Source organism: Oenanthe melanoleuca, chromosome 4, assembly GCF_029582105.1.
Source record: "Oenanthe melanoleuca isolate GR-GAL-2019-014 chromosome 4, OMel1.0, whole genome shotgun sequence".
In the NCBI taxonomy this organism is placed as follows: domain Eukaryota; kingdom Metazoa; phylum Chordata; class Aves; order Passeriformes; family Muscicapidae; genus Oenanthe; species Oenanthe melanoleuca.
Window position 1 is genome coordinate 42381532 of NC_079337.1, and position 288358 is coordinate 42669889.

The 288358-nt window shown below is 34.2% G+C and overlaps 1 protein-coding gene across 2 annotated transcripts; it reads left to right on the forward strand.

Moving 5' to 3' along the window:
• Window positions 1-63027: 63027 nt before the first annotated feature.
• Window positions 63028-240396, forward strand: SGCZ (sarcoglycan zeta). 2 transcript variants are annotated; one of them, XR_008840326.1, is made up of 9 exons: window positions 63028-63222; window positions 133185-133286; window positions 175329-175416; window positions 193219-193341; window positions 213062-213134; window positions 225137-225260; window positions 237155-237623; window positions 238711-238774; window positions 239789-240396. XR_008840326.1 is itself a non-coding variant. In XM_056489730.1 (7 exons), the coding sequence occupies exons 1-7, from the start codon at window positions 63028-63030 to the stop codon at window positions 237365-237367; spliced, it is 918 nt and encodes a 305-aa protein (XP_056345705.1). In that variant the 3' UTR covers window positions 237368-238774. The 2 variants fall into 2 exon arrangements, 1 of the variants encoding a protein (XP_056345705.1); XM_056489730.1 differs by lacking the exon at window positions 239789-240396 and having other exon boundaries at window positions 237155-238774.
• Window positions 240397-288358: the final 47962 nt, after the last annotated feature.

The window sequence follows — 288358 nt, forward strand, 5'->3', positions numbered from 1 at the left end:
GTTTCATATTTAAGAAAAATGCACTTTAGTTTATAATGTTTTAGGAGAAGCTCCTGTTATTAAACAAGTCAGTTTGATTTCTTTTCTGGCTGTGGTTTTCAATTAAGAATAAAGTGTTCTATTCATGTGTCAAAGTAGAGGGAGGCAGGGGACCATTTTTTCATTAGCAAATAATGAATGTGAGTAGGCACTTACCAGAAAACAGTGTATTGTACCTATATGCAAGGTTTTTTCTAGATTGAAAGAAACAAAGCTGTGTTAAAGTACTACAAAGCTGCATTAAATACTACAAAGTGCATTAAAGATGAACTTGAAGTGCTGCCTGTCACAAAAATTTTGAGTTCTGTTTTTGTTAAAGAGTTTAAAAGTGCATATATGATAACAAAGTAGTAAGAACATTTTACTTGACTTTCACTAGTCAGTAAAAAGATTGTATATTTTATATAGAATAAATTGTATTAATTCTTTGAGAATTATTTTTCTGAAAGGTGTTTTCCTACTTTTGAATGTTTTGGTCTGTTAATAGGTCATCAAATAAAAAATCATTTTAGTATTAAAAAGTTAAGTTGAATTGTATCTGCATTGTGGTATTTGTCCCTTTTCCATACCTCCCCTGAAATTTCAAAGACAAGTAGAGATTGTAACATGGAAAAGTAAGAAAGGGACATCTGTCCAGAATCCTTGGATGTGTGCATGTGCCAGTATAAAGGAAACCTGTGTGCATTCTAGGTGTGAATTTAATAAATGGAGAAGGACAGACAGTTGTATTGTAAGCACTCTCACCTCCAAACCATACAGTTTGTTTGGTTTTTGTTTTGTTTGCATTTTTTATTTGGTTTTTTTTTTTTTTTTTTTTTTTTTTTCCTGGATCAGGCTTCTTATTGTGGAGGCTAGGGGATTAAAGGTATTCTGGCTGGAGTTTAGGAACAAAGAGATGGGCAAAACATGATGGGAGGAAAGACTTAAAGAAGCAATCTTACAAAAGTGGTGTACTGTCTTCTCACTTACAAACATTTAAGTATTAAAAGTAAATTCATTAAAAAGCCTAGTATGAAAGCCTTGGTAAATTCTTAGTTGAATTGAGAGGTGTGTCCTCCTACTTCTTTAGAGGGGTGAAAATTTTGGATGGATTCTTTTTGCAGAATTTCTGCTTTAAAAATTACTTTTTGGTTTAATCAATACTTCTCCCTGACAAGCTATTCACTGTGAGCAGCACCAGGTGAGAGAGAGCCCTTCAGGCTGCCCAAGGTACAATGATTTGCAGATGTTCAGCACTGTTTGTAATTCCCTGTTTTAAAACCTGACCAGTAAGCTGTGAATACTTCCACACAAATTCTTAAAACTGAGAACTGAAGTGCTTGCTCAGAAATGCTGAGTGTTGAATGAGGAGCAGTAGAATTCCTCAGAATAAGAATGGAAGCATGTAATTTATAAAATAGCCTCTGAAAAATAATGTTAATGTAGGCTACTTAGCAGGAAAGTAATTATAATATGTGATCTTACCTCATTTTATAAATTGCTTTTGTAAAATAGCTTCTGTTTCCTTCCTATGAAGGCACGTTTCATGGATTTGCACCCTGCCTGTCTGTCTAAACATCACAATGTTCTACTCAAACCACTTTCACATCCTGCAGTGACCTATTGTTCGTTCTGTGGCTTTCAGCTCCTGGGAGGAGCAGGCTAGAGACATCACAGGGAGATGTTCTGCAAAAGTGGTAACATTGATTTAGATAATTGCAATTCATTGCTTTTAGGGCTACCATTCTGACTTTAATGCACTTTACTTGATCAGAAACAACTAGTGGCAAAAGCTGTAACTTTTCTCTGATTGCAGTGCACGAGAGGTGTTCCTCTTCGGTTTTTGTAGAGGAGTCCTGTGATGTTCCAGATGGGCTTTGCTGGGACTGTAGGTAAAACCTGAGAGGATTTATTGCACAGTGTAGAATCTTATTGCAGTTCAGTTCAAATTATACATGGCAATTAAATAAAAGGAATGATAAATCAATAAGACAGGACATCATTTGCAAAACATTGTATTTGGAAATGGGACTTCTGGTTTAACAAAACATGGAAATTGTTGTTTGAACATGGCCTATGATTTTGTTTCAATCCTAAACAATATTCTCCAGAAGTAGATATCAATGGATTATTTCAGCATTCCCCTGTGAGTCACATGTATGAACACGGAGTCAGAAGATTTGAGTAGTGATGAAAATTAGCTGAATCTACATCACCTTCTTTTCACCATATACAGTAACAAAACAGTAAAAAATTTCAGACATTTGTCTTCCTCAACTACTTAATTACAATTTTATTTGGTTGACTTGAAAATATAATTTAGCAAATATCTTTTTGACTAGGAAATCTTAAAAAAATTAGTAAAAACTGCTTTCTTAAAAAAAAAAAAAAAAAGAAAAAAATATGTGGGTTTTTTGTGTCCATCTTTTCTGAATTGGTTTGCTCAGGATAAGTAATCATATCTTCTCATTATATAAGTCAAAATGGAATCTGTTTGATGTGTGACTTTAAGAAGGTTTCTTAGGCTTCAGTAGATACAGTAGATAAACATGGGTCTTTTATGTTATTAAATTGAAATTGAAAGAACACAGTGTAAACTATTATATTTGTTTGAGTAGAATCTATTTTAAGGATTTTTTTATTTGATGTAAAAATAAGCTGTCATTAATAGAAAATTGTACTTGTTTCATTATGTGTGGGAATGGGAATCCAGCTGTTTCATTATTTCTTTTACAAGATTTTCCTTTAATTTTGAAGCTCTGTGGTCTCCTCTTTCTTCAGGGAATGCATAATAAATATTTTTCTGCAAGATTTACATAAATAGTAGATTTCATTCAGTGGTTAATAAATTAACTAATTGTCTTTAGTTTTTACAGAGTTCTATCTGTTTTTGGTAAAACAAATGATCCTTTAGGAATAATTTAGTCAATAATTTAGTAAAGGCTTTAGATCTTTTAAAAGAAAGCACACCACTAAGGAGAGAGTCTCTAAATTTTATAAAGCAAAATTCTAAATTCTTTATCTTGCATTGTAATTTTTATTTCTCATGCATCTCTGGGCAAAAAGACTGTCTTTTTGGAACCTTAATGATGAAAGCAAAAAGTGATTGTACATATGTATGATTCTCAAAAAATTTATAACTTCTAAATGTGTTCTTTGGACAGATGTTTTACCTATATACTCCCTGTCAAATATTCCTACAGTGGGATCATGGATTAGTATTCAGATAGTTTATTAAACCATTGCACACATAACTAATTATCAAGCAGGAACTTTTGTTGTGCACTTGACAATCCCTGAAATATCAGTGCAGAGGCTGTGCTTTCTAGCCAATCTCTCATGGCACTTTGGCTTTTATTTTGTATGTTGAATAAAGAGATATTTTAAGCTATTTTTATTTGCACACAATATAGTATGAACTGCAGTGGATTTTTTCCCAATCTTTACTGGGATTGCCTGTCACTTGTTTGCAGTTTGCAGCTGCCATTTGCATGTGTAGGCCATTTATTTCCCTGCCAAGGTCTATATTTCCCTTATCTCTCCAACTTCTTTCCCTTTTCCTCCCAAATGCTTGATCCCAGCGTTTTGAAAGCAAGATTTGAGGGGTAAAAGTACATTGTCACATTTAGAAAATAACAGATCCGTGTGGATAGGACTCAAAAAAAATAATTGAAATTGGAAAAGGAAAACCTCTGAAAATAATAGGGATTGCATAAAGTAACCTTTGGTATTTGGGTAATTGTATGATTCATCTGAAGTTTACATTTGTGAGTGAATATTTGTGGGTTTGTATATAGTCAAGATGTTAACTGTATGAAAATGAAAGCTGAGTTGATATGGTATTAGCAATATAGGATAAAGAGGTTTTAAAGAGATGTCAAGCTGACTGTTAAGGAAAATTAATTGTTATGATTAAATGTGACATTTGAATATATTTAGCTGAAGCAATTATTAAGATAGTCAACTAACCTCAGTCTGATCTTTTTTAGTGCTATTCACTAGCACCATAATCACTGTTGTGATAATGCAGTATTTCTGCATATTAGGTTAAAACAGTTTCAAAAAGTGTCTTTGTTTCCTTTTCTATTTCTTACCTATTCTGGCAGATATTTCCTCTGTGATATTTTATTACTTTTCTGTATCTACTGTAGAGATATTTTTGAGGCTTAGAGCCTTCTATTGCTCAACATCCTGGTGTTTCTAAAGTCTTTTTAAGAAAATATATAAGACAGGGTTGTAATCTGCTTTAGAAGAATTATACTTTTTTTTTAATGAAACTGTCCATGATAGATAATTCATTTAAATTTATAACTATCTATCATAAATATCTTTTTTAGAAGCATAATGCTTTAAAGCCTCATTGAAATCTTTTTGGGTTTTTTTTGTATAAATAGTTAGTATTCTAATATATACTATGGTTAATAATTTATAAAAAATGTTTGGAATTGAAACCAGTTTAGAGCCAAATTAAATTATTTTTGCAAAATTGACAAATTGATATTATAGAAAATATAAATATGTTGGTTTATCTAAAAGTTTTAACAAGTTGATTTAGAAAGTAAAGTTGCATATTGAAGACATTAGAATTAAAATCTTTCTAAATGCTCAGTTAAACCACCTAGATTGTTCTTCAAATGACTTATAGGAAAACTATATAGGAAAAGGTTAATGATGCTATCTTCTATTCACAAGTTTGTGGAAGATATTGCAGAGGATTACTGAATTTTTCATCAGTGAGAATTCAAGGCTTTGATCTGAGTCCTTAAATATTTGTGAATAAAATCTATGCCAGTTTTTAATTAGCATTAATTCCAACTCTGAGGATTGAAAAGCAGAAGGATAATATTAGTCAGCAATTGTAAGAAGATGAGAAGCAATATTAATGTAAGTTCTGTCTACTGCCTGCATAGTAATTATTTTGGGGTTCTCATAATGAAAATAATCCCAGTAGAGAATCAGGGCTGAAAGTTAAGCAAAATTGGTGGTGAAGAAATATCATATTATGGAAGATATTTTTCTTGATAAGTGGTATTAGTGAATTAAAATAATATACTAAAGCCTTTTAATCACCCTAATAACAAAATAATATAATTAAGTATTTCAGAGTTAGGAAATATCAGAAATAATTCCAGCTGTATATCATCTTATATTGCATCTTTCTCCCTTGTGTTTAATATGTTATTCTGTATGCATGTAGTATTCCTATAGAGACTTGTGCAGGTTTTTATTTTTTTGGAATTCTCACTTTATAGGATGCACAAAGTTCAGAGAGTAAGTGCTAATTTTTTTGTTGTCATTTTTCTGTACATGGCTGATTCCACATTCATTTTTAAGTATTGTGTTGTGCTCAAAATATAGAATTCTTATTTTGCCCTACTTTAATAACAATTAACTTTATGATTCCCAAATGCTTCACAATCCTAAATTTATTTTTATAGAATTAAAAAGGTGAAATTCCCATTTCCATCCTTACTTTCATTATACATGGCAAAGTATGAGTAGTGGGATTTAAAGTCTGAAGTATCAACTAAAGATAAATATTCCTTCTGGAATAGTGGAACAGTGGATATTTAAGGAATGTTATCAGTATGTAATTTCAGTATGTTCAGGCACAGCTGCCTTGGCTTTAGTTCCAGGTAGAAGCTCTGAGCTTTTCCATACTTTAGATCCCTTGGTCTAATTCAAACTCCCTTCTTTTGTTTGTGGAAAGATACAAATATTAATGTCTGGCACCCCAAATGTTTTACTTGTACATTCACTAAAGTACTTTGGTTTGTTTCTTTTCATACTTTTTGGTTTGTTTGAAGTAAAAGAAAGTGTATAAACAAAAAATTCACTTTTTTCTGCAGTACAGAAAGGGTTTTAAACTGACTCTGTGGTAACTAAAGTAACCAATTCTTCCCAGAAATTGAATTTATCAGTTTTCTGTATGTGGTTTTATGTGTGTATACTTTGCATGTTAAATTGAAAAATTCAGTTTTAAAAGTAGGCTAATTAAGAGACTTGAGCTTTTTCAGTGCTTGATTTAGGTGACATGACATACACATATCAATCATAGATGAGTCATTTGACTTGAAAGGAAATAACCCAGCACTTGGAAAGAAACAGTCACAGAACTACTTAATATTCCTTGATCTTTGTTTTGAAGTTCTGCTTTGATGTATATTCAGGCCTGTGAGAAATGTTGCCAGCTAATGCTTGTACTAGCTTCTCCTGTAATTTGCAATGCAAATTGAATCTTAGATTTATGCAGTTTGGGAGGCAGGTCCACTCATCCAAGCCCCTGCTCATAGCAGTTCCTGTTAGATCTGACTCTGTAGATCACACCAAATTTCAAATGTTTTAAGAAAAATTCTTTATTTCTCCACTGTTTGACTATCCTCATGTCATATTTTTTTTCTTATATCTAGACAGATTTTCCTGTCTTGTATTTTATATCTGTAATCCCTTGATTTAGCTCTGTGAACATCTGAGAACTAGTGAGTTCAAACTTGGTTGAATTAAGCAAAGGGAAACCAGAAGTTCTAGAATCATCTAGAATCCTTTATGATAGAAATGACACCTCAGGTCATAGGCTCCAAAAGCTCACCATTAATCATGTCCCTAAGTGCCATGTATACATGCTTCACAAACCTACTATAGATGAACTCTAACTTGAATACCTTTCTTTTACTGCAAGGTTAGCTTAGAGTAGCTTACATATATATACATGTTCATGCAATAGGTCAAGTTTCATCAGTTAAAGATATCTCTTGCTCTAAGAAAGACATTAATAAGAGAAATTAAAACTCTATGCTGAAAGTGTCCTTATGAAGAAAACCTTATCAGTTCAACAAGATTGGCTCATCGTTATCATCATGTGAGTAACAGATAAAAGATAGCCAGCTTGGATGGATAAATGGTCAAAAATAATTAGCAGTTCAGAGGGATAGAGCACCTCTCCTATGAGGAAAGATTAATAGAGTTGGAGTTCTTCAAGCTGGAGAAGAAAACCCTGCATAAAGATGTAATTTCATTTTTTCAGTACTAAAGGGTTCTTGTAAGACAGATGGAGACTCTGTAGTTGTAAGACCAGGGATAAGGGCCTGGAAGTACAAGAGGGTTGATTTATATTAAATTTAAGGCAGATGTTTTTTATAGTAATGGTGTTGAGGCACTGGAACAGATTGTCCAGAGAAATGGTGGGTGCCCTATCCCTGGAAGTGTTCAAAGTGAATGGGACTTTGATCAACCTGGTCCAGTGAAGGACATCCCAGTCTGGAGCTGGGCCAGTGGTGGTTATTAAAGGTCCCTTCCAGCCCAAACCATTCTATGATTTTTGTTGTTGTTATTGTTGTTGCACTTTGCACAAGCCTCTTGATTTGATTGAAAGCTGGAATCCCTCTTTTTGGCACAGGATTTAAAACACCACTTGAGTATTACTTTGTTCAGAAGAGAATCTTAAGACCTGCATTTATTTGCTATCATCAAGAGAAAAATACGGAGATAAAAAAAGTAAAATTCTTATGAAATTTCATGTTGTTTCTAAGTAATCCAGTGAAAAAAATGGAAACCATTCTGAATGATATGGACCATCTTTGTTACTTTTATATAATACAAATATGTACATTTTTTATGTTTATAATTGAAATTTTAAGCTTAATATTGACATAGCAGTCAGTCACTGGAATAGATCAATGAGAAGATAGTTTTCATTCACTGCACTCTTCCTGTGGGATTTTGTTTCAGTTTTAAAGTGGTGTGTGAATGGAGTGAGGTTCTATATTCTGCTCTGTTTTGATTGGAATATTAGCTGGTCCTTGGATTTTTTTTCTTCCTTTAGGTGTGCCCTGCACATTTTCTGTAAAGTGATTGTTTCTGAGGTTGAACAAGTTGCCCATATTTGTCATAAAAGACCTCCTGGGGGGGGAGGAAAAATTAAGTACAACCTTGACTGCATTGCTCATCACTTCATCTTTCTGCTTAATAAAATATGAATGGAATAGCAGAGCAAAGATGCCATAGTAATTTAGAAGTAGAGCACTGGTTGAATTCTTTGCCAAATATGCCAAATCTTTAGCTTTTTTATAATTCCCTGTGATTCATATTAGATCCTTTTATGAGTTACCTGCCAGCTGGAATGGAGTCTGGCATACAAAAATTGGTGGTTTGACATTAATGTAGCCTCAGATAAATTAGATTTTCTGTAAAGTTTTAGCAGCACTGAGGATAAATACAAAGGGTTATAAGCAGTGCAATGATCTTTGAATCTGCAGCTTCATCCTATTCTGTATCCCAGAAGGCAAATGTAATTTCACAGGAAAAGGTACCAAGATACATCACTTATCTTTCTCCTCCAAGCATAGACTATCAACTCTGATGTAATGCATTAACATTATAATAAAGAGAATTTGTCAATCAGGAAAGAGATAGAAGCATACATTTGGAGGCAGAAAGGAAGGAAGAGAAGGAAAAGTACAGTCATTTTGATGCAGAGGTTTTTAAAAATTCTGACATGCATTTAATTTATTAAAATCTCTCCTTTGAAGTATAAATAAAAAGCACATATTCTGTCATTGATGTTATCATACTGATTTTTCTAGCCTTTTATTTATGCAGTACTAATGCAAAGACTTTTATGTAAAGTAATTGTGGAATTTGGATTTAATCAAGTTATTTCAATACAAAATGTGAAAGGAAAAAAGTCTCAATGGTTATAGAAGCTGTGAATAGATTACAGCACTGGTATGAATTAATTGATATGTAAATTTTCACTATGACAGAAATAAGTTCAAAATCACAGCAGTTCTTCTCATCCTCTTTATTCTACCAACTTTACTGGTCATGCTTAGTTTTTTTAAAAAAAATCTGTAGAGGTTCTAACTAGCTAAATATTATAATTAACAATTTTTTTCTCATTATTTTGTATTTTCAGGTAACATGCATTTGGAACAGGAATGAATACAGGTCAGGCAAAAAAATCTTTAATATCCCATCTAGGCAGTTTTAATGTAATGGAAAGTCTAATATCAATATGCCTATTTTCTCAATATAATACCTCAATAGAATACCTGTTTTCTCAAAAATGTATCTGATCCAGAATTTGTTTATTTGGTTTCGCATTTACTGACTGACATTCATTTTGATTTCTTTTTTTTTTCTTTAGTGGTCAACAAAAGCAAGCCCCTTATTTTTTTTGCCCTAATGACAGAAATCAGAGCATGAAATCCCTTTTTTTCTTGTGATTGTTTATAGATTTCTGTTTTACATTGTGTTCTGTATTATGTGAAATTTCAGTCAGCACTGGCTGCACAAAACCTAGAACCTAGAAAGAACTTTTTGTTCTGAAGTTGCAAACATCAAAAAATACTTAAGGATTTTTTTGGCATAAAATTTACCTTAAATCCATTATTTCCTAGGAGCTATTAGGTAAATTCTAGAATATTTGTTTGAATTTGGGCTGTGCAAGTTCTGCCTACCCACATAAAAATTTGTTCTCTCTACAGAATTAATTTTGAGAAAGCACCAAGAATCTCTGTCTTCTCAATGACCAATACAAATATTCAGCAAAAGAAGTCTTTAAAATTGATAAAGAGTTTTCTTGGAAGAAGGTAATTGAATGATTTCCATTCTGCTTGTTAGGTAGATTTTTAGTTCCATTTTGATGTGAAGGCACAAAAAGAGCATAGATTTTAAATTTTAAATTTTAAAAGGAATCATTAAATTTGATTTTGCATAATGGAAACAGGAGCATTTATATCATGCATAGAACCTAGCCACTTTGATAGCCCCTGGGTATTCCAGTTATTTTCCTGCTGTTAAAATAGAAGTTCTGCCATAAGCATTTTTCTTTCATTTATGGAATTACCTATACCCAAGTATAATTTAACTGTGATAAATATTATTATTGTTATCCCAGAGACTCTTTGGAAGCTAAAGAAACACCGGTGTTCTATGTCAGTATTTAAAATAAACAGGAAATTTTAAGTCTACTTTGATGAATGTAAAATACAGTCAGTTCTTGTAGACTGTGACATTTTAAGTCAGATTTTGTTTTCAGAATAAGAAAGGTTTGTAATCCATGATTTGTAGGATATGAGGTCAATGAGAACCTGCAATGGTTTCTGTTGTCTTTGAGTCAGGCTCTTAAGTCTTGGGAGTCACTCGAAACTACTCCAGGTATATTTCTAAGTATTGAGAACAATACCTAGTACCTAGATCTACATAAACTTTGCATAAACGTAAAGCTCTAACTTTGAAATCTTCCAGTTAGAATGATTAATGAATTGCAAAAATGCCTTCAGGGAAAACATGTCCTACATTAGTAGAGAGAGAGCCAGACAAGACGTCTGTTCAGCTTAAAGCACTACCTGTCTTGAAAGGCAAGACTCTTAATTTTCAACTAATATTCTACATGTCAAAACCATTGAAGTCTGGTGATTAACTTTAGCCAAGTGAGGCTGTCAACTGACTTTTTAAATTATATTTTAAGTAAAATTGCATCTAGTTGTATGCACATAACTCTGGGAAACTGCAAATTTTTGAAGCGATAATTAATGGATTCTTAGTTCTGAAAATTAATTATAGGGGTCTTTATTATCAGTCTGTGAATATGATGTTTTTAAGTTTGTCTGATTCATTTTCATACTGGTACAGTTCTGTAAATAATAGAAAACATGTAACAAAAATAATCCTCTACAGAAATTGCTTTCCACTTACCATATTTTTGTTATGTTTCTAGATTGTTTCTGTCTGTATTTACTTATTCTTGTAATTACACAAATAACTTTGTGTTTTATTTAGAAATTATTTGGATTAACATATTTGTTTAGCACTTATTACAGAATTACTGAGGCCAATTGCATTGCTCTGAGGCCCAATGGAGTGTTTGGAAAGGTGCCAATATGAATAAATATTTTTAAAGTAAAATTTATGGAAGTTAATGAGATGAACTACCCTACTTTAATACTCTGGCCTGAATTCCTTAATGACATTCACAAGCCTCAGTTTCAAGACAATGAATTTTAGAAATGTTACAGTTATTTTAATTAATGAAGCACAGTGCTCCTGAGAGAATAGTTTTTGTCTTAGGTATTCTTTCAAAATACCAACTAGTCAGCTTAAATATTCTGGAAAGTTGAGCATTCTGGTAGCTGTGAAAGCTGTCTTAATGTTTAGTTCATGATTTTAACTTATTTTTTGTTTTAAAATATAGCTTTCACTTTTAATTCATACCCTAATAAATTTATCTGCAAATAATCCCAGCTTTAAAATACAGATACTCATTACACAAGCCATATATTAGAATTTTTGTTTTTAAAAAAGTTTGCTCCTAGCAAATATTTTCATATTTGGTGATTTTGAAAGCATTTTGAAAGCATTTTTTCTGGTGACATTGAAGAATATTTTTGTACTGTTTGTTAGATGGACTATACCTTTATTTGGTAGGTGCAAAACATTTAAAACACTTTTGTAGATGCTATTATCTGAAGCCTTGTTGTGCAAGACTGTAGTGCCTAATTTTGAAGGTACACTAAAAAGATAACCTATTTTTAATCTATAAATGACTGAGTGAATTAGAATAATATCAGCAAGAACAATTTCAAAGCTGACCAGGTAAATTACTTTAATTAATATTATAATTTAGAGACACAGGGGTCATAATTCTCATGCAAACAATAATTATCTAGACAGTATTTCCTTTACAGGATCCTATGATTCATAATCATAGAATCACTAAGGTTTGGAAAGACCTGTAAAATTATCAAGCACTGTCAACTTAGCACCTCCACCACATTCATCACTAAACTTCATCCTCCTCAAGTGCTATATCCACGTTATTTTAACACTGCCAGGGATGGGGACTCTGCCACTTCCCAGACAGTCTGGTCCAATGCTTTTAAATTATCTTTTTCCTAGTATCTAACCTAAATCTGCCCTGGAAGAACTTGAATCCTTTTACTTTCATTCTGCCACTTGTCACCTGGGAGAAGAGACTGACACCCTCTCCTTTTAGGTAGCTGTAGAGAGAGATAAAGACCCTCCTGATCCTACTTTTCCCAGACTAACCAACCCCAGATGATAAACAAACCTCAGCTACTCCTCATACTGTGAGGTGGAAGATTGGCTATCTATCTTATTGTTTTTTCACTGAAGCGTGATGGTTTTTGATGGTTTTCATTGTGCAGGGATGATGTACAAGCACAGTTTTGAAGTTAGATTTTTCAATTTTTCATTTTAACTACCTTGAAGATTTTAAAGGTATTAATAGTCATGTAAACTTATTGATAGCTAGGGAAACTTCATTGTCACTTAACATACCCTTTATTGGTGTTTTGCAAATAAAAAAGCTGACCTTAGTTATATTTGAGGGCTGGAAACTAAACTAGTCTTTCTGACATGGTTAGACTGATTTCTTGGGTGCAACATGTTGAGCAAGAATTTCTGCATGAACTATCAAATTATTCAGAGAGGGAGTTGTTGGTCGTTTTTTCTATCTTGTAGTTGAAGCCTAATACACAACTGCAAAACTAACAAAAAAAATTATTTTCTACTTAGAACTTCAACACTTAGGAATTACCATGTTTCCTTTAAGTACCAGCTGTAATGTCACATCTCTGCATATGAAAGAGATGACTTAACACTGCTGCTTTGAAATGTTTCCTTTAGGGACTTTGAAATCCTTAGAGCTTTCCACATACTGTTAAACTACAGTATTACTCTGAAGATGTTTTGCATCATTACACAGAGCATAAAATGTGTATCTAGTCAATGTTCTCTAGAGTAGCTACCTCTCTTGTTTGACATATTATAGACTTTTCTGTCACTGATGAATGATAGTTATGCAGGGACTGCTTTTCATAGGCATTGTAACATCAAATGTCTGCCTTTAAATTTATAGAGGAAAAAAAATCTGGGAAAGAGACATGTAACAAAGAGACAATTGTAAAAATGTGAAGAAGTTTTTTCTTCTGTTAATTTTCTTCTTCTAAAGGAAGGATGCTAGCAAATGCTGTAAGGATAAGGTTTCCTTTAGACTGGATCCCTTCTGAGTGAGACTGAAACTACATTAATTAGGTGATCTATTGGTAATTGATTAACAGATACTGACTACACTTGGGTTCTGTTTGAGCTTAATTGTCCATTTTTTTATTTAAATATTTTTGTTTGATGTTTTTCCTTTAAGCTATCAGATTGTTTAAAATATCAGCTGGTTTTGGTAATTCCTGAACATAAATAGTGGGTAACCAAATTGCCAGGGTTTGCATGTTACAGTTTTGTTTTTTCTTCTCAGTTTGCTCAAGGGCTTTATTTGCTCTTTTAGGACTTCATAGGCAAACTTAAAATCTATTCTATTGCTTTGAAAGGATTCTGTTGCAATTTAGAAATCTAATTTTGTGATTAGATCATTGAGGGATTGAAATATAGACTTCAGCTGAAGAAATGTAAGTGCTTCTGGGGGTTTGAGAAAATGCTATTTATTTCTCTTTTACCATTATGTGTTTTTTTCATGTTGGTTTGGCTGCCATATTTATATGAAAATCCCTATTATTCTTAGGATAATTTAATTAGGCTTTTTTTTTTTTTAGTAGTGGCTGATGTCCTGAAAGGATTGATGATTGAGGATTAGACTTTGTATGCTCTTTAAAAAAAAAAAAAAAGAAAGTGGGGGTTTTGAACAAGCTGTCACTTAGGCAGATGGAACCACTGAGTAAGAAAATAAAACAAGTTTAGTGAAGAAAAAAGGTCATTATAATGTTTCTGAACTTTTGGAGTTTTTTGGGTTTTTTGCTTGTGAGCATTTCCTGATTGTTTTTTCCTCCTGCTACATTTCCTAATCATATGTTAACTGCTGAGCCAATTCTGAAATAATCTTTGTAAATACAAGAGGGACTCTGATAAGAAAATAGTGGAAACTGGTGATTCTACAAAAAACTTACACAACTGTGATGTAGAATTTCTTTTCTGTATATCAGCAAACCCAGAGTAAAATTTCTTGGATCTGCTGACTTCAAACTTCTCTCTATTAATTAATACTTTTCTTTGTCTTGAAACTACACAAAGATAATTCTTTGTTATCACTGTTATGGTGTTTGTCAATTTTTTTAAACATAGTCTGCTAGGCTTTTCCTCTAGTCAATGAAAAAGAAATCCTCTAAGATGTTAAAGACAAACATCTATTTGGAACATGAGGATAGGCATCCATTATTCCCCACTGCAACAAAATCTTGTTCAACTTTTCCTGTTATTTTTTACACCTAAAAAATTATGTACTGTTTCTGGAAAATTAAACTGGTCCTTTTTTGGGCTAAAAAGTCATACACAAGGAACACAATGGGATGGATAAAATCTGTTGATAATGTCTGACTGCAGAAAACAATGAAGTGAAATTTCTGATAAGCAAAATAGCTCTCAGGATATTCAGCCTAGGTGTGCTGATCCTCCTCAATGTGCTCAGTGGTCTGAAATCTCTTGTCACAAAGGTAGCTGAGGAATTTGCCTATTTGTAATGTAGCAAAGCAGTGACATGTTGAATATATTGAAATAGTCCTTCCAGTGCAGGAGGGTCTCTCGTAGAGGATAGACTGCTGATGAGGATGCTAATAGGAAGATAGGCTTAGTAATGTAAAAGACTATCAGAAAGGGAGTAGTCTTTCCAAGAAGGAAAAAAATGAATTTAAACTTATAGCCATTCACCAAGAGTTGACTGTGCAAATGATTCAGTAGACAATCTCAGCTGAGGTGTAACACAAAGGGTCCTGAGGAGCAGAAGGGATAATGATTAGTGGTAAGGAAGTGGTTGGATGGAGAAATAAGAAGAGTGATACCTACTCAGATAACAAATATAATAACAGTGAAATTTGTCAAAAAGCTGTTTTGACATTCTCTCTGTCTGAATAATAATAAGCCATCCACAATGCAATCTTTATGGACTTGTCCATAAAGAGGTGAATTCCAGGGAGATACCATAGACTCTCAGGCAGCACTATATGTGCTGGTTTTGGAACATCTGAGAGGCAAAAGAATTGTGGATTGTAAGAACTTGATGGTAAGAAAAGTGAGAACTGTGAAATTAGAAAATGAACAGGAAGAGAAAAAAGGATTCAGTTTTTATCATTGTCTCCCCTTTATTCTAGTCAGTATAAATCTACACATTAAGCCTGTGTACATAAATGACCAAAACCCATAACAAACAAAGGTACTAGGAACTTCAGAATGAAAGAAAAGTCTTTATGTGCTTCTGTTCTGTTATTACTACAATAAATAGTAACTGCAGTCATTAAGAGATCTGTTAACTTTTCTAGTAGCTCTAGGATCTCTTAAGAGTGACTCTTAGTGATTTGTAATTTTGATACAAGATGGAGTTTTTATTCTAAACTCGAATTTCACATCCTTGCCTTGTTCTGTCTTTTTGGAGGTGTTCACTTTGTCAAAAATGTTGGCTGTCTTCTGATTGTTCTCTTACTGCAAGCAAGGCTTTTAAGTTATTTCCATATTTCTTGCATTTAATACTATTACTGAACCACTTAGAAGTACTGCAAAAAGATCTGTTGACTTAATATTCCAGTCTCTAGAGGAATTAAACTTAAATGATACTTTCTTGAGCCAATTACACTCTTTTTTTATCCAACAATTAATATTACAACATTTCTTAATAGTTTTTACTTTGTTTTGATCTTTTTGTTGCACATTTTAATAATGTAAAAGAGCAATGGATGGCAACAGAAAGTAAATATTGAAGTTTCTTTTAGATCTTAATGTTAATTTGGGAGCTCACATGTAAAGTACATTTTGAATGTACTCTCATACTGTAGTAGTCCCAGTCAACATAATAATTTCTGCACTTAAACCCATCACTCTTAGAGATTTAATTAGATCTAATTATAACTAGTTTATTTAAATTCCCATGAAAATAGCTTAATAGACTGAAACCCATTCTATTGTACTTACTTAATTACTTTTTAGTAAAAATAAACTGAGGGCCTGTAAAGAATACCAAACAGAAACATCAGTGACTGAGACATTCTAAAATCATTAGTTGAAATCTTGACTTTTCCACTTATGAGTTCAGTCTTTTAGCCTGTTTTGGAGCTGTATGTGTGTATTTCCCCTCAGAAAATGAGCTGATATACCAGCCAAATTTGTCTGTGTTTAGCAAAGCCATGCTGATGGTATTTCTGAGAAGAGACCCTAGAAAGCTTTTTAAATTTTCAGCTTAGAAAAGTCAATGAAGTTGCTGACCTTGAAACATGACAAAGTTATATTTGCTGCTGCTGCAAGAGCCACACCCATCAGTATGACTTCTCTGGTAAAAATTGAGGAAAATTTCTTCCTCTCAATATTATTTTGCTAGAGAAATATTAATAAACCTATTGGTCTAACAGCTCTTGGTCATAAGTAGGATTTGTGTCATATTTGTCTAATGATACCCTCTGCTCACCACCTCCCCCCATAATAAAAGAAAAAAAAAGAAATTGTAGTCACTTTCACACAGTGAAAGATACCATTCTTGAGAGTTTTGAATTTATTACTTGAAAGGTTTTACTTCCACACTTTAAAGGATAGATATTTTCATGTGGTCTTTAGTTGCAACTGTGTTGAAGAAAATTGCATTTAAACTGTGTGGGGCTCTTTGGCTTAAATTTTTTGAAGAAATTGCTAGAACTGTTATGTTTCTTAATTGTATATTCTTGCCACATAAAAGACTCTAAGAAATTCTTTGCAGGAAAAATAGAGTTAAAAAGTATTTGAGTTCACCTCACAGTTATTCCTTGAAAAGTCTCTTTTTATAAAAAAGCTCAAAACTAGTAGAAATCAGTTCAGAATTTTAGGTGTAGCAAAACTTTCTCAGCTGCACTTAGCCAAAAGGCAAGAGAATCAGCCTACAAAATATTAATTTTGTGAAGACTATCTTGGTGTTTCCTTTTGTTCCAATGACCTGCAATTCTAATGACAAAAATTTTTGTAAAGTCTCCTAAGAGCACACATCTATTTCTACTTTCTTTTTACAAAAATGAGGATAAAAACCTCAAAAATGTTCCAAAGAAAGATGCCAATATGACCAAGATTTATAAGAACCAAAAAATAAAAGGGATTATTTTCTCCTCATTTCACACTCAGGAGGATGCTTTATATACTTAGGGTAAGGGAAGTTGGCACCCAGTGTTCAAAGGAAATTGTTTGAAGACATGGAAAATTCAAACTGGCAAATTTGGAGCTAAACTGCCTGATAATGCAATTAAAATTATAATATAGCTTCTTTTGAGCAAGGATTGAATTTATGGAACTGCAATTCATATTGTGCACTCAAACTTAAGGCCTATTGTGCAGGTGAGAAAAGGAAGACAGGAATTGCATCTAAGTTACTAGTGTCAGATTCTATAGAACCCTGCCTGTCTTTCTCTGAACAGGCAATAGCATTTTCATCTAATGAAACAGGAAAGCATGTTAGTTAATTAAGTTCACTTTACAGTCCTTTAAAAAAATATGGAAATTGTTCTTTATCAGAATAACAGTAGAACAAAATTATTTTTTAAATGTCAAATATAGCAGGAGCCAGCTACTTTAAAAATGGCTGCAATATTCAGCAGTAGATTATCAAACTGACTTCTCTTTCTATCTTTTTTTCCTTCATACTCTCTGAAGGTAAGAAAGCAGACAGTGAGTTCTCTACTCTTTATACTCTTTCATTGCAGAAAAAAGATGTTTCCTTGGCATGATTGATAGCAGTGTTCCCTGAAATATTTAAACCAAAAGGTTAAAATTATACACTTGAATCTTGTGAACTTTTATTCTCATGAGTTGTTGCAATATCAAAGTTTCCTTAATAAATGCTTAGTTCCTTTTTTTGTTTTCATTTTCTCATTTTTTTTGTCATCATGTGTTGGCATACATTCATTTTTGCAAATTAGTGAAGATCTTTAGCTGTTAGAAATGAGTGGCCACAAACCCAAGAGTTGTCTTGTCATTTTTAAAAATGTGCTTTAAGCTTTTCAGGTCAAAGGGTGTGCTCTTCACTCTAATTTTAAAGTTTATACACCATAAATTAGAGCAATAGGTACATGTTTTCAGGATTTCTGCAATTCCCTTTCCTTCTCCACTTTGTTCAGCTGATAAGGTGTGTGTGTTTCCTGCTGTTAAAGCTGTTGAGTTTGTCTGTATAATTGTACATGCATGTGATTTTTTAATTCCTAATGAGAAGAAAGGCCAGCTGTGATTTGATGTTAAGATAATTTCTTGTAAATTTTGGATCTTACTTTAGAACAGAAGGAACCAAACCCATCTTGGATGAATACTTCAGCCATAGATCTTCTGCAATAAAGACTTTGCTCTTGTTTTGATTTTGCATATCACAGGACAAGGTTCTTAACTCTTGAGGAGGGATTTAAAAACCAGTTCTAGGACAGAGCAAGGGCTCTTCCAGCAGGCTATCAAGGTACAATGTTTAGGATGGGTGAGCATCACTTTAATATTTTTTATCAGTTGAGAATATGTTCCTAATCAGGAACAAAGTATATTTTGTCTTTAAAAACTAAATAAAAGCATTTTGGTTGTGAGCATTTGCCCATAAACAAATACTTGGAGACCTACCAGCATAAGATGTAGCCATGCTACGTGGTCTTTAAATAGTCCTGTCAATAAATAAAGGTTTTTGTATCCATTGCACTGTGCTTTTATGCATACTGTAAGAATGGTAGGAAGGACTGATCTGTGATACCTTGTAATACTCTGAATGTGTCCTCTAATGGCACAATTTCTGAACACATTCCATAGTAATATCTCTGTGCCTAAGGCAGCAGGTAAATTTATTGGCTCACTATGGCTGTTCTGTAGGACTGCACCAGGCAAGGAAAGGCAGATGGCCTGAAGAAGTTTTAGGTGTCATTGCAGGGATTCTGGGGAGAAAAAAAAAGGCAGTAAAATATCAACTCTTCTCTAAGATGTAATAAATGTCCTCAATGGCTAGAAGTCCTAAGAGCATCAGCTCTTTGGGTGGTGTAGGATTGGTGTTGTTTGGTTGGTTTAGACTTTTTTTCTCTGTCAGATGTTAGCACTTCCACTAGTTTGTGTGTCATATCTTACCACTTGTAGTGCTCCTCTCTCTGTGATCTGTTTTCACTGATATGAGATCTGAGAGTAAAGCTAGTGACACTTCTGTGCTTTTCCAACTTGTGCATCATTGACTGGTTGCAGATGTTCTTTTGGGGTGGCAGAATTAGTCTCTTCATGTTTCCTGCTTCTACTGTCATTCCTCTTTGTGTTGTTTTCAGAGAAGCAGAGTATCATTTCATGAAGTAACAGCACTTTCCTACGTCTCAGATTGATTTTTGTCTGTGTTGGCATGTGTCTGAAAGTCCCCAGCATCATCTATGACAGTTTTTAACATCACAGGCTTTTTCTTTTTTTTTTATTTTTACGTTGAAGAAAATACCAATAGGTGAAACCATGTTCTTCATAGATGCTATTCCATAATGTGAACTGCTAAACACAGCTCTGAGCATTGCTCTGTCAAGTTCCATTTATTTGTTCAATACAATTCTTTAATGTGAGTTCAACTATTGCTAAGTGACTAATTAAAACACCTGTTAAAACACATGAATGCCTGTATACAGAAATGAGTGAGTCTAGCTAATTTGTATTATGACTTCTTAGGGATAGATGTGATTACTGTGGAACAGTTAACCCTTGAAGGATTTCCTTTCCCATGTGGTCAGCATTTTTACATAATTTCAATTTCATTCTTCATGGAAAATGTGTTGATCCTGGTATACTAACTGGTCTGTCACACAAGTATTTTGAAAGATTATGAACAGGTCACCACTCTGTTTTAGAAAAAATTAACCTGAACTGTATTGTGACTGAGATCCCTTTTAGAAGAATCCTTTTCCATCTATTAAAGTTACATTGTTCAGAAAGATGGTTTGCAGCATTTAACTCCATGCCTTAGTGGAATTCAGGCAATCCTCACCATTCCACATTATGTGGGTGAAATTCAAAGAGAGCTGGAGATGGTGACTTATGGTGATAAAGGCATAAAAATGAGATATTTTCTGCCAGATTGCCTCTCCAGGACCCACTGCATTTTGGAGCTGATAGGATACAAGGGTGATTTTAGGTTCATTTTAAATTTAGAATAATCTCTAGTCATCTAGGATTTATGCCACTTAATTCAAATATTTACAGATCAAATTAGTCAACAGCATAGTTTCCAATCTGTGCTGTAGACTAAGGAAAGATAGTATGATGATGGCTTGTTTTGAGTTGGTTTTTTTTTCAGTTTGGTTTCATTGTGTTTATAATTTGACCAGTCAGCAAATTTCCAGTAACCTTTTATCTTTGTGGCCATTCTGACTTCTTTAGTGTTTCATTGTTTATAATACAAGAGTTGGGGTTGTTCAGCCTGCAAAAGGTTCTAGGGAGACCTGACAGCAGCTTTCCAGCACCTACAACCCACAAGGTTTTGTAGGTTTGAAGAACTTTTTGTATGTAATAATAGGCCAATGAGAAATGGCTTTAAACTGAAAGAAGGTTTTAAGATTAGATAATAGGAATAAGTTCTTTACTGCCAGGGTGGTGAGTCACAGGAATAGGTTACCCAGAGAAGACTGGGAATGCCACATCCCACCACATGGGATAGGGGATCCTGCTCTAATGGGAGGAGATCCTGTCTGTGGACAGGGATTGGAACTAGAAGATTTTTAAGGTCCCTTCTAAAATAAAACATTCCACAATTCTGTGACTTCAGTAGCAAATTCATTATTTAAGAGTGATATCATCAAGTAGATTGTGACATTTGTTTCCTCATGGTAATTTTCAATTATTTTCCTAACAGAGATTTTTGTTTAAAACTAAATACGTGGGATTTTGACATAATCTGAGAAAAGCTTAAATTTCTGATTAGTATTGGGGGAGATTCAGACTTGACATTAGGAAGCATTTCCTTACCAAGAGTTTGGGCAAATACTAGAACAGGCTTCCTAGAGAAGTGGCTGGTACCCCAATCCTGTCAGTGTTATAGAGGCATTTGTGCAATGCTGTCAATAACAAACTTAAACTTTTCATCTTTGTTAAAGCAGCCAAGCAGATGATCATTAGAAGCCTGTTCCAACTGAAATATTCTATTCTATTTATACAGTACTTGGGGGATTCTCACTTTTGTATATGGTAGCAGTGTCAGGAGTAGAAATATTGACTTAGAACCACTGATTTAGCCTTTCTTTTTTTTTTACATTTTTTCTTTTTTCTTTTCCCATAAAAGCTTTTAAAGAGCCTTATGATCTTACTGAAGTAATTTATCCTATGTGCTTAGTCTTGTCATGATCCTTTTGATTCTATCCTTAGAAGTTCCTTTCAAATGCATCCTTATGGTATTATTCATTCCTAGTTGGTCTGGTTATTCTGAACAAAAACACTGGGACAGAACACCCACCTTTGTAAAGTGTGATGCAAGGCATGAATTTATAGCAAGTGAAACAAAGGAAAAGAAAACAAAGCACAGCTATTAATTCATCTCACATGGTCCTGTAAATGCGTCAAAGAAAAGTGAAGTTTTGTTTTCCTTTTCTCCAAATAGATTCCTTGAGAGAGCCCAGGGACTCCATCTGTTTACAGCATAGCACAATAGTAATTTTTAAGGAAACCTTGTATCAATAGGTATTTATGAGAGAGAAAGAGAAAAAAATCATTTGGCACTTAATAGGTTACTGTCTTACAAAGATGATAGGAAAGAAGGGGCAGTTACTACAAGAATGGTAGAGTATCTTATTTTTATGTGTTCATATAACCATTCATAACACATATCAGATGTCAAAATGATTATAACAGATGTTAGAAGATTTTATGTATAGTTGTTTGGTTTAGGTTTGTTTGTTTGGGGTTTTGTTGGGGATTTTAGACTTCTAGCCATGAAACACCTTTTTTTTTGCTTCACCTGCAAAAAGAAAACAGAATGTGCTAAGAAAATTGTCAGCACTTCTGTCTGCAGTGGGTTTCATGGTAAATTGTCATTTCTTTTAGTATTTGCAATGAAACTGTGGATCATTACTGTGCTTGGAACTCTAAAGGTCAAATTTCATCCTCTGTTCTAATCAGTTACAAGGGCAGTGGAGTTCCGGAGTGTTTCCTCCTTTAGAGGAAATTTAGCCCAAAGTATGATGAAAGATAATTTTGAATGTCATATAACCAACAGCTGAGACTCAGCCTTTTCTGATTAAAATATAAAAACATAAATTTGGTTTTCATCAAAACCTACTGCAATGTATTTCATTCTAGATCAATTCAGACCAGCAAGAATACCTAATGAAAAGAATAGCCACAAAATATCTGTCAAGTAGAGTGACTAATGAAAAGCAGAGAATCTTTCACTTTTTCAAAAAGTGGAAGTTTATTGACTGTGAATATAGTATCTGAATAAAAGCATAGAAATGCTTATATGGGAGCACATTTCCCCAGGGTTCTCTCTTAAGTCATGTTGTATGCTTGAACACAAAAACTATTTGAGCCTGTTTGTCTTGCATTTACTTCACCCTACCCTTGTCTTCTGACTAGACTTTCCTAGTGCTCTGACAATAGAATAGGTAACAGTGTTCAGGTAATACTTGGAATTCTTAAATAAATTTCAGTTTTACCAGACCAAAGCTGTGCCTAAATATTTTGATGGAATACATTATTTTCCCTAATGTTAAGTTGAAAGGCAAAGAAGCAACAAGTAAAATTTTAATTGAGTAGGGATCCATAAAAGAAGCCAAAGGATGCTCGGTCTTGGGAATATATAGTTGTACAAAGATGGATGAGAACTCACACAATTAGAATTTGGGAAATGGTCAGGAGGCAGCAAAATCTAACACAAGAGCAGATATCACTGCTGCTGATTGAGTCATGGGGTGCAAAGCTCCAGATATAAGTCAGTGTGCATCAATTATGTAGTGAGGTCAAAATGAAAATTTCTAGTACTCCATACCTTTCCTGTCAGAATCTGCTTCTAGGTTTTTCTAGATAAACTTTTGTAACTTTAAACATTGTAAATGGACCATTTCTTATTCACTATGATCTAAACTATCTTAACAATATTACTTCATCCATACATGGGGCTGCATTTTCAGTGTACATTTGACTTCAGAAGACATTGCTGTCTTACAGTGAATATTTTGTGCATTATTTGCATAAAAAATTTTGTAGGTCCTGTTTAATACACACTACAGGAGAAAAATGTATGGAGTTAACCAAAAGCAATTTGGATTTCTTTTCTTTTTTTTTTTTTTAATATAAATGGAAGTGAATTGTTCATTAGACCTTATACCTGTGTCCTTTTAAAATGCCATGTTAGAAGTTGCAGAATAAATACAGGCTATGGAATACAGGTACTTGCTTCTTCATTTCAGATGATAGGTCCAAGTTATTGTAGAAGCATTTCTAGTACTTAGCATATAAGGTCTGAATTTACAGGTAGTAAGATATATAAATATATATATGGGGACACAGGGAAAGAAATATCTTTAAATGCAAAAAATTAGGAACTACCCTGATAGCTGTGAGTATAAGCAAATAAAAGCAGCTATGAAAAAGAAATCACATTTCAAGAGAGACACATTGATGATGTGTACATTTTACCCTGCAAATCCAAAGCAGGCTCTTATTTGTACCCTCGTTATTTAAGGTGTGAATAATATATTCACTTTTTTTGGGTTGAGAACTGTGGTATGCAGCTTGGTATTAAGCAGTATTCATTTTGCCTTAAATTGGTATTCCCAGTCCCAGTGTCATTAAAATGAGCTGAGACTCTTTTTATTATTGATAAAACAATCTTTTTGTGTATCTTGGAAGTACCCAGCTTTGCTATTTAATTATCTTCTAATTAAAATGCTGATTTAAAAAGTTTATTAGATTACACAGAGACAGTTAGTAAAAGGTGTCTGTTGTAGATTAAAAAAGTGGGTCAGATGTGAGTAGCATTTAACCTTTTTTTTTTTTTGAAAGTCACACAAATCAAAAGGAAGGGTTCTGAAGTGTAGCAGAACTTCAATAATGTCAGTCCAAATATGTATCAAACTTACAAGGCAATCAATATTTTTCAGGCTTACCTCTGAGATTGCTTCAGGAATAGGAAAATTTAATTAGCAGGCTCCAGTTCTACAAAATTCTGGTGATGGATTGTCATTGGAGAATACAGCCTCATTTTTAATCACAATGTATATAAACACATCTTCAGGTTGTGTCCCTGCCTCCCCATTCCTTCTGCTGCAACTGAATGTCCAACAGGACCTGGGATACCAGAAAAAATATTGTGGGTTTTTGTTTGTTTGTTTGTTGTTTTGTTTTGTTTTGTTTTTGTGCTTCTCTCTGGTTGCCACGAGCCAGGGGAAACATATATTTCAAATTTATCCTTTATCTTAGAAAATGTTGCAGATACACTACTAGTGAGATTAATATTTTCTATACTAAAGATGAATACCTCCCAGTACATTTGGCACTAAAAATGAATTAATTGCAATATTGGATCTTTTTACTAGTTTGTTTGACTTTTTTTACTGTGGAGTCATCCTCTTTTCTTGCTGTCTGTGTTGAGAATACATCTGTGTACACATCAGGGGGCATTCATTATTTGAGAACACAAAGGAGGTAGGTGCCAGTTTTTGCCAGGTACTATTATGATGGTGCATATCCTGACGAGCCCAAAAGACTAATAAACAAGTCAAGAAAGAATCTAAAAAGTCAGTGTTGTTTATATATGCAAAAGGGTTTTTGTTTATTAATGGGGAGTAAATAGGATACCTGTGTCCTGGCTGAATCTCTGCAGTAATCTAAGAATGCATATTGAAAACTCTTGAAATATAAAAGACTTGACTATGACATGAGATCAAGTGATAATAATGGTGTCACTTGTGTATGGAGTTGGTTAGTGCTCTTTACCTGCCCTAAATGAGTAAAATGAATCTTCATTTGTGACTTTAATGATACCACAAAGATGGCTGATATCTGAAGAGGTGGCCTATAAAATTTAACAGATCTAGTGTTTTATGATTGCATCTTTTTCCTAACTGATGCACTGGTAGATGGCATAAAAGCAATTTTATGTGACAGCATTATTTTTTTATCTGACATGGCTATGAATGGATGTAATAACACTTTCTATTGAATAAAAGGCACATTTAATTCAGTTTGAATGCAAGTTGGAGGTCTTTTTCCTTTTAATGTTAATGCACCACAAAAAAAAAAAATCTGTTTTCTCTTCAAAATAACATATTTTGAAGACATGCAGCCCATCTCTGTAGAAAATAGTGAAATAAGAGAGATCAATGAGGTGAGCTTAGTTTAAGGTGTATGTGTAGGCAAGGAAATAAGGAGGAAAGCTGACTGTATTACATCACATGATACAAAGGTGCATAAGGCTTTTTTGGGCAGTTTGTGCAAAAAGAACCCTAATTATTGTATCTCAAAATACAAGCTTACTCAAGAAGCAGAACTAGAATAGTCACACAGTTTTGAACTATTTAGTATCACAGAGACAATGCTATTTTTGATTTATAGTCTGGCACAGTCATAGTGTGATGATGAGACACATGCTTTTTGAGAATAAAACCTATTAACATGGTACAAATGAAGAAATGGCTATCTATAACTGATGGCTTCAGCTTTAACTTATCAAAAGACAAAATCTCTTCTGCTAGGATTTTGTATCTCTGTGCTGGGGTTGGGTTAAAGGAAAAGGAAACACATAAGTACATGCTTCTTTTCATTTTTCTGTCTTCTTTCAAAATTATATCTTTGGTTTTTCAGTCTGCTTTTATGTGCATTCTAGTGAAAATTGTGGTTGTTTAGTCATCTGTGTGTTTACTTTTCCTTCAGTCTGAAATTGTAAATTGACAATAAAATTATTGTAAGCCAATTTTAAACAGGATTTATGCAGCAATTGGTGTTTGGAGATGGCAAAGAAAATTGAGCTGTAATCTTGGAGGAGACAGTGGAACGTGAAGGGAATTATGTTTACATGGATCACAAGGGGAGAGCTGACTGTGGTTGCTGCAACAGAGTAAGTCTCCTTAGGACTGCTGGAAAAATTGAGGTAGTCCAAGTCTAAGATCTTCCCTTGTCTCCAAATAAGATAGAAGAAAAAATATGTTTTCATGATGTGTGGTACTATAACTTACCTGTAGATTAAGATAGTTACAAGTAGACTGTGAAATATCATATTTTGTGAAATGATAGCACAGAAAAGTCTTGAGCGTGGTTCCTTGGGGAAATATTTCCTAGAGGAGATTCTGGCTGCAGTGAAATGGAGATAGCAGTTCATTTGGGACTGATTTCTGGAAAACTATGGTCTTATTAGTATTACTATGGTACTTAGTATTAATTAGTAGTGACATTGCTGAAGAAGTATAAGCTCAAGTAAAGCCTGAGTTAATATCTGTAAAAACATTTTTTTTTCTCATTCTGGTATAGTTTATGATTGGCTGTCGTACAAGAACACTTATTTAGTTTTTTTTTTCAAATTGCTTTTTTATCATTGATTGTTTTCTAAATTATCTTCTAACTTTTGTCTGTCCCCACCTTTGATTAGCATTGATCCAACATGCTGCTGCATGACAGGCAATTATAAAAATTATTCTCTTTTAGTAAATTACAAAGCTGTTTTTTTCTAATCTACTTTTTTTTTTTTTTTTTTTTTTTAATTGTTTTGCAATAGCAGGCAATTCTACAATTCTACAGTCAGCTTCACTATCATATTTTGTACCCTTAATAACTGGTGAAGTGAGTGTAGAACATTCTCCAATAGTTTGCAGTATGCAGGCTATTTGGAGAAATACTGATTTTCAATCTGCATCAAATCTTAGTTAAGGAGTGGAAACATCATGAAAATGCATGATAGGAGCATATTCTAAGTAATGAAAAACAAGTAATGACAGCTAGCAATTCATGTAATTCAGGACAGCTAGGGATTTTGGAACAAGCTGCTTCTAATTAGAAATTAACCTTCTAGTCTAAATTTATTGTTTTCCTTATGGAAAAGATGAGCCATTCCTTATTTCTACTGGGTTATTTTTTTTTTTTTTGGAGTCTTCAGATGAATTTTTTAGTTTAATTACTGACTTAATTAAAAAATGAAAAATCTACTATGTGTAATTTCAGTCAAACTCTTGAAAATCCTGTATTGTGGTTTTGGTGTCTAAAGTCTGTGAATCAAAACAGTCAAATTTTTTTTCCTCTAAAATTGAAGAAACTATTATTTCATGTTTGATTTTTTAAGTAAATTAAATCATTACTTCATGGTAATATAATTGAGTTATACAAATATTCAGAGAACTTTCTGCACTAAAAATTCTGTCAGTCATTATTCAGTCCTTCTTCAGGGAAAATCAGCAATAAATTTAACAGCTTTTGTGAAGGTTAATGGAATCATAAATTGGAAGACTAAAGAAAGGAGGGAATTCAAAAGTGACCAGAAAGTTTACAAAGGGATTGGTTCCAGGAAAAGGGAAATGCTTCTGCAGCTCTTGTGTGCATTTTTGTTCTGTGTGTACATATTCATGCACACTTATCCTTGTAGTGTTGCCTTAAATTTGTGATCTCTTGCAGATTCATATTTTGCTAAATCTTTTTATTGTTTTGCTTCATATCTTCATGTGGGTAGAGGGAGCATTCTACTATGATTAGGCAATGATAGCTGAGTGCTACTGTGATGAAATGTGAGTTCTTCAAACTGTTTTGAAATATAAGCTTCATCTTAGAACATAAGTGCTAGAGGGAAAGTAAAGATGAACTTGTCAGTATAAGTTAAGATCACTCCTGCTTAGGATAGACTAAATAATTTCTAGAGAAAGGAAATTAGACAAGTTAGATAAGCCTCAGAAACAACACACATTTCAAAAACACTATTTTTACCTAATAACTTCTGATATATTGCCCTGTGTAATGTGACTTGTCTCAATGCCTTCATCAGCTGTCTTCAAACATTTTTTATTGTAATTTTTTGTCTTCTTTAATAAAAAGCAATTGCTGAGATGTTTTGAAGTGTTGCATTGTGTCAACTATCATGGCTGTTTTAGTTACACCTTCTTTATGTCCTCCTGAAGAGCAGTAAAGTGGATTCACACAATCTGCATGCCTGCTCATTTCAGCATATCCTGTCTTGGCATTCATCCCAGTGTCATTAATCTTTAAAAATTTGTAAGTGTCTTTTTCTGTGGAAGTGTAAATCACTATAGTTCCATATTAATCTTAATTAAGGCATTGGAGGATTAGGAAACTTCTAGGAGTTAATGCATAGATTGGACCAATTCAAGGCAATTTATACACCAAGTTGCCCTCTGAAATTACAAGTACAATCCTAATAAAATGACCACTCTAATGTATGAAATTTAGAGTGGGAACATAAACATATTCATGCTCTTTGAGAAACATGAATTTTCTTACTTTTTTTTTTTATTTTAATTAGTGAGTTATATTTTCATAGGAAACTTTTCATGGAAGATCAGAGAAAGAACATTGGAAATATAAATTAGAGTGGCCATGAGATATAAATTATTAATATTGTATCCCAAAAGATATGACTCAACTAATATATTGACATTGCATTATGGCTTTTACTGTGTTCCTGCCACTGCTTTGAATGTAACACAACTTACTGGAAACTGAAAACTTTAGATATTATGAATCCACTTATAAACTTGGAAATGGCTGAGGTATCAGCTAACCTCATCTATAAGTGGACATGGATAAAAACTTCCATCAGTTAGTTAGAAATCTAAACGGTACATATTTTGAAAATTCTTATAATTCTTTAGTTATCACACTTGCACAAATGAATGAACTGAGAAAGCACTTTAAATCTTTTCTATATATTAGAAGCCATTTCAATCAAAAAGAGTTACATATGGTTTGAGTGCAAATGTTATCTGGATGCTATAACTGAAAGTTGAGAAATTGTTAGAACTGTTCTCTTTTCCAACTTTCATTTGACAGCAATTTGTGTATAATTTTTTATAATTTTTTGTATACTCATTATCATTTTTCCTCACTGAAAACTGTCTTCTTTTAGTCATGTAATGCATATATAATTACTTAGCATCTGAATTCTAGAATCCTTATTCAGAGAAAGAAAGAGAATTGATTTGAAGTAACTAAGTTTAGAAGCACTGAACTTCTTAGCATGACCAAATTTAATTGCTCATATTAATGTGCATTAATAAAGGTGCAACTAAGGTTTCTTAAACCTTTTTGGAAAAAGTCTGCTTGGCTATAGTAATAAGCTGCTGCACCTTTTGATAGGATGCTAAAATCTTGTTCAGGTAAAGTTTTTGGAGCTCTCTTTATCCCAGCAGTAGATGCCATGCAAGTCAAAGTTTCTTTTTTAAAGTATAGGATTTTTGTTTAAGTTGTGTGGTGAGCAATAAACAACAACCTTAGTAAGGCTATTCAGAACCATGTATCTCTGCCCTGCAGACTAAACCTTTCTAAATTCTGCTACACTTAATATTTTTTTCCCCATCTCTTCTCCCCTCAGATATTTGAAAAAAAATTCATCTTGTCTTTTACTGTTTTAACAGCCCATTAACAGTCATGATTTCACCCCTGAGTTATGTTGTTCTTCCTGCCATGTAGCAACAGGCTGATATCTTTTTCTTCACAGTAAGTAATTAATTTTTATTCATTTTAAAGACTTCCCTATCCACCACTCTTTTTTATTGTGTTTCATCTGATTGTGCAGCAAATGCATACAAAACGAAATACTGTTTAGTTTCATCTAGTCATCAACCTTTATGCTTGTCTTCTACCTTCATATCCTAGTAATACTGGTTTGGGTGCCCCAAATTCAGTTTGTGACTGTTTTGGTTTGTTTGCTGATTTTTTATTTTTTTTTTCTGGCATACAGAATGCTGTTTTGACTCATTCCTATGCAAGTTCTTGTTTAAAAAGTTTACCTATTTAATTTTTTCCAAAATACATTAAACAATAATTAGCTTAGTACCTTATGTGTCCCAAGTACATTGTATATTTTTTTTTGTTGTTGGTTTGCAAGTTCTTTAGAATATACAGATTTTGTTTGTCACTGTAAGTGAAATTTCAGACAGTTGTAGACAAGATAATGAAAACCAATTCTCTACCATGAAATGGGACAAGAAATAGTTTGTTCTTGCAAAGAACACTAACAGATTTTTGGGAACACATGTAAGACACACAGAGCTTGTGAAGTGGCTGTGTCCAAAATATGAATAAAAATGCCTTCCTTTTTAAACAAGGCACTAAGTGAAATAAATTCTTGGAATCAGTAAATATTACGAAATAGTAAAGCTATAAACTGAAAGTCGACTAATAAATTTGCAATAGAAGTGTCATTAGCAATGTATATTGCTTTATTGAAATGATGGAGACAGATGCCTTGAGCATTAGGCAGTGCATTATTCTACATCTGTAAAACTGGAAGAATTATTTAATATGTATTTTGAGGTTTTAGTCATTCGTGGTGAAAATGGAATAAACTTTAAATTTTATTATTAGGATGAATATCATTCACACAGGTAACAAATACCAAACTGTTAATGAGAGGGCCTGATAATCTGAGGTTGGAGTGTACAGGGAGGTTTTGGAGTGGAATGGGGGTTATGGGTCTGAGATACTTTAGCCCACTCCCCATATTGGCATTATAGTAATATGGTGACATAAACCCACATTCTCTCACAGAATGAGACATTATAAGGAAATAAAATCAAATCAGCTTCTCACCTGATTTAATAGTCATATTTACTTTCACCCCAAATAGTGTCACTGAAAGCAGTTAGCTTTTTGACTCTTTTAGTAGGCAGCTTGCAAGTCACTAGGTGGAAGGAAATTTTCTACATATCATCTCTATTTCTAAGGTATCATCAAACAGAAGGTTCCTTATGGACTTCTATGAAAATACTATAAAATCTCAAATAATCTTTGATTAATCAGTTTGATATCTACAGACTGCCATATACATTATTTATCTCTTTTTAGATGCCATTCATTCAGGATAAAGGTTTCTAGAGTTTATATAGTTTTAAATTTTCATACATGTATCCAGTTTTGTTTTCCAATTTCTATTGGATAACTGTGATAGTGTCTTTCATCTGGGTTAAAAGATATTTGATTCTTTAAATAACACTGAAGGTTCTAGTTAGCAGGTTATAAGTAGATTTTCTGGATTTTTTTTTAAGGAGGTAAATATTTTCTGAATGGAAAAATTGAAAGATTGACATGAAGATATGTTTAAAATTATTCATCTAACCTCTTGAACTTTGAATTCAAGATAGTTGGGTTGCAAGTCCATCTGGAAAACATACAAGTAGCACTGTATATCTGCATGAATTTTTATTGGATAAGATATGCCTGACAATTTAAAATAATTTTCAACTACATTTTTTTTATTTTTGCAAATTTAGATGGAATACTTAATAATATTAAAAGTAATAAATTTAGTGCAATGATCTAAAATTTCTAAAAAATCCTTAAGCAATGAGCATGCATTAATTTTTGGTCCAGCAGCAGAAAGAGTGAGGTTTCCAAATTCAAGAGAAGTTGAAGAGAGATGAAATTTTTCAGTGCTATGTTGTTGAAACAGTTTAGTAATGTAATGAAATACAAAAAAAAGAATATTTTTGCAAACTGTTAGTCCTGCTAGAATCAAGATCCAGCTCTCCAACTGTGCGAATCTTTGCATGAGTGGTGCTGAAGTTATGAACAGGAAGATTTCCACTAAAAGTACTTTCTGAAAGGAAAATTGAAAAAAGGAAAATAGTGCAAATATGTTTTATATCCTCTAGCTCATTTATTTAACCTTACCTTATTAACCCTTTTGCTCATTAGTACCAGTCTAGTAGCTTCTGAAAGCCTTTTCATTTAAACAGTCACAGATTTTAAAGCTCCAATAAAGTCAGTGGTTCGTAATGATACCTTTTACTGTTCCTGAATTTAAAATATGCACCTTAACTACACCAGCAAGGATTGTTTTTCTAAAAAAATTTCATGTCTCTGAAATATGCCATTTTGGTTTTACCTTAGTTACCAGGAGTCTCAGAAAAATATTGTAAAACTTTTTTAATTTGTATTTTTTCCAGAATTGGAAGTCAGAAATTTTTTTATGCAAAAGGTTGGGTTTTGGTTTTTTTAAAAACCATTTTGTGACTGGATTGTTTTTAATATGCCTTTGAAAATTGTAAGGAAATTTTATGACCAGTACTCTGTCACCAAAACCGGTTTATTTATGTCATGCAATTTATTTGTAAAAATCTGTAATATAATTAGAGGGTTTTTTGGTTTTGGGTGTTTGGGGTTGTCACTTACACAATAAAATTCTTTTATAAATTAAATGCAGAAGAAATTAATACAAGAAAAAACTCAAAATATATGGAAGAGTTACATGTTAGAGACAAATAATACCAAGAATTAGACATACTAGCATGCATCTTTTTTGTTTAGTTGTTATTAGTTGTTCATTTTTATTTTCAGCAAATTAAAAAACCCCTTAGATATGTGTAATTAAAAAGAAAACCTAAGAACTTGCAATGATAATATCATCCATCTTTTGACCACACCATCCAGGCTTTTCAGAGAAGTCTCATGATTGTGATTTTGCAGGCAATAAGAAAGATATAGACCCAAATTATGTCAAAAGGAATAAAACATCATGTTTGTTGTGTGAACCTTCTGTCTTATCTATCTAAGGATGTCCAAAAAATGGCATGAAAAGAGGAAAAACTTCATGCAAAAAGATTCATGTTTTTCTCATTGGTTTGTACCTCTTTTTCCTTGTAAATTTTGGAGCAGAATTTTGGCTGAGTTCCAGGAAGACATTTGTCTTACTGTGGTTCTTATATTTACCAGTTTCTTACAGAGCACATGGAAAGGGAAATACTAGCTATTTCAAGAAATATGTACAAAAAGTACATGATGTTAATATCTGTGAATGATTTCTCTTTAGCTAACAATAAACTATAACAGGATAGTCATCTACTAAAGTCTTCATTCATTTTATAAGTGAATAATGCAATAAAAATGCATTATTGAAATAATTACTGGGAGAAAAAGACTTTCCAATCAGTTAGGCCAATAAATCCATTGTAATATAGAAATTATCATTAGAAGTTTTATGTGTTAATAACCTGCTGAAATATGTTGAATTATTCATTCAAAAATTAGGGGTAGTAATGAAGCTAACTTCTCAAATGCATCAATGCCTAAATTTCTTTATCTTAAGCATGTTTACTTCATTTTAAATACTCATGTAATTTCAAGTGTATGGTACTACTTTCCTTTGGCCTAAGTCACATCAAGAACTTTAATATCCTTTGAACATTTTTAACCTACTCAGTAGAAGGCTCCTCTTTTTTTTTTTTTTTTTTTTTTTTTTTTTTTTTTTTTTTGTTTGTTTGTTTGTTTGTTCGTTTTTTAACACTTACATGGATGTGTTTTATAATAGATTATTCAAAATCAATTCTTTCATAAAATCATGGCAGGAATTTTATGATCACAACTGAGTAAGTTAAGCAATGTAGACTGGAACATACAGAACACCACATTTGTAATCAAAACACCATATGGTGTTTCCAAAACTTTATATCAAAATAACTGTAAAAATCACTCCACTTGAAATCTTATATGGTTTCAGATTTGTTTACATCCTGAAGAGTGACCTTCACTGTAGGAAAGAATGGATAATACATTCTTAGAAATCAAAAGTTGGAACAATTCTGTTGAGCTGAACACAGGAAGGGACTTTTGCAACCTCAGAAGACTAAGAGCAGCTGCTCCTGCTTCATGATGCTGCAGAATGTCTCCCACCAGATTTTTCTGTTGAATTACTAGCCATACTATGATTCTCATATAATTTTTATACAAAACATGGGAGTTAGCAAATAATTCCTGACAATTGCTACCATACAATCAACTTTAATTTTGGCAGCATATCTGCTTAAATTTGAATGTTCCTGGTTTATACTCTGTACAACAATTTTAAAATTGCTAAGGCTACTGAAAGCTATTGCTGATTAGTTCTGCTCTTATGATTCACCATTGAAAGCTTCATTGTCATGATTTACTGTTTACTCCTACTTGTGAACTTTAATATAACTCATTTGAGTAAAGAAAAAAATTAACTCAGGATTTTACTCTAATTTTCTGTATTGGATTTAATGTTAGGCTCATTATAGGGTGACTTGGGGTAATATCTGGCACTGGATTCTCTAACCAAAAATCCTACCTTTTGGGGTAGAAGGTAAGGAGAAAGTGAAGGAAGGGTGTTTGTGATCAAAAAAGTGGCAGAGTCTTCATTAGAGTTTTGCAACTTTACTTTTTTAATTATAAAAGTTTCAGAGATACCCTATGATATTAATTTTTTTTAGTTTTTAAATATTTTTGTTAGGAAGAATATGCAAGCACAAATATTCATGGGTATGATTAATGAAGGCTGTTGCATGTTTTGCATAGAAGCAAATCTCTAGCCATAATCTCATACTTTCCTCTGTAACTAATGGCTAACATTAGATATTCAATTTTAATACTATTTTGTAAACTTCAAGTTTTCCTTTCAGTTTAATCAGTTATGAAACCTATTTCTGTCCTTGGATAGGTATGAAATTTTTCTTCAAAGTTTTGATCTTAGAGAAGGCAAGGATATCAGGTAGTTTTGTGTGATTCAGTATTTTGTTAGTCTAGCCCAAAAATTTAGTATATGGCACTTGAATTTCCTAACATGCAAGAGAGTTCATAACATGTTTTTTTTCTTTCTTCTCTCTGTGCTTTACAAGAACTTTCATTTAATGAAAGCCTAATCACAGACTGAATAAAACAGATAAAATTAAGTTGCTGAATGCCACTTCAGTTTTCTTGGTGGAAATCTATGTATAATTAAAAACAGATCAAAGTGACTCTTAGAGTACTTTGAATAGAGAATTTTATCATCAAAACACAGGAGAAGAAGACAATAATTACTACACAGAAATTGGATACTTCATGTCCTCTCTAGATTACCCATAGAAATTTTTTATGATTCTATGGTTCTCAATTTTTTTCTGGGGTTTGTAGACACTGTAAATGTCTGACAGGAGTTTTGTTCATCAAAGTGTAAATTCAGCTGACTGTTTGCTCATTCTTTATCAAATGAACATGAAAAGCAGAAGGGAAATTTGTGCTCAGTCCAGGTGATGTAAATATGATTAGTACTAGCTTTGAAATCAATTTATATACTGCTGGAATATACTGACTTTTCTTTTAATGACTGTGCCATGTGTGACACATCTGCCCTGCAGTTAGGTGCTATAATGCAAACAGTTTTCCCACTGCCCTTGGAAATCAAATCCAGGGTTTACCTGCAGTGTCCCAACAGCAAGAGGAGAGGAAGGAGCCTTGGGCTGGAGCCAAGGTGTGGGTGATGTGAGATCTGGGGCTGTTCACTGCTGGGCACTGATGTGGGATAGACATAACAGCTGCATTTCTAAGTTTTTGTGAGAGTGCCAAATAAGTAGCTGTGAGACAGCCTAGATATATTTAATTTTAATTCTGTTTATATGATGAATTAAATTTCATCAGAATAAAATATCAGCTGTTTGTTGTAACAAATTGTGTTTATGTTATATTACACTTTAATGATTTCATTATTACTCTGACAGCTGCTTTCCCACAATTTGTCCCACATTAATGTCAATGCAATCTGCTCATATCATTTTTTTTTAAATCTTTAGGCTTTTTTCCCCCTACTATTCCAGAACAACCAGTCTTTCACATCTGAATTATCAAAATTACTCAAGATCCGTATTAATGTTTTGAATTTTCTTACAATCTTTTTGATTACAGTTCCCTTTAACAGTATCAATCCCCATTAAAACTTTCACATTTCACTTAACAGTGAAGTGTCAATAATTCACAAAAAATTTGCAAAAGATCCTGAGATTAATATCCTTTTACCATGTAAATATTTATGTCATGTGGATATTTTTCAAATATTTTGGCTGTTTTAAATCATAATTAATGATTTTATGCTTCCAGTGTCATTTCAGAGAAGATGGCTATAATATTTTCAAGTTATGTTTGTACAGATTTTATCTTATGTGGCCAAGGTTCTCTCCATAATGACATATAAATGTTAGTTGCTTGGACTAGAAAATCTTTCTCTTCACTTTTGCTTAGGCAAGACATAATAAGGTCACATCACTCAAAACAAGAAAACTTATAATGTATTTAGGGTGCTGAAAACCTTCAATGTTCAATTAATACTGACTTGATTGATGGGTGATTCAATAAGGGTGTGTTATCAAGAAATGCTTGAATGAGGCTTAACTGCAAGATAGTTTTGGTCAGTGAGAGATTCAAATAATAAAAATGGAAACTTAAAGCAAGGATTGAAAAATTGTGTGTAGTGAAGAAAATGAAGCTTACAGAAGGAGGAGTACTCAAAATGGTATTGGAAGAGAAAGTGAAAGGGAGTCATGACAGGAAGATGTCCACTACAAAGATCATTATGGAGAAAGACCATTTAATAAAGTCTTAGAGAATAAGGATGGTTCCTTAGAGATTTCTAGAAAAGTGTGAAAATAAATAGGTTTAGAAAAAAACCAAGAAAATATCCAAGAGCATATGGGAACCTGTTCTGGTGTCATTGAGTTGAAGCATTGGTGACAGCTGCAAAGATGTGGGGCAGTGATGAGAAAGCACCCCTCTTTTATTGCCCTGCCTGAAGTTATTTTATCCATCTATTGAAAGCTTGGAAACTATGGAAATTTACAGATATCAGATAAGATTCAAGTGAAAAGCACATGGTAAATATGAACTCAAACTCAAAACCGCATATCAGTGTTTCTTATTTATTCCTGTATTCTCTAAATTGTTTCTAGACATTTATTTTTACAGTATATTGTGCATACAGTATATTTATACACAAACTGTCATCTTAGTACAAATTTTATTTGTATTTTCCTTCAGAACTGAAGATTTTTTTTAATAGAAACATTCAGAGGTATATTAGGGCTACTAATGTCTTTTTCCTTCTCTTTTGGTTTGCTCCAGTATTGAACTTCTTTAGTACAATTGCAATTGTACTTATGCTTATAGGCATTTGTTGCAAAATGATGTTCTGAGAGAAGCTGAATTTCTCTGGACTGTTCATATATTGCTGCTGGACGTTGAGTAACACTTCCAGAGTTCAATACATCCCACCTTAGAGCTGGTTTACCATGTTAAGGTGCTCATCTTTTGCTACTGTAATAGAGAGAGCTTTCCATATATAGGCTGCCTGTCTGGGAACTCACTGGAATGACTGAATTGCAGTGCTGAGATAGATGTGAGTACAGTTCTTGTGTGTGTATATGTGGGTCTTGAGTGCTTTTTTTCTCTCTTGGTGGATTTGGATTTTTTACCCCTAGGAGAGATACTGTAAAGGTCTGGGTCATCATGTAGGGTCATATGTATTTTACATATTTTGTAGTATATTTACATTGGCTGATTAGCAAAAATCAGGAGCAGAACCACCTTGCATTTTAGTCATGAAAAATATATAACCTTTACCTCTTAGAACTTTGAACTTTGCTTGTTCCTGTGTAGATGGGAATGCAGCTAACTTCAAAGCAAAGCAACAGAAAATTCAGTAGTAATTAATGTATTTTCAATTAGATACTTGGTGATTAGTATTATTTATTTAGAAGTAGTAAATTTGCCTTTTAATTATGTACGCTGAGAAAACTGAATATTGCAAGTAGGTAAAGGAAATGAACACTGAATGAAGAGCTGCCAGCTTTTAATTATGCAAATGAGCACCACTGCAGAAGAATTATTTAGTAATCTTTTTGTGCTTAGAATTGCAAATCTATCTCCACAATTGTGTTTTAAACAAATGAAACTGGATTTGTATAACTTCTTTTCTGTAGATATTTGCAGCTAATGAGATTGAACAGAAGTATCAGTAGTCTTAAGAGGCTCCATTTAATGGACAGTGGATCAAGGCTGTAGAACTGAAATATTACAGCCAATATACTTCTTGTAGGGGATTCTGTTATACAGCAATATAATACCTGAGAATAAACTATTTATCCTGATTTTTAATATTGTTTTTATTAAATGTTTTATTAATTTTTTTTTTATGTCTGAATAATTTTTATTCTCATTCTGCTGAAGGGTCTAGTTGAATATCTAAGCTATGACTCTTCCCAAGTGGTCTACTTTTCATGGTCTCTCTCTAGCTCCTTTTTTTTTTGTCTCATGTTAGTTTTACAGCCTAGTGCCACTCCTGCTGGCAAAGGACTTAGTGCTGGGGCACTGGCTCAATGAGTAAATAGTAATGAAAGAGCTGCCTAATTTATAGTGCCTTCACATCACCCTGAAAATGCATCTGAGCTTCAGCAGTGCTAGCAATAAGAGGTATATTTTTAAAATTCAGTGGGAAAAAACACGGAATTAAAAGCCCTAAAAAAAAGAACTCTGACAGAAGGATAAATGATGATTAAAATTTAGAAGTTTGTACAGTTGCAATGAATATCCTTTCCTAACCAGGGAAAGAGCTGGGAATTAGATGAAAGAACATTGTCCATCACTCCCCAGCTTGATTGAGCTTTCAATCTCTGAATGAGAGAGAACTCTTGACTTTCCAAGTCTAAAAATCAAATTATGCTATACCAATACTCAGAGGCACACTACATGTGTTCCCCAATACTGAAGACCTGGCAGGTATAGATAAATAGTGGCTATCAATGCAATCCAATAGTGAAATCCATGCTTGCATGAAGATCTGGGCAAAGAAATTCAGTCTTGTTCTTGTACCCATGAAGAAATAACATACTTCACTGTCCCAAATGATGATAATTTTTCAATTTCAGCTTTGATTGTCATTATCATTTATTCTCATAAATTCCAAGATACAAAATTCTAAAGTTGGGAAAAAAAACAAACTAGCTGTAAAATTATTTCTTCTGCCTTCACATTTGAAAAACAACATGGGCATATTCACACCAAATATTGAGAGTTTTCCATTTTTTTGCTGCAGGATTAATCATCACCAACAAGCTTATTTTCCTTATTCATTGCTGCTGTCTAGAGGAAGGCTAACATTGCATTGATATATTCTGCTCATTATCTTGTTGATGTATAGGAGAAATAAATGTATGTGGAAGAGGTTGTAAATATGATAGTTTTTTTGTTGAATTTAAAAAATGCTCAGTCACAAGAAATAAATTTAGAACTATAGATGAATGTAATTCTATCTTTTTCACTTCTAGTTGGAGATTATTAATTTGGAGACTGGGAAATGAGTGACTTTAGTCAGCCTTTGCAATATAGAAAGACTCTAAGAAGATAGAAAAATGTTTCTTCTAGCAACTGCGTGTTTTACAAGGTAAAAATAAAGATAGGAAACTGGAATAGTTGGGAAAAATAGTGGGAAATAAATAGTGGGAAAAAAAACGTTTCTAGGTTAAAGGGCTAAAATATAATAGAATATGTAATTATTTTACAGTAGAAGGGTATTATTACAGGATATTTGGTGTGCTGCCTATCAAAGCTGTGGATAGTTGAAGATAACCTAAACAGTTTCTGCTTGCCTCTATTAATTTAGGATTCACTAATTTCTCCTTTAAGCAGAAGTGCATGATTTTTATGAAAACGAAGAGAAATAATGCCATTTTTAAAATCTCCTTAGCTGGAAGACCAAAACCCAATTAAAAGTATCTGTGAATGATATTTTAAAAAGAAAAATCACACACAGAAACCACCGGAAAAAAAAACCCCACATTTCCCACAGGACTTTCAATTATGCATAATCTTATCATCACAACTTTACTGTTTCTGTCAATATGATATGCAGCTTGGCTTTAGGGAATTTTTTTTATATATGCAAAATAAAAGTCACAACTGCATCTAAAGGGGATGTTGTTTATTTAAAGTTAACTGTTCTTTTCAAAGGCTTATGGTGGAGAAATGTAAAAATTAATAAATTTTAGATGTTTTAGTTGGTTGGTGAGAAGAGTGAAAAAATCCCATTTCTGTGCTGCATAGTTTTTATGTCAAAATGTTATTAATGTACTTTACAGTATGGTAGAATCTTCTGTTAGTTACCAGCTGCAGATATAAACAAGTCAACATATTTCCTAATTTAAAAATCCTAGGTAGCTTGTGTATTTTGCTGTGTCAGGGTGGGTTTTTTTGGGGCATGTGGTCTCTGTTATATTTGAGAGGTTTTTTTGTTTGTATGTTCGGTCAGTTGGAGTTTTTTTGGTAATTCTTTTAACTAGCCTGAACTATCTTGATATTTCACTATAACCCAGACCTCAGAATTCAGGCAATCTTCCTCTTTCATTGATATTTCTCTTGCAGTTCAAGGATAAGATTAATGCTAAGGGGTACAACTATAAATCAAAACTGAGTACGAGGCTCATTAATGTATCCCAGCAGAATTCTGATTGACTTCTCTCAAATTTCTTCCAAATTCACTGTCAGTGTAGAGCTTTAGTTCATGGTTGTGGATAAATTACTTACCACTGCTTTATAATGAAAATATTCCTGTAATTTGCCAGCATCCTTTTCCCAGTTTCATGTCCAACTCTTTATCAGGTATTTGAGGAGCCTTAAAATGTTTTCATAACTTTGGAATTGATAAACTGGTATTCTAATTTCCTTTTTTTTTTTTTTTTTTTTTTTAATTTCCTTTTAGCATCTTTGCAATCTTCACCATCTAATTGGAATAAAGTTAGAATACTCTAGAAAATGCTGCCATTTAAAAGATTGAAATAAAATAGTCACCAAATTATTTAAGTCAAAATATTTTCATACTGCATATGATAATTATTTGTTACTTGTTATAATCTCTTACACTTTTATAACTACTTGGTCCCACCTCAAGAAGTTGATATTGACAAAGCTAAATCCTTTGTTCTTCATTAATCAGTCAAGATTGATTCTTGACTAAGAAACTTCATAAAGAGGTTGTGCAGTTTTGAAAAAATCAGAAATTTATGTATTATTTAGTATATTTTATTTTGATCTGGCTAAACAGTTTAAAAAATACAGAGAAGCTAAAAGCTGAGAAGCTAAGAGATTTCTTGAATTTGCCAAAAATTGTTGAATTGTTTGCTTCTTTTTCCTGTATTATTCGATTACTGTTATTATTATTTTTACTGTTTCAGCAGCATTCACATAACAAAATGTTACATAAGTTTTTTGGGGTTTTTCCCTACTTCATTTTGAATTTTGAAGGGTTAATAATTCCAGATATAATGTACATTGAGGTAAAACTTGATACTGAAGAACCTACTTCAAACATATTTTTTAAAATTTTGGGGTTTTGTGATTTGAAGTATTGTATTTTCTCATTGTTAGGAAAAAAAAAATCTTTATCTTGGACTTCTTTGTCTACAAAGCAAACACACATATCAGACGCAATGTAACTGATAATTTATTTGTTACCTCTCTACGTTCCATCCAAGAAGGAGGGGAAAGTAAAAAAAAAATAAATAAACAAACTAAAATCTGATACAGATTATAATGTCTGCTTATGCAAGAGAGAAGCCCAAGATCAGCCTATGCATCAATTTAATCCTATAAAATTTTAATGATTTTTACACAGGCCATTTTATTTCAGACCATTGTGAAAAGTTATGTTAAAGTTGGGAGATAAATTGCTATTCAACCAGAAATATCTTCATAGATAAGTGTTATTTCAGAAGTGGACTTTTATTAGGGTAGGATTCTACATATATCTAGAGATCTGCATTGTATTTCCTGGAATATGAGAGGCTGCAAGAAGAGTGCTCTGGAGGTTTTCCTGGGAATAATAAATGAATAATATAAAAACATTTCTGGAAAGGAGAATTCAGAAAGTCATTTCTGAAATCTGGCATGTTCCAAAATTATGTTCATTCTGGAGAGACTTTACCAAATTCTCGAAAAGATACATTCTTTTAAGGTTTTTAATTTGTTGTATTTTATGGTGTTATTTTAGTTAATATTGAATTTAGAAATACATTGTACATATTGTATCGGATTAAAATATTACCAGTTTTGGGAATTTAAACTGCAATATTTTTATAGCTTTTAATTTGTGTATTTTGACTTTGCTAAGTGATTCAGACAAACATTGCAACATATAGAACGGGATGAAACTGCTTACTCTATGTAATGTAAGGCTTGAGAAGGTTCCTTAAATGGGAACTTGTTACAAAATTATGAGGAGATCAAGGACCATGCAATGTCTGGACTTGAGAAAAGGTGAGGAGCAGTTCTAGAGGAAAAGTCTTGGAATGAAGTGGGCAGATGAAGACTGACTGGTGGTGGTTGTCTGAAAATATTCATAATACAGGATGGAGTGGCAAGGCCTTAGTGTGTGGCTGGCAGGAAGGTACAGGACCAAAAAATTCACATCAATAAACTTTGATGGAATTTCTGAAGCTTCAGGAGCTCCCAAAGTGATAAGAATCATAAAAAGCCAGAGGAAAGAGGCTTATTTCTTAAGTGAATGGAACTAAATTGTATTCAGAATTACTTAAGTGATCATTTATAGGGCTTCTTAACAAATGGAGTAGGAAAGAGTACACGTGAAACAACAAGAGGCTGAGGAAAACATTTTAGACATAAAACCGTATGTAAGTTCTCTTTCTTCAACCAATTGATAGGCAGTGACAAAATTTAAACTTTGAAATGACAAGAAACAGCCAGGAGGATGAAAGTCCCAATCAGGCTGCTGACAGAGAGAAAAGAAAGAGACAAAACTGTTTCAGTTGAATTGACAAAATCAGAGGGAAGAGGAATGGTGTCTTTTTCTGAAGATAATGATTGAACTGATAGAAGTTAAGTGTGATGAAGAGTGAAGAGAATTGTAATGCCAAAGTACAGAGGCTATGGGAAAGTTTAGTGTAGGGGAACTGGTGGTGAAGGTACATATTTTAGAAAGAGATATTATAAAAGGTGATGATAAATCCCTTTGGTTTTTCTGATGGTATCAGAAATAAAACGTTTTTCAGACCCCGTAGGAGCAATGTACAGTCAAGAAGGCAAAGCTTCTGAGAGATAACACTGTTCAAGAAAGATGAAGAAATATTTTGCATCCATCTTCTTTGTCAATCTGCCTTTAATCACATCATGCTAGAAAACCTGTTGACAGAAGACAAAATCAACAAAATCATCTACAGCAAACTACTTACTCTTTACTTAAGAATTCTTAACACAGCAATGGATAGAGGTGGTACTAAGCAGCATAGATAATTTCTGCCTTAAAATTGTCTTTGCATTGGGGATGAGAAAGTGACAAATGTCACGCAGATCTTTTAAATGGATGTAGAGTTCTAACCTTCAGCAAGAATTGGGGTAGGAAATAGCAAAGTTCTGGTAATCTGCTTACAGGAATTTATGACTATTAGAGCAATAGATTTTAAGTAATTTTCTTTAGAACTTTAAATGCATGAGAAGAAATTACAATAAATAATATGATTAGTAGCATAATGAAAAAAACAGTTCAGGGAAAACTGTAATATTTGTAAATGAAGCTCTGTAGATAGAGTCCACTAGAATTTTTGAATTCTCTGAATGCATGGATAAGGGAGAATTCGTTGGTAGTTCTTAGTTGACTTGGATCTCCATAATTCATGCAACAAAAACTATTGTCAGAGGAAGAAATGGGAATAAATTATTACCTATAAGAATGAGAAGGAACTCTTATGTATATTAAGACTATTTAGAAAACAAAACAAAGGGATATAATATATTAATGGCAATAATTTAGAATTTAGTTCTGGTGATTTGAGCACTGACTCTCTACATATACATTGAAATGAAAGTACAGAAAAACAAATGTAATTTAAGACTCTGCAAATCTTTACAGCAGTCTGTTTTTGTAGATACTTTTGCATTCTTTAAAGAGTACAGGACTGTTATATAAGTGGTGTGCTGGAATATGATAAAAGTAAAGTGTCAGGTTGAGGTTATATTACATGACATGAGCAATTTTTAGTTGCAGATGAAGGAGCTTAACTTTGGATATTAACTGAAAAAATCTTCCTATAAAGTATTCCAGTATTAATGTAATATCTAAGTATGTATCTGTCTATCCTGTGCCATTTTCTTTTGCAAATTTGTGTCCTCATCATCAATTTGGTACACCAATATTTACCTCTAGAAATCTGTGTAAAATTAAATTATGACTGTAACAAAAAATTAAAAAATATTACTTAGTCTTATATTGATTGTTAGTGAGAGTTGCTTTTTAACTTCTTTCATCTGGTAGTAACTTATCCACTATATTCAATAGTCTTATTCCATATGCACAGGTTTTTATCTCTTCCTCAGAATAGCAGCACTCATCTCATCACAGTAGTTCTTTCCTTAAATGACTTCTTAGATAGTTCAGAAAATTAGATAGCAGTTATGATACTTGACTTCATCTTTTTACTAATGGAAATTATTTCTTTGGGCATGTTAAATCAAGTCATAGTTATGTTCCCCCGAAGACATCTGACACTGTAATGCTTGCAGTTTTGTATTAGTTAAAATATCCATTACCAAAATATGGAAAATTTCCCCCCCTTTTTTTTTTTTTTTTTTTTTTAATGTACAGCTGAGTAATATTATTAGTAAGAAGAATGTTACTTTAAAGGAAGCAGTAGAAGTATTCTTCAGAACAGCTATGCATTTTAGAGCTGACCTTTTTTTTACTGCTGTGATGAATGTGGATTTTTGAATTTATTATTCCATTTCTGAAGTCAGCCTAAATAACCTAGTGTGGACATATCTCATGATTGCTTTAAAACAACTGTTGTTTTAAATTCATGCAGCAAATCCTAGGCAAATAGCAGGCTGGAGAGAAACACAAATGAAGGTTCTCTGAAGTGTCAACATTACATTTCCAATGTCCTTCCTAAAGCATTTTGTTGGCTTACTCTGCCTGTTATTATTCATTGAGCTGATAATGTCAGAGAGACATTACTAATGATCCCTAGATTCCTTTCCTTCCTTTTTTTTCTCCCAAATCTGAGTTCATGGTTACGTGGGCATGGCTCAGATTATCTCTACAGCTCCACTGCCTGGCAGTTGTCAGCTCTGAAGATCATCACGCTGGTTTGATTTGGCTAGGTCCCCTCTGCAGGAGTTGTGCTGGCTCTTTCCAGTGGACCATGTTTGCCAGTGTACCCAGGGACATTACATTGAATTACAGCCTTAAGTGACTGCCAGAAATGGAAATCAGGATCAGTGGCCTGCAGTTCCTCGAATCACTTTGGAAAGAAGTCAGTCCTCTTTGCAGAAGGATGCTGCACTCACAACCTGAGGCTGTCCTGCTGCCTCAGTTTTTTGCAGAGATATTTCAGAACTTTGCCAGCATGTCTGCAGGTCCAGTTGGTATTTTGGGGTGAATGCTACACAGATCAAGTGATTTCCTAGCACCTAACTCACCTATTGATCCAATAATCTGCATAGACACTGTTAAATTTTCTTTTCGGAGGGGAGGTGATAGAGAACAGACAGATTCACTATTTCCCTATTTAATTTTTTTTATTTGATTGCCAAGAGTCTGAACAGTTGCTGGTTAGTGTTTTGTATTTGTTTTGGTTTTATTCAAAATGCCAAATGCATCCTTAGATGTTTTCACAGAGGAAGTTAATTGAGAAAATCAGATAAAACTGATATGCCATGAGAACATAATCTTATGAGATGAAAAGATGAAAAAGTTAGAGGAAAAATTCTGACAACAGTTAGATACAAGACCCAATCTTAAATATATAAAAGAAATGAGCTAGAAAACAGTATAAATTGAATTGTGAAGATTTTTACGAGAGTGTATCCTTTGAATCTCTGATTGTTTCTTTTTTTCTTTTCCCCACCAAAGTTTTCCTCTGTTAGGATCATATATATGCTTTATCATCTTCCAGACCATCAATTAATCATCATTAATTTGAAAACAATTCCATACAAGATATGTTATGATAAAACATGTGTGAATCTGCACAAATATGAATATACTAGACTTGGATTTTCTATCCACTGTTTTATGATAAGCCAAGAATTCTTCCCATAGACAGTTGTGCTCCTGTCTTATTAATCTTTTTGGCATTGTTAAACTCACCTTTGTGAGATGGACAACTTAGGTTGATGGAATAAGTTATTTTGAGTGATGCTCCAGTACTTACTAGCTTTAAATTGAACTATTGCTCAGGAAAATTTCTTTGTCATATTTGACATTTTAAAGTTAGAAATAGAGCTGTTTAATGTACCTTCCTCTTGGCTAAATGTGTTAGTCTGCATTTAGCTTCCTTCCTTTTTTCATAAGGAAAAGTTTTGTATGTTAATACCTTTAATTCCAATTTTTATTTGTGTGCTGTGTTTCTAGTTCATCTAGTGAATTTTAATGAGCATTAGTTATTTGCAAAGTAGAAGAAAATGAATGATTAGTCAATAGAAAGTGCCAAGCCACTTCAGTGATCTTAAGTGAAAATTGAACTACAGATGTTAAATTTTAAACTTTGTTTCCTTAAAGTAATTGTTTAATCAAGGAAAGAAATGCAGATAACATGATTTTTCATTGTGGTGATTAATTAATTGTAATTCTACATGGCATTTAGGTTCCAAAGCTTTTTAAGATTAGTGGTTGGTAATTAGACAGTGGAATTGCTGAAACTGATAGTGGCAAAATTAATAGTTGTTAAATAAAGAGGATTTTAATCTTTGATAACTTTCAGAAGCTCTTTAAATAGATGCAGACATTTTAAAGCTTTTCATGCTATCCTAATGTTTAAAGAGATACCCTACACAAAATCTGTGATTCTGCTATGGCAAGTTTGTAAGATTTTGCAAGAAAGAGTGATGTGTCCCTCTTTAAGCATTTAATATGTTGATATATGTGATATATGTGATAACTACCTAGACACTCCCATTGATAAGTGCAGTTTTATGGGACTGTATATATCACTTGTAGAAAACCAGAGCCATGCAATGATTATTTTTAAACTATGATCATATTAAAGGAGAAAGTAAGTATAGGACATTGTGGAGTAAAATTCTTCTAAATACCATTTCATATTTCTCTTTGGAGCTACAAGTTGTACAAAAAAACAAGGTGGAAGAAAAAAAATTACTTCATTTTCCTTTATGCAGCACCTGGTGTATAGCATCATAAAATTTTGTACATCTGTGTGAAATATTAGCAGAATGAAAATGGAGCATAAATTAAAAGGGTTTGTCATAACTAATGACAGGTAATTAGGCTGTCAGATACAAAGCAGCACAATAATTCAAGTAAAGAAATAGTAATACAGCTAGAAAGAAATGCACTAGCTTTCAAGTCTCTCTTTGAAGTTTTCTTGCAGAGACTTACATGGGCAGAAGAAACATTTGGAATACATGGAGCACTGCATAAAAAGAAAATGAGTAGTGCTCTTCATGAAAGTACTGCTTGAAATTGTGAAGTTCCTTAATCAGACCATTATATGAAAAACAATCTCATTCTGGATAATGTTTCAGTTGAAAATAAGCACCTATTTCTTAATCAACTTTATTAAGTTTCCAAATAATTATTAAAAAAAAAAAAAAAAAAAAAAAAAGCAACACCAAAAAAACCCTCAAAAACCAAAAAGCCCATGACATCAGCAATCTGTATGGCTAAAAGTAGCTCTCCACTCTTTAGTGGCTTCAGGTGCTAGGTGCCTATTTGCACATTTATTTAAGACAATTAATTCACAGTTTAATTTAAAAGTAAAAATACTTCCTGCTTTGGAATCTTACAGAGCTGAACTTCAGACATTAAATTGCAAACTTTGTTTCTTTAAAGAAATAGTTTAATGGAAGAAAGCTGTTCCAGACAGTCCAAAACTACTTTCAAAATATGTGACAGTCTCTTTCACTGAGCTTCATAGGGATGACTGTGCTTGCTGTTAAAGGGTTTACCCAAAGAACAAAAAATTGTCAACAGATTTCTCCTCTGAAATAAGGATCAGAGGCTATTATTGCAACAGCACATGTAGAATTAGTGTCAAATTCCCTTTACATTCTCCTCTCCCCTCTTCCTCCCTTCACTTATTTCAGACAGTGCAAAGCACTCTTGCTCTCTTAGCAAGGTGTTATCAAAATCTCTCTAGACTAGAACACTGCATAAACAAAAGTTGGTTTAATAAATTGCTTTTTAAAAACTTGTCTACTAGTATCCATTTTTTAATCCATTTTTTTTCTGCAATGGATTGATGCTGTGTATCTTTTAATATTGAAGAGTAGATAATTTAAAGTGAAAATTATCACATTTCTATTGTGCTTTTTAAGAAATTACTTATTTTCTTTATATTCAGGATAATTCTGGCATAATGTGCATTTTAGAAACAGATCAAGTAATAATTGGATCAATTTTGTCTTAGTAAAGATTTTATCAGGTTTTATCTCTGTATAGGGAGGCAACTGTACACTCTGGTAAGTACACTCCTATATGACAAAAGAAACAAATAGTTTTATTTAATTAACTTATATTTGTTCCTGCAACACTTTTTGTTATTTGTTTGTTTGTTTTGAGTAAATTTATTAAAGCATGTGCAAGCACTTTGGAGAGGCCAGGTCATTAAATTTGGAAGTTTTCATGCAAAACAGTGATGCTGATGTCTCTGAAATAAGGCTGCAGATGGAGATTAGATTTTCATTTTCAAACTGTTTTAGATTATATTCATGGCTGGCAGACTTTATTAGGGTTAGATATATCCTAAATCAGATGTGACAACTAATTAATTAATTTTAGGCACATTGTTCTCTCCCATTCCTCTCCTTGCATCCTAGTTTTCACTGTGTCCTTTTTTTTCTGAAAATAAGTGGAAATCCTTGTCAGTGATCAGAACAATTATATGAGGAGGATTTGGAGTGGGCACGATGTGTTTAGGATTTTAAGGATCTTTCTGTCCTCCTCTAGAAATATGTATTGAGACTGATCCTAGGCTTGTCCAGCTAAATTATTTCTAGTTATTCCTGGATCAGCAGGAAAAATTTAGTTTAACCTGGAAGTTGTTGCATCAATCTTTGACAGTGAAGAAAATTGCAGCTTTTTTATCAGTGTAGGTTATACTTTCAGATGACATATTTAGAAACTTTAAAAAATTTATTCTCAGGCCATATGTATTAAAAGGCAAAGCTAAATACTTACTGCAACACTGTGGTAGTATTTTAAGGTGTTATAATATTTATTGTACAAAATATTGATAATTTTGCTGCTTTTCAAATGGCAACAACTCAGCACCAAGCTCAGAAAAAAACCCTACAACAGTTACACTACTGTAGCCATGATTTTGAGATTTTTATGCCCATTTGAATTTGTACAAAGAGAAAATCCATAGATATTAAGCTAATTAACTTCAGAATTTTGATTTTAATTATTTGATTTGATTAAGGCAACTGATCACATATGAAAACTGACTTTTATACTTGAGATCCCTTGTGAATACACCTATTCACTTTATTATCCTCCTGAATCATAAACACACAAAAGCTATATTATATACTGAAATACTGCTGTTAGAGACTTCTTAATGTATACCATATTTATGCTTTCTGAATGTTTACACAGACAGGTATATAAAAGTATATTTTATTGAAATGGACTGACACAGGGGAAAAAAAGGAGGAACACCAACAGCACACAAACAAGTCAGAAAACAATTGTCAGTGTGTTATGAGTACAGAATTGACTGAAGAGAATGATACCGGAACACTCTTGAATATTGATTTCAAATTCAGGCATCTCTTCATAGTCTGCTGCTCTTGCACAGAATGAGCTTGCTTCTTTCCTTGGTTATAGTGTTTCCTATTTGTTGTAAATTATGTTCCTTGGTATGCTGCTATTATGTGTGGGTTTTTTCCTCTTTCTTTATATTCAGTGTTATAACTTTTATAGTGTGTACAATAACTGAAATACAGCTGAAGTATGTTTTACATTGTGGAGTGTAGAAAATACATTGTTGAGGGTTTTGCTATGTGTGATGCTGTAGGTAGAATTTAGCAGTTTGGCAGAAACCAATTGTGGTTCCCCACTTTTCTACTGAGAAACATTATTTTTTCTTTCTCTCTTTGGATTGGCAGGAATCCCCTAAATGCCTACAAGGATTATATCCATAGTGATGTCTGATCATGTATTTCATTCTCTTAATTTTTGTTCTTCATGTTGCTGAACTTGCAACTTGAATAACTGAGTGAAATATGCCATTTGTCTAGGACTTCACAGTGGCCTGTGGCTTTCAGTATTAGCTGAGTTTGTGTGCATATTTTAGGATATATCCTCAACACTCATTGACATCTACATTTTTTCCTCCTGGTTTTGAAATAACTTCTAGAAAAGGGACAGGGGACATGATATGGTGGTGGTCTTGATTCTTCTGTTTATTCCAAATCATCATAAGCTGTAGATGCCTTTAGTACCTTCCAGTTCTTTTCAATTGCAAGATTCTATTATCAGTCTTGTAAAAGCAATGGGATAAATTATTCAAATGAATAGCATAGTGAATAAGGTTGCAGCAGGAAATTTTTACCAACCAATATAAAGCAACTCTAAATATCTTTTTGTAAATAATATTTTTTACATCTGGAAGAATCTCTCTCATTATGAAATGAGTAAAAAATCACAGTCAAAATAGGGAACTTCTCATATAAATATTTTGTCTTTATCTTTACACAGAACTGAGTTTCCAAGGAGTCTAATAAACAGTATGCTGCTACACCTCACCTAGAAAATTAAACTCCAGTATTAAATTCATTCCCTTTCTAGGACAGAGGCCCCAGTTTTAGCTGTATATGTGCCAGATCACCTTGAAAACACTTTCTGTGCATCTCATGAGATGATATCTCAGAAACCTGACTTTTAAAGCAAGAATGACTCACTCTTTATGGGCTGAATGCATAAGACACAAAGTAGAGATAGAAGTTACTTCCTAACCAATTTTGTCAGTGCTTCAGAAATGGTATTTCAGTAGTATTTTCTAATAAGGTGAAGCAGAACTGTATTTAATTTTCTTTTGACAATAGGTTCTTCATAATCCAAGCTATTCGTAATTAAAGGATGAAATAAATGTCTCCTTTAAGTTCGTAATTAAAGGATGAAATAAATGTCTCCTTTAAGCACAAAATTTTTAAACCTTTTCTTCTTTTGAATTTTTATCAATATTAATTCAGAGCAGTTAGTCTTGCTCAGCAAAAATACTGCTCATCATTAAATGAATATAAGCTTAAATTGCAATACTTCCCATTCTCCTACACTAAAATTAACACAGAGAATTCCCCTCTGTCATGGTATAACCCCAGCCATCAACTAAACCCCACACAACCTTTTTCTCACTCTTCCATCCACTGGAAGGAGGCAAGAACCAGTAATATCAAAGTAAAAAAAGCATGTTGGTTCAGACAAAAACACTTTGATAAAGCAAAAGCTGCACAACCAAGCAAAGCAAAGAATTAATTCACTGCCTTCCCACGGGCAGGCAGTGTTCAGCCATCTCCACAAGAGCAGAGCCCCATGAAGCAGTGACTTGGAAGGACAATTGCCATCACTGAACATCTCTGCTCTTCCTTCTTCTTCTCCCCAGTTCATATAGTGAGCATGGTGTGCAGCATCCCTTGGCTCAGCTGGGGTCAGCTGAACTGCCTTTCCCCCTCCCACTCCTTTTGCAGCCCCTGTATCCTTGCTGGTGGAATGTCATGAAAAGCAGAAAACGCCTTGGCTCTGTGCAAGTGCTGCTCAGCAATGGAAAAAGCATCCTTTTATTATCAACACTGTTTTTGACACAAATCTGAAACATACAACCTACTGCTGAGAAAGTTAACTCTACCCCAGCAAAAACCAGCAAAGAATGAAAAACCAGCTGAAAGATTTTTGTATTCACTAGGTGAAATATCTTTCTGTACAGGGGGCTCAGGGGAATAGAACAGTTTCAATTTTTTTGGTCTGCTTGAAATTTAAAGGCCTGTATGATAAAATGAGATGTTTTGTACATAAACAAGAAGATCAATCTAAGCTCTCTTAAGGGAAAGTTATTATGAATGATAGTGGTTATTCTGATTTTTTTTTTTTCTGCTACATTGATTTATCCATTATAAATGCTTGATTTCAATCCAGATATATCAAAATGAGTCTAGCATAACATAGCATGCATAGATTTTACTTAATTTAGAAGATCATAACATCACTAAAATTTTGGGTTGAAATGTTTAATGACTGCAAAAGCCATGTCTATTGCTCTAAAACAAAAAAAAAGTGATTCTATCCTTGAATGAAAAAAAAATATATATCTTTAGATCATTTAGACACATTAATTCCAATTTAGGACTTATAATTCCAAAAAGGGTATGATTACCCACTCTTTTCTGGTAGTTTTGAATAAATAAACCAAATCACTTACTCAATCACAGAATTCTGAAGATGTGGCCATTTCCATCCCAGTTGTACACATGCTTTTTCACATTTACAGTACAGTATTGCCTTTCTTACAGTGAATGGCATTGTAGGCTCAGGGAAAAGCAGTGCTTCGGGTCTGACATTTCCCTTTGTCCTCTGTATGTTTGTAGTGCTTAGTGTAAATGCTTTCTTGTGTTTTCCCAAGACGGCCCAGGAAAGACAAAAGGAAAGTGCTGATGGTGATGAACGTGTACTTGGTGTGCAAATGTGGAAGTGGGCACAGTTTGCTCCTGAGCTTCTGTCTGGTTACAGGGTTGAGGCTTCACAGGGGAAGAAGTCTACACTATTTTGGCAAAGCTCAAAGCAAGCTTTGCATACACTGGGAGGGTCTGATGAGGAATCATTCTTCATCAGACTGCCTGACAAGCAGCTGTGCAATGCCTTGCTACTCCAGCAGCAGTTTCTGGTGAGGAGCATGTAAGCTGAAGTCCTAGAGAATTTAAAAAGAGAGTAGGGCAATTGCTATAATCACTAGACAAAATATGTGAGCATGAGTGGTAGAGTCTTAATACTCATTTTAAAAAGCCAGAGATAACTATTTCTTTTGTCTGCCCAGTAGTTTTTCTTATTTTTTATTATTCTCTGTGAAGTACTAGAAATGCAGTGTTTGAAGTTCTGTCTTCCCTGAGGCATAGAAATAGTGGTACTGCCTTCCTCTGCACTGTGATACTTTTGACAATGAATTCTGAAAATGGTCCCAGTTTTTGTCTGAGCTAGACACTTGGCTTTACTAACTTTTTTTTTTCCTGTCCATCACCAAACTTGTGTTTCCTTGTTCCTTTGAAGATAGCTAAAATATTTTTTCCCCCCTAACAACAGACTTTATATTCTCAGTTTTGTTCTGAGAATCAGCTTGCATATTTTGAAATAAAAAACAGCTCTATGATTATTTTAGTATTCATAATACCATGAATTTTAAAATTCTGTGAATACCATTCCTTAATCTTCAGTGGTGCTTTTGTGAATAAATTATTCTGTATAACAATTCTCTGAAGATTTTAATGAAAATATTGAACAAAAAGAGGCTCATAATTACTGCATTCAATCTGATAATACATTAATCAGTTCAGAAAAAAATATCATTAGATGATATGATAGCTAATCCACTGAAAATTTGTTTTGCAAAAAGTTTAGGTGAACTGGCACAAATGTTTTATGAAACCAAGTTTTTATTTTCCATTTAGAATTTCATTACAAAGTAATTATTCTTTGAGACAGACTTGAAACATATGGGTTTACATTTAACTTCTTTTTCCTCTGTTATTGAATACTTTGTGAAAGGATCCTGATCTACTAAGCAATACCCCCTAAATTAATGAAAAATTTAGTTGTTGCTACTTATTTCCATAGGCCTACTACACAGTTGGCCATCAAAAGCTCAGTATATGTGATAGCTAATTCCCAACATGTGCATTTCCTCTGCTTGATTTGTGTTTCCTCTAGTTCAGATGACTAAGGAACATGATTCAAGAAGATAATTATATGCATTTATTATTGCCAATGCACTAATTATGTTGCAAGGAATGGAAAGCTTTGAAACCCTAAAAATGCCAGGTTCCCCATTGCTTTAGCAGACTGGGGAGAGGTTAATAAGGAATGGTAGGTCTTAGGGCAATGAGGAGGTCATTTTCTCCAAAGGAATGGCTTTATAGCTTTACCTGAAGTGAGGAATTAGCTTTCCACAGAGATGGAGTTCAGCGTGGAAAGCCTCTGGAATCTTAAATCAAGGCCCTAAGTCCATTGATATCAGAAAGTCAAAACAAAATAAAAAAGAAAAAATGTCCAAGATATAGGATATGTCCACAAAAATGGCTATTGCTGAAGAAAAATGCATCAATGCAATGAGGAATTTTCTATAAACGTTAGAAACTACAATTTACTGTCATCTATCAGTAGGTTGGTTGAACAGAAATATGAAATCTAAGGATTCTTTGTAAAAAAATATAACTTACAAGTAATATAAAGGATGAATTAAAGTATGCTGATTTGGATTTTTGTAAACCTTAACTTTAGACAAGATTGCTCTGAATATTTCTGATCAGAAGGCTTGATTCATTGATCCAAAAGTCAATGAGTAGTTGGTCAAATGGGAGATTCTGGCTCCTCCATACTTCCTGCAATTTGTCTCTGTCAAAAAAGTTTATCATTCATATTGAAATTCTGGTGAGAGTTGTTAGGAATGACTTCATTACTGGTGAGTTTACAGTTGCCAAATTAGCAGTGAGGAATAACAAACATGGAATATTAATCTGACAGATTTTATCCAAAGGAAGCTCTGGAGGCTCTTATTTGTTTGAGACAAATGTGATAGGGTGGTAAAAGCAAACTATTGAAGAAATAATATTTTCCCCTTTTGTGTTGGGATTTTTTTTGTGCTGCTGAGGATTTTTACTGACTGGAAATTTCATTAATTTCCTGGATTGTTCTCAATAAGAGTTGCTTCTTGCATTTTGACAGTCACAGATAGTTTCTAGGATATGTAAAGGTGTTTTCTGCTGATGTGGTAGCTGCCTTCCCAAAATACCCAGAGAATTAGCTTACTTTTGCCAATTTGAGGAGTGAATTATTGGCTTCTTTCCCACTTCATTGTTTACTGCAAATTTTTTTGTCTCTTGAGCCACAGCTATGTTCCTCTTGGTGTTTTTGTTTTTTTTTTTTTGGGGGGGGTGTTTTTATTTTCTTTACCCAAAGTTTTTTACAAGCATACTGATTGAATCACGCCAATCTTTCTCCAAGATCATTTATTAGACATTCTCCTTACCCACAGATATCTAACTCGTTATAAATTCCAGAACTAATCACTTGCAGAGTTGAAATGGACATCTGGAGGACACCTACTAATTTTTCTGTGTTTTTATAGCTCTCTTCACACTAACACCTTCAAAGATTGTTTTCCAGTCTTTTTTTTCTTCCAGATATTTGTCTCTCTCTCTTTCCTGTGCTTATCTCCCTTGAATATCCTGTTCCAAAGAATTAGACTGAGAAATGACTTTTGAGTAAGAGTCTCCAATAAATCAAGTGTTTGGTATTTATCACTTTTCCATTTTGCTGACCAAGGCTTCTTGCAGGGACAGGCAGCTGCACCCTGTCTATTGATAAAGCTGGCTCACTAGAGTTCCAGTGAAGAGCAGTTATTTTTTTCTTCCGTTCTTCCAACTGTGCCTTATGTTTATCTTAGATGCTAAAATGGCATTGGCACTGGCTCCCCCTTCCTTCAGCCTCTTCTTAGTATGAAAAGAAGGCTTCATTTGTTCAATTCCAATCAGTTGTCTCTTCATCAAGCTGTATTGATTCTTTTTTTTCTTTTCAAAGCAGCGAGCACATTTTCTGTAGGATGAGTCTCATATAATTTTCATTAATCATTTGATGAAAGTTAGGAAAAATCTCTCCCTGCATTAGACTATCAAAGGATTTAGCCCAGCTCCTTCCAGTAAAGAACTGAAGGTAGTTGAATGCAGTAAAGATGAGATATAGATGACCAGTTGAATCTCTCTAGATTCCCCACAGTACCTGAAAGGATTGGATATTTTTCACCTGGAAGTTGAGTTCACTTCTATTAACCCATGATGTGGTAGTACCCTCTTAAAGAAAAAAAATGTAAAAAGACTTTCTCAGTACTGCCAACTTAGCTAGTGAATATGGAAGAAATGTATGATTCAATCATTGCATATTAAATATCTTCATTATCTGTAAGTTCTTGAAACCCCTCTTCAATAAGGAAACATCTCTTCTGTGGCTGAGCTTCCTTCCTGAGTGATTTGTATCTTCCTGAATCTAAACAAGTTGACTGCTCATCAATGAATGTACTTCTGCATGCATTTTTGGGAAGAAAAAAATGCAAACAGAAGTAGAATGGAGGAAGTGAAAATGTGGAAATTATTTAAATAATAAAGTGTGTAATTCCATTTTTGGTGAAAAATATTGCCAGGGTTATTTAGGAGTTTAGATCTCCTTTTCATAATTAATACTACACCTTTAACACTGTTAACCAGGTTTCAAATGGGTTTGGAAAATATTGCTAAAATCTTTTTCATCTAGGGATCTTGAGGGATTTGTGACCTTGCAACCAAAATTGTTATGTTTCTTTCCAAAATAACAACTAACATCTGAAAAGAAAGTCAAAATTATTTTGCACTTTAAAACGCAGAACTAAATTGTCTGGTTATTGAATACAGGGAAACAAATTAGAGTCAGTCCTCTATATTATATGAAATTAAAAACATACAAACTTAAGAAATGGAGATGTAATTTCATCTTACATTCTCTGCACCCACTACTTCGGTGTAGTAGTGGTATCATGTTAAATACATGGTGAAATTATAGATTAAAGACTTAAATCTCTATTCTGAGAGTATTTTAAGAATTGAGTCTTTTGTGAGTGTTATCTCAGTAAAACAGTGCTGACCAGAATGTTAATATTTATCCACTGGTAAAACACCTCTCTTGTTATATTTTAAAAATATTATTCTTTTAGACTGTATTGGTAGGTAATATAAAATTAGAGATTACTGTATGTGTGTGTGTCTGTCTGTCTGTCTATCTATCTATCTATCTATCTATCTCTATATCTATATCATTTATCTATACTTATATATATATATTTTTCAACCTATTCTCACAGTGGGCTCGGTGTTCTTTCATTAGGATGAATTCAGCTCTTTTCTGCCTGTACTTTTACCAGGCAGACAGGTGAAATACAGCTTATATTTTTAGAACTTTGGATACTAGTAAGATCTGAACCATGCTTGTGTTCCTGTAACACCAATACTTCAGTTTGCATATTGATATAATTATGATTATTTGTCGATATGATTGTGATTACTATTGATTAAAAATAACCTGAAGGGATGGAGAATCTATTAATATTGAATATGAAGACATTAAATTCACATTAAGGTAAAACTGATTAAAAAAAATGTGCCTGTGTACATTACTGAAAAAGCTTAACAAATACAAGTAAAACTCAAAATGTAATCAGTCTCTTTATAAAAAATACTCCTTCATATCATAGCACTTACTCAGTGCAGCTTTTTATGTACTCTGGATATGTGGTCTGTGTTATTTTTAATATGAAGTAACAGAGTTATATGTTTTAGGCCAGAAGAGCAAGTATTGATTTTCTAGCCATATGACAGAATTGTGCTACACATATATGTAAATAAGAGGAAAAAGAACAGTATTTAGAAGCTCATTTTCCATCTTTCTAGAATTTCAGGTTTTCATTCCTATTTCCTATCTTTCCTCTTCTTTCATTGTGGACTACATTATTACCCTACCACATGAAATTTAGACATCAAATTACGGGCAGAATTTAACTATTTAAAGAAGGTATTTCCTCATAAAGTGTTCATTCCACCTGCTACTTCTAGTCCAGCTGAGTTTAATGAATCTGCCACTCTTAAAACATCCTTCCTGGCTCTTGAAGATTACACTTTTGCCATCATCTACTGAGACTGATTTAACAACTTGTATCATTCACAGAGGAAAATTAGTGCCAGTTTTTGTCAAGCTACTGAAATATTTGTCCTGCCATCTTCCATTGATGTGGTTGCCAAGTTTTCTCCTCCTGATTTATCCTTAGCAAAGACATTATTCATCTTATCTTCTCAGTGGCCTTGAGAGAAGGAGCTGAGCAGATGTAAAGTGCTGTACCTAGCACTTGTGAGTATGCCATGCCTTACTGGGATATGTACAGCAACAGAGATGGGGTTTTTAAAAAGAGATCCAATGACTTGCTGTAGTTTTCCTGACCCCGTTTCTATTTTAATTTTAAATTCTTTTAGAATTCATTCAGTAAGACAAAATTTATCTCTTTGTCTAGAAGAAGGAATATTTGAGATAAAATCCAGAGATCTATCACAGGTGTTAGGGCAGAATGCTGCTGTATCTTTCAGCAGGCTGATTGTCTCCTTAGGCATCCAATTTTTTCCTAAGACAACTCAGCTATATGGAATCTTGTGTTGCTGTTACCCACCTAGTTTGATTAAGGTTATCCTTAACAGTCAGTGTAGTTAAATAGGACACCTCAAAATTTATTCTCAAACACCACATGCAAAGTTAGATGATTATAAAGCAAAGTGAAATATTCAGTTTTTGAAGTGAAATAATCTTTTAAAAATACCCTGACAATGTTCTGAAATGTGGTTCAGTTTTGAAAATGTAGCTTAGAAAGGCATATTTTTTGAGAAACATCAAGCCAGAGATGGATTTGAATCCAGCTTCCTTAAAAATTCAGCATAACATTTATAATTATTTTGAAATATTTAAAGTCACAGAACACTGGTAAAAATATGATTCTATTCATTATATGATTATTCATTATTTTAACATGCTGTGAACTTCATTGTTCAGAGAAAATAACAATTAAATATGTTGAACAGAACAGCCATTAATGCTCACACTGAGTAATAATGGTAATAGTATCAGGTCACTGATATTCATTTTTGTGAAGTGGTAATTTTATTGGAGAACAATATCCAAGATGCAAACATTTATTGTCCTTTTATAGATCATTGTTTCAATAAGTGTTTAGTGAGCACTGGCATCACAGGGAGAAAATTGTTTACCTCAGCTGCTGTCCTGCCTGTGGCTGTAATGAAGTCTCTGTAGTAATCTAACTGTGTTGAGTTAGGAAAAAAATTAAATTTTAATTGTCACCATAAAGCCCAGCAAATTGTCATTAAAAGCATACTGACTTAAGCCTTGTTGACACTGATGAAAAACTCTACTTTGTGGCCAAGTAAAGAAGCAGATTTGTCCAAATTATTAAACTCCAAATCACGTAAATTTTGCAATCAACTGACTTTATGTGCAGCTTGATAGTGAAGTTGTTTGCACATTTTTTTTCTTTAGATTTTTAAGGGTGCAAAGGGATTTCCAGATGTCTTCATTAGAAAACACAGTTTTGGAGTTCTGTGTAGAATTCTACCTTCATTTCTGGAAGTTAGAAAAAGAATAATCCACAGTGAAACAAAAAAGCACCAAACTCTCAGATTAGAATCTTGAAATCCCTCTGATTTGATGCCTACATGACAGAAGCAGTCTATGATAAATATTTTATTCTATTGTGAGGCAGAGTTTGTTTAGTCTCCATCCTTGGGATTGGAACAGATCACCTTTTTGAACTCCATTCTGTAATTCCATTACATATTGTAGTACAGATCCACAGAACCACACTCTCCAAATACTTTTGAGCTACCAAACCAGTTTTAGTAATGATCCCAATTATACTAAAGAGAAAAATAAGTAAAATCCAACAAATACAGAATTTCCCATGAGGGCAATAGGGATTTATGCTTTTTTTTTTTGCATGAGATGTGCAATAGAGCAATGAGACTTTTACCTTACCTGGCAAATGACAATTTGCAGTAGGGTTAGCTGCTGACACAGTTTTGGCTGCCTTTGAAGGGCTTGAAGGGCTAATACCATAAGGAAAAGACTTAGCAGGTGTCAGCTCATATAAAAAATTTCAGAGGTAGGTGCTCTGTCCCTTCAGTGTTTAATTCTCTGAGAATGCAGCTCTACTACCTTGTCAATATACTCATAGTTGATATAATCCCAAGCAAATCAAGATAATGCAATATTTTTCTGTTAATTTTTGAAGTATTCTAGTTTACTAAACACTTGCAAAAGAGGAGGAATAATTCATCTGCTTCAACACACACTGGAAGTGACAGAAAGAGCTTCATGTATAGGTGCTTGGCATTTTAAATGCTTTCTAAGAAAACTCATCCATTTATGCATCAGGCTTTTTCAAAAGATATAACCCACTTGATTGCCATCTTCATATTTGTTTTGATAATGAGCTTGATTTCATCCCAAGTCTTGATTTTAAAGCCAAGGTTGAGATGTGACATGCTAAGCATTTGTGTATTTTCTGCACAAGAAGTGCTGTGACTCTTAAAGCTCTTCCTGCTCTGTGTGATGCACTTTTCACTATGTAGGCTAAACTTTCACCTAAAGTCTGTAAAGAAAAGAGTTACATTATTTTCTGCTGTAAACTTAATGCCACATACTGTGTGAGGGGAAGCAGAATCAATGGTCTGCTGTAGTGACATACAAAAAGAGAGCTCTCCACAGCATTTCCTGATGGCCAAGAGGCTGTGTTACCTTCAGGGTCAGTGGGGACAGCTAGCTGGTTCAGGTGAATCATCTCTATGGTGTTTTGAGCTTTGGCCAGTCATGACCAGATTGCTTTTTTGATTTTTTTTTTTTTTTTTTCCCCTCTAAATGATGGTATGATGAATTTTCCCTGCTAGTATTGTTCTTCTGTATCTGAAGCTCTACAGCTCATTCACTTCCTTACCAAACCAAATGATTATTGGGTCTAGACGCTGTCATACTGTGAATTTATGCTTTAAAGTATCTTTATGGTTTTCATTCTTTCTATGAATTAAGGAAAAGACACACAGAGAATCAGTAATGAAAATGTCTAGGAGTAGTGCTGTGTTCCAGGTGATGGTTTCAACAGAAGGTGGGAGTCCCTTTCCTTGGGTTCACAGGTCCAGACAGGCTCCTGCTCCAGCTTGGGCTCTCCATGGGGTCACAGACCCCAGCACCTGAGGCTATTCCAGCCTGGGATGTCCCATGGGCTGTGGTGGGGATGTCTCCTCCCCATGGCCCTCCATGGGCTGGCTGCACCCAGCCTGGCAGAGCTGAACAGGATACAGAGGGTGATGGCTGGCCATGGAGATGGAACAAAATGTCATTTATTTAATGACTGTGCTGCAGAGTCTGTTCCATGGGGATATACTCACAGTTTTAGCACCAGTCCTACTTCTGTCATGATCTGAAAGTTGACTTTTCATCTACTTTTAATGAAAATAAGTTTTTTCATAGATAATAGATAAAGTTAAATCACAACAAAATGGAAGTGGTGTAAAATTAACCAGTTACTTTAAATCTCAAAATTTAATCATACATTGCATTTTTGTTACAACAGCTGGCTAAATAAACTTATAGAAACTTATTATAAGGAGAAAGTTGATTCACTTATTTATGTACTCAGCTTTTGGATTTATAAGGCATTCTCTCTCAAGTAGGACAAAACCTGCCAGGATATGGTAAGAAGATGATCCAAGGTCTTAAAACCTGGTCATACTTTGTTTTGGGATGATTGAGAAATATCATTGAGGGAAATTTTGTTTTCAAAATTTACTACATGAATAAATTGCTAAACATTGCATTTAATTGAAATTGAGGATGAAGAGAAGAAATGGTGATTGAAAAAAAAATAAAATTGCAAAATGCCTGTTTGCTAACTTAAAATCTGCTTTTTAAATTTTTTATTTCTCTTTTGACTTATTTCAGTTATATGAATCTGTGTTCTATGACTTAGGGCTCTAATTATTCATTGTAAGTTAATTTATTCCATTAATATCTCATTCATTAGAAGAATGGTAAAACCTAAAGAGTGTTGATTTGGATAATAATTTGGATAATTACAGTAAAATTTCTTAGCTTCACATTTTAAAAATCTTATGAAATCAACATTTCTTTGATTCTTCAGATGAATGTAATCTGATTTTTATTTTTGTGCAATTTTTTCTTTTTTTTTTTTTAGTCAAAAGAAAGACAGCTTTTAGCTGCAAAAAAATGTTTTATCTGTTTTATAAGTTTGTTGAGTTTGTGTTTGTTTGTTTTGATTTTTTTTTTGTTTTGTTTTGTGTTTTCTTTTTCCTCCTGAGCACAAAGCCTATTAAAACAACATTTCTGATGGGCATATTGCATAAAGAACTCTTACATAAGCAGAATGAGCCTGCTTTAATTTAATTTTTAAGTTGCAGAAAAAATTTAATACCTTCCAGTCTAAAGGCAATATGACAGCTGAATATGAATATAAATATCTGTGAAAGAATGTTAAGGAGGAAAAACATTTAAACAGTTCTTATTAAATGGCATAAATACTTTTTTCTAAGGAAGTATTAATAGTAAGTTCTTTAAGCAGTTTGCCAACAGTTACTGCTTGCTTGTGTGTGAGAAGAATTTAAACTAGTTCAGGAATTCAACAGATTATAATTGCATCCATCTCTTAAAGGGCAAAATGATGTTTTGGGTTTGTTTTTGTTGGATTTTTTTTTTTTTTTTTGTAAAACAAAGAGGCATATATAATAACATCAATTATTAATTTAATTTGCTAAATATAATAAAAGAGTGAAAAACGAAAGCTGTATTTTAGAAAGGTGAGATTTTTTTTCTTCTATTTGTATGAGAGAGTGTACTGGCTACAATCTATATGAAGAAATTTACCTTTACCCCAGCAAAACCAGTACAAAAGAAAAGGTCCATGAAAAGGTTCTCTTTCTCCAGAATAAAATTTTGTTAAAAGATCTCATAAAGGACAATAAAACAATATTCTGAATTAGAGTGTAAGATTATATTTTTATTAGTTTCTTGCTGATAAATTTGAAATGCAAATCCAATTTGAAATAGAAAGCAAATGTTTACTTTAAATTCATAAAATGCATGAAATCCATACTAGATGCCTAGTAAAAATAACATTGATGTGGTTAATGCTAGATGAATGCATATTTCCTGTGCCCATAGAAATTGATTTTCTATTCATTGAGATAACTTTCATGTAACATTACAAGTGGAAAACAGACCCCTCATTTGCTCATAGTTCCATCTTTCTCTTGCAGATGACACGAGAGCAGTACATATTAGCAACACAGCAGAACAGCCTTCCAAGGACTGAGCATCCCCAGTTTTACCCAGTAGGGATTTATGGATGGCGAAAGAGGTGCTTATACTTCTTTGTCCTTCTGCTGTTGGTTACCATGATTGTTAATTTAGCAATGACAATATGGATTTTGAAGGTTATGAATTTCACAGTGGTAAGTATTACAGTAACTTTATGTACCTCATTTCTTCAAGTACTAACTTCTAGCTTTTTCCTTTTTTCCTTTACCATGTTTTATAGAAATTTTACAATTTTGGAGGTAAAATCATATGTACTTCTTTGAATGTTAGTCCAAATATTTATACTTTTTATATATATTCTGCGCTGAGTGGACTGGTGCCCCATCTATTCTGATGTTTTTGGTTAATCATATCTTCTCAAATTATATCTGGGTCTTAGATCTCTTTTTTCAGCCCAAAATTGTCATGATGACTGTCCCAAGCATCTTTTGTTTTCTTGTCACCACTAAATGACAAGCAAGAGTAGTTTACTATATCTATTCTGTATAGCATCTCTCTTAGGAGGGAACTGGGCTGATCATGTCAATTTATGATTCCTTTTATAGGTTTTTTATTTGTTCTTTGTAATTTTTTAAAGTCTGCTGGCAATTTGGGCTGTTTCACCTAGAACTTGGAGTAGCTGTTTTGGTGCTGATAAGGGGATAGGTGAGTCTAAAAGACAGATGCTTTAAGGAGTCAATCTCTGTCTGGAATCCTTTATATCAGCAAAGTATTTCAGTTGTACACTTGGAAGAACATCTATGTTCAATGGAAACAGGTAGGAGTGTTTACTAGCTGGCAGCAGAGTAGTGATTTTTTTGTACATCAAAAGAAAAGACAGAACTCTACACTGTTTAAAATAGCAGTATTTTTGCTGGGATCAGTGCAGTCTTCCTCTGGATTTTAACCTTCATAATCCATATTTGGATGTACCAATTCCTATGTCACAGCACATTTCTCTTCTCCATTAGTTTATTGGAAATTAAAAAATAAAAAACCAGCAAAACCAGCAAAGAACTTGTGTCTAAAATTGTTCTAGATCTGTTGATGATCTGTAATTCATTGCATTATCTGAAACTGTTGTCTGGTGAGACATATTGTTCAAATGCATCTATTATTCTGAGTTTTGCACTAGTGGATAAACATGTTGAATTTTTCATATTGCCAATTTGTCAATTTTGACAACATAACTTTAATATTCATGTATAGAAATGTTTGTGAGAATCTTTTGGGGGTTCCCTTTTTTCAGAGGGGGCTTTATTTATTTTTTTCGCTCTGTTTTTTTTTTCTCATTTTTTAGCACAATGTGCTTTCAAAATAGGACATCCATATATGTTTTTCCTTGTTAGAATAATTATTCATTTGTACTGGAAACATATTTAGGCATAGCTCTTCAAGCAATTTTAATATAAAGATTTTTTTTAAAATACAGAATTTTTATCTCTGCAGAATATTGCATTCCAATAGAATATTTGAAAGTACTGTTTCCATATCTAGGGATTGTTTGACCTTCCACATTACAAGATATTATAGCACTATCCAAACACTGTCTAGTTTAAATCTTTTTTGAATTTTATCATGCAGGTTTAAAAAAAAAAAAAAGAGATAAATTTGAAAATATTTTTCTTTTCTGCATGTCAAAGTTTGTTGGAAAGTTAAAAGTTTATGGTGAATTACTAAATCAGTGCAGGAATCTAGTGAAGAAAACAAACTGTTGCAGCTCTTATAATAAAACACTTTTTCCTTGATCATATTGAAATACATTTTTTAAATTATTTTTTAAATTATTTTATTAAATTAATTTAATTCTTCAGACTCATGGAATGGTAGGTAGCCTTGTACTTTGAGGAGTTACTACGCACATTGGAATCTCTGTATGCTAGAAGATTGCTAGAAGATTGCCATGTTAAAAGTCGAGTAACATCTTCATGCTCATGTCCTTGCATGCACATTTGAGCATGAGTAGGAAATTTGTATTAAGTGTGAAAGAGTCACATTCTTAGGGGCAGGTGTTTGAGAGTAAAATAGTTTTGTTTATGAACCTAAGTTTGTTTATTTAAAAAGGCAATGGCCTTGAAATATATATATATATATATATATATATGTATTCCCTGTGCATGTATATATGTACAGGTAGACATAAAATAAAAAAAATTATTTGTATAACTGGAAAGTGTTAAGAAATCACAAGTGCAGCTAGAAACATCAAGCTCAAAAGAGGAATATAGCTATGATAAAAATAATTGCTGAAATTGGACTGCTTTGACATTTTGACAAGATTTTTAATTCTTTCCTAAGCCAGTGTTGAGCTTTCTATAGAGACAATAGTAATTGCAGCATTTCAAGGGGTCATGAAGAGCCAGGTCATGCTCTGCCATTGCTGTCTAACAGTTGCAACACTCTTAATTTGTATTAGCTGTTGACTTTCTATTTTTAACTGTAAAGCTTCAGCCACTGACAATTTGGCATGATAAAAGCCTTTCTGCAATCGAGTTTCTAGTTGGAAAAGTTTTTTGGGTATACTGACCTTGCACAAAGAAGTCACATTCTGAATCTGAGCTAGTTATCCCATGCTCTTTTTATACTCAGAGTGTAGAAATAGGGTCTTCTGTAAAGCATTCATCTCATAGTAAGGTAGGCAACTAATGTGAGTTTTTCTTAAGGGCAAATGTTGAATAGCTTATCAAAGAAATATTAAAAAAAACCTGTTTCTTTGAAATTGTGTAAAAGCAGTACAGTGCAAGTCTCCTTTTATCAGATTATGTAATATGGCTAGGAAACATAGAGAAATACTCAGGGATACAATCTCTTCTTCCAGTGTACAAGGTAAGAAACTTGAGAGGTAAATACAAGTTACAAGTAATTTGTCTGGTGTACAACACGTATCAGATGAGCAAAGCTAAAAGTAATTAACATCTGTGCAGCAGGAACATTAGATGGAGGAGTCATAGATGTAGTAATAATATTTGGAAAGATGGTTTCCCACTGGTAGCTTAGTCTTCCTGTCAAGCTTCGTCACCTCATTGTTCAATTACCTTTGTGGCCAAGGAGGCCAATGGCATCTTGGCCTGTATCAAGAGCAGTGTGGCCAGCAGGACTTGGGAAATTATTATCCCTTTGTACCTGGCACTAGTGAGGTCACATCTCAAGTGCTGTGTTAAGTTTTGGGCCCTTCACTTCCAAAAGTACATTGGGATGCTGGAGCGTGTCCAGAGACAGGTAAATGGTCTAGAGAACATTCTGAGGAATGGCTGAGGCAGCTGGGGGTGTTTAGCCTGCAGAAGAAGAGGCTCAGGGGGACCCCATTGTTCTCCACAACTGCCTGAAAGGAGGGTAAGAGGGTGTAGGGAGATGGGGATTGTTTTCTTCTGCCAAGTCTCAAAAGAAAGGATGAGAAGAAATGGCCTTTAGCTGTGTCAGGGAAGGTTCAGATTAAATATTTGGGTTTTTTTTTTTGTTTTTTGTTTTTTTTTCCCACTGAAAATTAGTTAGACACTGAAATAAGTTGCCCAGGCAAGGTGAGAAGTCATTAACCCTGGAAGTGTTCAAAGGGCATCTGTATGTGGTACTTGGGGATACAGTTTAGGGTGCATGGTTGGACTGGATGACCTTGAAGGTCCGATTTTCAAGGAGACTTGCAAAATATCTTGGAAAAACCAAACCAGGAACTAAAATCTGTAACTTTTGTCAGTATTCAAAATAATAATCTTAGGGGACTTGGGTTTCATGGAGCACTCATGGTTTCCTTTCCTTGTACTAACTTTGGCATGGCTCACAGGCTACCCCATGGAAATGTATGTCATTCACTTTCCATATGTTATCTCAGTTTAATGAAACTCAAAGCTGTTGGTCACTTTTTTTCTGTCTGTATAGTTACTATACTGAGGATTTCAGGAAGGACACTCAAGTCATGACTTGTACCAAAGCCAAAGTATAAAATATTAATGGGTTTGTGTTTAGAAATTCCTGATTATTTTGCATATGTAATATATGTGAATTTTAAAGACTTGTGAGGAAATTAATTTTTTTTTACTGTGCCTGCATTCTTATCGAAAGGACCACAGCATAAATAATTAGCTGATGGGTTTTGGTTTTCTTTTAAGATCTAATCACTTCAGCATTATTCTCTGATGAAATTTTTATTTTGTATCATCTTTAAATTATTCCAGCCTCAACAGGATTATAATTTGATATAATTTATTCTTCAAATAGCTGATAATGAATAAAGCATATTGACATTGTCAATCTGATTAATTACTTTGCAAAAGAGATTGCTGTATATTTTTGTTACTAACCAAATACCATGTAGCAATACATGACTGCAAGTTTTCTACATGTATTTCATATTAGCTTTTAAAAAGGGAATTCAAAGCATTGCTCTTATCGTTGGGATGTGACATTGTGAAATAACATGGAGCAATCAGCATAGATGTGTAGGTCCAGCTCTTGGTGGAGGAGGCATTTAATGCCAGGTCATTTATACATTTTCTAATATGTGAGCAATTGGCATTGATATCCACACTTATTTAATAGTACGTTGTTCCTTTGTTTATTACATGACACTGATGTCTGGAGTTTTCTAAAGTGAAAAAAAATTTAATGTTAGAAAAAATGCAAGTGTCAATGCCTTTATCTCTTTTTGTGGCCTGTGGCAGACATATCACCAAGTTATTTTATTCATTTTGATTGTGTCTTCATGTTGTGATTACCCCAAGGAATCTGTCCATATATGAAAAGGCATTTTGTGATCCCCTGTAAAATGCAGCCACCTGCTTTGGATGTTTCCTCTTGCTGCAGTTGCAGTGCTGCAATCAGTTTTGCTGCTGTCATGACATGATGTTGTCTGTATTGATCCATATTAAACTCCTCTTGCCAGTGCTACCATGGGAATTGCTTTTAAGATCAGGAACCAGACAACTTATCATCTGTGTAGAGACAGTTATTTCTCCAGGGCCTTTGAAGAGCACTTTAGCTTCAGACATAAGCAGAGTGTAAAGAGCAGTTTGAATTTCCTGGCTAGAACACATGTGCTGAGCATATTCTCCTTGCTGGCTGCCTAGCTCTGGATTCAAGTTGTATGGACAGCAGGTAGTTTGCAGCTGGAATGTGTGCCTGAATACACACAAGCCAAGTAAACATGATTTCTTTCTTATGTGACAGCATATATAATAAGGTAGAAATATGAAACCATTAATTCCCCCCTAATCATTAGAGATTATCCCTACATTCCTTTACAAGTTTCAGTTTTACAAGTGGAAATTTTCACATCCTCAAAAAATCAAAATCTGAATTATAAAATTATATTAAGATAACTTATTGAGACCAGTAAATGAGATATATTTTCCTGGGTTTTGGTTAATGTGCAAGAATGTGGAAATCTTTCAAATACTTAACTCTCTGTGTTGGGACACACACATGCTTCTGATCTTAATTTCCAATATGGGGACAATATTCATAAATTATTTAAAAGTACAGTTTCTCCATTAAAGTTATAATTTGATGCAGAAATTTTTAGTAGAACTAAACCAGCTCTGTCCAATGATTTTACCTAGCTGTAGACTAAACTGTCTTGGCATACTGAAGAAAAACAAAATCTATTCTTGAAGCTATACTACAATAGGAATTATCCATTTCTCAACAAGCATGACAGTGATATGAATAGTTCAATTTCTAATATTCTTTGGCCACCCATATGTCTTTATTTAATGGTCAAAACAATATTTGGTTATCAGTTCAGTGGGTTCTGCTGAGCTATGTGATGAAGATAACATTTTCACATAATAACTAATACAATTTCAAGAAGAACTAGGGCAAGGGTCTTTTCCATTCCTTAGACAATCTTTGAGACATGTCCAATTTGTAGCATCATTTTGAAATTATTAAATGATGTAATTGTTCTTATCTCAAAAATAACTTTTTCATTGGGCAAACAGAAAACTTCTTTTATTTGACAAAGGCAGCAGTTTGTTATTAGGTTTTGTAAAAATATAAATAGCAGCAGTTGACCTATATTTAATAAATATATTCAGTCACATCTGCAGGTTTAATTTACTTCAATGACAATAATTTATTGTCAATACTTTTTTTAACTGTAATTTGTCTCATTTTTAAAACTTTTTATGTATTAAGTAGGTAGGAAATTATTTCTTTATCCATCAGTATGTTAGCTTTCAAGATGCTTTGCTCTTGAAATTGCATTCCTTGCATTTCTTGCATCCTTTGGGATTTCTTGCACTCTTGAATCAAGCAATTGCATTTCTTGCATCCTTTGGGATTAATGCAAGAAAGCTCTTGTCTCCTTTTTGTTTGGTTTTTATAATGACAAAGTTCCAGTTCAGATCAGGCAATATAATTAAATTTTAATGATTATGAAACTCAGTCAGGATATGAGACACCAAAGTTCAAATTGTCTCCAATGTAGATCATGCTTCAGATAAGTGTTTTACTCACAGGTTATTAGTCCTTCTGATTTCTGATATTTCCTTTTAATAGATACATGACATCTGTCTACTATTTTTTAATCTCAAACATTACATATCAACCTTGTAACAAATTTTATTGAAAATTCCAATAAAATGTCTGTGTATTCCTCCAGAATATTTTCTGCACAGATTTATAATTCTTTTGAAAATCTGACTTTTAAATTATTTGAAAAAATATTTAGAAAATCTTCAGCCAGCTAAAATGAGTGTTAGAAACCAGATGTTTGCACATGGTCATGTGTACATGTATACACAAAGTCTTATTTATATAACAGAAATGTACATATATATAACAGATATATATATAACAGATATGTTCTTGTGTTCTTATGGTGCCCTGGAAATCAGAAATTTCAGATTCTTGAATGAACCTGTCAGCTCCATGAATAAATCAACAAGTTACTCATAGAATGTCCACAAATCTTGCTATGAGTTGGTATTGCTTGGACTATTTTACCCCATTTTGTAACATTCATGTAAAAGCATAACTTTAGAGAGTTGGAGGGTATTTTATACTACTTATGTCCTCTTTCTTTTTCAGTGCCTTAGGCAAGAATGAGCTGATTTATTCTTACTCTCAATTGAGCATTTCACATATTTGCTGTCGTGAGCACAATGAAAAACTCATTTTAAGTGTTTCTAGTACCATTCCTCTAAATCATGTTTTTGTCTCATCTTGTATGAGAATTGTATAGTTCTTTTTCTAGTCCTTATGGGCAGGAAAAAAAAATCAGTGTCAGAGCAAGTATGGTATGGGTTTACTTGACTATACACTGTACAGTTATTAATATAAAATCTCTTGTGCCCCAATGGAAAGGTGACTAATCTGACATCAATTTTGTGATACATAGGGCAAGAGCTTGCTGGAACAGTCAAGTCACTGTTAAGCATATTTTATTATGTATTTTATAGTACTGGACATCTCATGGAAAGATATCTTTCAGTAAAAAGTAGGAAGGTATTTTTTAAAACAATCTTATTTAATAGCACTTCTCAGCAAACATGAACTCCCTTGCTTAATGTGCAGGTTATGTTTTTCATGCTGTGTGGCTGAATGGGGATCTTAAATTATTTATTTTATTTCTGAGATGGTTTGGGGTACATTTTGGGGTTTGTTTTCAAAAATTATCTCTGATGAAGAAAGAATGGGATAAAATTAATTTCTCATTTTTAGATTGGTTTGATCATTCAGATTTAATGGCAGAGTACTAGTAGAGTTCCCAAGAGAAAAAAAGAAGTAAATACATTTCACCTTAAACAGTCTTTAAAAATGTTACTTAATTAACTGTTGAAAAATTTAATCTATTTACATAATTTTTCAAGCAATTTCAACTTGACCTTACTTTGGCTTTTGAAAATTGTACTCTAGTATCTAGGTCTTGACTTCCTAGGGAAAACTGCCTATAAAAAATGTTTATTTTGTAGTCACACATTGAGAACATGAAGAGGCATTTGCCTTTCCAAGGCCACTTCTTGCTCATTTTTCTCATTGCTTTAGATTTGTTTCATTAAGTGTCAGGACTGACTCATATCTGTGTCCCTTAAGCTGGTTCTAACTTGTACCTTTTTGCCATATGACCTGACCAGCATTTCAAAGGTGGCTTGTCCCATGTGTCAATATGTTGATGGGTACATCTTCTACCCTCCCCTGGAGTGGCTCTGATTGTGCATTAAACTATGACTGGTTCAACCTCCTCTATGGGTCTTAGCATTCCAAAAGAGACACAGAGCATGGGTATAGAATGAACAGAAGAGAGCAACAAAGCTTAAATTCATGTAGTAGGTTAGTCAAAAATATGTATATAGATGTATGGATATGTATGTATATATGTATGTATTCAGTATGTGAACATTTACCTTCTCTGAATAATAATGTGCTCAAGCTGAGGGAACAGTATGTACTAGGCAGCTTATTCTTAATCATGCAGTGTGTAAATAGGCTGGAACAAGTATCTCAGAATTTTTGTCAAATATTTACTTTCATGAAAATGGAATTAACTTAATTTCCATTAAATGTTCTCTGTTTCCTTTCTGTGTGTATTCTAGCATGACATTAGTGTTTATAGAAAATGAGATTTTCAAGAGAATATTATATAAATATAATTTTGAATTCTTTAAGGTTTATTGAATAAGACAGTTCTGAGACTTATATTTGTCCAAGAGCATAACTTGAATAGGAGATATTCGAAGAATATTTTTGACGTGCAGTTATTTTTCATGAGAGGGGAAAAAGGAGGAAAAAAATAATTTTGTATACCAGGGCTCATGAAAATAATCAACAGAAATTCATGGAAACAAAAGGTTTATGGATTAGCATTTTTGTCTCAAGTGCAACTAAATCAGAGTTAATTTTATAGGTCAGGCCAAGCAGTAATATTTTGTAAGTATATTTAGCAGTGATCAGAGAGATATCAAACCATTTGAACAAACTTTAGTTACTTAAAAGTACCAACAGTCTGTATGAACAATGAAATGTGTCATTCTTATTTCCTTTCTATTATTGGGATGACTTATCTGAGTAAAGAGTGCAATAAAAAATTACATCCTCTGCTTGGAATCCTGCTTTTATTTGTACAAATCTTCCATACAAGTCTCTGTATTAAGTACAAGAGCAGAATGTACTTATGTAAATCTGGCCTAAACTAGACCTAGCACATTTAGGAATTATAATAAAAAAGGAACAGGCAGATAAGATAGATTAGGTAGTGATAAATGTCTTACATGGCAGAGTATTTCCTTTTCTTTCCTATAAGTCAGGATATTAAATGTGTGGTTGGAATCCCAGACAGGATTAAATGATTAATCAAATGTTTCAATGATGCAGAAGCAAGGAGGTTTTTTTAATTAAAAATGTGAATAAGGCATTTTTCTGTCCTGCAGCAAACAAGTAGAAAAGTTTTCAAGACTTTACCCAATATATAGAACATGAGGTATCATTTCTGTGCCTGATAAACATATTTTACAACTGCTAGGTACAATCAAGAAATGCAAATCAAGAAATCCAATAAAAGCAGACTATAAATAGTACTGCCAGAGACAATGCAGAAGTAGTGGAAATGCCACAAAATAGAAGTCAATGTTAATACACAGTCCTAAACCTTGTAATCATAATCTAAATTTGGCTGCATTTTCTGGAAAAGCCTGGTGCATCAGAGCTTGTCCAATGATTTGTTTTTCAGGCAGGATGGTACATACTCTGTCTGTCACATCAGTGTCCATCAATAATTTAGTCCTTATCATTTTACTGTGACTGTTAAGTTCAACAAATTGTGCACAGCCTTGTGTAAGATCTTAAGAGTGTAAGATCTTACTGCTTCTTACAAAACAAAGCCCCAAAAATCCTAGATACATATTTTAATGTCTGTAATAATGAAATCAGAATTTTTGTGATGCAAAAGCACAATCTATACAATTATTTTAATTATAGATCCTCCTTTCCTCTCACTTCATTGACAGCTATTTACCCAGTCCAGCAACATCAAGAAATGTTTTCCCAAGGAGAAATTTCTAATAACTGTGTTTACTTTTCTTATTATCTTCAAGGCTCAGGTTTATAACAGCAAGGATGTACCAGAGGGTAATGGATTTCTCTCCACATCAACAAAAATCTAAAGTTGGAATAAGCATTAAAAAAAGTACAGTAGGAATTGAGATATATTATATATTTAACACCTCTTTCTTCTCATATACTGGGATGGCACAAGTCAAAAAATGAAAAGCAATTCTTTTTTAGGAAATTAAATACTCTGCTCAGTTGAGATGCTTTAATAGTAAAGGTAGATGAAAAGCAGGTGTTAAAATAGAAATTAAAAAATATATACTTGGTCATCTTCAAATCATTCTTCCATCTTTTAGAGATGGAGCTTTCTCATTTCCTTCATTCTGTTTGGGAATATACAGTTCATATCAGTCATCTTTTGGGGTCTGGTCATGCTACATAGAAGTAACAGAGGAGACAAATATCTATATTAACTTTATTGGTGAACAAGCAACATGAAAGAATTATTTTAAATAGTTTTTGTCACATACTCTAACATTGTTATTTATTTACCAAAAGATGATAATCATCATTAAAAATGTGTTCCTTTTTTACACTAATCAATTTCAAATAATGTATGATGTCAACATATTGCCTGTGGATTTGCTCCTTAGACTGACTGAAATAAGCTTGTATGTATATAGACATCCAAACTTCTTTTTTTTTTTTTTTTTTAAGAGGGATATAAACTATTTTCATTTGAATTTCCTGATGGCTATCACAGTTAATTTTGTTTCTTTGATAATTAAAGTGCTAACTATAATGGGGGATGGCTGATTTTTAAGCTTCAATCTACATTATCTTGCTCTCACTTTTAAACTTCTTATTATGTGCAAAATGATATAAATTAAATCCAATCTACAAGATTCTACTATGGAAATCCTTTTGTCATGATTGTAAGAAGGTACTACAGTCTTTTGTGGTACCTAAGGAGGACCTGTGATACAGGAATAAAGGGCAACACAAAGTCTCTGGAAGTTATAAAACTTGGGGGGAATATGCTTGCTAAAAACTCTCACGTCACTTTTGATATTAAGCAGGAGTGTTATGGTCTGCAGTTCTTAATATGAACTGTGGAAAAATAAATATCCTGTTATGAATTTTTATCTAAGCTTTCATCTGTCAAAGGACTCTTATACTTCTGTTTTAAGGTTTAATAAAGCTGTAACCTGGAGCTTGCTGAAGGTTAACACATTTACTTTCGAGAAAATAAAATTCAATGGCAGATAAGGGCACTGATTACTGTACAAATAAAGAAATAGTTTTTGTAGTCTGAAGGGAAATATTAATATTCACCGTGTGTGTGAACAAAATTACTCCAGAAGCCCTAAGGTTAAGGTGAAACCTGAGTCACATGTAAAGTAAAAGTATAATAAAACACCTGATAATTCTTAACCATTCTTAAAAATTCTGAACACACTTAAACCGCTGCCTCAATCAAAATGAAAATAAGTATAGATTTCACAACAGAATACAATATAATCACAGGCTCTCAAAGATATAAGCTCTGCTGAAATATTCTGCATATTACTACTATTTGTTGACAGAAGATCTGAGGAGCCCATCTAACTAGTCCAGTCATATAAATATTTCACAGTACTCCTTTCTAGTCAACTGAAATTTATTAGTAGAGTATTACTGAATATTCAATAGGCTTACAGTGTATAAATTTGCACACACACAAAAAAGATATTCCTAAATAATCATTTTACATGGAGTAATCTTTCTGTATTACAGAGAACATTTCCAAAATCTCACGTGGCAGCTTTTAGTTTACTGAGTATTAAAACCTCTCACTACATGGTAGTTCACTCCATTGAATGTGATTAGAAGTATTTCTATAAACTTTTTCACACTTCTGGATTTTTTTTTTTTTTTGTGTGCTTTAACACTTGGTATTATTTTTATACATGCAATCTAAAAGATTTAAGTGTCATGTTAGCAGTTAATGACTGGATTTTCAAGAGTAATTGGAAGTCAACCTTGACACCACTTAGATTATTTGAAAAATACCATCCTGCACAACTTTATAAGTGTTGGTTTTGTAAGATGCCCTCCAGACCTATTCTATGTGAAATGTTTCCTTATTGAGCACAGTATTTGTTGTGTGCTGTACATACTCACAGTATGCTGGGTGGACTCTGGGAAATAACAGCTAAATAAACAAAAATATAAGGCTGTAAAGGGTGTTGAAGAGCAGTATGCTCATGCAGGCTCTAAAACCTCAATGCATGGTGCTGGAAGTGATGATACTCATGAAGGTGGAGCAGTAGAGTATGCAAACAAAGAATTTCTGTGGCTGGCAGGATAGTGAAGATCAAGAATTGTACTTTAGAGGTGTATGTGAGGCATGCAAGTCTTTCACCTTCCTTATTTATTTTTTTTCTTACTGATGATGAGAAGTAACAATTCCAGGGCGAGTCCAGGAAAATAAGGCAGTTAGGAAAAGCTGTCCTACTGGACAAGAGCTACAGAGAAGAGACAGCTGTTCACAGAAGGACCATCCAGCCTCTTGGATGGAGTGGAGCAGTTAAAAGTTGAGCAAAAGTCTTACTCTGACAGCATCTGTAGTTAACCTGTCGAGAACTTCACCTCGTGATGTTAAAAAATTGATGGATATTTTGGAATTGAATGGGTAAATGCATGGAAGAAAAATGTATCAGAAACAAAAAAAACCCTGGATCTGAATATCCTGTTTTAATATTTGTGTGTCTTCTGCAATTGGAAATGAGACATTGGGCTTAACTTTTGGTCTCACCCAGAATGGGCATTCTTATTATTTTATAAAAGCAGGGCTGAGGACATGATTCTCAGTTTATGCATTATATTGATAAACCAGTGGTTTGTATTGTGTATTTCAATGCATCACAGTGTGCAGTCAAACTAAGAATTTAAGGATCACATTTAATCAATAGAACTAAGTGGTTTAGTCCTAATCCCAGGAAATTAGAAATTGTTTAAAATCTTTATTTCCTCCCATAAATGGATAAGAATACAAAGGATTAGGCTGACTAGCAGTGTTGTAGCATAGCAGAACAAAACTAAACTGATATCTTGTCAAACTGAATTTTGTATTTGGATCTGTAAGTTATTGCTCTCTGTCATAAAAGTGTGACTTAGTTAACTAAACTATTTCCAAACAATGTCTGCTTTCACATAATTTTGTGAACAGTTTAAGAGAAATTCTGAAGAGATGGTAAAAAGAGCAATAGCTTGGTATGCAAGCTATTGGATAACAGTTTATTAATATATCTAGGATATTTTCCAGGCTAGAATTTCAAAGCATTTTTTTCTTTCACATTTGCAAATATAACTACATTTGTATTGGTAGTATAAATTCTGAAGAAATCCCCATCAGAATGTCTTGAATAGAAAACATTGACCAGTTGTTTCAGCTTTTGCCCTTGGCTTCAGATAATACCTTAGGCAACACAGTGTTGTACTTGTATAAATTTGTCAAACAAAATGTTATAGATGTTATTTTTTAAATATTTTTTTCAGTTTGCTAGAATGAATGAAACTTACCTCAAATTGCTAAAAAAATTATCCATATACCTAGATTACTTTCTGTGGTTTTTTTCTTAGATCTCTCTCTTTTTCTCTGAAAAATCTACAAAGAGACCAGTATATGCATAGCTGAGATAATTTAGATTTACTTTTTTTATTATTATTATTTCTTAATTGCTGTTTAAGACAACAAATTAGAGAAACAAAAGCATGCTTAAGCTATCTTTATCTTCCTAGAGCTCACTATGGGTCTATTCCTTTCTAGTGTATGCCTTGTGTTTCCATATGTGTGTACAAAACCCACGTGTGTACAGCTACCCATATGAATCATAGACAGCCTTTCTTATGCTGGCTGCATTTTAATATTCATCTGTTGTTTGCCCTCTGACCTTGATCAAGTCAATGTACAAAGATTGCCAGAAGCTTGCCCATACTCAAATTTGAATATGCTTTAGGATCTAGCTACAAAAAGATCATAGAAAGAGTGCTTTAGTTGAATTTGCCCATGTGACTGGGGATGATTAATCTCTTTGAAATGGAGTATCATCACAGAGTGCTAGAATATTTTCCATAGTTAGTTTTGAAACTAAAAGCATTTGAAGAAAAGTGCATCTCCGATTATATTTTTAAATAGAATGGCAGTCTAGTTGACTATCAGACGAAGGAAATGAAAAGTGCCATAATCTCTGATGGACACATAGCAGGTTAGAGTTATGGTGGCAGAATTACTGATATCTGAGGTGGTAATTTTCTAAAACCGCCTAGAAACTAAAAAACACTCAGTGTAAGAGGCAAAACAACCTTTCCAATTTAAATTTAATGTAAAATGAGAGCAGGAAAAACTTGCATATTTACAGTAAGTTATTTTTTTTATTATTTGACAAAAATTGTCTTTATATTAAGTGCTCCAACATTCCCCTGTTTCTCATTAGATCTCCTTGGAAAGCAAAAGAAATCTATATGCCAATATAAAAGCAGCTTTCTGAGGTCTATAAAGTTCTTAAAAGTACATAAGTCAGCAAAAACTTCATGACTCTTCAGGTAAAGAAATAATAAAAACCCTGTGTTTCCTTTTTTCACTCATGTAAGTGAATCAGAGAATCATCATAGAGTCATTTGGGTTGGAAGGGGACCCTGATCATCTAGTTCCAGCCCTGCTGCCGTGGGCAGGGGCATGTCCAGTTGGATCAGGTGCTCAAAGCCCCATCCATCCCAGCCTTCAACAGGGATGAGGCATTTACAGTTTCTCTGGGCAACCTGTTCCAGTGCCACACAACCCTCACAGTAAAGAGTTTTTTCCCTAATATCTAATCTAAATCTACTCTCCTTCAGTTTGAACCCATTTCCCTTTGTTCTTTCACCACACACTTTTGTCAATAGTTTCTCTCCATCTTTCTTACAAGTTCCTTTCAGATACCAGAAGGATGCACTTAGGTCACCCTGAAGACTTCCCTTTTCCAGGCTGAACAGTCCCAATTCTCTCATCCTTTCCTCTTAGGAGAGTGCTCATCCCTCTGATCTACTTGGTGCCCTCCTCTGGACCAAATGTTAACCCTGTTCCTATTTTTCCCCAATCCATTGTATTCATCACTATCACTCGTGGTTATCAAATCACCCCATGTGGTTATCTCAATGTCACTGATATTTCTTGCATGTTACTTTAATCTAGTCATATTGAGGTGATGAGCATGAGGACAGAAACCCTGAGCAATAAAATGCTTTAACTACTCCAATTTTATGGGAGTGGAATTATTCATACAGCTATACTTCAGAATTGGTTGTATATATTTGACTCTCCTCATGCTGCAAAGTAAAAGCTTAAAGGTGTACAGGAAAGGATGTATAGACAAGGCAAGAAGATAAGAGGCAGGAGAAAAGTCTAATCAAATATAGTAAAAATATGGGAATAAAAAAGCATTATGAGATAGAAAAATTGAAATAAAGAAAAAAAAAAAAATTTATGTTTCATATTAAAGAGGCTTCTTAACCAATAGATGTATTAGCCACAGGCAGCAATGAGTTTTAAAAATTAAAAAAACCCATAATTTCTAGATCACTAAAATTAAATTGGCCACAGCACCAGCAGATATGATATGTTGCAAAGAAGTATTCTAGTCTTCTGAGTAAATCATTGAACAAGGCCTCTGAAAATCAGATTTTTAGCACTCTTTGCAGTTTCCTAGCTGAGAATGTTAATGATTTATTACTTCTAAATGAAAGTTGTTGGAAAACCAACTTGAATGAGGGCAGTCCTGAGAAGGGTGTGGGGATTCTGGAGGATGAGAAGGTTGACATGACCCATCAGGGTGCAGCTCAAAGAGCCAGCAATATCCTGAGCTTCATGGAAAGAAACAAGGCCACCAGTTCTAGGGAGTTGCTTCTACCCCTCTACTCACCCTTATAAAAAGGACTTTAAAAAAAATAAATCCTGGTTTTTATCATTCTTCCTTGTAATAGACTATCTTTAAATAAACATTTTTATTAAGAAAAGCTTTTCTGATAGTAATCAGCTTAATTATGGCAACCAGCTTTTAAATATATAGTTTTGGAAAGGTAAGAAAAAGGATATTAGAATCAAGTAAAAATTATGGATAGAGGAAGCAACAGAAAAAAAGAAAGAAAAGGGAAAAAAAAAAAGATATTAAAATCACTACAAACCAAACCACTGTACTCAATTTTTTTAAATGTCTAATGCAGGACTATGCAAATTTTATAAGAAATATACTCTGAAATATGCTAAAAACTAGGTTCTTAGAGTGATTCTGGCATTTTACTCATGTGGAACTATACTGAATATACTTTATTACCTTTCAGTGGAAATAGGCACTTGGTTTATTTTCTCTTATAATCTTTGCTAAGGGAACTACAAATCTGTTCTTAAAAATTATTATTAGCTTTCACATCAGTGGAAGATAAATTTTAGCATATTTAGCAACACCAGCAAGGTGTCATTTATTCAGATGTGAGTTTTAACATTGCTACAACACATGCAGCCAGTGTGAGTGTTATAGCAGTGAGAACAAAGTACATGGCACATTCATTTTTATCTGATTTATAGGTTTAAATGTATCTTGAAATATTCAAGTATGTTAAAAGTGTTTGAAATATCTGGTAGGTACTCATTAGTTGCCTGTTTATTACTTTGTCCAATTAATGGAGAGCTATAAATTCTATATTAATTTAGAAATGCTTTTGGCCTCTAACAGTTATGATCTTCTGTGATGTGCTATTGACATTAAATAAACACAATTGCTGGATGCTGGAATTCTTTTAGAAATATTTATTACATACAATAAAACTGCCTCTTAACTCTATAATGATACTGCAAAAATTACAGTACCAGGAAAGAAACATGTTTAGGAAGTGGTTTCAGGCCCATACTAAGGCAGAGAAACACAGACTGAGTCTTGAAAATGAGAGTAGAGGAAGGAAGAATAGGAAGGAAGGAGAGAGGAAGGAAAAAAAGACAAACATATCTTCAATGCAAATTATGTTGGCAGTTTCTGATTGTTGTTCTGAGACTCTTTAGCTGGGTGTAGATAGTTAAATAAACCCTAATTGGTGAGATAGAATATAGGTAAAAGATGATGGATTAGCACAGAATTATTTATGCTGACAGCCTGTGTTTTCCAGGGAAACACTGGTGTAAAGTAAGGAACAGATGCTGAGCAATATGGCACATCTGATTTCGTGCTGCTTGTGCAAACTGACCCTTGGCATTCTGTGTGAGGTCAAAGGATTTCGGAAATCTCAGTGAACAGGGACTGTGGACAAGGAGGTTGACAGCTCCAATCAGGTGTGTGTTTTGCCTTTCAGGAAATATCTGAGGATCATGGGTATAAATAAAATCTAAGGCTCAGCAGAGAATGCCTGAAATGCTACTTGTTGTAGAATTTTGCAGCTGTTAAAAATGTATTATATAGTGCTGTAATTTATTCCTGATCTATTTTTATTCTCTTCATTTGAGGGGTAGAAACTACTATTGAAAATTATTCTCACTACTGAAAATTCATTTCAACAAAGCAACTTGTAATTCACAGCTTAGGAAAGGAAACTATTAGCTAGAATTATTATATTTATTACTTGACATACTATATTATTTTTAATTGCACAGAAAAAATGATACATCCAAATAATGTTCCAATTTTCATTTAAAACTTAAATACTATTCTCACTGTCCCAATAATCTGCATGCTGATTTTTAACATTTAAATACTGTTATTTAACCAAACCCACTGTTGTTTGGAATCTAGCTGTCAACAGAGACATTTTTCTCTAGCTACTTTATTTCATGGACTTTTGCTAGAGAAAATTAGTCAGTAGATGATAATTTCAGTGTCACCTCAGTTAAGAATGATGGGAGATTATGAGAAACTGCAGGCAAGTTAAACACACTGGAGTGTGGAGCATCACAATTTTAGATATTATTTCACATGTATAATGTGTAACAAACATGTACAAACTGAGTTGCTCAGACTAAGCAATAGGATTTTTCTTGGTTCTTTGAGAAATAATCTGTTAAAAGTGTGTTCCATCTGAGTCAATAAACATGTCTTCTGAATGTGTTTTCAATAGAAGTAAAATTTAATAAACGATAAAGATAAATATAATAATCAATGCAATCTGAATAGACCTGATAGAAGTTTTATGATTGATTTTCTTGAAACAACCTACAGGAATGCCTGGCACGAGTGGAAACAAAAATTTATTCTGGACCGGGGACATCATCATGTAGGAAATGACTCTTTCCTTTTGTAAAGGATTCAGTCATCCTCTGTCTCAGGTTAAAAACCTGGATGTGGTGACAAGCACTCATTGTTTGAGAGGTTTATTTGTTCATACTGGCAGATTTAAAAATAAAAATGCTAATGAGGTAATAAAAAGGATTCACGTAGAACAACAAAATTTTTACTATTTAGTATATAATCCAAGACAGTAAATATAATGGAATGGCACAAAAAGCTAACTCCTATTTAGTATTAATTTTTTACATAGATGGCTAATTTCATGCCTGATTATTTATTTTATGATAATTATTTTTAAAATTGTGTTGCAGTATTACTGTTTTGTACGTACATTGAGTATTTGCTGGGAAAGATAAAAACCTACTTTTTCAAAATTTGCAAAATGTATTTCAATAGCCTTTGCAATGATCCAAATAAGAACAGTATGCACCCACAGGAAAGGACTATTGCTTCTTTCCTTTCAAATTTCCAGCATTTTAGGAGATTATCTTGTTAATGGAAGTAGTTTGGCACTTTTGACTGTGTACTTTATTAACACTTTATTGGGCATGCATGAGCATAGTGATGAAAAATCCTTTCTAGTTACAAGAATATTGAAGCATATTAAGCATGTTGCACAGGACAGGGTTTTTTTAAATTTTATTTTTTTCCCAAATAGTTATGCCTGGGATTTGAGGACATTGAAAATCAGGCAATTTGAGGCACTCTGCTTTGTTTGCTCTTTATATGCTCCACTTAATGCTGAAGTGAGACAGTAACAGGTACTTTCAGTGGTTAAATCTTAATTTGACATTATAGACTAGGGTTTATGACATATCTTCTACTGTCAGTTGGCTAAAGTTATATTGCAAAATATTTGTTAATTTTTCTAATGAAAAAAATCAATAAGAAAAACATACTCTCCCATGGTACAGGGAGAATACTGAATATATTGTGTAATTAGTGTCATTCTTACACATGCCCTAGGGAATGTAAAACACATTGTTCAGTTATCAGGGAAATTTTGTATATCAGATCAGATGCTCTGATACTCAGTGTTTCAAAAGAGATTCATATGTACAATAATGAACAGAAAATATCAGTGGGAAAATATTTTTCCCAAAATAGTTATATATCTGACCTTTTTCTCTTCTCCCTTATCCTCAATGGAAACTTGCAAAATACCTTCAGTAAATAAATCTTGAAAACAAAGCTAGCAGGAGTAAAAAAATATATAAAGAATGAAGTCAATTAAGGTACTGTGACCCATTATAATTTTTCTCACATGTCTCTCAGATGACCATTAATATTCCATAGGTAATAACTGACTTTCTTACTGCTTCTCCAAGTTATTCCTTTGCTAATAACTTCTCCTCTGAGTGGGTGCCAACCACACTTATCTCTCACTTTACTAGCCAATTAACTTAATTAAGTTAGAGACAAAGGAGTTCGGGTTTGCTTTTGTTTCAGTGGGTTTGCTTCAATGTGTGAATTTATCCCTCAGACTATTCCAGGTGGGCTAATAAGTGATATTACTTTGTTTTGTTTCTTTGCCTCCTAATTTCCAGATAGTTACTTTCAGTGTTTTTAATATCTCATGCAGGAAAGGTGGTGAGAAGATGATCAACACTTGTATGTGATCTCTGTAAATCTTCATTGATACTGCAAAATTATCAGAATGTAAATAGAGGGAAGAGCCACAAGATCAGAGATATAGTAGCAATACTGGCTTGTGAAATTCCTGTCCAAACTTAGTAATCATCACCATTTTAGCATTTTAGTTGAATTTTTGCATCACTAGGTGAATGAAATAACCTGTTAAAAAAGAGCACAGTTTGCTGAGGAGTGCAGCTGATGGAGGGAGTCAGGCTGGGGAGTCAGGAAAGTCACTCCTCAGGCTGCCTGTATTGTTGTGAACCTGGATCTTGCCAGGTTACAATCAACCAGCTATCCCCTGGGGATTACTTACAGTAATATCCAGGAAAAAACAAATTTGTAAAAAGCAGCATGAATTCTAGAAGAAAAGATTTATGCTTTTTATTTGGATTTCACATCATTTGGTCCCAGAAATTCCCTTGCTTCTCTACCTCACTAGATGAAAAAACTTAGCCATATGTTGCATCACATAAACAAAAGTTGTTTAATTCCCAGACTTATTATATGAAAAATGATTCAATCAAATTAATTGCTTGTTTTACATTTTTCCATTTGTGTGTGTTGTTTTTCACACTGTACTGTAACTTAGCATGTTCTTTTGTGATTCCTCAGGACCAAGACTATGCAACTTCACTGAGCAGGCATCAAGTTAAAGAAAGGAAAAAACAAAGAGTAAGGAGATTTTAGTAAAAGAATGGGAAGCTGAGGTGGTCAGAAGACTAGAAGAGCAATTTGAAGGTGTCAGCAAGGAATGTAGGAATAAAGATCTTTTACATTATATTATTGAATAGAAACTTCACCTAGTCATGGGCACATCTCTGCTGCTATGGAAACTGTTTTCTGTGTAGTCATAGAGTCAGTGCACTGAAGTGATTACAATATGTGAAATACAATATGAAACTTCCCTTGAAATACTGAAAATATCTAGAGAAATAAAAGAATTTCAGTAAATGAGGAAAATAGGAGAAAAATATTTTTCAATTTTATAAATAAACTTTTCACCATTTTTAAGAACTATCCAGTAGTCTGGCACTGAAACTGCAATTATGGGGTAGAAGACAAAGTTCAAAGGAGGTGATACAGCAGCTTTATAGTGTTTGATCATGCATTCCAGTACTTCTGAAGATATCTTTCTAAATTAGAAGTCAGCACTTTTCTAATATATTTTGTAGCAATCTTAAAAACCAGTATTTTCTTTGGAAAAGTTTATCACTTTAAAATTTTGCAGTTACCTGAATAATGACAAAAAATGTATCTGAGTTAATGGGATGTACTTCTTGGGATTACATCAATGGAACATATAATTCCATTCCACAATTTCCTTTGTGAGAATTTGTCATTATTTTTATTATGTTTCATCAACAGGAAAGCTTGCTATAGTGCCTCCTTGGATTTGAAATTATCTCTGATTTTGAATATATTTTTTTTAATGATATATTCTTGATGTAGTACTGCCTGCAATTTTTACTTGCTGCTTTGTGAGTTGTCTATATATAAGCTATTCTGGTAGCTGTGAGAGCTGTGGCTCTGCCCCAAATATATCTTAAACCCAACTCACCTTTTCTTTCACAGTAACAAACTACAGTCACAGCTAAAACACTTTTTCTGTTTGCTGGGAAGGCATATCCAGACTTTGGTTTAGTTTGGTGGGTGTTGTTTTACTTAGTTTTCTTTTCTTTTTATCTTTTTTTGAGCATTTGGGCACAGAGTCAGAAAGAGTAAGAAAATATCAGGAAATTTGACTATTTTAATTTTTTTGTATGTGTATTATCCTATTTTTTTTTTTTTTAACTCAGTTCATTTTCCCAATGTAAGAGGTCTGGGAGAAAAAAATAGAAAGAAGTAGAGCAGCAACTGGTGCAGCAGATTTTGTTTTGTGGGATTGCATCCAGAGCCAGTGTCAGTGCTGCCCATGCTGGCTGCTACTACAAATATCTCCCAAATCTCAAGCATTCCTCTTCCACTCTCTGCCATTTGATTTGGTAGAGTCTGACAGAGACTTTGATATGTGCTTTGTGCTCCCTGATTCAAGTGAAAATACAGACCTGGGGATAGATGACAGGGTTTGTCCTTGGCTATTGCACAAAAATTCTCATTGATTACAGTCAGGGGCAATTGCAGCCACTATGGTGGGCAATTTATGCCATTCTTTGCTGTATGTGTAATTTTACAGTTTTTAAAGGTATTGCAAACCAAATGGAAGCTTTACAGCAAAGAGGAAAAAACAAATAGGCTACTGTTCTCTGCAAGGAGTAAGATTTCAAAGCTGCCATCTTACCACTCCATAGTCTCCTTTTCCCTTCTTATAGGGTGAAGTTGGAATGATTTGCAACTCTGAAAACTATTTTGGGATACCAATTCAGCTTCAGAAGCAGCAATAGTCCCTTTTAGAGGACTGAGGATGGAGAAGTCTCTTCATTCTGCTCTATCAGAATCATTCTATCCAGTCAGGGCCAGTGATGCCCTTGAGATTAACCCTTTATGGAGAGATTAAGAGTGCTCTGTATCCCTGAGAACAGCAATGGATTCTGACTGCAGAGGGAGCAAATGTGCTGGATCTGTGTCCCTTCAGAGGGGTTTATTTTTTAGTGTGCTTTGACACTACCCTGAAATGGAATCTCTGCTGTGGGATCCATAATTTTGTATAAAACAATATGATTGTATTTAAAAGTCTGTAAAAGTTCAGTAGTATAAGGAATGCATTCTGTGCAAAGCAATGGAATATGCATTTTTTTGTCAATAATTGATAGAGACAGTACACGATCTGGAAATTTCTTCAGAAGCTAAAAATAATTCAGTGCTATAGCATTGGTTGAAATTTATTCACCATAAGATATTTGATGAAACATTGCATTTCCCTATGGTATATGAAATTTTTCCCTACAGACATTTGTAATATTGAATATTTGTAGTACTGAACAACAGAATAGTGTTGTTTTTTTTTATACATGGTTGTAATTGAATGTATTTCTTTGAGTGCTCCAATGTTACCTTCATGTAGATTTATGGAATTGTGCCCTTACACTTACTGTAAGCTCTACAAAAATCGACACTGAATTAATGGACAGATTCTAAAACTTTCTGTGATATCTGTAATTTACTCCAATATTTTCCATCATCATGGTTTCCACTTTTATAATATTAGAATTCAATACTATAACTAAGTTCTAAATTTAAGTGATGTTGGAAGATCAAAAAGAAGGGACTTTAACCTAAACGTTTTAATAGAAATTCTTTTATTATATCAAGTGTCAACTTTGATTCAGTAAACATTAAAAAAGATGATATTATTTAATCCTAAATTTTTTAATAACTTAAGGAAAGGGGATACCCTAAGATTCAAGAGTTCCTTTTGTTTTTACTGATTTTGCTGTAAGAGTTTATCAGCATATGCAATTTATGCAGCAGCTGCCTAATAATTTTGGTGAATTACTTCCATTTAAACAGTCATAAACAGTCACAGTGATGCCCCAGGCACAGAAAAACATTGTCTTACAGAGAAGTAGTATTTCCCTGTGTGATTATTACTTTTGAAACAGAAATATCTGCCATTTTCAGTGCTTTTATTTTTTTTTCAAGTTTATGAACATCTCTCTGAGCTCTTTGCAGATTTCTTCTATCAACATCCTTGATGATATATTGATTAATTTTTCTGAACATTCACAAAGTGCTCAAGAATATTAATCAAACTCTAGCAAGAGGTACAATCCAAGTAGGTAGGCTGCTATTATTCCATTAAAATTCAAGTCTTATCTTTATATGCTGACATTTGAAAAAGCTGGGTTTTTTTGGTCAATGGCAATTTTCATGCGTATTTTCCTTTCAGAAATATATGCCATTACTTTATATACATTCAGCCACTTATTTATATAGATTTAAACTACTAACGTAGAAGGCTTGATTATGTTGTCCAAATTAATAGTCTTCCTGCACAACTCTGAAAGTAAATTATCACAATCTAGATCTCATTAAAGAGCAAGTGCAGAATCTCCTCACAGTGTTCAGACAGTCCAGTTTATTACTGACACATCATTCTGTCTATGTGAATAACAGCAGCATATTAGATTTTCAGTGTAATGGCCACTAGACAAAAAGTTTGGGATTGATTGATTGATTTTAATTCCCTGTGGATATGCTGCTTAGTCATATGAGATTGCTTATCAGTATTTCTTAAGTTTCCCCCTTAAATGTTTTGATGGTACTGATAACTTGGCCAATTATCCACTAATTTTACAGTTCACTAATCCAGTCCATATGTACTATTTTTGCTACCAAGATCTAAAATCTTTGTTAAAATCAAGATAAGTTACATCATCTACTTTGTCTTCCATCTACAGAACTGTTCATTTGATTTTAGAAACAATTACTTTAATCAAGTGTGATTTGCTAAATTGCCTCTTTGTTCTGTAGCTGGAATATTAAATAGAGTCAGCAACAAATGAGTTTGACACCATATATTTAAAATATTCTTAGTGGAATCTCAGAGTAGTATGAGTTGGAAGGGATCCTAAAGACCAGGTTTTTGAGCAACCTCTTATAGTGGAAGATGCCCTGCCCATTGCAAGAGAGCTAGAACATAAATTTCCAACTAGAACTGGAAAGTCAAGTTGCATTTCTAGTTAGTACTGTTATGAAAACACATGACTCTGCTAAAATTTTCCTTGTAGCTTTGTCTGTTTCTAATCTCCAAAATGAAACTCAGGTTAAACTGCAGTGCTATTTGGATGAAAAATAAATCCTGCAGTAAGTGCTAGTCACCCTGACCAGAACACAGAAAGTGTGATCCATCACTAGAAACCAACTTCTCATTTAATCCATCTGTTATGGAAGTTTTATGATAGTTACTCAGATGACATCAGTACAAATAGGTAAAGTGGGAACATAAATGGTTATGAAACAGTGTTTTCCCTGTAGTGATGTAAGTTATTGTTATCCAGATTGCAAATCAAAGAATTTAGTAGAGATTGTGTGATATGAAAGTGTTGATATTAAAGTTGCTTTAGCAGGAGACAGATGGTCTGGATTTTTTCAGCTCTGCAGTTTAGATCATTAGTGTAACTGCAATAAAAAAAGGTCTTTGTAATGCCAGTGAAATTTACCTCATTACTCCTGGGTAAGTCACTCTTGTTAAAAATCATGAAAGAAATAATGTTGTATGTGTGTGTTTTTATATAGGAGACTATATTACTTGCTGATGCAATTGTTACATCAAGCAGTAAGAGGAATATTAAAATCAAATTGTAAAAAAAGATCTGGCTTGGATTTTAGGTAGAATAAAAGCTCCTGTGGTCAGATCAGAGGAGAACAAATGAATAAAAAAAAATACTCAGTCTTGAGTGAATGAGCCTTATCTTTTTTATCTTACACCAAACAATCTGCAGTATCACCCTACAGATCCATAAGGCTATTAAATGATCATAAAAGATAAGACAAAATATTTAGTGCCAATAAAGTATTAGTCATTTAAGTGAACAAATCCAGCAAGTTGATGTTATATACAACTTATGGCAAAAACTACTTCCTATGGCATTTTATAGAAATGAATGGAAAAATATAAATTTTTCAGTCTCTATGCACACTTAGATGGAACTAAAGATTCATATAGGATGAATTCTTTCTATATCACTACAAAATAAGTAGTCTTAGATGTTAAAATTAGGCAAATGTATCAGTTATTTAGAAATATTCTTTAAATGCTGACTATTCAGTATTCAAAAGGAGAATATACATGGCTTAAGTATATATACATATACTTATGGCTTAAGTAGAAATTCCCTACAGCATTTCAAGTTAGCACTGGTATTATTTAACTGTTTCAAAAATTCTGAATGAAGCTTTTTCAGAATATTAAGTTTCTGTATCTTCTAGATTTCATCAAGATTTTTTTATTTTTATTTTTTGTGTTTCTATGAAATGTTTTTCAAGAAATGCATTAATTCTGACAATTTCTTGCTTGAATTTCTTGCAACAATTCTGGCTTGAATTTCTAAATACTAAATTTCTAGATGGAATCAAAGGGTCCTAAGTTGGCCATCTAAAATTGCCCAATAAAGCAGCAGAGAGATCTCACTTTGGACTGCTGAACCATCCTCCTAGAGTTTCCAGGTGCTAGGAAGTGGAGGATGGATCTGTGCAATGCTGCCATGTCAAACAGCTAACAAGGAGTGTGCAGAAATTCCTGATTATGTTGGTGACATCAGATGGTGTAGATTAAGAGTTTTTACTCAATGCCTGGGAAAACTGCAAAAAATTGACCTATATTTCACCTGACTGTAACAAATTTGGTTGCTGCTTGTGGATCTCTATTCGATGTTGAATAGATAAAGTTTGCAAAAGTTAGGTTTCCATTTAGTCTATTTCACAACACTTTCACATAATTCAATTTTATGCTAATGTAGAATATTTACACAACCTGCTTTCTGGTAGTTTATTACATACAGAGCTGGAAATAAAAATTAATTTGGTGCAGTCTTTCATATTTGTTCATTTTAATATTGTGAATTAGAAATGTGCTGCATGCTGAGATTATTTATACCTAGTTTTATATTTCTTTTCAAAATGGATGCCATAGAATCATGTATATCCTAGGATATATATTTAACCTAGTCTATAAATTGCAAGGATAAGATAACACTGGAAAGATGAACACAAAATTGTTCTTTGTCATTAACATTTTATTTAGAGTCTGCAGATCTCTAAAAAAGGTGAATAAAAATCCTACTTCATAAAGTGCTGGCTATTATCTCTAAAGATGATATCTTTCAAGGTAAATTATTTGAAAAATTTGAAATTAGTTTAGGTAATGGCTAGGTAGGGAAAGGTACTAGGAAGAAAATTCTCAAAAGATTGTCTGCTATATCCTGTATCTGGATCCTCAGTTTAGTAGATTTCATTGCTTGTGGTTTTGGTTTTTTTGTTGCTATTTCTCCCCATTTCTGGCAATTGTGCAATTGACTGATTTTAATTACATGTAGTTGCTTTCCTTTTACTTAGCCTTTGATGAATTTAGACCAATGCATGCAGTGTGGGTAACAAACAAATTTGCTGTGTTCAGTCTAGAATCTAAAATGTTTATTTCAGAGCAATGCCTTTTTTGCTTTGCTAAGTAGATACATAGGAGCATGGAAACTAAAATCCTTTAGTCTTGCTTCAGCCAGGTACTAAAGATCATCTTACTCCATTCTGCTCAGCCTTACCTTCCTTTTCTTCTCCATATGGAAATGAAGACCTAGACAGCTAACTATGACAGTGCCAGAAGAATACACCACCATCTCCTCAAATCAGACAGTACAGAGCAAGAAAAGCACAAAATCTTGCTCAGTAATCAGAAGTCCAAGCTCAGCATGCTCAACGTGCTTTTTCTGCCTCACTGATGTTATCCAAGTGTGGAGAGAGTTCAGCACAGGTTAAATAAAAATTTCTTCAGTGAAATCCTCCACACTTACACTTCTGGTATGAAAGCCCCTGAAATATCTGGATTTACTGTTTTTCTCCCTATGAGAAATCTCCACACCACACTTCCAAGCTGCAATCTGAAACCATTATCTGTCCATTGTGGTTTTTTGTTTGCAAGACCTTTTTTTTTTATATTTTCTTTATTCATCCTAGAGAGTCTGGCAGTGTGTGGGTGAATTTTTTCCTTGTGATGTAGTCTTGACAGAATTATACTGCAGTCCTATCTCATGTTCCTCCATAGGGAATCCCAGAAGTCCACCTGAATCAGCCAATGCATCCATTGTCTTTCAAATTATATGTGACAAGATACAAATGAAGAATGCATACGGTCAGTTCTATTCTGTTACTTTCATGAAGTGGAAGTTTATCAGGTTCTATGGCTGCACTTACTATAATTGTGCCATTAATCCCAAAATACTTATTTTAGCTGAATGTCAATTTTTAATGTTAACTCACCTCAGTACACCATGGCATTGATTCTGTTCCCTACTGCTACCAGGTCATTCCTTAATTTTATCATAGAAAAAAAAGCCAAATATAATACATGTGTTTGTCTATGGCCACATATGACCCTTCAGAAAGGAGCTTATTTAAGAGCAAAGAATCTAAACTGAGCAGTCTAAATGTAAATAAATTGCCTCAAAAATTCTAAGCTATTTGCAACAGAGCACAGCATCCTCTGTCCTTTAGTAACAAGCTGATACATGCTGCTGCCTTGTAGACTGAGTTCAAATAATTTATTTTGGCTCTTTGTTAGATATTTTCCTTTGACTACTGAGTTGAAACCAGCATATCCCCAAGAATATTTTTTAGCTGTCATCTAATTTGGATTAACAATGACATATCAGGAAAAAAAGCAAATATTCTGCAAGACATAATTTCTGAGTATCTTAGTGTAAAGCCTATGACTCATTTTCTGAATTTGACCTCTTCATAACCCCCACCATCAACATGCTTACAATTGCAGAGCTATGAAGACAATAAAAGAACCTTTTGATGTCTTTTTTTAGGGAGCTTACAAAAGCCAATAAAATTCTGATATTCTGATTCTGGATGCACATATAAAGTTGGACTTTCCTGTGCTTTCTGTGTAAAACTCACTAGAAGTCATGTCAGGAGAAAGCAGCCTAAACAATGAACTATCAAAAAATCAATTTCCCCCCAACTTGCAGTGTACAAATGTGTTATAATGAGCTGTGTAGCATTCATTAGAAGATGTTTTCCTGAAGAAATACAATATAGATTTTTACAGCTAGGAAGAAATCTGTTTGAATAAAGAAAACCTCTCATTTTTGCATTCTTAGAAATGAATAATGGTGCTTATTTTAAGAAGTCTCACAAATAACAGAAAACTTGCTCAGGTTCTAGTCTAATAACCTTCATACAATGCTGTGTGTCCTTTCCTTCCTGAATGACACTGATAATTGATAATGACATACAAGAAAAAGCCAAGTTCCATCCTTCCTTGCACAGACAAATTTTATCAAGGACTATAATAAGCTTTGGGATCATAGCTTTATTTGTAACAAACCACTGCCAATCTTATTGAAATAAATAAATAAATATGTTCAAATCACTGCAGATCAATCTGGTGTAGAGCTATCTTTGACAGAAAGGTAGAAGATATGAATATTCTAAGCTTATTTTGAAAATTACGTTATGATAGTAGAGTATGGAAATACATATTTTCATTCAATCTAGGAGTACTGAATGTCTTAGAAAATGTTGATTATGTTTTCTAAATTAGCAATTAGAAGTTTTGCATAATGGGTTAATTCTCTAGTAGGTTACATCAGCAGCAATATCTTACCAAGTTCTCCTCAGTGCAAGTGTGCTCTGGTGTCATCACTGATGGTGCTGATCATTCTCTCATGGTACATGAGAGCATCCATAAAGTTCTGAATCATGTGTAGACCACTCATATATATCCACACCGAGTTAAAAAAAAAAAAAAAATCCAAAAAAAACCCTGGAAATTAAAAGCTTAGCTGAGATTCGAAGTATGAAAAATAAAAGCTGATTTAATTTTTCATTATATATAGCTGATGAATCTCTTTGGTCCTCAGAAATTTTTAAAAACTTTTCAAATTAACATTTCACCTTCCTCTTCTTCAAGCACTGAAGTAAAAAGATAGTTATTTGTTAGTTTCTTAGGCAGAAGTTTCTTTCAATTTTGTTTCTTTACATAAATTTATACTTCTTTTTTGGATAAGGTTCATAATGCTGCAACTTAGAGAGAAACTTTTTCTTAAAAATAGTCTGCAGCCTACTATGCTAAATCATTAGTGATTCACAGACACAATATGCACAGAAAGTTTAGTGAAAAGCAATTACTGGGACCTATTTACAGGAGAAACCTTATTTTGGATCAGAAATATATTTCTGAATCTATCTATCATCTATCTATCTATCTATCTATCTATCTATCTATCTATCTATCTATCTATCTATCTATCTTTCTAATATATATGTCAGAAATAAAGGGGAGTGGGTCAAGCTGCAGTGGTAGCTGTAAGACAGATCTCAAATCTTCAAGACAGAAACCACATTCAAACATTAGATTAGAAATCATATTTAGATTAGAAAACATTTTGAAATACGAGAATGAAGCAAATGTGATGATTCTCTCATCAAAACACAATTGTTTTTATAAATTCACAAGTTAATAAAATATTTAATAAAATAACACACAAAAATATTTGAAGTGACTAAATAGTAATAATACTAATATACCAAATTAAGATTTAAGTACAGACTTTCTGGTGCCTTATATTCAGAACATTATTTTCATCAATGAAAAAAAAAGGGTTTGAATTTATGGTGAAATCCAGGGATTATAGAAACTACAGTGGCACTCAAAATTATCTTACACAGAAATAAAAGACTACTGATAGTATCAAAAGGAAAAGAAACTTGGAAACCTGGCAAGTAGTTCCCATATATAAGCTCCTTTTGTTGTGCTCTGATTGATAAAATCAGTTCATTGTGACAAAACATAAAAATACTGTAAAGGTTCTTTGTGATACAAGATATTGAAAATAGGTGTGATCATGTTGGTCTGATGCAGGGTTTATATATAAAATATGCTTTGATCTTGTAAGGGCCATATTTCCCAACTACCATAACCTTAATTTTCAGAACTTGTTCTGAAGAAGGAATCATCTCTGAAAATGGAAAGTTAAAGAGAATATTGATACTTTGGGGGTAAATGGTGCTGCAATGAATTAAAATATTCTATAGTCTAGAAAACTAAAAGCTGTTTGAAATCCATGTAACTTTTGGCAATAGAGATATAGTTAATTCTCATCACTGTTTTAGTGTGTATGCTGTACTGCTAAATTTTGTTTAATGCACATATTTAACAGCATTGAAGCATCAAAATCCACCACAGAAAATAACAATATAAATACATTGGGCATATCCTACCAATGCACAGACCTTTGTGGAAAGTCTTTATTGTTTGGCAAGGGCTTGGCTGCAGATCACCATTCACGAGAGGTGTTAAAGGAGTCTGAGCTGGAGACCCACAAGATTATCTGTATGTGTTTCTTTCCTGTGATCAGACAGGAGCTGGGGAAGAGGGTGGGTGGAGGCTTGGCATTCACCCACTGCTCATATCTGACAAGACATGGTGATGCAATCAAGTGTCCAGGACCAGCAGAATGTGGGACAACCACAATGTAAAAATGGGATGTTCCTATTGCATCCCATAACCAACCCATTGCAGTCCAGATTGTACTGGAGAAGCAGTCTTGATTCTTCACAGAATCTAGCAATCAATTCCTGTCTAAATCAAAATCTGCCTGTCCTTAGGAGGGGTAAACACACACTGTCCCTTGTGACAAGGATCTTGTCATTTGCAGTTTAGACAAATATTAACAGTTTCTGCTGCCAAGAACAGTATTTATTTATTTATTTACTTACTTGCTAACTACACTGTGGTGTAGATGTGATTTTCCACTGTGCCTTTCTATCAATATTCCCACAGCATGTGTGTGAATATTCATGATGCTACATTTTTTTCTGGATGTTCTTGGATAAAGCCAGTGCCTGCAATTGAGAGGATGATAAAATCAGAGACCTTACTGAGGCAACGTTGCTGTTCAGTGAAGGTCAAGGGACTCAGCTTTATGAGTAGGGATATCTCTTCTAGTTCTATAATCCTGCAACTGAAAAAATATATAGTGTAAGAAAATAAAATAGAATTGAAACAGAATCCTACTGTTTGCACGTGTCTCTCTGCAGATAATGTCTTAAGGCTTACAAAGCAACCATTTACAGTCTTCTGATAGCCACATCTAAATTATTTTCATACTGACTATGCTTGAGAAGTCCAAGATTTTTATGAATATGGTCTTCAGCTTAGTAGAATTACAACTTATTGGAAAACCTGGTGATTGCATGAATTATGTATTATTTTAATTGCTTTTGATTATTGACTCAATTCATACAGATTAGTGTTCACATAAACTAGAATTGCAACAGGGAAAGAGAATGGAATATAGACAATATGGTTTAATTTTCCTCTGTTATTTTATTTGTATCCCTTTATGGTTTAAAATATTTGCATCTGGTATGTGGCCACATATCAAAGCTGTGTATCAATAAGGTACATGCAACATACTTGAAAAAAAGCAAATATTCCAGAAGAAATGCATACAAAACAATGCTGACAAAATATTCCATTGTTCACCCAAGTATTATTATTTCATTTTTTAAAAGCTTTGCCCAAACTTTAAAGCTGCAATTTTGCATATGGAAAGCTCTTTTCTGACTGTTTTTCCCAGGCTTGAATTGACACATGTAATTTCAGTTAGTCTTTCTTGCTGGCACTGGAGAAGTATCTTTGTGTGATCCTGTGCCATCTTAGGTACTGTGGCTCAGCTATGGATTCAGTACCATTGACTACTCACAAGATGTGCTTGGCAGCAGTAGATTCCAGATGGTGAACTAAAAACTCTGCTTTTCTGCAGCAGCAGTAGCATCTGGGCATGTGGATGCCTTTCTTGTTTTCTGTTCAACCTACTTGGCTCATTTCCCTGTTTTATATCATCATAGATATCAAAATACCTGTGAGATGGGCTCTTTTTAGGATGCATTTTCTTGTTAATGAAAAGTGATTAATCTTTCTGATCTGCTGCAGAAAGTTAAAAGTTTTGGGGTGAAAGTGGTAAAATAGGAAGCATGCTTTTATTGTCCTGAATTGTGTAGCCCATGGACTGAACACCCTCTAGTGATTTAGAGACCATCTAGTTTCATTAGAAAATACTCATGTTTTCACATCTTTAGAGAATTAAGCAGCATAAGTGAGAATGATCTGGAGATAATCTTCAGCAGATTCACACCTGAACTAAAACTGTAAATTTAAATTACTTCTTGGAGTTATTTCCAAGGCTTGTGCAGGCCTTATAGAAGTTCATAAAATGAGGATCAAGCTCAATAAGGGCTGTAAAGTACAAGTGTTCTGCAGTAAAATTTGAGGTGAAGGAATTTAGCATGAAGAACACTTATCAAGTTTGTCCTGTTCTATCAAGAGCTTGATCTAGATGAAAATAAAGATGTTTTTCTGTGTTAAGAAGAGGAAGCTGTTAGTTACCTTTTCATATCAGAGTGAAAATTTGATCTGCATTCCTTTTTCTTTTGTTATAGGAAAAAACCATAGAACCTGGAGGTTTTTTGTATTTGACAGTGTCACAAATAATGGAAAAATAATATTAGTCAGTCCTTGCTCTTCAGTTATTGGTTATTGGATATTTTGAATATGCTGAGAACATCACTCTAGCAATCCAAGCACAGGCTGTTTACAATTGTCTGTACACACCATATCAAAGCTCTTCTAAGATAAATCATGCAATTACTGCTATTTAGATACAAGTGTAGAGTGAGAATAGATGGGAAACAGGAAATGCAACTTCCAGAGGTGGATGCAAGCCTATGTAAAGTGGAATGGAGATATGTATTTTCTACCCCTGAAGACTGTCATTGATAGACTGCATTTACTCATGCTTGAATAAAAATTGTCATGGACAAAAGAGATGCCATGTATGCAGGAAATTCAAATTTCTTTATTTATTAAAGCAAGTGTGGTATCTTATTATCAAGTTAAAAAAAATAATCTACCCTTGTGTTTGCAGAGGAAATTCCTAAATCATAGAATCACAGAATGAGATTAAAGACTTGCTATTAACTTTAATAGAATGACTGGTTTATTTATGTTTGTTTTTTTCTGACAATTAAAAATCCCAAAAGGAGTTTGACAAGTCAAAGTACTCAGATCCCAGTTGTAGAACTCCCAAGTCAAAGACCAAATTCAACTTAAGAGCAGAATTTCCTATGCCTACATTTCACAGAAAGAACTGTTTGGTTGCTAGAGACATTTTAGATGTTACTCTATAAGAACTCATATAAAATAGCCAAGCATAAATATAATTATTTGTAATACATCCAAAGTGATATCTACTGTTACAGCTTCGTTTTTACAGCAAAATCTCTCACATCTCATCTGTGATTGGTTTGAAAAGTATTTTCTTTTATAATTGCTCTCTGAAAACCAGTAAACCTTTTCTGCTAATAAACATGTTAAATCACCTTGGTCTTACCCAAATGCTTGCTCATTGTTGGTTTATGTAATTATACATGACAGAAGCAATACAAATATAATTCATAGAAGTATTTGACTTCACAGTACATTTATCTGTCATTTATTCTGTGTGTTGCACTGGCTCTAGTATTTGCTTTAAAAAAGCTCTGCTGTACTGCAGAGCAGTGGGAGTTTTCTAACTGTATTGAAAATGAATACATATGGCCTGCATACATTGATACTAAAGGTGCTAAATGCTTCACAGGCTCTGAAACTTAGAATATAATTACAAGTATGTAAAAGTAGATTGTAATTTATGGCCACTAGTACTTTAAAATACTAGCTTGCATAAAGAACATTTTATTTAGTAATAGATCCATGGTTTTGAATAATGAAGGCAAGAGTATTTAAGATATTGTTCTCCAAATGACCACAACAAAGGATGTAGACTTCCACAGATAGCTCTGATCCCATTCATATCCCATTCCTGTCATGCAGCAGTGCTTGTCATTTCTCTGGCCTTAATGAGATTGAGGCTAAACTGAGGAGACCAGACTGTATCTAAACATGCTCATTTACTCAGAGGATTTGACAACCAACACAGAACAAATGCTGTAGAGGAATGTAACAAATAGCAGCTATGACTCTACACTACTCCACCTTCTTCTTCTGCTTTAGGATGGCTTTTCCTCAGGAATGAAGATGTTTTCTCTCATTTCAGTCATATTGATTTGCTGTGTGTAGTGCTTCCTAGTACAGCTTCTGTAAGCTGATAATTCAATTTGCATTCCAATTGTCCAGTTTAACTGTGGTAAGGGGAGATTTGGCAAAAAACATTGTGCAGTGCAAAAATGCAATTAGTCATGAGGTTAGTCTTAGCTCTTCATCTTCTCTGGATAATGAGTAGATTACCATAAGCACCATGTTACTATTGATTTTGGTTTTCAATTGATGTTTGTAGTCTTTTGGGGGCTTTTTTGATAGTTGAATAATGCATATCCAAACAAAATTCCACTGCTTAAAATTCTTGGGTGTTCATGGAATCATTTTCAAAGGAGTAGCCATAGCCAGTGATACTTAAAATGCCTTAAAAAGGTCTTTTTGTTAGTTGCAATAGAATTTATCTAGTAATGCTTAAATTAAGCTCATAAAAATTCAAGTACAATAAGCTGCCATTCTGGTTTCTGATAGACTTTTCTGTTAGGACTACTAGCTGTGTGTTTTTGGGGATGCTATGTTGGCAATTCAGAGTATCAGAGTACCTATACCTGGGATTTACAAAAGTGTCATTGGTAAAATAACAAACTGTATTAGTGTAGGCACATTGGATGGATATTGTGAACTTGTATTTTGTAAGTTTAGGTGTTGCTTGTAAATTACCTGTGATGCCTTTTCAGGATACCCTGAGGAGAGTATGCTAACTGAATGTGATTTTCACAGAACAGTAGAAAGGCTTGGGTTGGAAGGGACCTTAAAGATCATCTAATTCCAACCCCTTCAGACTGGCAAGGATACTGCCCACTAGATCTGTTTGCTCAGGGTCCCATCCAACCTTGAACTCTTCCAGGGATTGTCTCTGAGCAATGTTTTCCAGTGCTTCACCATTCTCACAGTAAGATTTCTTTTTTCCTAGCATCTAATCTAAATCTCACCTCTTTTAGTTTAAAACTGATCCTATCACTATCTGCACATGTAAATTGTTACTCTCCTTCCTTTTCATGAGTTCCCTTTAAGTACTGGAAGGCTGATATTTTTTGCCAGGGCATCATTGCTGTAGAAATGATGTTCATTAAACAAGTGTCCAGAACAAGGAGTTTCAGCTTAAGCAGTGAGCATAGGGAAAGAGTTACACACATACCCCTTCTTTTTAAGTCTTATGATCCAGTTATTAAAATCTTTAGATAAGGTGACAATCTCTCACAATGTGTAACAGAATTACTGCATTTCTTTTACAGTATCTTATCTGTTCTATTTTTAAGAGATCAGAATTGCTAAGTTCAGACCACATAAAACTTCTATTCTGGTCAGCAAGATCTAATCATCAGTGCCTCTTTTGTTTGCATATTCTTCAGCATATCTCTTGGAGAGGTTTAATTATACCCAGTATTCTGTGATTTTGGCTGTTACACATTCTTTCCACAAACTTACCCAGAACAGTGTTATTGCTTAGAAAGGTATGGTTGTGATATGTGGCCCTCAGCCATATATCTCTTTTTAACCTGCTGGTAGAGAGATATTTCATTGTAATCTCTTTCCTGTTTGGTAATTTGCAAACATCAAAAATAACATTGCTTTTTATGTCTGTGTAGCAGCTATCATAACCACTCTAATGTGATTAGCTTCTCTAAGCAGCACTGCAATTTAATTTAAAAGAAAAAGAAGACAGGGGGGGAATTAATTTATCACATAGCTGGTAAAAGATCTACTATGGCAAATCCATCAAGCTTCCTATGTAATATTAACAAGAAAGTCCATTCTTGTGAGAGTACAGTCTGTATGGTACCTTGATTTTATATTTAGCTCCCAGGTACTGTATCAAGATCATTATAGAATTTTTCTTTCACATAATGAGTGGGTTTTTTGATTGTAGCTCCTTAACTTTGTCTCCTGTCCATAACTTTACAGATGGAGCTCCATGCGTCTTTCAAAGTAAAGTATAACATTTGCAACATTTTTCTTAGTCATATAAAAGTTCATCTCATCCCTTAACTTTCTCCTCAATTTATCAATGTACTTCTTGATTTTCTCTTGACCTTTACACTTTGAATTTCATATAAAAATGAAAAAGCCAATATTTAAACTTCTAAAACTTGGAAGGTGCCCATCTGTCTGTTTCACCATGAAGATTCAGAAGAAAGTTTTCACTTTTTAGAAGAACTTGCTTCAGAAACAAGTCTCCCATCTTAAAGTATTTTTAATGCTGTGTTGGGTTTGTGTGGCAAGGTTTTGATAATGGGGTAGAGGAGGTGACAGGGGTCTCCAGGGGTGGCTTCTCTGAAGAGATGCACACTGAAGAGTGAGTAAAAGAGTAAGAAAGGGTAGAGAATTCAGGAGTAAATTTAAGTCTCAGAAGACAGTTTTCATTTATTTTAATATTTACTGCTTTTTGGCCTGTTATTTGATGCAGCACAATAATCATCCTCATTGTCTTAAGCTGTTAAGATTAATGTTTGTAGTTAAGTGTGGATACAGAACCTAGGTGCCCTTCTGATAGTGTGCATATTTTTGTATAAAGTATATATTTTTTTTTACCAAGCAAAGCAGGGATAATTATTTCCAGAAAATACTTCATTCAATAATCTCTCTCGTTTATTTTTTTACTTTATTTATGAATAGATACATTTTCAGAAGTATTTTAATTCTGTATCATTCATCTTGTGCTTGCTTTGCTTATTTAATGTTCAAGACATTTTAATGACTACAGAAATGTATTCCAAATACACAGATTAAATGATAACACTTGATATTAAAACTGGATTTATTAGTATTGATCACTCAGAAAGGCCACATAAGATATTTATGTTCACTGAGTGAATAGTATTTCCACTTAACATGGGTAAAACTTAAAGAGGGTATGATTCATAGAAACAAAAATATAATAATATGTTCATATATGTAGAAATGTGCAAGAACCTCTATAAAAATACTGCAATAAATAACTTTTAATGAGGTTTTTTTCTTTTTGTAACAACAGAGAGTGATATTCTACCAGTTTATAGCTTTATTCTTTTAAGAGTTGTACAAAAGAACATTCTTACGTTTCCCAGCTCCTCAGTAGAAGGTGTGCAAGTCCAATAGTGTTTCATCAGAGAGGAATTCAACACAATTAAGCTTTTCATTAGCTAGTTTGCTCTAGAGGTAACTATTATTTAGGTGAATATGTATACAAAAAGACATACATATATCTACATACAGATTATAAACAGAAAATTTGAGCACTTGTCCAAATTTACAACTAATATTATTTCAGTAAAATATCTTGACAGCCCATCTTTTGACTCCTCCAAGTCACTGATGAAGACACTGACACAAGAGGCCCCTGTGGTGCCCCACCCACTTGTCACCAGTCTCAGATAGGGGATGAGCATTAGTCACCATCCTGCATGTCTAATTGTCCAGCACACTTTTACTCACATACTTACCCACCTGTCCACAACCATGGATTGTCCTTTGCCCTCTTTTGAAGGTGGGTGGAACTGTTGTCTTTCTCCAGTGGCTGTGGACTTTCCCTGATCTCCATGACTTTTCACAGATGACAGTGAAGAGCCTTGCAGGTACATCAGCAGTTTTCTCAGCATCCTCATTCAGCCCATTGGGTTTGTATGAGTTGAATTCTCCCAATTAGCCCTTGTTTCAGTCCTCATTAACTGCTGGTAACTCATCTCTTTGAAGAGTTTCCCAAAAGAGAGGCTTGGAACCCTCAGATGGTGAGATGGGGTCCCCATTTTGTGCAGCAGTTACTTGAAGGACTATGCCACATCACATTATATGTAGCAATTATTATGTCTTATGTAATGTTTAATATACCTGTGTGTTTTCAGGAAAAATAAATGAACTCCTGTGCTCTCCCCACCGTCTCTGTATTATCAGTATTTGTAAAAGACCCATAATCCTTCTGTTTAAAATTTATCATTTACTATTAAAATTCAACATTTTGCAGCTATGAGAAATCCCTGTTTTGATGGCTTGGGTCTTGGAAATTTTCATGTATCTGACTGATAAAATAAGTCACCTAGTAGAATCTAAGCAAAATTGAAATTCATTACCATTGTTTGTAGGCTTAGGCTTAGATAAATAAAAATAAGAGAAGAAAATTAATTTCTTTTTTTTTTTTTTTTTTTTTTTTTTTGTAGTTTTTGTTTGGTTATATTTTTTTTTTAGTTTAACAAAGTAAATCCTCATCAGAACCCTGCTGTTAGTGATTGCCAATTACCTGCAATTGCAGGAGAACTGGTAAAGCATTGCCTTAATTAGGGAGGTCTAAAAATGCCCTTGGGAATCGAAGCAAGCATAAATGTAGCTGAAAGGTTCTGTTTCTCCTTGACAAGCACAAAATTTTGTGCAGAAACTACTGATAGGCATTCTTGAAAATACCTTTATTGAGCTGCTCTGAATATTCTGTTAGTCAAAGAAGGTAAATTTGCCATCTTGATATTAAGGGGTTTTTTTTAATGGTATTTTCTTAAAATACTGGTTTTGCAGTTGTGGGCAGGTATACAGTTCCCCTTTGTTCAGATTTATTTGCTATAAAATATTTGCTAACTTTCATGCATAGGAAAAGTACATTTCATCTGATACACTGTAAAACAGAAAAGAGCAGTCAGCTTCAAATTAAAAAGAATGAAATTAGCTTGAGTGCTATACAAACTTGAAACCATCAACGTTTGTGTTGGTTTTAACACCATTAGGAAAATTAAACTCCAAGTACACCACTCCCTTTCCTCTGCCCCTTTTGGTAAGGAAGGGACAATAAATGAGATTATGAGTGGAAATAACATTTTACTGATAACGTGCTAACAGCAGCAGCAGTTACTAACAAAAGGATGCAAAAGGGGAGGTGGGCAGCAGAAGTTCAGCAGGAGTTTTAAGGGGAGGGTGTGATCTGGCAGAGGTGGCAAACCTCTGGTTTCCAGCACCTGGTGTTTCCTGCTGAAATCATTATCCCAGCAATGATATTGGTGGTATTGAATAAACCTTGTGGTGACCCCCACTCAGTGCTAAAAAGCTCCATCACCCCTCTCTGTAACTAGGACAACTTAGCCAACCTAGCTGGTTTTGATGTCCACTTTTCATGGTGTCACAAAACTTATGATGATCATTAAATCTCTGTTATTTCTTTTTGCTATTTACTTAATCATTTTTTTGATGGTTATGGTGAAGTTACCATTACATGTGACTACTAATCCTTTTAATGATCTGTTTGCCACATTATGATTGTGTTGCAAAGTTAGCATGAAGGAAGGTTTTAGCACAGCTGTATTTACAGATAGGAAAATTTCTTTGTTGTAGTTTATCCAGAGATTAAATAACAAAATTTTTTTGTTTGCCAGATTGAGAAGACCTTTCAAATTAATCTTTTGCTTTACTGTAAGATATACAGTGAAAACCTATTTAATAGTGTTATCAAAGAATTTTTAATGGTCATTTGCAACAGTAATTAATTTAGCTGTTACTCAGTTATTCTCTAAATTTAGTTTTCCAGCCTATAGAACATTTGTATAAGATTGTTTCTTTCAATCAAGGTGTGAAATGCATTCTTTTCCTATGCTCCCCATTATAATACACCATCCTGCTTGCATTATTTAGGTAGAACAATGGTCATTTAGGAGCAACAAAAGTTCTGTGCTTTTTTTACCTTATTTGGGATTGATTCCCTTTATCTGTTTGTAGGTTCTTGCCTTTTTTTTTTTTTTTTTTTTTTTTTTTTTGACTTCCAGGACCATTTTTACAAAACTCAATGAAGAGTTCCCAAATTATAAATTAGGATATTTTCAGTGTAAAGATATCTAGATTCCATGCAGTGTCCAGACATTAATTTCCCTTTTATGTCCACAAAATTGGAGGTGAAGATTATTTCAGGATGTGTAGGGATTCTGTGGCCCTAGGAGGAGTGGTGTGAACTGAATTTGGAAGGAAGGTTGTGAAGGTGGATGATGCTAGTTTGATTCTGGAGAAAGCAATGCCATATTTACTAGGTCCTAAAATAAGTGCCTCTGACTCTAAAGCCAGAAATTAAAAATGAACAAAACCCAAACAAACAAAAAAAGAAAACATAAAACAACCTCCCCCCTAAAAAAAAAACAGAAGAGAAATATCTCCACAAAGTAATTGAATTTCACTAAAACTATTACTGTAATCTTATTTGTTTATAACTGAAAAAATTAAAAAAAGAAAAAGCTATGTGACTCCTTTTCTGTTTCTGCTTTTTCTCTGTACTATTTGTATGAACTGTGATCTTTCTAGCCTTTATTTTTCTTTGTGGTTTTAGGTCTTATTGTCTCTACTCTTTAATTTTCAAAGCATTATATCTGCATATTTCACAAGGACATTGTTATGACATAGTTCACTAGGACAGGATCTCCAAATTTCAAAAGTTCTTACTTTTTGAAGAGAAGATATAATTTTATTAGGCTTTTTGGAAAAATAAATTGAATTCTGGATTTAGTGATACTTTTTATGGCTTCATGGCCACAATGAACATCACTGTTGTGAAATGATACAACAAAATCAGTGTTGGCTTTTCTTCTTTTATATTAATTCAATTGTGTGGAGTATCACTTTATGCAGCAGTCTGTGCTTTAAGTAGTTGAGAGTGACAGTCTGGTGTCCCCCTGAATTGGAAGGAAATCTTCAAGTGATCCTGCTAAGTCTCACTGATTTTGGAGGAGGGAATGTTTCATGTTCAACTATTATTCTTTCTTATTTGTTATTTTACCCTGCAGAAGAATAGCATTTCTATACTTTATGTATTATACTTATGAAAAATAGTAATATTTTTACAATAAAAAACTTTGAAAACTGAAGTTGTGATGAAATAAAGGTATAAAACAGAGTACTGCTGGCACAGATTCTTCAAGCAAAGAATAGGTGTCTGTCTGGGCTTGGAGTTAATTTTGCATAATGCAATTGAATTTAATCAGGAAATGTTCACACTGAGTATTTAATTAGACTCTAGGTGATCAGTCTTGGCAGGGACTTTGCTAATTATCAAGTAGCTGAGTCACTGAAGAAAGTCAAAGTAATGCTTCAGAGGACTGTTTCACTGAGGGGTTTGGATGTGTGAGCAGAAGTTTTTAAGGTGATAAATGTTAAAGAAGGTTAATAAATAGTTTATAGTTAATAATGAAGTTGCAGGAATAATAGATGGAGGCACGGACATTTGAGAAACTGGAACTGTAGCTTACAGTAATTTGTATAAATTGCAATTGGCTATCTAAGAAGTATTAGAGGTTAAAATCCTCTAGGTTAAAATCCTTTTAGAGAAAAGCCATATCTCTGTGACAAGGCCATGTTAGCCCTAGATTACAACAGCAGGAATGATTCTGTTCTTCCTTCACATATCTCTGATGTATTAAGTGGGAATTCCATAGACCTAGATATGCTTCTGCAGAGCAAGCCAAGTGCAGTCAGACTTTCTCCCAAAATGCAGTAAAGTTCCACTGACTCCAAGAAAGGGTAGAAGAAAGCCTGCAAAATCAGCATCTTTTATCTCATCTCTGTCCCTCTTTATCTAAAGATCTGTGGCATTCCCTTAAACTGTGCTCTGTTTCTGTGTGGCTTCTGTCAATGCTTTGCATTTCCTCACATTCCAGTGAAGAAACACGTCCCAATGTTTTCTGAAGTTTGTTATTGCAGTGGATTAGGAATGGTATTGTTGAATTTAGTGTTCCCTTTAAAGCCACACGCAGATTTTTCTCCCCCCTCTTCAGTTGGAGGCAAAAACGGCAAAATTCATGGGTTGAGATAAGTGCAATTTACTGGAAACAGCAATGAGTTAAGAGAATGAACAGCAACAGAAAAAATATTAATGACAAAAGGCATGAGAAAAGAAATGATTCACAAGGAGAACACACAACAATAAATAATACTGGACATCTCCTCCCCAGATATTTTCTCAGCCTGCAGGAACCTTCTCCTGTGAAGCAGTCCCTTTCTTCCCATCCTCAGCAATGACCTGAGGAGGTACAGAAAAACCTCTGTCTCCTAGTAGCCACCCCCCCTCCCAGTTACTGCAAAAAATTAACACTGTCCTGGCCCAAAGCAGGACAGTTATTCCATACCATTTAAGAAATACATAAAATGCTGGGTTGGAACATATCTCATTTCTGAAACTTGGAGCTTCATGCTCTGTGCCTCTACCAAAAAGCTTCATATCCATTAAAATCTGTAGCTGAACACCTACTGTGATCTGGATACCCCACCCAGGATTTTTTTTGCTGTTGGGATCCTTTCTTCATCCATCAAATATACAGTTCTAGTCCTTTTGTACTCCTGAGTAAATCACCCTTCCAGTGTAAGTGCTCTCAGTTTATCACCTTGCTTCTAGTTGTGTGCCTGGCTGTGAATCTAAGAGTAGTGTAATTTGATTTCAGTGGCAGTAAAACTAGCTTTCAAGTAATTAATTTGAATTTTATTTGGAACATTATCACATTTTTAAATGAAGTTGTGCATTAATATATGCCAGGTTTTTCAGCACTGCTAGCACAAATCAGTGTGCATTCCCCACTTCCCTGGGATTCTCTTCCTGCAAGACCTTGTGGTAGAGCCTGCTTTCCCCACGGAATATAACTGGCCAATGCTAAATAGCATAGAAATTTCAGGGTTGCTGTTAAAGTATGCTTACTAATTCTGTTTATTTCCATATTTAAATTTGTATACTTAAAACTGTGTATGAATAATACTACTATACATGTAAATTCAAGTTCTTTCTAATGGCTCACATAATTTTCCATTACTTGCTTCTTGCAGTCACATTCATTATTCAATGCCTGTGATTTATTAGATTATGAGGTTTATGTTATAGATAGCAGGAAGTTCTATTTTCTCTTTGTACAATGCTAAGCACAGCTGGATTTTTACCAAGTAAACTGTAACACAAGTAATAAATCAAATGTATTGTATCAATGCAGCCATGACATAAGTAAAATTAGTTTTGAAGCATTATTTGCAGATATGCAAATAATCTGTTTGCAACAGTCCATGCTTAGACACATATTTGTCTACTCTCAGAATACTCATATGATTACTCAAAAGTACTTTAATTGGTATTTGAAGATATATATATGTATGGATTTATTTTTAAAACCATATATAGTAAATATTTTCTTGGGAAATAGAACCATGTCAGTAAGAATAACAAAAATCAATACATTGATGGTTTATGTACAATGTGGAGTTTGACTTCATGGGCTCCTTTTGGAATATGGGGGTCTATATTTTTACCTCTGCACAGTTGAGACAGTTGGGTGCTCTGCAGAGTGAAAATAAATCCATAGGCATGATGAAACTATACTCTTGGTTTTGTGTTTGAAAAAAATATTTTCATAAAGCTACAAGTGAGATGTTAATTTTTTAGGTCTTTCTTTTTTTCTGAATTATTTCTGCATTTAATCTCATTACTGTGTTGCCTCATCAGTTACCATTTTATAGGGATTATTCTAATCCTTAGTTGCTTTGGTGGCCACAGTGCAATAGAGAACATATACCCAGGAATGTTTTATGGAGAATTATAAAATTTTGGTTGGGATAGATTTCACAATTCCAAAGACAAAACCTGACTATGGGTGGAGTGTGATGCATTTTCTGACAATGTAGACAAATACATTGTGTGGATTTTGGTTTGATGGTTTTGGATTTTAGTGGGGGAGGTTTGTTTGGTTTTTTTCGGGTTTTAATGTTTGTGTGGTTTTCTGTTTGGTTGGATAGTTTTTATTTTTTTTTATTTTGGGGTTCGTTTGATTTGATTTTAATTTTCTTTTGTTCTTTTATCATAACTCATGTATTTCAGGTACAGATTTGAAAAAGACTATAAGAAATTCATAGAAAAAACTGACAGGGATCATTTAACAGAACAGTATCTCCTGTAGCTCAGAAAGTACCATTATCACCTTGTTGTTTCCCTCTCTGCCATCCAAACCATTTTAGTAATCAGACAAATTATTCTCCTATTTTCCTGTTTTTAATGTTTTCTGTAAAGGTAAGTGTCATTTGGACAAAACTGCAGTTGTTTTTTGTGAGATTGTGTTAGATGATGGTAACAGTCACTATGTCTGATGGTGTCTGTATTTGGCACTCAGGGCCTCAAGGATATTACCCTGGAGTCTGATGATTTTTTTTTTTTCTTTGAGATCACTTTCCCTACCTACATAGACTTAATAATAAATCAGCTAAACAATGTAATTTAATTTTAAATTATGAGAAAACAGTGGTAACCTGCTTTAAGTGTTACTAGCATTCAAGAGTTTACAACCACATGTCAGAGTTACACATTATTTTTTTTCTTTTTAGATATGCTCTTTCAGTCACAGTGACTAATATTTTCCTGGAGATTATTAGCTGAACTCAGAAATAGAAAATATTTCATCTTTGAAGTATTTTACAGATAGGAGTGCCAGTTTTTGTCCCTGTCTGCAAAAACAATTTAATTGTGCTCTGCAGAGGTCTGTTCCCTGCTAGGGAAACTGTAGTTTTTAATAATTTTTAATATGTTATTTAATGAGAAAATTAAACAGAGTAGGATGAATTAGTTTTGTAATTTTAAGTACAATTATTGATGTGAAATTTATTTTAATTTCTTGACTAAATTTTTGTTGTTATTATGAAGTGTCCCCAGTGTCATGACACATTTGAAAACTAAACACTGTATGGGGTGAGAATATTTATTTACAGGATAGAGGATTTTATATAGGTACACTTAAAGTTTCAAACTTTTATTTACTCTTCAACATCAGATAAAGGAAAAAAGATTCACAAGCTCCACATAAGTAGAAAAACAAGGAAGATGTTTATGTCCTTCACACCTTAAGTGTTTTCTACTATATGAAGGAGTGGGAAAAGATCCAAACCCATCTTTATATGTACTAAAGTTTTGGATTTTTTATCTGGAGAAATTAACAGTAAGTCATAAAATAATCCTCCATAACCCAACTTCCATTATCTGAGTAAATTTTTTTTGCTAAGAAAAAATTGTTTTCATCTACAGCAGATGGTCTTCTGTTTTCCACTCACTGTTATTTTGATGAAGGTAGTACACAATCTACATCTATAAAAAGGGACATGAACTTTAGAACTTCTGAAACTTGAGGCCAGTGGCTTAGTTGGCTACCAAACTATGGACTGGAATTTATCAGAGAGGTCCTGAACACCTGAAGTATGCTATTATCCTACTCCAACCATCCATACCTAAATTCCCCTTCAAATATACCATGAAACTCTTCTCATTGCATCTTGAAAATAAAATATTGGAGACGTGGAACATAGAATGGAAAGTTATGCCTTATAAAGAATGGCTCTCAAACATGGAAGAATAGACAAGGAGCTATAAAATTAGAAGTGGAAACATTAAACACATTACTTCAAATGAGTTCTATGCACATCTGAACTGTAAAGATCACAGCTGGGCAATTGTATAAATAGGTTTTAAAGAAAAAGATTAGACCAACTAATAGAAATATTCAGCAGTGTTATTAAACCCAGGAGTTAAGGTCTTACCTCAGAGCCTTTATAGCTGGGCAAGTATCATTCTGCACTGGTCCTGTTTTATTATTTTTCTAATCAAATACTGCTGACATCTGTCAGGACAGGGTGTACTGCTGAACAGACCTGGGGTCTGAGTTAGTATGGCAATAAAGAATATTAGATCTTAATTCTGTCATTATGCATTGGAATTTTTAGAGCAGTCTTGGAACTCTTGGAGAGTTTTTTAAATTTTGTTTTGATGAACATATTTTTTTTAAGAAAGCCCTCTTACACCCATAACTAAATCTGCTAATTTTGACATTTTTATTCAGAAATGTTTTTAGTTTTGGATTGTTGATATATATGCTTTCACTTTTCTGATAAAAGTTTTTTGATTGATATATTAGGATCTGATCAGAGCAGGATTTGATGTAGCCTAATGACCAGTTTGTTCATGGACATTTCAGAATGAAGTGGTGAGCTGGACAAATTACTCTGCTCAAAATAATCTATTCCTAATGTGTGCAGTTTTGGGGGGATTTCCCTAAATCTTTCTTGTTCTTGTGTTCAGCCCTTCTCTGCACTTGCAACAAGTTGTATGGTCTACTCAGATGCAAGTATTAGTGGACCACACAGAGATTACATTTTTGGCCTTGCTGTTATGAAATATCTTATCCATTAGGGTCTGAGATAATGTTAGAACATTATAGTCTAGGATATCTCATACCAAATGTTACTGATAGGTCTTTCACATACAAAAATACAAGATATTTAAGAATAATGTGATCTTTCATTTTAGTCCCCGCTGGGAGAAAATAAAATTAATAAATAGTAATAGTAATGTGCCAAAAAATATTGGAAAAACCTTTAAAATATCTAAATGGTTGCATCCCAAAATATCATATTCCTGTTCTGTTAGGTAAGGGTTTCTGGTTTCCATTCAACTCTCTCTCTCTCTTCCCATCTATATACATATATGTGTGTGTGTATATATATATATATTTTTTTTTAATATGCTTTATATGTATGTATATCATACTTTTTGGAGTTTGTTTTTCCTTCATCTTGTTATGAAACAACATACACATAAAAAACAATATGTTGGAAACTTGTGTAGTGATCAGTGTTCATGTTTTGCACACTTCAGGCAAGTTACAGTGATAGAGTACAAACAGAACATAATGTAAGTGGTTTCCAGTTCAAAAATAATTAAGCCAGTGTTTTACAGGATATCATTTTCTCAAAGCATTGGAAGGGAACAGCAACATTTTTAATTAAAATCACTTTCTATTTCTCAAATTCTTCCTATAGCAAATATTGCTGAACTTTTTTATTCTTATCCTGCTGAGAAGAAAAAATAGAAGTGTAAATACTGTGTTAGTTTCTTAAAGGTACTTCAGTACATAAGTAGAGACCTTTATGTTTTATTATGAGAGACTCATGCTATACACATACTCAGATATGTGTTGGAAAGTTGATGGTTTCTATCTTGTTAGCATCACCTAATGATCCCACTCAGTTGAGCAAAGAATTCCTCTTCTGTGGTGGTCCTGGTGCTGCAAAAAAACCCAAATGAGACTAGAGGAAAGCATTACTGCAGTTATTCTCAGGCCCACCATGCAGCATTTATAACAGAGCTTATGTAAAATGCAGTATTGCATCCTGCTTGATAAAATAGTTGTGATCAATGCAATTTAGGGATTTTGATACAATTAATTATTTCTCTTTCTTATTTAATATAAAATGAAATAATAAGATATGTATTTATCTGTTTAAAAACCCCCCAATGATTTTGAATTTAATTAATTCCCCAGTGGAAACACTGGGGTGTTTCTTGTATTTTTATTCCCAAAGGAACAACAATTAAATAAGAAGAACTTTAAGGACCAACTGTGTACATATGCAGTGGTTTGAAAATGAGTTTTAAAATAAAATGCCTAAGGAGCTCAATTTATTTCTCATAATAAGGGGGGCAGTTATTTGTTCTTCTGATGTACTGTCTCACTTATTGAAGGCTATGAGATAACTCATCATCTTATCAAAAAGGTGAATGCCATTGGAAATTTTTATACAGTGCTGCTGAGTTCTTTGGGCAAGGAAAACACATACCTCTGTAGATACACTGCCTATGCAATCTCTGAAAAATCTTACTTTTTTTTACCCCAGCATTTAGCAATTCAAATTCCCTGAGCTCTCTGTATTATGTTGAAATCCTTTCTTGTGAAAACTTTTATTATCTTTGATTGGGTTTTTTTGCCTCAATTGTCTCATAACTATGGACAGATAAAAAAACAAACAAACAACCCAAAAAACCCACACAAAACCCTCCCACCCTGTGGCATAAATCTGAGAAAATTGTATTCCCTGCCTTCAGACAAAAAGGAATACATTTTTCCAAACTCAACTACTGGTGCCACTTTTAAGCTGAAATCATAGCTACAAACTCCTTGCAGTGCTGTTGTCATCTGTTAAGTGACATAAGGATCTGCTTTGTATAACTTGACTTTGTAAATTGCCTAATACAGAAAAATCAGACACCTTACATCAAGGGAATATACAGACATCATGTTGCAATGACTGCACAACTGAAGCCTTGCACTATTTTTTCTACATTTAGCTAAATCTCTGAAATAACATTCATAATAGGAAAAGGTAGCTCATGATCAACATGTTTACTGATATGTTTATTTCCATGAAACCTGCTGAGTTACATTATGCAGTGCAACCAGAAGATTTTGTTAGGATTCTAAGGAATTTTTATTCACCCCTGATCTAGAGGCAATTCACATATTTTGATGCTTTAGTTACTTCTAACCAGAAAATAAAAGGGCATTTGAAAGTTAATTTTAAAAACATATGATCATCTAAACTTACAGAAGTATAATGTAATAATAAAATAAATTATATATAAAATAATAAAGTAATAATTTTCCCAGCCTCTGCATAAATTTAGGGTTCTTGCCTGACTCTCCTTCCCCCCTCCCCAGTTTTTAGTTTAAAAATGTTATTCTAGATTATAAGTGCTGCTAAAGCTAAATATTAATGTCTAGAAAGATTTTTTCATTATTATATTTGTTCTTATTTAAAGAGGGGAACATCCTCTAGAATTATTTAAACATTAACAAGACACCTGGCTTAATGCACAAGCCAGACTGCTTCTCATTTTTTATAGTTTCCATCATGGTTTAGAATATCAAATACTTTATGAAACCAGTAGTTTCTAACTAAAGCACTGTCATTCCTCCATCTATGAAGGAAACTTTGATGTTTTGTCATCTTGATGAAAAATGCTTTTTGTGTGTGTTTGCTATACTTGCAAGTACAGTTTGTTCTTCCCTGCAAAAGCTCAGTTGGCAGCTATTGCTATCTGCTGCAAAGTGAGCTCCAAAACTAGGACTCCAGTCTGCCCATACAAGATGCCTTCTGTGAATTGCAACTATCTGATCTTGCTGCAAAGCACATTGTGTTACCTGGTGAATAGGAGCCTTACTTAAACTCAACTGCACAAAACACTTCTGATAAGTTCATATAAATTGATGGGTTTAAACTGGAAAAATATCCAGCTGGAAGATTTATGACACTTCTGTATTTCAAAGGATATACATCAAAGGACACTTTGCATCCTTATTTTACATTTTAATAGTTGAGTTGGCTTTGCCCTATAAATAATTAATACCACTAAGAATTTAACATCTGAAATGATAAATAGCACTTGGCAGTAATAATGAATTGTTTTTATGCTAACAGGGCATAATTCTACCAGCTGGATTTCAAAAAGGCATTGTAGAAAAAATCGTATCACCACTTGATTTATAATTATAGAAAAATGGAAAGATCAAACTCCTGGGTCTTGTCACATGGGTACTTCAGTGCTGTCAACCTTTTAAAAGGTAGAGGCTGTGTTGGATTTGTGTTTTGTGTATGTGAGGCTTTCCACCCTCCAAGCCTTTTCCAGGGGCAACAATAAACTCTCTTGCCCTGCATTCTGGCAGAGGCCAGCACAGATTGCAGGAAATATTTCAGAAAATCTGTTAGTGCATGTTTGGTTACTGAAATCCTAATAGGATGGCTTTCTTTCCTGCTTCAAATTTCTATTACTTAATCCTGGGCTTATATTTTGAATCTCGGGGATTTAGTGCTGAAATGTGGCATGGAGTTCTAAAAATTAGTTACATAGCTAGACTATTTTTTTTTTTTTCCAAGTTTTAATTTACTTTTGCTCCTCTCTTTCATTTTCATGTGACAACTCTCCGTGGCACTCACTTTTTCTCTGCTCTGCCTCTTGCTGTGTTTTATCTTTTGCTGTGTACCACCTTCATAATACCTCTAAATTAAATTATTTCCGTTTTTAATCTTCGGTTTTTATATGCAAAGCTTTAATTTCTTTAGTCACTTTTTTTTTCCATTTTTACATTGCTTAATTTTCCAGGAAGCAGCATTTTTCAAAAGCTCTTTTATAGCAGCAAATTTGTAGAGGTTCATCCAATTAATTCTTTTTCACACAAATATTCATGGGAATATTGACACAGAGAACCTCTGGACATCCTCTGTCCCAGCCTCCTGTGTCAAGTGCCATGAACACCAGAGCTGGTGTCCTGAAAATCTCAAATTATGGAGTGTTTCTCAGCATTGTGCTCACACAATGTCCACCCCTAGAAAAATGGATTTTCCTAATGTGCAGTTTCAGACTAGCAGTGAGCAATTTGTGGTCATGCACCTTTGTTATATTGTCACAGCTGAGGCTCCACATCTTTGTAGCTGCTCCCCATGTAATTAAAACTTTTGTTCTACCTTCCCCATCCACATCTTTCCCAGACTAAACAGCTCTAGATCCCCCAGCATCATCTTGTGAGTCATGTTCTCTGGGATCCTGAGCATCTTAGCAGCCCTGCACAGAGCTGTGGTTTTAAGTCACTCTTGAGCTGGGATGAGGCTGATGCAGAACAGGTCATGTATTCCAGATGTGTCCTCATCAGGACCAAGCAGAGGGAGACAGAATTTTCCTTTAGTCTCATATTTAACTTGGCATGTGCTGCAAGCCTTGAATGTATTTCAGCAGGATTGGTACTCAGATAATTGTTTACCAGCCTGTTTACATTCATGTCATTATTCTTCCCTTGTGTGTTAGGTTTTTGTTGTCCTTCTCTGAAGCATTATCAGCTCCTCATTTATAGAAATCATCTATGCATTTCTTGGTGGGGGAGGGGGTATATTCCATATCCATGTATCCATATCCATTTTAAGACTCATCCAAGTCTTAAAATTTTACAGTATAGGACTAGTTATAGAGTAGTTTGAGTTGGAAGGGATCTCTAAAAATTAGTCAGTTCAACTTCACTGCAATGAGCAGGGACATATTCATTTAGGCAAGGCTCAAAAACCCGTCATGCCTGATCTCCTTTAATGTTTTCAGGGATGGGCATTCACGACCTCTCTGGGCAGCAACACTTCAAATATCATGGAGAGAGCTTGGCAACTACATTAGCCAATTCCCTCAGGACTCAGGGATGCATGTCATCAGGTCCCATACCCTTAACTGTGTTCTCTACTGTGTTTATGTGGTCAGAAACTGGATTTACTGTTACCTCTGTCCCCATCCTGCTGTCCACCCACTGGAGAGATGAGGCAAGAGAAGGTGTCAGTGAAGACTGGAGAGGAAAAAAGGGTGTGGAGTACGTCAGCTTTCTCCTCACCCATTGTTACTGGATTATCACTCTTGTTTATCATGGGGACATGCCTTCTTTGACCTGCCTCTTCTGGCTGACATAGAAGCTCTCACTCTTCACATCCATTGCCCAGTTAAATTCCAGCAGCACCTTGGCTCTCCTAACCACATTCCTACACAGCCAGGCAGCATCCCTCTACTCTTCCTAGGACATCTGACCCTACTTCTACTGCCTGTATTTATTTCTTGCCCATTATTTTGATCACCAGGTCTCAACTATGTTGGTCTCTCTCCTTCCTTTTTTACCTAGTGGTTTACCTAGTGGTTTGCTCTTGCAAACAATTCTCAGTTCCTCAGATTCCACAGAAGAACATGTCTGGCTGTGTCAAAAGCCCTTTCTAAAGTAGTGTTTGTCACTGTCTGCATACATATAAATTTCCATACAGAAATCTCTTGCTGACTAGACAGAGTGTATTCAGCAGGCTGCTGAATTTACTTCAACATTTCTTCAAGCATATATGACTCAGAAATGTCATAGTCAGACTGGAATTATTGTCTGCATAAAGTGACTGAAGTGTTTTGAAAATTAAATATAGCTCAGTGTTCATGTTAATTGTTACAGGATGCTCTGTAAGTTATATAATTGTTCTAGAACAGTCTATATCTTAGGCTGCTATTAAGCATCAATCAAAAATAATCTACCTTTAACAAAATTTTCAAAACATGCAATAATATGGAAGAAATTGTTATGATAGAGTTCATAGAGAAAGTACTGTGAAATGTGCAGAGGTTGTTAATTACTGTATTTGAAATGAACATTATCTAGTACACATAGAAATAAAGGTGATTTCACACAAAACAAAAAACAAATCAGCCAAACAAAAAACCAAGCAACAAACAAACAAAAAAACCCACCAAAAAAAACCAAAATCTGCACAAAAGGCCTCAAATATAGCCAAAACTAACCCACTGAAAGGTTTTTGAACCCAGCAAGGTTAGTTGATACTAAGGTCATTGCTAAATAGAAATGAGGAAGGAAAAGCAGCTCAAATGTGCAGCAACAAGTAGCAAGTAACAAGCAATGGGTTGTCTAAGTTACAGGTCAATAAAAAAAGACTTAAAGAAATGAAAAAACAGGGTTAAAGGGGAATGGAGTAGCAGCAGAAAATCATAAAGATAAATGAGGTAAATAAGAGTGAGAAATAAACAATTAACACATCAAAAGCCACAATTTTTGCTAGTTTTTAATAACTAAGGATTTATGGGGAGTTTGTTTCTTTGCTTTTTTTTTATATCAGCCATTTCATGATCACACTTATTTTAGGACAACAGAGAAATATTGTATTTCAGTTGGTGAAACAATATCATTGCTACATAGCATTAAATGTTTGTTTATAAGCAAAACATATATTACTCATTTTAGATATTAGCAGAGGTCTGGGAAAGACTCCTTTGAATCCCATTATCTAAGTATTTTGGCAAATAATGACCTTCTTCCCTCCCTGAATGGTTTTATCTCAATACATTTTCACTCAAATTCATTTTTGTAACTCCTGAAGAAAATGGCTAAAGGATTTCCCATTTGAAAATATTTTTACCATTGTTAAAATTTGTTTCTAACTGATTTTCTCTGTGTTTTTAAATTGAGTGTGTGTAGGGGAATGTAAAGTTATTTTTTTTCTTTGCAACTATAATTTAATTTCATAAACTTGCATCAAAATGACAATTGTGTTGTGGGTTTTTTTGTAGATAAATTATCATACTGATCTGGTATTCACTCTTTTTTTGCAGTCTTTATTTAATTTTCTGGAAGAAATACTTTGAGGAAAGGGGATTTTGAGAGAATACTTAGAGACTTGATATAAGCAAATATTATTTCTGTAGTTTACTGTTCTCCTTTTATTCCCAGAATGGAAGGAAGAGGGAAACTGGTTTAAGTTTTCTTCTCTTTTTTTTTTTTTTTTTTTTTTTTTTTTTCCCACATCCTCAGTTTCATGTACAGCAATATTGAAAAACTTGTCATAATAATAATTTTTAAATCTAGGCCTTCACCCTTTCTCAGTACTTCTAATTAATCATTAGCATGTACTGTCATTAAAAAGCCATTAATTTTGACATATACTAATGTCAATACAAGATCAAATTAACCTAATAAAACAACATATAATCTATTCCAGACCTCTGTGTTATATTTAGCCTGATCCAAAGGGAATAACAAAACAGATGGACCTGCCAACATTTTTTTATTATTTAAAACTGAAATCTGTATGATATACATATGCAGAAGAAAAAAAAAAAAAAGCTATAAAGTGTATCTATTAACATTCTCTTCTATTAGTTTTGATTCAATCTGATTTCTTACACATGTAAACTTAGACTCTAATCTCAGAATGGTACTGCATGTATTTTATCTCAGACTATGTAGAGATAAGGTAAAAGATTTTTTTGAGAAATGTGCTAAATCAGTGCATATAAGAGCATTTAGGATTCCGGTACCGTGTTAGTTGTTTTAATGTAGTCCTTTGTTTATTCTGTGCTCATTTTTGTTTTGCTGGTTAGTTTGGAGTCTGTTTCCTCCTTCTGAAATCATTCAGTGGCAGCTTTAATTCATCATGCAGGTTAAATACATTCTTGAAATATACTGTGGAGTCTTAGATATCAAGGAAGCTTGTTGGTAATGCAGAATGCTTCAGCCAATGCAATCTATCTTCCTAGAGTCCTATATAATAGTACAGATACTCAGCATTATATGATCATATCTATCAGTGTGATGCAAGGAAAAATGCAATTCAAATCTGAAAAACCACTCTGGAAAAGGTGCCTTTCTGAAAATGTTTTTGATATAATTGAGTTTTTTTAAGCTCTTTATGACATTGACAACTAGGAGCTTGGAGACAGAATACTTTGATTGTGGGAACTGAGGTTAACAGCACTTTTCCCTTCTACTTTTTTCATTATTATGTGAGTTGTTTATGGTGAAGATAGGGACCAATATGGCTCTGAATGTTTGCAAACTTTGGATTTACAAAGAGAAGGTCAGAAATGTTGAGATAGGATGCTTTTCAGTCTGCATATAGTGTCTATTAGACCTGATGCATGGAAGGTAATACCAACCTAAATTATCATTTTGCATCACAGTATCAAAAGTCAGTGCCTATCTGAGAGAAAAATTTCAAAGCTCTTGGCAGCCTCAGTGTAAGGATAAGTAAGTAAAATTGATTTGGTTCCTTATAGTCTCCATTTCTGTGTGACTATTATGATAACTCTTGGGCTTCTATTATAAGAATTTGAAATAAACTTCACATTTGACCAGATTGTCATAATAGGGTTGATTTTCATCAGGGAGAAAAAATAAAAAGACAAAGCACTAGATCTCATCCCTTGTCACATTTATATTCTCTCTAAAAACTTTGTTAAGATATTAAAACTAAGATGCTGAAAATTACATTGCATGTATTTGCAGAAATAATGACAAGAAATGGGCAGCAGAAATCTCAGTGCCTTCACCTGACCCATGATTTCTCTTGCAGCAGGCACTAGGAACCTCTTAATTTCACTATATGAGGTTCATGTTAGTTCAGCACATTCCAGGTTTCAGCCTTGACAATATATTCTGTTCTCTTTCTCTTTTTGTAATGCAAAAAATTGAGATAAAATCCTTATCTTTCAAAGCTAAGTAAATGCACCCAAAGGATCTGTTCTTTGCTGTAAGGCAGATCAGGCACTGAAAGAGGTTGCCCAAGGAGATGGTGGAGTCCCAGTCCTTGGAAGCAGTCCAAGTTCAAAGTGGACAGTGTCCTGAGCAAGCTGCTGCAGCTGCTGTGAGCACTCAGGCAGGAGGAGCCAACACCAGAGGTGCAGCCCAGTTGCAAATGTTCTGTGCTTCTACTGCTGTTTTCATTGACTGAAGAAATATGTGCACCACTACTGATACTGTAGGAAAATATTTCCTGTAATCCAAGGCACACTTCTAAATTTCTATGGTTTTTAGACCTGTTTTTCAGGTATGTTCTCAGGTGAGATGAGTTGATAGGTTTACCTACCAGGCAGATCAAATATTATATATATTGCCTTTGAAAGCTTGATGCCCTTTTATCTGTTTGAGTAATTCTTGCTTTACTATTTGACAGCTGCACTTAGGTGTGATTACGGCATATGGATATTTTTATTTTGCAGTGTGCACACTACTCACAACTGGATTTCTGAGGTTTCATTTCAGTTTTCTCTTAAAAGAACATAATCAAACAGATTGCTCTCAGTCTATTGTCAGCCCAATTTTCAGGGCCTTTCTTCTTTTTTTTTCCATTCTGTATCTAAAAAAGGACCCTGCTCACCCTTCTCCTGTGAGTGTTGAGGAATATAAGTATGTGAATAATTTGCTGCATATATAATTACACTACAGAATAACTTATGTAGGTATTCTTGAAACTGCCTTACTGTCTGCACAGTATGAAATTGTTTGTTCCATTTTTCTACTACTTCAAAAAACACCCCACACATACAGATTATATCAGTTATTTAGACATGAAAAGGGTACTTTGTTTTCTTGCAGTACAATAAAACTGTCAGTTATTGGTGATCACTACAGTAAATTTTATCATAATCCTGAAAGTCAAGGCAAATATAGTTTTTAAATCAACTAAGGGTACATACATTTTGCTGAATAATGAAGGCAGCAATAAGTGTTGAAATCTGTTTGTATTCAAAGCCAATATTAGAAAAAATTATGATGCCTATAACAACCAAAAGGGCAATCACTGGCAATTCAGATATACTTTATTATTCATCTCTTATAATTCTTTATTTTTTGTTTGTTTGTTTGTTTGTTTTTGTATTTTTTAATATTAGAAATGCTTGCAAAAATATGCAGATATGTTGCATTTGGATATCGGTAAGATTTTGTATTAAAACAACATTCTTATTTCCATTTGTCTGTGGATGGACTCAGTAAAGTCCTGTAGATACAGTAAACATGGTAAAAATATATTCTGCAAAAATTAGTGAAGTGTAAATTTTAATGTATTCTACCACCTTTTGATTTTTCTTTAACTGGGTGGCTTAGATATGTGCAGTGTTATAGAGTGGGCTTAAAAGATATTTAAATGTATTTTATACAAGGATTTTTCTCAACGAAGATGAGGTATCTTGCAAAGATACATATGTGTGTAATAGTTTCTGCAAGGAAATTTGATAATAATTATAGAAAGAATGTCAGGAAAAGGTTTTCAAAAGTCAACTGCTCCACCCTTTGCTGCAACATAGCTTAAACTGTGCACCATTCCTGATATGTCTGCCCAAAGAGTTATACAAAATCTTTTCAAATGAATATTGCACAACTTTTGCAAGATCTTTCTGGTTCAGTTTCTACATTCTACTGACACCTACTTGATTCTCAGTTCCTTCATTCTAAGTTCAGTGTTTGTTTTATTATCAGTAGGCATGAATCATGTGTTTTTGTATTTTATTATCCTGTGCTTACTTTCCCTTCTCCAGTTTGAACAGGGTCATCAATTTTAGCCCTTTGTATGTCTCTCTTACTTTCCCCCCTCACACCGCTTATTATTTAATGTTTATTTGCATTGTCCCTTGTGTCATTTTTATCCTGCTTTGGTTTTTCATTGCTTTTCCATCTCATAGATCTCATGAACATCTTCCAGCTTCCTACAAATACCTTGTTTGGTTTCTCTTCTGGTAGAGTTCATGATATTTTTCAAAGGATTCGAGGTAAGTTGATCTTTACTGCCACTCTTTTGCCTTTTAAAAGATAAATGCCAATTCTGCCTTCTAGTTTTCACCTTTACAGTTTGCTCTCATCCATCCTTTATGAGTTCTCACAGACTTTGTACTCATAGGCTGTATAATTATGAGCCACAGCAAAAAACTACTGTGGTGCAATATGAACAGATCAGGAGAAAAAACAGTTTGTACCAAGGACTCAAAAGCTAGAGTATAGGTATGCATATTTATTTACTTTAAGATTACTCTGGTGCCCTGGAAAAAAAATCCTTGTTGTACATGCTGCTCAAAGACAGCCAAAGGAAAGCTATTTTTCACACTGTTGCTTTCAGCTGTCCAGGCTTCCTGCTGTTGCTTCAGCAAGTGCCAGACCATACTTTCATCTCTTTAGTGGAGGTGACAGGAACACATGGGTCTTTTCATGCCTTTTTCCATCAAAGCAAGTTATTCACTTAAATGCAACACATAGTGCCTATTGCTTCCTAACTTTGTGTGTGGGTATTGGTTAGAATGGAAGAGATGTTATCTTAAGTCTTGTGATGGAGGTAAATGATCAAGCAGACACCATGAAATTGTGACTTTCAATGTCTCAGTTGTTCCTTTGTACGAGGAAAAGGCAGGATAAATGAGAGAGGATGTGTAGTTTTGTGTTTGGACAGAGGGAATTTCAAAATCTTGGGGACAACTGAGAGTATATGCAGAATTTATGGACACAAAGTGACATAGCTTAGACCCTTGAACATAACTGGTACTATGACTGCAATGTATTGAAACTTCTGTGAGACTGAAGAAGTTGATGGGAAAGGAGGGATGGAAAAGTGAAATCATTGTTAATTCAGAAAAAAAAAAAAAAAAAAGGAAACAAAAAAAAGAAAAAATAAAAAAAAAAAGGCAGGCAGGTGAGAAAAATCAGAAAAATGCTGAAGAGGGATGCAGCAGCTGAAGCAAGAAGAAAATATATTCAACCATAGGAGGTCTTGATATAATATAAAAGAACAGCTTTAGCTTGAGGGCATCTGTGTGAGCTGGTTACTGACCTTGAGACCTTTAGCATTTTAAGTGGTACAAGAAGCAGAAGGACACAGGAGGTCTCTGTGATTTGAGAGCATTCTGTTGGTGCATGTGCACTTGGTACTTGCTGTGGGACTTGCTTGTGCTGCAGATCACACATTGATTCAGACCTTTCTGTTCCTTTTAGAGACTGTTGCTGCACTTTGAACAGACCTTCTGATTTAATTTCATCCAAAAGGAATCCCCTTCACATGCAGAAAAACTGCCCCACAATGTGAGCCAACATGGAGTAAGTGGGGAAATGAGGGATTGCTGCACTCTACTGCTCTGAGCTATGTCACTGTTGTAGACACCTTTTAGCTAATATTTTATCATTTGCTGATTTTGTATACCTCAAGATGAAGGTCATTTCACTCAGTGAGCTTGAAAATACAACTATTCATAAATGCATACATACCTTCCTTGCAGGATCTTAATCCTTTATCACTGCACCAATTGGTGCACCAATTAAAAGGGAAAACCAATTTATTTTGACCTTTCAACTAAAGAAAAAATTTAGAAAGCAGGAAAAAATGTATAAGAAATGCCAATATTCTTCAGTATCTATCAGAAGCCTTTCTTCTCCTTTGGATAATTTAGTTTGTTAAAGAGCTACCACTTCACTCTAATTTCTTTTTCACCTTCGGCAACTCTCCCAGGAAATTTTAACTAAGAGTCCTTTCACTGGAGTTTGCCTTCTTGAGAAGCACTGCTTTTACTTTTAATTATTTTCCTTCTAATCTAACTTCCAAGAATTTTGTCCTTTTGTGACCAATCTGAACTACATTACCACTTAATCTTTCCATTCACTCTTTATTCTCTGTTAACTGGAGCCAAATGGGAAGCAGTGCCTATTCACCCTTATTGCTCCTCATGAAAGCATTTCAGGAGCTTCCTCTTCATCCTGGCTCCTGCTGTATTCATAAAAGATGTTAGCCAGTCACCTATATTATCACTGAGGTCTGTGCTTTGGTTCACTCTTCACAAGTACATTATCTAATTATCTATCTAACCAGAAGATCCTCCTGGTCTTTGAGGGAAATCCCAAAGTTGTAATGTTGTTTGGGGTTCGTTTTGTTTTTCTTCTTTAAGTTTGTACGTGTCCTTTGCAGTCACTTAGCAGTTCTTTCTCCTTTTTGGTCTGAACCTCAAAACAAGTGGGTTCATCCATGCTGCCTTACTGTTCCTCCTCAACAAGAGGTACTATGTGAATTTGAATTCTTCAACCTCCTTCTCTCCTTAGACTGTTGTATTGTTACTATCATTACAAATCACCTGTATGAGGTAATAATCAGTTGGCTGATTATCGAATCCAGTCTAACTCATGATTCTTGGTGAAGTGACCTGCAACTTTTTTTTCCACTAGTACTGAGATGGGTTCTGCATTTGCTGCTGGGGATTGGACCATTTGCTTCCTTAATCAGCTGCTTTGGAGGGTGTCCATTTCAACCTCCATGTCTGGTGCTCCTGCATTCCTTTCCAGCTGGACAATCACTTTTTCACTTTCTCATGCCTAATGTTATTGATATCCTTTTATATCATATAGGCTTCTCTGTTTCACCACCTTGTTTATAGGTCTTCTGCCAGTTTCCTAAAGTATATGTGCAGGGATTCTTTCTTTCCTGATTTCAGCTTTTGGAAGATATGGGTCTGTGTTCCCTGGTTTCAGCACAGAACCTGTACTGAAGAATTTTCCTCCACAGTTCCTTTATGACCACAACAGCAGGTAGCTGCTCTGTGTCCAGCCTGCATCCTCAGAGCTGTAACCTGAAAGTGATCTGATGACAAAGGTGATTCTGATGCTTTTAAGGGGCTGAATTCTGATACTAAACTTTTTTCTAAAGTCCCTTAAGTTTCCCTGTTATGAAAGTCAGCAAGTCATTGAAGTGTTGATTCACAAATCCATATCTTGCATTGTGCTTCTGTGATCAGTTTAGACACACCATAGGAAATTTATGATATCTGAGAACACACTATCATCCCTCGAAATGATGCAGTGCATTTTTTCCATATTTTCTTGTGAAATTTGACAACATAACTGATAACTTCTTAATGATTTTTGCTATGCTGAGCTATATGCAAAGAGATTAGGTAGGTCCTTTTTCCATTGTTGTTACAACACTCCCTGAAAAGCTGAAGGTTAGTATTTTTACTCCCTTTGCACTGCAGAGAAGGAACTAGAAGCTGTAATTTAGGAGATGAGTGTTCTATCGAGCAGGCTGTTAGATAAAAAAGGAGCTATTTTCAAGCAACTTTGTGGCATTTCTTACACTTTCATTTTCTTTGCCCTGATAGCACAAGATGGATCTCTACAGCAAACTACTTTACTCTTTGTCCCATTTATTTTATTGAGTGTATCAATGGAGCAAGGCATGCAGTGTTTTGTTCTGTAACACTAACTGTCTAAACTTAGATAATATTAAGACTTCAGTGTTATGTAGTCACACTTCTTGAATAGTAAAATTGTTTGATACAACACTTTTTACACACATGAAAATAATTTTTTCTTTTGACAGTAGTAGGATCCTTAGACTGGACTGCTTTGAAAATTGATTTCTTTAATGCTCTTTAATGCAACAATGTGATCAAGGAAGTAGTGTAATAGGTCCTACTTAATGATACTTGTTTTGTTGTAGGAAAAGCACACTTTGCTAAATCAAGTGCCAGCCCAGGGAGCTACTGAAGGATGTGCTTGGCTGTGAGTGCCTCAGTACCTCCATGGTATGGCTCATGAGGTTACTGTCAGTTAAGTCTTTATAATGAATACAAAGTCATATTATAGGAAAATACTTAGGAAAGTACACATGCCTTAATATAAGAAAGTAAAAATTAAGAATCAAATTTCTTTGGATGTTGAAATCCGTATCAGGGAATATTTTAAATATAGGACTCAGACCTGCAGGTAAGGGTTTGAGCTTGTGAAACTTGTCTTAAAATAGCTCTCAGTCTTTTGTGATGGAGCAGCATGGATTTTATTATTAAAAAATGTCTTTGGGAACAAAGAATGTTGACATTAAGTATTTTGAAGGCAAATTACTTCATTTTTTTCCGATAAGTTTTTTATTAGTTGTATGAACTGGATGGTTACTTAGAAAAGAGCAACCATTAGAGTAATGTTGTCTATTATAGTCTATATATAGCCTATTATATCAATAGACTAGTCATCATAATCTAAGGAGGTAAAAAAATAAAAGTTGTCCCTTTTATAGACAGGCTAAGTACTCTAATAAGTACATAAAAGAGAAGCTACTGTCTAGCCAGTTTGTGGAATCCAATATTTAAATTCATTTGTTATGATGACATATCTGATTTTTAGCATATCAATCAGAATCAGAACAATATTGCAGAAATACCAGACATGATGAAATCAGCAAATGAGATAATTTTCTCTGCTTAGCCATGGTAAGTGTTCATAAGCTGTGCTTGTTCTGGTTTTTTTATTCTACTTAGAGAAATATGGGTGATAAAGGCAGACTAGGAGCAACATGAAGCATTAAGATGCAAAATAACACACAAAGAAAATGAACTGTGATTATTTAGTTTAAGCAATAATGTATCTGAAGGGCAAACAAAAGTAAATGCATTATGGCACTGGAGTTTCATGTTATGTATGAAGAAAATACTTTTAAAGAAGTAGAGACAATATAGTAACTTGCCTAAAGAAGATATAGAATCTGCCTTTAAGGGAAACAACAAGAGAGAACCAAACCATTGTGTCCATTGTAGTTTAGGTAGAGCTGAATTCATAATAGTGCAAGAGAATAATATTCTTTAGAGAACATCTCCACTAAGCCCACTGCTCAATTCAAGACATGCTTTATAATTTTTGAATAGGCATAAATGCTGTCAAAAGAGTTACTAATGCTTGTTTAGCACTTGTTTTTTCTGCTGCCCCACTTAGAGATTAGTGTCACAAGAGCTGAAGTTTTGGTTGTGTCAGGCTTATTGAAAGAGCAAGGTGCAAACATGAAAAGCACAAAACACATAATTGCATTAACATGAGCTATTTCATGCATGTGACTGAATGAATTGCAAGGCATTGCAACCCAAGTAATCTTTTTACTTCTCAAAACTACATTAGTTCAGTGTAGTTCACTGGAATAAACAATAAGGGGAGATCCTAATAATTGTTTGTAAAAATTCCTAGAAAAATGTCAGAACCACTTCTCTATTTTAATTGTCATATGTGTACACAACAAATCAGTGGGGCTGTACATTCTTTTTTCTTATAGGTAAGTATTTTTTACAGGTCAACAACAACGTTGACTGCTACTGCACAGAGCATATTTGTTTATTGTCCCCTTATATCAGTTTTAAATTTTTCTTTTTGAAGTCAGGCAATCACTTACTTGAAAAATAAAAGAATTATGTATGATTAAATTTTCAGCATGACCAAATTATATTCAAGATTTTGTGCTGAAATTACAACCAGGACTCAAACACAGGGAATTGGATTAAATAAACTGTGAAATGTATGTGGACAAAATAAGCACACCCACACTCAATACTGCTGGCCCTTGGACAGCTTGTTCTCATCAGGACCCCAAGGTCCTTTTCCACAGAGCTGCTGTCCAGCAGGTCAGTCCCCAGCTGGTGCAGGGGGTTATTCCATCCCAGCTGTAGGACCTGCACCTGTTGCCTTCATTGAATTTCCTTTCTGTCCATCTCTGCAGCCTGCTGAGCCCCTTCTGAAGGGCTGCACAGGACTCTGGAGTACTGGCTGCTCCTCCAGCTTTGTGTCATCAGTGAACCTGATGAGGATGTCAATGCCCCTTCATCCAAGTTATAAATGAATAAGTTAAACAATTCCCAATATTGAATGGTGGGGCACACCACTAGTGTCAGGCCTCCAACCAGACCCCGTGTCACTGACAGTGACTCCCTGGGGTCAGCCAGCTCTCAATCCACCCCACCATCCACTCATCCAGACCACACTTCCTGAGTCTGCCTACAAGGATGTTGTGAGAGACTGTGCTCAAAGTCTTGCTGAAGTTGAGTTTAAACAACATCCTCTGCTTCCCCTCATTCCTCCAGGTAGTTGTTTCAACATAAAAGGCAATCAGGTCGGCCAAGGATGATTTGCCCTTAGTGAATCCATGCTCCTGATCACCTTCTTGTCACCCACATGGACAGAGATGGGCTCCAGAATGAGACATTCCATCAGCTTTTCAGGGATAGAGATGAGGCTGACTGGCCAGTAGTTCTTTAGGTCCTTCTTCTTGCTCTTTTTGAAGATTAGGGTGAGATTTGCTTTCTTTCAGCTCTTAGGTACCTCTCCTGACTGCCGCAACCTTTCAAAGATGATAGTGAGCAGCCTCACAATGGTGACATTAAAGGACACATCTATGTCTTAATGAAAAATAGCACAACTCCCCTTACAATAAATCAAAATTTTAAACATGAAATAAGGGCTTGTCCTCATTTTATTGTCATGATAGGTATATATTTTATATTAATATAGATAGTTTATAACTGAAGAACCAGGTCATGCTCTACACTTTCAAAAACTGTTCTAAAGTAACATATATTCAGGGAATGTTAGTTCCAGTAAGTTTGGATAACAGTCTGCCTTTTCTTTCTTTTCAATGTTTTTTTCATGTTTTTTTACCTTAGTTTGCTTCTCTTTAGACATTGCTGCACTGTACTACAGTAATTTCTTCCCTAGCTTTACCCTGATATTTACAAAGTGTCAGCTGTTATTGTCAGCAGATGGATGAAGGCAGGTGTTTCCATCAATCCAGATTTTTGCCATTTCAGTGAATAGCTTGCTATCATTTTACCTTTGTTTTTGGCTATTGAAATTCAGTTCTCTTTCCTAGTAATACAGGAAAATACTCTTGTTATGTTGCTTATACCACTATCCATTTTGTTTATGCAAGACTTTTGCTGCCTACAATTTTTCCTTCAATTGTACATCCATAATCACATCCAAGTACCATCTTTCTCCAACTGGAATTATTTTCCAGCTCTGTTTATGAAATCCAGGTTTTTGCATGTGGGAATACAATACAAATAATTTCTTTTGTCATCTTCCTTCCAATCTTTTATATACATCTTCCATTTTATCAACAAAATAGCTGCTAATATATTTCATTTTCCTAATGATCCCAATCACTGTCCCTCTACATTACCTGCTTTTTGTGCCATCCTACCAAGTTCAGTATTGTTTTTCCATCTTCACTATAATTCACTACTGCTACATAGGTTCAGTCACATCTCTTCTGATATCATACCCTCTTTTTTTTTCCTTTGGCATGGCATGTTTGTATACTTAGATGTTTCATCTGTGCTTTTTAATATCATTGCAGCCACATCATCCAAATTCCTTCCCATGTTTAGCTTCTCTATGATGCCTACAAGGCAATAGACATTGAATGCTTATTAATTTATAGGATATCAGATGTAGGCACTTTGTTTAAACCCTACTTTTCTGTTATTATAATTCCCCCCCCCACTTCTTTTGTGTAATGATTCCTTCTTCAGAATGTGAGCTTTTGGAGACAGAGTTTGGGCTTAAATATATACTCAGATAACATGATATCACATCTAACATCAGAACTTTTGAAAACCTTGAATATTATTGATAAGAATGTATTTCCTAACCCACCAACTACTTCATTGTTCCTGCTGTAAAGTACTGAAACATGTATTTGGTGAATGTTGTTATTATTAAGGAAATCAGAAAAAATACCATGCAAACTTGAAATATAAAGTACTATTTATTAATGTTTTAGTAAATTCAGAATAATCAACAGTTTGCTTTTCACTGTGCTACTGCATGAAAGTCTATGATCCTAAGGAAAAAGCCTGTATTTTTGTTAGCAGAGTCCTTTACTGCATTTTCACTGCCACTTCATGAGATGTATGCCAAATTATTGGAAGGTCTATTAGAACTCTGTTCTCATCCCACATAATAAGAGTTTTCATTCCTGACCTGGGGAATCATACCTTCCAACTTCTTTTCTCTAGACCAAGGAATTTTGAATTCTGTGGTCTTAGGCAGGAAATGCAGATGTTTTTTCCCTTTGATGTGTTTCATATACCAATGCTGTTGATAGATTTGCAGAATTTTGTAACATTAAAGGTCTGGGTTTGATCTCATGCAAGGAGATGTTATTTCATCTAGGTGGAGTGAGTTTATAAGAAATAGCTACTGATTTCCAAAATGTTATTTCTGATTGAAATAGTCCACAGCTTGGCTACAATACTGCCCTTTTGTAGTTTAAAGATCTAAGCCAGCCTAGTGAATCCTGTCCTAGGTTTCCAGTTGTGATCATCTATGTCACAGAGGACTGGCTCTATTGTGTAGACAGCTAAGTTTGTTCTTGCTCACTTCTAGTTTATCAGCAATTTGTGTAGAATTCCTTATCTTTTTCTTTTTTTCTTAGAATGCCTTAGTGTTTAAACAAAAGAAAGAAGGAAGGAAAAACAAGAGAGAGAACAATAAAAGAAAGAAAGCACACCACCACATATTTCATAAGAAATATGTGTGGTCCAGGAATAGTTGTAGTAGTTTAGATTGTAGATAGGCTGCAGGTTGTAGTTTTAGCCAACTTCCTGACTTGTTGAGGAGTATTCATAGTTCTAGCATGTCTTTTATATTTTAGTTATCATAAAACATGCTGCTGTAAGAGTTTATTGGGCAGAAATAATACAGGATGTATAAGTAATACACCCTTGTAGAATTCTCAGCACATTGTGAAGAAATAACTTAATCTTTTAAAAGATCATCCTGCCTATTTAAAGACAGTGTGAATTAATCTCTGGTTTTCTTATATACCATTTACAGGATCATCAAAGAACATAAATCTCTGCCTGTTTATAAGCAGGTCAAAGCTTGAAAAAGCTCTGAATGTCAGTATTGTTGTTGTTTGCCTCCCAGAATATTTTCCTATGGAGTTCTTTTATGTTCTGATTGAAAGTTATACTCTCATTATCACAGATTTATAGTAAGTATAGTTTAGGAGTTTATTTTCTTTAATGTAGTCTTCAAAGCCAGTAAAACTCTTCCTTAGGTTGCTGCAGCTGTAAAACAAACAGCATAAAATAAATGCTTATTTTTCATATTTTAATAGTTTCTTATTTTAATTTCTGGTTTTAATAACTGAAATGTGATGCAGTCTAAGAAAAACATAAAATATTGATAGTGATGTTTGATTTTTTTACATCTCTGTATGACATGTTTATGGATATAAAGGGATTGTTTTTCTTAGTGTCTGAGGGAAAAGAACAATATGAGGCAGAGTCACTATTAGTTTATTTCATATTCATATTTGGAAAGTTTTAAATGATATAGCATACAGAATAATGATAAATAGTGTACTATTACTATTACTATTACTATTACTATTACTATTACTATTATTATCACTTACAACCAAGCACAGACTAATGTCCACTCTGGATTCAAGCAGTGGCCACTTTGAAAATCAATCCTTTTTCTCTCCAGCTCTACAAGCCTCCTGCCCCCTTCTTCCTCTACCACCACTTTTTCTTGCTGAGCATAGTTAAAGGTATGGAATCTGCCTTTGGCCAGTTGGGGTCATTTGGCATAGCTGTGTTCCCTCTCAACTCCTTGGCCATCCCCACTCTACTTATTGGGGGCAGAGAGGAGAATAAAAATGAGAAAGGCTTGACAATGTGGAAGCTCAGCTCAACAACAGTGGTGTGTTATGAGCACTGTTTTAGCCAAAACTCCACACTATCATACCAGCTGCTTTGACAAAAGAAAACCTCCATCCCAGTCAGTCCCAGTACCTGACTTGACACTTATTTTAAGTGCTGGCATAGATCATCCAAGTCTATTTTTGCACTTGAATAAAATCAAATCACAACAAAAGGTTAATCTGAGTTTTATTTGCCTGGAAAACAAACACTTTATGGAGTTTATTTGGGAAATAAGTAGAAGGACCTTCCTCTAATTAATCTCTTTAATATTAACAACTTTTTAATCAAGTTGTGTTAGTTCTGAAAACCCCTGGAATTTTTTCTGTAATAGCATAATTCTAAAACTCCTCTTATTCCAATCCCTGTTTAAACATGATGGGGGGTTATTGATGAGAAAAACATACTAGGAAGTAATTCCTTGAATGGGGTCATCTTTGTTAATCATGTTGTAGCTGTATATGTCTGACTATTTTCTGTATTTTATTATTCAGCCTTATTTCATCCCAGTCATTACACACTTCAGGAAATTATTGTCTGGAAGATTATTGTGTTTATCAAAGAACTGAAGTTGCAGTCACCCTATTCCAGTTTAATAGCACCTTTTGTGACTTTATCTTTTTGTGTTAAATCACGTAATTTTACTGAAGCTCAAGTACTTCTGTCTGTGCAGAGTCTGACTGCATTCAATCTGTTGGATTCTGCTGAAAGGATATCTCTCTGCTGAAGGACTAAAGAAAGACTTAGAAAGGTCACTCAGAAAAATGAAAGTCCTTGTGGATACAGTAGGCTCTAGCATTACCTTGTTTCTGAGACTCTGACAGTTTAATCTTGCTATACAAATTAACTTCCCACTGCTGAAAATAAACAGAAGAAATTTGATAAGTATCAAAAGATAATGAGCATATTGATTTTGTGCTTTAGGTCTCTGCCAATAACATCAGAGCAGTACCACCATTTAAAGTTACTGAAAGTATTCTGAAAATTAATTAATTAATAGTCATGGGGAGCTATATAGCTTCAGTAATACAAATTTATGAGAACAGAAGTCTAGGAGAAAATTGACAGTACTGCCCTCAAAGCAGAGTTTTAACCAAGTACAATGAATGGGGAGCAAAGAGAATAATGACATGAAAGCAAAATAGTGAGTAGCTGCTGAGTAAGGTTTGTGCCAAATTTGTGTGGAGTAAGCTGAGATTCAGGAGGGTAAATATCACATATAAATACAGAATTCTATCTTAAAAGTACTTGCAAGATAGAGCAGATGGATGCTTCTTAGGCAATTTAAATTTCTAGTTTTCTGAAAACTTGACTTTACATTTTTTGTATATTTTGTGTTTATTTTTTACTTCCTCCTTTTCCCTCATTCCTTATTTTTATTGTGAATATATTTTATGTGTGCCAGTTACAAAGAGAAGCAGGTAAAACAAAATATTGAGTTTTCCTTTTCAGTTAGAAAACACATTTATATCCAAATCTATAAATCAACAAAATAAGTCTTGCTGACTATTTATTCACAGACAAAAACTACAGCATGCTTGTTGTATTTTCCCAGGTTATCCTTTACTATTAACATTTTATATTGTGTTACTATAGGATTGATCAAATAGAGACTTAATTTTTATTAATGCAGATTGCACATTCCATAACAAGCTCTAATTTCTTTATCCTATTTCTTTTTCAAAAAAAGGCATCACTCTTTCATTTGTGAGAAAGCTACAAATACCTGAATTTTTCTATGGGAAAATATTTGTATAAATGTTGTTGATTTAATATAAAAACTTTAACATATATCATCACTTTCTTAAGAAGCATTATTTGACAATTATAGCAGTTATATACAATTACAGCAGTTGAGGACTGTTACCCAGCTGTTTACCCAGTAGGCAGAGGTTATTTGCTTCATGGTTCAGCCAGCAGAGCAAAGTGCAAGTTCTCATTGTTCCAGTACACCAGAGTCAACAATGGCTTTGAAATATGTAATTAGAATTAGATTAAATGTGCTTATTTTGCACTTAAGTGGAACAAATTAAATTCCACTGGCTGTATATTGAAGAATTACTTTTCTGTCAGGAATATAGTAACAAGATTCTTGGGATAAAAAATATTGAATTTCTATTGCTGTGGAAAAGAATTTTATCTCTTGAGTATCAAACATATTTCATTGTTTTTTTCCTTTAAGAGTGCAGCTGAAGCCTTATTATGCCACTTTTCTATGCTTATATTTTATTGAACATTGAATTATGTTCACTTGTTTACTTTGGGTTTACTTGTCTCATCCAGACTTTTACAATGGCGCCTTTCCTATTTCTTTTCTGAAAAATAAACACAAACAGTCAAAATTAGCATTTTTGAAGTTGTTCATCAGCAACATGCTCTTAGTATTCGGAAACATGGTCTTATAGTAGTGATGAGCAACCACTAAAAACAATTTTCTTCCTACAAGATATTTTCCTATGTATTCTAATGACTGGGAAAAGCAAAAGCACTGGATTCAAGACATAACAATTAATAAATTGTTTTACCAAATATATAGAGAGAAAATTAGCTAGTTATTTTATTGAGCAATTGTAAAATTCAGGATCTATTTTCACCCTACACAGGGAATAGTGATGATTCACAGTTGTACCTTGGCATTAGGTGCAGCCAAGAAATGAAGTGTGCAGGTCACCATCAGGCTGCACAATTAAATACCTCAGCACTAGGTGAAGCTCTGGCTATAAATGTGCCCATCTACCTCCTGCCCAAGATCATGAAGTGAGCTGGGACAGTGGGAAATCACTCACCATTTTTAAGGGTTAAGCCAACTGCTGTCTTCTTTTTAGGTTGTTCTGGACAAGGTTATTTCCTAAAGTGAATATATATATATATTATTGATTGTAGGATGGAATGGGAAATTTGAGAGTCACTAAAAAAGGAATACGACTTGAAGGAATATCTGAATTTCTACTTCCACTATATGTGAAAGAAATCCATTCCCGAAAGGTAGGTATTTTTCATCTTTATTTCTTAATTTGCAGCTAATATAAATTGATCTCTTCAGTCTCAAACTACAAAGTTTAATTCTTACACCTCCTAGATTAGCAGTCAGTAGAGGTTTGCTTTGAGAATATCTTAGCAGTGAAAGCTTTCTTCATGTCAAAAAATTATTTTCTTTTTCCTGAAGCCTTGCTTCCTTCTTAAAAGAAATGTTTTATCCTAAAGAAAAGAGATTCAAAGCATGTATATTTTATACTTCAAATTACCTCAGCACTGGGAATGGAACATTTGACTCTCATTTGATGTAAAGTCCAGAAAAAAAATGATAAGTTCAAAATGCAGTGAAATAAGGAATCGTTTTGTTCTTTTAATCACTAGTTATCATGATTTCGTTTTCTTTTTTATTTTTCTTTCTTTTTTTTTTTTTTCATTAGGTAGAGGAAATCCTGCTATAATCTGTAATGGCTCTAGGATTTAATTTTTCAAAGCAAGCCATTTTAAATGTTATTTAAATGCAATTATCATATAGCATCAGGCTATTACAGAGGAAAAAAGAAAAGCAAGAAATTTTGTTCTATGAAATTCAGTGTAGGTCATTTTAACTCTTCTGTTTTGATTCAGTTATCCATTTATATTAACATTGTCAATGAATTAAAACAGTTACTGTAATGCTGGAAAAATTGTTTTTTTATCATGAGACCAATTACTTATGATCAGAGTAGAATGCTATGTTAGTTTTCAGTCAAACATCTGAAAATAATTTTAATGTGCATACTGCAACATTTGACAGGAATCACAAGTATGTTGACCCTAAATTCCTTTGTGGAAAATTTTTTCTGTTGAAATCTGTCTTCTGTGTATATAAGAAAAGTCTTGAGTACATTCATAAATGAGATGACAGTTTCTGTTTTCTCTTAATTAGTTCACTCTTGTGTTAATAAATCCTTGAGGCATTCTCTTCTTCCTCTGTTTCTGTAAAGCTAAGATCTTTCAACATTTAGTCGAGTAACAGTGTTGTTCTAGGTAATGAAAACTTTTATAATATTTAAGTAACCTTGCACGAAGCATACTTTTCATTCAAGGCTGCAGAACATTACTGATGATGTGTGCATTTTTCCTTTTTTTTTTTTTTTTTTTTGTGAGTGGACAATGTGTATTATTGTTCCATGCCCTGTTACTGTATGTGAAAGCAATGACTTGGAATATTTTCTTGCCCAGTGCTTCATATTGCAGAAGATTTGTTCTGTTGAAAGAGAAGATGGAAACTTTTGTTTCAAGTGATAGTAATAGAAACTTGAGTAGGGTGCTAATTTCATTTAGCTGCTAACAAATCTCAGAAAAAAAAATGAACACAAATGCTTTTTATGAATATTTCATGCATAATTATTGTAAAGGAAAAGGATGCAGAATCTGCCAGATGCCTAACATAAGGTCTCACTAGTCCTGTGAGGCTCATGAAAAAACAATTCTTGTCAGCAAATATTCTCAAACCAGCAGAAAATAGAGTTGATCATTAACTGGACAAAATAATTCAAGTAAAATATTTTTGGAATTCCAGGTCTGCTTAGAAGTATTAACTTTAAGGCACTTGTCACCTAGATAAAAAAAATGGTATTTAGACAGGTTTTATTCTCATCTTGCAGCACTTTTGAGCTAGGTCCACTTTCTAGTCTTATGCCAGATTGTTCAGTAGTTGTACTGAAGTTCAGTAACTTGTGCATGCAGATGGGAATGCCACAAGGGAATGATGAAAGAAACCTCTGGAGCTGTATCCAGCTTAGCAGTAGGGTTTTGTCTCTTCAGGGTATTTCTACAGGTGTATGGCATCTGCATAAAACATGAGCTGTTTTGGCATTTACAAGAGTGACCATAGTGCTGTTGAAATCTAAAAGTAAGCTAGGTTTTCTGAGCTCTTGTCACAGTCAGGAGTGACCTAGTCAATACTGACAGCAGATTCTGAGCAGCTATCCTGCTCACTGGCTATTAGTGTTTACTTTGGGTAATACAGATAGCAATGCTTTTGTCTGCCTGTCCCATGGAAGTAATAATGATTTAGGTTTGATGTATACTGGAGTTAAAATATTCTGTGAAATCAACAACTCATTGCTTATTTTCTAGAAGGAGAGTTAGTTCTTTCAGCCTACACTCATTCCCCTGTAAAAGAGCACATCCATTAAAATGATGTTGTTTAACTCCTGAGACAACTTGTAAGATATTCAGTAGTAACTTTGCAAGACTGCTACTCCCTCTGGTTTGTGGATGGCCCCTGAGGGACCCCACGGATGCTCTCAGCTCAGGAGGTGAAGTTTCATTGTTCTCCCATCTCAGCAAGGGCAGAGTGAGGTGGGAAGGCCAGGGTTATCAGCAGTGAGGTACAGCAGCAGGTCTGCTGTGCTATGGCTGAGGCATGACTGGAATTCTCACACGTTCACTGGTGCCATCTTTTCATAAACTCGATCTGAAAGTGATAAAAATGTTCATTGGGAGGGCAGCATTCACCCCTGATTCTGATAGGGAATTACTGATGATAGGAGTGCCCAGCAGTCTGTTGAGTAGGGCAGAGCTGAGCTCTCTGCTGCTGCAATTTAAGTGTGACAGTGGCTAGATTTGCTAGTGTAAAGCTCACATATGCTTACTGATGACCACTTGCCTGCTGCATACCTGGATGCCCAAGTAAGATAATTTATACATGGTTAAATGCAGACCTTTAACTGCCTTTATCAAGAGTAGGGTATTGAGCCTTGTATGCAGGTTGAAATACTGCCTTTTATCTTATGATTGCTTCATTGAAACCCAAAATATTCAGAGTAATGCTAAAATACCTAGATTTAAATTCAGTTGGAAAACAAATATTTGTGAATTCTTAAAAACAAAAGAAAACTTCTAGTGACTTTTACTTCTGACAGTATAAAATTTTCTTTCCAAAGGTAGTAGTGAAAAAGCCAGGTCTTGACTAAAATGAATATTTTCTTTTGTGTAGAAGTTGTGTAAATGAGAAGGCTACTCAAAGTGTGCTCTTTCCTTTGCCCTGCTCCTTTTGCTTTGCCATTTTTACCATACCTAGTTAGTGATGGCTGCAGAACTATGGGCTCCTACCCCAAATTCTATGTTTATGCAAGGAAGAAACTTCTGTATTTTCATCAAATGGCTTCACTGCATGTCAGAATTTAAAATGATGCATCAGATCCTGAGCAGATAAGGACTCATTTGATCCTGAATTGACATCTTTATATCCCCAAAACCAGGGCATGTGTACTCCATGAAATAAATCTTTCAGAGAATTACATTTTGGCTATGAATGGTCTAGTTGTAACTTTTGATCAAATTGCTAGCCTGAAACCAGTAAGTTTCATCCAGACCATGTTATATTTTCCATATTTATATCATTTGCATTTATATGATGCAAACTTCATTCTTCATAGTGTATCATTAATGAGATGTATAAAGTCAAATAACACAAAATTCAACATGCCAAATTATTTTAATATTTTATTTTTTCTGAATTAAATGTTCTTATTATCATGCTACTGCATCCATACTACTGCACTTTTGAATGGAAACAATCAAGGTACAGTTTTATAAGCTTGTCATAGAACAATAAAAGCAGTTCACAGTGTTTTCTTTAGAATGTATTCCTGAAAGTTTATTAATCTTTTTTGTTTGCACAAACAGTTCTTAAGAGGTGAAAAAAATCCAGTTTTCTCCTTGTTAAATTTTTTCCATTACATAAAAAGAAGTAACCCATTGTCCCTTAAAGTAGATGGGATTACTATGGGTTTTATTTTTTGTTTTTGTTTTTGTTTGTTTGTTTTTGTTTTGTTTTTTTTTTGTTTTGTTTTTTTTTTTTGTTTTTTTTTCACAATTAATAAGGTTAAAACTGTATTCTCTGAAATTAGCATGTGTTTTTCAGAGATATCCTTAAAGAAAACAGAATTTAATAATCAAGTTAAAATTTTTTGGGAAAATGTCAAGAAAAGAAGAATTAGTGAATGTATATGAACTTCCTACTGAACAAAGGAAACTGAAAACCTATCTTGTGTTTTGAAAGATGTGGTTCTACATGAATTAAGAAAATGTAGGTGGTGTTCAAAGCAGGATTTCTTTCAGATATTTTTTCCTCCAGATTTTTACTCAAGAGACTGAATTCCTTGTAAATATTTAGGGAGTTTTATTTTACATTGTTTTATTTTCAAACCTGGATCAATCTTTAACGAAAGAAAATCTAGAATATATTCCTTTCATCACTGCTTCTATGAGCATATGAAATCATCAAAACAGAATTACCCTTTGCTAATTTCAGCCAAATCATTGCATATATTCAGGTTCATGTTTGGGCCTTAGGTGGATTTGTGACAACGTCAAATTCTTTATCTGAAGCAATGTCTTTGTTGAGCTTCTCTCTCTGATTGAATTATTAGGGTGCAGCATAGGAGATCACATCAAAAGCCTTCATGAAGTTGAGGAACAACATACAATCTTCATATGCATTGAGACAGGCTTTTCTTTTTGCAAGACCACAAGCCAGTGCACCTTGCCTTTACTAACCCCATGCTCATTTCATCCCAGCTGGTTTTTTTCATATCTACATTGCAGTAATTTTCAGGGGCCTCTTCCACATAATCTTGCTAGGAACTGATGTGAGACTGATTGGGCTGTAGTTTCCAAAGTCTTCCATCCTTGCAAGATGCTCATTCTCTCTTGCAAGGACCTGCCAGGATGGGGTTTTGTTGATTTTGGGATTGGGTAGGAGGAGCATATTCTCCCACATTCCACTCCGACATGTTCCCCCAAAATTTCAAGGCTGGATTTGCTAAATCTACTCTCTTCCTGCTCTGTGAGATACCCCTCTGCTATGCAGTCAAAACTACTTCAAGAATCATGCATTCCTACCACTACTACTGTATCAGAGAAACTCCATTTAGGAGATGACATTGCACACTTTTTTTGTAATATCAAAAAAATCACAAAGATACCCAATGAATCTTGCACTACTATTGCACAGGATGAAATGCAATATTTGTTTCTGTAGCTGCATGTCACAATCCACTCATATAAAACTTGAAATGCTTCCCAGTTAATTTTTCTGATTTGTGATCTTCAAGCCTTGCCCTTTGGGACTACTCACCTGTCACTAAGGATAAAGTCACTATTATGGCATTGTCCTGGTTTCCAGAACTAGGACAGTCATAAAGGACTCCTTAAGTCATTTTGGCTCTCAACACAATGTCATTCCAATATTGTCACTTTTATTGGTATGAACAAGATATAAGGTTTTCTTAATCACAAACTTTGCCAAAGGACAAGTCAGTCCTATTTTTGTTGGTAGTCTCTGGAGGGACTACCACTCTGAAATTGATTTGGCTATGCTCTCTCTTTGCTGACAGCTGATAAGAACTTCCCTGATTCATTATTTTATTCTTGATTTGCTGTACTTCAATGGAATCTGTCTGGGGATCATTCAGTTGAACAACTTTATCTTTTGAACATCATTTTTTCATGTCAGTTTCTATACCTGTTATTACTGGTGACACTTGTAGCTCTGTCAAGGAGGATATCTGCTTTTACACTGAAAAATCTGAGTTAATATTACCCAAACCTTTTTCTTTGGTTGATTATGGCTCATGAATCAAGTCATGAGAGGCCTATATCCACTCAATTTTATACCAGCCTGAGACTCTGAATTTTATTTGGAAACACTCCTTCAGATGGATGTGGGAAAGTTCTTCAAGTTGGAATTGTTTTTCTGGGGGTTGGTTGTTGTTGTTGTTGTTGGCTTCAATTGCATTTTCAGTTTTCCAAGCACTTCCTTCATGTAATACATCTGTGTTCTAGTGGGGAAAAGTTCAATGAAACCATGTGACAACTCAGTTTGATGGTCATAATGTTTTGTACCTGATTCTCCTGTAGAGTATATTTAGATTGAGCTGTTTTAATTGTATGGGCATCTTACACTGAGAAATGACCTCTTATTTCCTGAACAACTTTGAAATAATTTAGTTGCAGTTTACACAAGCTAAGGAATTAAAGAAATACTACATGTTTAAAGAAAGTTATTAATATTTCGATAGAAATTCTGATCCAACACAATAAAGTAAAAGAAGATGGCTTGAAAGTGACTTGAAAAGGGGAAAAATCTCTGTCAGCCTTTATCTCTTTGTGCATGAATTTGCTTATATTTCTTTTTGGAGAACATTTATCCTTTGCATGACATTTTATAATCTTGAGGAACACCTTAGTTTTTGCTCTTCTGTGTAAACCTTAGGACTATGAATGCACAGGTAAAACTAAGAGGCAAAAATGTGAGTCATTGTGGCAGAAAAATATCCACAGAAGACATGAAGCACAAACAGTATTCATTAACATAATTTTATCTCCCCAAAATACTGATAGTTTTTTAGCCCTGGCTTGAGGGCTGTTGAGATAATTTTAAATGTATTTCTTACAAGTTTGGGAGTGTAATATTCTCACTCTTAGGCCTTCAGTAGTTAAAAGACATATTAAAAAAAAAAAAAAAAAAAACACTAAAAACAGGTGTGTCTTGAATTAGAAGGAAATACTTAATATCCAAAGACTCTGTGTATCAAAAACTAAGAATATTCATGTGATAAAATTATAAGTCTAATGATGTTGGAAGTTGTCAGAATAGATTTAAGAAGGGGAAATCATGTCTGCCCGTGCTGATTGTCTTCGACAACAAAGTGTCTCAGAAAGATTGCATATAAGATATAACTAGGAGGAAGAGTGTACAAACAAGTAATTTTTAGAAGCAAAAAAGAACAAGAAAAATAATGAAAGCATTGCATTTTTAACTGTTTAAAATTTCAATTATTATTTCAATTATTCCCAGCTCATTAGTAATAACACTCTTTTCCTGTTTCACATCAGATTAATCTCAAAAGTATTGAGGGTAATGATCAAATCACAACTTCAAACACTTTCAAAATAAATATAAGAAAGACTCTAAAGGTATTTGTTCTGAAACAGAAGTTGGTGTCCTACGATTTGAATGTGTAAATACAAAAGAAATTTTACCCATTATAGATAGAAATTTTTTTTTTGTCTTGAAATAAAACAGAATTGTTACAATTTTGTTTTACTTGGTCAGTTTTGTTTTCAGAATACTTTTTGTCTTGCATGATGCTTCTCGCTTTAAAAGCATTTGTAATGAAACCATATAAAGTAGTAAAGTTATTCATAACCTACAAAAATAAATATCAGTAAAACTCCTTAAACTCCTGAAACCTAAAGACTGCTTGTTACAGATCAGAGGTGAGAGGTTCTGAACCATTCTTGGTTTTGATGATACCTGTGACAAAGTCATAGAAGCTTACTCCCACAGTTTCATGAGACAATTAAGAAAAAATAATTCTTCTACCTATTAATGCAATTTGTCAGGACTGTATTGTGTTAGAACCAGTTGTTGGGTAGAGGTTTTGCTTTGTTCTATTTTGTTTTTCCTATTGGTATTCTCAATATTTGTCTACTCTATCAGGAAGAATAAAAGCCCCTGAGCAATGAAAGAAAATTGCCTTCTAACTGTTAAGAAATACTCTACATTTTGGGATATTACACACAATATTGTTTCTGACATCACAATAGAGAAAATGAATGAATATTATAAAGTTTATGATGAAAAAAATAAGAATTAATCTCATTTTGACTAGCTGAAGTGAAATTCAAAAAGTAAGTTATGGGATAATTATTATGACAATGTCTTATTAGGACACTGTCATTGCTCTCTTGAGGGAAAAATTGCTTGTTCCATCACAGTTTCTGATAGCTACTACAAGCAAATATAATGATTTAATTTAAAATATTGTCCTTCTCCCATTTGAAATGGCCTTTGTATTTTCTTGTTTTTAGAAAAAATGAAGTTGAATTTTACTGCTTCATAATAAGTGTTTTTTTGTATGAAGACATATGTATGACCTGCTTGGTCAGGCTTAAGAGCTGGGGCATTTTATTCCAGATAGCAAGCATGATTTTTGGTTATGTACTTTGCAGCATTTGCTGTCATAATAAATGTGTCATGTTATAACCTCTAGTTTCAGAAAAACTTGACTCCAACAATGAAATTTTCTGCTTTGAAAATGTCTTTACAGTGATTATGTTGGGGTTTTTTTACCATTTCCTGAAGGAGTTCCCTGTCCATCTGGTGTTGTGACTTAAACTTCCATCTCTTTTATGTAGTTCTGAAATCCCTCCTTCAGTGACTAAAACTTCATGGGTTTTTGTACTGTCAGATCAATTTCTCAGGAACATGCTGAACTTCCATCAGTTTTAGGAAGCAATATGGCCACAGCATGACACATATTGGGGAAGTATTAAGTTAAAATATGGTAAAGAGATGCAGCGAGTGCTACAAGTATTTTATTGAAATAGTGCAATTTTCTAAAACATTTTAGAATTTAAAAAATCCTTTTTCTCTTTCTCTTTTTAAGCAGTGCAAGTAATACATGTGTGTTGGTTTAATTTAGGATTGCCAATTTCAATATACTCTATTTCTTTTTGAGATAGGATTTAGGAGCAAAAACAAGGCAGGCCTAAAACTTAGGTTTTAGGTCATAAAGAAGAAATTTTTTAATAACACAGAGAAAATAAGAAATTCGGAATAAGATTTCCAGATAACTCCCCCCACCCTTCCATATGTCTTAATCACAACATACAGACATACTTCAGTCAGTCTTTCACTTAAATAATCATTTCAGCTCACCCTAGAGAGAGAAGTTCCTTCTTGTTTTTGCCACAGGGTTTTGTTCCAAGAGAAGAATAAAGTTCTCTGTGTCTGCACTTCCCCAGTTTGCAATCCGCCCGGGAAAATCTGCAAATCACGAAACTCCTCCCGTCTTCAGTCTTTCCAGAGCTGTGTTATGGGTTATGTCAGACACGTGGGGTATTACTTTTAAGGGCAAGCTGTTCAAAGCCAAAAGTTCTCTTCATCTCTTTTTTCCATCAAATGTCTCTGTTCATCTTTCCATTCTCCAGAGACCCCCATTCCCTTGGGGCAAAGGATCTTTTTCTCCAACACTTCAACCCCCCATGTATTTCTCCACAATTTATATGAATTCTCAGTGTAGTCCAGTCCACCTCATAGCTTACGAAAAGGTTCTTTTCAGCCAACTTTTTCATGGCATCTCCTTAAATCTCTTCCCACCCGGAAACTTGGCTCTTACTTCACTAACTTTAGTACACTGTCTTCTTTATTCCTCTCATTCAAGGGAGATCAGGAGATCTGCAGTCTTATCCGAGCATTGGAAGGGTTTAAATTGCACACAGAGAAGTGAAGGAGCTGGGCAGGCCCTGCTGGAGATGTGCCAGGCCGTGCAGCAGCGTGAGGGAGGCTGGAATGGAAAACTGCAGAGCTGCAGGGACCCAGCCAAGCTGTGGCCACCCTGAGGGGGAGCTGGGGGAGCTAGGATCCTAGCAAAGGTTTCTCTTTCCCATGGCCATCAGGGCCCTGGTTGAAAACGGGAGGCCTTGGTGTATCCCCCACCCCTGCCCGGACAGGCTGCATGGGGAGCAGGGCCGGGCCGGGCCAGGCTGAGCTGGATTACCTCTTTGCAAACCAGAAGACAAAAGACCAGGTTTCACTTTTACCAATGTAATTCATGGAGGAGAAGTAACTTTTTAATAGTTTTCCCAGGCTGTCAATTATTAAATCAGCTTTTCGATTAGTCCCAGGAACTCACAGAGGAAGTTCTCATAGGGAGAGAAAAAAATCCCCTGTGTGTGTGTCTGTGCTCTGTACTCCTCCTTTTAGATGACTTTACCAGCACAACATGTTACTTATTTTTTTTCTTTTTTTCTTTATAGATATTCAATATATGATTAATTCAATTCATCTCTAAAAACAGGCAGGTAGAACAAACATTCTTTTTAGATGTGAAATAAATACCACGTTTCATCATTTTATGGATTATATTCTTGAGTCTTTGCTAATATTGTTACTCCAAAGCAGCTAGAAATTTATTATTTGAGGAAATTAAATGGAAGCATTGATTACATCATAACAAGGTCTGTTTTGACACTGGCCTCCATCCAAGTGTGATAAGTAATGCAAACATTAGTTGAAAGCCTTTTTGACTCGAAGAGCATCCTCAGGAAATAATTTCACAAAACTAAACAATTTATATTCTTTTCATTACCAAGTATGAGTGACTTCCTTTAATCTCTAGCTATTATCATATGTTAAAATTTCAAATTAAAAAATTACCTAACTTTTCATCTTTGACAAGTTACATGAAGTTAGTTTTTAAAACTCAGTTTTGATTAGACTGTGCTAATTCACTGGATTGTGATATGTTTTTAAAAGTATTAAAATTAAATTTCAATTTTTTTTTAATGTAGTAACTAAGTATGTAGGTTTTTCAAGGCTAAACCTCCACATTATGCAAAGACCTCACATTAAAAAGGCAAGCCTTAAAACAACAAACTAGCTCATTGCTGTGTGGTGTGTTATTTCTATCTCATAGACAAAAAGGAATTTTTTTTTCTTAGAAATTCAGTAGTAAACAAACACTAGCAAGAACTTCAACATATAGATGGTGAAATCCATTGGTGAGATTAAAGACAAAGAAATTCTCAAGTAGAAATCTTATCATGGAAGCAGCTGAACAAGTTAGCATCCTATACTGGAATTGGTAATTATGATTTCAGCATTATGATTGTAGAATAACAGCTGGAGATTTACAGTAAAGTTGGCTCTTGGGCTTCAGCCAGAGGCTCATTTGTATCTTTTGCTGAATTTAAATCTGTTGTTCTGCAAAAGGAAGTTACTGTAGTTCACAAAATTAGTTAATTTAGAGTGGCAATCTGTCATGCATAATTCTAGAACAGTTACTATAGTACAGACTCTTGCTGAACTCTTTGCAAGTGTAAGTGGTAATTGCAGTAGTTGGCTGAAGGTTAATGCTGAATTTTCTTTTGGTCTGAAGTCGAAATTATTTTTAAAAATACAAAGTTATACATAATTCTGATTAGTAAAAGTCAAATCTGTATTGATACTAAACTTGGCACTCTAATGGTGATTTACATGAAAGAAGCTTCTTTGTAGAAAGGGAAATTGAAGTTTCTGTGAGAATACAGAATGGCTAGTTTTTTTTCTTTTTCTGTAGCTAGATCAGCATATAAATTACAAGGTTTGGACAAAGTTTACTTTTACCTCTGAGTTTCTCCACTGGCATCCACCAGATTGGAATCTTCCTATAGACATCTGGTCTCTCTGAGTATCCTACAAATCCCAGAAGGAAAGTGCTCCATACTTGTGATGTAATTTTGATAAAGTACAGTCATTTTGGAATGTCAATTAACTCTCCTGACAAGCTGAGCCAAAACACTGCCTCAGAAAATGCAGAAAGCAGATTGGCTTTTTGCAGGAGAAACTACTTTATATTCTACAATCAGAAAATTAGTTTTTAAAATATTGTAGCAAAAATATTATTATGACTATTTAGATCAGGAATATGACTGAATGTTCTTTTAAGATGCAGGTGCTGCTTCTCTTATAAAATATTCTCTACTAGGATGCAGGATTATTTTGAAAGTGTAGATTGTATTGAATCATATACTAACTTTGGAGTAACTTCACTGGTTTTTCAGCATGAATAAAGACAATAAAATTTTGTTATCCTGAAAGTGAGGAAAATTATATATTTGCATAATAATTGATGGGACTCTTATACATCTCAGATAAGGTGTTGGGATTACCTAAAAGCAGTCAATATAAGAATGAAATGGTCTCTCTTTATCTTTTGTAAATGATGGTGATTGAATACTTGGAATAAATACAGTCAAGTTATAGAAAAAACAGGAATTTTGTGGCAAGGCAAGGGAATCATCCCTTACAGATACATATCTGTGGTGCTTACAGTTCCTTTAGGTTAGGAGACAGGGCAAAGGTAATGGCTTTAAACAGAAAGAGGGTGATTTAGATCATACATTAGAAAGAAATTCTTTACTGTGAGGAGGGTGAGGCAGTGGAACAGGTTGCCCAGAGAAGCTGTAGAATGCCCCAGCCCTGGAAGTGTTCAGGGCCAGGTTGGAGGAGGATTTGAGCAGATTGGGATAGTGGATGGTGCTTCTGGCCATGGGAGTTGTAAACCAGATGATCTTTAAGGTCCCTTCTGACATAAACCATTTGATGATTGCTTAATTTTTATTTCTCTTTTTTTTTTTTTTCTCATGTTAGATGAAGAAAAATATCTTGAGATGGCTTTAAAGTTGTCACACAAAACCCACTAAAATTATTAGCTGAAATATTGTCAGTATTCTATGCAAGAAGTTAGAGTTATATTCTCCCATTTTTTCTTAACTCCATAATTTGCTCTTTGCATTTTAAAGCACTTATCAATTTCTCTTTGAAGTCAGAAGAGCATTAAAAACACTGTTTTAAACTAAAAATATAATTGGTGTTAGGATTTGTGTATTTAGGGCTATTCTGCACCTTTCTAAGGTTTGCGGGTGTTTATTGGTCTGAGTTTTTATCTGTGGATCTCAACAATTAAATGTAATTGCCAATCAAAATATTGGAAGCATCTGATGAGCATGGCACAGATGCTTTATGTGTGATTCCAGTGGTATAAACCAGTATTTATGAGGCACTCTATAAAGAAATTTCTTTCAAATTTCTACAAGCAAGTAGAGTAAATAAACATAATTTAAATTTAACTGTGGATACTTGTATCTTACACGTGCCTCAGCTTTAGGCTGAAATGACACCCCTGCCCTGGTGAAAGAATTCAAAGACCTTCAGTTCTCCTAACACAGTAATGAAATATTTTATGAGGTACATAGAGACACTTCCTTCACACCATCTGAGATTTTCTATGTGAATTTCAGTGTGAATTGATGAGACATATTTAATTGCATGCGTGGGTCAATTTTCCCTTCATTTACAAAATTTTGTTATTGAATCACTTATACCTTAAAATAAACTACTCTTGGATCAAATAATTAAAAATATTAAGACTAGGAGTGAAAAGCCCATATATATTTTTAATGATTATTTTTTGGTGTTCTGCAGATTATTTTTATTTTGGTAGTTTTTGAATAGTAATTTTAAAATAATTTTAAAATTTACCTGGCCCTGCATTTTATTTATTCATTCAGTTTTTGTTTTTTTATAGATCAGTTTAAAATTTGTTCTTGAAGACAAATTGCAGGAGAAGGACTTACTTTCCAATTGCTGGGCATAGTCCCTCATTTTGTTGCCCCTTTCAAAAGGGATTCTAGCTCTCTAAAACAGAATCTTCTCTGATCCATATCATAATATTTAGCATTTCAGTTTTCATCAAAAGAGCACTTCTGTAATGCCTGTCCTAATCCTTTCCAAATACTGTCCTTTGGTATGTGTTATGACTTGGTCTTGCAGCATGCAAACTGGATTTCTTTCTGCAAAGCTAAGCTGGAATATGCAGCAGTGTAAAACACAAATAGTATTAATGCTATTTCCTAATGCTATGTCCTCAGCACTGCAAGTTTCATTGTAAAAGTCTGCTGTAATTGGATCACTCTGCTGTATGTATAACCAATTTCTCTCTTCTTCTCATCAACCTATTCACTTTTGCTTCCCTTCCTTAAAATGAAGCCAAGGGCCCTGCTCCTTTGTCAGCCTGCCTGGGGGTTTAAGCAGAAGGCTTAATTAATGTCTGCAGCTGTGATCTGGAAAATGCACTCTCTCACAGACAATTTGGATAGATCCCTACCATTCAAATAAAGTAAAATTGAAAAATCTCTAAAGGCTAAAAGTTCTATGTCAGAAGTGTAACTGAGAAACCATCTCATCCTGAGAATGAACAAAACGCCTGTTTTTTTTTTTTTATTTTTGGTCTTTAGAAGCTCATTAGTTTCTTATATATCTTAATTATATTAGACCTTGAATATCTAGTCTTCTTACTTGTGATCCTATTGGGCTTTCCCCTACAAAAAAGAAACTATTTTAACTAAGTTTTAGTAGGCAGGGAATCTTTATAGAATTAAAATCCACATTTCTCTGTACATATGCATAGAGTTTCCAAAAATTTCACAAGTACCTTTGCATTTCATCTTTTCCTCACTAAAAAAATTAATCTTTTTTTATATTTTTTTCATTCACTTTTGAGTCTTCAAGTATCTAATGTACGTTTATGAAATGTGTTTAAAAATTTATTTTACAAATTGCTGTAATGTCTTAGGATCACAGTGCCTTGAGAATTTGCTATATGTGCCTGCTTACCTGTTTATTAAGTCTCTAGCTTTATTCAGTCTTCTTTCTGTATCTTGTTATAACCTTTGGTGATTCAGTGTTTTACTTCTTTGCTTTATTTAAAGAAAAAAAAAAAGCCATTTTAAACTGGTTGTGATATTGTCAAAATAAAAAATGTGTTATTAAAAAAACCAAATCATTATTGTAGAAAGCTGGAAAACTAACAATCTGCTTCACTTTTTATATGTTTTGGCTTTGCACTTTAACACAAGAATGAAGGGTAAAGTTGATAAGACTCTCTAACAGTAAATAAATTAACCTTTTTTAGACTGACATAAGCCTTTAAAGATAAAATATACCTATAAAGAATGTCTTGCCCTCCAGTGCCTTCATGTTTCATACTGATTTTGAGACCAGAAGGCACCATTTCTAGACAATTCATGAATGCTTAGAATTTAGTTTTATTACCTTTATGCCATTTGTGGTTTGTATGATGATGGAGTACAAAGGTTAGGAGAAGGAGAACTGGATCTATATTTATTTCTAAAGGTCCATAGCTCTCTCCAGCATTTCAAGCAACATGGTTTCTGTAACTCAATTTCTTGTCTGCAAAACAAGGGCTAACAGCACATCCCTATCTCACAGAATATCATCAGCTACATACTTTAAATTATTGTGTATGCTGATAGACAACATAAGTAAATAAGAACACCAGGCAATGGGGATATTAATATAAAGTACAGAAGTACTGCTGATTCTTATTTGCATGGAGTATTCATACTGACATCACCCATTAATTTTCAGTGCCCTCTGTTATTATTACAAATATTATTTGTTTCCTGTCTTGAAGATCAGGCTTGTAGGCATCATTCTAAGCTCATCCTTCTCTTATAATTTATTTCCTTTGTGTTTTGAGACTGATGAGCTATAAATTGCTCATGAAATGTAATGGGTTTTCTAATCAGAAGCTGTAAAGAGTAGAGCCTGGCATTATTTCATTGCTTTGCTAAACAGTTTTACTAATGAGGTTACTAATACAATGTCCCCATTGAAAGATGAAACTCATGTTGATATTTCTCCTGATTGGGAAGAAGGATAAGCAGTTTTATTGTGAATTGTTTCTACCAAGTATCTTCATCCTTTGAGATGTTCTGCGGGCAGGACCACTAACACTAGAAATATGAAAGTAAGCAGAAGCTCTGTCAAAGATAGAAGACTAGGAAAGATTTGATTAATCCTTCTTGTCTCAAATATTTCCTTCCAAAATAATGCAAGTAAGCTCTGACTCTCAGCAAAGGTTTTTATATCATCATAATATCATATTTGTTACAAAAAATGCATTAGGAATGCAGCATCACATCCTATAATATTTTCACAGGACTTGTTTTTTTCTTGGAAAAGTGAATAAAGTTTGGTCATAAAGACAAGTATGCAAAGTGTTCCATGCTCTGAGGAACTGAAGGTGTTGCTGACTTTCTGGAGCCAGGCACTATGACTTGTCTTTCTCTCTCTCTGAAAAGTTTGATTTTGGTTTGGTTTGGTTTTGGTTTGTTTTTTTCTGTATCCTTCACGATAATTAGTCATTATGCTCTGCAAAAATGAATCTAAATATTCATGATTCTCTTGTGCATGTGTGTAAAAGTGGGAGAAAGAGATCCTCATAACAGACATAGAGTTGTACAAGCTCAATATTCAAGTCTCTGATCTTGGTAAAGGTGACTTAAGAGGTGATCTCCAAGGTGACACTTTTTTTTTTTCTGGTTTTAACTTTTTTTTTTTTTTAATTCCATTTAAAAAACTTATGTTGTTTCATGTAACAATTCATAGCTACTTTGACTCCAGGCACCTCTTGAATTTCCAGAATAAGTAAGGAAGTCCTACATAGCTCTCCTCCTTTTAAACCATAGCAAGAAATTAAAAGAACTTTCCCAACCAGTTTGGGTGGCTAAGAAATAATGACTACAGAGTGTTGGAACTTTGACTGGCTTGCCTGGCAGTGGATGGATGGTGTGAGATTGAGGAAGAAATTTTGTACAGTGAAAAAGATTTTGAATTTTATTTTGCCTTTTGTAATTGTTGACAAATATTGCTTTCTGATGTAGCTTCAGGTCATGGTTTGAAAGACAAAGTTTGTTAAATGAGTTAGTCTCTTTTCCTCTCATCCTTCAGGAGAATGTGGAGTGGAGAATGGACCAGCACCATTAGAATTTTTTAAGTGCTGGAAATTTTTCAGGTTTTTAGAAAATGATCCAGTTTTTTATGTGGGTATACATATTGTTCTTTAGCCAGGAGAGAAGGTAGGGTCTGAGAAATTTTCTCTTCCCATTATTCTTCCCAGCAAAAAGCATAATATATGGGCATGCAGACCAATGTGACTGAAATAATACCTGTGTCATTTCCATCAGATACAATGTTGAGCACAAAATTTCCAATATCATTTTATTTTAAAATGTGAAGACTCATTTCATGCCGGAAGTATGCCTCAGAGTATGTGTAGTGTCAGCAAAATGAAATTATCAATCTAAATTTATTTATTGATTTGTGAGTTACTTTTGTGGTTCAGGTTAGGAAGCCGAGTGAGTACTTCACAGAAAAAAAATCACAGATTTTCCATAGGATTAACGTGATGAGATATTTAATTATGATATGTATGTTGTTTTTTTCATGCAAAATAATTACCTGTGGTGTGTGTCTCATCTCTTTCAACAGCCACAGTACTGAGAGGTCATTTCTCATAATTCAGGTATCTCTCACTCCTACTGTCCTCGTGTAAATTTTATCTTTTCAGAAGCTCCTGCCTTTATAGTCTTCCAGGAAATTCTAGTAATTGTTCATGACTCCCTTACCTCCACCATTAGGATGCACTGAAAAGGAATTAAAAGAAAAGGAATTCATATGCCAACCTTGAGATATTAGTTTTACACCAGCTGAGAGCCATTAATTGAATGGAAATAGCCCAGCAAATGGACCTAATTTGAATAGCAATGACTTAGAAAATGTGTACCAAGCCTGAGGTCTTACTGTCAATGGGGCAGATAAGCACATTGAAAATCTTGTCAAATAAAGACTTGCTTTTTTTTTCTAATTTGACTGAAATAACTAATCATGCTTTTATTAAAATTTCTGGGAGCTTGATTTGACTCGAACAAAATAAGGATCCAGTTTAAATATGTAAAGTGAAAATATTTCAGTGTTGTTTGGTTCCCAACACAAATCTTGACAGATACAAATACTATTGTTTTAAGACTTCAGAGAAATTTATTTATTTCTCTGAATTTATTTAATTAATTTATGGCTACTAAGGGTCTTATTTTGCTAACAAGATCAGCTAAATTTTCCAGCTAGTAAGAACTTGCAGAAGTTAATTGTGACTATGTTTGCATTTCCAAGAAGAAAGGAATTAGACAAGATTATTTGCAGTTTATCTTCAAAGAATTTGATTTTTATTCAGTCATATCTGGTTTTCAGTTTGCAATGAAAAATAGAATAATATTGAAAAAACCCCAAACCAAAAACCAAACTACCCTTGTGCTCACGAGAAATTTGTGGAGTTTTTCTGTTTGCTTATTGGGTGTATTTGGTTTTGGAAGTAGTTAAGGCATTCCTTTTTTTTACATTTGCTAACTCATTTCTCATCAATTTTAGGATAAGGAAGCCTCTGTGGATGAAAAAAGAAATTATGAATATGACTCAAATTTTGGCCAAAATTTAAATGCTCTTAACTACTAAAATTTTGATTTAACTCCATAATAGGTCAGGATTGTTTCTCCATTTCATTTTGTAAATAAAAATTGATAATTTTCTGTAAATATAAGACTAGGTTAAATTAATTTTTTAACTAATTAATTTTAAATTAAATAAATTATTTGTTAAACCCTTTTTTCAGACTTAAAATACCAGATGGGAGATATCCAAAAAACCAACATGTCCTTGAGCACAACAATTACCATTTTATTTTGTCCTAGTAACTGATTTGCTGTTCTAGTTTTGTTTCTCTGGAATTGTCCAGAGAACCTCAAGAATGGATCACAGAAATGTGTGTGATGTTTATTATGCTCCTTCAGCCTTCCCAGTTTCTGTCACTTAATGACTGATTCCCACCTTGCAACATGAAGATTTAGGTAGCTTGTTTTCTTCTTTTCTTGCAGCCATATCTATTGTAGCAGTAGGTTCTGCTTCCTTGTGATAATCTCTAATCCTTTCTTAAACTATGTTGAGTGCTGTGTATCCCTATTAAGTCTCTTAGGTCAATTATTTAATTTATAAACCCCTTCCCCCAAAAACAACTTGAAGCATTCTTCTCACCCACCTCCACACACACATGGCTTCCTCCCTCCCCAACACCACCCCGCCAAAAAAAACCCAAACCACAGCAACTTAATAGTTTTAAATCTATGACCTTGTGCTTTCTTAGCAATCTCATGTTAGCATGTTAGACCAGAAGGGGAAGAGGATCCTTACATTTCTTTATATATGATATGAATTTTTTATCTCAACATAGCCAGACCTTTCCTCACTCCACTTGATATCAGTTTCAATTCCAGTGTTTTTGCCTCTTTCCTTTCTTTTATTTAAAAATCATAGACTTCTCAGAAAGAATAAAAGTCCATATCAATATCTATTACAGATTCCCCACTGGAAATATATTTGCATCAAATGCCTGTGTAAGCATTTTTGCAAAGACAAAGTTTATGTAATATGGCTTGGATTTCATATGTTATAATAGCAGGGTATGTTTATATAAGGACAAGGCACTTTTGTTATTCTAGTTCTAAAATATCTTTTTGAAAAATATGTATAAGACAATCCTGTGCTTTATATCTCCACTGAAAATACATAGCAGGTACAAATGTGTTGGAGCTCTCTTAGCACATCACTGATTTTGATAATAGCCTGTAAAGATCTGGTAGCTCAGTACTCATTTAGAGAGGCACTTATTTACTCAATTTCCCTGATTGGTTTTCCTGCCAGGACTCATTTGGCATAGTTTTATCCAAGGACTTTTACTGCAGAAATGTGTCTCTATCTATACCATAATGAAATTTATGCAAAAAATTACACAGCAGTTTGCCTTAGTGTGTAGAAGTTCCCATGCCTCTGGACAATTGTTCACAGAAGTTTCCTTTGGTACATCTTGGCAAGGCACTTAGTGAGAGCAGTAATGGATTTCCTCAGCCTCCAATAGTGTAGAAATATTGGATTTGAAGCAAGACTGTAGCCTGCAGAAAGAAAGGGACTAAGGCACAAAGGTATTTTGATAAATAAAGGAAAAAATTGATTTATACTTCAGTTGAGTCTCACGGTTTCCTTGTTCTTGAGAGAGCAATATTTTCTTAATATTTGCTGGTGACAAAATATGAGTATTAGTCATCTCAGAGGAGTCTTTGGTAAATAAATAAACTTCTCCAGGAAGAACCAGATATAGCATTTAAAAAATTTAAAACATTTAAAAAGCAGAAGCTTTGTAACAAATGATTGCGACTGCAAACTAATACTTTTAATATTAGTTAATTTATTAGCAATAATAAATACCATACACTTGTAAATTGATTTAGATGACAGCATGATGCTATAGATGATACAATTCTGAAATATCAAACTGTTGTATTCTTCAGAAAAGGGGAATTAAGTTTTGTCAAAGGACTTTTTAACCCTACAATGTTTTTAAGTAATACATATGCCAAATAAGATATTGATTGTTTCTGTGAAGGTTATACAGTTTAAAAACAACCTGAATGTTATTTTTGGGTGCAGTTGTCAATGTCAGTCTAATCCATAGCTGTTTTTTTCACTGATAAATACTACCCAAGAGTCTCTAATGCAGGTGTGATGAGATACCAATTTTCAAGAAAAGGCAGGTCTTTATACAAGAACAAACACATGAAAAAAGATCCATAAATTCACCTTGATCCAGGCTGATTTTATCACAACGTTTATCAATATATTTCTGAAAATATAAACTGTTGTTAACTTATTTAGAGTCATGTGGGGGACCTAAGGAACAAGGCTAAATACTACTCCATACTTGTTTATATTCATAGAATCACTGCAGTTTTTGTATAATTTCATAATTTCATTATGTTATAGATAGAGAGACATTTCTGGAGTGAAAGTACTTGGATAAAACCATGCCAATATTTGCTACAGGTGGACTGTACCTCTGGTGGTCATCTGGTCCAATTCCCCTGCTCAAAACAGGCTCAGCTAGAGCAGACTGCTCAGTCAAGTTTTGAATATTTGTAAGGATGGAGACTCCAAAAGACCTTTGGGCTACCTCTTGCACAGGGCTTCTTTAACACACTAAGACTAATTTTTTTTTTTTTTTCTTATATTTAGATGGAATTTCTTATACCTCAGTTTGGAACAATTGCCTCTTTTCCTGTCACTAGGCATCACAAAGAAAACTCTGACTCAGACTTCCTCCTCCCTTTTATCAGGTGTTTGTGGAAATTTCTAAGACCCTTAGATTCGAGGCTTCTCTTCTCCAGGCTGAGCAGTACAACTCTCTCAGAATCTTTTGCTGTGACAAATGCTAAGATTCTTTCACCATTTTTGAGGCTCTGCTTCAGTAGGTTGGTGTCTGTATTGTGTTGGGGAGCCCAGAACTAGTCCTAGAAGTTGAGATGGCTCTTGCAAGGCTAGGGAGACCTGTTGGTGATATCCTTCTTAATGAAGCTCAGGAGACTTTTTGACCTTAACCTGGTGAGGTCCCTGGGAATGGCAGTGTAACCATTAGATGTATCAACCACTCCTCCCTGTACTATGCCATATGAAGTTTCTGAGGATGCACTCTATGCTCTTGTCCACGCCATTAATGAAGGAATTAAATACTGTTGGTCCTGGTATAGATCCCTAAGGTACACTCCTAGTGGATTCCCTTCCACCTGGGCTTTGTGCCACTGATCACAATGCTTTGAGCACAGCTGTGTAACAGACAGTTTTTAGTCCATTTAATTGTCATTTTATGTAAACCATAATTTGTCTATGAGGATACCATGGGAGGCAGGGTCAAAACCCTGAGGTAAACAGCATCTACTGCTCTTTCCACATCCACTAAGTTAGTAATTTCATTGTAAAAGGCTATCAGTTTGGTCAGATTTCTTACTCGTGAATCCTTTCTGACTACTCCAGATCTCCTTCATCAATTCACAGTTGCTAAAATAATTTTAAGAGTGCATGTTTTCAGCACCATCTATGTACTTGGGATGTCAGTGCTTATTTTAAGTGAACTAAATTGAAGAAAACAGTTTAAAAATTGTCTGTAAAATACTGTTCCTCTAAGTTTTTTACTTTGGTAGATTGTTGCATGCTATTTTTCCCTGCAAAAAGAAAAAGAGAAAGTGAAAACATTTTGTATCAATAAAATTACACTGAAAAGTAATATAACACGTATTAATGAACTTTACCACAGTAATATAATATGTATTAATGAACTTTATCACATTATGTAATATTTCAAATTAAATAAGGTAAAAATATGACTCAGGGAAGTTGACAGAATTTCCCTCCAAGCACATTTCTAATGTAACATCAGCAGGGAAGAAGGCCATCTGTCCGTGTGTTTTTCTGAAAGGATATTCAAGTTTCTTTGGAAAGCAACCAGACCCTGTCCTTGTAGAGTTCAACAAATCTGTGATATAAAATGGAGTCATTTAACAGATTGAATGTTTTTGTGCAATTCAGGAGACTAGAATGACAGGGAAGGCAACTGCCTTAGCAGTAAAAATCAGTGTATGCCCTTTCCTCATGAAATAATAATAATGGTAATACTTGGAGTCTGATAGTTCTTTAAATGTTAATGCATATAGTAAAACCTTAACTAAGGCAATATCGTCTGCTGCAATAACTTTTAAAGCTCTTTATAAGTATATTCCCTCTAAGTATCTTCTCTGAGCCAGGAAAGGATGTAGATTGTTTTTCATCTCTGCAGTACTTTGGTACTTTAAGTCCTATATTTCCTGAAATGTGTTCTCTTCCAAAAGACATTAAAAATTATGCTCATATGTGGTACCTGCAATTACTATATTGAAACTTGAAGTTATATCAAGAATTAATTTGAACTGTAAAACTGAAGAACTTACACCCTTTCTCCCTTTCTCTGCATAAAGTAATCTTATTAAATGCAAAATTCTTATTTGAGAATTTTACCATCAAGCTGTTTATGGTAGAGATACTCAATACCTTTGGTGGATTTTCTCACCAAAGTTTGTCTCTTTGAGTTCTCACTAATTTACAAATCCTTGAAGACGTAGAAAAATGTTACACGTAACTCATGTGACTAAAGTTGTTCTTCATGAAGAAATCTTCCATATTTCACTTCTGTCTGTATTTTATTTTCCTACACTTGAAATTAGTTCTTTTACAGATTTTGGCCTTGATATTTTGATAAATATAATTTATTTTTATTAGCTGGGAAAGAACATAGTTTGCCTAAGGGATGTGGGAGAGAGACCATTGCAGAAGTTATTGGCCTAAGGTTCTGTGGTCTAGATTGTAATGAAAGATTAATTAATTGTTCTGACTTGAAAAAACATGTGTATAGCAAATCAAAGTTTTGCCTTTTGTCAAAGCAGTGAGATAATAATTTCATAAATTACATTGGACTCAGACTGTTGAGAGAAATTACTTTCCCTGCTTAGTACCTTTTGACTTACAGATACATCATTGTTCTTGGATATCTTTGGTTTTATGAGCTGCTGTTGTGACATGCAGGAAGAGAGTCTGCACTATGTAATATTAAATTTTGCTCTCCAGTTTATTTAAAACTTCGTAGGTTTACAACAATGCCATTTATTTATCAGAAAATGAGAGTAAACCAATTTTAAATTAATGCAACATGTTCCTCAAGGAAAAGAGTAAGGGAAGCTGCAATCTGTTCTTGTGGATTCAGGACCCTGTAGAGGAAATTCAATTCAGCAAAGACATCATAAATGCCAGAAATATTCTGGAAAGGTCTGAGCATGATGGGAGATCTTGCAAATAATAAATTAAGAGAAAAGGAGAAAACAACATTTAGCTAGTTATACATTAGAGATTTGAGCACCAAGAAAAAGCTCAAGAATTCCTCTTTAAAAGGAACAACACAGATGAAAAATGAGCAAGATTTTTCAGACACTGAAATTTTAAGAATTTTTTTCAAATTTGGTTTTTTTTAAATCTCTCTGGAACAGTGTCACATATGAGGAATTAATAATATTTCAGTTTGTATATTTATAACTCAGAGAGAACCCAAAGAGGTATTCAAACTATGGTGCATACAAGATATATGAGCATTAAATACTTTTGAAATGATTGTGACATATTAGACAGTTATAACTTTTAAACTCAGTGATTTGAAAATTAAGTGACACAGCAGGCAGTGTGGATTCAATATACCCAGTAGTGCACAGAGAGTAACAATTTATCTATCTTAGAGGGTTTATGATCTTTTTTTAAGGGAAGAGAACTGAGGCAGGAGAATCAGGAAAGAACATTTAAAAGAAATTTCTGTACAGATCAACCATAGAGAAAACTGCTTCCTCTGCTAAGCTGATAAAGAGATCAAATTTTTATATAATCTGTTCTTTCTGATAATATTTCATTATATAGAAATATCAATTTTCACTCCCAAATTAGACAATCCCATGTTACAGATGTGGAACATATGTATTGTTTCATTTCAGTAGGTATAGAATGAACTGAGTTCTTGAAAGAGAAAATGGATATAAATCATAGTTCAAAGACTCAAAGAATATTAAGGGTTGGAGGAGACCATAAAGATCATCTAGTCCCAACCCCACTACCATCAGTTGAAGCATTCATCATTATTTTTGTTTTCTATATTTAACAGATAAACTCATGTTACTCTTTTAAAAAATTCAAACTAATGATGCAATTCAGGTTTTCACACATTCAAAATTTGTAACTTTAAAGAACAAATGACGGTCCTTGGGACAGAGCCTGGTTTTGTTTCAAGAAGGAATGCTTGAAAGTGATATATTGGCTAAAATATTTTTTCTGCTATAATGTAGCAATTAGAACAAATATATATTGCCATTTTGCCATGCAATTTTGTCCTTTTGAAATCCAAGTACAAGGGATATATATACAGGTGGAGCAGCGTCATCTCAGGGGCACTGGTCTGAAATATAATTCCTTGTTATACCACTCTTAGTAAAATGATTTTAGTAATTCAGAGGCATTTCTGGAAGCCCTGACACTCACCAAAATGACAGTAATTGTTAGCAATCTTCAGTAAGCCAGGAGTGAGGCCGAGTTCCTTGTATTTGACCATTGTGTTCCACGTGCATCTAGGCAAATGGAGGAAGAGCTTGCCTCAGAGTTCCAAAAGGGATCCTGTGCACTGTGAAGCCCATGGGAAGGGTAGGAGCCTGAAACACTGACAGAATAGATGGACAAATTTATGTGCCCTCGTTGAAATGGCTCTTAAAGGCAGCACAGATGCAGCTAAAAAGGCTGTGGTAGAAGTTGCCAGAAGTTCTGGGATATTTCTTCATTTCACTTAAATCTGTGTATGTGTGTCTGTAGTCTTATTCACCCTGCCATTTTTTTAAAATACAAGACTCCTCTGTTTTAAGCACAAATATTTATTCTCTCCCTATTGTTGCCTGAAAGTTGTAAATGAGCTAAAATATAACCATTGGCTAATTTGCTGAAGCGTTAGTCATTCACTGAGTTAATATTTACTTGCAGTTTTAACTCTTTTGTTGTTTCAAATGATTATGAATCTAGGTTTCTTCCCTCCAAATCACTGTTTCTCAGGTTGGTTCCTAATGATACACCAGTATTCCCTGCTGATTTTCACTTACTATTAAGTTAAGGTTTTTTAATCTCAGTAATAAACTAAAAATACCGCAATTTTTCTGAACTAGTGAATGAAGAATTTTAAGGTAATTTAATGTTTTCAGGCAATAAATTATAAAGAACACATGTTTATATTGTAAATTCTGTTCTCCAAAAATCAGTTAGTGGTATGGAAGAGTCACAGATATCCTGCCCACAGCTCAACTACATAAATTTCACCAAGATTCTCACCAGCTGTGTGAGAGCACTGGGCTTTGGTTCTGTCATACTATTGTGGCAAAGTGGAAAAGAAAATACTATTGTTTTTTCTGTTTTGCTTTACTTTGTTTTGGAAAGTTCAAAAGATTCATATTTTGCCATCTCTCTTGTAATTGCAGTTTCATATAAAAAATTATTTCCTCTTTTTAGGTGGCAGCAAAGTATAGACAGTACAGATATATCATTGCCACATACAGATTCTGAAATGCCATTTTGTAGTAAGCAGAGACATCAGAAATAAGTGACACAGTGAACTCTATGTACACACAAGGTCACTGTACCTGAAGCAGCATAAAGAAACTAATATCACCTCCAGCACTAGTATTTCTACAACTGCTATTAGCTATTTACACCTCCTAGAATTCCTGTGTGATACTGGAGCACAAAAGACCCTTTGGTTGATAAAGCATCCACATCACAAAGCCAACTAGTGACTGACTGATGTGTGTGCCTTTATTCTCTCACAGCAAAGCAAAGCCAGCATCTCTCCTTCCACTTCCAGAGATAATAACATACATTGTGATCTAATCTATGTCAAAGAACTGAATGAAAGACTTTCAAAACCCTTTTTTGCTATTAGTAGTCTACCACTTGTGACTGGACTTGTCATTCAAACTATCTAAAATTGAAAATTAAATTAAACTTTTGTAATCCATTGTCATCAACAGTAAGAAATTGATTACTTACATTTTCTGGAGGGTATCCTCAAAATTAATCACACTGTGCAGAACTTGATTTTACTTTTAAATTCTGTGAAATTTCCATTGTGTTTATAATTCTCCTACAACCCTTGAAGAAAGTTTATCCCTAATTCAATCATTCCTCTCATTTTGGGCTTTAGAAGAGCCTGCAGATATAATGAATTACTGGAAGCATGGAGCATACTCCAAATGAATCTCTATTAATAAAAGAGAACTGGTAGATGTATTATACAATATATTAGGGAAAATAAGATATGACACAATAAAAGATACATTTCAGCCTTAAAAAAGTGGCTGATTTGTTTCATCTTCTTACAAAGTTAAAGCAAAGGCTGAAACTGTTCATGCAAGACAGTTGCACAGAAAAGATAAATTGCCCACACAGATAAATATCAATCCTCTTCTGTAGAAATCTGTTTGAAAATCATCTCAGATTCAGCCTGTTGCATTAATATCTACTAAAATCTGTGTTATGTCCTGACAGTGCTGGGAGTGGATTATTTTGAGTGTAGCACCTCAGATAGTGAAAAAACATGAAAATTATGTCTGAAAGGTATAAAGCATGGAGAAAACAAAAAAATTCAACCTTCTGTGTAAAACACCAAAACACAAAAAAACCTGGGAAATATATTTGTTTTATGGATAGCGTTTGAGATTCCCTACTCTGTTCTGACTCTTTTGCCATGAACTTCATTGTGTGCATGAATTAATTTTTCTTTCTTTACCCTTAGTGAAAATAACATTCTAAAGTGTTAATATTGAACTGGGAGTATTGAACATTGTTTTAAAAACTGAATGAACTGGAGAAAATCATCTTAGAAAATAAATAATTTTTGGCTAAGTAAAAAGGGACTTCCAATACCATGAAGTCTTCTTTATTATAGCTGTTTTTTTGGCAAGATTTCTGTGCACCTCATAGGAATTGGTAGCTTAGCCTCATAAAAGAAAGATTAAGGGTGTAAAAATGCACAGACTATTTGATATAATGTGGTATTTTTAAAGCCCCTGTGTAAAAGGTGCCAAGTTGTATAAATCATATGCTTCCTCTGCAGTCAAATTGGGAAGAAATTCCATGGGAGTCTGGAACCGGTTTTTGAAACACGTGGTTCAACCTTGTAGTTCAACTTGTCAGGAGAAAAAGACAATGGAGAAATGTGTTGTGGGATTCAGTTCCCAGGTCTTGAGCTTTAGTCTTCTCTGTTCTTGAGTTCACCCTGGCATGAAAGTCAGACAAACTGCATCTGTCCCTCCTTACCCTTCAGCAATAGGAAATGCAGTTGCCTGAGCAAGGGAAGAAGTAGTTGATTTTAATGATTCCTTGGAAAAGGAGTCAGGGCTATGAGGCCTGACAGGTCTCAATAAGGCACCTGCCTTACTGTGTACACATAACATAAAAAGGAATGTACTTTGTTGTACTCCTAAAGGAATGCAAGTTTAAAAGCTGCAACTCTGTCCCTGACTGCTTGTTGAGGAATTAGCTAGGGCATTTAGAAGGAGCATCATATCAAAGCAACAGGGGAGACAATTATATAGAAGAGTGTTTTATTAGTTTGCTTTTTATGTTTACTGCTGGGAATTTTATATTGGAAAAAATGTTTATATTTTGTTGGCAAAATGCTGTTTTGAAAATACAGACTTCCTGATTTTGGAAGGGATACAAAATATTTTTTTATCAATTTGGTATATAAAAATATATCCAGATAAAGATAATGAAACTGATTTTGTATTAAAATGAAGCTAGTATAGAACTCTGTCTCTGTGACACAGTGGAAATATCATAGATTTTGACAATCTTCATTTCCTTTTATTTAAATTTGAACTACTCTTCTTCTATTGCTATAATTTTCTTTAACTTATGAGACATAAAAATATGGATGATAACATAGGTTATGGCTACATTTTTCTTGTCTTTTTCATTCTCTTATAAAAATTTTGCCTGAGCTTTTCACACTATTAACTACACAGACGCTGACTCAGGGTAGATTTTTTCCAAACTAAAATTTTTCTTTTCCCTCAGGATCTTTGATACTTCAGAAGTGCTGACCTAGAAAGAGCACACTGCTAAAATACTGTTTTATGCTTGAGTCTCAAAAAAGAAACTGATAGATGACTAACATTCACAGGCTTTGGCTGACATAGGTCTATTTGCTGATGTCTGTGCAGGAAAAAAATGATGAAATTCAAGCTCAGGAAATTGGGAAATGCAACTGTGTTTCATTATGGCTTTTGTAATTTTATTGGTTGGAAAAAAATCCACTACCTAATATTAGTATGCTGAAGTAAAAACTAGCTCTGTTCTGATTTTCCCCCATTTGATGTATAGTTCTACTTTTTAGGGGGTTTATTATTATAGATAAATGAAAGCATTGCATTTCATAACTTCTTAGCACAGTTAATCACAGGATCACAGAATATGCTGAGTTGGAAGGGACCCACAAGGGTCATCAAGTCCAATTCCTGACCCTGCACAGGACCATCCACAGGATTCACACCATGTACCCAAAAGTATTTTCCAAACACTTCTTGGACTCTGTCAGGCTTCATGATGTGACCACTTCCCTGGGGAGCCTGTTCCAGTGCTCAAACACCCTCTGGATAATATTTTCTGATATCCAACCTAAACATACCATGACAGAGCTTCAGGCCATTCCCTCAGGTCCTGTCACTGTCACCACAGAGAGATCAGTGCCTGCCCCTCCTCTTCTCCTCAAGAGGAAGGCAAAGATGGAATGTCCCCCCAGTCTTCTCCAGGCTGAACAGAACAAGTGCCCTCAGCTGTTCCTCACATGGTTTCGTTTCAAGACCCTTCCCCATCCTGGCTGCCCTTTGGACCCTCTCCAATAGTTTAATGTCTTTTTTATATTGTGTTACCAAAGCTGCCCCCAGCACTGGAGGTGAGGCTGCCCCAGCTCAGAGCAGAGCAGGACAATCACTCCCTTGCCTGGCTGTGATGCTGTGCCTGATGTCCCCAGGACAGGGTTGGCTCTCCTGGCTGCCAGGGCACTGCTGGCTCATGTTCAACTTGCCACCAACCAGGACACCCAGGTCTGTTCTCACAGCTCTGCTCTCCATCATCCCATTCCCCTGTCTGTACATCCAGGATTACCCATCCCAAGTGCAGAATCCTTTCTTGGTTGAACTTCATATGGTCGGTGATTGCCCAATATTCCAATTTGTCTAGGTCTCTCTACAGGGCTTCCCTGCCCTCAAGGGAGTCAACAACTCCTCCCAATTTTGTATTGTCTGCAAACTTAGAATCCATTTGAGTCCTGTGTCCAAGTCAGTTATGAAGACATTGAAGAGCACAGGGCCATAGAAGGATGAACTGCCATGCAAAATGCTGTGCCACATCCTTACTGATGTGCCACACCTCTGTTTCCCTATCTCCTCTTTTCTGTGCTCCTACATACCCTGGAATCTATAAATACCTTTAAATCTCCCTTGGCTGTTCAGAGCCCTGGCCCTCCTTGCCTGGCTGGCTACCAAGGGCCGTGATGAGGCTCCTGAACCTTGGGGAGCCCCTCTACTGCACAGTCTCACCCCTGGTCTTTCCTTCAGTCATGGCAGTTTGAGATTCACTGACTGAAACAAAAATTCCAAAAGTGTTTGATTAAATTTGATTTTAATGAAATGAAATCATTGAACAAGATAATTGAAAAGAAAATAGTTTTTTCAGGGTATCATGCTGATATTTGAGTATGTCATGTAGAATTATGGCCATATGATTAGAGGAACCAAAACAATTTTCAAGATACATGCATGATTATACATTCATTATTTTATTCAAAGGTCGCCTGGTGCAAGTTAATTCATCCATTATATCATCTATATACACAGAATATCTTCCATTACTTGCTGAAAAGTTACCACACTGGGTTAAAGGTTAATGATTTTGAAATATAATATAAATATAGCATTTTCAGAGGATGAAAATTTAATAATTCAGATTTTCTTATATAAAGGTTACAGCTTAGCACAAATACATCTAAAATTAGCTGACTTCATTTTTTAGATTGACCTTTAATCAGATAATATTTTCTTGTATTCTTGAAATAATGCACTTAACCTTCCTCCGCCACCTCCATGGCATTGACAAATGGAAGAGCAAGACAGATTAAAGGAAAAAAAAATTGAAATACTCTGTTGAAATACTGCATAAGTTAGCTAGGAGTCTCTTCAAAAAATTTAAGTTTGCCAGTGATAGCAAACCTGTTCTTCCAAATAGATGTTTCATAATTTCTTTTTGAAGGGAAGAATATTTAACAGTAGAGTGAGAATTAGCTGCAAAACTTGACTTGAAATGACTTTCCACTTTTTTTGGCTGGCAATCTCCTGTACTCAGTGTGCCAATCATCTACATAATTCCCATGGCAAAATGGATAAAGTAAAAACAAAAGAAATGTCCTCTTCAGGACAGGAATCATCATGCAGTCAGTTACCAGTTAAGGCCATTTAGACATATATTAGAGTCCCAGAGGACCCAGGTTCACTGATGGGGCAGTTTGTCTTGTAAAGAATGTGCTGCAATTTAGCACAAAAGTCATTGCAATTAATTAGGTAAAATATTTATTTTTAAACAACATTGGGTTTTTTAGAGTCTATAAGGACTTTACTATAAGTGCCAACCTTGTATAGAAGCAAGGAATTACCACTGGGATAGTTAATGATGTATGTTTTTATCTGAAGGGAAACTGGAATCCTTCAAATCAATTCTTGTTGCTCTCTTCAATTTTAAATACTTACTGTCTGAAGCTGGTTTAAATTTTTAACAAACGTGACAATGAATGCATGGTCACATTCTGTGAAAGTTCTGATGTAGTTTCTCTCACTTGGCCATAAATCATTTGGATTGAAATTATATAACTATTAGAAGACTCTAGCACAGTTGCACTTAGGTCCTTCGGCAGAGAAATATGTTTCTGTGCTCAAATATGGTTTAAGAAGTCTCTGCTCTTTGTAACTCCCAGTTGGTCAACCCTATCCACTACTGCAGAACTTCCCTCTTACCTCTGTCAGTTCAATGGTTTTAGTTGAGCTGTGGTTTTGAAATTGTCTTAATAAACAATCTAAATCCTACTTTTTGCTATTGTTTGTTTGCATTCTTTGGTAAGCCAGTTCATTTGAGTGATGTTTTTCCTTAGCTGAGAAGAAAAAACAAAACCATACTGAGAGAAGTTAAACCAGTATTTCTTTCATTATTCTTATTTGGTCTGGAAGAATCTGAAAATTCAGGCTTACATCATTGAAAGGAGATGTTCAGTATCTGTTTTGAATTATCTTTAAACTTCTGAGGATTTCTCTAATCTTAATTATTATCTCTATAGCACCTTCCTTTAAGTATATATTGGCTTTAAAATTCTGAAGAATGAATGGTCATTAGCAATCAGTAATATTTGTTGAAAGGAGTCACTAAGCCACATCTCTACACCAAACAGTCTATTAAAGTTTGTTACTCACAGGCAAGATTTTGTCTGAGGAAGCTTGATAGAATTAGCTCTAAATATATAGATCAGCTGATAGATGCGTTTGTTTTAGTGCTAAAAAGGGGTTACCAAAATTAAACTTGATTATAGGACAAACTAGAAAATTATTTTCATTGCCACTTAGAAGCAAATAGGAAGATTTGATTTAATAATAATAGTAAGAGTTTTTTAGTGTGATGTGTGCACTGCTTTGTGTATGCAGAAGCATGAGGAATACTCAAACACTAATGCTAGCCAGAATGAGATCTTTTGAGCAGTTTTAACACTTTTGCTAAGGAAATACAGCCATTTTTAATTTCTCATATTGCTCTGTCATCTTGAATTTAAAAGGAATTCAGACTTTAGGACTCTATTGATTAATTCTGCAGGTTTCAGAAGTGATCCAAGTCCACAGCATTTTTCATGTTGTTTCAGTCTAAATGGTACCTGTGAAAAAATGGAGTTTTGAAGCTCTATTTGATGTAGTCTTTGTCAGTGGAGAGAAACTTTCCTCAGTATTTTAAAATCTGCAATGAAAAGTGTTTGATGTGGAAACAAAATTACCCACTTACTGAAACAAAAATAAATTCTGAATAGCTACAGAGTTGAAATGAAAGTCAGATTGTTAATTATATCTTTTGGAAAAGATCTGTGTTATTAAAAGGTGGCAATTATCTCAATGGCAAAGTTGACAATAGTGCAGTTCCCACTGGAAAATAATATGCTTCCCTGAAGGGGCATGTGCCACATCCTTCCCTGAACCATAATCCTTTCAAGAAAATTTTGTTTCCTCAATTTTGACCTTCAGAACAGGTCCAGTGACTTGTTTCAGCCTGTGACTGGCAAGTCTCAAGGCAAATTTCCTAACAGAAAAGCAATTTATTGAGCCACCAAGATATACCCTACAATAAATGTGGGGATGAATATCTCCTTTCCAAAGATGACAAGTTTTAGAGGAGACATGAAACTAATCCTGAGCTCATATGTTGGCCAAGATTGTGCAATACTAATGTCAAAGATGCTACTTATTAAATATTTTGCAAGGTAAAGAATATTGAGTAGCAAAACCTGAGATAATACCTTTCAAGGTCACATTCTAGATGTTGATGTGTAAGGATTAAGGGCGAATACATGATATGTAGGAGATATTTGGAGTTTTTAATCTTAAAATACTCTCTTCTACTTGTAGTTTCCAAGATAATGTAGCATTTTCTATTGATTGTTCACACACTATGGTGTTAAAAATGCATACTTTGATACCTGGAGGTTGCACTGACCCAGGTGCAGCATCTTGTACTTGGTCATGTTAAATTGTGTGAGATTCCCATGGAGCCCTTTTCAAGCATGTCCAGGTCACTCTGAATGACATCCAATCCTCTAGCTGTGTCAACCACACCACTCAGCTTGGGTGCATCTGCAATTTTGCTGAGGCTGCACTCAGCAGCCTCTTTGTCATTGATGAAGACATTAAACAGTGCTGGTCCCAATACAGACCCCAAAATGATACAACATGTCACTGGTGTCCATCAGGAGCTGTTGACCACCACCTTTTGGATGTAATCATCCAACAAATTCCTTATCCACTGACCAGTCTACCCATCAACTCCATCTTTCTCCAACTTAGAAAGAAAAATGTTTCAAGGGACCTTGTCAAAAGCTTTACAGAATTACAGATAAATTACATCTGTGGCCCTTCCCTCGTCATTCTTGACCCTTGTAATCACTCCATCAAAGGCCACTAGTTTGGTCAAGCAGGACTTGCCTTGTTTGAAGCTGTGCTGGTTGTATCTCATCATCTCCCTGTTCTCCATGAGCCTTAGCACAGCTTCTGTGAGAACCTGTTCCATGATTTTCTCAGGCACAGATGTGAGGCTGACAGGTCAGTAGTTCCCAGAGTCCTCATTTCAGCGCTTTTCAAAAATAGGTATGTGTCCCTTTTTGCAGTCACCTGTGCCTTCTCCTGACTGCCTTGGCTTTTTAAATATCATTGGGAACATAACCCAGTTCCCTCGAGACTTCTCAGCCTTTTACTCATCCATTATTAGAAGTTTTCCACGTTCTTTATTAGGGGGAGTTACACCTTCTTTGACCTTCCTTTTCTGGTTAGAAACAGAAAAATTTGGTGAATTATCTGTGATTCCTGTAGCTGCCATTCTTACTCATTCCTTTTGATGCCTTGATCAAAGCCTTGTTGTACCTCATGCTAAACATCCACCTAATTGATAGTTCTTGTCTCAATCAAGTGCAATAATGCAGCCTGAAAGCACCTAATAATTGTAATAGGCAATGGGTGTGTGCAGGGGAACACCTGATAAAGTAATAGTAATAGTAATAGTAATAGTAATAGTAATAGTAATAGTAATAGTAATAGTAATAGTAATAGTAATAGTAATAGCAATACTACTACTACTTCTACTACTACTTCTACTACTACTACTAATAATAATAATAGTAATATCTTCTCTGTTCCCTACATGTTTCAAAGTTCATTTCAGATGTGTTTGCTTCTAGTTATTTAACACTGGAACTCTAGAGAGAGCTAGCAATGCAAAAGGATTTGCCAAGGCAATTAGGATCCAGAAGTGAGTGATTCTGCTTGAAGGAAGGCTTTTCAGAAAATATAAACATATTGCAGAAAATATTCTACATATTTCAACCTATATGTAGAAACTAAGATAGCTAAATGGAGAAACAAGAAATACAGGTAACCGTTTTTTGCTGTTAAGGCTGTTGCTAACACTAGTACTATCATTTAGTTATATAAATTGCCTATAGAATAATTCTCTAAAATAATAGGTTTAATATTCACTTAAAATAAACCTTCTAACTAAAGGTTTAATGACTCATCTTTTTTTGTTTAACATTTTTATTTAACATATTCATTTTTAATGTGCGTTAAACAGACTAATACTTTTTGTTTAACAGCAAGCCTTTCTTTTCTGCTTTGTCTGAGTTATAAGCTTCATTCCAGATTTCTGCTGCAATTTAAGCATTTCTAAAATTTTACTTTATTCCCAAAACTTTATTTAGAATTTGTTTATTCTTCTTCAGCTTTAGAATTTGAAAAGATCTGTCAAAGAAATCATAGTGAAATAAAAACTGCTGATGGAAATATTATTTTCGTGTAGTCCTTTGTTGCTTGTCTGCAAGGCACCACTAAAGTGGAATCCAGAACCTATTGATGTGCTGAAGAGTTCACATTTTTCAGAACTTTTATTTCAGATTTTCCACAGAAATGGATAAATATAATGGAAAAAGCTTATTTTGAAAATTTCTTTAAATTTTTTCAGTGTTACCATTTATTGCCAAGTAAAACTGATGTATAATTCTTGACATACATGAAGTGAACAGGGGTTGACATACTTTCCTCTGTTGCAAGCATCACAAACAAGAAATCTTGTAAAAGATTCACAAATATCCAGCTTATCAGATCACTCACTACAGCATATTGTCGGGGGTTTTTTGGTAGTTTTTGTTTTTCCTTCTCTCAGCTACTTAATCTAAAATAGAGAAATTCTCCCTCATTAGGGAATGGTGGGTAATAGCTTTTAAAAGCATGAGTATACTTTGATTTATATAATTTTTCCTGTAATATCTTCATTCTCTTCCAGGTGTTAATTATTGCTATATTCATGTTGTAGCAGTCTAAGTTAAAGCAGCATGGGAAAGACAGTCCTGTTTCACTTTATGGTGAAGCATGGTCAACACTTGCATACAAACAAGAACTGAAAGAATGCTTTCTGAGACTGAAAATAGCATTATGAATTGTTGGTTACCACTGAGCATAACTTAAATGACAAAAATCCTTTTAATAACTTATGCACCTGAAGAACTTTGGCAGGTTTGAAAGGAGTGAAGTACAGTGATTCCACCCTTAATGTTTTTTGCTTCAGATTTGAAGACTTACATTGGTTTTTTACATTTGTCTCTGTTAAGGTTTTGGGAGGCTTTGCAGCTCAGTTATATACAGTTTTACTTGTGTTACAAGTTTAATGACTAAGTAGTGAGCTTTGGGCATTTAACAAGCTTCCCCCAAGTACATTTGTAGTGTTGCTTTATTTTTAGTTGGGATGTTTATATCTAAATCCCATTTTAAATTTAATTTGATGTTTAAATCAATTCCACAAAAGCCATGTATTTTGTCTCCTATCCAAACATCTACTTCTGCTTTATCATTAGGTTTTTCTATGCATGGTTGAATTCCTCCATAACAAAAATTCCATGGTGCATTATACAAGGAAGTAAAACAGGTTATTTCAGTCTGGAGGTTGTAGCCTTGATCACTGTTCATGTGGCTTCTTGGAGCTCTGTGTATAATTCTTGTTGGGTACATCTGTGTTACTTTGGTAGGTGTTTGGGTTGAGATTTGGTGTGTCAGGAATCTGTTTAATATCTGTGATTGCCTGTAGCATATAACAAGGGTGACATGGACACAGAGCAAAGGATGGGAATCAAGGGGACATCCTTTGATGAAAAAAGAATTGTCTAGAAAGTATGTTTCTTAAAAATTTATCAATAACCTCAAGTATCAACTAGAGTGTTTCATTTGTTTGTTTAAAACTATTGGCTTGTGCTTTATTTACCTTTCTTCCACACCCTTCATTTCTTTGGTGAGTCAGTTAGGTGAGGTATATTGCCCTCTGACTTGAGGGCAATTATTAGTTTACCTGAAAACTTTTCCAAATCCCCTCAGAGAGTAAATCTTATGTGAAAAAATACAGACTTTTAATAACATTTGGTAAAAATATTAAGAAATCTAGACTGTTTCCTTAAAGCAGAGGTCCACATGTGTTTACTGAAAATTTTCAACCAGATGTGTGATTTTAGGTGTAATTAGTAGCAATTAAATGAAAGGACAATTAGACAGGAAGAACACTAAAATGTGATGTGAAACTTTTTTTTGGGAAAACAGGAATATAGCAAATAGGTAAAAGCATCCAATTAAGTTGGACCAAAACTCATGTCAACTCTTCAACTCAGAATTGCCCAGGAACAACAAGGACAACAAATTATATTCATTTCTCCCTATTTGAAAAACACTTGTGCTGGAGTCCCTGCTGTCCTGCTGAAAACTTGGGAAGATTCCTAGAAATGTTTTGAGAATATTCTTGGAAATACTGAACATTGGTAAATATTGATATAATGTTATATTGGAAATATTCTTGGAAAAAATATAGTGAGAATATTCTGATGAAGAATAGTATTTTTTAAATTTGAGTTTTAACAGTTCCAAACTCTTACAAGCTTCGAAATGTTTTAATGGAGCCTTTCTTTTTTTAATTGAAGAACCCATGGACTCAGCAATTGCCTTCATTTGAAGGTCTATTTTTTCATATCTTCCCTAATGCAAATTTCTTCATGTTTGTTTAGAGTTAGTAATAACCTTAAAGATAAAAGTCTGTTTCTGAGACTCCAGGTCCTACAGATGTGTGTTTTTTTAGTCTCTGGAGCTTTATCTTCCATCTTTTCCAATTTACAAGGAATGTTGCTAAAACATGCTGATGTTCTGGTTCTGGATAATGGATATGTTTTTTCCATCCCCTCACATCTTATTTGCTCTGTTTTTTGCCCTTCTTGACTGACACTGTGTCTTTCATGTCTTTCTTCTAAACTTTTTTGCACTTAATTCCTCCAAGATATTCTTCACACTTGTTATCCCTCATCTGCCTTGACTGCAGCTGCCCCTGTAGTTAATGCACACCTACTCATCTGTCCTTTGACTCTCTTGGTCTGCTGCACTGACCAGGGTACTAAGTACTTTCTGTTTCTTTCAGTTCTCATTTTGTTCCTGTGGTGTGGTCAAATAACTCACACATTTTTCATTCTTCTGTCAGAGCCATTGACCAGATGCAGACAATCAACTTGTTCAGTGGCACCCACAGCGTGAATCTCTAAAGCAACAGACAAACTGTGGTGCTCTGCAGCAGTGAGGAATCATATTCTCTGTATTTCTTAAAATCTGGTAATGGGGAGTTTCTCAGCAAAGGAAAGCAAAGTTTAATACTGATTCTTTTTTTTTTTTCCTTATAAAAAAGAAAAAAATAATCAGTTTCAAACCTTATGTGTACCCTGGTAATGAAATGGTCATTCTGAGCTATTACTGTATCAGGTTATGTTTGAGAATTGTCCTGTAAAGAAAGGTTCTGCCATTATTATTTTAGCTGCCCATACTGAGGATAATAAAATCCCCAGTAATAATAAAAATAAAAAATTTGGGATAGGCTCAAATAAAAGAAAGTATTGCATTACATCCTCCTACAAACTGCCTGCAGATGGCATGGAAGATCTCGAGTCCTACCTGCTTATTAGATTATTTTTTAGATCTGTATGACACCATGTAGAAGTCCAGAGACTTGAGGTGTCACACTTGGCTAAGCACAGAAATCAAATCATGAAAGATCCACTGCTTGCACTATACCAGTGTAGACATATTGCTACTGTTCCTGAGTGTCAAACTTGGTGATATTATCATAATTATCTGTGTTCTGAGCATAGGTCTGTCATAATTATATTTAATTATACATATATGTTATATATATACATATATATTATATATATTAATTATTTACTTACCTAAAGTAAACCAGTGTTCTATTAAACTAACTGGAATTAAATTGCTCCATTTAAAGTGCTTCTAATTTAAAATGTTCATTTTGGAAGACTCTTCAAAAGTGAGATAATTAGCTGGGATTGCCTATTTGAATGCTGCACAAAATGCATGAAATTTGTCCAAAATTTGTTAAAAATAATCGAACCAGCTCTAAAAAATAAAAGTTTTGCTATGATTGCTCATGCAGAATACTTTTTGGTAATATTATTTTATAAAGAAATCTGTCAGTCTTTCATACACTTACAATAATTGCTCATCTAATTCTACAAACAAAAGTTGATATTTATTACTGGACTGTGATTCTAACTCAAAAAAATCCCAAACCAAACAAATACAAAAATTTAAAATCAAACCTTTTTTCAATCAAACTTTTCATTGTATTTATTACTAGATTACAATTTCAGAAAGCTTTCTGAAAATATCCCGTAAATTAATTAGTTTTCACTTTTATGAATCCTAGCTGTAAATCTGTTTCACACAACAAATAACTATTGTAACATTTTAACCTGACTTACCTTTAATCTTGAAGTTGCAATACTTTGGGGTTTATAACAAGAGTCATCTCACACAGTATCATGAACATCAGCTAATTCTTGAGGTCATCATGTCTGTTATCTTCTTTTCTCCTCTTCAGTCAGAGTTGGGATTAAAAGCACAAGAGATGGAATTTCATGTTCAGACTCAGTTTATTAATTCTTATCTATAGTACAGTGAGTGCTACAGCACTTCTAGCTAACAAGCTAAAAATGAAGAAATGGCAATGTATCCCACTGGATACAATGTCTTTTAAAGCCAAACAGTCCAACTAAAAACTAACACCTAAATTATTTTCATTTTGACCCAATGACCAAACACCTGTGACCTGCAGTGTGGCATTTTCTATCCAATTAACAAATACCACCTAAGCCTAACAAGAAGAAGATGAACAAGAAGAAAGGAACCTCCACCCTAAAACCTCCATCTTGTCCCATACCTATTACTATATTCTAAAATCTCAAATGCCAACATTTCACCAGGTGATATTACACACTTCTATTCAAACTACACACCAGTGATTCCAGTTCAGTCATTCAATTTTGGAAGCCTTGCCCAAGAGCTCAGGTCAAAAGCAGTGTTCTTTTGGGGGTCAGTGCCTGACAGCACAGAAAGTTCAAAATTCCCTGTTTTCAGGGTTCCAACAAGGAAACAGTGAGGGCTAAATGCTCCTTAAACAGTGAGGGGAGACAAGTAGCACAAATGAACCAGAGGGGGTTCAGGTGGGGCTGGACTGAAATGGGTCCCCCCAGGGAGGTTGGGTAGGGCCAGTAAGGGCTGGTAGAGCCCTCATGGCCCTGACTTTCCTTCACTAATATTTTAACTATAATCTTTCTGTAATATTTTAACTATTTATAACTGGTCTGTAGCTATTAGCATATTGACATTATTATAGCTCTGTGCAACTGTAAAAATGTTCTTACGTTGTTGGGTTTTGTTATCTACAGCATAATTTTTGAAATAGCATCACAAATCATTATCAGCTGAAGTTTGCATCAAGAAAGTAACAGGTCTGGTCATGCAGAGAGAAAATTATCCAGTATTTTCCTGCTTTAGATATGTTTGTATTCCTATGAGTGATATTCATTGCACTTCATACTCATCTTGTAGATCAACAATTCCTCTGATTTCAGCTAAGTCTTCTCTTGATGTCTAGCTCCTCTGAGTATACTGTTTTTTAATTCCTTGAATCTCTGTCTTTAGGCACTTCCTGCATAAAATGAAGTACAGGTAAACAATGTAGATTAAATGCTGGACTGCTTAAATTGATAGGAGATTTTCCACTGCATTTTCTTAACTTCTTTTTATCTTTTATATAAAACAAGGAAAGGAGAAGAAAAAAGGCTTGGTTCACCTAATTTTTAATTACCCTGTATTTCCGAATTTGATCTCCCCAGTTCTTTTTATAGAATTAGAACCTGAGAGGCAAATTTTAGCCTGAGGTTTGTGCTAAGTATTTTTCTACAGTGAAAGGAAAGAAATCTTGAGATCAGACTGTGAACAGCCTTTGTGAGCATAAGTTCCCAAACCTTTGTTGAACTGGCAAAAATAGGCATGGCAGTATCTTCCCTTGCTAAGGATAAGATTATTTTAATTGAGAAGACTTTTCACCAAAAAAGTGACTAAACAAAAGTGAGAAGGGCTCCTTAAAAGCCTTTGGCCTTGAAGATGCCTATTAGGACAACTGATTTTCCCAGAGCACAAGTTGCCTGGACTAATGATTTTCAAAGGACCATAAGGAAAGTGGAAATCAAGTGGTGAGAAAAAGGTCCTTAACAGCTGCTTTTGTTGCCAGGAGCTCCCTTGATTGCATCACATGTTTAGCTCAAACTACTAAAATTGAACACAGTGTCTCACTGATAATTATATCTTTTTATCCAGAAAGATGGACAAGCCAAACAGGCACTTTCATCTGCCAGACTCTGTGAAGCAGAGCTAATTGGCAGGATGTTAGAGAGGTCATAGCATAGTCCAGTGAGAGATTAAATACACCTGAACTCCTTGAAATTAGCTCAGTACCATTTCAGACTTCCCAGGGAACCCATTATCATTTAAAGTTAATAATCATAGTGAAAACAACTGGGAAGAATTTTTTTTGTACAGGAAAGCTCTGGATTCAAAGGAAAGGACTGTAAACTATGGAAAAATTTTAGTGAAAACCTAATGTATCATTCAGATAAAAATAAATTTTTTGTCTATGTTTCCTTATGTCCCTCTCATCTAAAAAATCTTTCCAGAACAGCAAGAACCAATACATTAAGAGACAATATACAAGGTCTCTTTAACCTTATGTGCTCAATCCAGGGATGCCCAATAAGGGATGCCTTGGGAAGAATCAAAGAATATAACAAGTATGTAATAAATTTCCAAAATATCTTCCCACCTTTAGCCATTCCTACCTAAGGCACATCCCCAGCTGCTTCAGTCAGCTGTTTCCCCAGAAGCATTAAAGGATCCATGGTCTCTCTGCAAGCTTCAGGGAAAGAGCAGTGTGGTATCAAGGGATTCCAGGGAGAAAAGTGACTCTCTGCAGTCACAATCCTACTTTTTTCTTCTCTCATGCACTCTAGTGAGAGCATGATTGGTGAGCTCACTCTTTTATTTTAGGCTGTTTCTCTTGGCTCTCTGTTGAAGCTCTCCCCTTTCCTGTGCATCTGCATTTCCCCTAGAGGAGTGCATCTGGCTCCTCATTCTTCAAGAGGCAAAATTCAGTTCTTTCTGAGATTGCTTATGCTGGCTTTGAACACAGGATAAGCTTGCACCTGTATATGCAAACATTCTTAAAAATATCTTTTGAAACATTTTGAAACCTAGTTGGATGCTGAGAGCCAGCTAGTCATCCTGCCAACTGGCTCCAAAATTATGAAGATTGTATTTAACATAAAGTTGTTTGTCTCCTTGCTGTATAAGTTTGATCTTTAATAGTACCTGTAAGGTACATTGGCAGTGGATCAGGATTCTCTGTTACACAAAGATCTCACCTTCCAGTGCTCTCATTGTTTTTTTTTTTTTGAGAGTAACAATTGTCTTTATCTTCAAAGAAATGCATGTCTGTGTTTGTAAGGTTTTAGTAGTGCAATGCAAATATTATAGATTGTGCAGGTAAATAGAGTAATGCAATATAGTGTTGGTTAGGTAGTTTAAAAAGTAGAGGTTAACAATATATGGGAAAAGCTAGTGAAGCAGGTTTGTGTTAAGGTTTTTTGAATTTGTAACCTAGTCATATTAACAGGAAATTAAAACCCAAATTTAATAAATCAAGTTCAAATCTGATTTCTGAAGCAGGGATTGTATGCACAAATATTTCAGGTTTAAAATAGTATTCTTGGTATTCTTTAATATAAAAATTTGACTTGTAAAATATTTAATGAAATTATTAAAAAGGGCTATTATACTTGGAACAACTTCCCTCTCAGCATGCATGTTTATATTAAGTTCTAACTTAATTTTACCTCAATTTTTTGTTCTCTCATTTATTGTCTCATGCATGTTTCCCAGGATAGCCCACTGGTCTTACAGTCTGACAGAAATGTAACAGTGAATGCAAGAAATCACATGGGACAGTTAACTGGACAACTGACAGTAGGTGAGTGTTCTTTATTGAATGTTATGTTTATCAGTTTAGCTTTATTAATAGGTTTCATAAATTACTATCACATATAAAATATTACTGAAAAGTCAGGAACTCATCACCATACTCAAAAACCATTCCATACAATGAATCTTAAGAGCATGATTCAGCATTAGCTCAAGGAAGAAAAACTAGAAATGCCTCAAAATAGCTAAAATGAAGAGAGTTTAATGAAAAGTCATTGTTTTTGAGACCATTGAAACAAAACAAACTGAAAAAGCCTCAGCAAAATATATTTCAACAACAATTTCATGTGGGAAAATCACCATGATTTTCTTACACTTTCTGTCAGTCTTCCATTACTTCAGTGGCAATTGCTTTGGCCCTGTCACTTTTGTAAGGCATTTGTATCAGCACATATTCAAAGTAGTTGGAGTAACAGAATGCTAAAAATCAAGAAAAAAACAAAAGACAAAATGCTTTCCTAAATTTTATCACAGCAATATTTAAATGAAAAGCAAACACTCTTCCAGTTATTCATTAAAACTGATATGATACAAAGTATGAGATACAGCAGTTCCAAATGAAGTGGAAATAAAAAAATTCCTCTACTTATCAGTTTCACTTTCCATTGTATTTTCCTCCATTTTATGAAGTCTGTTGTGTTATATTTTGGTTTTAGTAGGAATCATACTTCTTGTGTTAATAAATATAGAGTAATATTTTTTATATTTCCTGAACTAGAAGAGTACTGATATTAATTTATTTTTAATAATATTGGCCAAAAAATTCGTTAATAAGTTATGGTACATTTTTTACTTATTAATAAGTACTGGTAAAAAAAAAATAAATATTGGCTGGGAATGGGATAAAAAATACAACATACATGTGTAAGACTTTGGTATATAGAATTCAAGGAGACTCCCCTTAGATTTTATGTGTTTTCATTTTTCTCATTTTACTTCTGGGTTAAGATGTGTTTTACTCATTTTTTTTTCCTCATGTGCTGAGGTTATGGCCACGAATAACTTTAAGTTAAACTCTAGTGGTAATCTATGCTGAGTTTTCATGCTGGAGGCAGTGGCTCCTGGTGTAAAAGCCTGTGCCAGGGGCACACAGTGGCACACCATCTGCACTGCTGTCCCTGAACAACCACCTCCAATGAGTGTGCAAAGGTAACCAGGCTTGCTAGCAGGTACAGATGAGGAAAATTAAGCTAACACCTGTTCTGGCCATATTGTACTTGCCCAGTGCAATTATGAAATGCAGCTCTCTATCATCTGGTACTCTCTTGTTAAAACCTCTATTTTAGTGGGTAATTGCAAAAAGGTGAGTTGCCCGTGGCAGGAATTCATGTTGGCTGGAATAGATATAATATTTTTATCACTGACACTATTCTGGCTGAGTGAATCCAGCACTGAAAATGAGTGTGAGTGTGTTGAGACTGACCTACTTAAAGGCATCACAGTAGAGGTTAATATTCTAAAAACATGAAGGCCTGAGAAAACATGTGTTTTTATGTTACCATCATTAGGGTGAACACCTTAAGCTTCTTGGTGTGCAGCTGGTGCTGTCTCTGGAGAATAGAAGCTTGTTAAATTGCAATATTGTATTTACATTATTTCTTAATCTTTCTTCCTCTTTATTTAATATATGGCCTTTATTATTTTTATATCAGTATGAAAATATTGTTTTGTAAATCCTCTGTACAGTATTGTATGCATGTTGAAACATTCTTCATCCCTAATTACACACTTCTAAATTAGTAAAGACAGTCACAACTGCCAGTAGAATCAGTAAAACCTGCATGTACTACTATTAAGAAATCAAAGAAATTAACAGGAACCTAAAAGTAAAAGTATATTATTAATGCACTTCTTCTAAATTTTTTTGTTGTGAAAGAACAGAGACAAGTTTTTACTTTTGCCTTAGGCAAAAGCATGGCCACATTTGCTGAAAGAGTAGGAGGGGAATTTTCTATACAGAGTTTGCTGACATACGAAAATATTTTTTTCTATTAGTTGTAAATGCACTCCAGAAAGTCCCTGTCTTTCAAAATACTCTCTGTCCATTCACTAGTGCTGTGTGCTGAAGCAGCTGTTTGTGTGCTTGCCTAGTGGAAGGAATGAAAATAAACAGTGAGGAAAAACGTTTTAAGCAACAGAAAATCAAATTATTGTGTCTTGGGGAGAAAAATTTTCTTATTAAAACTTTAAAATGCTTTCTGTTCAGTCTTTAAAGAGTTGAATAATCATTTAAAAAAATAGACTACAAGTTGATATGCATGGCAGGAGCATTCTACAAAGAAAGAAGGATGCCAATGCATTCAAAAGGATGATAAAGCACTTTTTATACATGTGATATCATTGGTATTTTAACCACATTTCACAGGACTGAAGTGATCCTACAAACCAGCAAATAGGCTGGTCTCATCTGTGTTTGGCAACCAAATTGCTGCTCTTGCCAAATTTTAGGACAACTAAAAATTCTTTCTGTGGTGTTTGAAATGGTGCCATGTAAGACTAAGACAGCCTTAAAAGCAGATAATTGGAGCTGTAATGGGAAGATGGATTGATGTGTAAAAGTGGTATTGGGGCTGGGAGGAAGAAGGCTGTATGTTCTCTCAGGGAGATGGAAATAATCCAGTGGGTATATCTTAATGGGTATTCAATTCTGTAAGTGACTATGGATGACAAACTATGTCATTAAAGTGCATCATTAAGGTATTTTGGGAAGCATCCTAACCTAGGAGGAGTGAAGAAATAGTTTTTGGTTTTTGTTTTTTTTTAAATAAAATAACTAAGTATATTGGATGATTGAGTGTTTGCATGTTTATATGGTATAAATTCAATTTATGCTTCAGGTTATACATTACCAAGGGTACACCCATTATTGCACTACAGTATTTTTTATACTGGCACTAAAAACTGTGCAGAGAGAAAGTCACAGCTGCAGCAATGCTTTCTGTTGGGAACTGTACCAACAGAGCAAGAGATGTTGGTTTGTACTCCAGTCTATTCATGACATATGGTCTGGAATCTGCCAAGTTTGTGTCTGGATCTCCATGAGGACTCCACAGCCTTCAGTTTTTAGACATGCCATTTAAGACCAACGGAGCAGATGTAGCACAGACATGAATTGTATCTACAAAATAAAGATGAAAATATGACAATCCATTGAACTCTGCTGGAAAAGTTATCACATCTCTTTCCTTCCAACTTCTGCATGGTGCATTTCACTGAATTACCTTTACACAAACTTTTTTCTATGTTTAATCAATGTTTACATAGTTTATATGGAAAATTATCTGCTTTTTTTCTCTACCAATCTCAGAAATGCACATTAGTTGCTCATCTTGAGCCTCAAGTCTTTTTTTTCTCATGCTGTCTGCACATATCTTATATATCTCTGCCTGCCTTTGAGTGGAGCACATTAGGCTTGCAAGCACTAAAAAAATGTAATGTGACATTTGAAACTGAAATGCACATTTGTATTTGATGTAAGTTTGTCTTCAGGTTGGACTATTATTTCAGCTTTTTTTTAATCTTTTTTTTTGTGTGTGTTTTCCCTTACTACAATAATTATTTCTGACAGTTATTTCTGCTACTGTTTGACCCTTTTCTGTTCGTAAAGAACTCTAGGGATATCTGAAATGCACAAAAAAAAGTGCATTCCATTTCTTCTAAGCTTTGAGCCCTCAGACAGAATCATAACTGTCACAGACATCCAGACCTGTACAAGTCACAGCTTTAGTGAGCTCCTAACCTCTCTCTCTAGCCACTGAGAACACCAGAGCCATGCAAATTCAGAAAAGAATATTTTAATATCACATTTTTTGCAGTTACATTTTGAAAATAGCAGGCAGATGTATGATTTTCAATTACATCACTGCTAAAGACTGATAACATTGTTGAAAGTTATATTCAAATAACTTGTCAAACTTGGAGATCCTTCCCTTACATTTACCACAAAACTTGTCTTGTGTGTTCTGAGATCATCTTTAAAATGTGCTTGATTACTTTTGGTGTTCCATCAAGAGTACTTAGGTTATTGTGCAGAAACTGTTGGACCTTAGAAACTTCAGGTATGTAAATTTGTGGGAGTTTCCTTCTTCATTCATACCTATATCATATATGGCAGTTTCCTGTGCTTATATCAAGTGATACCTTAACAGGTAACACATCCTTCTACCCCTTCACTTCTGAGGGGTACAAATAACTCATCACCTAAATGCCACTTCTGATTTTCCCTTTGCAATATTTAGATATCAATGAAAATCTGAAGCAAAATACAACATTTCAAGTATTCTTGCTTTTAGAATCACCTGTGGGAGTAACAAAATGTTATAATATATTCTTACTGTATGGAGTAGTAACTAGTAATAATAAAGTACATGTAATAATATGTGTATACACTGTTGCTCTAAATCTTTTTTTTTATTATTGTCAGACACTTAAGATTTTTTATGAGCTTGAACTAAGTATCCATTATTAACATGCTTAATGATACAAGAAATGTTTCTGTTTTTTAATATTCTTGGCATACACTGTAGCCTCAGTTGTAAGGTCTTTTCTCCTAAGAGTTGCAAGAAGAGGGTGGTTTTAGAATGATCGTACACATACACCCTTTCCTCATTGTAGGAAAAGGGAAAAAATGGTCTCAGCTCTTCACTTATCTGCATAATTGTTCTTGTATCATCTGTACTAGGGTGCTGGGAGGGAAGGGTTTGTTTTGATTTACAATTGTTGGTTTACAATCCCTCATTATCTGTTTCCTGCCCTTCAGCTGGGAAAACATGGATTAGAACTTCTCAGGAACATGTGAAATAAAGACATTCTCCTTCTGCTTACAAAGAGGTTTGCCTACCTGTCATTCCAAACTGCAGTGAGATTTCCAAAATCTGAAATACATTAAACATTCTGCCAATTTCCATATTAAAGCAATTGCTCTTGTAACAACTGTGGTACAGTAGGATAATTATTGTTTTTAAGAAGATATGGCAAAACAAAGCCAGATAAATGAGTTATCCAGTCCTCAGCATTCTCTCAATTTCTATTCCTTAACGGAAATAAAGACTTAATAAACACAAATTTTGGTCCCTAATACCACTTTAATGTATGCAGATAAGAAATATAGGCAATTCATTTTACCATACCTAGATGAATTTGTAATCCAGTTTTTGCAATTATACACAAAGAGGGGTATTTCACATTGAAATTCAGACTGAATATGTAATAGCTTAAAATTCTCCTTTAGGACATTTTGTCATTTATCAAGTTATTCTCATTGTAGCAAAAGTTTTTAAGTTATAGTTACTTCATTACATCTTAATTTTCTGATACAAAAATAAATAAACACAGATCCCATAACTTCAGGGCGAAATTACTTGCAGTGCTTACATTTTTTTCACATTTTTTGCCCCTTAAGTGGAATTTTCTGTTGACCATCACTTGGTTGTCAGATGTTTTCCCTTTTACCTTTTGATTAGGTACTTGTCATTCAGAGAATATTTGGATAATTTACATAGCAAAATCTTATCTATTCCGAGTGTACTAGTTTTAAAGTATGAGTTTTCTCAAACTTTTATGACCAGTTAAGCACTCTTCCCAGATGTAGGAATATAAACTATTTATCAAGAGGTGAAAATACATCTCATGTGCTAGTGGTACAAATCCATTGTCAGGCCTTTTAAATGGAGGTAGATTGGAGATAACTTGGTCTTTTTCAGGTAGGGTAGTTTGCCTTGTACTTAACTGCAGGGCTAAGGGATTTCTTTCAGCTTCAGGACTCTCTGCAGAAGGAATGATGGAGCAGTGCCTGGAAGGCCATATGGCTTTATGTCTCCTCCTGGCAGAGCACGTGAGATGAGCCAAGAGGCAGTCAGAGAGTGAGCCATGCTGCTCATAGCAGTTGAAATGTCCAGCTGGAATCTGAGTCTCATCCCTCCTCATAATTTGCAGTGCAACGTGACATTGCCTCCATTTCTGTCTGTCTAGTCCATGGAAAAGTCTTTTTACAGACCATCTGTGCTGTAACAGATTTTGTGATAGGAGTTCACCTAATATATACTCTTAATGACTTTGGCTAAACTATCATGAGAATCCACTCCCATTAATTAATTATCCTGAAGTGCCATATTAAGTGAAGTATTAAGAAAATATAAAACTCTGAAAACTGGTCCAAACTTTCACCTACTTTGCCAGCACTTTGATGGGTCTGCCAAACTAATCCTGAAAAATTAACATCATAATTTATTTGAAATCCATCCATATTTCTTGCAATTCTCTGTTTAACTAATTTACAAATAATAGAAAGCATCAGGGTTTGTTTGTTTTGATTCAGCATCAAGAGGCAGACAGCTCCTTGCTAATTTTTGTTTCTATTTCACTTGTAAATTAGTTGCATCATTTTCTGTGTTAATCTTCATATCTGAATTTGAAATTCAGGTATGGCAAATATGCTCTTGTGACAAGCCCTCACATTAACTGGATTGAAAAATAATACATTTTTACACATCCATTACACAATTAATTCATAAAGCTGTTAAATATACTACATCAGTCATTTTCAATCCAGTTTGTGCTTGTTTAAAAAGATCTCTTTTAAAGAGAGAGATGCTTTACACTGTTCTTCTGATTGCAATTGATAAATTAGGTATATTTTCAGTTTTTAAGCAATACCTTTCATATTATTATGATAATATTATTACATGTTATGTGCAGACATAACACTACATTACTAGTTAATATTTGAAATACTCTATGCTGTAAAATATATCTTAAGTCTCCCTCATTGCCATATGAATTGCTACATGAAAGCTGTGCTGAAAAATAGAGTAGTAAGATACCCATCTCTCTGACAGTTATTAGGACCAAGTGATCATTCTTTCTTGTAGGTATGGCCATTATTTAGCCTGATACCTCCTTCCTGAAATACAAGAGCATATCACACCTGTTTAGATGTCAAGAATTAAAAATTCTCTATGAATAAACACAACTGCAATCAGCAGTAGGACAGTAATTCAATTCTGTGCAATTTCAGCATGGTTATTTCAGGGGAGAGAAAGTGCTTATACATTGTTAGTATTAAACAGCTTATCCAAAATGTCTATGCAGTGGATTTAATTCTTTGCTTTAGCATCCTCAGTAGTATATTATGCATAATCTTCTTTGAATCTTAAAATGAATAACTTCAGTTCTTCCAGAGCTGAGGTCCTAAGACCTCCCCCATTTCTGCATTCAGTGTATTTTCTTTCTTCTTTCTACCTTCTTCAGATGCTGAAAGTTTTTGTCATTTGAGTCTTGATCCAACTTTTCTTCTTCTCTTTTTCTTTCCCTCAGTCTGAGATCAGGAGGACAATTTCTACCTCAGACTACAAGGTACAGCTCACGTTTGTTCATAGCTGAAGCTGTATGGATCTAAAGTGGAAAGCATATTTTCTGTCTGTAACTGACAGACAAAAAAACCCCCATACTTTGTACTTTTATAAATAGTCTGATATTTTTTCTTTTTGTACCATAGACAAAACACATGCAAGTTTATTTTCTTTCCTTGTTTGTTCATGATCTAAATTTGGAGGGAATTTTAAGGTCCAGTACCTTATTTTTGATGCAGTGATGTCAGGAATACCTGTCATGCTAAGGACTGGTGAGGTGCTGGCTTCCTGCAGGGCAGCCTTCAAAAAGAAGCCACCACAAACTTCTTTTTCTCATGAAAGCACAATGGTCTATACCCACTGTCACTTTAGAGGTGATATGAAAATGATGAAAGGGAACACTAAATCAGTGTTTTCCAGGCAGGGATTATGGAGGGGGAGCAGGAGTACAGCAATGACTGTGCAGAGATGTATCCAACCCACTTGGCTTGCTGCCTTTAGTATTTCATCTCAATGCTAACTTTGACCCCAGAGCATCTGTAACAAGTCTAGACACACACTGAAGTAGATTTTAATTATCAGTAGCTATTAGGCAGTGGCACTGCAGTCCTCTGCTTACTTTGATGCTTTATAACCTTTTAATTTTACTTTATTGTATTTTAAATACAAGCCCGGACCTTTCCAATGTTTCTAGAAAATTGGTACTGAAAAATGAGAGAAAAATGTATTCTGTTGTAATTCTCAAATATTTTATCCTCCTCCCATCCCACCCAACCTGACCCCATAAGATATTGGAGGACCTGGAACTCTGAGTAGTTGATTGATTTAAGTGTAGAAGTAGAGTATTAGTGAGAAGAGGTAATTAGTGCTTTCATGGTGGTGCAAAAGTGTTAGTGTTGAAACATTAATCCATTGCCATCTGCTGTTACCCACGTGCTGCTGGCCAGTACAGACAGTAACTACTGCCCAAGTGTTCAGAGCAGGGAAGGAGAAGTGATTTCCTTTTGTAGGAGAGACATCCCAAGAGCCAAAGAAACTGGGCTTATTTAGAGGTGTATAAGTAGGTTTTAGAAGTATATGGGTGGGTTTGAAGGATGAAGCACACATAATCTAAAGATGGATCTAATTCTTTGTCCTTAACTTTATCTGAAGCTAATATTTCATTTAACTTCAAAAACAGCTGCTGTGCATGAGTTGTGACATTCACAAGGCTGCTGCTGAGTGCTAAGTATTATTAAATTACCTACAACATCTGGACCTTTAACAAGTCTCTGACAGGACATTAAGATTTTATTTTTACCTCCTTTCTCCCTCATGTTCATGCAGCTCACTAATATTGTCAGGAATATATTATTCTAAGGGGTGAAGGACAAAATAGGGGCAAAAATGAGAAGCCTATTTTAAGTTAATTAAATACAGAAACATAATTTAAAGAGGAGAGCAGTGAGATCTTTCTGGTGTTTCTTATTTCAGAGTTGCAGAGAACACCTGGAGGTAGAAATTCAACAGCAGGCTGATGTTCTTAAAGGTGTTGAAATAACAGCAAAGAGATTTGTCAAACAGGAGTGAGAAGTAATTTGATTGTAGACTTATATTCTTTCTTCAGCTAAGTTATCTTTAAAAAGCTTGAGTTCTAACAGTTTTATTATTGTAGCATCTATAGGAAATTAGCCTGTTTCTATTCATAAAAGAGATTCTTGCAAGTGAACAGTCAGGCATGGAAATATTTGTGTTTGCTCATGAAAATCATTTGTCCATACGAGTTTGTGAACCTCCTTAGATAGGAAGTTCTGGTTCAGTATCAATTAGATGACTAGTATCAAAAAAAGTAAGTAATTAAAATATTTCAGTTTTATGGAATTTACCCTCATATATCTTCAGACTATCCAAAATTTAATCTCAATGCTATGTTGCAGTTAATATTGTTTTCTAAAAACATTAATATTGAAATTTAATTTCTATTTATTGCACTGCTCCGTCCTATTAAAAATATAGTTCCAAAACCAATTTAAATGTAACAGTGTAAATTTACTCTAAAAATACATTGGAAAATAGCAATTAATAACAACAGCTAGAGCACCACTGCTTTTTTGTCCTTGGTTATAAATGAAATTGTTTATTTGCCTTTTTTTTTTACCTCCATTTAGATTAGGATTAAGTTTAAAGTTCCATATTATGCCAATACTAGACATGTTTAATTGTGTTATTTGTAGATTGGCAGAGGTGTCTTGATGTAATTTGTCTCAAGCATGTACAGCATAGTTAAAGGTATATTTATTATACTTTTCAAAAATTTCTTTAATACATAAATATATGTCTGAAAATAGCTCATTTTTCCTTAGGCTATTCTTAGAGTGATAAATATTATAGTTGTAACTGAATTATGAACAGATGGCATTGAATTAATGATTAGCTGAATATTTTTAAATTTGACTAGATTTCTTCCTGTGAAGAAAAGCATTCCATAAATCTGAAATTAATTAGTCACTGGGAATAGTTATCATTCACTGAATCACTACAATGAGTTAGAGATCAAAATAATACAGAGTGAGCATTTTTCCAAATCAAAATTAAGGACTACCTTGCCTTTAAAAGAAGTTAGGGTTCCAAACATTACAACATTAGGGTTCCAAAACTTCATTATTTTGCTTTTTCATTATTCTGCACAGATATTTTGCTTGCAGAAGTTTCTCTTTTATCATATATATTTCCAAGGCATATGGACTTGTTACGACCTCAAAGTTTTCACATACTTAAAGATTTCTACCCATTTTGTTTCTGGTGCAGAAGAAGAAGCCAGGTGCTAATTTAGCACATTTCTTTTTCTCTAGTTGAGTGATTCTGGTTGGCTTGCCATATTTCTGATGGGAAAAATTTCAGCTAGTTCAGATAAAAATTCCACCTGTGCTGCAGGTCTTGTCTCTGAATTTGCACATCCATCTGCATCTAGGTTATATTTCTTTCCAGATACAGTATCGTGCACTCTTTTAAGGACACTTCAGATTTCTCATCAGTGAAGTGTTCCATAAGTGGAGTATTTCAGAGTTAGACAATCTGGCACTGGTTCAAATCACAAAGACACAGAATTTCAGTGTCAGCAGGGCAACTGGCTGATGTAGATGTCTTCACTGGTGAATTGAATTGCATCTTATGTGTTAGAAGTCAACAATGAACTCCACTGAGAACATTAATCAAAAGGGACACTTCTAGAAGCTGAGACCAAATATGCTTTTGTCCTGCTTCTGCAGCTTTCTGGCCCTTGTCCCACTGTCAAGGGCAAGGAGGTAAGTAATTTCCTAAATGGATAATGCATAAATCCTGAGAGCTGGGTTAAGCCCTCATTGTCTTATGCCACCATCATGTTAGTTGCACAGAAATCTGCAAATGCATTTCACTGCTCTACCAAGTAGCAGAAGGGTTTAAAATTATCATTTTCTGGTCATCAGGCTGTATTTTTTTCTCTTGTTTACTACCAGTGGTACTACTTTTGGTGGATGAGTCATTTATCTTTTAGTATTTTGTACATTCTTTCATTAAATCTTTCTCAGATAAAGTCTAATTATATGAAATGCTAAGACATTTTGCATAGATAGCTTCAGGGATATTTGTGCTCTCAAGCTAAAGCAGATAATTAGAAAAGAGTTTGTAAAAATTAGACACTTTTAGTCTTCCTTATATAGTTGCTATCAGTATTGAATTAATATTATAAAAATGTAAAATAGGGTTTTTTGACATTTCTTTTTCAAGAAAGTTTCTAAGTACTCTGGTAGGTTGTGTCCTTTGTTTAGGTATTCTCTCTCAAAATGTGATTAATTCAGTTCTTTATCTCAAAAAACTTTGATTTGCATTCAGAGGAATTACAATGGTCTAATTCACTACATTGTGAGTAATATTATACACTATTTTTGAGTCACAACAGATTTTATTTTAAGTCTATGGGAAATTGCCAAAAGCATCTGGAAGAACAATTTGTATCTTTTTAATAAATTTGTGGGGGGGAGAGGGGAAGGAAGATGCAAAGCCAACCTGTTAATAGCAAAGGGACATAGAGAATACATTGACAAGATGGAGATTGGTCAAAGGTTGGATTCCATGACTTTGGAGGTCTTTCCAACCTGAATGATTCTGTGATTCTGTGAATATGAGCAAGAAATATTTGCTAGCTTTTAATTTGTGTTAATTAAACACCAAAAAATGTTCCAAATGCCTGCAGAGTAGAATAAAGTCTCAAAATATCTACCTAACACTTACAGAGGGTATTACCAGAAAGACAAAACTGAAATGCTTTTCTTTTAAATCTTCACAAAGTAAGATCCATAACAGTTACTTTCAAAATGTCACTGGATAAATGAGTAAGAGGAAATGTAAGGAACCATTGGATTACATGGCTGTATTTCACTTCATGCAGTTTAATTTTCAGTCTAGTTACCTCAGAGTGATAAAGCAAGATACATAAAGGTCCTTGTACTACTAGCAGGTATTTTAGACAGCATGCAGATGAGAGATTAGGCCTCCAAAGATGCAAATAAGTCAAACACTGGATTTGTTCTTAAGAAAAGAATAGAGCAGAGATATAGAGATTTATATATCAGTGAATTTTCAATAGAATTTCTGGTAAATTGGTAGAACATTCAACAGAGAAGGCTGACTAGAAGTGTTACCTAAAGGAAATATATAGTGATAAACAGTAACAGGTTTAGCAAGGAGTGATTGACCTTATGATCTGCAGGATGTTATATTTCCCAAGGAAAAATTCAACAGTCTTGTTTTGTCTTTGAGTTTCATCTATGTAATGAAGGCGTTTCACAATTCCCCTTACTATTCTGTGTGCTCTTGCTATTTCATTTAAATGTGGTGTTCATCAAGTACAGCAGGTAGTTAAATATCTCACTATGAATTGTTCTGCCTGTTTTTAACTCACTTTTCTCTTCAGTGGAATGTGCAGCTACTTAGAAACAATTCAGTATTTTCATAAACCATAGTGATCAAACAGCATAATTATAACCTTACAGCCTACCTCAGCTAACAGAGACAATGGAAATATTCCCACTGATTTTAAATGGAAAGTAGTGCCCAGACTGCCTCAGTAAGCACCTCCAAAAGGTGTATGTTTGGCTTTGTAAATTATTTATTTCGTAAAAATGAATCACATCACAGAAAGCTAAAAATTACAGGGCTAAAGATAAGACTGAAAACTTGGGAAATTCTCTTAGGATTTAGTAATAGTCAGGTTGCATTCATCATGAGTAAGAAAAACTGATAAGCTTTCTACTCCCATTCACATTTTGTGTTCACAAAATATGTTAGAGTTATAAATAATGCAGTTGCTTAAGCTGGACTTTTGAGCTTGTCAATGAAAGCTAAGTTGATAAATGCAGCTATAAAAAGAAGCTAACATATTGTGGCTCTTTATTGATACCACAAAGAAAGATTCCTGGACAACAACAGAAAAGTGTGGGAAAGATAATGTAATTGATAAAAAATAACATATATATAATACATATTTCTTTATAATTTAAAAAACTATTTATTTTATATTTTAAATAATTTATGCAACAATCTAATTTAAAATTTATATTTTTACATATTAATTTGGTATTCATTTATGTTTATTATATTTTTTATATGCTTATAACAGATCTATAGTATTATGAGAAAAAACAGTCTGATACAAAAGTCATTGTATTTGCTGCAAGCCTCAGTTCAAGAATATAGATCATGTTTTGAGTAAATTAAACTTAATGGGATTATAAGTAGAGCTAAACATACAGTGTGAAGTCCTACACCTAAATTTTGGTGCCTGACATAGCTTCCTGTGTCATGCTTGGATTTCTTATCTAAGGACCCATATAAGCAATTAAGATATTGTAGCTAAAATTACAGATAATGCACATAATTTTAACCATTACAGAAGCAAAATAAGTGCGTTTACTTAAAGCCCAAAACAACCTTCAAGAAGCAAGGAATCACATTTTACTTTCATTCACCCATGTGTGTTATTCACAGATGATGGAATTATGAACAGCTGTACCTGATCAGACCCAAAGTTCAGCCACATAATTTCTGAGTGTCATGGAAATTACCATATGTTAGAGAGAGCTGGCAGGAAAGCCCAGAATTGCTCTTGAGTTAGTTGTGGCCTCATACAGAAGTAGGATGGAGAGTGTTGCATGCTGCAACTTGCATGCTACTTGCTCATTTTATTTTTGTAGCTGGGGTTCCACTGCCAAGAAGCACTAGGAAGACAGTGTTCTATCTATTGCAGAGGTGATAGACAATATTTCAGCTGTGTTTTTCAGTGAAACTTATATTCCTGTATCAATGGAGGAGTTGACAGTGCCCAGTTAATGTTGGACACAATGATCTTAGAGATCTTTTACAATCATAATGATTCCATGATTCTACAAAGTTCCTAGAAGAAAAATCTGCCTGGAGGGCAGAACTTTTCTGTCAGATTTCATCTGACAGAGTCCTAAACATGTAATATCACTAATCATTCATGGGTATTACTGGGTCTGTAGGTCCTGATGAAGGACTTGTCCTGCCTGATTCAGGTGGTTCTAATGAGTTTCCTCTCATAATAATGTGTGGCTTATTACTATGCTAATAATTTATGTTTACAGCTGTTATTGTTCACTTTCAGAAAAGGTAATAAATGTGTGCTTTGTTTCTTCTTATCTAGCATTTGCTCCAGCTTCCAGCTTATTCAAAGCAGGAGACTTTGAAGATCAGCCTCTCTCTACATTTGCACAATTGCTCTTGCATTCAATGAAAAATTTTTAGGATCTCTGTTGGCCAAAATACCATAATGTCTAACTTTACTATGAATATTTGAAAAAATTATCTAGGTGTATACTTCTCAAAAATTCATCTTAGACCCAGATGAGTGTTGAATCTTAATTAAAAATGTTTTACGTCTTTAATCTCCAATCTCAGAAAAATGAACACATTCTCATAAAAGTAACTTTTTTTGTCATGAAGACTCTGCATAAAGCTCTTCATTTATTAAATGTTTAAATAGCCCATTTTTCATTGAAGGACCAGAAGAAAGCATATTGAACTTTATTATGTTTCCTATTTACAAGGTAATTGGAGGTAATTCCATTTGAATTCTAATCCCTATATTTAATCTAATGTTGTTGATTTTAAATTTTTTTCTGAATTTATTGTTTCCCGGTGGACGTGGAAGGTGATCAATAAATCAGACACAATTGATGTTGTCTTGTTACAAACACATGTGCGTGTTTGTAATAATATCTAAACCTTGTAAGACTGGAGAGTTCTTGTAGCTATTTATTATCACAGCAAATAGTGGTTCTAATCAGTATTTCTGTATAATAATGAAGTACTGCAAGTAATCATTGACTTTTAAATGCAAAATGTTAGAAAATGCATTCTTCATTTTGTTATTGTTGTGTTACTTAATTATTAAGTCAAACTCTCTACAAATTCAAAGCAGATTGTTTTTATCTTGAAATTTAAGATCTATTACTGTTAATATGGATTACAGAACCATCATTTTCTGTATTTTTACTGTGTTGCCACCCAACATTTTCATTTAATGCATCTTCACTACAGTTAAAATGAACAACTTGAGGCTTTTTCCCATTTAAATGTAGTTGGTTTAATGATAGTTTTAATTATACAACTGCTGTGCAACAGGTGTTTGTTATAAACCATCATTACATGCCATGTACATATGAATATGACACATATATTTTTCATCTATAGACTTTAAATTAAAGGAAGTTTCACAGAAACGTAATAATTTAATTGAGAATTATACAACTGAATTTACAAGTGAATAGTTTTCCTGAACTTGAGAAAAGAGTTTGTCATAGACATCTCTTGAACCTGATTAAAGCTGTTGTGGAGCCAATGCCATGTCTAGTATGAAGTAGAATAGCAACACAGAAAGAAGTAGCAAAGCCAAACAGCTTTTCAGGTGGCCATGTGTTTGATAGAAATTACCTTTCCAAACAGAATTTAGAAGATACATCTTCATACATGATTCTCTGGACTGAAGTATGCATTATTCAAGCAGATATGATTTGCTGAAAATAGTGACGGCTCTACAAGTTTGAGATTAGAATTTCAAAATATTTCCTTTGTTCATGCATAATATTCTGAGACTTGATGCATCGTTTTTATTAGTAGTACTATTAAAGATTCAGACATTCTGTGAGATGTGCATGTTTGTAGAGTGTTTTTGGAACACAACAATTTGCTAAGAAGATAATACTCTAATACATTGCAAATGCAACTGCTTGTTCCTATTTCAACTGGGAAATGAAAATGCAGTGAAACAGAATTCCATTTTGATAGCACTGATTACTCCATAGGCAGTTTAACTTTTCAAAACCAGTTTTATAACATTCACACCTGGTTATATGTCAATAGACATTTAATATGAATATGTTTTTTAGTAATCTCTCAAGAGACTTGAACACACTAACTACCATTTCAGCAATAAGTAAGTAATACCAAGTAATACACTATTAAGTCTTCAGTGAAACATGAAGTAAAAGCCCATGTATTTAACATGAAAATTTATTTACTTCCTGTAATGATATTTCAGACTACCTGAATTCTAGGTGTACTTTTATACAATGTGATTCTGAACCATCTGAACATCTGAAATATATGAATTTCTTAGTCAAAGTTCCAGGTCATTGTTATTTAAGTCATTTTTCATTAAATCCTATATTATCCTAAATACATCCAAAGTTTTTAAGAGCCATTATTGAAACGTGGGCTGTCACTTACTCTGATATATAATGAGTAAGAATGTGGCAGGTCTTTTCTCTTCTTGATTTCTGACACGTTTTCTGTTAATTTCTTTTCCTTACAGAGCTAACAACTTTGATGGGTGTAAATTAGTAACATCACAGTACTTGTAATGACACTCACTTTTAGGTGGCTCAGCTATCATCAGCTCTTAAAAAAAGATGAAACTGTTTAGTATTAAGCTATTTGTAATTATCCTTTGGTTTCCTGAACCATAAGTATGGTTGCAGGACAAGGGGGTCCTCAAACATCTACGTCTGAAATATGAAATCTGCCCTATCTGTTTTTACAAAGATTTTGTATTTTTTCAAAGCAAGCCAACAACCTAAATAAACATATATTAAAAAAAACTTCAGCGGGGGGAAGGCGACTAAGATACCATTTTACACATTGACAGAAAAAACATATCTAAATTCAACAACATGCATCATCACAATTATTTTGATAATTCATTCTCATTTTCTTTTTTCTTTGTGAATCAAAAATAGCCAGAATTTTTTACAGTACAAACATAAGTTCATCTGAAAGTAAGAGGAATTGTTTTGATTACGTAGCTGATTCTGCAAATTATGAGCTACTAAGGCAATTCCTTGACCAAATTCATTATCACAGTTTTTATATTCATTATTGTGTATTTTGATACTATGCATTTGCATACTAAACTAAAAATTTACATATTAGGAGGCAGGAGTTTTTGACAAACTTTTAAACCAGATTATTAAACTGAAATAATAAATATAAATTTCTTTGTCCAAAATGCCCTCCACATAATTTTTATACATATAGATTTATTCCAGGAAAGCATTACAAATCTAATTCGGGATCATAGAGAAAATTTCAAATGATTATTCCCTGAAATAATGTAACTTGCCTTATATCATGTTGTGCCATATGCAGTTGACTTTTCAACACCATTTTCAGAAGTGATGTTTGCTCTCATTTATTAATAAAATAAAATTTTCAGAAATAATTTAGTACACAAAACACTGGAGAGTAAGAATCAGACCTGTAAATTGAAAAGCACAGTAAATTTAAAAGTCTCAATATCCTGCAAGCTTTCTTCATTGAAGTTAGATCAATTCCATATATCCTGTCCCAATTTCAGAATTATTTTAGGGTTTTTGAGTTTTGAGACATTTGAGAGTATTGTTTCATAAAATATGACACAAGTTTTGATATCTTAGTTCATGGGTTTTTTGTTTGTTTTGCTGTTTTGTTGTGGTTTTTTGCTTATTCTGTTGTCTAAGTTTACAGGTAGAACTGAGTGAAAAGTACCCTTTTCTGCTGTGTTGGTTTGTATGTCTTGATGGAATAGGGTCATGTGTTATCTTTATTTTTTCATTGACAAGAAACTGCAATTTAAACTGAACAAACCCCAGAAAGCTTTGTCTGAATTGGCATTTCAAGATCTCAGTATTTAAGTGCATTCTAAATTTTAGTGTCAGGTTTCCACAAAATGATGAAATAGATGGTTTTCAGCTATTTCTGTAAACTATTTTACCTGTGTTTATAATGCAAATAATCTTTCAGGCTTACAGAAAGCCAAACATCTTAGTAAAGTGTCATATATTCGATATGTTTTGGATATTCCTTTTATACCAATGATTACTTCTTACAAAATACCTTAGATGTGATGTTCACTTCCTCGATTTCAGGAGCTGATGCTGTGGAAGCTCAGTGTAAGAGATTTGAAGTGAGAGCAAGTGATGGTGGCAAAGTATTGTTTTCTGCAGATGAAGATGAGATTGTCATTGGAGCAGACAGACTGAAAGTAACAGGTATGCTAATATTTAAGACTCTAAATGGATGTAAACATATATTTTTAATACCTCTAGTAGTAATTAAGCTATCAATCTTCTACAAAATTGTAATCCACTGGAGAAGAGAATGTCTTCTCATTCTCAGTGATTGTTTAACCAGCCAGAAGATACTGCATTATCTAAATATCAATTCTTCTGAAGGTAGATTTGAATTTAAACTCTGCAGGACCAGCTGTGGTACAAATCACACTTACCACTGTGTTTTGGCTTTTCTATGTTACCACTAAGCATTGTTTTTTGATGTGTTTGCCATTTGTTTAGGTAATGCTCCTTGGAAATGATAAAAAATATTCTATATGGGGACCTTTGTTTTTTCTGTATACAAAATATCAAGTCTAACTTATATATGAATTAAGATTTCATGAGGCACAGCTGAAAAACCTTGCCTTGATTTGGCTATATTAGTTTATAATTAAATAAAGGTTGCTGTAATGGTTTCACCACAGCCAGCAACTGAATCTTACACAACCACTCCTCCACCAGTGTAGATGGGGGAGAGCATTGGAAGGGTGAAAATAGAAAATAAACTCATGGGTGGAGATAAAGACAGTTCATTAGGTAAAGCAAAATCACACACACAAGCAAAGCAAAACAAGGAACTAATTCACTGCTTTCCATGGGCAGTGGGGTGTTCAGCAACCTGCAGGAAAACAGGGCTCCATCATGAATAACATGGAAAAAGAGAATCATGCTGAATCCTGCTAAGGCCAAAACTTGGTCATAGCACTACAGACCAAGAAAACTCATTTAATGCACAATTGACACAGGAGAATTCAAAGCATCTATCATAAGTTAAATAATAAAACATCTTACAAATGGTGCTATGAATTATATTCCTGCCACTGAGAAATGCATTCATAAATTTTAGATGTCTAGAGCATTATTTTTTAATCAAACATTTGGCGCCATAAGAATTAATTTTATCCAAAGATTGTGTGATACCTTTAAATTCTTCAGCAAACACTTGAGAGGTGATGAGTCCCTGTGAGCAGCATCAATCAGACTGTATTACTCCACATGGCATGATATGACTGATGAAACCTGGCAGGAAATCATAATGTCAAACATCAACCAGAACTTTTTTCTTTAGTTTATTTTTCTCAAGCTTCTGTTTTTTATTTCCATGGTGCCTTGGGGTGGATAAAGGAAAGGAATTATGGAAGAAGAAATAAAACAGAAGTTGAACGTAAAAAAGGGAAAATGAGATGTGCTTATTTGGAGATAAAGCTCTCGCATGTATTTATTTAAGGGTGGTACTACAATGAAATTATTTTCTTTTCTTCTGTAGCAATCAATATTGTCTCTTTGGATGCACTTCACTGGAAATATGTCCAATAAATAATTTATTTTGGTAATTAATTTTCAAAGTATGCCCATGGGCATTTGTAAAGTACCACAGCAATGTGGGATTTTTTGTATATTATTTTTCCCCCATTCAGAAGATGTTTTTAATGCTTGGCTTTTAAAAGCAATCTATCATAAGTCAGTCTAAGAAGTTCTTGATTAATGAAAACTTGAAAGATTAAGTTGACAGCTTCTCGCTGATTACTTTTTGTAACATTTTTATTTGTAAATTTTTATATAGGCAGCCTATTCCAAGAAGAAAGGTATAGTAGAAACAGAGTAGTAATCCAGATATCAATTTATTTCCCAGATAAGAAAAATATAGAATCAGAAGTAGTACTTTTTGGTTTAGAGATATTGCAGTTATATATTTGTATATTAAGAGTCTCTCACTTTAAAATTAGGCAATTGTGTGGTTTAGTTTAAATTTCTTATTCTTCCTTACATTGTTAATTTTGCTTTTTCTTTTAACTGCATTAGCTCTTTTCTGCTTTATTACTCAAGGAAAGAAAAAGGGATTCAAATTTTTTTGGAGAGAGCTGCTGGAATTGCAGCTGTGTATTGTCCTTTTGCACAGAGATGCCTCCTGACACCACGTTTAAAACGTTTCATAGAGCTGTGGAGGGAGGAAAGAGGAAGGCTTGATGAAGTGAGCATACTGTTAAAGAACTGGGGAAACAAGAAATAACAGGAAACACATTTTCTGGTGGCTCACAGGTTCCTTTCTGCACATGGTTAAACCTTTCTCCATGTTTTATAATCACCCTTCTGTTCCAATGGACAGCATCCATAACATCACAGAGTCTTCTGTCTCTCAGCAGCTACACAAAAAGAGCATCTGTTTGATTTTTACTGCTCTTATTTAAATCTTAATTCAAAATTGTCCACCCTTTTATTTTATTTTTTCCTTTGACTGGAATATGATCTCTGTAAGATACTCTTGTAGCAGAACTGCACTGTACCTTGTTCATGAGAGTACAAACACACATCATGAGGCAGCTTTATCCTGCCAGAGCACTTTTGAAAAAGATGAAGAATCCCTTAGGTCAGCGTCCATTTTTCTGAGACAATGCTGTAAAATAAAGTTGCATAAAAACCTTCACTGGATGGCTCTGTTGGTATAGTTTGGGTTTTTTTTTTCTTTTTTTTTTTTTTCTTAAAGCAAACTCATAGTCAGGAGCTGTATAAGAAGGATGAAGGAACCTGGAACTCACCTTGTTTTATTCAAACTGCACCTATTTTTTTTGACAATGTAAATGAGGTTTTTTCTCCTTGGTCTTGTGAGGTGGCTTTCTTGCTTAAGGCTAAATCCACATTATCAGAAATTCTCTTTCCCATTATACTTTTCTATCCAAATTTTACAACCACTTTCTTTTTCAAAAGGGTATTTCTCTCTCTATGATTTCAAAGAAGACAAGACAGTAATTTTACTTTAATTTTGTTTCCTACATGTTCCTTTGATCCATAAAATTCCTGCACTTTCCTGTAACATTCTTTATCTAAATGTGATTTTTATCTCTGACCCTTCTTCTAAGACCCATAAAAACTATACTATAATTTTTTTTTTTTGCAGGTTTACATAGCTTCTAAATAAGTTATACTTGCATGTGTGGCTTTTTATGTTTATTAATCATGCTTTAAAAAGGCAATGCAAAACTAGATTTGCAAATTAAATGAGGCAGGTTGTCAATCAGAAGCCATTACTGTACTGCAGTCAAATCCAATTATGTTTTCTAGATGTAGAAAATCAGCTATATATTTTTTTGTTAATAACCCAGTCTAAATTGTTTGGAAAATATCACTTACCTTTAAGGAAATCTAAATAATCTTGTTTTCTATTACTTTCTTAATTGCTGGATTATTTTCTTTCTCACTGCTGCATATCTGGGTGATGTAGTCTGTTTTAGCACAGCACCCAAATTCCTTTCTAGATAGAACTGAATTTTTTTATTATGATAATTAACATGTCAACAGTAATACCTTTTTCTCTAAAAAGAAATAAGGAGCTACTTAAAAACTTGTCAGTCATAGTTTTACCAAGATTTTAGTTCTGTAGAGTTCAACTGCTTCATAATTTTTGGAAACACAAATTTTTCAGATACATGAAGTCACACATCTGTATTGTATGACTGGATATAATTGGTTGAAGATCACTTTTTCCCCATATTTCAAACATAAAAATAGTTGTCACTGGGGGAATTGCAGTTATACAAGGGTTAGGACATTGTTGCAAGCAGTACTAGGGGAAACAAAGAGGCATAAAAAAAATTTGGTGGCCATTGTGACTTCCTAAGACCCTTCTTTGTCAAATAGCAGAATCATGTAGAAGAATGAAAGTCAGAAAAGGACAATAGAGTACATATTTTGGTACCTTTCTCAGATTATTAGCAGGATTTATATAGGTCAAAACTACTTTGACACCAAAACAGTGTCAGGAAAAAATGTGAAGGGCTGCAAGTATCTTTTTCATTACACTGAAGTATATGCTTACAGTGGGTTCAGTCAGGCTTTTGATCAGTCATTGACTTCACTAGATGAAAGATGAGAGCCTTGATGTTTCAAGGAAGCTTCAGAAGGTTCCAGCATACTTATATTCTGATAATATTCTAATAATAATCAGAATTAATATGCAGAGGAGTGCATCAATACTTCAGTTTTGATTTTAAGATTATGCTGCAGGACTGGGAGTCTGCAGGTAATTGAAATATAGAAAGGTCTTCCAGGGTAGTTAAAAGGAAATGATAAAATAGAAATATGGCTTATGGCTATAAAAAGGAAATATGACAGAATTATGAGGAAATATATGTGAATTGCAAATTAGGTTGGAGAAGTAGAAATAAAATATTTATAAGAAGTACTGAAATGTAGAAAAAAGCTTATTATTTGATGTACGTGATTATTACAGTAGGCTTATATCTAGTGCATTGAGAGACTGAATAGGAATTTCAGTATGAATGGAAAAGAAGATCTTGTATTTGTCATGTTCAGTGGGTGGATTGTCCTTCAGGACAGACGGAGTTTGGAGAGTGAAGTGGCATAAGCTGAAGGGAAGCACTTAATAATTTTCAAGGTGTCTTGTGGAACCAAATTATCTGACCACAGTAAAACTACTGTATTTGATGTTGCACTGAAATTTAAGCCTTTAAGCAGATATGACAAATTCTTGGTATCCTGAACACTGAATGAACCCGAATTCTTTTATCATCATCTGTCAGTAACAAAAATGCATCACACAAACAGGATTTCTGTGTTTCCTGAGTAATGAGTGCATTAATATGTACTCCAGTGATGAATAAGGTTTCTGATAAGCTTATTTAGGTCTCAAGAAAACACTTAATGTCTATTCTTGCCTTTAAGAGAGCTCTGACTGAAAGATATTATTGTGGTAGTCTAATCACTTTGACAAAACAACCTGTCAAGGCATGACTCTGGAGGTACAGCTACAGAGCTGATTACAATCACAAAGATATATATATATATATATATATATATATATATATATATCTGACTTCAACCTCTCTATGAACTTAAAGCTTTATGGGCTACAAATGGTGAGAATAAGTAAAGAACTAACCGACTAAATAAATAAATAAATTTCTTATCCAGGACATTGCCTAAATATATCTTCTATTTTAGGGTAGAATGCATCCAACCAGCTCAGATTCCAAGCGGTGTGTACTTACACCAGCCTGCAGGTGACTGTGTAGATTGCTGGATGAATACATTAACCTAAGGATAATAACAATTTATTGGCAAAAGAAAGATTTTTATTTAAAAATTTGTGGAAGGAAAAGAAGAATTGGTCTCAGAAACCTATGTAAAGAAATAAGTCTTGGTAAAAGAATTTTTTCTGAAAAGGGAATAAGCAAAAAGCAGACAAATGTGCAAACAGTTCTGTAGGAGCAGGAAAATGTGTTCAATTCTTCTACAGCCATTTCAGTGAAAAACATTAATCTGGGCTGTTCTGTAGACTGAGACATAGAAGAAGCCAGCATATAGTCAGGCAGAAGAAAGGAAAAGAAAAGGAAAAAAGAAAATCCCAAACAGCTATATAACACCCCTTCAAAATAGAGATAGAAGAAAATCATCTCCTACCTAGAGAGTCAACCTTATGATCCATACTTGCTGAATAACTTTCCTTAAATAATCTACTTTTTTCTCCCCTTTTTTCCATGTTAGCATTAGTTACAAGGGAAGACTGATTTTAATGCTTTCCTCTCCTTCTGGGCTGTAATCTATTTAAATCTATTAAATAGGGTTTATTTTTTAAAAGCTGATTCTGTTCTTGTCTGAGCTGTTCCCTTGCAGAATGCAGCCAGCAGTTTCTCAAGGTCAGTGGAGATGATTTTCCCTGTTCTGGTACAGAGCAGCATCAATCCAGAGGCTGGTTCAAACTTACCAAGTGAATCTGATTTCAGGTTAAGCCTTGAACACCAAGATTAAGCTGCTGGATATTCGTGGCCAATGTAAGAATTAACACTTTTAGGAAAAACTGCCAGTGTTTTGGCATCATATTCCTGATCATTCTTTACCCTTCCTGTTGAAGGACTGTGTAAAGTCTACAGATGAATTTAAAATAGTTCTGGTTTGAGGCATCTGAATTACATGACACCAGGCAAACCACATGAGCTAGGGAAGGGTCAAAGCTCAGTGGAAAATTGCCCCACTATTAGTAAGATAACTCTTAAATCAAACCAAAACAACTTCTTTGGAAAATACACACTAAACATTCACAAGGTTTTAATGCAGGAACCAGGTATTAATTGGGTTCAGATTTTGCAGCAACATTCTAACTGTTAAACCTGAGCTAAGCCTGACACTCACATGCCCTCAGGCTCTGTAGTTTTGAAAATGCACATTTAAATTGCAGCAGCCAGACCCATTTCTATTTTTAAGATATAGCTATTCACAGGAGGGAAAGGTGAATCATAAAACAGCTCCAACATTCCTATTTTCCTTTATTCTTTTTTGCCTTAAAGAACTTGCTTGTGGTTTATTTATGTCTGTAAGAAACAAAATCTGTTGTTGGAGATAAGGGTCAGGCTGCAGAACACTACAGGATTTCAGTTCAATAAAAAAGGGCACTTGGTTCCAAATACTCATGCTATAATGGTGACACTGCAGGCCAAAAATATTTTCTTTGTCCTGGAGCAGTATTCTCATTGGGCACTAGAAGATGAAATAATTTGGGTTTCAATTTGTAAAGCTTTCAGAATAGGAGAAATACTGCTACATTTTTGGGAGATACTGTAGGCATCTGACTTTTCCCTACAAATAATACTGATGTACCTCTTACTCTAAGACATGTCAGAGCTGCACTTCATGTTCTCTGAATTATATTAGAAACCCATAAAAAGTGGCTTTTTTATTTTTTTATCCAACCTTAAGCAAACTTTTATCCCAACTTTATGCACAAGCTAATGTATTTAGTAACACAAACTGCATGGTGAGATTACACAGGCATTTGTTATGACATACATCATACTTTACAAACCTGCATGAGCTGACTCTAAATTTAGGTGGAAAGCAGCAGAAGGCCTCTCATGAAGGTGCTGTTTGAGTCCATGGCAGTCACAGTTTGATACAAAACCTTAGTCAGAGGAAAAGTTATCATCTTGGTAGTTAACATCTTGGACTTCACTGTTTTCCCTACACCTGTTCATAAAACAGGTGTGCAGGCAAAGCTGTGAAAAATATAGATTCCAATAATGTCTGCTCTGCAATACATTTCAAATCTTATTCATAGCAGATTTCTATAAGTTAGGAATAATTTCGCACACAGGAAGCAACTCCAGAAAAAAAAAATATTTCAACCAAAAAATATGGCCTGCAGCTTTCAGCCTACATAGTGAATTTAAATTCCTATCCTCATTGTGGCTAATGATGAGTTTAAATTTCACAGTGTCTGACAGCATTAAATTCAGCACACCAAGCTACAAACATAATAAGCCATCATTCTGGCTGTAGAAAAATATCATCAGTATATATAGAATTTTGTATTTGAATTGTGTATAACAATGTGGCTTTGCTCAAGGTTCAGAAAGTATGTAAGTATGTATGTGTTATGAAGTTTAAGAAGTATAGATAGAAATGCTTAAAAATTCAGAATACATAATGTAAATTCCATAAGAGTGGTAAAAATCAAAACATATTCTATGAAAGACATGAAATTATCTGTGGTAAAAATTATCTCACAAAAATAGAATGAAGAAAAAAACCTCAAAATCCAGGCAGAAATGGATACATCTGAAAGCTATATAACTGCTCTGAGATTCAAAATAAATTATTATTTGTATTTCATGGGTATTGAAGAAAGGGCAAACAACATTTGTGGCAATGTTCACCACCAAACCAAAAAAATGAAACAGATTAGGCTTTTGATAAAGAAAAGGAATCATCTAATGCATAGGGCCCAGTGACAACATTTTGGAGCATTTGGGGGCATCTTGTTCCTTTCAAGTTCAAAAGACTTTTGACTACAGAGACAGACATCTATTAGGGAAAAAAATAAAAGAGAAAATATTAAGATGATTGTACAAAAGACAAAGAGATTGTAAGGATGACACAGTGCTGAAAAAGTAATGTGAGAAATGTTGCTGATCAGTGGGGAAGAACTTAGAATGTGAAGGTGAAAAGAAATCTTAAAATTATTTCAAATGAAAACATTCCATGCTCCAAAGCTATAGGGAAAGACAACAGCAAAACTAAATCAAATTGACTTCTAGGGGTCAATTTTCAAATCTCAAAGAAATTAAAAGTAAAACTTAAAGGTATCCCCAGAAAACGAGTTAGAAAGCATTTTGATCAAAGGTCAAGAGAGTCATGTGAAACAAGAAAATCAAATATGAAGCTGGAATGTGTAAATGGGAGTAGGCTCTGCACATTTTCTCACCTATTCCACACTAGCAAGGTCATCTTCAAAGAGCTTAATCCTGTTTGATGTACCATTGTTCAGTAAACAACTGGATAGAATCTACATCCATGAGGCTGATTAGTTGTCCAGAAGAATTATTTCTGAGGAAGAGAGAAGAAATTGGTGCTGCATAGCTTGAAGAAAAAAATCTCAAAGAGAATTTCGTATCAGTCTTGAGGCCCTGAGAAACAACCTGTTGAAAAAAAAGGGATGCTATCTGTCATTTAAAAACTGAAAGCCAAAAATAGCACCCACACTAAACAAACAAAATACCCACCCCCAGCCAATTAAAAACAACCAAAAGCCCCTCAAAACACCTCACACCAACTAATCTACAAAAAAATACTGATCTTTTAAGTGAAGCAATAGAGGAAGAGGGAAATAATTTGACTGTAGAGAATGTAGAATTTCCTTCATTTTTATTTGAAAGCTAATTGTATCATCTATTGAAGGGAAACTTGTTGGTCTTGATTTGGTTTTGAACTTAATGATCACAGAGAGGAATGAGCCTTAGAAGAGTTCAGATATTTCCTTTTTATGTCTAGTCACAAGTCAGCTAATATAAATTCAATACATTTTTTCTTTCTAATCTTAGTTCTTACTAACATATTAGATACAATCCTTTCCATTGTAGTTTTATTTATAATCTTTAAGGGTTTTTTTAAGCTATAACACATTGGTTAGAAATGAAATGTGGGCAGCACAACCAAAAATTGGAGATCAGTACATGATTTGCACCTAGGGTAATTGCTTTTGGGGTGTATTGTCAACTTCATTTTAGACTAAAATTTGGTACAGTGAGGGAAAGATAAGGAAGCTGCATAAATAAGCACACTTTGCTACAAGAAGGGATAGAATGAATGAGCTTAGCAAGGTAAAGCAATCAGAGGAAGGGTCCTCTCTTCAGAAACTCATTTGTACTGTAGCTGGTAGCCCACACTAAAACCTACATGTCCATGATTCCTGATGTTACACACTACATTCATTGCTAAACTGAACTGAATACAAATAGCATAAATTTTACTGGTTTAATATATGAAGAACACTTGCACTGATCATGACAACACTAATATCAGTACTGGGTATAGTGGGATATGATTCTTTACCTCTTCCTCCTTAGAAAGCATTAGAATTCTGTTTTATGATAACTGTTCTCTAGCACATATCTTGGTTTTCATTGAAGCTAAAAGGTTTGTAAAACATTTGAACTTTCTTTTGTGAGTATTCAAGCATTGCTAGAGAGTAGATCTGAGCACACATGTACTCAGACACACATGCATAATCATGCACAAAAACCTTCCAGTCCTTGCAGGCAGCCTTATCACTTCACAAATGTCAAAATGTCATTTAGCCCATTTCCCTTAAGTATCATCATTCTAAACCAATTTGATTCATAAAGGGTGATCAAAATGACAGTAAGTACTACAGGTTACACTAAAAGCATAATAGGGCATTTTCCTGTCCTTTATCTACATCACTGTCTGCAAAGTGTGTTGTGTTGGTCAGAGGTCTAGAAACCAGCAGCATGGAAAATTTTAAAAGTATTTGGATATCATGCCACGACCCTAGATTGTTCCAAGCTCAACAAAGATACTGGAAGTAGCCAAATACTAGGTTCACTTGAAAAATTCCTGTCCCAGCTTATGGTTGAAATGAGGTGTGACTGGTAGATGCATCCGAAAGTCTTTCCTCATCAAATATCAAACAGAGGTAGCTTTTTGAAAAGTATTTATTTTCATATCAAGCAAGCCAATTGTATTAATTTGTTTTTTTATCCTAGCAGCAGTACCAAATGATGGACTACTTTTTAGATCTGTTGTTACACTCTCAGTGTAGAGCAGAGAAAATGCAATAGATAAAGCACACTGTGCAGAAAGAGTATCTATCAACAAGTTTGTTTCATGTTTTAGCTGTCAGAACTGGTTTCAGGCTTTTTATAGTTCAATTTTTTTTCTTGTCACTGTCATTCTTGGCCTTTCCTGCCTGGTTTATATTTAGATTTACAAAGAAAGGAAAAGACAATTAGAATTTCTGAATTTGAAGTTTTAATGAAAACATTTTTTTTTTTCCTTCTTGACAGCAAATCTAACAGTGACTCAGAACAATTTCGTTTAGACAAAAAAAAATAATGCAAAAAATTATATAGATACTAAAGGAAATTTTATTGTAAAACAAGAAAAGGAACACAGGGAGTATCCTGCTGAAAAAAACCAGAATATATCGCTTACAGTGATGTCTAGAGGCCAGAGGGAGACTAAAGGACAAGGAAGATTAAATCTAAAAGAAGTATATTCCTTTGGAAGGTCTAAGAATAAAAGAATAGAGGTTTTCCCAGTCACATTCTCTTCAGTGTAAGCTGAAAGCTGCAGTGGTGAGCATCATGACAGTTTATTAAGTGGATAATAGAGAAATACTTCTTACAGTTGATCTGAAGAAAACACAAAATAAAAGATATTTTCTTATTGCCTCTTATTGCCTGTCTCTGAAACTAGAAAGGGCTTTTGTTGATAGTTGGACAAAAGAAATGTATTTTTTCTGTGTTTTTAACTTAAAAATGATAAATAAAAATCACTAATTTCATGATGACTGTCCTGGTGCCCAGGACTCAGTTTTCTATTCTGAAAATGCCTGAACATAATGTAATTAAAGAAGATGTGAATAATAGGTTTCTCTGGCAGCTGACCATACCAAATTTTCATGCAGCAGTAAAGCCTGCTTTGCTAGTTTTAGCTAGACATGCCTTGGTATGTAGCAAGGCAAAGGAAAATGTTTAAATCTTAAAAGTCTGAATTTATGATAGGTATGTGAAAGGTGAATTTATGATAGTTGTATTGCAGCAGTGATGAGAGTGTGATTTTTGAGTCTCTCCTGACTCACAAACAGTAAAAGAGCAAAGACTAGACAAAGGTTTTGCCACAAGGCTTAGAGCAGAGCTGGACTGTTGTAAGATTTGCCAAGTAATCTGAATTGTGGTCATACTCTGAGTCCTGGATACTGCTCCTTGGTGATGTAGAAGGAACTATTGAGACTGGAAATGATAAGCTACTCTGTGACCAGCTCAGTCCTATCTTGAAAATGGAGTAGTAGATCTAGCAGTAAATTACTGCCATAAACCCTCTTCCTACAGCATCTGCAAGGTATGTGGCACGTCTCTTGTGCTCCTTGCCTGAAAAACATCTGAGTCTTTGGCAAAAGATGCCAAGCTTTCAGCCAACTTTCCCACGTTTCACTATGCTTCAGTATCTTGTCCTTTCCTGCAGAAAAGGCTGTACTGAAGAAAAGATTAGTAACCCTTAAAATAGGCACGTGTTTGTTAATACAGCCATTGGTGGTTTACAGTCACTGCAGTTAACTGATTTGAAATACACCTGCTTCCATTTTGTTGCTAAATTAACTGCACAGCTTCATGGCTATGCAGACTTGAAGGTGAGAATATTAACTAACAAAATTACTGTTCCACATTCACACTTCTACTCACAGCTCAGAATTTCCATTTAAAGCTGTAATAAAGAGTTACCTAATTCCAGGTTTAAATGTGCTGTATTCATCCATGTAATTTACTTTTAAGAAAACCAGAGCATTAATAAAGAGCAGAATAGGAACTCATAACAGGTTATAATCACTACTGCTAATATCAAATAGAAACCTTTTAACAACCTTGTAAGGAATTAATGTTATAGCTTCATTTTATTTCTTGTATCTGAAAAATTAAGACTTTCAATAATTTGAGTTACTAGTATTTTTGTTAAATTTTGGTCTAATAGGCACAAAAATGTATTACATCCAAATATTCCTGGTTTTGCATTGTAAAAATGCATGAGAGGATTCGTCACAGATTTTAAATTTTGCATTTATTTAGAAGTATTTGGAAGCATTTGAAAACTTTCTAAATAGATACTATTTATTTGCATATGATGAGCTTTTACAGGGTACACAAATGCACTAATCTAAATATATATCAGATATATATATATATATCTGATTATAATTTATCAATGGCATGCTAATTCCAATACAGTAAAAGATACTATAGTACAGCTGTTTAAAAAATCTGGATAATTGTCCTGCTTCTTTGTGACCTCCTTAGCATAAATAAAACAATTTACTAAAATGTATGAATGCAGCAGTAATTATCACATACTCATAACAATTCTTCAGTATGTTACAGTAATGTCAAAGAGAACAGAAATAAATGCACATTTCCATGTGGCACAGAGAATTTGCCTTTAAAAGGTAAATATGGTACCCTATGAAGAAGTTCTAAAGATGCCAATTTCTCCATTTTGGCTACAGATAAAGTATAAGTAATCTGTGTTCCTAATTTAGACAACTAGTGTGATGGCTCAACTTAATGGACAAATTCCTGATAAATTCCTCTGATCTTTTAACGTTTCAAAATCAAACTATTTATTTATGAAATGTCACCACTGAAGGAAAAATGCCCTTTACTTTTATCAAAAGCTAATCATAAATTATTTTATTTTAGAGCTTTTTGAAGGGCTGAGCTTGATTATCTTGGAGGTCTTTTCCAACCTTAATGATTGTGTGATTCTATGAAATTGGATAGACATTCCTGGCTAGGTTTTGTGGCTGTGCAGATGTATTTTCCAGAAAGCTTTAAAATTGGAAATCATTGCTATTTGTTCTTGAAACTGTGTGAGAAAATATTTTCTCATTTTCCCATTCTGTACTTGGGACAGCCAGGTTTATGTAGCATTCCTTTACATTCCAGGGGAGTCCCCTGGTTATGAAGCTATTGACTGCTGTTTGATAGTCTTCTTATTCATGGATTCATTTGTTTTTCATCAGGGAAACAACAATTCTACTTTGAAACTCATTAACTATTCATTAGAGCATAAGTCTGAGTTCCAAAATCTAAGATTATCTACTACAACAAAGTGAAAATGTGATCTTTTTTACTTATTAAATATGAAAATAATCCCATTAAAATGCTGTCTTTTGAATGTAGACAGGGACACTTTTTTGTGTCTGATGGACTATGATGGACCCAAAATCATTTACACAATTTTAAGAAAAGTACAATTCCAGATTATGATTCATATGAAAAGATGATGAATTTTGAGGGGGAGGGTATTAGAAATTATTTACAGTGAAATCTCAATATAAGCTTTAGGTCTATTCATATATCTAGCTGTTGTAAAGTTTCAAGGAGACTGGATCAATTCAAGCAGAAAATGATTGTATTTCATCATTTTTATTGTCATGTGTATCTCTGCCATACGTAATAGGGGGAAAAAGTAACAGATATTACAGAAATTATTATGTTTTTAAAACCTCTATTCTATAAACCCCCTATATATATATATAAATTTCATCCATGTTTCGAATGTTATATTAGTTTTGAGGAACTAATCAAATTTAATGTGAGTTCTTGGCAGTTTCATTTACATTTATTGGCTTTCTCATCTCAGAGGGAGCATTAAGAATAGCCATTTCCAATTATTAATTGAATTATGTTACTGCTATTCTCAGTCTAGATTTTATTCAAATAGATTTACTTTTTCAGAAAAGTGAATCAAGTGGTAGCCAAACCTAGTTTTTGGATGTGAGCCTTCAAACAATGCTATGGATAAGAAACTGAACAGTTTCATTTGCATTGCAAGACAAGAAGTATCTCAAGTGCCCACCATTAGGAATCTATGTTTCAAATGTTTGTACTTAATAAGTTAAGATGCTATTTAAGAAGATAAATACTGACTGTTGCAATTTTGCAAGTATTTCCTGAAGTCACAATTTGCTTTGATCAAAATTTAGCTCACTGAAGATGCTGAATTTTAATTTATTGGGGAACTTGTTCTTCTTATTTAAATGAAAGGCTTAGTAGAAGTTTTGCTTTAGTAAGGCTGCTTTACTAAAGAAAATATGCAGCACAAATTAGTCATATTCGAGGGCTTTGAGTAATAAGTCTAAATCACTCCCTTTAGAATTTTCTTTTTAATAGCAACTTACCACTGAAGATTTCAATGCACATGCTTCAGTTTGTGAGTAAACAACTCCATCTAGTCAGGATATACACACACACACACACACACACACACACACACACACACATATATATATATATATATATATACATATATATGCCTCAAATATGGCCACATCAGTGTCATATATAAAACCTTCATCATTTAGCATTAGTCAGTTTTCCTTCTGAGGGAGTCTGCAAGATTGAAATTCCAGCAATCACATCAATCATATTTCCCAAAAATAACTTACTTTCATTTTAGTCATGTACACCTCCATTGCAAAAATAGTTGAATCATATTTTTTAATTCAAACACCTAGCTAAATTACACTTCAAGTAACTGAAAAAACTGGAAGTCTTGAAGAGATGCACAACCAAAATGAAGGCCAGAAGCTGCATTCCTATTCATCCCAAAATGAGCTATAATAACAGGACTTTTACAAAAGAAGGAACCAAATTTTATGTCACCTTTTAATGATCATTGGTTTACATAGTTGAATATTTCTGGGGGTTTTTTCCAGTCTGGCAGTGATTAGCTCTTCCAAGGCCTTATTGTTGAACAACAGCTTTCAAAGTTCACAAAAACCGTTTTTATCTATGCACACACGGTAAAGGAATTAGGAATTTTGTTTCTTATTGCAATTAAATTTTTAGAACATAAAAGTTCTAAACATAAAACACATAGTCTGTGTTTTTAAGGTCTCTTAAATAGTCAAAAATTTGATTATCTATCCCTCTGTGAAATGTCAATGCTTTAACTTAACTAATTAATATGCAAGAAATAAAATTGCAAGTTTCCAAAATAAATATTTTACAAACCCCTCTTTAAAGTCTGTAACTTGGTGGACAAATTGGCATTCCAACCTAGTACTTGCATAATCTCAGTAATTCTTACTTGATGTCTGAAAAACCTAGTGAAAGATCAAGGTGGTAAAACTGAGCTGTGTTCATGATATTGCAATGGCATGTAGTTTATACACATCAAAATGGTTCACAGTTCCATTCTCAGGTGATTTGTTCACATGAATGATGTGAAGGAGTGGGATAATGGTAATATGTGGGCCATTTTCCACAGCAAAATACCTTTTTAGTTTTTATTCTTGCCTTACCAACACTTCAGCCAGCATTATTTTCACAAAACAAAACAAAAAACACACTCCAAAAAGTTCCCCCTACAAACCAGCCCAAAACTAAAAAAAACCAACCCAGCTCAATCTTTTCATCCTAGTCACTTACAAAGCCACTGAAAGGTACCATTTTGTTATGTATGCTAACTATTCAGAAAGTATGAAAGGATTATTTGCTGGTTGAATAAATGGAAAAACTCCCTCAGCATGAGCATACATAAACAAATATAATCAAAAAAAAAATGCCAATGTTGCACTTACATTTTTTTATGACACTTGTCATTTCTCAAAGGCTGAATTTCAGAAACCCATAAGTTGAGAAGAAATTAGTAGTGTACACTAGTCTTTCTGAACTCTGAATGTTCCATTTCAGCAGGAATGTGTGACTGTTTTTGCTTGTAGCAAAAGGGTAATTTTGAATTGCTCTGTGTCAAAGAAGTTTTTTAAAGGTCTGGTGTTTATAAATCAGCTATGCATGAAAGGGTTTCTCTATAAATGGAACTTTTGGCCTTTTACCTGACTTGTGCTGTTTACAGAGTTTCCTCTATCAGCATATATAACAACTGGCATTCTTTGATCTGTAATTTGGCTGCACAGATAGTTCTTTCTTACTGAAGTCTACTTAACTCATTTTCTTTAACTGGAAGCTGAAGATGTGAGTAATTTTGCTCAAACTTAGTTTTGATCTTAGATCCTCTGCCCCTACTCTGTGGCCTTGTGATTATATTTCCTCTAAAAGGATTGCTTTTATAGCTATCCATTCCAACTCATGTTCCTTTGAATTCAGTTCCCTAACTACTTCCCTTAGTGCTGTACTTGAAAGAGCCTTAAGGTTCCAGCCTTTCTTTTTTTTTTTTTTTTTTTTTTTTTTTTTTATATTCCCTTTTTCTATGCATTAATCTCTCACTAGAATTTCACTCATGTCAAAGTAGGTCTTGGCTATAATTCTGTAAGTCTGGGAATGCAGCTATTAGAACATCCTCTTATTTCTGTCAAAATAAGTATTTTAACATTCTAACTTATCAAATACATAAAGTATATTTCTTTTATTTAGAAAAAAAAATGCTATGGAATTTAAATTTGATTTCATAGTTATATTTATTTAGTTATATAATTAGAAGGTATGTTCATAGTAACATTTCTTAAGAATACTGAACTACATGGTTCAACTTCTCATCAAATTACTACAGATTTCCATAAAGTAAATGGAAAAAAAAAAAGGATAATATAGTTTTTCTTCTGTATTTTTTAGTAATGCTGTTTATTATCTATTTTCTTAATCCTACTGTTTAACTGCTGGAAACATATCAGTAAATTTTGGTTGGTTAATCTTTTTCACCTTTCTTACTAAAATCAAGATAATTGAAAGTGTATACTTTTATTCCAATATGTAATAAATGGAATTAGAAATATTCTTTAACTTGTCAAAAGTTGGGGTTTTTTTAAGGATAAAGCATTTACCACAAGAACTGTTATACTTCTGATTTTGAGGCTGTATGAGAAGAAAAAAACATTGACATTGCATTTTCAAAAGCAAAATGATCATATGTGGTTTGGTTTTGGCTTTAAATATATTTTATTTAATTATATCAGTTTGTCTTTAATTCTATCTGCCTGGATTGTGAGTCTGCTTGAAAAACTTGATCTTTCTTTCAAATTTCTATTTTCTTAATGAAAAAATATCTTCTCATCTTTAAAAAAAATGATGCTGAAAGTAGGAAATACTAAAGCTGGGTTATAGCCAGCTGACTTTTAACTTTTATTGTGCCTGATATTACCTTTGGCACTTCTGATTAATTTAATGTCAAACTCATACTACAGTGAATTTTGTGCATCTTTGCATTGATAATGCCCTTTCAAATATTGCAGGCATGGTCTTCTCCTAAGTAAAGACTGAATTCTGCTCACTTATTTACATCTTCATATCCCATTGCCACCTTCAAAAATATAAAGGACCCTTGGCATTGAAAGCATTTCATTTTACTAATGAAAAAGATGAATGGAATCTGGAAACACACTCTCTGATTTTGCATATTCACCCCCCCAGATAGTTTCAATCTAAATGGGGATGAACTTTATTTTGAGTGACAAAAGGCCTGGCTATAGAGAGATGCTTGCTATTCCAGTCTTTTCAAGGAAAGAGAACCTCAAGTCATTGCCAGATTTAAAAACAGATTCTGCACAGCACATTTAGGAATAATACTAGGAAAAAAGAGATGCTGGGTTTTTTCCTCCTGTGGTTTCCCATTGCACTCATCAAACCTTGGTTATAGAAATTGGATTTTATTAAGGTTTTTTTGGGTGTTCTTCAAAGAGCAGTTGTAATATAGTTGTTTGCAGTGTTCTTTGCCAGAATATTTGTAAAGAAAATAGATTTCTGGAGATAGAAAAACGAGGATTTTAGTTTATTACTCTTCCTGTCTTCAATACTCCATGCTAGTAGACCACTTTAAAATTAAGGTTCTGGGGGGTGGAGTAGGGTTGTTTGGATTTTTTGGTTGGCTAGTTGGTCGTTTTCATTTTTGTTTTATTTTAATTAAGTTGGAGTTTAGAAAATTATTACCATGTTGAAGCTTGCTTATCTTGGTGTTTTTTGCCTCTTGCTCAGGCTGTTTTCCCTTTAAGACTAAAAAATAATGTTACCAAATTGACATTTATAACCTCATTCTGCTTTCAAATCCTGGTAAGGGTTTGAAACTAAATAAATATAATTGGTTAACTGTAAAAGTATCTAATAGCTATCTTCTTTAATATCTAGTTTCTAAAAAAGTTTAGGAAATATTTAAATATTTTAACAATTGAAAATACTTTATTATATTTTAAATTTTGCAGCAATTAGAGTGATGCCTATGTTCTGTTGAGCACTTCTTGCAGACCCACTATGAGATATTGTAGGTATATTTTTAGGTCTACTCAGAATTCAAGTCTCAGAACAAAAGAAACCTTCTGCTTGAAATATAGCAATTAATTCATGAATATTTAGTAATGAGCTATAATTATCCCAGACAGTTTCCTTGATCTTATTTTGATAGAAGATAAATGCATTACCTGTTTTACAGGTTTTATTGAGTTCTTTTACCTTTGCTGGAGGTTCTGTGTTGGAAAGACTTTCACTCTACATACACAATGCCCAGTAAAGCATCTTCAGAGAAAGAAAGTAAAATTTATATAGGTGGATGACAAAAACAATGGTATTGGATAAATCAGTAAACAAGGATAGGCATGATGATTGTTCAGCAAGTGAAAAAGGGGAGGCAAACTTGAAATGGCTAAAAATATATGGAGGCTATTTCTATCTATTAAATGTAAAGTGAGGGGTATAAATAACTTTTATGTGTTCAGTCCTTAGAGGGAAGAGGGAAGAGAAATGCTGATTTTATAGTGTTGTTCCCTACATATAAATTCCTTGAGTTTTCTATTAATTTAACAAAGAACAAAGATCTTTATTTTTTTGTCTTTTTCCCTCCCTTTCTCATTTTCTTTCAAGAGATGCATTTAAAATTGATAAAAGAATTGTCTTTTTTCAAATAACTTCAGTGAATGTTTACTAGAGTCCTATTTTTTTTAATTGAAGAAGAGTTTCTCAATGAAAAATCTTGGTTGTCTGATGAAAACTGTGGAATTACCATATTCAACTTGGACCTAGTAATATACATCAAAATTCAGCAGAGAAGCAGTTCAGATTTGGAAAATTTTTATCCATTTTCTTTGCCTGGATTTTAAATGACTGGTAGGAGATACTTCACTGTCCACTACTAACACAACCCAAAGCACATTCCATGAAAATAAAATTTTTCAGTGAGAAAGATCTGATGAAAACAAACTCTGAAATTGTCAGATATCTAGATTGAGCCAGCAACTTCAGGCAAGGGACAGTTATCTCAAAACTTCTAAAAGCTTGGCATCTCAATTTAAGAGATAATAAACAGAATGTAAAATACAGCAGATATTTCTCTACTGTGTTTTTGCCACACAAATTTATGATATTATTTCCATTCTCTGTAAAATAGCTGTTCTCCAAAATATGGAGACAAGAGTTCAGGCAAAACATTTCTGAGAAATTTAGGTCTGTAAGTGTTTCAGATTTGTATGTGAAAAAGCAAAAATCCAGTGTTTTACAGGATTTTTGGTCCAGATTTTGATATAGGAATGAAGATGTAAATATGAAGAAACATTTATAATTATTAATAAAATATTGAATCAGACATTTTTTCCTAATAGTGTCAATTTGTGGTCATATATTTTAATATATTTGATGTGGTTTTGTTTTCCCAAGTAATTATACTGTATTCTATTTATGTATTTTAGGCACGGAAGGGGCAGTGTTTGGGCACTCTGTGGAGACACCCCATATCAGAGCAGAACCTTCCCAAGACCTCAAGTAGGTGTTATTCAAAAAGTTGTTTTAAAATCAAGTGTTTTCAAAAAAAAAAAAAAAAAGTCTGAATTGAAAGATTAAAAGATTAAAATAAAAATATCTGTATGGTAATAACGGTAATATTTAACTGGCTGTTTAATGACTCATAGAATCAAAAACACTGATAGACTCCAGTTTGTTCTAACTAGACAAAAAACTCCCACAAACTCCTTGCACATGAACTGTAAAATACAGTGCTTTTTTATATATGATTTGCCTCCTATAGTAGAATTCTTGAGAAATATATTTTCCCTAGAAACTGGAATATTCAGGTGTTTCTAAGGTCCAATGTATGTAATATTGTTCAATAGCATCAGACCAGTTGTTTGATTTTTTATGAGCTGTTACAGAATATATAGGTCAAGTTAAATTAAAAAGTCCCTGATTTTTGCATTTAGCAGTGTTTCTGGGTTATTTGGTGTTTTATACTAACTCACACACTTTTCAAAAATTCATTACCAAGTGAGGCGACATTTCTAAATGTAAATTTTTTCTGTACATAGTGAAAGAAGTGGAGAAATCAGTAGAGAGTAAAAGATTAGGTTTAAAATTTGCTAAGGAATCTGTAGAAAAGAAAACTTAGGTTTAAAGTGAAAGTTTGTTTTTTTTTGAGTGCATGTATGTGGACAGCTAAGTACTTATCTGTGATTTATATGGATGTGTTACTTGTGTTACTCCCAGCAGAACTGGTGAGAAATAATATAGACTTTGACTCAATTCTACTATGATTTTTGAACATTATATAACTATCTCTTTGCCTGCCCAGAAGCATTTCTGATTAATTGCTACAGAAATGTATGGTTAAATGCTCAGCCTTACTTTTGCAAAGGCATTCAGGAACATGGACCAACAACAGTTGCAGAAATCATTTTCAGGAAGCAGAACATGTGGATAAGTTTGACCATTGCAACAGAGTGTGTGAAGAAAATTCTTGTGTTTGATTACTTACACTAAACATTTTAATGTGTAGTTTTAGGTTCTTCCAGAGGACCCCATTTGCTGGATTTATATCTTAAAATTCTGTGTCCCCTTCCATGAATCCTTTCAGTCCTTTGTAGAAAATAATTGTAAAGGCATTTATTAGTGACAATAACCAAGGTGCTATGAGCTCTAATCAGAGGAAGTTCAGCAGAAATCAAAGAAGAAACATAACATGCTTTTCTTTTTTCAAGGGACCAATTATTTGGGTAAGAGGCTGGAAATTGTTTCACTCAAAAGAATGTGGAAACACTGCTTTCTCTACTTCTTCCTAATCATTAAATAATATTAACAGAGGGAAAACAGATAATCCTGTGTCCTCAGGATTAATTTAAGTAAGGTTAAAATCACCTCACATTGCATCTGAAATTCACTAATGGGACATTCACCCTTCCAGTCTCTTGTCTTTATTCATTGCCATGATTCCTATTGTTGTTTAATGTTTTCAACTCCACTGTTACCTCAGTTCATTTTTCCAGGATGGACTTAGATTAGCAAGCATTTGACATTCAAATTTCTGCCCTCTCATTAATAATAATAATTTTAACCCATGCCTTTTATGCAAAAAATTGAAGAAACAGACAGCCTTGGAGTTGGGTCAAGTAAACTTAGCTTACTTTTAAGTGTTTTATTCTTAATATGTTCAGTCTATATTAAGTTCTGCAAGTTTTTGTATACATGTGCTCCTCTATAGTAGTTGGATTTCATCATATTCTTTTTTAAAACTCTCAAGTCAATTTAGCAATTTTAAAATTATGACAATTGTTATTAGGACATTTCAGTGGGCTGGTCTGGGTTATAATTGCTTTTTAATATTTTAGAATAAACTTATCCAAAGTGTCCAATAATGGCAATCCCAAAATCACCTAGAGTATTTTTCCAAGTGCTGCATCCCTGTGTCTTTGGATGGTTAAACTTAATGCCAAGTTGATTAATTTCATTTTTTTTCAGTGGACACTCTTGGATGCAATTTGACAGCAAATCACAAAATAAAATATGCTGGAAATGTATTCATAGCCTTGTATATGTAAAATGATTGACTACTGAATATTTTAAAACTGGAGGAATGGCCACTTTGATTACTCTGAACAAAACATAACTAGAAAACTTGGTCTAAGATTTCATACCCACAAAGATCATAGTACTTCCTGGGATTTAGGAAGACAAAAAGATAAAGTCAGATTCACATCAGCTCCACATATCTAAACCTTGCCTCAGACACTTAGTTCTGTAGCCAGATTTTGATGTCTTCATACAGAGAACCTCCCCTAATATTTACTACTAAAAATCTGTTGTGTAAAAATAAACTTTAATTGAGTACTTATATAATTCATTCCTACGTGTCCAACCATTTTGGTCACATCTTTCTCCTTTCTTGCATTTTCAAATAATGCTGGAAAGGTTTAGCTTGCATACAGTGCAATACACAATCATTTGTGAAAGCTTTTGTGTCAAATCCCTAATACTAATTAAAGATGACTTTCATTAGTTGGAATAAGTAGAATAAAAGAATCATGCATTAGAATCAGAAAAACTAATTAGATCTTAATAATTTAATCTTCCTGTTTCTCTCACTCCTGTTTCTCACAGGAACACAGTAAGGAAAACTAAACTGCCAATATATTCCCCAAATACTGGTTTTAGGCCAATAGTGCATTAAAATATGATGCACTAATAGCCAATATCCATGCACAAAATAGAGAGACTGTAGTTAAATACAGATAACTTTGCCCTGTATAAGATCTTTAATAAGGGGATGAATTAATTTGTTGTTGTCCTCTGGAGATAACTGCAAGATCAAATTTAAAAGTTTTTTTCTCTTCAGTGTCATGCCTTGCACACCACTATCAGTTAATCCTGCAAGCTAATGCTGGGAATAATGAGATGAAAATTGATCAAGTGGAAAGGAACCATGCAAGATAGTTGGATTCTACTTTTCTTCTAGTAAGAATTAAAAATAGTCCTATCTTGCACAGGAGGTCTGGTTCACTCAGAGCTGTCTAAAGGTTTGTAAGAGACACCTTTTGTGACATTTAAGGAGTGGTTTACTAATAGGTCAAAGTATATATTTTGTAAATGCCTAAAGCCAGAGATCACATCAGAAATTTTGACCTTAACTTGTTGGTCATCTGGGCAGGTTGAGAGTGACAAAATCACCATGACTGTTCATCTATTTTTAGCCAGAAATCAAATAACCTCATCAAAAGGTAGAAAATACAGTAAAAAAACCTGTCTCCCTTCCTAGGCTGTTTTAATAATGTCAGATTTTAGTTACTTTCATGATCTTTTTTTAATAAAATAGAAATAAGTAACATTTTTGTTTTCATAATTTACACTAGTTATTTAATTGTTTGGGCATGCGTATTGACAGAAACTTGTTTGCTTTGTCTTATCACTAGCTGTTGAAAATATATTTTTTTAACGTACATGTCGATACAAAAACAGGTATGGGTATACTAAAATTTGAAAAATATATATATATACATAAAATTTTAAAAATATTGAAGTAATGGAGAAGAAAGCCAGTTATGAGTGGTTGTTATTGCTATGTAGACATGACAGCTGAGTATGGCTCTTAAACTGAAAGAATAATTTGCTTTAGTGTTCAGTGATGATGATTATATTTGACATTGGAAGGGGAAAAGGCTCTAGCAGGAACCAAGATACAAAGGATAGGAATATTACTATTACAAGAGAGAGAAAAATTAATTTAGGATGCTGTAGCCTCCTTTTCTCCAGGCTGAACTACTCCAGCCACTCCTGTGTCTGCAGATCCTCATCCATCACCTCAATGTCCTTCTCACAGTGAGGGGCTTGAACTCACAGAATTCAGACTGCAGCCTGAGCACAGGGGACAATCCCTGCCCTGCTCCTGCTGGCCACACTATTGCTGGTACAGGCCAGGATGCCACTGGCCTTTTTGGCCACCTGGGCACACCCTGGCTCATGTTCAGCTGCTGTCACCAGATCCTTTTCTCTTGGGCTGATGATTTTATTTGCTTTATGATTATGCCATGTCACAGATGGGCTCCAAGTGCAGCTGTCCCAGCCTGCACAGGGTTGTGAGGCTAAATATATCACCCTGTCAACCTCATCTGAAAACCCATCTAAAGCTTGTAGCAGTAGAAAGCATGTTCATGGTGCTGAGTTAATGAAAGTCATGGCAGCTTTAGCTGCAGTTATTGTGAAGGACCTGAGGGTCTTTGTTTGCATGAAGCTCAGTCTTGTCCAAGAGCAGGCATGAGCAGGGAGTGCTCAGAGTGCCAGAGGGAGATGTTCAAGGTTTCAGTAGGTGCCCTCCTGTGTGCCCTTGGCTCCTGCAAGGCTTGTTTCCACTGTGGTACTTTCACACTGCCTCCAGATCCAAGCTGCTGCTTAATTAATTCTAATTTCATGTAGGTCCAGCCTAGGACTAGGCACAACAGCCCACAATTTATTCAAGGTTTTCATTTTCACAGATACTGCGGGTAGAAGTGTTTCACTGTCTTTTTAAATAGAAGTTGAGCAACAGTCCTCCAAGTCCAGGAGATATTAGAGATACCAAATCTCATTTCTGACCTGCTTTGGACTCTAAATACAGTCTTGTTTCACCATACCACCATACCTCCATTTTGCTGTGGTTTTTCTGATGAAACAAGATTTGATATACTACTCATATTCCATAAAAATTGTGCTATATGCCATTAAGTAATGCTGCTGTAGCATACATCATATTTTCACTTCATGTCTTTGTTTTGATTCCAAGTGAAAGGCTTACTAATGCACTACTAAAAAGGACTACTGGTATATTTTGTTTTCCACTTGAGCAATCTTTAGTTTGTTTAGTCTTTCTTTATACTAAATTTCTCCACAGATATTTTTTCCTCACTCCAGCTGTTCCTTTTCCCTTTCTGGGAGTATCTCCATTTTCAACTATGCTGTTTAACCACTTTCACAGGAAAATAAGGCTTTTTAAATTTGCTGTGTGTCTGTCTATTCTCTTCTCTCATGTCCCTGATAATTTGTGAGGGATCTGGAGCTCATACAGACTGGATATAAGAACAAGCAGGCTCAGAAGTTACAGGGACTACATGAGTTTATGCAACTATTAGTTCTGCAGTCCACCAAACAGCTCCTGTTTTATATATATATGTAATTATACAGAGAACTTGAAAGATAGCTTTTAACCAGAGAGAATTAATGGTTTTACATGTCTTATCCTCCAATTCACATGTTCTCATTTGTTGTATCTCAAGATGGAAATCACTGCCAAAAGAATTTAAAAAGCTATTTGACTTCTTCACAATCTACTACTCAATTTTGTATTGCAGAAAGTGAAAATATTACTCTAGTTTGTTTGGACATGGCAGTTGTCTTAAAAAAGTGACTGAAAGTAAACTCACCAAACCTTTTCTAATTTTTTTATTTTTTTATTTTTTTAATGATTAACTGTTTTTTTAATTTTCTTCTTGGAATGTTTGAATACAATCCAAATATGAGCCATTGGAAAGTATATTCCAAGGCCTCTGCTATGCTTAATCTGCAGAGTTTGAAGTTGAACCTGTCAAAGGATTCTCAGCAGAATAATTTTCCATGAGATGCAGTTATCTAAAAAATGTGGATCAAGCCATGTCACAGTTTGCCTCAGCTAAAATATAACTGTTTATATCAGCTTGAGACCCCTTAGAGAAACAATATAGAGATTATCATTAGATAATTACAGGTGGTCTGGACTGGTACTTCCTAATCACAGGAAGCTAATGATTTTCCTGAGACTCTTCAGACTCCCCCAGGCACTTTATCTTCAGATCTAACTCTTGACAAGCACTTGAGCATTTTCTGTGGGCATGTTGCTTCAATCTCTTTCTGACAAGATAGATTTCTATTTTAAGGAAATATATTCTGAAAGACAACTCAGGTAACGGAGCTATTTCTGTAAAGAAGATAAACCTCATGTAAGAATGTTTAACAGAAAGGCTGGGCATGTGTAGAATGGGATTCAAGCCAGAATAAAAATAAGGAAGATAATGCAAAGGGAAACATTTAGGGTAGAATGGGGTAGATCTAAGTTGTCAGGACTATGACAAATACTTTTCCCACACTTATCCTTAAGCAACTCTGTTGGATTGTCTCACATCCATAACTTTTTCTCACAGCCTGGAAGTTTCAAGCATGTTTTAACATTTCTCTAAGAAACAAAAGCTCATGTTCTAAACCTTACATTTCTACTAATTTTCTCGATTTTCAAAGGTTTTCATTTTAGTTGACTGCATGATTTTTTACTGCCTGAGATGCCACTTACATTTTTGATTCATTTTCTTCTTAATATCACTTCTGGTTTTGATAGCTTCCTTGTCTTTAGCTATTCTGGCTGTGCCTTGACCCATGCTAAAAAACAATCTTGCTTTAAGTTCTCTTTAACCTTCCTCATATCATCTGATTATTTAGTCAAGCTCTTGCATTAAATATTTGCTGTTTCCAGCCTTTCTCAGTTTTCCTTGAAGCTTCTTTACTCTTTCTATTCCTTTAGCAAGACTTATGAAAAACTCCCCAATGACCTTTTTGTCCTTTTTATTCCTCTTCAGTAATATATTTCTTTTATATGTATATTCTCAGAAGAGATTCTTTATTTCCCTATGTGGTAAATTGTTTTTTCTGATTTGTCATCTATGCCAAATAGCATTAAATTATTCAGTGGTTTCAAGTGTTGCTATGAAAATGTAGATCTATTAGATTTAAATCTATGGCATGTACAGGGCAATTAGAACTCACCTTTGAGCCCAGTGAATTTCTAGATTAGTGAGAGTTTTAGAAGTTATAATAAGGGCATGCTGACACATGCCACAGTCAGTGACATACAGAGCATGGGCATAACATGAAATGCTGTACTGAATGCCATTCTACCATCTTGATTTAAGTCAAGAAAGTTTCCTCTTTGTTTAATTTTATCATCCATGAGTTGCACAATTGGAAATTGGGAGGAAAAAAGGTTAATATTTATTGGTTCAGGCCAATGCTATTTTCAGAAAACACTTATCTAACTCTCTATTACTTAAAAGTTGTGTGTTTTGTAAAAAAATAAAAACTAGAGATAAATCATGCCCAGGATTAGTGTCCCATAAACATATGAGAATTTTGCTTCTTAATAAAGAAAATCTGATGATCAGTACACAATATTAAGAATGTTGATGCCTCCAAATTTCCCACTGCTTTTTTCAATAATAATAATAATAAAAACATCATTCTGAAAACATAAGCAATTTGTTAAAAGCATCCCAATGCAACAAGCTTCAAAAGGTATTAGCATTCTGGCAATGATTCATATACATATTGAAGAGGTGCATATTTTGATACATGTAAATGTATCAAAATATTTTAGTCACTTTTATATACATATGGTAAAATGTGCATGTATCACCTTGTAAATAGTATAAGTAATAAGGTTGGAATGATTGAAAGATAATTTTATTTTCGTATCATTCCCACTCTAATGTCAAATGTAGCTATTTACTGTTTGAATAGGTTCAATGTCTTAATATAAAGTTTTAAGATTTTTGTTACCAGAAGCAAAATAGTTGCTAGCTATTCTTTATGTAACAACCTGACTTCCAAAAAATGGACTGAATGGAAAGCCTATTTTTCTCTATCACCATCAGGTCTCATTGGACTCCTTTAAGGATTCTAGGTCTCACTGGAGGACACTTGAAATAACTTTAGCCTCAGGACAGCCAACTCTTCATAAAATAGAAATTGAAAGAATGTATATTTTATATTATTGTATGTTTTATATTATTATAATTTTTTCAAAATTATTTGGAAAAAATTCCTAATGCTAATTTGGAACAAAATTCTTTCACTCATAGGAGAGGAAGATCCCTCCTTCTCTGAGATTTTGGGGTTGAGGGTACTTGTTTCCAATATAGCAGTAGGAAGAGGAGTAGAGAGATTTGGCACATCCATTTGCCCTTCTTCTCCTCTTTGTGTGTCATACACACCCACAGGCACAGTCTGCCAACACTCTTGACCTACAAGTAGCAAGATCAGTGGCACAGTTTTTTTAATTCATGAAAATCTACAAAAGGCTTACCAAGTAAATGTGTAGAGTTTCCATTGGTTTTATATTTGCAAAACATTTTTTTTTTCCTAGCAGGGTTCCTATGCTCACTGAAAAAAAAGCACAATATGTGTTGGCAAGACTAATGTATAAAATTAAATACTGGGAAGTGTTGATTCCTTGAACCCAAATATAAAGATGTCAATAAAAGGGAAACATATACCTGTTTTAAATGTGAGATCTCTAGCTGACATATTTTTAATTCATTGCTTTGGATAGCAATTCTAAATTGGTAGAGGTTTATATCAGTTTTACTAAATAGCATGGGTTGGATGTAGGGCTTAAATAGACACAAAGCAAATAAATTATTTGCTTCTACACAGGGGAATATGCTATTTCCTTCTATTTTAAGAAAGAGTTCCCACTAGCCAACAGAAAAAAAATTAACATAGATAAATTTTATCCCATGTGAGTATGAGGGATATGCCAGAGGTAAATCTAAAATATTGCTTAAAACTCAAAAGGAAACCTTTTCTTTTGCTTCATATTTTAATTTATTTTTCCCAAATACAATCTAGGTCAGCTTGTAAACAGAAAATACAAAATGAAGAAAAAAATGTTTCTGCATTTCTGATGAGAAATATTTTAATACCTTCAAAGGAACATATTCAAGATATTTTAAAAGTTTCATTTTCTGGCAGTCCTTCTTTCATTATTCCAGCTCCAATTCATATGGCTTTGATCTTATGAAATTTATCTTTTCTTTCACATTAACTACTGATAATTAAATAGGAAAAGCTCTTCTCTGCTTTGGATAGATCATCTTGCTTCATCACTTTTAGTAAATTGACCAATTATATTATTTAAAAACTCGTTTTTAAAGCCTTTTTATCTTTCCTACAGTTTTGTAGTTTCTGTCTAATAATAGCAGTAGTTACCTTCTCCATCAGAGCAGTTTGTTGTTTGGGAAAGAAAAATTAATTCTATGAATAGGATCCACTCATAGATGTAAATGCCACTGTGACAGGCCATCAGTAAATCTGAAAGGAAAGCAAATTCTCCATATGCTATTGTAATAATGCACTTTTCCTTGGAGGGATGAGCATTACAATGTTGAGTGTTACCATGAGTTTATAGTAGAGATTAAATGTATCAGAAGTATGGCAAGGAAAAAATATCATAAAGAAGTTGTACATAAAACCTAATTTATCTCAAAACATTGAGGAAATAATCTGTGTGCATGGACTTTTGCATTTGCAGTAGCATGCTGAAGTCTCTTTTCAGAGCAGATCAGTCAAAGAATAACAATAAGAAAAGTAAATTAGAACTGTAAAACAGATTTAGGCATTCAGTCTTGCTAATAGATGGGTAGTGTTTTAAAATCTGCCTTGATAATAATTAGTCATTCCTAGACACTTTACCACATTATTTGGTTGCCAAAGATTGCTAGGAATTTCTATTGTTTAAAAAAAATTCTTCTCCATGGTGTGGAGAAGGCTGATATTATAAACTTCTCAAGTTGAGAAATTGATTTCCCAAATATTTTATTTTTTGACAAACATAAAGTTATTTATGCTAATGTACATCATGAAAAACTGTGATGAAACTAGACTAAACAACTCTAAGCTATATACTGTAAAAAGTTTGTTTATTTATCAAAGAAAACAACAGTTTCTTGTTGGATGCCCCTAAACAGGTTTTAATTGTCCCCCTGCTGAAAAGTTTTAATTAGGTCTGAGGGATTTGAATGTTATGAAACCAGAAATATTTATGACTTGGCTGAGACATGTGAATTCAATGCAATAAATGTAGCTAAGAACACTTTTGTCTTTATGATTATGAAATGGCAACTGAAACCAAGGAGAAATGTTACTATTCCTGTAAAGTAGGTTATAAATCACAATGATAAGCTGCTGAAAAATATGGAATGAAAGAATAAAATCATTTAACATTTAAACCATTCATTTCCCTTTAAGTTCAAGGTAAAACCTCGTAAAGGCAACAGAGTACTATCAGGAACCTAATTTCTAAACTTTATCCTTTACATCATTTATAAAATATTTTGGAAGTTCTTTTTCTGCTGTTCTGTAGCCATCAGAAGTTCACAACCACCACCTGAAAAGCACTTGTGTATGTCATTAAATAATTAATGATATTTGGATTCTTCCCCAGTTCAAAGAACTGAGGAACCTTCTATCAACTTCTCCCTACAAAGCATGAAAAAAAAGAAAAAAAAAAGAAAAGGGCCTAGCAGTAGCAGAGAGATATTTTTCTACTGCTCTTATCTAAAAGCATCTCATGTATTATTTTATTTTTTATATAACAGTTTCTACAAATTCTGTTTTTTCTCTATGTGGACATCTGCTTTTAATAGCTTCATTTTGTTTGTTGAATAAATCCTTTCCCTTTCCCTCTCCTCTCCTCTCCTCTCCTCTCCTCTCCTCTCATCTCCTCTCCTCTCCTCTCCTCTCCTCTCCTCTCCTCTCCTCTCCTCTCCTCTCCTCTCCTCTCCTCTCCTCTCCTCTCCTCTCCTCTCCTCTCCTCTCCTCTCCTCTCCTCTCCTCTCCTCTCCCTCTCCTCTCCTCTCCCTATTGAGTATCAGTGACATGCAACAAACAGAAATTTTTCACAGACACCATCTCAGTGACTTTCTTTGCATGCAAATGTGGCACTTTTATTTTTAAAATGGTAATCCAGTACTGGTTTCTGTACTTAAAAAATGCAACAGTTGAAATACTTTGAAATTCTCTTGTTTCATTTCTTGACAGATTTCATCTGGCTTTTCTGCACCAAATTCTCTGTCAAACTACTCTCTCCACTATACATCTAGTATCTTATTATATTTTTGGATAGCTATGACACTGACACTTTGCTGAAGCAGGAAATACAGTGTTTTCTTCAAGCTACTCAGTCTGCACATTTTTATCATTAGCATATTTCATCTTACAAAAAGCCTTTGTTCAGTAAAGTGGAACTGTGTCCTGCCTATATTAATATATTATTAAGTTATAAATAGATAAAAAAATTGTCTCCCTCCATTAGATTGCTATGCAATAAGTCTGCAACTGAACACAATCGAAATTGGAATTATTGTTTCCTAGTTCAATACAGTTTTCATCCTGTCATTTCCCTATTCAGCTTGTGAGCATGTTTTCTACAAAACCTTTGCATTAGTACTTCCCTTTTTAAGAGGAATCTCTACAATATTGTGAGAAAGCACAGCTAAGAAAGTATCATAGTTCTGCATCAAGGATGATGGAGGATCTTGAGCACAGGGAAGTGAGAAGCAGAAAGACTGACAGTAGAACAAGAATTGCTTTGAGTAAAGATCCCAAGAAGCAGTGATGTGGTTCTTAAACCTACTATAACAGGGTTATATGAGCATAATATTTTGTAGAACAGAAAAACCATACAACACCCTGCAAATGATAGCAAAATAAGATATTTTCTTTTCCTCTCTTCATACTGCTAAACAAACCCAAAACATGAATGAGTCTGTCAAAGCAAAGTAATTTTAACCAGTTTCACATCATTTAAAGCATTTAAAGGTTTTGTTTTCTCTTTATGTCGTTAAACGTTTGTTATCAGTCACTAAGAAGATTTTAGTATTAAACTAATTACAGAATGTTAATGTCATTACAGAAGCATTAACAGAGATGTGCAGATTCTTAAGTATCAATATTTCTGAATTAGTACAGTTGGATGCATTAAGTGCTAGTGCCAGAGAACATCACTAAGAAGATAAGTTTATATCAGTATATTCTTAAATGCTTCACATTTTTTTTCTATCTTTGTGTCATAAAAGGCAGTCATAGAATCACACATATAATCTGGTTTTCCTTTGTTACCTTTCACAATATGTTAATATCTACCTGCATCATGGATTTTGAGGCTGGGAAGTTTTTGGTGGTTTAATTCAGTGCATTTTTTCTCAGTGATTGTTTTTGTCTTTCAGACTTGAATCTCCTACTAGATCTTTGGTGATGGAAGCACCCAGAGGAGTGCAAGTCAATGCAGCTGCAGGAGATTTAAAGGCTACCTGTAGGAAAGAACTGCACTTACAGTCCACAGAAGGGGAGGTGAGTTCAGCCAGCAGAGAAATGTCCTACAGCTCTGCTGAGCATAGCACAGACAGTGTGAGGAGGGTTTATTCAGCAGCAAGGTAAACAACACAAGAAGTGTTCTGCATTTGCCTTTGTTAAAGTAATTTGGGGTTAGCTTGTTCAATTATTGATACTTATTTCCTTTTTTACAAATATTTGAATCCCTAAGTTTCATTCACACTGAAAATAAACTTGGTTAAATTAATACAGATCAGATTTAGTTGTAAATCAAGATTCAAAGGAAAAGCTTCCATGGAACAGAGTCGGTTAAGTGATACTGGTAAAAGCATAATTTGGATTAATCTGTCAAAATAAGACAGAGAAGTTTGGATTAATGCATCAATAAACCATAGTTAAGAGGTTTAACAAATTTGGTCTACCTGTGATTTAACTCCTTAATATTTTGCTATCTCTATAAGAGAGACAGAGCACTCCCATCATATTTTCTCTCCTGTTTCTTTAGTGTCTAGTTTCAGAGAGCAGTGATTAGTGATTGACATGAAAAGACTTTAATAAAGATTCTTCACATGTAAACCTGTGTGAACTCATGAAGATTACTCAAAATTGTATCACTTGTTGGGATGATAATCTATGTTTTGCAGAAATGCATGAAGGATTGCTGATATGGGAGTCCTTTCTTCTTCAGACTGTAAATGATACACTAAAAAAAAAACCAAAAAAAACTTGTTGAAGGCTATCAAGAGATCTCAGATTTCTGTTAGGCACTTTGGAGGAGTTTGATAGATTTTCAAATTGTTCTCAGAGGGGCATGCTACATTACAGCATTTTTGGAAATCCATAATGTAAAAATCTCAATGTGAATGGAGCTCTTTAGAAATTTTTTGCCTTTTATGTTTGCACTTTGTATTCTCTACCAAATGTTTCCAGATATTTTACATACAATCCAACATAAGCAAAACCAAACAAAACCAACATTTGTATCTGTGACAGGTAGTCCCCTGGAATGCACACTCTGCATTACAATGCAGACAGGAACATTTTGGTCAATATACTGTATCACAGGCCTGTTTTAAAAACATTTTTTTATTGATGCAAGTATTTGTCCAGTGTAATTAAAGCACTATGTTTTCCTAATTCAGAGTCTCAAATATTTATATACCACATGCCCCACCTTATTTTTGAGTTTCTCCAAAAACAGCTCTTCTCCCAGTCTCTCATCTTTACTTACCACCTCTCTTACTGTTTCCTAACATTGCTGATATAGAAGTAAAAAATATAATACTCTTTTAATAGTAAATATTCTCCTGTCTCACCATTGTCCTTTCTGTGGGTATTTTTGAGTCTAGATGTTCCTGTAACCTTTTTTTTTCCCTTCATAAATCCCTCCCTGGCTGAATCTATTGTGTTTCCTAAATTTATTAACATAAATTTTATAAATAGGATGTATTTCTTTGTTCTTTTCCTTCATGATATTTCCAGAGGGTAAAGGTAAAATCTAAAATAAAATTAAAATTTAAAAAAAAGAAGCCAACAGAAAGACTGCTACGTCTTCTTAGTCTTCCATTATTATTTAAACAATCCTTGTTTCTATATTCTCTTTGTTTTGTATCATACACCTCTTCATACAAATATTTTATCTGTGGACCCATCAGGTTTTTTTCTCCATATCAACATTGTGATTTAATTGCATGACTTCTCATTTTTCTTAAGTATTTACTATACCTTGTTGGAAAGGTAGTTTTGGAAATAATGTCCTATGACTTCAGTTGGACTTTGACAATGGGAATCCAAGAAAAGATATAATGCCTGTATTATGCATTATTCAGAACTAGAACTCAATTTGGTATTAAACATTTTGTAATAAAAAATGCCAGTGAAAAGCTAAGTTTTTGAACTTCTTATTAAAAATCAGTATTTTCTCGATAACACTTTGCACATCTATGATTTCCTACACAGAAGTTAGATTGAAAATTATCAGAAAACAAATTACTAACCCTTCTCCACTCTTTCCTAATGAACTGTTCAATAAATATACATCTGACAAAGTTCAAAGTCTTGAATGCTTGCAATTTCAGTAAGATCTCAAATGAACTGTAGATCAAATCCACAGAGAAATCCTATCCAAGGATCTGACCAAGACCTTTACAATCCACTGTTTAATCTCTCCCACTGGAGAGGGTTAGAGGAAAATGCAGAAACACCTTGGAAGGTATAAAACAAGCACCACAGCATTGTCTGCTGTGCAAAGTTACTATGGCCATGTTAGGAGGTGTGAGGAACCAGGGTAAATGGATTAAATATCTACACAACAAAATATTGATTGCTTTTCCTGCTTACAGCCCAACAGATAAACCATAGATTAGCAGACAATAAAAAAAATGTTTAAAGTTTTTATCATTATTCATTTTTAAGAAAACACATTCTAAAATGACAAAGTATCTGTATTAAAAATAATCTTCATTTTAGCCTGAGAATTGAATGCCTTATCAGTCAAGTTTCTTCCTTCCTGTTTTTGTGAATTGATCTGTGAACCATTTTTATGATAAGACAATTTGTACTAGAAAGACATGCAAGGGTTTTTTTATTATTTTTATCCTAGTTAACTAATTTTAATTTTTTAATGTTTGAAAGCTTTTTCAAAAATTCATCAAAGTTTTGTTAATTAGTATTTTCTTTCTCTAGCAAAGCTATTGCCCTATTATGACAGAAAATGTCTACGTGGTACCTGGAATCAACTAGTTATAGCCATGTTACAGAACATTATGCATTTACTCACTATGAAACATAGATTTTCCTTTGATTTAAGAATAACTTCAGAATATTTTTCAGACCCTAAATGTGTTTATGAAATACTTTTCCAGCTTTATTTCTATGCAGTATAATCTTTAGCCTCCCACATCACAAACTGAATGCCTCTGCAAGCATCCTGAATTCTGCTGTTCGATACATTTTCTTTTTATTTACTGCAGTATTATAATAATCCTTTTAGTCTTATTATACATTATAATGTGTGATCCCAGACTGAATACTAGGGGCTGTAATTTAGATTCAGATTCTGTTGCCCTTTCTAAAGCTCTTGAGCTGCACTGTTGTGAGCTGAGGCATCAGCAGAATCCTTTGATTCAATTATAACTTGGCATTTAATTGTGAACTATATATTATTCTATAAATAAACCATAACCAATGGTTTAAAGCAGCAGTCGTTTACAAGGAACATGAAATGTGAAGCTCCAGGCTACAGCTGATTCCACTGGTTCACATAAGAAGAAAAAGATAATTTCTTGTCTGAAAACTTGGCATAATGACTGCTTGCTCATTACTGCTTTGTCACACAAAAGTGTAATGCAAAAATACAAATCAATTTTGAATTCTGTAGACACTTGATTTTACTAGACATAAAAATGTTCCAATTGACCCTGAAACATATGATTGTATAAAGATAGCAGCTGAAACATCTATTTGATATTGTCCACTCGTTGGCCTAACAACTAAGTGTGATAGTTTTGACCATCCAGAATCACAGAATTGGTCACAGTGGCTCATCTGGTCCCACTTCCCTGCTCAAGCAGTGCCATTCTAAAGCACACAGCACAGGGTTGTGTCCAGACTGCTCCTGAATATCTCCAGTGAGGGAGAATCCACAACTTCTCTGGGCAATCTCTGCTGGTGTTCAGTCACCCACATAGTAAAGTTCCTTCTCATATTTAGGTGGAACTTTCTGTGAAAGAGTTTCTGTCCATTGCCACCTGTTGCTTGGCACCACAAAGAAGAGTGTGGATCCATTCTCTGAGACGCTTTGTGTGGACACTTATGGACATTGATGGGGTCCCCTCCCAGATGTCTGCTCTTGAGGCTGAACAGACCCAGCTCCCTCAGCCTTCCCATGTAAGATAGCTGTTCCAATCCCTTTCTCATCTCTGTTGCCCTGCACTGGACCTGCTCCAGGAGCTCCATGTCTCTCTTGTCCCGAGGAGCCCAGAACTGGACACAGCACTCCTGATGTGGCCCCACCAGGGCTGAGCAGAGATCACCTCCCCCAGCCTGCTGGCACTGCTCTTCCCAATGCACCCCAGGACACCACTGCCCTTCTCATCCACATGGGCACATGGCTGGCTCATGGATGGCTGGCTCATGGACAGTTTGGTGTCCACCAGAGCCCTGAGGTCCTTCCCTGTACAGCTGCTGTCCAGCAGGTCAGTCCCCAGCCTGTGCTGGTGCAGGAGGTTATTCCTCCCCAGTGCAGGACCCTGCAGTTGCCTTTATGAATTTCAGGATGTTTCTCTCTGCTCTTTCCAGCCTGTTGGGGCCCCTCTGAAGGGCTGCACAGCTCCCTGGGACACTGACTGCTGCAGTCTCTGAAGAGAAGGCTGCTAAGTAGGCTCAGCCCTTGGGAAGCTTGAGCAGCTGCTATGTGTCTTTCCAAGGAGCTTCTATGCAAGTTAGGCTCTGCACTTTCATTGCATCCTGTTGACTGTCAAAGATGAAGTCAATAAAAGAAGAAAGATGTACAGAGGCTTCTCATTTTTACAAATGTATTCACATTAATCACCTTGTCTATGACCTTTTTCCTATTGCTTTTTTATGCCCTTGTATTTCCTGGTCTAATTACACTCTGTCACAGCATCATTTGTAGAGTATATTTTGTTGTTTCTGGCATGATGAGGCTGATCCCTCATTATGGTAAGGCTTATAGCTGTCACCTTAAAAATGAGCAATAGTCTTTAACAGACAAACTTTACTCAAAATCAGTGTGGCAGACAAGAAGCCAAATTTATATTTACCATTTTATCAGAGCACATTTAATGAAACACACAGACAATATTATTTTGTAGAGTCTAACAAATGCATATAGTACTAACATTTGATCTATAGTCCTATCTAGTTCTGAATCCAGGAGATGCATTTAACACAGAGATTAATAATTAAGATTTATTAATATTTAATAAAACTGCAGTAATCTTCACTTGTAAGCTCAAATAATAGTAGCATTTTAAAGCACTTGGTGGCATTTTTGTGGATGTTTTTTATGTTCTGAAGCAGGAAATAAAAAAGGAAAGGACTTCTTAATTTAAGTAGATACACTGAAATTGAATTACCTTGTTGTACACACTGCTTGCCATAGTTATGGAGGAATGGCTGATCAAAGACAAAAACATCATAGATTAGTTCAATTCAACCAAGTTATGTTTGTCTGAGATTAAATGTATGCAAAAAAATAAATTTATGCATCCATGAATTGAATTTAATAGACAATAAGCAATGGCAGTCTCTAGAGCTCAAAGATCCACTGTTTATTCACCAAATATTGTCTAATACATGTGTTGCATTTTGTTTTCAAAACCTTTTTCATGGTATTAAGCAGTTGACTTCTTACTGTTGTCAGTGAAGAAAGAGATTAGTGAAAATGAAGGGAATTTTTTCTGCATTTCTTAATTATAGGTTTAAAAATTCTATTAGGGTGTTTTGACAGATAGTTGAATACATATTATTCAAAAAAAACTTTCATTTTCAAACCAGTTATTCATATGTAATTTAATTTATAAAAAAATCCCCAGTGTTTTATACCAGTTTACAATCAAAAATAAAAAACTACAAAAGTAAAGCAACTTAAGTGGCAACACCCAAATTTAAAATGTTTATTCATGGTCAAATTTTCAAGATCCACACCATGAGGAATTTTATTAGAAAGGTAAAAGTGACAATCAATAATTTATTAGATTAATATTTTTTTAAAAATTAGTTTCACCTTTTAAACTAATGATTATTTGAAGGACAATAAAGGTTTTGTACTCTGTAAAATAAGCACAACTATTCCAAGTACATTTTATTTTTGCTGGATTTTATACATAAACCACAAAGAATCCACATCTGTCCAAGACTGAATGAATTTGCAAATAATGAAAATTATTTCCATAGCAGAAAGAATAAATACACCAGAAAGTGTTTTTCTGGTAGGCATCCATATAGTGTATTGGGGTTATAACTCAGAAGTACCAATATATAAATAATATTAAAAACTTTACCCCCACAAACACCTTTTTGGTACCGATGAGTCAAAACAAAAATTTTGCCGTTCAAGAATGAACTGTCCACTTCATTAATGTGCAGTGTTATTTTTTAATGTATAGAATGTTATTTTTCAAATCCCTTTCAGTTGTTAGTGGTTGTAGTCATAACCTGGAGATGGGAATGGGATCAGTGCTGCCAGGGTGGCTCTGCACAGGTGTACCAGGTATAATCTATAAAAAGAGAACATTTACCACACCACCCTCAGGCCTGAAGGTCTCAGTTGTCTTGTGGTCAGCTGATCCTAGTATTATAGAGAATGCATTTTTAATACACAGTTTGTACTAGATATTTTGGTCTTCTCTGAATATTTAATATATTCATTTTCATCTCAGTCTTTACATTAATTTCACTATTTAACTGTTCCTCAAAACCATTAATGATTGTGATCAATATGGTTTCAGATATTGTGCTGCCATCTGCTTAAATTTTCCAGTATATATCCTATCAAGTTAATATTTTAATTTTTCATTATGACTTTTTGTTCCTTTTCTCAGAACTAGCATTTAAATTTAATGAAAGCCACAGACAGGTGTAAAAATAAATGGTCCATGTGAACTAAAGTACTTTAATTTATCCTATAGTTCATCTTAACCTTGAATATTGAAACACATCAACATGTGAAAATTATATAGTTGAATCTAGTGACCTAATCTGTATAATCCTCTTTGTAGAATACTTCTGATAGGCTATGCAGAATAACAAAAAGACTAAGAAAAATACTTGCATTCCTACAGTTCAGAGTAATTGAATATTTAAGGGAATCCAAAAAGTTTATTTATTGAGACATTACTACAGTATCTTCTCATACTGGTTGATTAAAACCCACCTTTCAGATTTCCTTCTTTTCTTTCACATTTCCTCATTTCCTGCCATTTCTTATCTACATTAAACCTGAAATATGCCTTTGCAGCCCTAGAGAGTTGCCTGTTTAGTCAAAGAGTACATGGATACAGAAAATTCTTTATTGTCTATAACTCCTAAGTTTTTAATTTGGCTGTATGAATTTAAACTGTCATTTACTGTCTTGACTAAGACCCATTGGAGAATTTTATACAGGACAGGTTCATAACTCTGTATTAAAAGGCTTGTAGGAGTATTTGATTTTTTACCTCATACCTACATATTTCCCACTGAAAGTTTGCTCCTTAAATTTAGTTCTTTGTTTTACAGATAATCTATATTTTCTGGCTTTCCTTCCTCTCCCTTTCTCTCTCAATATTCAGATTAACAATACAGTCTGATGACCAGGTGAATGGCAGATCTTCATTGGGAAAAATTGTATATAAAAAGAGTGCCATTTTTCCATTCCTATCACATACACTACGGGCTGATTCAGTTTGATATTTTAATTAGTCAGAAATCAGATCTGCTTTTAAACATTATAGAACTAATGTATTTTTCTCTGTACTAATATGCACATGACAAAGCAGTGATCTGGGATTTCTAAACCTTAAGTATTTAGAGAGAATGATGCCACTCAGCACTCTGCTCTCCATGAAATAACATTTCTCTGAGTAGCTGCTGCCTTCTCATCTTGCAATGTCATTCAGTCTCCTACAAAGTTTCAAGAATGGATGAAGACTTTGGTTTTATTTCTGCCTATTTATCTGCTGAGTGAGACTCTCAGAAAGAGTATGACTGGCCTACATTGCCTTGATGCATGTGGGGTGTTAAATGGCTTATCTTATACCTCTCACAGCAAAACAGATTAGAGAAAGAACATGTAGTTCCATTAACTACTGTCATCTAGCAGTAGTGTTCCCTAGAAACACCATACTGTTTAATTGTTTATCTTGCCACTTCTTTCTTTCTCTTTAGATACCTGATAACACTAGACATGAAACAGTAAGCAGTTTAAGTTTTGCTGGTGTTGGAGGACTTTTCAGCCATGAATTTCAGTTTTTATCAAATCAGAGGACAGGAAAGGTAGCTCCTCAAATATGTACTATGTTCTCTGAAAATCCTAATGAATTGGGCTACTCTGGTGGTATATTTGTATTCCTACTTAACTAATAGGTAGCAATTATTGTTGCTTCTATAAATTTCATCTTTCATTTATAACCTTGACAGCATATGCACAGGGTAGATTTTAATACTGCCTTTAAATCATCTTTATTAATCCTCTTCATCTCAGGTTTCACCAGGGTGTAGCTATAGGGATGTGATTAAATTGGGCTCACAGCAGCAGATATCACCCTCTCAAGAAGCCAGTTCAATTTTTCTCAGGCACCATACCCTAGTATCCACATTGCTGACCAGATGTTCTGGGGTTGATGCTGGGACAGGGCTTGACAGCTACCACCCAGGATTATGGTAAAAAAGATAAAAGTGGATTGCTGTACGTCACAGTGTGAGGTTTGTAATTACCTGGGGAAAAGCCTGCACAGCTATGCTTATAAAGATCACTTCATTTAATGAGCAAAATCACTGAGCTACATTGTATTTTAATGCACAGCAGAGTAGGGTGCTCTGGATTGAAGTCTTGGAGCAGTACACCACAGAACACCTGCAATGATAGACTGTAGATAGATTGACCTGATGTAAGCAAACAGAAAAATTATTGAGCTCACAAAATAATATAATAAAATTCAAGAGATTTAACTCCAGCCAGATCTCTGCCACATAAGCCCTGTGATTTTTTGAGTTAATTCTTGTTTGAATCAAAACATGTCTTTTAGAATCCATGTAATTTTGTTTTACAGATTTCTTACGATCCTTCCCCATCATCACTGCTGCTAAGCTGTTAAAATGCCCAGTCACACAATCTTCCAAAAGTATAAAGAGCTCATCTTGTATTTTGTTGGATTGCCTAGCATGTATGTCTTCTATATTGAAGTGCTTTTTATTATTGCATATATTATATTCTAATATCTCTAGCTTCCATAGAAATAGTTTTTTTCTTATCTTCTTTGGAATTCCAAGTATATCAAGCTGTGCTGGTTTTGGCAGAGATAGTGTTTATTTTCTTCACAGTGGCTGGTATGGAGCAATGATTTGGATTTGTGCTGAACACGAGGTTGATAATATAGAGAAGTTTTTGTTATTGCTGAGCAGGGCTTACCCAGACCCAAGGATATTTCTGCTCCTTGTAATGCCATGCTGGGGAGGAGACTGGGGCTGCATGGGAAGCTGGGAGGTGACACAGTCAGGGCAGGTGACCTCAACTGACCAAAGGGACATTCCACACTCTGTGACATCGGGCTCACTATACAAAACTTTTTGGGGAAGAGGGAATAAGGGGGGGGGCATTTGGAGTGCTGATGTTTGTCTTCCTAAGTCACCATTATATGTGATGGAGCCCTGCTGTCCTGGAGATGGCTGAGCACCTGCCTACCCATGGGAAACAGTGAATGAATTCCTTTGCTTTGCTTGTCTGCATAACTTTCACTGTTAAACTGCCTTTATCTCAATCCATGAGCTTCCCAGCGTCTTCCCTTCCAATCCTCTTCCTGATCTTTCTGGTGGGGGAGTGAGTGAGTGGCTGTGTGGCACATGGCTGCTGGCTGGGGTCAAACCATGACACAAGGATTACTGAAAGTCAGTATTAAAAGTCCAAAAGGCCACTCAGATCTTTCTTTTGATCTCTATTTGTTAAAAGTTATCAAGAACTGCTGATTAAAAGTATATGACATTACTGGCTCCAGTTTAATATCCTGTTGAGTTACTGTTGAAATTGAAAGTATTTTATCACAGTCATGTTCTGACGTCAATTTTTGATCTTTCTCCAACTACAGAACTATGCTGAGCATTATTTAGTACAAAAGGCACATTTATACTTACACAGACTTTGCACTGTTAAATGTTACTGGATTTTTACACATACTATTGGTAATTCTAGGGTTACTACTTTAATAATGGACCTATAACAATTTGTTTTTTCTTGATATGAGAAGAAAAAAAAAACTTTAATTAGTTATCACTCCATTCATTACTGTGTTCATTTTTTCTTTCCCACATTTTACCAGTTCCTAGTTTCTAGTTTATTATTAAACCTTTTTTCCTCATCTGTTATTTTGTTTTCTTCTTATGTTTGCCGCATTTACTTTCACATTTACTCCTAGCTGAGATGGATATTTTAACATGCGTAATCTTTTTTACTTTTCAGTTTTAATTCTAGCAGAACATTATTAAATTGTTCCTAACACCATCCACATTTCTTACCTAAGAAACTATTTCTGCAGGGGTTATGACTAGCAATTTTATCAGGTCCATAATACTGGACTTTCCAAGCAACATTATGTGTGTATGTGTGTCTAGATACATCATTCCTTTGTTATATAAGTTACAGAACAAAGATAATCATTTGCTGCATTTTGACTTTGTGATAATTTCTTGTATCAGTCAGAATGTGAATTAATGCAAGCATTGTGACATGCAGATGTCACCTTTGCCTCTGAGATTGTCCCTTTCTGTCCCTTTTAGTGAGTATTTCCTCCCATGGCAGTATATTACTGTGGGAGCTGGAGAACTTACAGGGATGGGGAGTTGTAGTATTTGGAACTGCATTCAGACAATATTACCTTCAATATTTCCTGTAATTTACAATGCTTCTGTTGTGGATGGAAACATGAATATGCATCAGTCCCTCTGTGGAATTTTATCCAGACACTTTATTTAATTCCCAGCCTGCTATTCCTGACTTCTCTACAGCAGGAGCTCAGTAGTGCTTCTGCACTGCTTTGTTGCTGCCATGTAACACTTATTTTATCATAAAATAATACTTGTCTCCTGAAGGGAAAAAAAAAAACCAATACTTTCCATATTTCTTCAGGTTCTTTACATGCACTATGAACATTGTGATATAATGATGTCAAGCTGGCTTTGTTGATTTTAGATACCATGTAAAAAACACTAACAAGCATTTAAGCAACTTGGTTTTTGCTAAGCTTCGTAGTGTTACCTCCTGAGCTTAAAGCTATCTTGATTTGTTTCCTGTCTTCTAGAAGTTCTTAGTGCTCCTGAGATAATGACTGATCTTACTTTAGTTCTTTTTTACTCTTTCCATAAATAAAAAATAAATTCTGAGAAGCTGGATACTAATTTGTTTGTGCCAGTAGAAGACATGTAGTTTTCTGCAAATGTAAGTTCAAGTATTGGAGAACTCAGCAGAGATTCATGAATGCTACTGGCATCTACAGTTCCATACTGACTCATGTTATTTCCAGTGGCAGATTAAAAAAAAAAACACAATATTTTTAAATCATATTCAATGTTCAAAAACAAATGGGAATTGATGACCTTCTTAATAAGACTTTAACCTGAAATCTTTCCTCTTCTTAATTTAGGTCAAAGAAGCTCTTTATTTTGTAACCTCATTTAATTATTCTCTGGAAGCAGCTATTGTTAAGCCCTTACAATTTAGCACAGTTCAGCACATATTTTCAATTGCTTACAGGAGCACACCAGGGAATGTGCTTTAATATCACTTCACACTTATTAAAATACAAATTCTGCCAGAGCAAATATATGCTGCTGCTATGAATGAATGAATGTTAATCATAAAATGTACAAGAGAAAATTCAGCCTATTCAAGAATATTGTCAAAATGTTTTTGTATAATTTTTGTACCTGAATAAACATGTTGGTGAAGTAATTGCATATATTGTCATAATGACTATTAATGCAGAAATGACTACACAGAGATGAAAAACAATAAATGCAAACAGCTTTTTTACTTCTAAAAACTAGTTCCTAATATATCTTTATAATGCTTCAGATAAATATTTTTAATTTTTTTAATGTGTTTCTAAAAAATCAGGGCTGCCTCAAAGCACTTATTTAAATATATGTCCCAGTGCTAAAAGAAAATTATGTACTTGTTTTTTTTCTCCCTCTTTTAGATATTTTTAGACGCAGATACAATCCGCCTGGGAAATCTCCCAGTGGGGTCCTTTTCATCCTCCTCCTCCTCCTCCTCCTCCTCTCCCAGCTCTTCAGCTCCTCGCCAGACTATCTATGAGCTCTGCGCCTGTCCCAATGGCAAGCTCTACCTGTCCCCAGCAGGAGCAGGCTCCACATGCCAATCCAGTAGCAACATCTGCTTGTGGAGCTAGAAGGACTCCGTTCCGTCCTCACACCAGAATAGCCTTTTGTTCCCATCCCTCTGCTTCACGGTTCAGCACGTTGGGCGCTTCAAACAGCAGAGCAACTTCTTCCACTGACAGCAGGGACACAGAGCTGCCTTCCCCGGGGGCTTGTGCTGCCACTCAACGCTGAGATGGGAGAGAGACATCCAGAACTCAATGTGTTCTTCATCAGGAAACCTAGAACATGGAATCACCTTTTTTTCCAAAAGGGACAACAACACAGGTGCCTTTGCTACTTGAAGTGAAGCACATAGTTTTAGATTTTTGCAGGACCTGGATATGAACTGCACATGAATATATATCTAGAGAGAGAGAGAGTACATGATTTTACTCACAATCTGATGGCGAAATGAATTGGTTCCCCCTGTATGATAAATAACTTTACTGTCTGAAAGCACAATTTTCCATTCATCTTTTTGGATGTAAACTTTTATCCCTGAATTTTAAAATTTTAAAGCATTGTGTGATGCTTGCTTTACTAAACAAATTCAGTAAATGGTTTTTAATACAAAAAGAGACAGAATTCCTCCCTGAGTTTGGTTTCTTTAAAAATGTGTTGTTACTATTTGTCTACTAAGTCTAGGGTTTTGTACGCTAGGTAAAATTTGGAAGTGCTCAGCAATATTACTTTAAAAGTTAAAAGACATGCTCTTGTTTGTCAGATCTGAATGACCTTATATAATGTTTTTGTGGCCATTGCATGTGAAGCAATTGCTTTAAGTAGAACATACAGTTTCTGGAAAAGAACAGGGTAAAGAAGGGAATTCTGATGATGTGTTTGTTGATCAGTGTATTGCACTTCACAAGGTTCTTATAATTGGCAAATACAAAACCAAGAGAGAAATCTTCAAAGGTGTATCTTGCCCATTTTCTGACTATGTCTTACTGCTGCCACTTGAACACAGTACAAACTCTGGTAGTAATGTAAGGTGTGACACTGAGAAGCAGTGCACTAACAACCTGTATGACATTCACATTTATTATTCTCTTTTGTTTACCACCTGCTGCTGAGGTTTCAAAGTAATAGTAGTATATATAAAACCACATATTAAATGACACTCAGTATTAAAAAGTACATCAATATTACATTACCTTTACCAGGTCTGTGTTTAAATCATGCAGCCACATTTGCACTCAGATCTCGCTACTGACTTTCTTTTTTGACAAGTTTCATGTGGGATTTCTTTCTTGTGTCAATGCTCATACTTATGTGTCTTGGTTGGTAATTGAAATCGTATAAAAAATGCTTTGGTATGCTGCTGGTAAATTTGTCACAGCATGGATTAACAAGAGTATCTTGAAACTTGCAGAACCCAGGAAACTAAAACAGTATAAAAGTGTTTTCTATTGTGGAAGATGGCTTGATTGTGTGAGGTAAGTGTGCTTTTTAATTCTATTTTTTAAATTACATCACCTAGCTGGTATTTTCAGAGGCTTCTGAATCTAAGATCACCAATGAAATGAAGGCTTTTGAAAAGTAATTCTAAAACTGGGGGAGATGGCGCAAGGTAGGTATTTATATACACATTTAAAAAATATATTTTTAGAGAAAAAAAATGAAAATTAGAAAATCAGTACAGTGATTGCCTTGGCATCTTATTACCATCTAGTGAGGTTGACTTTGTTTTCACATAGGAGGAAGTAAAATTCACTCCTATGCAAAAGACCAGCACAAGACATGTCAATGCCTTGACTGGTGCTTGCCTTAGCCTTGGCCTTCTTCAGAGATGTGAATTTTACCCCATAGCAAGAATTTGCTGGGTTTAACAGTTAAAGAAAGATTTTGAATTGATTATTTTATGTCTTCAAAAGAAGGCTGTTGACAGCTGACTTGTTGTCTATTTGAGATTTTTCTTCTTTGAAAGAAAACATAGTAGAAAATAGTAGAAAATACTGCAAGAAAATTGATTAGGACATGAGGACTTTTAAGACAGTAAGAGGGACAAAAAGTGTTGTAGATGACAAGGTGACAACAAAACATGAGAAAGCATAGCTATACAATACACCCTTATAACTGTAGGGATGTAGATGTTTTTTTCTTATGCACACAAGTAATAGAACAGTAGAGTGACAATCATGAATTTCAGGAGGAAAAGTATAAAGATATGTATGAGGACACATCTATGTGTATTCATTATCTGTGCACACCTGCATATACCTGTTGCTTAAAAGATGAACAAATATAGTGAGTAATCTATTTGGTGAATTAAAATGTGGCTTCCTGCAAATTGCATACACGTAGCAAAAAAGCTAAAGAGCTTTTTTCTCCTCAAAAAAAACCCTGCAGGGTGACTTGCAGATACTTTGTCATGAATTTTCCACTGAAAAAATCTTATTTGTTTGTTCTTCACCTTCTGAGATTATTTACCTATTATTCATTTAAAAAAGGTCACTGTTCACTGGATGGAAGGACTCAATAAATTTCACACCAACTTGGTTGGAAATGGGCATGTAGGAAAAAAATCCTTTTTTACCAGATTAATTTTAACAGCAAGACTGAAATAATTTGCCACTTTGTATGAAGAGAACCCAGAAGATATATGTGGATAGTACATTGGACTCCTTAAAACAAGCCAGTAAATTCACATACCTTTGCACTGTCAGGATATTCATTATTGGAGTCCCATCAATATCAAGTAGAGTATATTTAAGAGTTTCAGCAGCCTATGGGATAGAATAACAAGTTCTCATAATGTGTTAATATTCTGGTGAATTTCATAATATTGATATTTTACTTTAAATCCATTTGAAAACTGTAAGAAGGGAAGAAAACAATTTTTATTTCAAAAAGTATTTCTAGCCCACATGATTTCAAGGAGTATTGGATACGTGTTTTCAATGCATTAACCATACTAAAAATTAAGATTCCATCCTTATGACAATAATGAAATATCTGCAAAGACCTTATTGGCTACGTGTATTTAATATATATGATAAATTCATCTCCTGTAAAAAATATTTGTGTCATAATTTAGAATACTGTCTCTTTCTTGTTTAAAAAAAGAAAAAAAAAGAAGAGAAAAATAAAAGCATCAGCCAACCTCTCTGAGCACTGTTAGCTGTATGGTTTGTATTGCAGTTCATTCATTGGTCAAGACCAAAGACAGAACTTCTATTATATCCAACACTATGACACTGCTGTTTCTACTAATTCTGTTGGAATGAAGAGATGAAAAGTTGTAATTACAACATGAAATGTAACATAGTTTAGATTTGTGCAGCATTTTGAGCTGTAGATTTTCACTTTTTTCCAAGGATTAAATTTTTTTCAGTGTCTTGCAATTACATTACTATTCATGCATATGGGGGTCTTTCGGTGTTCCTAAGAAAACATGCCAAGACCTTTCTTCTTGAAGTGAAGTTTGCTTGCAAAATTGTCTTGACTGGATGAAAGAATTCCCTTTCAACCAATTTAGATGCAGAGGGTTCTTAAGTCTGGAAGATACAGCCATAAACGTCTAGAAGGATTTAATGAAGGATGTTTAAGGTATTTGGTTGCTAACACAATGTATCATCTAGGGGCTTTTTGTTTTATTTATTTGTTTTGCTTTGTTTTTAGATTCCAAAAAAATTTCTAAATAAAAAAAAAAACAAAAACCCACAGACTTTAGACTATGGAATTGTTGTCAGCTGATTCACTGTAATGCACATGAAAATTGGATGAAAATCTGAGTGTTGTACTGTTTCAAACACTACTCAGTAAAGGTCTGCTAATCATTTTTGTTTTGTAACCTTCATGTTAATGGTTTTCTTGTGTACAGAAGTATATATAAAAAGATGGGAACTATTTTCTTACACATACTATGCAATATGTTTGTAGAACTGCAATATTACCAAAATTACAAAAGCTGTGCTTTTGTACCCTCTTGCTTTATGTAAAAAAAAAAACAAAAAACAATCTTTTTTCTATTTAATGGACTGTCTGTCTTAAAACTGTAGATAGCATTATTCAAAAGCAGTACACTGAAACTTTTAAGATTTTTATTTTATTTACCTTGGATTTCTTTTTTTTTTTTTTTTCCATGAAAATAATAGCAAGGTTTTGGAAGTTGGAAATTGCTTTTTCTTGTTGAAAGCTAGAACTTTTTCAGCATGTAATTAACACTGTCAGTTTAAAATGTCTCCTGTACTTCTTTCATTTGGTCTTAGCATTTCCATCTGGTGCTACCATATAACCATAAATAAATGTGATACATTAAACAGGAAATATAGCAGAATTAATTTCAAGAATACTCAAACAAGAGTCCTGCTAAGGGTGAAAAGAACATATAGAATTGCTTGTGAGAAACTTTTAGATTTTCTGCTTATTTTTTAGGGGTTTTTTTTGTTTTGTTTTTGTTGGTTTGCATTTCCTTACCTCTGTCTACATTAGCAGCATGGTGAGAGCTTCAATTTGTTTTTCAATTGTTTTGTCCTCACACACAGAGTATAGTACAGTTTTATTTCAACCATTTTTTGAAAACAACAGACACTGCATTTAAATGCAGTACTTATGTTAGAAAAAAACAATTTTAAAGAAGTATAGGCTTTATTTCCACAGGAGCATTAGTAAAGTTTAAATTACCATACTGTTATATCATCTACCATAAAAGCCTCTTACACTCCTCAAATTCCTTTGTATCTTGGCAGAATAACCTTAAACTGCATATTCATGTTTAAACTGCACTTGTTTACAAGCCACTTGAGAATCACACAGTCCTGTACAAGGTTTTGCAGTGATGTCATCAATGCAAACAAATGCTCTCTGTGCTTACCCTGGGCAATGTCAGTGCTATAACAGCACAGCCTTGCACAGAGCTTGGACAAAAAGCAAGGTGAGCATTTAGTGGGTTGTGTACACTGAGCTCCTTGATCCATCCATTGACTTCACCAATTTCCAGACAGCAGCTTGCTTCACAATGCCTAAAAAAATCAGCAATTTCTGTACATGAGCAGTAATATAGGACAATATATCAGTAATATAGACTGATAAGTCCCAAGTGGCTAAAACATGATAGCTGATACAGCAAGAAAAAATATTCTTAGCAATTTTGTTCAGGGTTGGACTAGTTAAATCTGGGGAAACTACTCACAGTAAAAGATAAATAGAAGATAAGTTGTGTTGATGCAACACAGTCCACACTGAAACTAGAATTTAACACAAGCTCTCCATTTAAATAATATATGTCTCCTCTGAAACACTGAACTGAGCTTCAGATTACATTGTTTGAACTTGAAAGTATTATTTGATTTTTAAGCAATACATTTCTTACAGAGGCCAGGACATGAATAGTTTCAGAAAAGCTGAGGCAAAATCTTATACTGTATATCAAGCCTGATTAGAGTCCATTAATCAAAAAAAAAAAAAAAAAAAATTTAATTTTTTGATGATTTTCAGGAAAACTTTAGGTGGATTTCACCTTTTTAAGGAGTATCCAGCTCTAGAGGTGTCTTCAATTCTGACATGTTTAAGTAGTGACAGCAATGTATATTAAAAAATTTGTCCTTGGAGCTAACCATCTTTCTTTAATGCATGACTTGATCTGAGAAATAAAAGTGGCTTTTAGTCACATGTATTCCTCCCTGTTTGAGAGACCCATGAGGGGGAAGTTCAGCTTTCAACATCATCTAGAGAACAATGCTAAGTAGGATTTAAGCATTAGAGATGCAATACTGAAGGCAAGATGTATTGTTTTCTGTGCTTTATGATATTTTGAGAGCTTGCATACTTTACCACTGAGAGATCTGCATTCTGAAAAAAATACATAATTGTTTTCTTTCTCGGTGAGGTTTAGTCAGTTTTCTTGTCCCAAACACTGCAACAGCTAGTAAGACAAATTCTCCTTCTTAACTCCCACCTACTCTTAACTCTTCAGCTGAGTTTCAATTGTCCCCTTAACCATCCTCCTTTCTTCACGAATAACAAAAGAATAGGCAACAAAAGGAATTTTGCTTTCTCTTTATCAGGATGCTTCTTGTGTGACTTACTTAAACTGTGTCAAAAGGAAGGTTATTTTCTTTGTGACAGCAGAGGTTATATAAGAAGGAAAACACACACAGGTAAATTTAATTTTTAGTCTGTCTGACTAGAATGAAACTTCTAGTGTGAAAGATGTTAGACTATAGACTCCTTAATAACTTTTAATTTCTTAAGAGTTTTGTCATTCAATGAATGTATTTAAAATGCTATAAAATAAAAATCCTATCCTGTTACATTTTTTTAAATAGGAAAAAAATCACCAAACTCATTATTTGTCCCTCTCTACTAATATGATTATTTACTTTTACAAATCTGAAAGGAAAAAACAGAGCTAAAATGTTAAATAGTATAAAGATAACTATTCTAAACCCCTAGTAATAACATTATATTGTTCCTCTTAGTTTATGACTGACATTCTCATTCATCCTTGGTAAATTAATGCTCTGATTTCTTATGCAGTGGCAAGACTTTCTGCTATTTTGTGTGGTCTCTGTGAGATAGGAAACCCCTCATGATAAAGGAAATAGAACAACTACACAGTATTAAAAGAAGCATCTGTGATAATATTCCCCATGCTACCATGGAACCTGACAAGATATGGGGGCATTTACTCATGTGAGGGGAGAGGGTCACATACAGTATTTAAATATTGTGAAGAAAAGAGTCAGGATGCTTTCCAGCTCCATTCCCCAGGATGACTGAGACATGGTGTTGCAATAACCTTCAAGAGACAGAAAAGAAGTGGTTTTCTTGATCTGTATCAGGATGTGTAGGACAGTGATGCATAGGCAATAAATCCAAATCATGTTGCAACACTAAAAACAGTCACAAGATTTATCCCTAACCCTCAGAGAAATGGAAATAAAGTCAAGTGAAGATGTACCATAGATTCCTGGAATGGTTTGAGTTGAAAGAAACTTCAAACACATCTAGATCCCACTCCCCTGCCCTGGGCAGGGCAGCTTTCCACTAAAGCAGCTTTTTCAAAGCCCCATCCAACCTGACCTTGAGCACTCCCAGGGATGGGACATCACAACTTCTCTGAGAAATCTGTGCCAGTGCCTCACCAGTCTAAGACTAACTCCTTCCATTTAAAGCCAGTAACCTTGTGCTGGCACTGCATGCCCCCAGAAAAGGTCTCTGTCTCTAGTTTCCTTGTAGGCCACCTTGAGGCACTGCTCTAAGGACTCCCTGGAGCCTCCTCTTCTCCAGGCTGTACAACCCCATCCTCTCAGCCTTTCATCATAAGTGTTTCATCCCTGCAATCATTTCTGTGGCCCTCCTTTGGAACTCACTCCAAAAGGTCTATGAGTCATTTCTGTATCTTTATATCCCTGAAGTTTCCTTTTTCCTTTATTTTCCTGGCTCTTCTGAAAACCAGCATCAGGAAGGAGGAGAGCAGTAACCTAGGTATAAATTTTGTTCTTTTCAAATAGCAGGTGACAATGAACTCTGTTTGAACATGTATCTCTGTTTATGGCAGAAAGAGGTAAAATATGCCAGTACAGTAGGGTGGCTTCAAACCCTGGTAAAGTCAGTAGGAAATACTGACAAACTCTATGCCTCTTGATTAGGCTTTAAATGTTCATTAAAGCTTTGTGCCAAAAAAAAAAAAAAAAAATCGTCATAGTCCATGACTTTTTATAGTACATTTCTAAAATGCATCATTAACATTAATGTAAGTTTCCTCTGCAAATTGTTCCAACTTCTAACTGGAGGCACCACTTTGATTCCCCCACAGGGAGAACTCTAAATAATTGTGCAGTTTTCAGTCATTTGTCAAAACCAAATAAAACAATTACAAGATGTCCAAAATGAGTCATTTAAAAAAAAAAATAAAAAGGTAAAAAAATCTACTGCCACTGCCTTTTCATATTTTGGCTCAGTCTTTTCCTTGCAGTGGGGGACTTGCACTGTTTCTGGAAGCAATAGATTTTATACTCCTGGCTTCCCACTCACTTTTAAAGAGGCTCTGCAGACCATGCTGCTTCCCTTCCCTTTTGCACTGGAGAGGAAAATTAGGGAAATTAATTCTTTCCATAGGGTTTGGGTTTGATTTTTGTTGCATGGTCTATCTTCACACTTACCTTAATCCCTGTTTTTAATTTTAAAGGGAAGAGAAAAATCTGATGTCAGATACCAAGGCCAACAATTTTAATTGCAGCATGGGGTGGGTTATTTCTCAAGATAATAATTACTGCTATGGAAGAGCAATATGCAGGAGGAGAAAAGGAAACATTCAAAGAAAAAGAATAGAAAGAGAATAAAGGCAGAGGAAAAGAGACAAAGAGTGCTATTAGAACAGGTTTACTGTTTAAAGGGGAAGAAAATGCTAAAAAAATGTTAAAATTCCTCTTTACCTCTCAAATGTATCATGCTAAAGTGCAGAAAGCAGGGGAAAGCTTCAGGATAGCATTGATTCAGAAGTCTTTTCTAGACCAGAAATGTACTATTCACAGGAACAAGGCAGTACAAACAGGAGAGACAGGAGAAACATGAGAAAATTTCTGTTGCTTCTCTGGTCTCTGTGTGTAGAGAGGCACAGATGTGGAAGCTATAAGCTATGGAACCTGTGTAGAAGACAAAAAGTTTTGTGTACAAAAGAACAGTTCTGGAAAGAGAAGTCACTGAGGCTTACATTACACTACAGCATTGTAAATGGAAAATAGCTGGAACAAGAATTACAAAATGGAGAATGGTCAACAAGTTGGTGAGGTTTTGTTTTGTTTTGAGGGTTTTTTAAGAGGAGGGAATATAGGTAAGGTGTTGTATGTAAGGTATTTTCTTATTTCCTCATTTCTTTTTCCTTTTGTTCTATTTTATTTTGCAAACAACATCGGAGAGCAGACAGAGTTATGCTGTGATTTCACAGCAGTCAAGAAATGTGTGTGTGTGTGTGTGTATATATGAAAGAATAATTAAGAGAGCAGTGCATTTTGGAAACAGCAGTTTTCTTGTTTTATGGAAGGTTGGTCCATCAGCTAAAGAATGGGACTGATGGAAGCACACATTTGAGTTCAAGGTTTTTAAGCACATTTATCTCTACTCACATCACATTACACAGTTTTCAAGCCCAGATGAGTCCTCTTAATTACCATGTAAAGAAATATTTTATATATCTATGTATTAATTAGTTCATATGCAGTGCAAATTTTCCATAAAGGTATTTATTCCCTATGATGACTTTTGCCACCTCATCTTCAAGTTTCCTTGCATAAACTGCTGGACTCTGGTAGACCTACTAAAATTCTGACCTTAAACTCTTGGCACTTCAATTTTTACTTTGAGAAAATCTAGGACACTGTACCAGTCCTTTTTATGGTGCTGTGATAATAAATGTCTCTTCCCATGCATGTTAGCATACATCTGTGAGCAGGTCACCACAGGCTTAACCAGATTCCTGGAGCTGCTTCTAAAATTATTTGTTTACTTACATCCAGTTTCCAAAATCTTGCATGGCTTTAATATAATGTGGGTTTTTATCTTTTTGTTTAACGACAGTACATTATGTACTTTTAAGAGATTTAAGTTATATGCCTAAGCCACAAAACTTTATTAATGGCCATATGTTCCTGGGAACTGAAAGGGAAAAATACATTTAAATCATACTGTCTCACATTTTACAGAACAGTATCATTTCTGTTGTTTTAGGTGATTTTCCTATCTATTTTTAGGAAATCTAACAAGCAAATGTTTAATTAAATTTGACACTGTACAGTTTGCCTAAGAAATATCAGTTCAGTTAGACTATTGTGTGAGGAAGTATTAACATTCCAAAGAAACAATTCAAATGGTGTATTATTCCCTTTTAGAAGTAAATAATGTGCTATCATGTTGTGAAGTATCACAAAATAAGTTATATTAATTTTTAAATAAATGTAAATAAAGTTCTTTAGTAGAAACTTCTTTGAAATGTGCACCTTCAATTTATTGACCTTTTCTGCTGACATAATTAATTGGGAAAATATGTTAAACTACATGCTAATCCTTTTAATATTTTGTGGTGTTTTGCATTGGCTCACATATCTTTTGTGTAAGTGGGATATATTTTCTATGGTTTTTGTGAAGAATTCTTATATTTTTTTTCTATTATTTAATTCATAGCAACTTATTCTTAGGATTTATTTATTCTGAATGCAGTTTTGTCACTACACTTAACATTAGGTCAAGCTCATCCAAAGCTCTGAATGTGTATTTAGCTTTAAGTGTGTGAGTCATTCCAGTAAACTTAATAGAACTTCTGGTATTTGAAGTTAGCAGCATGATAAAATGTTTTGCTGGATCAGTCTTCATAAATCAAGCAAATCAAGGCAATACCCTTCCAGCCTAAAAATTACTTACTGTAAAATAATGATGGTGAAAGACTATTCTGACTATTCCACAGTGCTTCATTTTTTGCTTATTTTAGATGAGCAAAGCTGCTCTTGAGAAGATACATTAATCACCATTTTCCTTTTCAGATCTGTGTGTGACTTCTATGCACCACTGGCTCTCTGTATCATGACTATTTTAATTCCTGATTTGAATTATATCAGAATTTTTTACATTTTGTGCAAATCTTAAAAAGCCCTGCCAACTTTATATGAACATACTCTATTGTGCCTTTGAGGATAAATGACTTCAATCAGCAAAGTGGATCAGTGGCATTGGGCTATATTTCACTATACATCTCTAGAAATTTTCTAAATTTCAAGCCTTGAAACATAGATAAAACCTTTATCTTGCACATAAAGGGCAAAAGCAGCTTGATTCCAAACTTCATCTGCCATAGTACAGTTTGCTCATTCTGGTGTTCTCTTACTAACAATGTCTTCCCAGATGCACTGGATGGTGTGAACACACATCATCTGGCTTGAATTCCACAGGATGAAGAAAATCAATTTGATTTGTCAAAAAATGAAGGTGGTCCAGATGGTCACTGTATATTTCCAGTTGTTCCACAACTCTGGAGTCTTTGAGAGGTATTTAAAAAACAAACAAGAAATCAGTTTGTAAGTTGTAAAAAGCTCAGCTTCATGACTGCCCTTGGGACACAGAGGAGCTTGAACAGAAGGAGAATGAAACTTTCTTCACACCTGCAATAATCATGTTATAGTGAAACAGAGAAAAGGAAGAAAATTACAGTTTTTAGTTTTGCCCCTGTGAAAATATGAGCTCTGTAATACCAGATTTGGTATTAGGAGATCTATCAGCTGTATAAAAATTGACTGCACTGTTAACTTTACTCTGTGGAGAAGAATTATCTGCAAAAGTTTTAGTTATGTATTTTCAATCATTGTGATTATTCTGCTTGTGCTGTCTCTTTTTCTTAACCATTAACTTTATAACTCCTTAAGACTTTCTGTAAGAATCTGTAGCAAATACTAGTACTGGGAAAGATCTCTGGGTTAACAGCCTTACCTTCTCAAGATTAAAAGAATAACACGTGGAAGTAATGCTTCATTTTTTAAGACAAGTTTCAAAATCTTGTCATAATTACAAATTAAATTATTTTAAGATCCCTCTGAGTAAAACACCTTAGATATCACTCTGCAGTTTTCCTGTTATCGTTCCCCTTGGATTTGTGTCAACTCTGGCAAAAATACTCTGTCAATGCACTTAGCCCAACCAATGTCCAAGTCTAGGTCAGACTGGCAGTGGCAGCAGAGGATGGAATTAAGGACAGGTATTTAAGGTATTTAAGGAATCTATGGGTGCCCAGCTTACACAGTCACTTCCCCAGAGATTCCCCTAGTACCCACAATTATATTCCTTGACCTTACCTTTGGTATTGGCTTATCAAGCCATTGTGCGTGAATTTCAGTAATCCTTTTTTAAAACTGTTGACAGTTGCTTTCTGTGGTAGCAATTTAACAAGAATATTATTTTATCTTATTTAAACACATCTTCAGGCAATTTTACTCACTGCCCTTAGTTCTTGTATTGTAGGATTTAGAATATAACAGAATAGACTGTTTCAGTTGGAAGGGACCAACAGAGATCTTCCAGTCCAACTTCTTGACCACTTCATTGCTAACCAAAACTTTGAAGTGTGCCCTTAAACACTCACAGGCTTCAGGTATCAACCATCCCTCTATGAAGTGTATTCCAGTGTTTGACCACCCTCATCATATAGAAATGTTGCCTAATGCACAGTCTGAACCTCCCCTACCTGGATGAATAATAGCTCTACAAGCACTTCATCCACTACCATAAAAGTTAAAAATATCTCCTTCAGCCTTCAAGAGACCCATCTTCTCTGCAGTCTCTTCTTGCAATACTCCAGAACGCTCGGATAAATCTCAGTCCTGGTCACTAACACCTAATTTACTTGGTTTGGCAGTTCTTCTGCATATATTCTCTATTGATTTAGCCCCTCTGATCTGTCTGCTACACAGAATACATTGAGTGTGGGAATATCCATCAGCATCCTCATTAGGCTTGGAATTCTGGCACAGAAGATAAATTTTACCTTTGCTCTGCTTTGATTCCAAAGAAAGGGTCATTTTCTTCACAGGAAGGGTGGTCAGATATTGGATTGGACTGCCAAAGGAGGTGGTGGGGTCACCAACACTGGAGGTTTTTAAGGATTGATGGGCTGTGGCACTTAATACCATGGTGGTGTTGGGTCATAGGCTGGACTTGAAGACCTCAGTGGTATTTATTTCTGGTCTGATTATTTCTGTGTGATTCTGTGATTCTGCATTTGACATTACTCATGCCAGTTAGACAGCCTGGCTAGCAGTCTGCTTTGTCCACCCTATTTGTCCACTTCCTGGCCTTTCAGGGACACATGAATGTCAATCACATCCTCTCAGGGGATTCCTCATTCTGAACCAGGTGCTCCTATGTGCCTGATGGCTTTCACCTAGCCCCTAGCATAAATACTTTTTCTACAACCCTTTCAATTTTCAGCACTAGTAGACTGGTTCCATTTCTATTAAGGTGCAGCCTTAACAGGATGACTGAGGGTTTTAAATCTAAAATTCTGAAAGTGTTGCTGCAGAGGTCAAGATGTTATTCACATATTGTGACAGGAGTCATGCACACTCCTGAAGTTACAGGCCCCTGTAACCACCCTTCCCAAAGGACATGAATCAAGCTACACTAGAAAGCAACAAAAGTCTGTTCTTGGACCTTTAGCTGTCATTTCCCAAACTTGTATTAAAAACATACCACTGAAGCAGCATTTTTAGTTTTGTTTGACTGTTTTATTGTTCAGTGAGATAGCTTTTGAATAACTTCTGGTCATAGTTCATCCTTTCCTAGTAAAACTTTTTTTTCCTAGTAAATTGCTTATCCTCATATTCCCAAAAGGTTTATTGCAATAAAATTCATCCCACATATTTATCTGGCATATAAATTATGTTGCTCTCTGAGCATTCAGCAAGAGAAAATGAGGTTTTCTTTGCTGAGGTAAATTGGGATTTTAAAAATGTGTCTAAGAAAGACTCCAGGTGGGCCTGCTTAAGGACCCAGTTTAAGGACTATTCAGGATTATATTTTTTAAAAATCACAAGAAAACTAGATTAAACTAAGAAACAAATCTTTAGCAACACAAGTTTTAAAGGAAAAAATACTGTTTTTCTAGTGATGTTAACCTGATGCTTCCCACTGTGCTTTAAAAATAAAAAAAAACCCACAAATGATAATAGATTTGCAATTAGCAAATTAACAGCTTTTACAGATATTAAAACAAGGCATTACATGTTTATAGTGTCTTGAGAGCCATATTTTTCATATTCTATGCAATTAGATTTTATACAAAATCTCTTCTTCTCTGTCACTGTTTGCAAGAAAAATTATCAGGAAAATTATGAGACAGAAACTTTTGTCATGATTTTTAAGGATATGTAAATGTATGTGTTTTATTTATGTCTGCTTTATCACTTTGTATGAGAAAAATCGTTCTTTGTTTTCAATCAATAATGAACAAACTTGAAGAATTTAAATACAGTTTGAAAACCCCCAACATTCAGATATGCTTTCATGATTAATGTTTTTCCAGGGCATGATATTTTTCTAGGTTGAGGAAGACTTAATCAGGGAACACTTTTTTTAATAACTTTGTGTGAATGGTGTTTTTTAAGGGCATCTACAGCAGTCCATATTTCTTGTAGATATATGCAACAATTTAATAAATCTCCAGATTATTTCCTCACTGCAAGAAAAATTTGTCATCCAGAGAAAGTCAGAAGGATAATCAAAATTATCACCTAATCTAGTAATATGAAGAAAAATTCAGATCTGGTAAAAAAAAGTAAAATCCAATAAAAATCTTAGCTCATTGCCTGTGTAAATATTTATGCCAATGATTTATGCTCAGTTTCTTTGTAGCCTTACATACAGGGATTTTTTTCTCTGCTTCTCCTGTTCACATAGTTAATATTTCTTGCAATATTATTTATTGCTACTTCAGTAATTACATATAAAAATTACACTGCAGCACGTATTAAATTATATGTCAGTGCATTTGTGCTTGGCATTTATGACTTTGCTGAGAGGCTTATAATTTTAGTAAGCCTGATCATTTGTGAACTATTTAAAGATATCTTTTCCTAAAGTCCAAAAGCATTGCTGTTGTGCCCATTGTTATTTATGAAATCTCTTGTCTTTAGATATCCTAAATTGTATTTTCAGTAATTATCATGGATAGATATCAAAAGTGTAGGGATTGCAGCTTAACAGGTGTCAGCTAATACCATGCCTGAGTGCTGCAGATAGCCCAAGGAGTATATTCATGTCTAATTGTCTACACCCCAGAGCACAACAGCTGCCACTTGTAGCAGGTGCATCATCTGACTGATGATATTCTGCAGTGTGTAGACAGGGATTTCTGGTGCAGCTGATTATATATGATTGTCTTTGGCATAGCTGCACACCCTTAATAGACACTGTTATCATTGTTCACTGAACACTGGAATACTTTAGTCAGCTCTTTGTTGTGCCAGCTATAAGGAACTATCAGCCAAAATTTTTCATTAAGTTGGCTGTTCACTGGACCATGTAAAATGAATCATTGACCTTAATGAGCTAGTGTCCTCATGTCAAATATACACTACACTACAGAATGGAGACTCTTCTAGTTTTGATGGGTAATTTCACTAGTATTGGACTAGCAAATATTTAGGTAACAGTTCTAGGAATCTGAACTACTGCTACCTGTGTGGGTTTTTTATATAATGGCCTCATTCCTACAATGATTTTTGCAGCATGACTCTGGTTGACAGGCTCTCATTTCCCAAGTCTTTTGCATGGCATTATTCACAGAGAGGTATGAAGAGAGGAAAGAAGGGAAAAAAAAAGAGAAAAGAAAAAAAATTATCTTTAGCATCAAGACTAACTTTGTTAAACACTTTATAATTTGTAATACACTTTAAAATTATATCTTATATCCAATGAAACAAAGACACCTTGAAGGTTTATAAAGCATTGAGTGATTTAAAAAAAAAAAAAAAGTAGGCTGAATCCAAAGTTTTCTAGAGTATAAGTTTGAAGAAAGCTTTGAAAAAGCAGGGAGAAAACAGTAAAATTATTAATAGCTTTCAAATTTGTGAGAATGAATAAATTCATATTTTTCTCATATGTCTTAGTCCAGTTTATTGATTTTTATGAAAACTTAATCACCAATAATTTCCTAGAAGAATGATTAGAAAACATATAATGACTGACCAACACTAGTGTGACTTTTTTTCCTCCCCCTCCTATTCCCTCCTTTTTTATTCTCAAATCAGTGGCTTCACTTGGAACTAATGTAAGCAGTTCAAAATCTCAGATTAGGTTTTCTTGATTTCTTCTGCTTTTTATGGCCAAACTCCACCTTTAAAACAAATACACAAGAGAGATTCTACAATATTAACCTTTACTAACTTAAAAATGAAGATGTTCCATTTATAGAAGCTTCTACAAAGCAAAGTTCTGGCAGTGGACTGGGAAGTCAGATGAACCACTCTCAAAATATTCAATATCTCTCTTACAGTTTTCAACATCCAAGAAGGAGCTTTCTGATATTATTATCTTTCACCACATGTAAACTCTTTGGATTTATTTATTTCTATTAGGTCAATGAGTGGAAGAAAAGAATAAAATCAATGTAGGATTTTTTTTTCCTGTAAAATTACTGCAGTAAAAATTTTGGAAGAGAAAATGTCAAAACTTTTTTAGCTGATGAGTGTTTCAAATGAAAAGAGTGATTAGTTCTAGGATTATGGCCTGTACTGTGTGAATTCTCAGATGTCCTAAGTTAATAAAGTTGAAGCCTTATTAAGTCATAGATGTGTATTTACAACTTCAGATTCCAGTAATCCATTCTTGTGGAGGCATGAAAAACTTTCAAAATTATGCAAATGTCATTTTATTACAAAAATTGTTAATTTTTAACAAGGCCTTGGAGGAGTCACTGACAAAGCCCATATTCTGTGTGAATTGTGCCTAAATTCTTAAAGGAAGACAAGTTTACATGCAGAAGATGGAGGGATCCCTCTCATCAGGGAAGCACTGGCTGGTAAATTAACCAGGAATAGGTGGAACAAGGCAAGCCAAAATTTTCTTTAAGGATGAGTTGAATTGTGTTGGCATTTCAAAAAATTCCTACATTTTAATAAGCACTGAAATAATAAAAAATAGGCTAGGCATACATGCTTACATTAAAATTCATAGATATTGCACCAACACATGGAGTATAGATGTGTCTATGTGTATATGTACACTCATACAAATATTATATACCTCAAAAATGTCAGTTATATATCAGATTCTATGAAGTCAAAAAAGTGAACTGTCAATTCCTTGTCTTAAACTAGTTTTTATCATTCTTTCTACCTTGCATACAAGTTTACAGATTGTTCTTCATGCTGAATATGTTTCCACAGAAATTCTTAAGTTGGAACTGCATTGTTCTTGGTTTGCTTTGCTCTCATTGTGTTTTATCTTAACAATGACAAGCACGTGAAAAATTCAGATTCTACGTACTAATTATTATGTCATAGAATAAACCCTTCAGTTTTATCTTAACAGAACTGAATAAAGAGAGTTAACAGCTGTGTGCAGAGCTGGCTGCAGTTTGACATTCTAAGCAGTAATGGGACTTCAAGCCATATCAATCAAATCAGCCTGTCACTCAGGGCCTTAGACAAAAGAGTTTGTGGTATCTGACATGCCTGGATATCTTCAATTCCCATAGCTAGAAACTCTTATGTGTTAATAGCCTTTTCACCTGAACTGATAATCCTGAACAGGGCAGTCTGTTGAAAAAAAGAGTTGGCTTTTTAAGGTCAGACTCAACTAGTGTAAAAATATGCTGGGTGCAATGCCAGTAATGGTCAGAGTTTGTCTGCCTTGTATGTTGTTTGCTCTGCCAGGAAGGAATTATGGCACAATGGTGCATCTAATGCTGTGGATAACAGAGACTCTGAGCATTGATCTTGCCCATTGTGACTCTGTATTTGATTTTCTCCCATAGTAAATGCAGTGTAAATACTCAGAGCAAATACAAATTACCTCTGCATCCAAATGTGTGGGGTTCAAGTTCTTCATCAATATGCACATTGTGATGATAGAAATCTCTCATGGACATTGCTTGATGATGAGTAGCACTGAAATTGTCTTTTTTAATGGGCTAGTGTTCTTTTCCTTCTGTTTACATGATCTCCTGTGAAAGCTTTGATGATAAACCCTTTATTAGTGATTCCTCACACTCCAGTTATGCCTCAGATGTTTCCCATGTTTATAGAGTTAAAGAATTTACCTAACCATCTTTTTGTTAATGATGACTCAAATTTGGGAAAATGGAACTTCTTGTCATGAATGTTCACTTTACTATTTATCTTTTCCTGACCTTTCTTTAGCCTGTGAATACAATCCAGATGTATATTGTAGGAAAAAAACCCCAGAGCTGTCTAAGTTTTTATTTCAGTATCTAGCTCCATGCTAAATCTTCTATGTCTCAAAAGGAAAAAAAAAATATCTAAAATCTTTTATTTTCTAATGAATGTCTTCCTCAAGAATAATTTCTCAAAACCTTTTTTAGAGCTCTTTGCCTCTGAAGGTCCTGATCCAGCATTTTTTAAATATGGTTTCAGTGTCACTTTTTCCACTGTATCCCTATACTTGCATGCTCTACAAAAGCACTTTGCTCTGGTATCTGTTTTTTTCTCATTCTCAACAGTTTTTTGGTTTTTTTTTCCACTCCATCTCATATCTTATTATGTGCTTGCTGTTGTAATGTTTGAGCATTCCCAAAGGCAGTAATCACAGTCATTAGAGATTGGTAACCAACTTCTGTTATTACTTCTCCCAAGGAAATTTCAGATGCAACTCTGACATGCTGTGCAAGGATTATATGCTACTTAACTTTACACTACTCCCTAATTCTGAAATAAGATTTTCAATAAAACAGTTAAATGCTTAGAAAGAACATTAACAGGGAGAATGGAAATATGTGTAAACATATTTTCTTTTCTTTTTTTTTTTGCAATTCTCATTCTTCATGCAATGAATGGGTATTTCAGATTCATTAAGGAAGTGTTTTTGATTTTTACTTTTTCTGAAGCTTATCACAAGACACTTAGTACCCAATCTTATAACAAGATAAAAGTGAACTTTAGATTTTTCAGTTGAAATTTCAATGTAACTTTTGCCATGAACATAGGCAGAAAAAATAGTCATTGTCTCCTGAAGGGTATCTGATTTGATTTTTCCCAAATTATTTCTTGTTCCACAAGGCTATTATCTTTTGGGGCAAAACCCACTCTGATTTCAGTCTGCACTGCCATCACCATACCTAGCAAATTTCACAAGTTCTTAAGGAATGTTTCCATTCACCATGCCTTATTTCCACTCTGAATTTAAATCCAATACATTTTATTTAAATCTTGATCCCTAGTAATAATCATCATTCAAACAATTTTAATTTTCAACAAATATGATGTCACGTTGTGCTTAGTAATTGTTTCACTTTTTTTTTTTTTTTTTCCAAATAATAATAGTTCATTGAGACTTTTCTTTTTTCCCCCACCAAATCCTGTATTTGTAGCTGTGTCTCTTCTCTAAAGGTCCCTCTATCATTTTCATTTTGGAAACTTGGTGTTCTCTCACAAACAGAAAAGGTGACACAAGATTCTGGGTTTTCACACAGGATGGTTAAGACCTTTCTCCAAATTCTAAGGTGTCTTTAGGTCTCACCTCAGGAGATGTGCATATACCTGGATTCTTGATACAACAGCACTGCAGCTTTTTGCCTGTATTTGGCACCTCTCTGATTTTTACAGCTAAGGATATTCACTGTTACAATTATAAAAGCTAATCTCCATATCCTGTTCAGATTCACTGCTCCTTCCCTCCTTTTTTTTGGCCTTAAAGGTATTACTTTGCATTGTATGAATAAAACATATATAGTGGTTGCCTGGCTCTACATTACCAAATGATTTGGGCAGCACTGAAATTGACTCCTGAGGTCTGAGAGAAAGCTTCAGATGGCAGAGCTGTGCTGTCATATGTTCAGAGACAAATTTGTTCTTCTGCTTTTGGGCATGTCCCCATAAGGGAGAAGTTTAGAATCATTTGCACAGAGGCAAATTATTCCACCTCTCTCCCTGGTGGATATTTTTATTTTGTACTGCTAATACCTTTATTTATATGACAGTAAAAGGAAAGAATGGAGGTTTTACTATGGCAAAGAAGATAAATCTTCTATAGCTTATGGAAAAAATGCTTTTTTGTCTCTCTTAGTGTATTTTTGTTTCTCTTACTGTATGCATTGTTGCCTCTGCAAACCACACTCCACACTCATGCTTCTCACACAACTTTTTCTTGAACTAGAATTTTTTCAAAGCTGTTTTGTAGAATTGCAATTGTTCTGGTTTCTGATTTACAGAAATATATAATAAAGAGGCTGAACCATAATTGTCTCAGCCCATGTTTCTGAATTTGTCCTTTAGTATTTCTTAAATTATTGATTTTTACATCCACCTGTTTCACAGACAGTGGAGGTATCTCAATGTATTCAGGCTGCAAACAACACAAAGTATTTGTAACTCAATTCAGAGGGGCTCAGATCTGTCACAGCATGAAGATAAACCTTTTCTCAGAGGGAGATGCTGTCACCAGCATGATTTCCTTTTGAGATAACCAGGTCAGGCTACCAAGGCACTCTTGTGTAGAACCACCACTACTAAGTTATTTTTTACTCATAGTCCTTTTATATGCTTACCTCCAGTCATTGTACCTAGCCTTTATACTTCGTTGAATATATTTATAAAAATTAATGTTCTTCTTGAATGTATGCTTTCAAAGAGAAGATTATATTTTAATTTATGTTTAAAGCCTTTTACCTGCCTTTAATATTGTATAAATAATAAAGGGGTGTGGGATTTACCTTAAATTATTAGTTCATAGGGTAATATTTTCCTCTTTGCTTGAGATATGCCAAGTTGTAAGGGCAGACATAGAGGAAATTAAAGGCTTTTCTGTGGCAGCCAGCCAACTTCAATTTATGAAGGCTTTTTAGCTGTCAACTCCCTGTAATACAGAGGGGGAAACCAGCAAAATGTCTCTTGAAAACTACTAGGGGGATTCAAAATGTCAATTTACTTTGAACTGGAACACTTGGAATAAAATAATCAGTCTGTATTACCCCACATTTGCCTTTCATAGTGCAGGGACAATGAGAGAAAGAGAGAATGCCTACTGGACAAAGCAAGTGGTGGATATACTTGTTAAGTATCAGCAAAGATGGAAAATTTCTGGCTCCAGTAAATCTGTTTATACACAGATTAAACTTTTAAAGGTAACCAAAATTAGAATGTTCAGAAAAGGAGTTGTGATGAGGCCAGATTGATTGAAATAAGAAGCTGCATTCAGCTCTTCTGGGAATGCTGAAGTCAGAAAGCCAAACCAGGTGAACTGACAGAATATGCCAAGTAGGCCATAATAATAGTTTGGATATTTTTTAAGGGAAGACACAGGAAGGCAATACAACCTTTGGCATTTGTTGCAATCATTTTTCTAGATGGAAGTCTTTGGGATTCTTGGCACTCTACACACAAAACAAAAATCCACAGCAAGCAGTACTTAGAGGGTTTTTATATTCTATGCTTCTGCACTTTAGCTTTTTGAACAACATAGTCTTGAATGGTTTTTGTGCATGTGATAATATCTCTACCTTTAATACCAACAGCACATGCAGCCATCCCTGCAGGGCTTGTGAATACTTTGGTCACGTTTCCATATGTGAGAGCTCAGGGATCACTAGAACTGGAAATAAATTTGGTTTAAAATTCTGTTTTCACCTCTACAAGTAAGCTCTATCAAGCCAAAGTAATATCTCAAGCTGTGGTATTGTTCAGGGAAAAAGTTCTAGCTTTCCTTGAAATAGCCTCCTTCATGTAAAGAATGGAGAAGTCTCTGAAGCAGTGCATCTCATACTTTCAAAGATCAGGAAAAATCTGAGTAGTACCTTTGTGAAGCAGAAAGAAAAGATTGCTGCAGGCTTACCAGAACAAAAATAGAGCAAGCTCTAACCCCAGATCTCTCAGTAGATTTAACTCCAAGCCATGGTTAATTTGGTTCCCACCACTATCTTGAAGGTAACAGAGGATGTTTTTTAGGAACATGGACTGATGATAACTGAGAGTAAAGATTCTTGCTGTAGCAAGCCATGAAAAAGCCAAGGATGTAAAGACCCACCCAGTCAAAATATCAGTACACAGGGGAAGGCCACTATTAAATGGATAGCATAAAAGGAAGAATTTCTAAAATACTGGTTTGGAAAAATTTTCTGCTACATACACAATAAGAGGACAAATTGTGGGCTCTCACAGAGACAATTGTCTGTAGAAGGATATCTGAATAGATATCTGAAAGACATTGGTGATGCATTTGTGCATTTAGAAAAGTGTCTTTTAGTATTATAAATAAAAATATTCGACTCATCTAGAATAATAGAATAGCCTGACTTGGAAGGCACATTAAAAATCATCTAGTTCCCCCCTGCTATTCACAGGGACAACTTTCACTGAACCAGGTTTTTCACAGCCCCATCCAACCTGGTCTTGAACACTTCCAGGGATGGAGCATCCACAACTTCTCTGGGCAACCTATGCCAGTGCCTCAGAACCCTCACAATAAAGAATTTAATCATCTTTCAGTTTTACAGTTTTTCAGCCATTTCCTTTTGTCCTGTCAGCACATGCTCTTGTAAAAAGTCTCTGCCCAAATTTAATTGATGTGGAAGCTTGGGCATATGATTTTAGATCCTAAAACAGAATAAATTACTTACCATCTTGTTGGAAGTTAAAAAAAACTGTGTGATTTGACTATATGAAATAACAAACAAGAAATTATTGACTGAAGCATCCACTACAGAAAGAACCATTCTTCTGTGTAGAAATACTCAATTCACTTCCAAATAGGAAGTAGCATGGGCTCATATGTTTGTGCCTAAGACAAGTATGGCAAAACATCAGTGCAGACCCCCAGAGCAATAGCACCTCTGGCTTGCTGCATAATAGCAATTTTTAAAATTTCTATTAGTGATGTGCTGCCTTCACTGGCTTTATGTTGTATATTCAAAAACATCTCATCCATCTTATCAAGGCAAGAACATCCATTTCAGCAGTTTTCATTGTATGATCCATTCCATGCAGTAGTATCCACACAAACATTTTCCCTGCTGAGTGCATGAGCATTCACTTCACACAGTTCAACCAACCAGTTCTCTGCTGCCTGACCAGCTTACATCTCAGGGAATACCTGCTGAGTAGCTGGAGGGAGTTTGTCATGCAGCTCCAAGAAAATGTGGGTTGCTTTTCAAAGATTGTGAAGCAATGGCTGCATGTCACAGGTTGACATGGCAGATCTGTGCTCATAGAGAGGCATTACACTGCTGGTTCACTGTGATGAGTTTCTGGGAAATCATTTACAGGACTGTTGATCTTCACACACTCTTATCCTGCTGTTTGCTGTCCCCAGCTATTTGTCTTGCTGTTAGAGCAGGCCTTCAAAATGCCAACCATTTTGTCTCAGTGTGCTGAGGAGCACTGAAGCCTTTTTTTTCTCCAGAGTCCAGTGTCTCAAAAGTTAGCTTAGGACACAGAAAAAATCCTCAAAGAGATTGGGATGGAGAAAGAGAAATATGGCACCCATATTCATATTCACCCATATGGCACCCCAATTCTGCTGTCAGAGATGTCCCATGTATGGAGGGATTACTTTCTTGTAGAGCTTTGTGGCTTATCTAAGGTTTTAATCTTGTGATCTTCCAGTCTCATATCCCTTGGTGGCCACACAGCTGGTGGGCTTGATGCTCAAACTGCTGGTGTCAAAGACCTCGAGTTTAAATAACAAATGTGCTGCCTGCTTATTGCATGGGAGCTCTGGGCATGCTGCTCTCTGGTTTCAAGGATATTTTCCTGGGCTTATTCTCCTGCACATCATGAGTAAAGATTCAAATTGCTTCTTCTCTCTGTTAATCTGATAAATGGTAATTGTTTTGCTGATGTTAAGTTCTGAACATTTTATATTCCAAGAAGTAATACTGAAGACTGTATTTTAGCTGTGCCCTTCAATACCAGATGAAAGAAAGGACCACAGTGTTGGTGGAAAACAGTAATGTTATTGTTCTGCTCATGGCCAGATTATGGGAGCCAATTAGGCTGATCCAGTTAAAAGGAGAAATATTTCTACTAGCAGCAAAAATGATACAAAGGTTTATTTTACTTGTTTTGCCCTATTCTGATACATTTTTTGAGTGATATTATTTGTTATTTCTCTATGCTTATGATGAGCAAAAAAAAACAAAACATTATTATAAAATTGTGTGCACTTGTTGATACTAATAGTAAATCTTAAAGCACTTGAAGAAAACACGCTTTCCATTAACTTCTTATTTCATCCATAGCATTACTTTCCATATTCAGGAAAATTACTTTTCCATATTCAGAAAAATAAGTAATTAAATTAAGAAGATGATGTAACTCTGATTTCCTAAATATCTAGACATGAATAATATAGACATGCAATGTAAATGTGCACAAATAATCAGATTTTCTGCTGCTACAAGTCATATAGCACATGATGTTTTAAAATGAAAAGCTGTCTAGTATACACAGATATCTACATTGACTAAATATAGATGAAAGTCATGGGGGTTTTGTCTGTTATTTGATAGTTTCTTCATTATTTCTCACCTGATGTTTAAATACACAATATTTAGAGCAATTTAATTTTAGGGAAGAAAACTATCAACACATGGCTATCAAATATTCTTGGGCTATGACCAATAAATTGTGGATGAAATTGTTTTCTTTCTAATCTTAAGGAATTAATGGCTTTTTCTCCCCTATTCTAACTGTACACATAATTTCAAAATAGAGGATATCAGGTTCTAAGCAGGAAACATGCTGCTGCATGTTAGAGGATCACAGTTTTAACATGTTCTGGATGCAAATGAAGAACGAAAGGATGATGGCAAGCCTCCTCCATATTTTTTAGCCACCTCTGTTCCAAGTTAGGCAGCAGGAATAGGGAGGGTCACAAACCCTAAAAAGCAGATTTGTGCAGCACTGATGAAGTGCTGGAGTGCTTCAGTAACAGCAGAGTTGTTTTTTTAAACTGTCTTTTAAACTGCTGCCTTGTACCTTCCTTTTCCTGCTTTTACAGTTCATTTAATAGGAGGGGAAGCTGCTCAATGACTGCCTATGGTTATGATCATTCCCTCTTAAATGAATAATACAACACAACACGACCTATTTTTCATTTATTTCTATTTCCAGGCTTAGCTACGTATCCTGAGTGAGACTGGAAACTTTTCTCTCAAAATAGGAAACTGATATGAGGGATTTGGGGCCACACCTGCAGAATTCCTAAATCATGGGCTCTGAGACTTGCTTATGCCCCATTATTAGCGAGATTTAATAGTTCTTCTACTTCTATAATGGAAATTAAAAGAATTTAAAAGGTAGAGCAAAAATATAACTAATTTAAAATTAGCAAAGTTCTTCAAATTAACTAATTTTCTGCTTTCAATATTTGCCAGGTAACTTTTTTACCCTGAATAAGGGGAATGTATCTAAATGCCTGACTTTAAACATAATTAATTTTACATTTCATCTGAGTGTCAAAAAAAAGCCTTACCCACCAAGTCAATTTTTTCCCACATTAACTCTGTGCTATTATCTTGTAAATTACTTTTGAATTGCTGACATTTTGATTTACTTTTATTAGGACATGTAGATTTTTTTGCATTTTGCATATTGTTAAGAGATTTTTTTGAGGTTATGGAGGAGGTTTTTTATTGAAGGTAAATCAATTATTAAAACACTCACCTTCATCTTGGAATTCTTTTATTTATGTTTCAGTTTAAGTATATTTATCAAAGCACACAATACAATTGATTATATTCATATCAATCTTTATCTGGGATAATTCCATTCCAGTACAATCATTTGCTTGGGCACATCTAAGTTGAGTATCCAGCCTGTAGTGTCTATTAAACTGTATGTGTCACAAAGGAGAAACAAAAACATTGAACTATAAAATGCTGTTATTCCATAATACAAAATTTGACAATATTGCATAATTATCAAATACTTTAATTACATATTAAACCTATCCATGAGGCAGTCACTTCATTTTCCCTCAGAATCAATTTACTGTACTTAGTGTCTGTAAATTGTGATTGTTCAGGTCACTGATGATTCAAACTAAATGATTTATTAAATATTTTAAGCTAAATTGCTCACACTTTTTTCAGTGTTTTTTTGTTTGTGGTTGGTTGGTTGGGCCATTTTTATACATATGTTCAGCACTGACAAAGCATCAGTATTCAGTATTTTGTATTCAGATTTGGGTCTTACATTTAAAGAAAAAAATAGTACTTGGAATGAATCAATAAGGGTGTAAGAAAATGAGCAGAGAACTACAATACAACACTTAGGAGAATATTATGGAAGCTTTCTTGGTGTGTAAACTACTCAGGTAATGGAGTATCTATAACTGGTGTTTTTTCAAACAATTTCATGACTAGGGCTTAGACTGAGTAATTTCTTTTGCTCCTCTTCAGCTCAATGATCCTGTATTAGGTGTTAGAAAATTAAAATGTCATTGGTTTCTTAGTTAGTGATAAAAAAGTTATTCAATAAAGAAGGCATTTTTTAAGTTCTAGGAATAGTATTATTGAAAGATTTCTCAGAGACACAAATGGTTCTTTGGAAATGCTCCTCAAAAAGATCTTACGTGTGAATTTTCCCTTATCCAGTTTACAGCATCCTTTACTATTAGTCATCCAATTTGTGAGTATTTGTCTAGAGAGCTATTACCACTAGTGGAGACTTGTTTCCTGGAGGAAAATGGCACTACAGTATCTAATCAGCAGTTAGAAAAGTGGTTTTTTTGAGGCAGAAATGGGGAAAACTCAGAGGCATGAAGCCATCTGAGCAGCTCCTGTGAAGGGCTTGCCTTCCTGCTGCTGGCCTAAGGAGCATAATACAAAGTGCTGTGACAAACAGGGTATAAGATGTGGCACTTCACATGCTCAGTCAGGAGACTGGGTGCTGAGATGCTGAGAATGAAGGAAAAGAAAGGTAATATTCACACACACCCCCCTTGAGCTGTCTCATTCTCCTTATCCAAGCTGATGACCTGAGACTGCAGTTAAACAAGAGCAAAAGAGAGTCAGTGCTTTTGGCTGACTGCCTGGACTCCCCAGGGTTAGGGAAACAGAACCTGGATCTTGGCCTCACAGATGTGCAAAAGAAAAAAAAAAAGAAGGAAAAAAAAAAAAAAAAGACTCCAAAGATCCTGAGCAAAGAATACAACATGGAAATATGTGCATTCACAACATGTGGGGCACAATTTCAGTGCAAATCTTGCAGAATTAGAGATCAGTGACTAAAAAAAAAAATCCCTTCAACCTTTCTTTATGGGTGTACTCAGATCAGTCTGTGATTGTTGTGTGAATACATGTGTAAACATGCTCTGTTCCCCACAGCTGTATCCAGTCCTCTTTCCTTAGATCTTCTGGTTTGAAATATCCTGAGAGACAATCTTGAGAGCTAATCCCAGCATAGTTGAGCAGTTATTTATTCCTGACAAACAATAAAAAGTTGTTTTATTAACAGAATTCTGTATGCAGACTAGAGAAACTAAAAGGGAAGAGGAAAAGTACAAAACACTGCAAAATTTTAAAACACTCAGGGAAAGTTAGCTGTCCACAGGGAAGTAGATTTTTGTGTGCAAGATTTGCTGTACTAGGATTTTTCAAATTAGACAGTTTAGCTCAGTGCAGTGAACCTAAAACAGAAATACATGACAGTTCATCTTTTCAGGTACATTAGCCCCTTAGAAGCCTACCATAATACTTCTGGTCCATCTGGATTAATGAAAAGAAAAAAATTTAGAAAAAGAGACATATCTTTTTATTTGCACTGTTCTTTTGCCAACTGAAGTTGGTAAAACTTCAGGGGGAAAAAAAAAAGGTTAGGGTTGTTTCAGCAGTTCCAATTAATTCACTGTTTCATCAACTGCTGAAAGGTGACACAGAAATAGCTTCAGCTGTTCTTGGATATTTGTTTTCCTACTCATACAGGGCCCATAAGACTGTGCTTAAAATGGGTAAATTATTTGTTTTATTTTCTTTCCCCACACCAGCTGAGGGGAGTGAAAGAATGGCTTTAATGGGCACCTGGTATTCAGACAAGGTCAATCCAGTCTAAATTTATTTATTACATTGAACACAAATTTCAAGCCTCTTGGATTTTCCTGCTAAATTTTAAAACATTGTTTCATTAATAATATAATAGTAACCACATCTTCATTAAATCTGCCTTAATATGTTATACAAATTAAAACATATGCTCATGCCCTTTGTATCTGATTGAAACAAATTTTTTCATGGAGTTGCTTGCACCTACCTTGGGCATTTATTAGATAACCATAAAAAAGTGTCTATACAGTGGAGATAATTTATAAAAAGGAAAAGAAAAAAACAATTTTTCTAACTGGAATATTCTTTTTCTGGTTGCTTACAAGACCTGGGGTGTTTTTATATGGTTTATATGGTTTATATGGTTGTTCCTGTCTTTTATTACTGCAAATATGAGGGAAAAAGTAATTTTATATAATTTGTTTTAAATGGTGATTACTAGTAATACTAGATAATAGTTTTACTATTATTTTAAGAAAAGCATGAATGTGGCTGCTACCTACAAGTATCTTTTTGGGTTTTTTTTCTTCAGCTGCCTCCAGGCTCTCTATTTCTTTGACAATTGAAGAGTTGGTGATACAGGCCTTCTCTAAAAACAGAGGCAATGTAAAACTTCCTATTTTAGACAACATACATTGTGGAAAATCTTTGTCAAGAAGAGCTGTTTTACTGAAGGGTTAAGAGGAAAAAATTATCTTGGAAGGAAGACTGTGTGCCCTCTAATGTCCTAAAATGCCCTTTGGTTCAGTGAATTTACAGAGATTATAGACAGCAGCAGTGAAATCTGAGTTTAAACAGAGAATTTTGAACATTTCGCTTGCATTTTTTTGAATGTTCACAGTTAAAAACACAGTTAAAACAAAAGAGTGAAAATAATATATGTTATTATCTTCACTTTTTTGCCTTTAATCATGCATGTGTAACTGATGAATGCAGTTAGCTTCTAAACTCCTGAAGGAAAGTCAGAGGAATTGAAAAAACTTGAACTTTTGTACATAATTTAATATTTTTCTGTTTTAATATTGGCAGGGGAAATGTCATGCATTTATCCATGCTTACCAAGAAAAGCAGTTAAAAGATTACTTAACAGTAGAATTGATCTTATTTACCTCATAGTTTATATTCTATTACAGTTGCTAACAGCTGATCCATCCCTCTGTGGTATGTATGTTTTTTTAATCCTTTTCACCATCTATAAGGAATACAGTCAAAAAGTTTTTTCTACCAAGAGGATCAGGTTGCCCTGTGCTCTCTCCATTTCCAGTTGGTTTTGCAGAAGTAGCTAGGTCTGGATTAAGGGTCACAATTTTAGACAGCAATAAATCTTTCTGTATTTTTTGAGGCATTTATACAGAAACACAAGAGTTCCCAGTATGCAAAAGCTTTTTGTCTCCATGTACTTATTTTTGTATGGCTTTGGCATTAATTAGAACAGGGGTACTTTTACAGTAGACTGTTGTCAGATGGTAAATTTTATTTGAATATGATACTGCATCCTGTCCTTTAGTTTTTATATTCCTGTATGACTGCCACAGCTCATTAAAAGGAAGGGAGCATGTAGCATCTGGTGGGCCAAGGACCCCTGAAATTAAATACTAAATAATAAATGCTTCTTTCTGGTTACTAAATGTTACTAAATTGTCTGGCTTCAAAAAAGTTTGCCAAATGAATTTTTTGAGAACCTTTTTCTGAAGTTTATAATTTTTGAGAGTGAATGTGGTACATAGAAATATATTTGATAAAAAATTCTTGGCTACATTTATTTTACTCTGGCAGAACTGCAACCTTTTAATCAAACTTAAAAAAAGAAAAGGAAAAAAAAAAAAAAAGAAACAAAGTTTATTAAGTCCTTTTGCCAAAAGAAGAAAGAAAGCCAAACTTCTTTCCTGTGTGACAGAAAGAGACAGGAACAGAAGGCATCACTAGTCATTTCACACTCTCCTGCAGAATTATACTGAAGGGAAAATATCACTGAGCAGCAGGGAAAGTATAGAATTCATGAGCAAAGGAATATTGGTTATAATCTTTTCTTCCTAGTGAAATTCTCAAAGCAGAAATCATGAGTGCTGCATTATGACTGTATAGACCTAAAGAAGAAAATATCTGAAGTGCATTAACACTTTCTAGTCTGCCATTCCCATTCCTATGCAAGCACCAGTCCTGCAATAGAGAACTAACTCTTTCCTAACACTGCAGCAAATCATGGGAACATAAAGGAAAGCCAAAACTGGTTTAAGGTGGCCCTGCAGTTGGTCAGGGGTGTTTTCCTTATACCTACAATATGTTAAGTAGTATGGTTCTGACAAACAACTCCTTAGGTAGAGTCAGTGTGGCTTGTCATTTGCTGCTAAATCACCACATATATAATAATATTGGCTCTGATTTGACAGGCATTACTGTGACTACAAACTAAATTAGTTCCCTGAAATAGTTTCTTCAAGCTTCCCCTAGCCCATAGGCTTCCTCCTCTTATTTTGCAAAAATTCTGTCAGCATCTCTCTATTTTGTTCAGCAAGTGAAAATAGGGAGCATCTTGTGCCTCCTTCCACTCACCAAGGTGCACTTGCTTCCTGAACAGTTTCAGTTCAGCTCTACTAAAGTGAGTATGAATTGCACAAAAGGCTGTTGATCTGGCTTTGATTTTACAAATTTTTCATTATTTTACAAAGCTGAATATTTGCATTGCTCTCAAAATGAACACTGATAGACTTTTTTAACAGTACTCTATGTGGTGTGCTGGAATAGTACAGTACAACTAGAGTTTTTCTTACTAGAATGCAAGTCCATGCTTTTTTGTTAATGATTGCCATTTGAAGGAGAATTAAACTGTCCTTTAAGGTTTTGAGGGGTTTTTTTTTTTATTAACTAGCTATCTTTGACTTCTTTCTGAGAAGAGGTGGTTTTGTTTTGCAAAGGAAGAAGTTTTCTTCCTCATATGGGATAATATGGGCTTTCCTACATTTAGCACTTGTCTCAAATACCTTAACACTTAATGATACTTCCTAAAGTTTGGTTATGTCTATGTAGGTTTAAAACCCATCCATATATACATAGCTAATATACACCAGAGCTTTTTTTACATGATGATGGGCTTTTGGATTTCCACTTCTCTTCAACTGCTAAACTTTTGAAGGTAAATATTAGCCAAGCAAGGAAAGAACAACCTCTCCCAAAAACTCATGCATCTGACCTTATGGTAAAGATCATGAAGAGACCTGAATTTCCCAGCCTACATGGTCTGAACTCTAAAAGTGTACTGAATCTGAGAAGTCCAGAGGACAGATATTTCTGTAATAAGAAAAGGAAAACTCTGTAAGGATTGGTTTTTATAGGAGAGAAAAAATAGGGCATGCTGATCTGGCTGTCCTGCACACGCATTTCACAGGAAATAGATACAAAAAATAGGAGCCACATTAGGGAAGAACTTAGGATGAATAATAGCTTGCAGGAAATGAGAGTCCAGTGGGAGGTAAACAGCCACAACAAAAATGTCTGCAAATGGGAAATAACAAAGCCTGTTACCATTGATTTAGAGAAGTTACTCTGATTCTATGCTGCCTATGTTTGATGCTGCCTATGAAGTGCACAGAGCATGCCAGGTTTATTCCCAGCTCAGTATTGCTGATTTCAGATTGCATGTGGTCTGTCCCTGTGCCATATATGGGTACATACTTTTTTTTAAAATATGTAAGTCAATATTCAGTGTCTTTCAGTTAACATGTATCTAAATTGTTGTGAAAATGTAATTTAAAATTTTCCTTGTTTGTAATTAGAGTGCAGAAGTTAATCATTCTTGGTAACACTGTATTTTAAATAATTGTTATGTGACATAACCTTGAACCATTATAGCAATGTCTTCTTTACTAATATGTCAGCTGTATGCACTATAAGCATTTATTATGGCTGGACCTAATATACAGAAGCTTGATCTCTTCTTATCAAGCAAAATACATATATATATAAAAGAAATTAGTTTAATTTTTTAATAGAGGTATAAGTACCTGATGAACACGGTCTTTTTGTACTAGTTTTTTTATATTGTTTTATTTATGTAAGAATAATTGTGGTATGGAAATTACTATAAATAATGCATTGCTTTTCTGCATATAGAGAAGAGAGAACTGAATCTGCCAGGTGAGGTGTTTGAAGCAATATATTTACTAAGTTGTTCTGGCTGCTGAAATTTCATCTTTTTTATTTCCCTTGCCACTCAACTAGGGAAACAGAGAATCACAATCTGATGTATTAAAGAGGAATCTAAAAAAAGAAAGAAAGTGTCAAGGTTAATCAATGAGAATATTGGATTATTGTATTGTCAGTTGAGAAGACTAAGACAAAAAAGGTTATAATGCTAGTTCTAGTGTTATTATTAACAGTATTATTAAAGGTATATGACAAATTCATCTGAATGTGAGGAGTTTAATATGATCAGCATATGGTATTAAAAAATACTATAATTTATTACCCATGCAATAGAAGTTGTCTTTATCCAATATAGTGGAAAATAGTATGAAATCCAGAGCACATAAGCAATCTATCACTTCAGAGTATCACATTTTGTTACTGAAATTTTTATTCTGAAATATGACTGACATAAACTCAAAAGCTACAAAGTAGGTTACTCTTAAGAGAAAGCCACTGCCATGGTTAAATTTAACATTCTCTTGGTAGAGAAAAGTTTCTAGGGTGTTAGTCATGCTAGTATAAATCATAAGGGAAACACTTCTTTAATTAGGCACACATCCTAAAACATGGATATGCAAAGATTTTATATAATTCAGCTATTGAGCAGCTCTGCCTTTCAATCTGAAACATATACTCATTTTAGCTTGGGTCAGCAATTGTCTGTCAAACCTTTCAACACTTCTGTTCAGAAATGGTCTGTGTCTTTCTAATTCTGGGAAAATTCAATTTGGTTATTGGCAGGAGTTTCCAGTATTACTTGAAATTCATCCAATTAAATGAATTCCACATTTCTGGGTGTGAATGCAGACAGCCAAGAGCAGTGCCAGCATTAATTTACCATTATATATGAACATAATGTCACAGAAGGCCAATTTACTCAGTCTGTCTCCCAGACAGCACACAATTGTCACCATATTTCTGGCAGGATCTTTTTCTAGTCTAGTTTGAGATTATATTCTACTTTATGTGGGTATGTGATGGGAAGGGGAAGGGATGACAGGTGTATAACTAGGAGTTTCCTTAATCTGCTTTATTTTAAATCAGCAACCACATAGCAGGTTAATTGATGCTTTATTTGCATAAAACTCCTCTGTTGCTACTGAAACAACCGAATGTAAATCCCAGATTTGAAAGGAAACTTGGCAAAACTGTGCCCTATAAACAGTTCAGAAGAAAATTAGTGTGAACTAAAAATCCTTGTTTTCCATCATTGTTCCTATGCTCTTGAGGTCTTATCAGCATTCTGTCAGAGAACAAAATAGAAAATTTAAGAGTGCTCAAGACCAAGTCAAAATTATTCAGCATATAGCAGCCTTAAAGGGATTTATTTTTTCCCTTTCCTAATTTTTATTCTTCTTTTAGTCAGGTTCACAACGTTGCTTGGAACACTCCAAATTACACATTTTGAATGAATTGTTTTTTTATGTTTAGCCCATTTTTCACTGCCTGTCTTATCTTAGTCAGGCTGCATATACTCTTTTTTCAATTAACTTGCTGTGTAGTAGAATATGTAGTTACATAGTCTTAGAAATGCAAATATTGTAGAAATGGCAAGATTTTCATTATAAGTAGCCCATAAAGGGCTATCAGTAAAATCCTTAAATTATTATGACAAGCCACCTATTCCCAGTAAATACCTCAATGAGAAATTATGTCTTCAGCTAAATATTTCTATTTAAGTGGATAAGAAAGGAAGATGTACCACATTAAATACATGAAGAAATAAAATAGTGTGAAGTCAAGTGCCTATTAAAGTGATCTTTTACGAAATAAAGGCTTGTATTTTTATATGGAATCAAGTTGGAAGTATTTTGTTGTTAAAATTAGATTTTAAAGACAATTATGGTTTTGTTAAGTAATAGTTTAATAATATGGTTTTAGCACTTTATTGGTTTGTTGCCATCTGGACTATTTTCAAATTGAGATTAGAAACATCCTGGTGAAGTTTCCAGGCATTAGTAGAGAACCACACTCAACAGCAATCTACAGTCCATGGAGGTTGGAATGCTTATGACTGGGATTTTCCTAAAGGACATCCTTACTTGCTGCTGAGGAAAACTGGCCAGTAGTGAATTCTGGACTCCACTGATTGCACTGTCTGCATCACCACTGCCTGTATTGCCCACAGCTTCCTTGACAAGTACAGGAGATTAGATATGCTTAAATGTGTAATTTTAACAGTCTTTTATCCCAGAGCAGTGGTTAAGGAATAAGAAGGAAGGAGGTGGAGTGCAAGGGCTTTGATATCAAAAGACTGAGAAACACAGTGGGGATGCCAGAACTTTCGTGAGTTACTGCCTCTACTGTGCAATAAGTTTCCTTAGAGAGATCCCATCAAAGCAGCTGCATTAGGTTGGGTGAGTATTTGGGAGATTCACAGATACTCCCAGACACTTCCCCTGTCATGCATGAAATCCTAATGATTCTTTCAAATAGTTTTAAGAATAGCAAATCCTGTAATAATATTTGTTGGGATAAAAATGGTCAAAGCCAGAAGATTTGGCAAGGAAGGAATACTTCTGCTCAAAGTGACCTTGCAGCTGGGAATACTAAGATTATCAGTGTGGATAACTCCATTTATTATGCCTGGTATTGTTCATCCTCTGCCTGTTTTGAGAAGTAGAATTCCTGTGAGAGATAACACACTCTCACAGACTTGCTTGAGCATCCTGCTGGGAGAGAGAGACCATATAGGCACAGACTGGGCCTCTCTCCCACCCAGAATTTTTAGCAAGCTAACTAAATAAATCAACTCTTTGCATTTCAGCTGTGGTTTGGTGTTTGTCTGGTTACCCATACATGTCAATTCACACAGTATCACAACTGGTTCTCTTTGACATTGTAAGATATGGAGCATGGTGGATTCAAAGAATGAATCTTGCAAACAACAATTCAACAATTCCATGAGTGAAACATATGGCTGGGGTGTATGACAGAGGGGATTTAGTTTAAACCAGTGCTTCACAGGTTTGCTTGATTATTTAAGATGGAAAGGATCTCTGAAATTCTCACCTTAATCAAAGCAAAAGCATCTTCAAAGACAAAATTGATCTGTAAAGTGTAAAAAGCAAACTCAGCTTTGCAGGGACATATTTCCTGTATTTAGCCCAAGCTAACTCAAGTTCTACTGCTTGCAGGCTGTTAAAAGCAAAGTCAGGAATAGTAAAATACTAACTATGTGTCTTCAACAACTTCTTGCTGTGTTCCTTTGAGATATTGTGCAAGGAAGCAAAGCTCTGGCTGTTAGATGGATTCCCAATGTGCTTTGCACTAGCATCCTGGGGCTATAAGTTTCTGTTATGAAGCAAGTGTAATACTCTTGTGCTTTTAATTTATTTTTTTTAGCAGGATCTGATTTATATAGCTTGTGCTGTTTCCAGAGGAAAAATATTAGAACTCCAAACAATGATGATAAAAATGAAAGGTGTGCATGTGTGTATATATACAATATATATGTGGAATAAATGCTGATTATTTGTCTCCATAAATTGTTGAGGCCTTCATTTTATCCAATTGCCCCCAATGGGATGTGAGAACACCAATTCTGATTATTTGATTATTTGTCATAATAGCTATTACAATGTTTTTGCAATTTTTTCACACAATTCATGTATAAATGTGTTTTAAAGGAAAATAATGCTTCAAAGTTCTAGATGAGAAAATTGGTTAAATCTTTATTTATGCCATTTTCTTGTTGTAGTACAGAAAATTTTATGTCTGTTTCTTGTCTTTCCTCCAACTCTCTCATTCATTTACTATTCCACACAGTTTTAAATAATAAATGTAAATAATCTCATAAAGGAATATATATGTCTAAGGCTTTCAAAAATCTCAAAATATTAAAATCCAGTTTATTGTCAAGAGTAGTGATATAGTCTGGGTTTATTTTGTAATAAATACAGAGAAGCAATAGAAATTCTACCTATATTATTCTAAGACAATCCACATTAAATAATTTTAATATTTTGGAAGAAATTTAGACTTCTTAATTCTATAATCAAAGAATCAAAACCTTTCTTTTCAATCACAAATTACTCACGTTTGCTGTGCAATTTAGTCTAATTCACTGAAATTTGGCAATTATTATAATCATTATTTGACATCACAAAATATTGGTTGTGCTGCTTTGTTCCTACAATTTTTTATCACTTTGCTATACAATCTTAGTTTTATATATTGTTGTCAGTTTTTATCAGTTTCAGCAGGTACTTTTGAGTCCTCTTCTAAAAGGCAAACCTTGACTGCTTTATATATCACCACTTATATGTCATCTCTCAATTAAAACTCCATTGAATTTTTTTTTACTGTACATAATACTTTTATAGCCTCTATAATCTAGTATATATGCTGTTTAGCCAGGGTGGAAAATTGTTTAGAGCTACAGGTTATTAATTTTTTTACCTTTTTTTAATCTGTTTAAAAATATGCTCAGTCTATTACTGCATTATTCTCTCAGTAGGAATAGAATAATTTAATTACAGACCCTTGACCTAAGTATTATGTACTGCCATGTTATTAAGACATGCAGTTTGCTGTTTTAATCTGGATACCACATCTGGAATCTATGATTTTAAATAGCTTTGTTAATCTGTTAATCTGCCATAAAAAGTAGTGGGAATTTCGAAAATATGCATAAATTCCATCCTGCCCACAGCAACAAAAGCAAAACTAAGAAAAACCCAAGCAAACAAGCAAACAAAAAGCCTCCCTCCCCCACCACCTCCAATCCACGAGAAGAAACCCAAAACAAACAAAAAAAAAAGTTTAGCATAACAACCAACCCCAAGGTTCAATTAATTCTGGCTCAAAACAGATTCTGATACAGGCAAGTGCAGCCCATCTAAGTAACCATGTAAAAGTTTCAGTTCTCTATGATTCTCTTCCTTGGTAGATTTACAATGAGTTTATTCAACTGTCATGTGTATATGTCCTAGGATCCTGGAAAACTTACTTCATTACCTATGGACAAATTGCATTTTTAGCTGTGAAGAGGCAGGAAAGTTTGCAAAGAAGAGTTTCCAATACTTTGCTTGTCATGAAGGTGTTGCTAGGAAACAACTGTGATTTTACTTTCATGAATGTATTTTTCATGAAGTCTGAGCAAGAAGCCTGATAACTTTGGATTTATCTAATGTTTTTGAAACTGTATTTCAAATGTTGTTCCTTCATGATGGTCTTCTACTCACTTCAGAACTATAATGGATTAAAAAATAAATGTGATTTCACTGAAATGGTGTTCCAACATGCCATTGGGGGCAATTGGAAAAAATGAATGCCTCAACAATTTAGGGGGACAAAAAAAACCAAACAGGAGTTATATTTAAAGGATGCATATATATCTTATTAAGTGTATTCTAATTTTTATTGCTATCAGTCTCAATTAGAAACCATTTGATAAGTCCTTTCACTTATTCTTCTTGTATGGAAGACCTCTGACATTGCAAATTTCTCCTTTTTTTTTTACTGCTTTTGAAAGTCTAATTTCCCTTGATAATAATCAGTTTTGTCAAGTTACAGAGAAAATAATTAAAGATGTTCATTGCTAACTCATCTCTCTGCCAAAAAACTAAATAGCTAAACTGTTTAGGAATGCAAACAAAAACTAGCCTTTATGAATAATGGAAAATCGGTCTTATATTATTTATGCTGGTTGACATAGTGGTGGTAGGATTGATTTTCACACAACCAAACTGCAATGATTAAAATTATGGCTGTCATTCTATTGAGTACTGATAACAGCATAAATATAGCCATCAGTCTAATAAGATCATACCATCTTCCTGAAACTGCTCTCAAAGTCAAGAATTTCCTGGAAATCAGGGTTTGTAATATGTACTGTAATTTTTAGCATGTTAAATAGTAGATAAGGGTGTAGTTTGTCCCATATCATCTTTTCCATGTTTTCTAGCCCCCTACTAATATATTTCAAGGTGATTCATAGCCTCTGGTGTAATCTGAAGTCAAACTTAATAATATTTTACTGCAACAACACTGAAACAAAAAAGCTGTCTTTTCCTTCCTCTCTTTCAAAAAATTATACATCTAATTAATGTAATACAACAAAAGTAGACATCAGTTTCTGCTAAAACTAAGAAGATTTAACTCATTTGCTGGGCAGAGAATTCTGCTTTCTCAGATTTCTCACACTGCTCCGAATTTCTTCTAGAAAGTCTTGTCTCATATTACTATGTTGTGTAATATTTCTTCTGCAAGCTTGGTATGATAACTCAAGGATTGACAAAGTTCTGGGGTTCTGATGGATTAATGGATTAATTAAAAAAGGAAAAAGAACATCTGGTATTATTTTTTTTCTATATTTGTTGAAATAAAGAGAATGTACAAGACATATCTAGCAGGAGAGGGCTAAAAACACAGGACAGAAGTAGAACTAAATAGAATTTTGAGTTATGAAAAATTATGCAATTCAGTAATGAGGAGTGTAATTCACTTGGGATTGTGGCAATTAGATTTCTAGTATGCAAAACCCACTAAGAAAAGGCTTAAAGAAATAAGGTTATTCAGTGTACAAGTTTTTGTCTAAGAATGAGGGGAGAGTAGATAATGGCCCCAATGAAATCATCTAAAGATGGATGATGGATGGATGGATGGATGGATGGATGGATGGATGGATGGATGAATGGATGTGTGGATGGATGGATGGATGGATGGATGGATGGATGGATGGATGGATGGATGGATGGATGTGTGGATGGATGGATGGATGGATGGATGGATGGATGGATGGATGGATGGATGGATGGATGGACTAGGAAGGCTGGTAAGTCTAGAAATAGATTGAGTGGGTATATTGTCAACCAGTAGTTGCTGGAACTGCTAAAAAAGAAGTTAAGCAAGCAAAGTAGAAGATAAAGTAGTGTAGCTGCATGCATATGTGACAGATTCCCTTTAAAAGACACATGGGTGGTGGATAAATTTACCCTGTGTACTAGGTTGTGACCAGTTTTGTTTTCGTGTTTGACCCTTATTGTTGGTCTGAGTTTGCCTGCTGTTAATGCTGAAGTATTCCAATACAAATAAAACTGGTGCTCTGACCTTCCAGGGAGCTACACAATGTTCAAACAAGGTCTGTTTTTTACCACTCTGTAAGTAGGAAAGAAACTGCACTGCAGTCAGTAAAGCAGACTGAAAAACAGTTTTGTGTAGTGCCCAAAGGGCTTAACCTTTGACAGTATATCTTGAAAAAAAAATTGTCTAGTTCTTTTGTTTCACAATGAAGGGAAAAATTATTTCTTTTTCAGTGAAATACAAGGACAATAATATCAGGTGGCAATACCCAACATTTTCACCTTTCTTTCTCTACATAATGTTGAACTTCCAAAGAAAACAGAAAAGCTCTTGAAATTTTCTTTCTTCACTCTATTGAAAGAACATGTTATTCACAGCAGCAGGTGAAATGAAGTAAGAGTTTGAATGCTGCAGCTAGAGAAGTTGTGCTGCACAATTTTGTTATTTATGAATAGTTTGTAATTTAAACATAGCTGGAGAAGTTCACTGGAAAAAAAACATGCATAAAACCAACAAATTTTTATAGAGCTCCTTCTTCTCTCCCCGCCATCAGTCCAACTGGTCCTTATCCACTGACAGTTTTATAAGGAGAGGGACTGGAACTTCCCTGAAAGAAGTATCTGTAACCAAATAATTAGTCCTTCATGCTGTTAAATAAACTAATTCAACCTTTCAAGAATTAACTATAAATCATTCTTCTCTCCCTTTGCACTCCACCCCAGCTGCCACTACACCATTAATCTACCCTGGCATAGCACTGGTCTGTGTTGGTTCTTTGAATGCCACTTGATCTTTGTATGCAACAATTTATTTCACTGACATATAGAGAAGATTTTTATGATCTAAGGGAATAAATTATTCTGCATGATGCACAAAAAAGTGTAGAAAAATCTCTTTTTTTTCAAGCAAAATTATTGAGACTTCCTTGAGGTCACCGTGGAGATTTTCAATTTCATATATATTATAAATAATTTATGAACAAACTCTGAAATAGTTGTCTACATACTAAGACAAACTCTAATCAGTGAGTTTTATTTCTGTTTTGCCTGATATGTCTTTCAGAAAATGGAACTTTAATTCCTAGAACTTCAGTATACCATGGAAAATATAGCTTTTTTTGTTCTGTTTTTATAAGACATGCATTACCTATTTAGCCAGTGGACTCTTCATCATTATGTTGAAAGGTGTCTTTTGCATTATCTAACATTTTCTTTTAAAGTCAATCCATATGTGATCTCTAACTGTGACTGTTTCAGTCAATTCATCATTTATGCTGGACAAGCTTTCCAAGACTAGAAAATTAGCCAGTCTACCATTTACCTGATATGGCTATGAGCAGAAGGTAAATTTCTCTCAGTATTGATATTAGGCTTAGTGAAATCTGCTTTGAGAACCCAATTATATACCCTGGCTTTCTTGGATCCACACTGCACAAGATTGATCAGATTAATGAGTTGTATGAATCACAAAATACTCTATGTACTTTATAGGATAATGATTTTTTTCATTCACTTTATCTTAGCTAATCCTTGTTCTACTGTGTTCCTTGTGCTAACAGCTTCCACTGCCTCCCATATCAGAGGGAATTTCTGTGTACAGCAGGGGAGAGGTTTTTACCAATCCTACCAAGAACTAAGATGTGCAGCACAGAGGTCCCTGAGGCTTGTGTAAGAAATCATTGTTTCTGCTTGATTCAAGACTAATTTGAGATACATACCTGTTTAAAGCCTCCTGGAGACTGACAGCATCATGTCTTTAATAAAGAGACAGTGAAAAGATTCAGAAATTTGAATAGATAATAGAATCTCCTATTGGATATCACCCTGTTTTATGCTAGAAAGAGTGCCTTCTCAAAGAAGAAACCTCCTGATTTTTGTCTGTGGCTTGTGAATAAGTGCAATGTCCAAGGCCAGAGGAGACTGAATAGCATTTTCTGAAATGTAAAATTGCAGCCTTTTTCTCAGGTTAAATTATATATATATATATATATATATATATATATATATGTACACACATAGGTTAATTTGTGGGGTTTTTTGGTAGGTTGTCATAAGCATGTGAATGCAAAATTCAAGTATCTGCATTTTTTATTTTTCAGCCTTGTCCAAACGTAGGTTACTGCTTTGGTTCAGTTCAATTGCAATAATTTCAGTTACAACTTCCTTTAAATCAAAGGAGCATTTTTAGGAACTGAGAGAGATGGAGCATAGAAGTAAATTAATTATTTAGACTATTTGTGGGTGTGTTGATCTAGTCTCTTTATTCATTTACTTATTTACTTATTTTATTTATTATGAAAAGGAGTCAGCTTTGTCTCCTTCATGAGACAACCTTGACTTGATGCAGGAAGTCATGATGGTTCTGCTTGTGGCAATGGGTAAAGAACTTTTTAATTTCTCTGCAGTGTACATTGCTGAGTCATCCATGTCACATCCATTTCACTTTTTACCTCATCTCATTTCCTTATGCAGATCCTTATTTGAATCCATACAGCTGTAAGTATTTCCTAGGTATGTTTTCACAAAACAGCAATCTTTCTTCAAATAATGTAAATATTTCTCATTGTGCACTTTGATTTGCTATTTCTTATGTGATGATGAACCACCCAAAGTAGCAGTTTTATGATTAAAATTAAAATATGAGAAATATATTTGTGATAATTTATAAATTTGAGAATATTTTACCTGAAGATGTTGTTTATATAGAAAAAGACACTGCCCATAGGTTAAATAGGCTAAATATTTTAAATGTAATTTACTTAAAGTAGCAAATCTGACAGTAGTTATATAACTCAGTTGAATTTTCTTCTCAGCCAGTTCTAATAACTTAATGGATTATACTACTAAAATGCAAATATTCCAGTTAAGCTAGAAATCTCACAAGCATTTTGACAATTATGTTTTATAATGCTATATTATAGCAGATAAAGATTGAGTTTTTTGAGTATTGAGAAATTCCATGTTTTGAATCTGTAATTCCCTTCATTTTGGAAAATTGCAAGGGAAAAAATTTTTCTTCTGTTATTGTCATGATTGTTATTCTATTATTGTCACTATTGTTATTCTGTTATTGTCATTAGTAAAAGCATTCTTATAATGTCTTTGTTTGGTTCTCAACTCCTTTTCTATTTCAATAAAAGGAGCACATCAGGACCCTATCTTGAGGATTTCACTTTAATTATTATTGTAGCATATTTTGTTCTTGAAAATATGTTTGAGATTTCTAGCTGCACACTGCTTTTCAGAACTTCCTTTGCCATTTGTTTCAAATTACTTTTCTTTTCTAGCTGATAAGCTTTGTTTGTGCTTGACTTATAACATTTGATTATACCCTGAGCAAAGTCTGAACACTTCCTACCTAATTAAGGAGTCAGGCTGACATGTTTCATGAGGAGTATAAGTGCATCTGACTTGCATAAATAGCTAATTGTTTCTGCCCTAAAATTTAATACTCAGGTGCTATTCATGTAAGCTACAAGTGGAAAGCCATACCATGCTGTTTTGATGTCAGTGCCAATGCTATTTAGAACAGCTAGAAGTATCTTTTTGCTAGAACTGCTTGTTTTAAAAGAACCCATTACAGATTAAGTAGAGCTTGCAGAAAAGACAGACAAGGAAAACTGAGATGGGAGGCTGTAACTCTATTGGTTCCATGGCAGTAAAATAAAATAGCAGTGAAGAAAGCTCCATGTTGATACACATACAGCCTACCACAGTATAACCAGCACCTTGGGCAAGCTTCCCTTCACTCTAATCCTCAGAGCTTTTTATGGGGAGGTTCTTGTGGGTTTGCTCCCCTACCCCTCTGCCAGGAGGGAGCATGCTGCCAGCAGGCAGGCAAAGCTGGCAGAGTGCTACCAGCCACATCATCAAGACAATTAATTCCCAGGGATGACACATCTCCACTGTGCTTCAGCCAAAAGCTGCCAAGAGCTTGCCAGCACTGAAATTCCTGATTTTAACTTTTTTATCTATGCCTCAGCAGTAAAGTCAGGAAAATGAACATCCATCCTCGCTCAAACATTCACTCTCAAATATCTGAAATAATTTGAGAGTGAGCAGCAGTACTGCTATTTCTGGAGCAGATTTTAATCATGGGATATTTACCATATGAGTGTTTTAAACATCCTCATAATTGCTATATAAGCAGGGTGAATTGGTTTGAAAATGGGATGTGTGTGAGCAAGTGGTGAAACCTAAGCAGGACAGAGACATGGCATAGTCTCTTATATTGCAGCACAGACATATGAGTTGGAGTGTGCCTGAGGCTTGCTACACTAACCATGCTTGTCAAAGCACCTAATTCTGATTGAGGATAATGAGAAGCTCTAATAGGAATGTTTACCTTAATATTAGTGCAGGACATACAAAAGTGTTCTTCTTATTAAGACATGTCAGCATAATCCAGACTAAAATAAATGTGTACAAAACTATTTTCTTTTAAATACAGAGTATGCAGCTTCCATGAACAAATTCCCTTTCCCTCTGTTTCTCTGATTTCTGCTGTTTGAATGCTCTGGCAAGCATGATCTGACTAGCAGTGCCTTTCACCCTCAAACACAGCCATGCATCCCAGCTCATTTGACAGTAACTTTCTTTTCCTGGAGTTTAATTCCAATCCACAATCAACAAACTGTATATTGTACTCTCATGGTTGCTCACAATGCCACCATTTTTCGTCAGAATCTTTGTTTTGTCAGTTAAAACTGAGTACTGTAAGATATTTCTTCACAGACTGTGATTTCTGGCACTAGGATCCTTCCAGTCAGATATTGCATGTAGTACAGACCAATTTTTCTAGACTTGAGGAAGAAGTTGTAACTGTATTTTGCCTTACTAGAGAAGGCAATCATCATCCCACAGCAGGTATGTGCCAGACTTTCTCTCTTAAAATATAAAAATAGCATAATTCAAATCTGCTCATAGGGAAATAGGAATTTCCCAGGGCACACAACCTGCTCCTCTGACTTGTCTGACTTTTGACAGAGCTTCTGTAGTCTTCAGGGTGTGGTAATCTGCAGCAAGGAACCTTTCACCTGCAGATATTAAAATCCAGTTCATTTAAATTACAGGAGCTTTCTGTCCATCTTCAGTGTTTTCTTTTCATTTTATGGGGGTTTTTAAGAATCATCTCCTTGGCCTGTTGTCCATCACCAGCTGGATATTTCTTTATGCCAATCAAATTTTTTATGTAGAAAACTGAAACTCACTGTGATGAACATACCTAAGCCTGACCAAAACTAAGATGGTAGAATGTTAAAGGGGCACAAAAGATACTTTTTTCCCAATAAAAAATAAAAATCAAATTTAATTCTTCCCCTGGAGAAGTAAGCCTGCACCAACCCTCATAATAAAGTCCAGACTCATTAGACATTTTCAATAAGTGTTTTCTGTGGGATCCTTTGCATACAAATGGTTGCTGTGACAACCATAGTTTACCCATTCAGGTTATTTTCCTAAAGCACATAAAAAAATTATCTTTTGCCTTCAAAATTCCACAATATTTTCAGCTCTGAAAGCTGGTATATCTCCTTAATCTTTGACTATTTTCTTTCTCTTTGCTCTGTTTTGCCTTTGATATCCTACCAACCTGCCAGACATGCCAGGCTTAACACATATTTAATGCAGCTCTACAGCTCTCTTTGATAGTCAATTCACCACAGGTAGCCCTTGCTATAAAAGTTTCTTTCCTAATTTTGGATGTCATTTATTTTTCTAGTTGCAGTAGAGAACACCCTTAATACCTGGAAAACATGTGTGTTTCTTTGTTCCATTATTTCTTTAGAAAGACATGGAATTAAATTTAATTATTTCTCCCTCTATAATTCAGAAAATATTGAATTGTCTCCTAATAGGTCAGGTATTTGATGCTTAAATTGATTTTATAGTTTTCAATCATGAGAATAGCACCACTGTATCATAATAGACAGCTTTCCAAAAAAGTGTAAGTTTTGGCATAATTCTCTGAATTGTTTTTCATATTTCAAACATACTAAAGCACAATCTAGGCTATAATAAATTTGTACAAAACTATTTTCTTTTAAATACAGGGTATGTAGCTTTCATGAACAAAGATTCTAATAAAATATGAAATTTCAATAGCCAGTTTTCAAATGTGCTGAACCTAAAAATATTGTCACTTTATGTCATTTATGACCTTCTGAATTTCCCTTCCCCCAACCCCAAATGAACCCCAGCACCTCAAAAGCTCAGGGGTTTTTAGATTTCCTCTTTAGATGAAATTAATATAAATCAGCTATACCCACCTGTCTTTCACTCGTAGGGAATATAACCTGCATTGTGCAGTGCTGTCAGTGTTTTCCCATGCTGTCTGAGAGGCTCAAGTATATCCTTTACTTTTGACCATGCAATGAATGTACTTGCTATTTCAAGTTTTATCAAATAAATCTCTTCTAATCTGCCTTGCCATTAAATATGTCTAGTCTTTCAAAAGATGATAAATAGCATAACTTGGATGTTTCCAGATGATATGGATTATTTTGAAATGCTTGCTTTAAAAAAATAACATCAAATGAACCTTCTGATCATTCCCTGTATTTAGTTTGCAACAGGAAAAATGTTCTAAATATTTTACCACCTTTGTGTGTATGCAATCATCCCTTTGTGTTGGCATTAAAATATATTGTTTTTCCTATAAATGTAACTCAGAGCTTCTGCTATGAAACATCTATTAATCTCTATATTTATCTATGTCTAATCTATATATCTAGATCTAGATCTAGATCTATCTCATCTATAAGTATCTATATCTCATCTATAGAAACATCTATTAATCTCTATATTTATTTCTAGGTGTTCTAGAAATACAGTGTCCTTATTTAGGATTGGACTAGATGGCCTTTAAAGGTCCATTTCAGCCTCAATCCTTCAATGATAGTTATTACTTTATTTCTTTTCATATTTGCTAAGCTGCTAAGAGTTTCTGTTCACTTTTAACATCATCTTTCTATCCTGAAACATCTTTATTATAATTAGAAAATTATTTTGTATTTTTCCCTCACCCAGCACCTCATCATAGCATAATCCTTCATTTTTGTTCTGGTTAGTAAAAATCTGCTATTAACTAGGACAGCATGCCTCTGACTTCTCTGCTCTTATACATAGAAAATCTTTCATGTGAAATGCAACTTTCTCTTGTCTGCATTTATTCTGACAAGGTTATTTTTTTATCTCTATAAATTATGACATATTAACACATATTTTCTCACTGAGTTTGAGTTATTACACTTCAGAGCTCCCAGTCTGACAATCATTATAGATTCTACACCAAATCCCACAGGTTACTATGGCTGTAACATAATCTCTGTGTATTTCTTGATGTTACCAGATATTTTGGGAAAAGCTCTAAGGGTTTTTTTTAGCAATTGTTAGTAAATTAATCAAACACATTCTTTAAATGTACCATTACATACAGATACCTGTGTGTTATGGATTATAGCTCACTTGTGGTCTTTGTCTAATCTAAATCTATGTTGTACATTGCAAATTGTGCTCATGGGGAGCTGCAGTTTAAGTTGTGCTGTACCACACAGCAACAAAAGATTGAAAAAGTCACCTGAAAAACAGCTGTTCACTGATTGCTGTATAGTTAAACTACAAAGACCTGGAGCCCCTTGTTAAAATAATTTTTAAAGTGATCATTCTGCTAGTTTGAAACCACTATTGAACAACCACAGGCAGATGAGTTCTTCCCAACTGGATTCCCAGATTATCAGATGTAATTGTGTTTTCCTGTCTCAGACTTTTACTTTCTATTCCTTTTCTCTCACTGCTATTGGCAAATAAGTTAGAAGGACTCCAAGAATGTGTTGATCTTTTAGATTTTCAGGTTAGTAATGTTTGCCATTTTTTTAAAATGATAATTTGTCATTCATTTTTTGCTTACTTTTGTTCTGCATGCTTCTCAACAAACCAGGAACTTTGCAAAGAGAACATAGGAAACAACTTTCTTCAAGAAGGTGAGGTCTTAAAACACAAGATATTAGCAAAGATGTACATAAATTCTAAATGGAAGATTTTATATAGGATGTAGTTACTTACCTAGATGCATTTTCTGTATTATCATGCAGTAGTGTGTCAAATGTTTATTGAATGCAGGCTATCTCTTCACTTCAAAATCCAAAACAAAATGGAGATATTATAGATAAATTAAGGCACATACATGTAGCATAAGAAGACTCTGGAATCTCAAATTTCAGTCCTAGAAAAAAAATAAGTGACTGAATCTGTTACTTTTGAAACTGGACCCTCTGAAGTGAGAATGGGTAAATGAATTCAACATTATTATTGCTGCAATGTGTTTGTGTGAACTAGCTTAAGGCTACACCCCTTCAAATTCCCTACCTAGCATATTACTTTATCTTAATATTCTGCTACTGTACATTTCCATTAAGATGACTGATTAGCCTTAGTACTCAACTATCTGTTTACAAATTATAATCATTACAAAAATGGTTCTCCACAGAATTGTTATATAACTATCAAATATTTTAAATTAGCCTACTAGTGCCAGTGCAAATATCACAGTTTGTTGTTAAATAGATTTGCAACATTGTGCAGCAAAATGTTCAGAGTAATAATTAAAAAAAAAATGAGTGTATTTTATAGCTATCATTAGCATTATTTAAATATGGAAAGCCTGAGTTTTAGCTCCATTTCCAATCTAAGTACCAAACCCAGAAGATATATGGCAGCACAGACAACTTCACTGAAGTCACAACTGAACCAAAAAGGAATTTCTCCACTGTTTCCAGGGGTCATGGGATCAAGGGTGGCATGTGTATTTTTCTGATGAAAGTTTGCTAAACTTACTTTTAAATTCTCACCTCTTTTTCACTGAGTTATTCTTTGTATCTACTCTCGAATTTTTGCATAAACAATCTGGCTGAACACGATCAAATTAAATTTGTATTTTAAACTCCTCTTTTTGCTTTTTAAATATTTAATTGTTTAAAACATTTTGAATTACAGGAGGTGCTCCACTGACCAGATTTGTCAGGAACTAAAAGTCTAGCATGAGACATAACACTTTGTTGCCTGCTGTTGACTCTGCAATGTAATTTGACAGGGAAGACAGGTGAGTGATCTCCTCTGAGATTTGTACCACTACATAAGGCAGCCTTGCTGAAATGTGCAAAGGAAAAAAAACCAAACAAGCTTGCTTTAAGGCTATTAAATCTGTCAGAAATTTGGTGGGTTGGTTGGAAAGTGAATAAATTGTAACCTTTTTTTTTTCAGTTTATATCATCTCATTCTATTCCTCTTCATTTTCCTTGTCAGTTTTAATGCAGATGGAAATAAATTCAGCCAAAACAAGTGTTTTCAATGTTCTCAGAGTGAAATCTTGAATCTATGAATAGAAATAGAGGTTAAAAGTCACCATTATGATTTCCTTTGTGCCTTCTGTTAATAATTTCAATTTCTGAATTATATTTATTCTTAAAGACTTCTAAAGTGACTATAGGCCTAGGTATTTTTCTTTACATAATACCAGATTTCTAAAAATATTTATTCATTTAAACTAGTTTGGCTTTGGCTTGCAATGTATACTCTTCTAGTTATAAGCTAAAATTCCAATTAATCTCTTTTATATTGTCTATAAAATCCCTGATAGAAAGAAGTAAATTACTCTTTAGCTTCCCTCTCAGTAAACTGATTTAATTGTTTCAGTCCTTCATTTTTTTTTCCCTTGACTTTTCCTATTATTTTAGCTTATGGTAGTGAACATAAGTCAGAAAAAGTCATTAAAACTACTCACAAAGAAAGTGATTATGAAAACCTGACTTAGATGCTTTTTTTCTTCTCTGACATGGGCTTCTGATGAGTGTGTTTAATATGCCTAAAGCTGATGGTGTCACTGTTTCCAGCATCTTTCCACCTGCAATCTGAAACAACCTTGGAACAAAATAAATTATAGACAAGACTTCTTGGAAATTATTGGAGTATTAGCAAAATGGAAAGAATCCTGGAAGCTTTCAAGGTTGGAAAAAACAGTGATGCTGGATAAGTCTCTTACTAATTTTACAGAAATCACATATTTAAAGGACCAATGCAGTCTTCACAGAATCTCTTGGAATATTTAAAAAAACACAAAGCAAACAATCAAATGAAAAACTGCAACCTTTGGAGACATCCAAGAGGCCAAAAGGATTGTGTTCAGATTTTTTATCTAGTGTATAGCAATGAAATTAGAGAAGCCAGACAACCTGAAGGAGAATGGATGGTTTATATTCTCCCTGGAGGATTTTGCAGCAGTGGAGTTGCTGTAAATAATGATCTGTTCTTTATGGAGGTCTGATCTTTGTGGGAGGCTGCTTGGGGAATTCATTAAATATTTTATTTTTATTCTGCTGCTCAGATTCCCCTTCCTTTATTGCCAAATAAGTTAACCTTTGCTATGGTGTTGTTGAACCTCTTGCAAGGAGATTGCTAGGGGAAGAATTGTAGATGATTTTTTTGCCAATTTAGATGACAGGTATGAGCAGACATGGAATATGGCAAAAGTCCAGAACCAAATTTATTCTTCTGATTTAACTTCATTTAACTTCATTTTAGCTTCAGTTAAAAAATAAAATATAGTTTACTGTCTTGAAAGTTGGGGAGAGTATCTCTTGATGATAGGTTACCAAACTGTTTTCCCATTGTATTTTGACAGACAGCTTGTTGAACCTTGCTGAACTTCATGAGGTCCCTCTGGGGGACATCCTTTCCCTCCAGAGCATCAATTGCACCACTCAGTTTGGTGTCACCAGGGAATTTGCTGAGGGTGAACTCAGTCCCACTGTCAATTTTGCAGATATTTCTGGTCCAGCACTGGCCCCTGAGGAGCACCACTTGTCTCTGATCTCCACTGGGGCATTGAGCCATTGACCACAACTCTTTGAGTGTGACCATCCAACCAATTCTTTATCTAGGGAGTGGTCTGCCCATCACATTCATGTCCCTCCAGTTTAGAGACAAGGGAGATGTCAGGCCAGTGTCAAAAGCTTTGTACAAGTCCAGGTAGATGGCAGCAGTTCCTCCATTATCCACAACACTCTACATTCATCAGGATTTCCCCTTAATGAAGCCATGTAGGAATCACCTCCTGATCTTCCATGTGCCTCAGCATTGCTTCCAGGAGGATTTGATCCATGATCTTGCTGAGCATAGAAAGGAGACTGGTGGGCTTGTAATGCCCCAGAGATAAGAAGCAAACTGGATCTCAGAACTTATTTCTTTGTAGTCTATAAGTTCAAAGAAATTGCAAAGCTTAAAAAAAAAAATAGAAATAATTGCAATGGGATTTCAAACGACTCTTGTATTTGAAAGCACAGTGACTCTTGTCCCAGTCTCACTGCTTGCTTCAGAGTTGAGTTTTGCCTCAGAGGAAAAAAGAAAATTAAGGTATGGTACAGTATGCAGTACATGAGCTATAACCATCTCACAGACTTCCTTAGGGCAAAGTTGCCTGCACTATGCAAGTAGGGAGCTGGGATTTTTAGCTGATAATTCTTAGAAGTTTTCAATTTAACAGAGGGAAGGGAAAAAAATTCTGCTACTCAACTGTAGATGTGCCACCTGGGAATAACTTCAATATATACCTATATTACCTTCTCCCTCAAACTAAAATCTATTTTGAATTCGTTTGCATTTTTATTTAAACTCAGGTTTGTCTCTACTAATGTATTTATTAAAAAAAATTCACAATACTTATCTAAGAATAGAAAAATATCTGTATGTAAAACCAATATAAAACGCAGAATAGCACAAAGTTTTCCTGTTCAGAAAATTTTGCTCTTTCTCTTTTTCTCTCTCTCAAGTATGATGTGGCAATTTCCTTTCTGCTAGCCTTTCCATAGAATGTGTATTTCACACATAGGTTGTACAGGCAAAGTTTTCATGTCCCATGTATTGTTAGAGCAGAATTTATTTTTCTTCAAGAAAAAACAAACAAACAAACAAACAAACAAACAAACAAACAAACAAACAAACAAAAAATAAACCAACCAAAAAAAAAAACCTCTAAAGGGGTATGATAATAAGAGGTAACCAAGAGATAAATGGTACCACAGGCAGAGAAACAGCAATAGCTTCTGTCAATTATCAGA

What these genes read in the sequence shown, in the direction of transcription:
- SGCZ (XM_056489730.1), top strand. Translation starts at nt 63,028, where the DNA reads ATGACACGAGAGCAGTACATATTAGCAACACAGCAGAACAGCCTTCCA. An exon ending in AAGAAATCCATTCCCGAAAG is followed by an intron (nt 133,287 to 175,328) that starts GTAGGTATTTTT and finishes CATGTTTCCCAG; the next exon opens with GATAGCCCACTGGTCTTACA. An exon ending in AACTGGACAACTGACAGTAG is followed by an intron (nt 175,417 to 193,218) that starts GTGAGTGTTCTT and finishes CCTCGATTTCAG; the next exon opens with GAGCTGATGCTGTGGAAGCT.